The sequence below is a fragment of the Dama dama genome, chromosome 11 (assembly GCF_033118175.1).
Source record: "Dama dama isolate Ldn47 chromosome 11, ASM3311817v1, whole genome shotgun sequence".
Lineage (NCBI taxonomy): Eukaryota > Metazoa > Chordata > Mammalia > Artiodactyla > Cervidae > Dama > Dama dama.
In genome coordinates, this window is record NC_083691.1 from 87,826,682 (window position 1) to 88,062,102 (window position 235,421).

The 235,421-nt window shown below is 36.0% G+C and overlaps 1 protein-coding gene across 8 annotated transcripts; it reads right to left on the reverse strand.

Annotated features, from left to right (window-relative positions):
* Nucleotides 1-12,304: 12,304 nt before the first annotated feature.
* Nucleotides 12,305-220,584, reverse strand: BIRC6 (baculoviral IAP repeat containing 6). 8 transcript variants are annotated; one of them, XM_061155637.1, is made up of 74 exons: nucleotides 220,124-220,509; nucleotides 190,677-190,858; nucleotides 188,578-188,715; nucleotides 182,625-182,818; nucleotides 179,741-179,852; nucleotides 177,781-177,863; nucleotides 175,673-175,895; nucleotides 175,431-175,591; nucleotides 170,532-170,590; nucleotides 164,854-166,248; nucleotides 160,546-160,695; nucleotides 157,406-157,631; nucleotides 155,097-155,257; nucleotides 153,949-154,080; nucleotides 153,340-153,471; nucleotides 150,744-150,922; nucleotides 149,530-149,663; nucleotides 148,977-149,138; nucleotides 148,755-148,886; nucleotides 147,994-148,091; nucleotides 146,236-146,383; nucleotides 145,098-145,231; nucleotides 140,739-140,885; nucleotides 134,644-134,831; nucleotides 133,550-133,873; nucleotides 133,217-133,316; nucleotides 130,985-131,199; nucleotides 130,514-130,722; nucleotides 129,837-130,183; nucleotides 129,017-129,218; nucleotides 128,377-128,510; nucleotides 127,507-127,644; nucleotides 126,010-126,137; nucleotides 123,968-124,099; nucleotides 122,929-123,144; nucleotides 122,027-122,210; nucleotides 121,253-121,408; nucleotides 119,429-119,562; nucleotides 118,652-118,805; nucleotides 116,042-116,158; nucleotides 113,974-114,128; nucleotides 113,359-113,485; nucleotides 110,949-111,059; nucleotides 109,538-109,671; nucleotides 106,748-106,875; nucleotides 103,985-104,547; nucleotides 102,856-103,031; nucleotides 101,784-101,880; nucleotides 101,441-101,635; nucleotides 100,418-100,618; nucleotides 96,610-96,889; nucleotides 95,051-95,307; nucleotides 94,687-94,795; nucleotides 92,282-92,503; nucleotides 90,507-91,287; nucleotides 88,481-88,624; nucleotides 87,919-88,048; nucleotides 84,655-84,786; nucleotides 83,492-83,659; nucleotides 81,835-82,008; nucleotides 80,266-80,462; nucleotides 74,870-75,170; nucleotides 72,848-73,065; nucleotides 69,169-69,333; nucleotides 68,059-68,227; nucleotides 52,832-53,042; nucleotides 34,742-34,887; nucleotides 33,985-34,095; nucleotides 31,702-31,919; nucleotides 29,760-29,921; nucleotides 27,735-27,812; nucleotides 20,036-20,224; nucleotides 17,195-17,329; nucleotides 12,305-13,437 (listed from the first exon to the last, which is right to left on the reverse strand). In XM_061155637.1, exons 1-74 carry the CDS (start codon nucleotides 220,446-220,448, stop codon nucleotides 13,258-13,260), a joined length of 14,649 nt encoding a protein of 4,882 aa, XP_061011620.1. In that variant the 5' UTR covers nucleotides 220,449-220,509; the 3' UTR covers nucleotides 12,305-13,257. The 8 variants fall into 8 exon arrangements, 7 of the variants coding, with proteins under 7 accessions (XP_061011620.1, XP_061011621.1, XP_061011623.1 ...); XM_061155638.1 differs by having other exon boundaries at nucleotides 127,534-127,644; nucleotides 129,017-129,236; XM_061155640.1 differs by having other exon boundaries at nucleotides 127,534-127,644; nucleotides 129,017-129,236; nucleotides 153,949-154,038; nucleotides 220,124-220,508.
* Nucleotides 220,585-235,421: the final 14,837 nt, after the last annotated feature.

Genomic DNA, 235,421 nt, shown 5'->3' on the forward strand with positions numbered 1-235,421 from the left:
TGTCTCAAAGAAGTATTATAGCATGTATTTCACAACCCTATAAATGTTATAGGCAGACTTCTGTGTGATTGCCCTTTTACAGTTTGGAACAAGTTACCTTCCAGTCTCCCTGTCTTCTGAATTCCACTTTTGTATCTGAAGACACTTCTCTTATCCACATGATCAATGTAACATGTACTTTCATGTATTAAGATGGTAATCACTTCACATACAAAAAAAAAAAAAGAAAGATAGCCACTTTACATAAAAAAACAGACACATAGATTAATGGAACAGAACTGAGAACCAAGAAATAAACCCATGTATACAGACCATTAGTTTACAACAGAGGAGTCAAGAAGATCCAATAGAGAGGACAGTCTCTTTGATTAATGGTGTTGGGAAAAATGGACAGTCACATACGAAACAATGAAACTTAGACCACTATCTTACACCACACACAAAAATTGACTCAAAATGGCTTAAAGGCTTGAATTTAAAACCTGAAACCATAAAATTCCTGGAAGAAAGCAAAAGCAGTAAACCCCCTAACACAGTTTCCCTCCTAGCTCAGTTGGTCAAGAATCTGCCTGCAGTGCAGGAGACCTGGGTTTGATTCCTGGGTCGGGAAGATGCCCTAGAGAAGAAAATGGCAACCCACTCCAGTATTCTTGCTTGGAGAATCCTATGGACAGAGGAGTCTGGCAGGCTACAGTCCATGCGGTCACAAGAGTCAGACACGACTTAGCAACTACACCACCACTACAACCACTGACATTGGTCTTAGCAATGTTTTATGGATCTGACTCCAAAAGCAAAAGAAACAGATACAACAATAAATAAATGAGATTACACCCAACTAGAAAGCTTATGCACAGTGAAGGAAACCATCATGAAAATGAAAAGGCGATCTACTGTATGGGAAAACATATTTACAAACCATATACTTGACAAAGGATTAATGTGCAAAATATATAAAGACTCATACAACTCAACAACAAAAAGCAAACCAATTTTAAAAAATGGGCAGAGGTTCTGAATATAGCTTTTTGCAAAGAAGACACACACATAGCCAACTGGCACATGAAAACATGTTCAGCATCACTAATCATCAGGGAAATGCAAATCAAAATGATAATGAGATATCAACTCACACCTCTTGAAATGGCTACTATCAAAAAGACAAGAAATAGCAAGTATTGTATACTTGTATTGTATGCAAGTATACAAGTATATTGTATTGTATACAATACAATAGTATTGTAGAGGATGTGGAGAAAAGCAAACCGTTGTGCACTATTGGTGGGAATGTAAATTGGTGTGGCCATTATGGAAAACAGTAGAGAGATTCCCAAAACATTGAAAATAGGACTACCATATGATTCAGCTATTTCACTTCTGGGTGTTTATCCAAAGAACACTAAAACATTAATTTGAAAAGATATACAGACTCCCTATGTTCACAGCAGCATTATTTATAATCTCCAAAATATGGAAACAAGTGTCCATCAAATGGATGAATGGATAAAAAAGATGTGATATATATATATCACACACACACATATATATATATAAAATTAGAATACCACTTGAATATTTTAAAAAAGGGAAATCTTTTCATTTGTGACAACACAGATGGAACTTGAGGATATTATACTAAGTGAAGTCAGACAGAGAAAAACAAATACAAGATTTCATTCATATGCAGAATCTAAACAAATAAAGAAACACAAGAAAAAGAAACTCATAGATGCAGAGAACAGATTGGTGTTTACCAGAGGGGAAAGAGGTTAAGATGCAGGGGGAAGGGTTCAAGTGCGTGCTGACAGGTGGTAATGACTTTGGGGGGTGATCACTTGGCAGTATACAGATGTCGAATTAAATACTGTATACCTGAGACATATAATGTTATATACCAGTTTTCCCTTAACTGAAAAAAAAAAAGATAGCCTTTTTAGAGATATATCAGAGCCATAGACATCCTATCAAAAGTTGTACACATATGGCATAGGGAGGGCTTTTTCTTCTCACGCTTATGGGAGAAAAATCGGGAAGGGCATCAAGTTCAGGGGGAAAACTAATGGAGACAGAACAGAGTGGATTCAGAGAGCATTACCACTCTTGGGAGCAGTTACTAATGCTTCTCGAATCAGGCTGGCCATCAGAACTACGTTGGGACTTTTGTAATCATCTGCTTGGAATGGACCCTAATTAAATCAGAAGCTCTGGCAAGTGAGGAGACTCCTATTCTAAGGAGTATTTAAAGGTCTTCAGGTAAGTCTAATAAGCCAGGGACAAGAGCCATGAACTGGTGTGTACCACGCATGGTGTGCTAGGCAGTTCCCCTTAGTTATGCTGTTGATACTTCTAACGACACAGAGAGACAGTTATTGTTTCCTTACAGACAAGAAACTGAGTCTCGGAGAAGTCATGTGGCTTGTCTGAGGCCACCCAACTAGTGATCTGAGGAACCAGGATGACTCCAAGCTCTGTTGCTCAACAAAATATCACTGACTTGGATTCAGAGTATAAATCTGTCAATCAGCCAGAAAGTGACACAAATTCCCTTATTTAGAACTAAGAGATGTTTGGCCACTTTAGGAGAACATTGGGACATATGAGAGCCACTTTTGAGAATAACATCCCCAAAAACTTAGGGAAAGAATGGCTGGCTGTTCTGCCAGTCACTAAACCTGTTTACTCAATTAATGAAAATTTGTTTCACAGAATATACCTTTGTAAGCCATCCAATCAGTGTTAGCCTGTTGTTAGCAGGGATGGATTCACTCAAATAAGCACACCTCTGAGTGCCAACTAACCACCAAGAGTGCCAGCTAGGTAGTCATACCTCAGATGACGTCAATTCCTGATTCCTCAGAAAATCTTCCAGACCCTGAACTCCACACTGCCACAAACCCATGTAAGATCAACACTGCGCTCTGCTGGGAGAGACTGTGCCTGGCCAGCACGACTTTCCCTCTGATGACATAGGTAAGATCACTTGAAAATCAAAATCAACCCTGAATATTCATTGGGAGGACTGATGCTGAAGCTGAAGTTCGAATACTTTGGCCACCACACGTGAAGAGTCAACCCATTGGAGAAGACACTGATGCTGGCAAAGATTGGAGGCAAATGAGAAGGGGCCGGCAGACAATGAAATGGTTAGATAGAACCACCGACTCAATGGCCATGAACTTGGGCAAACTCCAGGAGATAAGAACAGGGAAGCCTGCCTGGTGTGCTGCAGTCCATAGGGTCGCAAAGAGTCTGACGTGATATAGCAACTGAACAACAAAAATAAAAATGGAGTTAACTGTGGTTCAGGCATTCAAAGTAAAGCCAGGTGGCCATTATGGGTGTGGTTTCAGACATGTTCCTACACCAACTGAGAATCTGAATTTTCTGAACTGCATCCAACTTAAGGACACCACCAGCTACTTTCAAAAAATTATCAGAAGCAGCTACCAGATGCAAGCATATGACCTTAAGTTCCCCCTTGTAAATATGCAATCATTTTGGACCCCAATCAGTCCTTGCACTGTTCTTGCCAGCTCCAATCCTAGTATTTAACAACTTAGGCAGCATTTCAATTTTTGCCTGTAAAAGTCTCCCCCATTTTGTAGTCCAGTCAACACAATTCAAGTGCTTCTTGAATCTGTGTATCCCAAGCAATGGTCTTCAGTTTGGCTCAGATAAAACTTTTTTACTACTCCTATTGTAAACTCTTCATTATTTACATCAGCACCTCACTGTATGTCATGGGCTGAATTGTGGTAGGCCTTCCAAATTCCTATGTTGAAGTCTTACCCCCCAGTTAGAACCCCCTCAAAATGTGATTCTATTTGGGGACAAGGTCTCTAAAGAATTAAAGTAAAATATGGTCATTAGGGTGGGCCCTCATTCAAAGTGACTGATGTAGTTCTGACAAAGGAAAAGGAAAATGTGAGATACTGTTATCAACCAACTGCGCTGGTCTCTTCTCAGTATGTCATGGCTTTGTCTTTGTCAAAGTCTAAACTTCTTCCTGGAGGAATTTCTGCCTTATATGGTGCTATACCAGAATCCTAACTCTTGAATTTTCTTTGATAAATGGATAAAAAAAATTTTAATTTAATCTTTTAAAACTTAGAATAACAATGGCATCATGGGGAGCTTTTGAAATGTCATGAAGAATAAATTAATATGCTTAAGAGGCATTCTGGAAAAAAATTAGGAGACACACCACCACGTAGACAACACTGGCTTCTTTTATTGAAAAAGTGAGGCCTCCCTCCCCGCCCCCCAAAAAACAATTCAAACTCCAAGACAGTCTAAAAGACTTTATAACATTCCCAACTCCTTGGGTTACTCTTTTGCTTTACTCAGCTTTACCTAATTTTCCAAATGAACTCCTCCTTATCCCCAGAGTTTTTGGAAAAAATTCACATACTCTAGTTAGTATATCCAATCAACTCTGTGAACCACAGGGAACCACACGTACAGAGGCAGATAAACCACCAAGCTAATGCAGCTTAAGGTTTACGGCCCCTCTCAAGGCTCTGGGTAGGGTCCTAACAATGTAGTCCTAACAACCTGATCCTCAGACTGCATAACGTCTGCAAAAGTGATGGAAAAGTAGGTTAATGATTGCTTAGGGCTGGTGAGGAAACAAGGTGAGAGGACAGTGATGGCTAAAAGATACGGGGTTTCCTCTTGAGATGATGAAAATGTTCTAAAATTAACTGTGGCGATGGTCGCACACATACCACTGAATTGTATACCTCAAATGGGTAAACTGTATGGTACGTGAAATATTTCTTAATACAACTTAAAAAAAAATGTTACCTTCAGTAATTCCTTGGTGGTTCAGAGATTAGGACTCGGCACTTGCATTTTAGGCATCATGGGCTCAGTCCTTGTTTAGGGAACTATGATCCCACAAGCTGCACAGCCAAAAAAGGAAGATACTTAGCCATGTCAATTAGTTAGCTTCGATCTGTCGTCCACTCAGATACACTTCCTCTCTAAGCAGGTAGCTCTGGGGTGGCTGTGGGAATCTGGGGAATCCAGGAAGCTCAGTTGGGGACGTGTTTAACTTTGGTTTAGTGAGATAGATTTATATAGTATGCAGTCATTTCCGTGGCTATTGCTAACCACTCCAGTGTAGGAATGGCTTCCAAGAATATTCCTACAGCCTTGGTACTGACCTACCGTGAAACAATAATGAAGGCTGGTGATCTTAGAATGAAATAAATGAATGACTCCTGTGATGCTCAACACCAGAAATAGGTGGATAAGGGAAGAAAAACAAGATTTGAAATGCACACAACCAGAGGCTATGTAAAATTCTTCAGTAATCAGACTAATGTAACATTGTGAGAAGATTCAATCCTTATCAATTCCTGGCCAAAATGGAAATCCACTCCTACCAGGAATATACTTGATTTTCACACTGAGAATGGATATCACTATAAATCCATCATAATTTTTTTAAAAAAGAATTTATTTTTAATTGGAGGATAATTTCTTTACAATGTTGTGTTGGTTTCTGCCATACATCAACATGAATCAGCCATAGGTATACCTATCTTCCCTTCCTCTTGAACCCCCTTCCCACCTCTCACCCCTCTTTTCTTCTTTGATGGAAACCATAGAATACAAAATTTATGTTCTGGTGGGCCACAAACCTGTTGGAATACTATGAACAGTGTATATGTCCATGGGAGAAGTTGGTTTTTTTTTTTAATTGGAGGCTAATTACTTTATAATATTGTAGTGGTTTTTGCCATACATTGACATGAATCAGCCATGGGTAGAAGTTGTATGTTTATGCATCCCTACCATCAATAATAAAAAAGACTTCGTTCAACCATGTAGGAATAATGAGTTCTCTCCCTATTCAGTCTTAGGAAATACTACAAAAATTATGGTTCTATGAAGAGGCAATCAAAAGGTTACAGCCAAGAAAAATTTTTTTTTAATTTCAGTCAAAACATGTAAGGAAAAATTATTATAAAGATGTATGTTAATTAATTAATTAAAATATTTTCTTTTTCTGCATTTTGTTATTCCTTGATTAGGGTCTCTTTTCTCAATGTAAATAATTTACTTTTGTGTAATACCAAAAAAAAGGTAAAAACAAAAAAACACCCAGTCAAACAAAAAAACCAGTTACATCAGAAAATGGCTAGGACAGGAAATCAGATATGTATAACAGTTAAAACTACCCTCAAGAATCCAGTAGAGGGCTATAATTAAGGATTTTCACTAACTTCAAGAAAACAGATAAAGGAATAAGATATTTAGAGCAGGTTATAACACTGGACCTGTACCAATTGATTCAATTAACTGTTAGAATCCTCTAAGATGGAAAAAAAAAATTTATGAATAGTGGGATTAAAAAAAAAAAGATTTAAACAAAGCTTCTATGTAATATTTAAAAATAAAAAATACACTACATAAAGTAAGTTCAGAAGTCTTTCTGTTAAGGTTGGATTAACCTAAAGATTCAAAACCATGAAATAAGTAAAGATTTTAAAAACGACTTTAAGAAAGTTTCGGCCAATGTCCTAGAGTAGACCCAAGGAAAAGGAAGCCTAATATCCTCTTCTACAAATGGGCTCAAACGTGAATTATTGAATTCAATCAGAAATAATACATGGAAAAAAATAATAATACATGAAATTGCCAGTTAAAAAAATTCAGTGTATAGTTAGTAACTTCCAGACAGAAAGTAAACAAGGGAGAAATGCATATAATTTGTCTCTCTATATAAAACAACAAAACGGGGCTTCCCTTGTGGCTCAGCTGGTAAAGAATCTGCCCATAATGCAGGAGACCTGGGTTCAATCCCTGGGTTGGGAAGATTCCCTGGAGAAGGGAAAGGCTACCCACTCTAGTATTCTGACCTGGAGAATTCTATAGACTGTGTCCTTGGGGTCCCAAAGAGTTGGACACAACTGAACGACTTTCACCTTTCACTTTGGCAGTCCAGTGGTTAGGACTCAGTGCTTCCACTGCAGGGGGCACGGGTTCATTCCCTGGTTGGGGAGTTTAGATTCTGCATGCTGGTCAGTATGGCCAAAATAAAGTAAAATATAGTAAAATAAACTTTCCACTGCAAAAAAAAAAAAAGAAATAAAACAACAAAACGAGGCTTTCTTCTTTAAGACTTGGGAGACTACACCTAAGGATAATGGTACAATTACAAGCAGAAGCCCCTTTGAAAGAACCACTGATCCACATTGCCTAAAAAAACAAAGACGAGTGTCCAGAATCGGCCCAATGATGCCGCCTCAAGACATCAACACCAACAATATCGTGTCCTGCCTCCAGCTCCCGGGGAGAACTGTCCATAATAATGGGACAATAATTCTTGTTGATGTAATGCCACCTGATCTATCCAATGCCCGACTGCAGAACATAAAATCTTGTAGTGAACAATTTTAAAGTTAGCTGAAAAGCAAAAAGGAAAGCAAGTTCACTATCCTTAAGAAAAAAAGAGGAATTGCCAGTGTGTGGGGGGAAGATAATAAAAGATACGTGTTTTTGAGGGTATAAAGAGCTTGAAGCAAAATGAACTTTCACATTGGTTTAAGAGATGCATTCACGTAGTAAGACTCTCTAATGAGCCTATGTCCTAAGCTATGACTGATGTTTTGGAATCATTATTAGAATTATTTCTTTATTCTATGGGACACAACACCTACAATTTCAGGATTTGCTTCCAGACAGAATGTACTGTAGCTCTTATGGAGGATCAGACTATAGCTGATTTAGATATCAGCATACCAAAACTATAGATAAATCTCTAAGGTAATACAGGACAAACACAGGAAGATTACCAGCACGTTAGAGTCCAGTTAGATTATTCCTCGATAATTATAGATCTTCATTTTTGTACAAATATTGAAAATGTTAAAACTGTGATTTATGGGCATTATCTCAATAACATGGCACATATTGAAGAACCACTGCCAGATAAAGCATATCCTTTAATTCAGTAGCCAATGCTTACTCTTTGCTTCAGAGAAATTATAGGGGCCAACTGGTCAAAAAACCTTATATGGTTAGAGCTAAGATAACAAGAATAGTCACTTGTAGAAAAGGGGCACCGACATGGTAAAGGAGCTCTAGCTTGTCCCTATAAATAATGAAAATGACTCCAGGGAAATGGGAGGTGCTCTGGGGCTGTTTGCCAACTTTGCAGACCACGAGGTAAAAAGAGAAAGAGATAAACCAAAGAACAAAACCCATGGAAAGGTTAGAGAAAAGCAGTAACAAGGAACAGAAGGGGAGCGGGGGTGGTGAGTTTGAGGGAGATTGGTACCTACCCTTGTGACCTATCCCTTGGAAAAGAGAAGAGGCCAGGGAGGTGGAGAGGGTCAAATCACCCTCCCAGGATCCCCAGCAGGCAGAGGTGCTTATCCTGGGACCTGGGCCTTCTAGTGGCCCAGGGCAGCCTGCAGCTGACACAGCTGGATTGGGCATTCCCTCCCTGGAGAAGCGCCAGGTGAGTGAAACTAACTCACCATCAGAATGGTGGCCTGACACAATCTCTTCCTGCACTGGAAAACCTGCAGCTGGTGTAACCTGAGGAGGGACACGTGTAGGGGAAAGCAAAGAAAAACCTGTTTTTTGGTGAAGTCCATCATCCAGGGGCTAAGGGAAGAAGGCCAGAGGGTACCTCTTCTGTCCAGGAAATGCATAAGTTCAGAGGGCTCAGCACAGCTCCTTTAGATTGAAGAAGCAGAAGACTAGAAGCTGACAGCAAGGAAGAGAAAAAAGGAAAAAGCTTCCTTTCAAACTGGTTTACACCTTAAAACTCAAGCATGTGGCCCCTACACTCTTACCGCCCTGCTGGACTCCTATGGTGGGAAGCAGGGAGCTATTAAGCCCGTTCTAATTTAGGTCCAGCCTAGTTTATGCCAACACCAGAATCAATTCCAGTTAGAAAATATGATTCTTTTGTCTTTGCAGATGGGAGCTCTTAAAAAAAAGAGTAAAAAGCAATTAAAATTACAAAGGAAAAGATCAATAGATGATTTCATGATAATTTAAAACTTCTATGAGAAAAATTAAGTTAAAGGGTCATCTAGAAAAAAATATAGACAAATATGATAAAAATTAACATTCTATCACACAAGTAGCTCATTTATATTAAAATATCCAAAGACAATACATAAAAAAATGGGGAAAAGGTATAAACTGATCATTAACAAAGCAGAAATTCAAATGGCTAATAAATATAAATATTGAAAAAAAGGCAGACTAAAGCATGTTGAATGAAGATAGGTAAATATTCTGATTAAAAAATTATAATTGCCTATGCTGGCCAGGGAATGGGAACATTAACTGAAGCTAGAAGTGTGAATCAATACAACCTCTCTGGAAAGCAGTATATATCATTGACTCTGGAAAGTCATTATATATCAAACCTTTTGACCTGGTAATTCTAGGCTTTATCATAAGGAAATAAAAGATATAGACCATGTTCATTAGAGGATTATTTATAATTAGCAAAACAGAAATAACCTGAATGTCCAACAGTAAGAGGCTAAGTACATCCATATTATGAAGCCATTAATTTTATGATAAAAAGTATGTAATATGTTAAAAAGGTGATAAAATTGAACATACAATATACCAATTATATAGAAAAGTACAGAAAATAAGAATATAAGGGAAGATACCAGAAAATTAAGTGTTTAATTTCATGTTTTGTATTTTTCAGTATTTTCCACCCATTGGAGTATGACTATCACTATTACTGAAACCACACCCAGTGAACCTGAGGCCTTGCCATGTCCTCACCATCTTTGGTGTAGCCGCTCCTCAATGCAGTCCTTCTGTGCCCTGGCTGCCGCTTCAGCCCCGAGTATACAGCTCCACCAAGGTCTGCAGCTTGGTCTGTTCCCATCTCTAGGCTGATTCAGCAGGCCTGTCTGTTTCTATCTTGGAATCTTTTGGTCTAACCAGTCTCATGGACATACCAGAGTATTAACTCTGCATTAAATTGTGGAAAACTATATAATATGGTGAAAAAAAGGCAACTGTAGAAATCTGTCTACCAAATAACTAGCTTTGGTTTAAGGAATAAATAAGCAGTTAGCAATGCCTAATGAGGGACCAACTGTCATATGAATTATTCAGCACAGGGGTGCTCAAGCCACAGTCCACAGACTGTGACCGTCGGCAGCAGGCTAAGTACAGAAAGTGAGTAAGCAGTGGTTCGATGCTGCAACATCTTCATTGTGTTTTAGAAAGTACTGGTCTCCAATGGAAAGAAGGGTAACCGACCCTTCACCACAGTTGGACACAATGACTAAAATGTTTCACCTCATTCATCTTACCCTAAACAAATCCAATTATAGGACATCAAAGAAAAAATGTTTACAGTACCTTCTACGTTTGATTTCAGAGATACTGATCTTAATGCGAGAATGTTGTCTAAGCAGTTTACTTTTTGTACTTCTCTTCAAGATCACAACTTCATGAGTTAATAGTTTCATGAACTGACCAGTTGGCTTTGCTGATTTCTGCACATGCTCTTGGACCAAGGCCACCCTGTGTCTGTTGGCATCTGCTCCAGCCTTCTCCAAGGCCTCCCCATTTACCCTTCTCCTCAGCCTGGAAACATCCTTAAGTTATTCTCATACCAGAAAGTATCTATTTCCCCCAGTTCTGTCACTTGTTGCTTTCTCTCCATCCCTTCACTGTCCTCAATGACGACTACCACCTGGACTCTACTGTGGGCTCTCAACTGACTTCCTTGCCACCCAACAGCTGGCAGAATGATCTTCTTGAAACATGATCCGCCTGGGCTGCTCCTCTAATTAAGGCTACTGGACAGCCCTCCATCACCAATGGGATGTCAAAGCTCCTCAACAGGACAAACAAGTTCTTCCGTGACCCAATCTCTTCTAGCTTCCCCACACCACAGCCCAAGACTACCCATTTAACAATCCCAACTTTGCCTCTTAAAATCTAATAGCATTGAACATGCTACCATTAACTCAAGATCTCCTTTTGCTCCCTGGTGTCTGGAATAACTTCTGCCTGGCTAACTTATTTATCCTCATCCTTTACGACTTAGGGTCTTTTGTAGGAAGCTGTTCATGATCAAATCATTAACGTTTTGCCTGAGGTTAAGTGTCCCTCCTCTGTGCTCCTAATGGTATCCTGTCAATAAGAGTATCAGAGAACTTACCATCCTTCATTGACATTATGTTTTCACGTTGGTCATTTAATCCTCAAGTGCAGGAACCTACACCTAGTACAAAGTGAATGCTCAAACATTTGTTGGCAGAAAGTCTAGATTCCAGATGGAGCCAAAATAGACTAAACTCTCAAATTCAGATGTTAGGCCTTGGTTTTTACAAAAACATGAATTCAAACTTATAGTACTGATACTGTTTGCTTTTATAAAGCTTTCTGAGGACTAATGGTGTGAAATGGGGAAAATGACCCTACTTGATAGGGCTTTCCTTGTGGCTCAGCTGGTAAAGAATTCACCTGTGATGTGGGAGACCTGGGTTTGATCTCTGGGTTGTGAAGATCCCCTGGAGAAGGGAACAGCTACCCACTCCAATATTCTTGCCTGGAGAATTCCATGGAGAGGAGCCTGGTAGGCTACAATTCATGGGGTTGCAAATAGTCGGACACAACTGAGTGACTTTCACTTATTTACTTATTTTAATGATCAAAAATAAACTCCAAAATTGGAGATAAACAAATACTGGAAGCTTTTATTATCTATCCCTGACAGGACCGTAACAGACCAAAAAAAAAAAAAAAAGCCTAGAGGACTGGTGACTGTCCTTTTATCACTTATCACTGATAATTTTATACTGAGATATAAACGAGCATGTTCGCAGGTAACATTTAACTGACACTTCTTTCTCATAAACTAACTTGATGACTCTTCTTTCTCATAAACTAACTTGATTCTGTCATGCTTGGTGTAATTCACTAGACCTAAAGTTAGGTGTTTTGGAAACTCTGATTTCCTGGTCACACAATTCATTCACTCTACGGAGCTCTGGAGCTTGTTGCGAGAGTATCACGGTCCCTACATTTCCTGTTCCTTCATAGATGAACTCACTGTTGAGGATGCAGCTTCTCCTCCTGGTCAGCTCCAGATTCAGGGTTTTCACAGGCCAGTTTATTTTGTAGAGACACTGTCCAGAATCATCTTAGGTTTTGATAACTGGTCTAAAAATATATGTATATATATATATATATATCCTTTCCTTTCCCATGAGTAGCTCTTGAAAGTGTCCAATTCCTTATAGAAATAGCATTTCACACCATGGCAAACTGTTTTAGAAACAAGACATACTAATACACCTAAGTCTTTATTTATTTGGCTCTAGGAAGAATTTGCATGAAAATGAGCCTATATGGCAAGTACAGCACCAGAGAGGTCCATCCTCTCTGCTCTACAGAGCCTCATGTTTAATACATACATGTGACGTTAGTAATAAAACCAGATAGTCCAGGAAGACAGGAGCCCTTTAAGGAAAATTCAGTTTAAAGTGACTTTTCAGATTGACCATTCTTTTTCATAGACTTAAATTCAAATAACAGATACATTCACAGGCCCAAATATTGGCATAGAATAAAATCATGTTCATTTATTTTTCTGCATCTTAGAATTTTAGAAAGCATAAAATTAAATATGTTGAATGTAATAAATTCATCCATACAAGTGCAAGTCTTCAGCTATAATGCATTTTATGGCAGATTTATCATTTAAAAAATGTACCAGTAAATCAAAAAAGAGGGAGTATGTCCATTTAACTTTTATTGAAGTGTATGGAGGAGGTCTTCAGAAATCAAATATGAGCATGAAGATATGGCCAAACATAAAATCTATCAAATTCAGTGAAAAGTTGCTGACTTTAAATAGTAGTTGTAAGAATGACCAATATATATTCTTTGTTAACAACCCTTCACTCTACAGTAAAAAAAAAAAGAAAACAAACATTCAGTAAACATTCTTTCCTAAGGTAGTTTCCCTTATATAATCAGTGATTTCTCCATTTCTTTGTATACACAAATTTGTTGAACATACCAATCAGTGGTTCTCACAATTGAAAAATAAAAGCACACAAAAGTTTACACTCTTGTACAGGTAAATAAAAGATCACCTTGAATTAAACTGGATCTCCTTAAGGGTGTAGTATAGTTTCAGTTTCATTACCTATTACATAATTAGTTTCTTACATACAAATATTGACATATTTGGCTTGTGCTTCAAAGCCTTTGTGTCTATGATGTCCATGTCAACGCAGCTCATAATTTGAAGTCACTGGGGAGTTCTTTACTGCTGCTGGGTTTGACCTGATCATGCATTAGAGTCTCCTCAGCACCCGCTGTGGCGCTGCACATCTCCGAGGAATCATCGGCATCAGGGTCCAAGCCTTCAGGACAGGGAAGTTTGAGCAGCTCTTCTCGGAGCTGAGCAGTGTGACGCTGTGCAGGGGAGAAGGAGTGATGTTAGAATTGCAAACCCTAGGATTCTAGCACATCATCACTGAAGAGAGGAAATCAGTTTAAAACAAAATCCAAAGAATTGGGTCTACCAATATTTACTGTGCATCTTCCTTAAGCTAGCTACTCTAACAGGCAAGTGAACAAAAGTGGCATAAACCTCTATCTCAAAATATCTGATGTTGCCGATAAGCCCTGAGTACCTGAGTAGCAGGACCACAAACTCTACCAATGCCCCAACCTCTGTAACAGAAACTGCATTATTAATGGCTTAGAGGACACCAGTCATTTGCAATACATAGTTTCAAGTTAAAGAGAATATCTCAACTTGTGATACACGCTGCCTCTGACTAAACATTTTTGAGAAAAACAGTCCATAAATTAATATAAACCCACTGCTATTTTAATGAATGAAAACAGTATTTCTCAGGTACTAGGCCTTATACAGAATGCTTGAAATGTTTCATACTCATTATCTCATGTCATGCTTGGAATATACCTTAGAGATAATTTCATCATCAGAATTTTTAAAAATGTAAACAAATGAAAAAAATAGATCTAGAAAGAGTACCTAACTTTGTATTACCCTATACTACCATGTATGGAAGGATATAGAGATGTTAATAGAGAGTGGTTGGTTGTTTACAAACATTAAGCTTTAGTTTATAACTTTCTAGTGGGAGATAGGAGAAGGCAAAGGCACCCCACTCCAGTACTCTTGCCTGGAAAATCCCATGGACGGAGGAGCCTGGTAGGCTGCAGTCCATGAGGTCGCTAAGAGTCAGACACGACTGAGAGACTTCACTTTCACTTTTCACTTTCATGCGCTGGAGAAGGAAATGGCAACCCACTCCAGTGTTTTTGCCTGGAGAATCCCAGGGATGGGGGAGCCTGGTGGGCTGCCATCTATGGGGTCGCTCAGAGTTGAACACAACTGAAGTGACTTAGCAGTAGCAGTGAGAGACAAAGGATCTCAAATCTCACACTAAGGACTTTGAAAATTAGGCATGTAAATAGCTGACGCTGAAAATTAACCAACATTCTTAGAACAAGGCAGTGTGTTCAACAGTAATAATGTAAAAAGCAATGAGTAAAATAAGGAAGATACAGCTGGATAGAGACCGACTATACAATGCCATTTTCTCTAAGGGACTTGAGCATCTGTGGATCTTGGTATTTGCAGGGGATCCTGGAACTAATCCCCTGTGGATACAGAGGACCAACTATATGATCTCTGACTTAAAAGAGCCTAAATTCCAGCCAAATGTAATATGTATGCTTATTATATACATAAGCAAGATAAGACAACTATACATTTGCAGCCATTTGTAAGGCTTCAAAGTATATTTACATACTGGCAACTTAAAATTTTTCTAGCCCCAATTTCTTTTCTACACTGAGCAATAGGAGAAAACATTAGCTAAAGAAGAAAAAACAAAAACAAAAAAAAGAAGAAGAAAAAACAAAATTGACAATTATGGAGGCCCAGTTAAGGTGGGAATACTATGCCTTTATTGTGAAATCAAAGAGCAGCTGCATGCTTTTCTCGATTAGCATTCAGCAGCAGAAGTGTATCTCAGATGATGAAAATGTAGACTGATTCAGAGAGAAAGATTTTTAAATCAGGATGACACAGAAACAAAAGACCATGAGAATCTGAGATAAAAGCAACATACCAACTGAAGCAGCAAAGCCAAAGACGCTGGACTTTAGCCACTGAGTTTTTGTGTCAGGGAAAGACATATCTAAACACACTTGGGAAGATGCCGATCTGGTTATGTGTTACAGAAAAAACTGCAAGGGTGGGAGTGGGAGGACAGGAAGACTGAGCTATGGGCACTGGAAACAAAAATGGGTAGGGAAATTTCTGTATGAAGGCAGCACTGAACAGATGGGTGTGCTAGATGAAGGGGGTATAAATATAATCTGAAGATTTTAAGACAGAGAAGAGTGTTTAAAATTAAGTAAATACAGAAAGTTAGAAAGACAGGATATCCAAGTAATATGCCAGTAATACAACTTTGAGAAAGCTAAGAGCAGACAACTTTTAAAAGCTTGCACTAGAAGAAACAAGTGAAAAGACAGTCCAGAGGTGAAAAGTACAGGGGGAACACAAACATTAGATCAGCGTTGTGACGGTTTTTAATAGGTAGGTACGGTGTTACAAGAGATTATACTGAAAACATCCAATTTAAAAGTCAAGGCAGGTTCCATGAAGCAAAATTTAAGATGAAAACTGAATGGAAATGAGCCAGCACAGCAGATGAAAAGCAACATCTGTAAAGGCCTGAAGGGGGGATGAGTCTGTAGAGGGGAGGCCAGGGTCACTCACTGGCTTTAAGAATCAGAGAGTTGGTAACTTTCACAGAATGGAAATTCAACTGCAAAATGCTCTTTGGTGAGAGGGTTATTTAAAAACAGAGGCAAAAGTATTAAGAGCTCTAGTTTGGTAGTAAAAAGGCAAAAACATTTTTATAAATGGGGCAAGATAAAACTATCTTAGTAAGATGCAGATGTCAAGGAGAAAAAGTTGAACAGACTTTTGAACTCTGTGGGAGAAGGGGAGGGTGGGATGTTTCGAAAGAACAGCATATATATTATCTATGGTGAAACAGATCACCAGCCCAGGTTGGATGCATGAGACAAGTGCTCGGGCCTGGTGCACTGGGAAGACCCAGAGGAATCGGGTGGAGAGGGAGGTGGGAGGGGGGAACGGGATGGGGAATACATGTAACTCTATGGCTGATTCATATCAATGTATGACAAAATCCACTGAAACGTTGTGAAGTAATTAGCCTCCAACTAATAAAAAAAAATAAAATAAAATAAATAAAATTTAAAAAAATAAAGGTTTTTATATAAAATGGGAAATCTCAAACATACACAGAAGTAGGCAGAATATAAAATAAAATAAAACTCCCTTGAGTCTACTTCAGCATTTACAACTCATGGCTAGTCTTCCTTCATCTATATTCCCACCACTTTTCTTGTTTTATTTTGAAGCAAGCCTCAGATATCACATGGTTTTACATTCTGTGTGTAAATATTTCTGTGTGTAACCTGAAGAAACAGGAATATTTAAAAAATTCACCAATAAAAAACTAATAAACCCTTATCATTATCATCTAATCATTTTAAGTGAAGATACTTTTACAGTTAGAAGGAAAGGAGCCAGTAGAGATAATCATAAGCAACGGAGAATAAAAGGAACAGAGGCGAGCAGATATCCCAAAGCAGGGAAGAAAGAGTGGCTGTTGAAGCTATGATTCCCACATCCAAAAAAAGAAAAAAAAAATCCACTCACTCCCAAACCATCATGTTCTACATTTCCATTCTCTGAACACCCAAGTCGAAAACAACAGCTCACTTCCTCCCAAACAGATTTGTATCACAGACACGAACTACCACACCAATCAGCTGTCGGGGGCTCTACCATCTCCCTCACTACTCCAAGTATCAAAATTCTGCAAAGGAAGAGGCCCAGAGGAACACAGTGCAGTATCTCGCCATCATCTTCAAACAACTCTATGAAGCTCTACTGGCTCAGTTCCTGTACTCATTTTTAATTTGAGGAACTGTCAATTCATTATTAGAAGGAATGTATCTTCTCTGTAGACTTTGGGGAGCCTCTGAACTTAATACATTTAACGTTTCTTGCTAGTGGTCACAGTTCTGTTAGGAACATACACCTCCTCTTTTAGAGCCACTGGCAAGGCTCCCGGGAGGGCGGGCGACTCACCTTGAGCGCCGCCGCATGGTGAGACATGGTCCTGCCCACCCGCTTGTCGCTGCTGTATTGCTGGACGTCGGCGATCCACTCCTCACACTGAGCCATGATCTCCACTCTCTTCAAGTAAAAGTGCTTGTGTATGACCTTAAGGGTAAACCCCGCCAGAGGACACAAGGTGACCAGGTCAGAAGTTAAAAGACAGCATATGTGGCATTACAAAGAAATAACATTTAAAAGATACGGCAATTTTTTTTTTTTTGTCTCCGGAGACTCAGTGTGGTGAACTGTACATTATTATTAACAACAGGGAAGAACCAGGATTATATCATCAGATGATGTATGTTCAAACAGCCAGGTTCTAGAGCAAAAAGTAATATCCTATCCCACTCAGACATTTCATTAGTTAATCTTATCCAGAGAACGTAAAATATCTAGAACACAACAGAATCAGAAGTAAATGTAAATAAATTAATAACTAGGAGAAAAAGTACTGAAAAACTGTCAATTTCTATCTTTCAAAGAGAACTCAAACAACATCAGGATGGGTAAAGAGATTCTAAATCACAGGTATTTGCATAAAAATCAGTACCCAGCCCTAAAACAGGCACTATTAATTTTGTCTTCTGGATAACTTAATAAACAAGATTTTATTTTATGAAGCTTATCTCCATGTGATAAATATACTTTACATTCAAATTTTTTAAACTTCTCTCTTTGGAAAACTAAAATTTCTGTGTGGGTAATAAAAGTCTGTTTTTGACAAAGTTAAGCTAGAAAATAGGTCATTTGGGAATTATTATTCTGTATTCTGTGTGAGCTACTTACTACACTACCCAATGAGCTTGTCTCCCCTAAAGAAAAGACAATACTTAAAATGGAAAAATCATTAGGAAAGCCTGGGAATGGATGTTATTAAACTCACCAGTAAGTTATGGAGTTTGATGCGTACAAGGATACAAAATGAGTAAGAAACAACCTAACATGAAGAGCCATGATAAGCACAGAGCAAGATTCAATGAATAGACTGAATGTAGTATGTGAGTACAGAGAAGGCAATGGCACCCCACTCCAGTACTCTTGCCTGGAAAATCCCATGGACAGAGGAGCCTGGTAGGCTGCAGTCCATGGGGTCGTGAAGAGTCAGACACGACTGAGCGACTTCACTTTCACTTTTCACTTTCATGCATTGGAGAAGGAAATGGCAACCCACTCCAGTGTTCTTGCTTAGAGAATCCCAGGGACGGCGGAGCCTGGTGGGCTGCCGTCTATGGGGTCGCACAGAGTCGGACACGACTGAAGCGACTTAGCAGCAGCAGCAGTATGTGAATAAAAGGACGAAGCCACAAGTGGCTAAGGTCTGGGGTTTAAATGCTGCTTTTACTGAAAGAAGGAAGGAAGGAAGAATCGAAGTGCAGTTTTACAGTGTTCAGGTTTGAGGTGGTTATTATATACTCTAGTAGAGGTGTCAAGTAGTTTATGTGTCTGGATACATTGAGTCTTAAGGACACTGAGAAATTAGTTTATGATACAAACAGGAGCAACGTTAAGTTTTTCACGGGCAGGAACTGAGTTTTGTTTTTCCTTGGGTTCGGAGTACCTTAGTGCAATACCTACATATTGGTTCTGAAACAAGTTACTTAATGTAAGTTACCCAAGCTTGAAAAGGGACAGAACACTATGCTTCAGAATATAAAGAAATGCATGTTTGTATTTCCTGTTATATTAGGAAAAGTAATAATTATCCACAGCCTTGAATACAAAAATTGCAAAAATAAATATCCAACTTTGTCATTCAAAGTGCAAAATCATTTAGTAATAACAAAAGGAAGAAACGTTTTTATACTCCTTCAATAGATTCAATGATGCCACTTTTTAACTTCGTACATATAGCTACATAGTAATAACACAATATTTGCTTAACAAAAATCAATTTAACAATCAATTTAAAAATATTATAAGATCTTTAAAGATTTTAAATATCTTTAAAGATACTAAAGATCAATTTTCTGTCAGGTAAATACGCCAATTTTTCCTCTAAAGTATTGTGGTTTCTAGTACAATCTAAGAACAAAAATGTTGCATGACAGAGTTATAGTGTTAAGATATGATGAAGTAATCTGATATGACAAGTGAAAAATATAATCATATTTTAGGCAGACTAAAGAGAGGTAACTAAACCCAGGAAAAGAGCCACACTTCAGGATGTGGTAGAATAAAGGCATGTCACAGTATCAAGACAGGTTTCAGAAAGTAATCCAACTTTTTCCCAAAGAAAAGAAAACTATCTTTTTCTTCAATGTTGGCTCACAGATATTAGTATAAGGGCAGAGTTTCTATCTGCAAGATAACTACTGAAGTATCTCACTGCTGCTGCCGTTCAGTTGCTAAGTCATGTCCGACTCTATGCCACCCCATGGACTGTAGCCCACCAGGCTCCATCGTCCATGGGATTTCCCAGGTAAGGATACAGGAGTGGGCTGCCATTTCCTTTTCCAAGAAAAATATCTTAACCTCTAATAATAATATCAAAAAACCAAACTATTTTTATGAGGACTATTTTAGTAACATATTCTAGCATATATTAACATAACTGGCACAGACATTATGCTAGTAGAATGGCAGCCATGAAAAATAAAGAATTAATAAAACTGTTCAAAAATACACTCAGATGTCTTTTCGGAAGTAATGGTTTAAAAAATTCATCTGTACTATACTACCACTGATTTTTAATGATTAAAGACAAGAGTAAATTACACCACAGATACTCTAAATATAAATGCAAGTATAACACTAATAAACTACATTCTATAGTGTCTTTAAAAAGTATTTCATTAATTTCATTGAACATACTTCTTTAAAACACGGGGAAGGGTTTCTGATTTGCTCCAGCATCGCCCACTTAACCGTTGCTTGCCGAATGTTGCCATCATATTCTCGAGAACTCTGCGTGCCACTGGGAGTGCCTCTAGACCGTTCATATCCTGGTTCATTAAAATACGGCTCCGCTACTAATATAAGGGACTGAACGGACACCAGCACCTGAAACAAAGAAACAAAAAACAGTTATGACAGGACATTTTTACTACCAGGGAACTAATACCTTGCTTCATCAACTAGGAGGCCCTTTAAGTAAGTGCTTCCACATGATTTTATCACCATAAAGTCGATGTTAATAACTGACACTGAAATATTTTATTAAAGAAAAGGTACAGCTTAATCTTACATATTTATATATCATATATTTTACATTCTTGAAGCCTTGAAAAACAAAAATAGGTATGAAGATCTTTCCTAAAAGACCCTAAAAGATCTTTCCTAAAGCTACTGAAAAAACACTTGCTTATAAACATCTCATATCAATGTAGACATCATTTTGCTCAAATTGTCCTTAAAGAGCATGACGCTAACAATGTACTCTTAACAATACTCACTCGTAAGGAAAACTACATGAGGCAGTCTCTACTTCAATTTCAAGTAAAATTAACTTTCACAATATCACAAAAATCTTCTTACTAGACCCTTCACTGGCAAGATGATATGGTTCTAAGACCACCTCTAATCCCCTACTTATACACCAGGTTTGTTTTTCTAGATATAATCAATACTGAGAGGTCACTCTTATTAATATAGTATTGCTTGCTAATATATAACAAGCTAATATGACATCTTTGAAGGCCGGAAAATATTAGCTACAATCTGCCCACTTCATAAATTAAAAAGGATTAACAACATTTTCACTGGGAAAGATAATTAAGCAAAGTCAAGGATATGCACCTTAGAAAAAGAGTAGATTTTCTTAAAATAAAAACTGTTAAAAATTGGAAACTTGAACCTGAAATATATGAGCTATGAATAGATAAGGTGAAATATGACCTGAAGTAACCATGATATTGAGGTCAAACTCAACTATAGACAAAAAATTTAATGTGTATTAATTCTGAGGCAAAGATCTCATAATTTTTTAAACTTACTGAAATTAAATGTATTACTGAAGGAAAGTGATTTCCCTTGGCTATATACTTGCCCTCAACTCAAATCTGATACTTCTGAAATAATCTTCCAGGGGATATTTACTATTTCCTTTCCTCTTCCCTTTTAAATAACCTTCCTCTTATCAGTAGGGTATATCCTCATTTTCTACAAAAGCAGAGAAAGAAATTTTGTAACATGGGATTCAGTTATTTACTTAAGCTCACATTCTTTGAGACAAAATACAGTTTAAAAAACTCAGGCAGCTGGAGATTCAAACAATTTATAAACTACTTCAGATTCATACCACATTTGTTTTTTTTTAAATAGCTAAACTATATAAAGGAAATGAAAAAAATAGATGTTTTTTGTATAGAACAAAGAAAACTATAGACATAAAACTAGAGACATAAATTTGAGTATAACATTTTCTGCTAAAAAACTGAATTATAACATTTGCATTTGATAACACATTAGCAGAGATCAATATTTCTGAAATAAAATTCAAAGAGTAATTGATAACATGTGTTCTTTTATCCCTGGGTGACATTATCTACTTTTAATGGGCATCTTCTATTCACTTTTTTTTAACATATACCTTTTAGGAGATACATAAATGCTGCTTCATTTTTCTTCAGTGAAACAAGCTATTAAGGAGTCAAAAGATTCATTTTATGGAATTTCTGGAGTCTTGCATTATCTGACATATTTACTCATTTTAAATCACAGCACACCTTACTGTAGCCCAAAAAACACTCCCATGAAAAACCAGTAAATAAATCCTTGAGAAGAAGGATTTCTCCTTTTTAAAACGGTTTGATTTTCAATATTTGAAATTAATGATTTATCTAACTCCGAGAAACACTATGCTATGAAGTGAGAGAGACCAAGACAGGCAGAATAACTCCATCCCCTCAGAGTCTGTATTTTGGTCATCTGTAAAATAGAAACCACACCTACTTACATTGTAGGATGCCTGTGAGAACTAAATAAGGTGTCAAGGGGTATAAGACAGTAGGACTCATAAGTAAGTGTAATTAATACACAACAGCTATTCTTTCTTGGAGTAAAAATGACATCATGCATCCAGAGGACAGCAAAACACAAAACAAAATCACTCTTACTCTAAAAACAATATATTTTAACTTATGGGTACGCAAAAAGGAGTCAGCATGAGCTCCATTTTGATCAACAAAACTTAAGAGCTTCCTGGATTAAACCAAAAAACAAACAAACCAAAAAATACCCAATATTCATCATAGCTATATCTGGCTGAAGTGCTTTCTTAGAATGAGTCATTAATTAGCATAAAAACATCTACTAGATAACATATTATGTACATAAGTTATACTAAAGTTAACCTAATAATAAACAGAATATATTTTCATTCCATAGTGTAAGTTCACTGATTTTTAGTCAGTCCTCTGATATTTTCATGAAGTCAAGAGTAAAAAAAAAAAAAAACTTTAATTCACAGGCTCAATTCACTGTCCCTCTCCTCTAGCTTTACATTAGTATCCACAAAATTGCAAGATGTTCTCATTATAATTTATTCAGAGGCTGACTAAACCAAGAATCATATAACAGCTTTCTTTCATTAACTGTGTCAAGCAAAAATTTTAACCTTGCTCTAACATCTGCTATTAGGGCATCAACCAGTCAGCAATCTTGTCTTCTATCAATGCCTTTATTTTCAAATTATATCATGTCAGAAGATTTAATTCTTTGACTTAGTCTGTTACATTAAAAAAATTTATTATAGATATTTCAAACACAGCAAAGTACAGACTATACAATCCAAAATATTAATCTGTAACAAGAAACTATATTATACGAAATAACACGTTTAGGATAATGGGAAAGACACAAGTCTTAGTTAAAATGCTTTAGCTTTTCAAAATAGCAAGTACCCTCCTCTATGGAAAATTATGCTGCTACTGGGTAGGACTATAATCAGTGGGTGATTTCCAGAACTTTCAATTTTAAGAAAAATGTTAGGATTTATAATTATATTATACATAGGTTTATGAATGGTTGATTATGTGACATTAAGTATGTTTACTCTTGCATGACATCTTTATTAACATCCAACTGTAACAAATTATTTATAAGACATTAATGTATATTTTAGGTATACTATAGCAACAGTAAAAACCAGTCACATAAGCGACTGTAGAATTTGGTGTTATTGATAAAATGTAGTAATTCTTGATGATAGTTCTAAGGAATGATATGACTTTTGACTTTAAATTATGCAAATAATCAAGACTATTACTAGGTTACTGCTGGATATGAGACCTATGACATAACACTACAAAATTTTATATTTTTACACAAATAAATATTCCTTTAAGGGCCTCATTACAAAGAAACTAAGCAATTCTAATAATGTTTGTCACTGTTCCAAATATTATGGAAATCTTTTAAATTGCATATAACCTTCAGAAGTTTTTGAGGATGATTTTTAATCTGGCAAAAGTACTTTTATGGGTACAAACAAAAGAGTAAAACAGTAATTGTGGGTCCCAAAATCTAAATAAAAAGAAATTACTTTTTCCTAAGGCTCTGTAGTCTGTCTCTGAAGAAAGTTTCTAACAGAGAACAAGGGGCAATGCATTCCTGCCTAGATGTATTTATTTCTAGTTTATAAAGCAGTATGACACACCGAAAAACCCTACAAAGCAATGTTTCTTAGAAATATGGGTACAAAAATCCTCAAGCAAAATGCTAGCAAACTGGGCCTTTCCCTGGCAGTCCACATTTTCAATGCCTGGGCTGAGGTTCAGTACCTGATAGGGGATCTAAGATCCCACAAGCTGCCCGACACAGACAGAAAGAAAAGGAAAAGAACTAGTGAACTGAATCCAATTACATATGTAAAGAATCACACATCATGACCAACTAACTAAGCTTTACCCTAGGAAAGCAAGATTGATTCATTAAAAAAAAACAACATCATATTAATAGAATAAAAATTAAAAATAAAAATCATTTCAACAGATGCAAAAAAAGCATTTATCAAAATCCAGCATCTGTTCATGATGAAAATACTCAAGGAAATAGGAGGAGAAGGGAACGTCCTCACATGACGAAAGAAATATATGAAAAACCCACAGCTATGATCACACTCAATGGGGAAAGACTGAAAGTTTCCCCTAAGGTCTGGAGAAACAAGGCTATTCACTCTTGCCACAAAAAATGTATAGCCTCTCTTACTCTTGCTCAAGTCAATTTTGTCACAGATCTGGAAATAAGTATTTAGTAAGCCATCTAAAGTATAGGGAAAGTGATATAATAACGGTATTATCCGTAAAACGGAAATAATGAAAGTGAAAGTTAGTAAAAAAAATGGAGAAATGGTTCAATTATTTAAGAAATCAAAAGATTATTACATAGCAATTAGAAATTATAAAAATATAAGCTAGAAAGATGGATATGCTCTAGTGTTACGTGAACACATAGTGTTACGTGAACACATAGTAATTATCTACTATGTTAGTTAGAAAAGGCAGAGGAACCAGAGATCAAATTGCCAACATCTGCTGGATCATCGAAAAAGTAAGGAATTTCCAGAGAAACATCTATTTCTGTTTTATTGACTATACCAAAGTCTTTGACTGTGTGGATCACAATAAACTGTGGACAATTCTGAAAGAGATGGGAATACCAGACCACCTGACCTGCCTCTTGAGAAACCTGTATGCAGGTCAGCAACAGTTAGAACAGGACATGGAACAACAGACTGGTTCCAAAGAGTTTGAAAAGGAGTACATCAAGGCTGTATATTGTCACCCTGCTTGTTTAACTTATATGCAGAGTACATCATGAGAAACGTGGGGCTGGAGGAAGCACAAGCTGGAAGCAAGATTGCCGGGAGAAATATCATTAACCTCAGATATGCAGATGACACCACCCTTATGGTAGAAAGTGAAGAAGAACTAAAGAACATCTTGTTGAAAGTGAAAGAGGAGAGTGAAAAAGTTGGCTTACAGCTCAACATTCAGAAAACTAAGATCATGGCATGCGGTCCCATCACTTCATGGCAAATAGATGGGGAAACAGTGGAATCAGTGGCTGACTTTATTTTTCTGGGCTCCAAAATCACTGCAGATGGTGACTGCAGCCATGAAATTAAAAGACGCTTACTCCTTGGAAGCAAAGTCATGACCAACCTAGACAGCATATTAAAAAGCAGAGACATTACTTTGCCAACAAAGGTCTGTCTAGTCAAGACTATGGTTTTTCCAGTGGTCATGTATGGATGTGAGAGTTGGACTATAAAGAAAGCTGAGCACCGAAGAATTGATGCTTTTGAACTGTGGTGTTGGAGAAGACTCTTGAGAGTCCCGTGGACTGCAAGGAGATCCAACCAGTCCATCCTAAAGGAGATCAGTCCTGGGTGTTCACTGGAAGGACTGATGTTGAAGCTGAAACTCCAATACTTTGGCCACCTGGTGTGAAGAGCTGACTCCCCGGAAAAGACCCTGATGCTGGGAAAGACTGAGGGCAGGAGGAGAAGGGGATGACAGAGAATGAGATGGTTAGATGGCATCACTGACTCAATGGACATGGGTTTGGGTGAACTCTGGGAGTTGGTGATGGACAGGGAGGCCTGGCGTGCTGCGATTCATGGGGTCGCAAAGAGTCAGACATGACTGAGTGACTGAACTGAACTGAACTGAATGTTAATTATAACTATGTGAACTATGTGTAAGACAAAAAGCCCTAAAGAGAAAACACAGAGGAGACAATAATTTATGTGAGGGTAGTAAGTTTCCAAAATTGTAAAATTTAAATGCTTCCGAGTAAGCTTCCTTATCTCCCAGGATTTTTGGTATATACTTGACATACAGGCAATGAAAAAGTTAAAAGGAAATACAATTTTTTCCTTTTTCCTGGCCGTGTCCCATGGCCTACATGCTTGTGGCCCCCAACCAGGGACTGAACCTGTGCTCCCAGCACTGCAAGCAGAGTGTTAGCCACTGACTGCCAGGGAAGTCCCAGCAAATACAATTTTAAACTGAGAAAATCTGAAGATTAACTGTAAACTTATTTTTAAAACTACATAAACTCAACAAAAAATTCAAAAATTGATTCCAATTCTCAGGTATAAGTCATGAAAAATAGGCTATCTCTTAGTTTCCTTACAGAGTAAAACTCGTCATAAAAACAGCTTCTGTTGACAAGAGTAACATACATGTAGAAAAATACTTTAAACTTTTTGAACATATCACTTTTTATCTTTTTTAATTGAAGTTCTGTTGATTTACTATATTGTGTTAGTTTCTGGTATACAGCAAAAGTGAATATATATATATATATTCATTTTCATATTCTTTTCCATTATAGGTTACTACAAAATAATGAATATAGAGCCCCGCACTATACAGTGGGACCCTGTTGCTTATCTATTTTATATATAGTACTTTGTAGCTGCTAATCCCAAACTCCTAATTTATACCTCCCCCTACATAATCATTTCTAAAATGAAGAAGCAGGTACTTGGGAGAAATATTCTAATAACTTTAGTTACTTTGAATGAATCATATAATCTTTTTCTTGGATCTCCGAATAGCAAAAGGAAAATAAATTTATATTACAGTACTATTTCTTTAATTCATGGGAATGCTGCAAGGTCTTTTTAGAAAACCTAACAGAGTCACATCCTAAAGAATGATCTTTCATATCTCTTTTATCAAATACAAAGTAAGAATTAGGAAAAGAATCCTTTCAAGGTAGGTCAACTTTAATAGGCTTACCTGCGGATAATTTATGGTTGTCTTTCTTAAACACTAAACTGTAAATGTGGAGTTTAAACTATTATGGAGCAACAGCGATTTGTTTCTGTTACCTTAAGGATCAAGCAACATAGTTAACTCCTATCATTAATATGTCTGTCTCTTTGTTGGAATTCTGAACTATTAAGACAAAGCACTGGCCAAAAAAGATTTGATGGGATAGTATTAATATAGAACATTTTATTTTATGCAGTCCAATGTCTTGTGAAAATTAACTTAGAAAATTTCAAGGCAATGAAATACATGTGTTAAGTGCTCTGCAAAATAAGAATGGCAAATCTCAAGATTTATGAATTCTTGGACAGTACTTCTAAATCTCAGATGAGTCCCATTATTAACTAGATTATAGAAGAATCATATCATGGGTGGAGAGATATGTAATACTAGTAGTTATTAAATTCTACTCACCTGAGTTTGAGCCAGTAGGGACTGACTGGGAGATGGGAGAGGCTAATATGACTTATCTGATCCTGTTGCACCTGAGTGTACTTTAAGGCAAGTCAGGGAATTTTTTAACAGGGAATTTTGGCAAAAAGAAAATTTTAATGTCCTAACTTAAGAATCTCAACTCCAAATGAGATATAATTCCACTGTACTAATTGCTTACCTATAAGCTATTTCATATGTACTTTCTATCAATCTACATTTTTATTTTTAATGATTTACTATGTTTATTCTTGGTCACTAAAAAAAATGTTCTTAAACATAGATGGTTCTCTATTTTCTTTTTTTTTTTTTGGTTCTTTATTTTCTAAGTGAAACTGTAAGAGAAATTTGTTTACTTGCAAAAAGCTTGAGGTCTGAGGATTCCACTTCTCTTCTGGTCTTCCATGCCATGTATTTAAGATGCTTAAACAAACCTGAGAAAGAAGGGGGAAAAGTTGTAAACAGAATTGAAAGGCATGCTTTTTAAAAGTAAACATCCAGAACTAGGAATAAAATTGAAATGTTACTATGTCCAAGTATCTGAGTTTTACAGCCCCAAACAAAACTAAGGTTAGGTCTGTTAAAACAAATTTGTATCTTCATATGTGATCCAAATTTATGTGGCATTACAATTTCTTCATTAATGAAAAATCAATTAGCAGTTATCACAGATTAATAGAAGTAACAAACAACAACATCATCAACAACAAAATTCTTGGTGAGGAAAAGTGGTATTATTTTACATTTAAAATCTCTTTAAAAATTTTGAAATGGGATATAGCTTAATAGAAAAGATATTGATTTTATATCTGCCTCTACATTCCATTTGTTGTAATATATTGTTTTGGTTGAAATGCCTGACTAAAATCTGGCCTCACAGAAGCATGAAGCAGCAAAAGGGAGGACCCTGCAGATGCCTTGAAATGATCTTGAGGATCCCCAGAGTGCCTCAGAACAAATTTGAAGACACTAGTTACTTGTTCACTCACAGAGCAAGAATGAACTCAAAGCATCTGCCAAACATAGGTCAATATTTACCCGAGGAAAAAAGAGAAGCTGAGACATGTTATCTGCACTTGTAAACTAACAATTTTGTGCAATGGGCAACAAAGTTGGAATATAAGCAGTCTTTAAAAAAGCAGAAATACATCTCCTTGCTATACTTTCAATGCTCTGTGAGAACAACAATGCAAAATACATTAATTCATTTAGTAAATTCACTAATAATTTTAAAAGATGTGCATATGAACAGCTTTGGGTATTATCATTTAAAGCACCAGCACACATATCACGCCACCTGGAATCTTAAGTCCTTCACCTGTTACCTATACCAGTAATTCTTAAGGAAGTATTAATAATTTCTTAAATAATATTTAACATTTACACTTAAACTCTATTTAAGTTCCGATCTCTCTTGTCTACTTTGCTCGGTTATAAAAGACTTGTTCTTTGCTTTCTCAAACAAAGTAGGGTCTACCTCTAGTTGAGTATCCTATAATAAAACCAGAAAATGAATTCCAACTTTGTGATTTGAGCATATGGTGAATACAAAATGATAACTTGTAAGCACAGATCTGAGACAAGCTGCACCTTTTAAAAACAGGAAGGCAAAACCAAGGGAAAACTTCGGCCATCTCTAATAAACCAGATCAACTTCACACATCTGCTATTCTCATATCAGCAAAGTTGTCTACTTGTGAAGTTGAGAAATTGCTTCTGACCTTTGAGTAATTTTGAAATATTGAATACACTCAGCATAGAATTTACTACCGAAATTTCATCAAACCAAAGTTACTTTGAAAAGTGATTATTCTTTTAAATCTCATTTTTAAGGATTTTTATTATGCCTCGTTTATATTTTTATTACACATTTTGGGGGGGCAGGGATAGGAATCAATTTTTCTATTTATAAGAAAACATAAAAAATTTTAACACAAATAAAAAAAAAAAAATTTAACACAAATCAGACTTAATGGTATATATCAGAAAACATGGATAGTATCTTTAGGCACTTGTGAAAAGGTAACTGGAACTAAAGATACAGAAAGTAAAGAAAGGTGAGTGGCAAAGACGGACATCTGGCTCCACTATTTTCTGAGTGGAGACAGCCCTCAGCTGACCAAGGAATGTGCTGAGTAAGTCAGTCCCTCACAATAACTCCTTAAAACTGGAAGTGGTTTGTAACGCCATTGTGTTTTTGCCCTGTCCGGTTCTTCCTCTCTCAATCCTGAGGCTGATTTTTGATTACAGGGAAGAGAAACATGAAGAAACTCATGTGTTTTGAAGGGAAGATAGCTAAAGGAAAATTTCAGTTCAAATTACAAAGAACCTTTGGGTTACAATACTTCGGCATTAAAAACAAAGGACTTCAATTGCGTTACCTTGCCATCATTATAAAGGTTTGGATTGAATCGCACACTATGACCACCAGTCGTCTCTAGATTCACAAGAGGGGGTGAACTGGGATAATCTTGAGGAAAATACACATCAAACTCAAAGCAGCCATTTGCATAAGGAGTGTCCGCAGGACCTGTTATCAGAACCTAGTATGCACATACGAGTACAAAAGCCTATGTTACTATTTTTAAATACTGTTTTTAAAAAAACAACTCATAATAATCTTCTTAAATCCTATATACATCTCAGTCAAAATGTGCTAAAAATAAAGTAAAAGTTAAAAACATACACAGGAACAGGAAACGGTTTTAAATTATGATTAAACTGATTTTGTTTTGGTGAAAACGGGCTTTTAAAAGAGAAATGCCCAACTGCCAACAGGAAAGCTTACCTGAACAGCAAATACCTTTTAAAATATTAAGTTACCTTTTTTCCTAAGAGCTTTCCTTCATGATCTCTACCATACTGTCAACAATTTGAGACTCTAATACATCATTATCTCAAATGTATGAGAGTAATTTTCTGTTTCAAATCATCAAGTTAATGTTTTGAGAAATAACTTACTTTTAAATATTATCTTCTGGGATAATGAGACAAATAGGTAACACAAATAAAATTCTCACGTAACAACTAATGACCAAAGGTTCTGAGAGAACAATAGGTGTGTCCCTTAGGGCTGTGTGTGTGTGTGTGTATGCACACGTGCGCGCTCAGTCATGTCCGACTCTTTGTAACCCCATGGACTGTAGCCTGCCAGGTTCCTCTGTCTGTGGGATTTTCCAGGGAAGAATATGGAGTAGGCTGCCATTTCCTTCTCCAGGGGATTTACACGATCCAGGGATTGAATCCACATCTCCCGCATTGGCAGGCAGATTTTCTACCACTGTGCCACCTGGGAAGTCTTCCCTTAGGGTTATTGGTAGTCTAAAAAACCCAATAGTGACTATTAGAATTATTTAATGAATTATGTTTGAATCAATAGATATTTAGTGTACAAGACGCAAGCAGCAAAGCCTCGGGTCCTGAAGGCAAGTGGTACTACAGTCTCAATCTGTTTCAACTCTGATTTATGTTTTGTGGATTCAATTTGGGATTCTTTATGTTAGGTGCAGCATAATAACAAAGTCACAAGTCTGAATTTATGTGGGCCACTTACAGATAAAATACTTCTCTAGATAATCATCTAATAATTGGCTCCACTGTTTGTAACAAGGAAAAGTGTGGTCAATAAGCAAGGTCTGTGAGATTTCTACTGAAATATTATCCAAAAAAAGCAAGCAAACAAAAAACTTTCCTCAAATCAATGGATCAATAGTTTCAGCTGTGTATCTAAGGAAGCCAGACTAACCCATTAGTTAAATGATGTAAAGAAAGGTTCCTCCCACCCCAGGGATCAAAGCTTTGAAAGTTACTTGCTGCAGCATCTCTTGGAATCTGAGGTCAGTTCACCAGTGTTAAAACATAAAGCTGAAGGTTTTATTTATTATTGTACTACCACTACTTACATCATAGATCACATGAATCTGTAAATACATTACATTTCCTAGGGAAAAAAAAAAAACCTGAAGACTGATAATATAAAACCTGATAGAAGTATTTTGGATTATAAGGAAGAAATCCTGTGACTTTTTCCCTACCGATCAGCATTAAATCCTTTGATAATGTGCTCTAAAACTATGACAGGCTGTATACAGCCTTTGTTCGGGGTAGGTATTTCTAGATCTTTTTTTTTTGACTGGTACTTGGTACGCTCATTCACATACTCTGAACTAACATTAGAAAAAGAATTCCTTTATTGATATCCAAAAACAGTCAACAGAATTTTTATTAAATGTATTAAAACTTCACGCTATTTCTAGTGGTATTTTATATGAATATCTGAATAACTAGATTAGCCAGAGATAAGAAGAGAGTTGTTTTTTCTACCTTCATGATGTCAAGCCGCTCCTCATCACAGCGCACAAACACACTGGAGGAGGAAGACAGAGGCAGTGAGGTTGACAGCGTCACGGCTTCCTGTGCAAGGCGGCGGGCTCTGGCCGCACTGTTGGCGTCGTTTGCATTTTTCACCTGAGACATGTAGTGGTAGTTCACTTTAAAACCCAATTTCCCGTCTTCATCTTCAGAAACCATCTCAAATGTATCTAAAAGAAGAAAAAGGAAAAAAAAAAAAAAAAACACTGAAAAAAAAAAGAGAACCAGAATGGAGGATAGCTGTTATAATAACAAAAGTCACAAATAAATAAATCACTAACCCTTCTTCACCCAAAATGGAGAGACTGCAACGTGGAGGAAGGGCAAACTTATCAGAGTTTATGTAATGCCTACACATGTGTGTTAACGCTGCTAGAAGGGTAGACTATATCATGGAAGCAAAGGCAGAAATGACTTTTAATTTGCAGTTTGGACATGTACGTAGATTTTATTATATTAAGTACTTAAATGATATGTAGTAGATAAGTTTATTCTTAAAATGAATGACATTTTTTTTTGCCAAAATAATTCAAAATATGAAATACTAAAAAGTATAAAACTTTATCTATTTGCACTGATTTGGAATCAGAAAACAGAAGTGACAAGCTGCAGTTTACTTCTGTATCACTTTTGAAATTAAATTAACAGGATAAAAGAGGATATTAGGAAAATCTCCTAAATACTCTGACAGAATATAAATAATGGGCTGATTCTTTATAATATATTTAGGAAGATTTGGAAGGACTTAAAGTTATTCTTTACTTATAAGTTAAATTCATACAGAATAGAAAGAAAAAATTATCTCTAATTCAGATTAAACCTAATCCACCAAAGGACTAAAACAAAGATACTTAAATAACTTGTAACACTAAATTAAAAGTACCTACAAATACTAGGGCAAATACAAAGAAACAATGGCAACTTTTGATCTTGTCTACATACAATTCTAAATATACCAAAAAAACATTAAAACTACATTTTAATTATCATTAATGCAATAAATTTTACCAAGAACTTACTAAGTGCAAGGTCCTAGGCCTGGTTCTTTGAGGTAAATAATAAATAGGAAAATATATCTGCCTTCAAGAAGCTTATAATCTACAAAAAAGGAGAAGGCCTATACAGTGTTATGGTCTGTGCACTACAAATATACTATGTCTCAGCAAGACTTCTGAATACTTTCAGTTAGCAAATGTGTAAACCAGAGATATTCATCTGCCCAACTTGACTGCTTTTCACATAATACAGGGAAAAATTTCCTTTGAGTTTTATAAATAGCAATTCACCAGATACACATATGACCCTGTTGCTATGCCTGGAGGAAATTTTTACATCATGTATTTACATTGAGACTTAAAGTCATGTCCAACCGGTAGAGTTCATGATTTTAAGTGATAGGAGGGAAGCCTCCTAGCTGACTAACATTAATCAAGGCTTATGCCCTGTGACTCTGATAGTATGACATAAATCTACATTTTGGGGGGGAACTCCTACTTCCCTGTTCTTTTTAATATAGTCAATGTCCTTTGGGCTTGTTCTCAAGAAGGATAAAGAGGGACATTTAATAACAGTTAAAAGTGGTTATTAAAAGTTGGAAGTCTAGTGTTTGTTTATAGATCAGCATGTTATGAAGGGTACTTAAGCGATCTTTTCATCAGTCCTTACTTGCCAAGGGTTTTGTAATGGGAAAGGCTACAAGAGAACTATGCATAACTACCTTTTCTAAAAGTAAATCCCACGGAATTTTAAAAAGGTTTAAGAGTCACAGACTTAGTTCCAAGTCCCAAGTTTTGGCTTCCTTCAGGCAAGGATATAGAGACACAGAGAGGTAAAGAAAGAAAACCACTTTCTGCCTGTTTGTTAGACATTTGGCTCTGTTTTTTTCCCTAGGTTTCTACTGAATCATGATTCCCAAACATAACTGTAAATACAGCTAGAAATTCAGAGACAGAAGGATGATAAAAATTTTTGCATGTGTTCTTGCCTGGAAAATCCCATGGACAGAGGAACCTGGCAGGCTACAGTTCATGGGGTAACAAAAGAGTTGGACATGACTTAGTGACTAAACAATAACAACAACAATATATATGCATACTTACATACATACATAGAGTATATGAATAATTCATGGTAAAAGCAAGTTTGAAATTCTAATTTTACTAGAACATATTTTAATAGCACCATTACAAACTATGAATTGAGATCAGAAAAATGAAGAGTATGATTTCAACTTACCAAACTGTAATTTCTTCATGACAGCCACATATTTTTCTTCAAGTGATTTCAATACTGATAAAGGTTTGGGTTTCATAGCCACCTTCTTTGAATATTCACCTAGTTTTTTTTCTGTTATTTAATATTTCAAGATAAATTAAATAAGTATACATTTTGAAGAGCAGAACAAAAAAACACCGTATATTTCTAGAGATCCAATTTTGAATGCCAAAAAAAATTACCAAACTCTTCATAATTATCTTCTTATTATCCCATTTTAAAATTAAAAGATTTCTTTCTATTTCATAAGAATAACTAGTAAGGCTAAAAATCTTATCAACTTTAAAGCTTAAATTCTTAAAATGCTAAAAAGATTTTATCCATTCAGGCAAAAGTCACAGCAATGAAGCTATAGATGATGCAGAATCACTTATATCTTCCATTGTTAATATGTGAAAATGCCAATTTTAATTTAATGTGCTATCTGGTATCTAATACAATTGCATTTTTCAATTTCATAACTTTCAATGGGAAGAAAAGAGAAATTTATATTGCATGTTGTCAGCCTACTAACAGTCTTAGATACCATATGCAGTAGAGATTAATATTTTAAAATTAGAGACTATTCATAATTAGCTTGGAAATCTGACACAGCAGAATCTTTAGGTAAATAACTTGCTGGAAAACCATTAACAGAGGGAAGAAAATGCAGTTTTCAGTGAGTAAATAAAACATCTTTGTATCAAAGGAAATGTAGCAAAAGGGACTAGTGCTGTACCTTGATTTGCTTGCCGCAAACTGGTAGTGGCTGCATAAACGATCTCAGCAGTCTTCTGAATGTCTGGCACCAAAAGAGTAAGGCCTTCCGGCTCTTGATCAGACGCATCTGGTTTTACTCCTGTTTTAACATTTTCCCTTTTAGATCTGAAAAAGGTTTTTTAATATGGAAAGAAATGCAAGGAAAATTAAGATTTTAGTCTTGAAAAATAAATACTTCCATAAGTAACAATGGTTAAAAATCAACAAGATATTGTGCATTTCATTTGACATACACATGGTATATGCCAGGAGTGGTTCAAATTAGATTCATTTTGAAGTCATAGGATGATGCCTAGCATAATAACTGAAGTTTGGGGTAGGTTGTCTCTTCATATGCAAAAACAGACACAAATTAAACACTGTAGAAATATCATACTATAAAAGACCCCAATACCAGTTATGTCCTTTAATTAATATCTTTACAAACACATTTACTGAAACTATATACTCAGAAGTAGAGACATCACTTCTGCATCTAAAAATAACAGATTCCCCTGCCTTCTAAAACCTCAGAAACAAAGATCCATAGGTAGTTTTTCATTTTAATACTATTTATATTTCACTTAAGAGTATATTAATTTCCAAGATGGGGGGAGAAATATTCCAGAATAAAGTGTAAGTTAACTACTAGGTAACTCAATTCATATGTGCCCATATACACTGAATCTTTCTTTAAACATTAAGTTTTAGAGCATAATCATTTAAAAGATATCCTTCTGTTGCTCCCTATTCAGGGTCTAATACATACTCAACTTAAATTTTCTAGAAGAATGCTGTAGTATTTTATTAACAAGGTTCACTAAAACAGCAACTAGATCAATTTCCTTTTTCTTTCAACTCTCAGAATATTTTATTCAAATCATCATTATACCACTACTTAGATACTAAAAATCTACATCTTGCTAATTACTTAAATTAAAACAAACTACAATCACATATAAATAAATGTATTTAAAATATTTATGCTAAGGTATGATCTAGACTTTGTATCACTTATTTTTCTAGGTTGTACACCTACTAACAAAAGGATGTGGCTATTATATTAAAATAACATTTAACAAAGTGGGCATGGAGCCTTAAAGAACTTCAAAAAAGATTAATAGAAGGTAGAAGAGTCCTTAACAAAATAATATTAAGCAATCTATGTCCAAATGAACTGTTCTTTATCACAAAGACAAAAATCTGTTCAGAAGCAATTCTGTGCTTAACTTTAGGTAGATAATAAGAGGTAAACTAAGAGGAGCCACTCAGGTGGTAACAAAGGTAAATGGGTTTAGCGTTACGTGAGAGTTCTGAACTGATCTCTGCACTATGTGAAAAAACTAGTATCCACAGCTACTTTTAGCCACAAGGTATATACTATCTCACCTGGCAAGATGACTTGGCTTAAGAACCATAATGTGTCACTGGTTTATTGCCTTTTCTCCTGTGTTCTCTATCGTCCCTGATATATATAGGCGTCACAGAGAACACATGGTCAACTTGGTAGAGTTATGTATACTATGTATCGTTTTCGTCATCAACTTCTGTGTGTAAATGTGTATATGATCATACATGTTAGCATATATATATATATATATATATATATATATATATAAAAGGAGAATAGAGTGAATGAATGTTTTAAGAGTGAAATAGACATTTTACTTCTAGAGTTAAATAAGATACTGCATCTTACAGCCATGAAGTAAAGTTGGAACTACAGATAAATAATGAGCCCAATAATTTTTTAAATAAAAATGATTCTGGTAGACAAGTTCAAACAGTTTCTCAACTTCTGCATTTATCAATAGCTGTTCACAATCTGTGTGAAACACTGAGAGTCAAGAAAAGCACATAAGTTGATCGACAGGACCCCCTCTGAATTTATACAGACTTTCTTTCTCTTCAACTGTAAATGATTCTCTTCCTGGGACCTAAAAAATTCTTAAGTAGAAGGGCCACTGAACAATATAAGAACAAAAATAAGTAGTTTGAGGAAACATAAGACTTGTGGTTATAGCTATAATAAAATAAATATGGTTTCCTAAATCTATCATCAGTCAGTCCAGCCATTAGACTCTCAATAAAGATTTCACTTAAAGAAATGTTATCATGACAAGCAGAGAAGGAAGATTATAGGAGTGAAGCTCATTTTTCCAGAATTAAGGTACTTTCTTCTTGAAGAAACAAGAACCTCTAGCATGGAGAGTAAACTGCATCAATGCAATTTAGAGCAAGTTACCCTTGGAAAACTGATTCTAAATTTCAAGCCCTATTCATGAATACCAATTACCTAACTCTAGTTTTTAAAAGATGATTAGTAGGAAAAATCTCTATTTTTAAAATAGTACAAATAGGATGAAAATTTGGACAACAATATTTTTAAAATATTTTAAAAAGTGCAAAAGAACACAGAAGTCTTAAAAATAATATTTTTTACACCAAATGCATGAAAGAAATAATCATATACATCACGAAGATAAAGGCTGAATCATAAAGCAGACATAATTAGACCTTTACTGTAGGTTCTAATTAAATTTCTTTTATATGGATAGTCTTTTTGACAAAAACATACAGGAGAAAAAGAATAAACTTCAAAAGGTGAAAATATGAAGAACACAAGCTACCTACCTAAGGATGACTACACTAGTCATTGTCTGACATTTAGCTACAGACAGTGGTTTCTTTTCTATAAAAGCTGCAGGTTACTGTCAACCCATATGTAGGCCCAGCTCATGAAAAAAGGCCATACCTTAGCTCACATCCTGAAGTCTGTGTGAAAAGCTATTTGAGTTCAAGGCACCTAGCTGGAAGTAGGTCTCTGAGACTGACAATGGATCCAACATGGTAAAAGCAATCAGCGACGGCCGCTACCATGGTATCCGCTGCTTTGTGCATACGTTGAATCTGGTTGTGATCACTGCCCTGAAGAAATACGAGGAATCAACTGAAGTTTCTACTATTGCAAGAATCATCTGCAAACATTTTCCACTATGCTGTGAATTCCAACTAAACAGCTAAGAAATTAAGCAAATTTTGGCTCTGTGACATATAGTCTAAATTAGGATGTGAGCAGAATGGGCAAATCTTTCTTGTGCAAACAAAAAAAATAACCCCCAAAACTCATCATTCAGTTATATTGGACTGCCTCTGCAAATACTACTACCCAAATTAAGCTGGATATTTGTAAGGCTACAAAATATCAGAATTACGTTCTCTTATAATGTATAAAATGAAAACAGCTTAATACAGCTATTTTCTTGGTTGAACACTGGGAAAGACCACTTCAATCCCCTGCACTCCTAATTCTGAAGTCACAACTATTACATTGTTGAAATAAACATTTAAAAAGCAGAGTCACATTGAAGAAGTAATCAGGACACCATATGCTGAAATGTCCAGATTCAAAAGTATTAAGAATTAGCATCTTAGACTCTAAAACTACAAGAGAATAAAACTTCTACATTTACCTTAAAACAATGTGCTATATCATAGTCCACAGTTCTAAAATTCTTTGCCAAGAATTATAGTTTAAAATAAATAAATAAATAAGTAAGTAGAAAGATTTTTAAAACTATTACTGTGGAGAATTATTTGCTTCTTATATCTACAGACAACATGAAAATAATTTTTGAAATGCACCACTAAACTGGACAAAGACCTTTGTAAGATGAATGCTTTCCATACTTTTTTAAATCTTAGTTTTAAATTCTAGATTCTCTTATTTTTACTTAAATTCTTTCCAAATGGAAGTAATAGTTTTAGGTTTCATTGGAAGTAGAAAATAAAATCTTGTCTTAACTAAAGCATAAATGAGTAGTAGGAGAGAAGGGACTATTTAAAACAGGGATATGAGAAGCCTTTGAAAATAAAACCTTGACTTCTAGATTAGATAAAAATATAATAATTTTTAGGTCAGACTAAACATCACAGGACAAATAATGATACTGTCTGCTGCTGTGAAATGGAGTTGCCACAAGTAATATGCATCACCAGGGGACAATCCAAATGAGGCTAAGAAGAGATACTAAAATATGTGTTGGCGTTGTTGTCTCCATCACCAAGTAAAAAAGGTTGATGAACGACTTTAAGTTTCATCACTAAAAGAAACTTTAAAAAAAAAAAAAATATATATATATATATATATATGGTTGCAACAAATGTTTTTTGGCTAAGAAATCAGGTCTTTTTTATTTTGTAGGTAGGTTTGACAGGAAAAAGAAGACACAGGAAATGCTTTTCCAACAAAAACAAAAGTAGGAGGACTGGAACTGAAATTTCTTTCTCAATCAAAGCATTAGAGGAACTAACTTAAAGGAATTAAAATTAGAGAGTTTGATGTCTTTTAAGAAGTAAATCAATTAATTGTGGGTAAAAAGGAATTGGGGACTTCTACCAGATAATTCAGTTCTTTTAAAAGAACTGAATGAACTTTGCCCCAGAAGACACTTTGGATAACCAAGAGAATCAAAGCTGCTTGCTTTCAAGCTGTTAAAGAGAAGTTCAATGTCAAGAACACCTTACATTCAACACAGAGTCATTCGCGTCACATTCTCATTAGCAATTAAGATTATTTGACTGACTATTCTTATTCTTGTTCTCACTCAGGCTCAAACTGAGTCTTTTGTTTTATGCTTACGATTCAGTTAGTTAGGCCTGAGGAGGAATAAGAACTTTGACAGAAAACAGCAAAATTCTGTAAAATAATTATTCTTCAATAAAAAATAAATTAATAAAAAAAGATTATTTGACTGACAGAAAGTCCTTTTTACCAGTTTTTGGTTAAACTATTAAATACTAAATATACAAAATATGATTATTTGTCTATTGGAATATAGCAGGAAAAGTCTGCACAGAAAATCAAGGACAAAATATTTGCCTTTGCTCCTGCTCCTGAAGGGTCACACTTATTCAAAAGTAAAACCAAATAACTACAGCTACACTATGACTTCATTTTGAGATAACAGAGGTTGCAATGGGTATCGGAAGATGAATTTCACAAAGAACCGTACTTAAAAGCTGAAGAGCTCACATCTTTACACTGTGATTATTTTGTGGGCAATAAAATGGACTTTCACACTAGATAATTATATTCCAATTCAAGTGGAAACAATACCTATGTTAAGATTTAAAGTACTACATAACTCATATGTAATGTATTACAAGTCATATGCCACAAATCCTTTTATTAATGGAGGTAACAGAATTGCTTTCAAGTTCTTTTTCAAAGAATCTAAAGAGTTAAAGATATTAGAAATGTAAGACATATTAACATAGTAACAAAATTTAGGAGGTGGAAAATAGGATGTGTCGGAGGGTAGGAAGAGGTTTCTTTAGCAACACAGAGAAAATGACTTTTTAAAATATTTATTTATTTATTTATGGCTGCACTGGGTCTTTATTGCTGGATGTGGGCTTTCTCTAGTTGTGGCGATCGGGGGCCACTCTCTCATTGCGGTTGGATTCTCCTGTTGCCCAGGCTTTAGAATGCAGGCTCAGAAGTTGTGGCACACAGGCTTAGCTACCCCTCGGCACGTGGAATCTTCCTAGACTAGGGATTGAACCCATGTCCCCTGCACTGCAGGTGGATTCTTAACCACTGGACTGCCAAGGAAGTCTGAGAAAATAATTTTATCTCCAACACACCACCCTTGTTTACACAAGTAGATACCAAATCAGTTTGAAAAAAACAGTAGAGGAAAAGTATTAATACATACAGCAGTAACCAAGACATTTTCATAGGAAAGGTTTTTATTAATTATTTTAAGCAAAAAAATCAAAAGGGTAAAGTTGACTTATTCCTCATTTAAGTGATAAGTACATTAAGTTGTTACCAGTGCATGATCTACAGACTACAAAACAGTTTACCTTACTTGGTGAACCTTGGTAATCTAGTAATTATTCCTTGAAAGTGAAAGTAAAGTTGCTCAGTCGTGTCTGACTCTTTGCAACCACATGGACTATAGCCTACCAGGTTCCTCCATCCATGGTATTTTCCAGGCAAGAATCCTGGAGTGGGTTGCCATTTCCTTTCCCAGGAGATCTTCCCAACCCAGGGATTGAACTCAGGTCTTCCACATTGTAGGCAGACACTTTACCGTCTGAGCCACCAGGGAAGTCCCTTAGGCGTAATCAAATGGCTATGCATATCTAATAAAATATGCTGCCTTTAACATCTTATCATAGGGCTAACTTAAAAATTCTTTAGAATGAAGAAGAAAATATAAAAAAAAATCCTGCAGAATCTGTATTATTGTATATTTTTAAATTACCAAAAGTAAAATTTTCAATTAAAAAACTTTCCTTCATTGTCAATATTTTAAAAATTTATGTATCCTAAGTTTCCAAAGCCAAATCAGAAACAAGTTCCCATCTCCCATTTCTAATTATTCACTGATATATACGTCAAATTGCTCTTTGGAAGTTCAATTTACAAAAGAAATATACTTGATTCCTTCCCTGGTGGCTCAGAAGGTAAAGAATCTGCCTGCAATGCAGGAGACCAAGGTTTTATCCCTGTGTTGGGAAGATCTCCTGGAGAAGAGAACAGCTACCCACTCCAGTATTCTTGCCTGGAGAATTCCATGGACAGAGAAGCCTGGTGGGCTACAGTCCATGGGGTCACAAAGAGTCATACACAACTGAGCAACTAATTCTTTCACTTTTTCACTATACTTGACTGGGACATTAGGAAATTTGAGGTCTAATCATAGCTCTACTACTAAGCATCAGAGAATGTGGAACAAATCACAATATTTATGGGCCTTGTTTTCCTGTTTTATAAAAAAGGGGATCTGAACCATATGAACTCTAAACAGTGTCCCTTACAGTTCTAAAAACCATAGATACTATGGAACAGGTTACTTATTGTGATGTGCCCAGATTTGTTACAAACTAAATCTTACTTACCAAGGGACTTCAAATTCAGTTACTAAGATTGCTTGAGATTTTGCTAGATTATAATGAAAACTGATGAGAAACATAAAGCTTATCTAATGCAATCTGATAAGGAATAATCATTTCATATGTTATGTTACTGAGTTAGAAGTATTACATCAATTTTTAATTTTTAATGAGTTTCTGTCTGTTAATCACTTAAATAATAGTATAAGCTATATTTTGATACTTGATCTAAGTTTTTCCCAGAACTAGCAAAGGCTCAAGTCTAGCTATTATACAACCATGAAACCTACATAATCAATGAACAATTCTGGTAAAAGGTACCAACAGTATATAAAAATAAAGTATCTGGACTACAGGTTAATCAATTTGTTTTCTTCATAAATATAGTTTTGATAACGAACACTACAGGCATCAGGAAACTGGGGGGCTAGGTCCCAGATTTACTGCCCACTAATAATTATTTTTAAATGTCAAACTTTAAGTGATAGTTTCACTCCCTGTCAAATAAGAATAAATCATCTCTTGCCTAATCACACAGAGCAGAAAAACTTAATAATATACATCTATGAACTGTTGAGACTGCATATCTTACACAAAAGTTATGTTGCAATATTACTTCCTTGCATTTTTATATAACTATTTGCTATTATATATTTATTATAACCACCCACAATTTAAAGCAGTTTGGCTTATTGTCTAGAAAGAAGGGAAATTAATAAAAGCACACAGGCTAGAATATAAATACTACACTAATCACATTATTTCAAACTGGCTGAACAAAAGGAATTCAGGCAATACATCTAACTAAGTCATTAATCTGATAGGTATGAAAATTCATTTTCACCAGATTTTGATCTCTCATAACTGTCATAATATTTAAGTGATAGTGACCTTGATCTTATGTATAATAAACAACTAATCACAGGGTGTATCTGGCACACGTGTAACACAGATTATACCTTTAAACATCCTTTGTGTCCTATTTTTGTACGTGCTGGTATTCTCACATGCCTCCCCCAGCACTGCCTCTCTTTCTTTTTGCCCCTAGGGAGCTAATTCTTCCATTGCTTGTAGATCAAAAAATTAAAAGTATTAAACACAAAAATCATTGAATTATAAAACTAAAGAAAAAAACAGAAATTAAGACTTTTTTGATAAAATAAATGAAAACCTGGTAAATTTTCTCTGCATTAGGCATGAAAGAAAAGTGTTAATATTGCTATACGGAGGGCACCTGAAAAATGGTCATTTATGATGACAAAGTTTTCAGAAACTATGCTGGAGAATGAATTCTATTATCCTTTATGACAAATGTTTAACTGTTCATTCTTCATAAATGTTTATTACAGCAGTAGACAGGCCAAAGAATGTTTTTATTATGGAAGTCCTTTAATCTTTTTATTGAAGTGATTAATAAGAGGTAGCTTTTGAGTAATTTCTCAAATAAAAGTAAATAAACTACTTAATGCTCCAGTAATGCTGAAGAAGATGAACTTGAACAGTTCTATGAAGACCTACAAGACCTTCTAGATCTAACACCCAAAAGAGATTCCCTTCTCATTACAGGGAATAGGAATGCAAAAGTAGGAAGTCAAGAGATAACTCCAATAACAGGCAAATTTGGCCTTGGAGTACAAAATGGAGCTGGGCAAAGGCTAACAGAGTTTTGCCAAGAGAACGTACTGGTCATAGTGAACACCCTCCTTCAACAACACAAGACACTAATCTACACAAGGACATCACCAGATGATCAATACCGAAATCAGACTGATTATATTCTTTGCAGCCAAAGGTGGAGAAGCCCTATACAGTCAGCAAAAACAAGACCAGGAGCTGACTGTGGCTCAGATCATGAACTCCTTATTCCCAAATTCAGACTTATATTGAAGAAAGTAGGGAAAACCACTAGACCATTCAGGTATGACCTAAATCAAATCCCTTACAATTATACAGTAGAAGTAACAAATAGATTCAAGGGATTAGATCTGATAGACAGGGTGCCTGAAGAACTATGGGCACTTTATGACATTGTACAGGAGGGAGTAATCAAGACCATCCCCAAGAAAAAGAAATATAAAAAGGCAAAATGGTTGTCTGAGGAGGCCTTACAAATAGCTGAGAAAAGAAAAGAAGGAATGCAGAGTTCCAAAGAAGAGCAATGAGAGATAAGAAAGCCTTCCTCAGTGATGAATACAAAGAAATAGAGGGAAACAACAGAATGGGAAAGACTTGAGATCTCTTAAAGAAAATTAGAGATACCAAGGGAACTTTACATGCAAAGATGGGCATAATAAATGGCAGAAATGGTATGGACCTAACAGATGCAGATGATATTAAGAGGTGGCAAGAATACACAGAAGAACTACACAAAAAATATCTTCATGAACCAGATAACCATGATGGTGTGATCGCTCACCTACAGCCAGACATGTGGGAATGCAAAGGTAAGCGGGCCTTAGTAAGCATCACTACAAACAAACCTAGTGGAGGTGATGAAATTCCAGTTGATCTATTTCAAATCCTAAAAGATGATGCTCTGAAAGTGCTGCACTCAATATGCCAGCAGATTTGAAAAATTCAGCAGTGGTCACAGGATTGGAAAAGGTCAGTTTTCATTCCAATCCCAAAGAAAGGCAATGCCAAAGAATGCTCAAACTACCGCACAACTGTACTCATCTAACACACTAGCAAAGTAATGCTCAAAATTCTCCAAGCCAGGCTTCAACAGTATGTGAACAGTGAACTTCCAGCTATTCAAGCTGGATTTAGAAAAGGCAGAGGAACCAAAGATCAAATTGCCAACATCTGCTGGATCATCAAGAAATTAAAAGAGTTCTAGAAAAACATCTGCTTCTGCCTTATTGACTATGCCAAAGCCTTTGACTGTGTGGATCACAACAAACTGTGGAAAATTCTGAAAGAGATGGGAATACCAGACCACCTGACCTGCCTCCTGAGAAATCTGTATGCAGCTCAAGAAGCAACAGTTAGAACTGGACATGGAACAAAAGACTGGTTGCAAATCGGGAAAGGAGTATGTTAAGGCTACATATTGTCACCCTGCTTATTTAAGTTATAGGCAGAGTACTTTGCCAACAGAGAGCAGAGAGATTACTTTGCCAACAAAAGTCCATCTAGTCAAAGCTATGGTTTTTCCAGTAGTCATGTATGGATGTGAGAGCTGGACTACAAAGAAAGCTGAGTGCCAAAGAATTGATGCTTTTGTACTGTGGTGTTGGAGAAGACTCTTTAGAATCCTTGGACCTCAGGGAGATCCACTAGTCAATCCCAATGGAAATCAGCCCCGAATATTCATTGGAAGGGCTAATGTTGAAGCTAAAATTCCAATACTTTGGCCACCTGATGGGAAGAAATGACTCACTGGAAAAGACCCTGATGCTGGAAAAGACTGAAGGCAGGAGGAGGAGGGATGACAGAGGATAAGATGGTTGGATGACATCACTGACTCGATGGACATGAGTTTGAGCAAGTTCTGGGAGTTGGTGATGGACAGGGAAGCCTGACGTGCTGCTGTCCATGGGGTCACAAAGAGTCAAGACATGACTGAGCGACTGAACTGAACTGAAAACTACTTAATGTTATTGAGGCAAATGAAATTAATTAGAACCAATATTTAAATCAACCACTTCCCCATTTTTGTTCAAATTATTATAAAAAATTTCAATTGAATAAGAAAAAAGGGCAAAATTTCCTTATGACGGCATCCTGAAATGTTCCAATTTGCTTAAATTTTATATAAGAGATGATGTTAGAAAATGGCCGAAGTAGAAAATTACATTTACACTTATAAGACAGTTATGTTTTCAAACGGTCTAAAACAGGTGTACAAAACATGTTCTTATATATTCAGAAACAAATTGCTCAAAAGATCCTTATAATTAACTATCTACATCTTGTCTGTTTTAGACAAAAGATGCAAAGTGCTGAACGTGAAACACATCTATACTGAAGTAATACACTTTGCCTAGTCTTTAGTGCTTTCTAAAGAATGTTGCGCTTCCCTTGTGGTTCAGCTGGTAAAGAATCCACCTGCAATGAAACCTGGGTTCGATCCCAGGGTTGGGAGGATCCCTCGGAAATGGGAATGGCTACACACTCCAGTACTCTGGCCTGGAGAATTCCATGGATATTTAAGGGCTTCCATGATAGCTCAGTTGGTAAAGAATCTACCTGCAATGCAGGAGATCCCGGTTCGATTCCTGGGCTGGGAAGATCCACTGGAGAAGGGATAGGCTACCCACTGCAATACTTCTGGGCTTCCCTTATGGCTCAGCTGGTAAAGAATCTGCCTGCAATACGGGAAACCTGGGTTCAATCCCTGGGTTGGGAAGATCCCCTGGAGAAGGGAAAGGTTACATACTCCAGTATTCTGGCCTGGAGAATTCTATGGACTATCTGTTATCTCTGAATTGTCTAATATAAATGCTTATTAATATAATCAGGCAACAGCAATGTCAATCAGTTTATTTATGTTAACTATTAGATTCAAATGAACTCTATATAGTTACTGCAAATTGTGAATCCTGAGAGGACTTATTAGGAGAGGTGTAGACAGTAAAACTATAGACTTGTGAATAAAAGAATATTAAAATATTGTCATCTTTGGGAAGTTAAAGCAATCTGTATATTGAATATTTAACAACTTGTTTTAAAGACAGACTAAACCTCAATAAATTACTCCTAGCTGCCACTTTGCCATGTCAACAGGTTAATCTTGCCAGGAAAGATGAACATAATAAACTAGAACTACAATTATTCCTTGAATAGAGCTCTTTCTTCACACCAACCTCATCAGAGTACTGTAATTATCAGTCACCAAACTAATTCTCACCCACAAGAGATAATAATTTTATTATTAAGGTATAATTATAATCAAGAAAGTCTGAAACACATCTTATAGTCTATTATTTCAAATACTAAAAATCAGAAAGGTACTTTTCAGATATATGTATTTGTGTGCATATTACATGCATATATAATTATCTCATATGTTATTACGTGTAACAGCAAAATCTCCTAATTACAGAACAGCTTTAAAAGGCATTCAGTTGAATGGTGTTGTTCCACTGTGCCAACTCAGTTTCTCCTCAAGCAATCACTCTTACTGCAGCCTTGGACGCACAGACAGTTTGTTAATATGGCTGTAATGCAGTATTGGTTCTACCTAGTCTACCCCTCAGCATGCCACGTGAAAGAAGGCAACCCAACTAATACATCTCCTATACATTCCTTCACTCAAGCATTACCTGAGTTATCCTTTATTAAAGTACCAGTGCCCCCATGACAGACTAAAGGATCATTTGCTTCTTTATATAAATTTTAATAACCCAGGAGAGTATTCTGAAATAAGAAGTCTGCCTTGAAGGAAAAGAACAAAATCCTGGAACATCATAACAGATGTAGTTATAAAGTGCTTCACTACACAGACAGCCAGAGGAGGACACTGGGTTATCTTAGTGAGCAGGAAAGTGAAAAGTAAAAAAAGAAGCATGTTAAGTTAAGAACCAGCTATTCTCTGTGAAAATCTTAAGGTGAGGATGAGAACCAAAATACCACTCTAAATTGCGGTCACATATAAAACAAAAGCTCAGCTAGCTTGGCTTCTGCTAACTTTAGTTTTTCCCAATTAACACAGATCAAAGGCAAAATAGGGCTTCCCAGGTGGCGCTAGTGGTAAAGAACCTGCCTGCCAATGCGGGAGACATAGGAGACGTGAGTTTGATCCCTGGGTCGGGAAAATCCCCTGGAGGAGGGCATGGAAACTCACTACAGTATTCTTGCCTGGAGAATCTCATGGACAGGGAGCCTGGTAGGGTACAGTCCACAGGATCACAAAGAGTTGGACACAACTGAAGTGACTTAGCATGCAAAAAGCAGAAGACTAAGATCATGAATGGACAGGGTCCCATTCCTTTTAAATTTTGTTAGTTTTCTTTTTTTTAATAAATAAATTTTGTTAGTTTTTGTTTGTAAAATGCCATTACTTTTAGAGGACTGGAAGATATATCCTATTAATAGAGTTTCCCAAAGCATGAGAAAACATTAAGTGGCAATTAGACACAATATTAGTCAACTGAATCAAGAGTGAGAAAATGAGAATCTTTTACCAATGAAAAGAAAGGTCTCAGTAAGCCTTTGGTAACTACTTTTTTGCTAAATCTTCTTTCTTAAAACAGAAAACAGGCCAGACAATGGAGTCAGACACTAACTTTTAAAAAATTCAGTTTATTGACTTTATTTGGCAAATGATACTGACTTAATTTTGGCAGTTGATACTCGTTATTCTGCTATGTTAGTAATTTGAAATTTTCTCTTTAAATAAATGTTTGGTTTAATTAAGTTACCTGATCTAAAGAAAGATTCTACCAAAAGCACAGGTGGTATAAGATTTGAAAGTTCTTCCTCATAATGTTGAAGCTCTGACAAGAATTTCTACCACAAAAAATTTCCTTCAATTTTCAACCACGAAAATGGTTTGGTTTATTTGATCAGATTAAGAAAAATCCCATTACTACATGACACTCTTTTGAGATTTAAGTAAGTCTAAAATAATAACAGATAAAAGGCTCCAGAAAAATTAAATCTAAGGCCTACTTACTGTCATATAAGTTCTCTACATATACACAACCTTAGCTGGAAGACAGCTTTCAGGAAATGAGCCGCAACTGTGGCGCCCACGTGCCACAACTACTGAAGGCTGCAGGCCCGAGATCCCACGCTCAGTAAGAAGAAAAGCCACCACAATGAGAAGCCTGCGCACCGTTGCAACTAGAGAGCAGCCCCCACTCATCGCACCTGGAGAAAACGCCTGTGCAGAATGAAGATCCAGCACGGCCGAAAATTGAAAAAAAAAAGAAAAAGATTTTAGAATCTCTGCTAACGATTCTTAGTCTCTTTAAAGCCAAGAGACGATTGCTTTCTGTCTTCAGTAAAACAACCCAGTAGGATTAGTACTGGAAAATTTCTGCACAGGATTACAGACTTCAGATTATTGTATACTAACAAAGGAAACCATTTGTCCTATAGCACTTGCACTTTTTGGAGGAGATCCCTAGGGATAAATTTGCAGTCACTGAGATTAACACATAGGCAGAATAATGTAGTTAATAGTTAATTTAAAGCCTGAGTTACATTATTGCTTTTATAAAGTCAAACATCTGAATTATAGAAAGTATTTCTACCCAGGAACTAACTGTCTTTATGAAATCCACAGTATTAGGGCAAGAATCCTAATGGACTCAAATCCTCAGTCCCAGAACGGCAGGATGGGAGAGGACACACACAGCTCAACTGCCAAGACAGAAAGGAAGACAATCTCTTCTGTGGGAATTCAGTCTTATTTAACTCACACCCCACCATTCTGCTACACTGCAAGACGATCTTTTTTTATAATGCAAATCTGAATAGATCTCTGCTGAAATCCTTTCAAGGGCTCAACACATCTAAAAACAGGTACCTATGAAGTTGGGCTTCCCTGATGGTTAGTCAGTAAAGAATCCACCTGCAATGAGGGAGACCTGGGTTTGATCCCTGGGTTGGGAGGATCCCCTGGAGGAGGGCATGGCAACCCACTCCAGTACTCATGCCTGGGAGAAGCCCCATGGACAGAGGAGCCTGGTGGGTTACGGTCTGTGGGGTTGCAAAGAGATGGACACAACTGAGCACAAGAGCACATCCATGAAGTTCTTCAAGCTCCCGTTTTCCTCTCCAGCCTCATTTCCCACCTCTATCTCCCACCCAAAGGACACCCAGGCACACCAGACTTCTTCATTCCTTACATTTTCCTGAATTTTCCTGCGAACATTCCTCACACAGTCTGGTATACCAGTCCCCTGCACCTCTTATTTAGCCAATACTTACATATTCTCTGGGTTTCCAAAACTGACTTGATGCTCTAATAATGTGTTAAATTTTCCATATATCATGTACTTGTTATTAAAACTGTCTAATTATTGTTTCCCACATTATTTGTCAGCCTCTTGGAAAAAGGCCTAATTTTCTTGTTATGCTCTGATGAACATTCAATAAATATTGGTTGAAAGAGCAAAATCAGTCATGCTCTTGTGACCAAGCCAGATCTCCCCTATCTGAATATAACTGCAAGTTTCTAAAACACAAATTAGATAAAAGAAAGATAAATGATCTGTCTTTTTAAGGTCTTAATAATATTCTCCTATTTCCTCTTATAGAAAGTTGCAGGCTTGAGGCGGGAGAGCCAGCAAACCTACATAATCTCCATCATTATTTTGAGCTTTGAGATCAACATTAGCTGAGTTTATGTACTGTCCTCAAGATAGAATAATCTTAACTAGGTTATTCCAACCAGTGAAAGTAAACTTTGGACTTGGGCAAAACCTTTTAATCTCCTTCATCCACAAAATATAAAAACTGTAAGTATAACATATATAGAGAAAACAATTTCAATGTAAATTATTACATGTAAGCACAGTTATCATCTAGAGACCTGCAAATTACACAGAGAATCTACTTTTTGTTTATCTAAGATGACCAAAGAGTGCTAAATTAAAATTTCATTTGGAAGGAAAAATAAAATGTATGCCTTTTATGTAAACTTGGCTTTAAGAAAGGAAAAACGAGTAACAAATGAGAAATAAGACCAAAAAAAGGGCAATACAATAAATACATGAACATAATTAGTAAACTAGTACGTCTACTAAATAGATGTACTTTATTTACCCTAACATTTTTTTCCTAGAGCCCCCAGGTGCAGACATGGCCAGGACTTCAGAAGGGATTGCCCACAGGCACAGCACGCTACCCGCTTATTTCTTACTGAGAAAAAGAGACAAAAATAATGTAAAAATGTTCTGAGCTGTGGTACACCTACACATTACTTTCAAAACTGTTAACTACAAACCTGATGAAGCACTAAAACATACTCTAAAAATGATACATACGTAAACAACATATTTGCCTTGACTATTCTCTTCTGAGTATCCTGGTTTTCTGGTTTTTTTTTTAAATACACTTGGGGGTTGGGAGCCAGGTAGAAGGGAGTGGGAGGGGGAAGCTTTGCATCTTGAAACAGTGTTAAAAATGAATTTAGGTCAACTTCAGTGAGTATAAACTTTGCAGGAAATTGTACTATACTGTTCACTGTATTAGAGTTCTATACTGATGAAAATATGAAAAGAAGTGTATCTTAAATTTTGACAAGCTGGAAAAGAGCAGATTTTCCCTTCTGGGAAGTGGAAAATGAGTTCTCAAGGTGGAAAAGTGTGAAAGGAAAGTAAGAATGTTATAATATGTACATCTTTGTTAGCTTCTTTTTCTAACAGAGGCTGTATTATATATATATATATATGTAAAAAATTAACAGATACGATGAGGGATCTTCATGAAGCATATTCAAACTCTATGTAAAACTCTGTCAGTGTTTCTTTGTCAGTAAAATAGCTTTTAAAAAGTTAACTGCACAAGGTTACTGTAAAGATAAAATAAAAAATGAAATTATCTCTGTGAACAGTCATTATGATCTTTACATGTATGTTTTGCTGGTAAAGAATTTAGAAGTCTGAAGTGTCATTTTTTTTGTTGTTGAAAGATTTTAAAGAATATCTTTTTCCAGGTAACCAAGTAGAAAAATAAAGAGTGCCTGTTAAATGACATTCAGTTATCCTTCTCTGCAATTAAATTTTTGTAGTCAATCATTACTTAATACATTTTATGCAGTTAAAAAAATTATACTACATGTTATATGAACAGTATATACATTAATTCAAGAACAGGATATACATTAATTTATAAACAATAAAGTAGCAAAGAAGGCAATCTGATTGTAAACATTCCAATAACTTAGCTCAATGAGAAAAGAAAATCAGATCTTTAGTCTGATAATGCCACATTATTTTTGTATAATTATGTTAGCTGCCTAGGTTACCAGTTACAAAGACTTTTGCTGTAATGAAAAATGAGACCAAAGACAGTATTATTTTCTTCTCTACAACAGAAAAAAACCTCACACTATCAAAGAAAATATACTTTTACATTTTCCTTCCCTGGAAAGAGTATGAACCTACATCTTTTTATATTGCTACCAACTGGCTCTTCTTTAATCTCCTCTCTAATTTATGATTCTTATTGCCCGGCAGTGAGCCACCAGTTTCTAAATAATAATACGATAAAACTAACAGAGTCAGGATAATCTGAGAAGTTGATTTCTTCTGAGAAATGAAGGCTGACATTCCTCCAATGACTAATTCTCTGACAACATTTGATATTCTGTGATTCTCAAATTTTAGGTTATTAAAAAATTAAGTGAGAACATGTAAGACAAATACATTGCAAAGATGAAAAAGAAGATTAACTGATTCAAAAGACCACTAAGAAAGGAATAAACTTCCTCTAGCCTAATTCTGAATTTTTATGCAAACATCAGAATTTATGCCATCTCTTTTAAGTGAAACTAACAACCACTAGACAGATTCTGCTAAGAGAATGGAAAAAGTTACCAAGAAAAGGTTATTTTTAAAGTTTTTGTTGCGAGAACTCATCATCTAATTTCTAGCAAGGTATAAACTTAAACCAAAGATTCATTTTAAAATTCAATTTTCTATGAAGATAAAATACTAACTCTATTTTAACTCCAACAAATAAATCCTCTTCTTCTCAAAAACATTATAGCATACATTATAATGTATATATCAAAATAAAAAAGTAGTAATCCACAAATCCAACAGTTCTAATTCTATGAATCTACTCTGCAGAAATTTCTACAGATCCCAAAAGATGTAAGAGGTTGTTACAAATTAGAAAGAACCCAAATGTCCATGAAAAGATGGGTAAGTAATATTAAGAACAATATTAACAATATGTATTTACTGAGAGTGAAGGTGTCTTCTACCTCAATATTGGGTGAAATTAGCATCTATTTGTATAATAGGTACAATGTGATAACATTTAACAAAAACTCTACCTACAGCTATAAGATCTCAGATGGAGATGTCTGGTAAGCCACTGTGACTAAACATTTGAGTGTAGGGTTTGGTGGATACCTTTTCTTCATAGTTTTATTACTAGCTTGTGTATATGTGTATGTAATCAGCATATATCATTTTTTTAAATGAACAAAGTTATTTTTAAAAAGATCATAAAAGCCAAGGTCAAAAGAAATGAACAGTACCTTAAACGGTTGGTGTAGGTATCAACACAGGTCTTCATTTTGGCTAATAAGGTACCGACGGAAGTCTGACACTCCGACTGCTCTCCTTCCTCTTCCCCGTTCTCTGCAGAAAGGGGCAACAAGAGGGGCACCATGCAGGCACAGGAAGCGATGGCCCGGAGCAGCTCCAGCAGAGCGCGATAGAGCGGCACGTGTCTTGCCATGTCGAGAACTGCAAGGAGGAAAAGTATAAAATGAGCACACGCGCAATACAAAAGTTAAGTCCACAGCAACGTAGCCTCTACTTCAGTCTTGAGATTAACTGGTAGGTTGGTAGATGGACTGAAGTAGACGTCTGTGAAGCATCAGTGTATAAAATCTAAGAGGCACTTTTAGGGAACAGCAACAACAAAATGAACAGGGCACAGAGCTGGGAGACAGCAAGAAACCTAAGTAATTTGCTACAGTCCTTGGCTGTGCTGGGCCTCTGCGGCACTGGGCGGGCGTCTTTCTGTGGGCACCGGCTCGCAGCGGAGGCGCTGGCGTTCTCTAGCTGCAGTGCTCAGGCTCAGCGGCCCTACGGCACGTGGGACCTCAGCTCCCCAAGCAGAGATGGAACTCGTGTCCGCTGTTATTGGAAGGCAGATGCTTAACCACTGGATCACCAGGGAGGTCCCAAGTAACTACTCAGTTGTATCACAGATAAAAATGATTAAACAGTCCAAATAATATATTAGGGCAGTAAATACATTTATTAGTATGACATGGAAATATATTTTTTCAAATTAAATTGAAAGGAAACCATTGTATCTTAGGTAAAACAGAATGATACAGCCACAGTTTATCAAAAGCAAAATTCAATAAATCAGCTTGTTAGGGAAAAAAGAAAGTTGACAGTGCCTAGCTTTTAGTTGTCAGCTATAAATCAAATGAATTTTTTTCTTAAAACTACATGCATCTAACAATGGATTCCATGCTCTAAGAACATTTATTGCTTCGAAAGCTTTTATAAGCTGTTTTGTTAGGTTTTGTGGCTTCCTCCCAAGTGGAATTTCCTTTTGTGAATCATGTGAGTTAAGGACCTAACAACATTTTTCCAATAGCAGTTACTGAACAAAGTTAATTCATAACTTTATTATTTATTATATTAGTTATTCCTTAATTATTTACTGAAAACCTACTGGTGGACAGGCTGGGAATATAGCAGTGAAGAAAACAACCAAAAACCCTTGCCTACATGTAGCTTATATTCAAGGTAGAGAAGACCAAGTGAGTAAAACTTTTTTTAGACATTACTAAGTACAATGAATGCTAAATAGAAGATTCAAACAGGGAAGGAGAGCTAGGGAGTACCGGCTCGAGGAAGAAACTGTCTCACTGCCCACAGCACTTATACTCGGGTCATCCAGAATTCTGGACTTTGTTTGGCAAGGTATGTAAAGGAATGGCTTAAAAAATGAGTTCTGGTAATGTGAAGACAAACAGTGAGCTGTTCAAAGTTAAGGAGGAGTAGGCCCTTGTTTCACACCTTCCAGTAATGATGCAGAGAACAGCGGTAAAAAGTATGACTGCTCATTCTTTCTTCACTTACTTGAAATTTTACTCTCCATCTTTAAACATAAAATTCACATGTGCACATGCTCACTCAGTCCGGTCCGACTCTTTGTGACCCCATGGACTGTATAGCCCACTTGGCTCCTCTGTCCATGAGATTTTCTAGGCAAGAATACTAGAGTGGCTTGCCATTTCCTTCTCCGGGGATCTTCCCAACTCACGGATTGAACCTGTGTCTCCTGTATCTCTTGAACTGGCAGGCAGATTCTTTACCACTGAGCCATATATTTGGTTATATTTGACGCTTCTTTCTTAATTTATGACCTAATGCTACTTTTTATTATAACTCTATACTATCACATAGTACACTAGAGTTTTCAGGAAGTTCAAGTTAAAATTCTAAGTTATAAAAAACAAACCAAAGTTAATTGATAGGCATAAAACACAACATTAATATTTGTGAGGATATGAAAAGGCTAGACTTATGTAAACAGGTGGACAAGTAAAGTGATAACAGATTTGACATTATTTTACATGCCCACATTCTATTACAGATGCTTCCTTCTGCCTAGGCCTCACTTACGGAACAGAGGATCTGAATAGATAATTCTCCAAAAATGATATATAAGTGGCCAATAAACACACTGCCATCAGTCATCAGGGAAATGCAGATCAAAACCACCACGAGCTCCCTGCCGTCTCATGCACTTAGATCGCTGTAATCTAAAAAGTGAAGAAATAACTTACTACCATGTGAGCCAGCACTTCCACTCCTAAGTAAAAACCCAAAGCAACTGAAAGGAGGAATGAAAATAGTACTTGTGCATTCACATTCACTGAAGCATTATTCACAATAGCCAAATGGTATAAACAACTCAATGTCTATCAATGAGTAAACACTGAAGAAGAAGAACAAAATGGAAGGACTGACAGAATCAGACTTCAAAACATACTATAAATCTACAATAATCAAGAGAATGTAGTACTGGTGAAAAATAGATCAATGGAACAGAAATGATAACAAAATGTGTACATGAACGTTTGTAACAGCTTTGTTCATAACTTCTCCAAGCTGGAAACAGCCAAGATGTTCATCAAAAGGTTACTGGATAAACAAACTGTTGTATAACCATACAATGGAATATTATTCTGCAAAAAAAAAAAAAAAAGAGCTACAAAACTGAGAAAAGACATGGAGGAAACTTAAATACATACATACTGCTTAGTGAAAGAAGCCAATCTGAAAAGGTTTACAGTGCATGGTTCCAACTAATGACATTCTGAAAAGGTAAAAACTATGGAGACATCACTTCAGGGCAAATAGATGGGGAAACAGTGGAAACACTGTCAGACTTTATTTTTTTTGGGCTACAAAATCACTGCAGATGGTGACTGCAGCCATGAAATTAAAAGACGCTTACTCCTTGGAAGGAAAGTTATGACCAAACTAGACAGCATATTAAAAAGCAGAGACATTACTTTGCCAACAAAGGTCCGTCTAGTCAAGACTATGGTTTTTCCAGGGGTCATGTATGGATGTGAGAGTTGGACTGTGAAGAAAGCTGAGCGCCGAAAAATTGATGCTTTTGAACTGTGGTGTTGGAGAAGACTCTTGAGAGTCCCTTGGACTGCAAGGAGATCCAACCAGTCTATCCTAAAGGAGATCAGTCCTGGGTGTTCATTGGAAGGACTGATGCTGAAGCTGAAACTCCAATACTTTGGCCACCTCATGCGAAGAGTTGACTCATTGGAAAAGACCCTGATGCTGGGAGGGATTGGGGGCAGGAGCAGAAGGGGATGACAGAAGATGAGATGGGTGGATGGCATCACCGACTCGATGGACCTGAGTTTGAGTAAACTCCGGGAGTTGGCGATGGACAGGGAGGCCTGGCGTGCTGCGATTCATGGGGTCGCCAAGAGTCAAACACGACTGAGCGACTGAACTGAACTAAACTGAATGCAGCCAGAAAAAGATCAGTGGTGACTAGAGGTTTCACTGGGAAGAAAGAGAAAGAGGGTGGAATGAATACATAGAACACACAGAATTTCTTATAATTTCTAATAATACTGTATGATACTGCAATGGTGACACACACAATACTAGGCATTTGTCAAAACCCACAGAACTATGTAATACAAAGAGTAAACTCTAATATATTGACTTCAGTTAAAAATATGTCACTCTTAGTTCATCAGTTGTACCATGTACCACACTAACATAGATTATCAGGTGGCTCAGTGGGAAAGAATCTGCCTGCCAAAGCAGGAGACGCTGGTTCAATCCCTGGGTCAGGAAGATCCCCTGGAGAAGGTAATGGCAACCCACTCCAGTATTCTTGCTGAGAAAATCCATGGACAGAGGAGTCTGGCGGGCCACAAGCCCACGGGGTCGCAGAGTCAGACACAGCCGAGCACCCACACACACCACACGAACACAAGATGTGAGCGACAGGACACTGGGCGGAGGGACAGTGCTCGGTGTTCCGTAAACGCAGAGCCCCTTCAAAAATCTTAGTCTGTTAATTTTTTAAAACATTAGTCTAACAATTTAAAAATAAACTATCTAAAGTAAAAGTACTTTACATAAAATCATTCAATATAAGTAATCCAAGACACACTGATGTTTTTTAAAATAAATGGTTATAAAGTTACCAAGAACAATAAAAAAAAACCCCACAAAACGAGAAGCTACTTCTCCATTATCCAAATAAAGCTGAGGACAGCCTACATGCTAAAACTCAATACAGAAGACAGGTGGGGAAAAGAATCTGACAGACATGAATGGTAGATAATTTTTTAAAACTTTAAAATCTGGAAATAAACAGCCATAGAGAAAATTAGACAGCTCTTCAAAGTTAAGTGAAACATGATACTTCCTTTTATGTATTGGTGTTTATTTTATTCAACTAGATTTATTCAAGTAGATTCCAACTAGGAATCTTAAACTACCGAAAGCTAAGATAGTCTCTTCATATCAAGGAGGGACAGAAGCAAAAGCTGTGGAAGCAAGCTAACAGGCAGTGGATAACGAGATTGAGAACAGTAAACACAAGTGAGATACATTTACGGGTCTGATTTATAAAGAACATGAAATAAATTTCAGTACTATGTCATTTCTTATGACAAATTTTCAGCTTAAAAAATGAAGCTTTTATATATTTCCACTTTCTTGACAATAGTCAGTTACACAAACAAGTGTCCTTAATGTCAAATTCCACCCAGATATTAATGCATCCAGCAATCCATGCTTATGTCTAGAACCTGAAAAATGGTTATTCATATCTGATTTACATTATTCCTGTTTTCCTTCTAAGACTTATTTCTGAATATCTCCAGGAAGGGGAATCTGGAAAACTAAGGGTGAGCTAGTTTTTGCTCTCTTTTTAAGACAGGCACTTTTAAACTAACATGTCTGGGTGGTCAGCAAACAAAAGGAGTCAATAAACGTAATGGCCTCTTAATGATAAAATACAGATGAGTACAAAATACAAGTATTTCAATCCTGAATTCTGTAATTCTATATTTTGCCACACAGAGCTTCATCAGAAAACCCTCAGGTGTCCTTTCCCACAGCACACGTCATCATTCATCATCACTACAGGAGTAAACGTGACGAGCCTGACAAAGAAAAGCAGAACCACAACAGTGCCACGCACTGCCATGTTGCAGAGGGCTTACAGCAACTTCTTCACTCAGTAAGTGCCAACTGCGTATTTCATGTTACTGCTTACCCCCAAGCAAGTAAAGTCACTATCCTTCGGATCCTCAGATGTACCTGTTGGCTAAATTACGCAATGCTTAAAATATACCTTGGAATTTACCATCAACAACTACAGATACAGGTGTGTGACACTACTATATAATTATTTCAGTTAGAGAAATGTTCTATTTTGAAAGGAGTAACCAGTACTGGGTAAAAGAATAAAATTCCCATTTTCTGTATGTGGAAAAACATTTCAGTGGGGAAAATCATATTCAAATTGCTGGAAACAAAATAGGGTAAAAGTTGGTGAGAAGAAATTTGTAAGACATAATCATAGAGATTAGTCATTTTTTCATAAAACACACAATTCAGCACGTATAAAAGCTGAAAATAATTCTAAGAAAAAGTGGAAAACATTTACTGCTTGGCTTATTACTGGCAGAAGCTATCAATTCTAACCAAAAAGTTTCAATGAAATTTACCATGGATTACTAATGGAAAAGACCCACTCCTTCCAGAGAACTGAAAACATTTGCCACCTTCAATCAGGAAGTTTGTCAGGTTTTTTGTTCACTTGTTTTTCTCTGAGTGTAAACAGAAGTTATTCATCACTTTGTGGACTAAAGTAGGATATCTGGGAATACTTCATTCCTGATGCAATAGAGGGTAACGAACACTTCTCTTTTAATTATTTTTTTTTTCCAATTTAAATCTAGAGATTAATGTTTAATTGAAAAAATTAATACATCATTCCAAGCATTTGTTTTTTAACCTTACACATATTTTTCATTTTAAAAATCAAACCGTGTGTCCAAAATGTTTGGACAACTGTGATGAGAAAAAAACACTCTCAGTTTTCATGCCACTAGTCCAAGTCAACAAGCATATGCAGTATTCAGTGAATTTCCTGTGAGCTTTTTTTCCCCCTATGACTGGGTATTTGACCACATTTGTACTCATGTTATATACACTTTTAACCCTGATGTTTCACATAATCTTACATCATAGATTTTTTTTTTCCTCCAGAGAAAAGACATTTTATTTTTTTTTTTAATGTGCAATAGAGTTATCTTTATCTTTTTTTCCATTTATTTTTATTAGTTGGAGGCTAATTACTTTACAGTATTGTAGTGGTTTTTGCCATACATTGACATGAATCAGCCATGGATTTACATGTGTTCCCCATCCCGCTCCCCTTTCCTGCCTCCCTCCCGATCCCATCCCTCTGGATCTTCCCAGTGCACCAGCCCTGAGCACTTGTCTCATGCATCCAACCTGGGCTGGTGATCTGTTTCACCCTTAATAGTATACTTGTTTCAATGCTGTTCTCTCACAACATCCCACCCTCGCCTTCTCCCAGAGTCTAAAAGTCTGTTCTGTACATCCGTGTCTCTTTTTCTGTTTTGCATATAGGGTTATCGTTACCATCTTTTAAAATTTCATATACATGCATTAGTATACTGTATTGGTCTTTATCTTTCTGGCTTACTTCACTCTGTATAATGGGCTCCAGTTTCATCCATCTCATTAGAACTGATTCAAATGAATTCTTTTTAATGGCTGAGTAATATTCCATGGTGTATATGTACCACAGCTTCCTTATCCATTCGTCTGCTGATGGACATCTAGGTTGCTTCCATGTCCTGGCTATTATAAACAGTGCTGTGATGAACACTGGGGTACACGTGTCTTTTTCAGATCTGGTTTCCTTGGTGTGGTATTTCTGGGTCATATGGTCATATGGCCATTCTATTTCCAGTTTTTTAAGGAATCTCCACACTGTTCTCCACAGTGGCTATACTAGTTTGCATTCCCACCAACAGTGTAAGACGGGTACCTTTTCTCCACACCCTCTCCAGCATTTATTGCTTGTAGACTTTTGGATAGCCTGAGTTATTTTTTAATTAAAACTCAGACATTTGTAGCAAATATGTTATAATAACTATAAATGGACTATAACCTTTAAAACTTGTGAATCACTATTTTGTACACCTATAATTTATATATTATACATCAACTATACTTAAAAACTAACTCAGACATTTAATAACTTCAGTATTTTAGGCTAAACTATGTGGTGATTATACATTTTAGGCATAAACTGCTATTCACATTAAGTATATGAATTAGGTATGCATATCCCATTAAATATACATAAAAGACTTAAAAAATGTATTTACAGCTACTAAATATAGAGCCAGAACACATAAATGGTGGGATCTAATATGTAACTTTTCATTAATATTTTCTATTATTCTATCCAACTATTAAAATGATAAAACATTCTTTGACGTTCTACTAAAACACATCTATTTTCCATCATTTTCCACCACCTCCATCACAGTAAAAGAGAAATGCAGACTGAAAAATTATGCAACAAACGCAAGTGTAATAAATTTATTTCCTATTTCACTACACAGTTCAAAGATATCTTTCTTAGGGATTTGTTTCACAATTTTTGTTTACCTCTACATCAAGAGATTTTCTGAGAAAATAGGTACTCCTGTCATCATTATAGCAAAAGATGTAAAGAAACTAGAAGAGGAAGAAGAAAAAGAAAAATCTGTCTTGACCATGTTAGGATTATAGGGAGAGTACTTAGAAAGTGAAAGTCGCTAAGTTGGGTCCAACTCTTTGTGACACATGGACTACAGCCTGCCAGGCTCCTCTATCCATAGTATTCTCCAGGCAAGAACACTGAATGGGTTGCCATTCTCTTCTCCAGGGTATCTTCCTGATCTGGGGATCAAACTGAGGTCTCCCACGCAATAGCACTTAACCTCTCGGTAACTGTTTTTACATAAATCTTTATCACACTCTGACAAGTCTCTTTCATGGGTTGCAATCAAAACAAAAAACAGCTTTAAAAAAATTGTTTTTAAGGATAATCTTTAAAAGAATTTTTCCAGAAAATTATAACATTCCAGGGAAAGTGCCTGGCCTGTAGGGCAGCATCCAGGGTAAGCGCCTTATTTCAGGCACAGCAGTGACTATATGGACAATAAAGATTTATTTCTGGATGCCAAAAAACATACAAGATACAGTAACTGAAATAAGACATAAAACCAATGATGAAACATTTTTCTAAAACTACATATTGAGTATCATTTTCATTCAAATTGCTTTTACATTTATGTTCACTTTAAGTTTCTAATAATCTACCTAATATAGGAAAGGGAAATTTTTTCAACATGGGAAAGCTGACCAGCAAAATATATAGGAAAATAAAGTTTTATTCAGCATCAATAAATGCTGAACATTTTCAACATCATTGTCTCCCTTTGGATTTACACTGAAATTCTCAAAAGAAATGCATGCTTTATATTAATCCATTAGTAGGTAAGCAGTACGATCACAGAGAAAATGAATACTAACGACCTAGAAAAACATCTTGTTTTTTTCTGATGTTTTTCAGCGTATGTTGATTTTATTTCTCTGATCAACTTCAGAAATACAAAATGAGAGGCTCACCTAAAGTATAAAAACCTCAATACAATCTAGGAATGTAACATTTGTTTATGGAATGTTCATTTGAGTAGACACAAAAACTAATGTGAGAATTAAAAAATAAATTATTCAAATATTTAATTAAGTTATCCTTAAATTATTTCTCCATAAAATAAAAATCCTTTTAAGTGACTGAATACTAAAACTTAGTCCATAACTATGTGCAATCAATATCCCTACAAGTAACATGACTAGCATGCATATCTTAAAAGGTAACCATGGAAACGTAGTTACAGTTCCAACTATACATTTATTCCTATGTAACTTTTTAGCATTCTTGCCTGAGAAATCCCATGGACACAGGAGTCTGGCAGGCTACAGTCCATGGTGGTCACAAAAGAGATGGATATGACTTAGTGACTAAACAAAACACAACAAACTTAGTAATAATTTTTGGATTTAAATAATGTGGTCATATTTAACACATTTGCATAGCAACAAAATTAACTTATTCTCTCATAAAATTAATTTAAATACTGAATTTTAGCGGAAATAACCTAAGATAAGATACAGTAACTTTTAATCCAGTGTGAGGAAAATCAGATGGTATAACAAAGTCTTCTGTACTGGGTTTTGCCCCATTACACCTAATTACAGAGCTACCAAACCAATAAAATGAAAATGATGAAATTTTAATACTAGCACATACCATCACTCAGCCAAGACAATCAGCCAAATTAGTAGATACTTCATAAACCTCCCAATTTAAAAAGGTCTGTGCTTCTTCTCATTTCAACCTTCCTCTAACATGTCAGGTCTACTCATTTTTCTTTTCTGTACTGATAAAAATCTATTTAAATCATTTTTAAAATCTGAAAATATATGAGTTTAGTAATAATGGCCATATTATGGCTAAACACTTAAACTTGGGCAACTGAATAAATTTCTCTTGATTTCATTTGCCCTTTCCTATTATGACACTATGAAACAAAAACTAGAAAGGCAAACATTTTGTAACACTTGACAACATTCCTGGAATGTTCTACCATATTCTACTATATTAGTGGCAAGTAATTTAATGTGCTGAGTGGTGTTGTTTTCTAAAAACAGGAACATCTCATTTTCCAAAATGGGAATGAGAAAGATGAGGGTGAGGGACTCTTAACATTTCACCTGCTATTCCTCATTTTCACATACTGTAAAGTATTTCTTACTTAACTTATATGCAGACTACATCATGAAAAATGCTGAACTGGATGAAGCCCAAGCTGGAATCAAGATTGCAGGGAAAAATATCAATAACCTCAAATATGCAGATGGCACCATTCTTATGGCAGAAAGTGAAGAATAGAACTAAAGAGCCTCTTGATGAAAATGAAAGAGGAGAGCGAAAAAGTCGGCTTAAAATTCAACATTCAGAAAACTAAGATCATGGCATCTGGTCCCATCACTTCACGGCACACAGATGGGGAAACAATGGAAACAGTGACAGACTTTATTTTTTGGGGCTCCAAAATCACTGCAGATGGTGACTGCAGCCATGAAATTAAAAGACGCTTGTTCATTGGAAGAAAACCTACGATCAACCTAGACAGCGTATTAAAAAGCAGAGACATTAATTACTTTGCCGACAAAGGTCCATCTAGTCAAAGCTTTGGTTTTTCCAGTACTCATGCAAGGATGTGAGTTGGACAATAAAGAAAGCTGAGCGCCCAAGAACTGATGCTTCTGAATCGTGGTGTTGGAGAATACTCTTGAGAGTTCCTTGGACTGCAAGGAGATCCAACCTGTCCATCCTAAAGGAAATCAGTCTTGAATATTCACTGGAAAGACTGATGGTGAAGCTGAAACTCCGATCCTTTGGCCACCTGATGCGAGCAACTGACTCATCTGAAAAGACCCTGATGCTGGGAGAGATTGAAGGCGGGAGACAAGGGGATGACAGAGGATGAGAGCGCTGGATGGCATCACCGACTCAATGGACATGGGTGTGAATAAGCTCTGGGAGTGGATGATGGACACGGAAGCCTGGCGTGCTGCAGTCCATGGCGTCGCAGAGTCAGACAGGACTGAGCGACTGCACTGAACTGAACTGAGCTCAAAGTATTTCTGGCAATGAAACGAGATCGCCATCTAGTGGCCAGTGGGGTAACTGATAGCTTACTCAATAGCATGCATAGAAAAATGGTCACTGTTTATAAGCAATTTTCAAAATAACATGGCTACAACAAAATGAAGTCAGAATATGGGGAGAGAGAAACTAAAATGAACACATACTTCATATGAGGATCTTTGTATCTAGTAAAAAAAATCTCATAAAAATAACTACTTTCTCTCTATAGAGGCTTTTATCATTCATTTAAAAAATGATACTAGAGATAAAAGAGCCTAATACAAACAAACAAATCACTTTTTGTTTCAGTTACCTACTTTAAAGCTGTGGCTTCAAATTTACTGTTTTATAATTTTTCTAACAACTATTTTATAGATTCAGCTTTTGGAATTAAGTTCTTTGAAGGTAAAATCTGCACAAATTCTACTTAAAAAGTTACTAAATCTGTTCCATATAGTTGACCAGCACCAGGTTGTTACTGAGCATTTGTTAGCCTCTCCCTCATTCACTTCTTGTGTTTTGTGAACCCTTTTGTTTCTTTCGGGGGGGGAAGAAAAGGCTCCTAAAAAGCAATTAAGAGGTCAAAATAATATCTCAAAGGCTAAGAGGGAACATAAAGTGCTATTTTTTGAGAAGAAAATAAAAAATCTTAGATCATTTGAAAAGTGGCATGTCGCCTGCCAGAATGACTGGTAAGGTTGATAAGAATACATAGAACATTCACAGAATAAAGCAGAAAGATTTTGGTTTTGGTGGAGGGTCCTGGAAAGAATCTCCAAGCGCTAACTATAGTTCAGTGTGGCTCCCGAAATAGCCTATTACATTAGGCTTGTGTTTTTGTATACTACATGCTAGCAACATAAGCGAGCCATTTCTTGAATACAATGCCTTACACAAAATTATTAGCATAGCTCTCACACTTAAAAAACAACTTGCTGGATACACTATAAAATGGTCTACAAAACGTCATCAATATTACGAAAGACAAAAGTTGGTAAAGTTTCCAGATTAAAGGAGAACAAAGATATGACAATTAAATGAAATAAAAGGTTCTATATTGGATGCTCTTCCTTATCCCAAATCCCCAAATGGTCAAAAATAATATTCTACAGACCAATGACAAAATTGGAAAATGGACTTCAGACTAATTTTATAAAATAAAAATTTTACTAAGTTCCAAGAAGTTATTTGTTCAGATTTTAAAATGTCACATTAAAAATTAATATTTTAATCAAAATCAGTAATTTACATAAGCAGTAAAGCTATATTTTCCTGAAATAAACAATCTGTATTTAGAATATTATAAATGGGCATACTTAAATAATATACCTTGCTTGTCAAAACTACAGATCAGACTGTTTAAACTACCGAACAACTGCACTCATATCACAGGCTAGCAAATAATGCTCAAAATCTCCAAGCCAGGCTTCAACAGTACAGGAACCGAGAACTTCCAGATGTTCAAGCTGGATTTAGAAAAGACAGAGGAACCAGAGATCAAATTGCCAACATCCGCTGGATCATCAAAAAAGCAAGAGAGTTCCAGAAAAACATCTACTTCTGCTTTATTGACTACGCCAAAGCCTTTGATTGTGTGGATCACAACAAACTGTGGAAAATTTTTATAGAGATGGAAATACCAGACCATTTGACCTGCCTCCTGAGAAATCTGTATGCAGCTCAAGAAGCAACAGTTAGAACTGGACATGGAACAATAGACTGGTTCCAAATCGGGAAAGGAGTACGTCAAGGCTGCATACTGTCACCCTGCTTACTGAACTTATATGCAGAATACATCATGAGAAATGCCAGGCTGGATGAAGCACAAGCTGGAATCAAGATTGCTGGAAGAAATATCAATAACCTCAGATATGCAGATGACACCACCCTTATGGCAGAAAGCGAAGAAGAACTAAAGAGCCTTTTGATGAAAGTGAAAGAGGAGAGTGAAAAAGTTGGCTTAAAACTCAACATTCAGAAAACTAAGGTCATGGCATCCAGTCCAATCACTTCATGGCAAATAGATGGGGAAACAGTGACAGACTATTTTGGAGGGTTCCAAAATCACTGAAGATGGTGACTGCAGCCATGAAAATAAAAGATACTTGTTCCATGGAAGAAAACCTATGATCAACCTAGAGAGCATATTAAAAAGCAGAGATATTTCTTTGCCAACAATGGTCCATCTAGTCAAAGCTATTGTTTTACCAGTAGTCATGTATGGATGTGAGAGTTGGACTATAAAGAAAGCTGAGAGTCAAAGAATTGATGCTTTTGAACTGTGGAGTTGGAGAGTCCCTTGGACTGCAAGGAGAACTAACAAGTCTATCCTAAAGGAAATCAGTCCTGAATGTTCATTGGAAGGATTGATGCTGAAGTTGAAACTCCAATCCTTTGGCCACCTGATGCAAAGAACTGACTCACTGGAAAAGACCTCGATGCTGGGAAAGGCTGAAGGCGGGAGGAGAAAGGGACAACAGAGGATGAGATGGTTGGATGGCCACCACTGACTCGATGGACATGAGCTTGAGTAAACTCTGGGAGTTGGTGATGGACAGGGAAGCCTGGTGTGCTGCAGTCCGTGGGGCTGCAAAGAGTTGGACGGGACTGAGTGACAGAACTGAATTGATGGATCAGAATATATCCCAAACTCCAAAAAATTTTCTTTGATTACTAAAAACATAATTTAAGAGGTGTTCTGACAATTATCTGATGACATACTTAACTTAGTTCATTATTTTATATTTATTTATCTTAGAATCTAATTTCAAAATTATTTTTGCTACCACATTCAAGTATAAATCTATCAATTAAAATTATACCACTGGACACAGTACCAGATTCAGGCATATATCTAAACTTTGGACAAAGAAATTTCTTTACTCTGGAATAATAATCACAAAGGAAAGGAAAATACTAAATTTCTAGATAGTTCCAAGACAAGAGTATTAAATTCGCTATAATTCCATATATTTACCAGAATCACCGCTTATTTATTAAAATACACACTTACCAGAAAGTGCACCGACTTGAATAGTTTTAAACAATAAGAGTAATACCAGATTTCCCTTTCGACTCTAAACCATAAAGATAAAAGCCCAGTGTTACACAGAGACTGAATTTCAGAACAAGTTCTGAATGAACTTGACATTGAACTTAAATTTCAGAACAAGACAAAATTAAAAACTTTTGAGAGGTCATACAGTTTGAAAGTGAAAGTATTAATATTTTAACAATGTGGAAGCAGATAAAGAGAAACCTTATCTTACTCTGTTCAGTTTTCCTAAATGATTTACTATTAAATTTTGGCACCGATCTGAAGTACTTAAGTGTTTACAGCTCCAAATGTTTTACTTCATCAAAAAACATATTGTACATCTGATATCTATTTTTTCAAAATAGACAAATCTAATGATTCAAACATCTCAATCTTAAAAAAACAATTTAATATAACACCAATATTTTTATAAGAAGTTTGAGGTAGGCTGGGAAGTGGTGTGTGTTTTTTGTTTGTTTTTTAATTTTTGCTGTACCAGGAGGTTTGTGGGATCTTAGTTCCCCTACCAGGGATTGAACCCACACTCCTTGCATTGGGATGCGCAGGGTTTAACCACTGGACTGCCAGGGAAGTCCCAAAAATAGTGTGTTTGGAAGCACAATAATTTTTTGAAGTTGAAGGATAGCAGCAGTAATCCCTTCTCAAATACATTTTCTATCCATCTAATTGCATTTAAACTACCAACCATCAAAACAGACTACTTCAAGATTCATTCCCATTGCTTTCCTTACTTATTCTTCCTTAATAATCTAACTGAATGTGTGTCTATTTTCATAAGTAAGAATATGAGTAAAAGCAAATACAAGAAGAAGAGCAGATAGTTTAAAAAAGTGAGTAAACAAACATCTAGGTTAAAATGAGGAGATGCCAACTGCTTATTTTTCTTGGCAATACCTGTATGTCACTGAGAGTCTAAATAAAACATAAACTTTTTATTCTACTTAAGAAAAGGATACATTTCTTGGAAGATAATTCCACAATCAAGGAAATAAAAAAGTAATTTCAGTTGATAATCAGTTGAATATTGGCAAAATATCTACCTAAAGTACTTTCATAGTTGAATTTGTAAAAACTAATATTCACTGTCAAGTATCTACAGACTTGTATAGTTTATCTATCTGTCTTTCTTCAAAAAACTACTGTCTGCAATTCTAATGTTTAAGAAAAACGTTAAAAACACACAGAAATTCAATTAACCAGGTTTGGATCACAGTATTGTCACGAAGCTGCCAGCCTTTACCCTATCATTTTCAGTTATAGGTTACTGAAAGAAAAAAATGATATTTTATCATTATAACTTTAATGATAAAATAAGTAAACAAAAGTACTCATCCACTAAGATACTGTAAAGCACTAGTTACAATGTGATTTACCTGAGTCATTTCGTAGATAAGATGACATGGCAGGGATGAGGCAGGACTGACTGAGCAGCTCTAGAAGCACAGAAGGGAGGGCATTGCTGTTCTGTCCTCTACTCTCATGAGATGACTGAGCTTCTCCATTTACAGCACCACTTGCAGGATTTATGTAACTTGCAAGAACCTAAAAATAAAAAGCCATGGATTTAAAACTGAGTCTTAGCTTCACAGATTTAAAATCCCATATTTTATGTTAGATGTTCAGTCTGAATATGAAGAGTATATATTTTCAACTCAATCAATGCTTCATACTACAGGTTTTAAAAATGAGAGTTTTTTCCTTTACATTTTCAAAAGAAGATATGTTTCTCATGATGACGTACAGTGCTATGACCAAACATATAGAAGCAATCCACCTAAGAACATGAACTTAAAAGCTTAGTTGCAACTTTGAGATTACTTATTTTACTGAGTAGGTTTAATTTATAGTTAAGGGTGATGAAATCTTAGAAGTCTATATGAGAATAAGCTTATCCTAGAACTGCAAAAATAGTGCTCAAAGACTTAACTAATGCTTGGAAAAATAAAAAACAAAACCCTAATTTTAGTCAATTAGCTGATGCACGAACAAAAGCTAATCTTTAAGAGCCTACTCTTCTCATTCTGCACTAAAAACTTTATAAACTAGTTCACCTTGCCCAATTCTAGAAAACGCAATACAATGTGAGAAACAAATGTGTAAATAGATTTTTTTTAAAAAAAGAGAGTCCAGATATAGTGGTTTAGATGAGAAGTTGACAAGAAGAAAGTCAATATGGTACATTCCTGTTATTGGACAACTTCACCTTTGTCACTTTCCTCTCAGTGAAGAGGCTAAGAGGGAAGAATTCAGAGTTGCAAGCACTGAAGAGCAATCTTTATCTAGTATCTTAAATGTACTGAGGGCAGGGAGAAAGTTTTTTCATTTAAAAATGAACTTTATAAAAAGTAGCTGAGGATAAGGCCAATAAAACTTAAAAATCAAAAAAATAAAATAAAATAAAATAAATAAAACTTAAAAATCAACACAGACACACAAAAAAAGACGAACTATTATCACTGGCAATATCAACTGTACAAATATACCTGCAGGAGACAGGTAACATGTTCCTCTTCCAGCCTCTGTTTGGTTAAGGCTTGCTCCACATCCCATCCAGAAGCTGTGGAGCCTGTTCCAAAGCCAGTCCCTTTGGCCCAATAGAGCTGCTGTTCCTCTGTTGATGTAGGGTTATGAGAGCTTGATACCTGTGGCTTGTAACAAAACGAAAAGAATTATTACTATTTGCTTTTATCTATCCTCAAATTTCCAGTAGAAATTTAAATAGTTTAGCTGCTATGGAAAATAGTTTGGCAATGCCTTAAAAAACTAAGCAAAGAATTACAACAAGACCCAGCAATTCCACTCCTACGTATATATCCAAAGGGGAAAAAAACAAACAAACTGATACTCAAATATATTCCACTAATGTTCATAGCAAGACCACTGACAACAGTCAAAAAGTCAGCCCAAAAGCCCATCAATGGTTATATGGATAAATAAACAAACTATGGCATATAGATACAATGGACTATTATTCAGCCATAACAAATAACTAAGCACTGATTCATGCTACGTGGATGAGTCTCAAAAACAATATGTTAATTCAAAGCAGACAAGACAATGTTACAAAGGTAACATAGTGTATGAATTCATTTTTATGAAATATCCAGAGCACATAGTGCGGAATGCAAAGTGGTAGTTATCAAGGTTAGGGGAAGGGAAAAATGGGGAGCAAATGCTTCTATTTAAGAATAAACACAAGAAACTTTTATCAGTATTTAAAATAATCTATCAGGAATAGATTGAGTAAAGCATCTAAGGGCCTAAAGAGTCAATGACTCAAAATTAAACAGAGAAAGCAGAGAGAGGAGTGGAGAGATATGAGCCAGATCTTCTCGGACGACTCTGTAATGGTATCATGTGTTTTCAATCATAGCAAGAAAGTCTGCTTTTATTTCTAGAAGGAGTACTTTCCAATTTCTTTTTTGTTCAGAATATGATGTGCAGAAAAATTTCTTTTGGAGATAGAGGACATATTAAAAACGTGAATGTTGTAGAGAAAAAAAAAAAAAGACTGAGAACCACTGGTTTATTAATATAACCTCAAACTCAGTAAAGGTCAATTCTTATTATGATTACTGTTGACTATAAAATTAATTCTGTAATAAGAATCCTCCTTTAAAGAATTTTCATTAAAATATTTGCATTTAAGTATTAATTTCAAGGGTACTCTGCAAGTATTTTAATAGGAACATTTCAAGAAAGAATATTATGTACAAACAATACTTTCATAAATTGATCTGGAGAGTTGGATGAATCTATGACTGAATAATTCCATCTTTCACATTTTATAAAATAAACTGTTAAAACAAATCATAAAAATTTGATTACCATACATTTACCACTAGAATAATTAGGGTTATTGATAAAAACAGCTATTCATTTTTTATAAAAACATTTCTAAATGTAAAGTAAAACATATTTACAGAAAGAACACAAAACAAGTATGTAAAACTTAATGAACTGAAAACAACTTAACCACGCAGGTCAAGAATTAAACCATTGCATGCAAGAAATTGCCCTTGCTCCCTCACACTCTCATTCCTCTACAAAACTAATTATAATCCTGATTTTTATACTCATGACTTCCTTTCTTTTCTTTATAACTTTACCACCTAAACATGAAACTCTACTCACTATAACTTATTTTTATTTTTAACATTATGTAAGTGGAATCATGATGTACATATTCCTTTATATCTAGCTTGTTAGCTGTGATTATAAAACTCACCAGTTCTATTATATGTCGTTGGCTATCGCTGTTTACTTTCATTACCTTCTAGCATTCTATTACATAACAGACTACAGCTTATCTGCCCACTCTACTGTCTTTTACGTTACTTATGGTGGGACAATTTTGAAATCTTACACATTGTGACTGATGTGTACTCAATGTATTAAAGGTTTTCACTTGTACTTCTCTGGTAACTAAAGCAATAGATGACCCTTTCACATTTATTAAATATTTAGATAGCCTCTTCTGATGAAGTACCCACTCAAGCTTTTCATCTGGTATTTTTCTATCTCATTGTCAGCTTTTTCCTTTGGGAAATTTTTTAAATAATTACATTTAATTATTTTTAATTGAAGGATAACTGCTTTACAATATTGTGTTGGTTTCTGCCAAACATCAACATGAATCAGCCACAGGTGTACATATGTCCCCTCCCTCTTAAGCCTCTCTCCCACCTCCCTTCCCATCCCACTCTTCCAGGTTGTTACAGAAACTTGGTTTGAGTTCCTTTGGGAAATTTTGGAAGCTCTTTAAATATTCTGGATATAAGTCCTTTATCAGATACATACAAATATAGCCTGCCATTCTGTGACTTGCCGCTTTTACTCTCTTAAACAGTGGAGTTGATCGATCATAAAGGTATCTCTTACTTTTTTTGGTAAAATGGTATTGTTATATGTTATACATACTATAGACATTTAGATTCACCATCCAGTTAGAATGAATGTTTGCATTTAGAGCACAGTAGGGTCTAAAGATTCGTTTTTGTTCCATATGAGTATCTAACTGATCCTATCACCATTTTCTTCCATAGTCACCTTTGTCATAGTATCAGAAAACTCTATATATGTAGATGTCTCTATGTCTGCGGGGCTTCAATCTAACCTTCTGTAAATACCATAGCTTAGTAATAAGTTTCAAAATATGAGACTACTAGATATACTGTTTCTTATTTGAAAATGTTCTGGCTATCCTTGACCCTTTGAGTTTCTGAATGAATTTTACAATCAGCTTGTCAATTTCCACCTAAATAAACCTGGAGTTCCATCAAACTTAAGAATCAATTTGGTGGGACTTCCCTGGTCCAGTGGTTAAGACTCCACACTCCCAATGCAGGAGCGATGGGTCCTATCTCTAGTCAGGGAACTAAGATCCCACATGCTTCAAGCTGAGCAAAAAAAAAGAAAAAGAATCAACTGGGGAAGAAATACTAATGAAATGGTGTGTTTTCTACTTCATGAGAGGTAAACATGGACAGAGACCTCAGTTTATTAAAGTCTAATTAATAAATACTGTTTACAAAGTTTTATATATTTTATGATGAGAGGTCTTACATATATTTTTCATGTTTATTTCTCAATATTTCCTATTTTTGATGCTATTTTAGAGGACATCTTTAAAAAGCTCATTTTATGTTTGTTGCTGGTATACAGAAATGACTTATTTTTATATACTGAAACTGGAAATTATATCCTCATTAAACTCACTTAGGCCATCATTCATTTGTAGAATTTCATACAATCAAATCATCTCAAAACAATCAGGGTTATTTCTTTCTTGTCTTACTATACTGACTAGAACCTTACTGTATTGACTAGAACTTTCAAAAAGGAAAAGGGATCACAGTATAAATTCAGTGTAACCTGGTAAATGAAAAAGCTTATTAGGCTATAACATCTTTTTTGCTTAAGTAGATGGATTAACTTAAGGCTTTCTGAAAGAACCTAAGAAAGAAGAGAACAATTCATTTTATCCTCTTTTAAATAACCTTTTTGTTTGTTTGTTTTAGAGGCAAAAAAAAAAATCAAAACAAAACAAACTGTGCCCCTCTCCCCCAGCCTCTGAAGTACTAATTACTTCAGAAAAAACTATGCCTGTACTCCATGAATCTAACCATTTTTCATGATCTAAAGAATTAAAACTGAACCTACCTCTGTTTGATTGAGGCTAGAGTTTGGAACTCGTGGGGCATGGTGGCTCAGAGCAGACAGACAGACAAGAATGAGGTGGAGTGCCCCAATTTCCAAAGCCATCCTCCGAAGAAGCACACCATCATCAGTTGTCAAAGGCGTAGTGCTGAACAAGCTCCGAAGGACATGGAAAGGCAAGGTTGGGAGCACATTGGCTGATGGAGATTGCAAGATATGACCTAGATTAAAAGAAGAGAACACAAAATTAAAAAATATTTAAAAACACAATAAGAAACAACACAGAAGCTCACAAATTTATAATGACAATATAAAATTTTATCATTATATTTATCAAAAAGTGACAAAACAATACCATAAATGAAATTAAATACTTAATATTTAATAATAGTGTCTAAAAAGACATCAAATATATAAACTCCAAAAGAAAGTTGAAATATACTCATATGATACTTGTTACAGACTATGTCAAAATTATTATAATCTAAAAATTTAAACTAAAAACTAACAACTAAAACAGCAGCATAAAAACTTCCTTACAAGAGTATGAAAGTCTTGCCCTGGAAGTAGTTTCAACCATGAATGCAAGAGTTAAACAATTGCAATAAAGTTTTCTACTATGTTCTAGCTATAGAGTATTAAATGTAAAACAAAACAAACAAAAAAAACACTTCTACATGAATGGGAAATGAGGCAACCACGGCAAAAAGATATATCAAAATTATGTTTTTTAATAGACATTACTCTTTATTCACTAGACACAGTTTGAAATGGCCTAAAGACAATTTTTTTTCTTTTCAGTTTAGGGTTATACCTACTGTCTCATAGTACGAGTCCTAAATTACCATGGTTCTTACACTCTAGCTACTTAAAAAAATCAGCTCAAGCCTTTAGAAATTTCTGATTAAAATAAGTATACATAATTTATATCTGAATAAACAACCAGGATGTATTTAGTATATGGACACTGTAATTTAATAACAGTTATGAACATACTTAAAATTATGCCAACATTTTTCAAGAATTCCATCAATATGAAAACACACAAAAAACTACATACACAATACTCAGTAGCTTCCAAGTTAAAGGATTCATGAATAAATTCATATAGTTTTATTGCATTATATGTACTTTGTTGTACAGGGTTTAAGACTGCATACTTTCTAAACAGCATGTGAAAGACATCACCTCTAATCAAAACCACATGATTTTAAAATAACATGAAAAAAAATTCTGATTCTCAAATGTAATGGTCATTCCCTGAAGAACTAGAGGTAAACCAAATGAAAATATACTTGCCAGGCTACTACCCTATAATTTTTCTTTGTTTTCTTCTATTAACAAAACTGTCAGCCCAATGGAAATAACCATCATAGCTTTCTGTTATGATTCTCTACTATCATTATATTATAAAATACATTATATTTTCTTCATTCTGTTCTCCTTCATCTAAATATTGTTACCAGATTCACAGGAAAATTCTTTAAAAAGATTCTCATCACATCACTACATCACTTATCATATTTTAATAAATCTTAATCATTATTCAGAATAAAATCTGAAGGTCTTAAGAAGCTTTTCCATGATCTGTTATCAATAACATCTGTTTAAATGAGTTCTCTGTGCTGCTTTATGCAAATTTCATCTGCCCTCTCATATAACATGAGCATATAAACACTGCTCAAAGCAGTCCTTCTTTCTGAAATAGCCATTCTCAGTCTACAACTGATGATTCCCTTCAAGGGCCATTAAAAACTATAATGCTGTTTTATTCATAAGAAAATAATCTCATAAGTCTCCATAATACTGTACTTCTCTCAAGGCTTTTATAACTTAAGTCTATATGTGTATAGACATTCCTCATTGCTATTACTGTTGCACATTAGCTACTTGATGGTCGAATCTAAATATCTCTCCTTCATCTTTAAATGCTTCCAAAGATGACCAGCAGTTTTGTAAGCACATTTGAATTAACTTCACACAACCAACCTACATTAAATTTCATTAGTAACACTCAACACTTACTTCCTTCTCCATCATCTGTCACTCCCAAAACCAAGCGAAGAAGGCACTGGGCGTGTTTTCTCTCTTTTAGTAGCACTTCAGCATAACCCGGAAGCCGAAGAAATAACCCAAAAGCAGCCAAAGAATGGGCAGGTATGGGAGACATGGTCTGTACTGCTGACTTGATAGGTGGGGGTTCAGCCGCAATGGTTTCTGGTGCTTCGTAAACTAATTCCCCTGATTGTTCAATAGTCACCCATTCAAACTGATCACTATCCTTTGGTTTTTCCTGAGTGGTAGACGTTACAACCGGAGCACTCACCTAAAGTAAAAACAATTTTGTTTGGCTATTTGTATGTTTCAACATCAGGTTCAAAGTAAAGACTTGAATTCAAATGATCTCTTTAAAATGTAAGAATATAAAAATCAATAAAGAATGTATAGCTGAATCACTTTGGTGTACACCTGAAACTATAAAACATTGTTAATCAACTAAACTCAAATCTGAAATAAAAATGTTTTAAATCAATAAAAGGACATGTTTTTTAAAATGAGTTACATGATACCATAAGTATGGTGGTATGTGCCAAGTACTTCTACTCTAAAAGTTACTATTTTCTCCTTTGTAATTAGTTAAGTATCTGTAGACAGAGTCTTTGAAGACTATGTAAATACCTTGTTTCCCACTCAACTTTGATCATTCGAGTTAGCATGTTTATAATGTTTGCAAGAAATAATAATTATTATGGTAGCTGCCAAATGGTGTTTTCTAATTCTTTCATTAATTCTACACTTATTGGTTGGCAGTGAACAGTACACAAAAACATTTCCTTCTTCTTCATCTATTTATTCATTCATTTATTAATTTAATTATTAATTAATTCTAAAGTTACTCTGCAATTCATGGGGTCGCAAAGAGTTGGACATGACTGAGCCACTGAACTGAACTGAAAGTTACTCTGCAAGTAATAATCTGTTACTATCATTTTATCTGATGACCAAGTAGAATCAGGCTTGGAAGTGGAACCCCTTTAAAGGAGACTTCTGTATCTAGGCTCATCTTGTACATTCTCTGCCCGAATCCTAGAATTTTTCCAAGGGGCACTGATTTCTTTTAGTGGAAATGATACTTTACAAAGCAGATATGGGACACAGGTATGTACACACTGCCTAAGGCAGTCTGACTCCATGCTCTATAAGCAAACAAATCTACGAAAAACATGTATAGACACATATATATGTGTAGGCTTCCCAGGTGGCTCAGTGGGAGAATAATTTGCTGCAATGCAGGAGACAAAGGGCATGGCAACCACTCCTGTATTCTTGCCTGGAGAATCCCATGGACAGAGCAGCCTGGTGGGTTACAGTCCATAGGGTTGGAAAGAGTTGGACATGACTGAAGCAACTGAGCATGCATGCATGTATATGACTATATATATAGATAAGCTTTCTAGCCTGCACTCTTCCATGTGTCATCATCGTGAAAAACAAAGATAACGTAACTGTTACAGGTTAAAGGAGACTAAGTTCAGTTCAGTTCAGTTCAGTCGCTCAGTCGTGTCCGATTCTTTGCAACCCCATGAATCGCAGCACGCCAGGCCTCCCTGTCCATCACAAACCTCCAGAGTTTACCCAAACTCATGTCCATCGAGTCGGTGATGCCATCCAGCCATCTCATCCTCTGTCGTCCCCTCCTCCTCCTGCCCCCAATCCCTCCAAGCATCAGGGTTTTTTCCAATGAGTCAACTCTTCACATGAGGTGGCCAAAGTACTGGAGTTTCAGCTTCAGCATCAGTCCTTCCAATGAACACCCAGGACTGATCTCCTTTAGGATAGACTGGTTGGATCTCCTTGCAGTCCAAAGGACTCTCAAGAGTCTTCTCCAACAGTCCAACTAAAGAGACACCTAAATGCAATATATCATATGACCCTGAATTGAATCTATGACCACAAACTTCCTCAAACCATGCCAAAGAAAGTGACTTTTTTTCTTTTCCTTCTTCAGAACATTAGTGGGACGACTGGCAAAATGTGAGTAAAGAGCTATTCACTGACTTATTTTTATCGTTAACCACAGGTAACATTTTCTTCTTTCTTTCCATGGCTGTCTGTTTTTTAATTATACATCATACATTATTGACGAGATGTTTAACTCTTAAGTTTATAATTAAGAGTTTAGTTTTATTTTAGAAAACAGTCAAATTACTAGTGGGTCAGCTTTATATTAGAAAATGATTTAGTTTTGTATTAGAAAACAGTTTTATTACTGGTGGGTCAATCTTAAACTTATGGAGGCTTTTATAAATTTATTAGAGTCTGCTGTAGTTTTACCATTATTTTTCAAGTGAGTCCCTGATTACCAGTATGTCATCTATACTTTTTAATTCAAATTATTACTGGGTCAGCTTTATATTAGAAAATGGTTTAGCTTTGTATTAGAAAACAGTTTTATTACTGGTGGGTCAATCTTAAACTTATGGAGGCTTTTATAAATTTATTAGAGTCTGCTGTAGTTTTACCATTATTTTTCAAGTGAGTCCCTGATTACCAGTATGTCATCTATACTTTTTAATGTGTGACTCATTTGAAATTTCAATAGAAAAGCTGAAGATTTTTACCTCTAACTTGGAAGGAACAGAATTACAAATTGTTTCTTTCATGCTGGACAGACACTGACATGTCTGGACAGTTCGTTCAGCCTTCCAGTTTTCTCTCAAGAACTCTTAAGTATTCAGGAGCCAGCTACAGTTGTTCAAAACTTCATGTGCAGAATTCAGAGTACCCCATCTATGGGTCCCTTCTTCCTGAATTTCCCCCCTTTTAATCTCCAGCCAGAATGGAAGAACCAAACTTCTCTAAAGCTTTTGCATGAGTTCTATCATCTCACCCCACAGAGACTGAGGAGTAGTCTCAGAAGATTAATCTCACCCAGTGTGGTTTTATTCTTTTCATGTTTAAATCCTCGCCAACAGGTGCCTACTTTTGGTCACTCTCCAGAGCCTTTAAACAATTGCTTTTTCTTTTCTTTTAAAGACAGTCTGTCCAGACTTAATATATAAGGAGAGTCCATCATAAACCTACTATCCTATATTACCAATTTACCTTTTATGGAAAGAGTAGTAGTGGTTGAAGAAAATGTCCAAAATCCTCTTCATTGGGTATAAAACTCTAGGATGGCAGATTTTTTTTTTTTTTTACATTTCAAAGAAGTAATTCCCTGGCTCCCAAGGTGTCTGATGAAAGGTTAGTTGTTAGAATTATTGTTACTGTTTTGAAAGAAATGGGTTTACTGTTTTCTGGCTGGTTTTAAGCTTTTCTCTTGTTTTTAAGTAGTTTATCATAATGTTCTTAGGCATAAATATCCTATTTGGGATTTAGAGAGCTTCTTAAATTTTGGATTGAGGTTTTTTTAATCATAGTTTTGGAAAATTTTCTTCCTTTCAGTATTGTTTCTGTCCTTGTTTCAATTCATTCTTTTTCTGTGACCATAAATACACATCAGAATTTTTCACTTCTAGCTACACGTCCATATAGCTGTTATGTTCTTTTCATTCCTTACACATCTATGCTTCAGTCTGGATTATTTCTTTTGACATATCTTCTCTACTACTAATTTTATAATCTTTAAGTGTTTAATCTGTTGAAAAACCCATCTAACAGTTCTTAATATGAAATATTAGACATTTCCAACCCATTCTATAAGGCAGTATTACCCTGATGCCAAAACCAGACAAAAACATCCTAAAAAGAGTACACACCAAAATCTGTATTCATTTCCTATATGCTTTGCTGAAACACATCACCACAAACTTACTGACTTAAAACAACACAAATTTATTATCCGAAAGATTTACAGGTCAGAAATCTAAGTCTTATGAGCTGGAATCAAAGCTTTGGATCCTAAGTATCAAGTGCTCTTTCTGGAGCCTCTTGGGGAGTGTTGGTTCCTTGTGTTTTCCAGCTACTAGAGACCATTCACATTCCTTGGCTTTCAGCTGCTTCATTTAAACCTCTGCTTTCATCATCACATCTCCCTCTTTGACTATGCCAGTACTGTCAAACAACTTTCTTCATTCCTGGCTCGGGGTTAGATGACTGAGGGGATCCATGACTGATCTCTTCACACAGCCCTGTATGTGACTGACTATACTAGCATCTGGATTTTTCTGAGGTTCCAGCAAACACTGAAACCACATCCTTGCCTTTCTCTCCAGAGCATGCTTTTCTGATAGCAAATCTCTAACTTTAGCATCTTCCCTCAATTTATCTCTTTCCTCTCACATTTTACTATTAGTACCAAGAAGAAAACAGATAATTTCACACTTAGGTTGGAAATTCAGCTGAATATCCAAGTTCATCACTTACAAGTCCTGCCTTCCACATACAGGACACAAATACACTAAGATTTCTATCACTAAAAGACAGGGAATCTCCTTTTCTCCAGTTTCCAATAACATTTTCCTCATTTCCTACTAAACTATACCACTAGTACTTTTAACATCCATATTTCTACCAACAATCTGCTTAACACACACACACACACACACACACACACACACACACACACACAAAGGAGATAAAATTACAGAGAATAACTTCCCTACCTCAATCAACAAAAATAAAGAACTTCATATTTACAGCTCTCCATGTATCACACACTTCCTTCCTTTAATAAAAGGACATTTAAGGTACACAACTCAATGACAGCAACATTAACAGACAGGGGAAGAAGTTAATGTTTTAAAAACGACTTAAATAGAAATGGCACTTAAAAAGAAATAAAAGTGAAGCAAAAAGACATAGTGTATTTGGGTAGAAGAATATACTACTATTTCACTCCCCTATTTTCTAGTAGTATCTATAATTAATATCACATCTTAAGAAGTGTAGAAATAAAAATGCTACAGTGTGATGACCTTGGCAAATGTGCTCGGTTTACAACATTTCTTTACTAACAGACAACCAGTCCATCCTAAAGGAAATCAGTCCTGAATATTCACTGGAAGGACTGATGTTGAAGCTGAAACTCCAATACTTTGGCCACCTGATGCGAAAAGCTGACTCATTTGAAAAGACCCTGATGTTGGGAGAGACTGAGGGCAGGAGGAGAAGGGGACAACAGAGGATGAGATGGTTGGATGGCATCACCGGCTCAATGGACATGAGCTTGGGTAGACTCCAGGAGTTGATGATGGACAGGGAGGCCTGGCGTGCTGCAGTCCACAGCATTGCAAAGTCGGACACAACTGAGCGACTGAACTGAATTCTTAGAAAGCTCCATATAGGCTGAACTATGAAGGATTTATACAATACTCAAAGACTTTAAGGGAAAGGGTACTTCAAAGGTTAAGTTAAACATAAACAAAAAAATGGTCTTTGCCATGGAGTGATATAATTAATTGGGAATCTTATCTTACCTGTTGAATTACTTCTGGATATAACATGGGTAATCTTTCTGCAATAAGAGCCAGTCCACCCATTCCTGCAAAAACTTGTAATGGTGACTGAATGGGACAGGTTTCAAGTAAAGATTCATCCAATATCCCATCCATACATTCATCACTTGGAGTGAGAGCCTCATCATCGGGACAACTACCAAGTAAATCTCCATGATCTAGAAGAATAATCGCAAATAACAGCTAAAAGAGAGGATCTATTTTTATAATATTCTTTCATTTACAAAGCAGATGCTATTGTCATCTCTCTATTCAACAAAAGAGCATAACTATCCCGTTATTCAGATTTAGTTATTTTAAAGCTAGATGCTACAAAAATATTTAAATAACTTCTGATACTGCTCCCTGTAGCTGTTTCACTACACGGTCCAATCAGGATCAGCATCATATTGAGAGCTTTTGAAATGTAGACTCTCAGGTTGTACTCTGGACCTACTGAATAGGAATCTGCAACTTTATAATGTTCTGTAGGTGATTTGCAAGCACACTGAAGTCTGAAAAGTATTATTCTTTAGGGCAAACAAGTAAAACATCAGAGACTTCAGAAAATATTAATGTATGTGCATGTTATGCTCTAAAAGTATTCAATTAGGAAAAACTGAATACTGACAAAAAATTTTTGTACTGAAAACTGAAAATTATACCATATTGGTTAAGTCTGAATCACTCACAGAGGAAAACCAAAAGCATATGTTCACATACAACCAGATCCTATGAACATTAAAAGAGACAAATTATCTTGCTGAAAATTTGGGCTAAGGAAATGTATTAAAATTTATTAAAGAGCACAAAGGGCAAATAATTAAATACTGAACTTTAATCAAGGGAAACATTGAAAATAAATAAGATACCATATCCACACTATGAAAATCATTGCTTAAATAGCATTTATAGTAGTGATATACTAGAATCAGAATGCTTCAACAACTGTGAAACAGATAAATTGTTATAAACATATAAAAATAGGAAGTAAAAATGCACATTTGTAAATATTTAATTGAATATATAAAAAGGTAAGAAACTGTATGATCCCACTTTTGTTTGAGAGAAAAAATGTTTATGAGCACAAAATATCCCTCAATATAAATTATCAGTAAGTTGGAAATTCTAAATGAGGCCCACACTTTGATTAGAAAATTATGAACAATTAACATGGCTCATTCAGAAATAACATTTTTTAAAAATTAGGAAGGCCCTGGCAGTCCAGTGGTTAGGACTACATGCTTTCACTGCTGAGGGCCCAAGTTCAATCCTTGGTCGGGGAACTAAGATTGAACAAACTGAATGGTGTAGCCAAAGGGAAAAAACTTAAAGCATATGGGCCCATAAAAATAAAGTGATGCTACACAAGGAATTAACATTAATTTCCAACAGAAATAATGGCAATCTTCTATATTCACAAATAACTCAGTCATAAAGAAAAAAAAATCTCAAGTTGATGTAATAAAATGTAAATTAAGTAATCAGCTACAGAAATCCCTGCCTGCTCAGATTTCAGACTGTAACTTAAAAGAAGTATCGTACACGTACCTTTTTCAGGGTGCAGTCTTTTAAAAGAATCTGTTTTTGACAGACTTGGGTCTGTGATAACTCTGGATCCCAATTTAACAGTCAGGTCTATTGAACGGTAACCTTGAGGAAGCTTTCGGTCATATAGCAGAGTTAAAAGTTGAGCAAGTGTCATTTCAGCTGGCAACGGCTGGCCTAAAAATGACAAAGCTGAGTTAAAACTGGAATCCAAGAGGGAGACATTTACTTGATTCAGTTTATTCAATCCCTTAAAGCTTTTACTGAATTACAGGTCAACAGTTTGATTCTGACACCAATTTCAAAACAATATAAAAACAGGCAACACAAAGTTTACAAAACTCAAATCTGTTTCTGACAAGTGTAAACAATAATGTCTATATAAAGTGATGGACAGGGAGGCCTGGCATGCTGCAGTCCATGGGGTCACAAAGTCAGACACCACTGAGGGACTGAACTGAACTGATACAAAGTGTTAATTAGTTACTAACCAAATCCCACTAAGATCTGAGCAATGGTGAACAGGGACCAAAAAAAAAAAAAAAATCCATAAATCTGGAGTTGGCAAATCTTTTCCAAAAAGGCTAGATAATAAATATTTTAAGCTATGGAGGTCATATGGTCTCTGCTGCAACTACTACCTCTACTGTAGCAAGAAATGACAATGGACAATACATAAATGAATGGACATAGCTGTATTCCTATGTAAAAGTTTTTTGAAATTAATTATTTTAACTGAAGGATAATTTCTTTACAATACTGTGGGGGTTTTTGCCATACATCGACGTGAATCGCCCATGGGTGCACATGTGTCCCCCCAACCTGAAGCGCCCCCCCACCTCCCTCCCCACCCCACCCCTCTGGGTTGTCCCAGAGCACCAGCTTTGAGGGCCCTGCTTCATGCATCACACTTACACTGGTCATCTCTTTTACATATGGTAATATACATGTTTCAATGCTATTCTTTCAAATCATCCCACCTTCCCCTTCTCCCACATAGTCTTAAAGTCTGTTTTTTACATCTTTGTCTCTTTTGTTGCCTTGTATATAGAATGGGTATAGCTGTATTCCTACGAAAATGTTTTTATAAACAGAAACATCCAGTCTACCTGCCACACTTTACTGACCTCTGCTACAAATCAACAATGCCTAAAGCTAAAAAGTAAAATCAAAGTTAGTTGGCAGTTTGATTATAATGACACAGCACACACATGCAGATAAAATGGCTATTACCTCAACAAAAGGAAAGTATACTGGTCAAAGAATATGATTCAGGAAGAGAGGAAGCTTAACTATCAGGACTACATCTAAGAATTCCACTGCTAGAACTAGTTCTTTAAAATTAACCTCACGTTATGTCCTATATAACTTGTTATGAATGAACTAAAACATTAATTTTACTCATCATTTTATACCACATTCATAACAAAATTTAAGAAGCTAGCGCAAAACGGCAACATTATAATGTTTAAAAAGGGTATTAAATAGCTTACTTTTTATTCTCACTTCTCTTAGAGAGACCTGTATGGATAAAGTCTCACCAAATTATTTATCTCATCAACAGCAACTGATTAAACATGATTTTGGTTATGACACATGTGATTTATTCATCTGTAAGATTACTAAAACTTCTGATATGCTTTATCACTGTGAACATTACCAGCTAAAAGTTTATGGAACAGATGAAACACAGGGACCGTGATTATTTTGCTGGCAGCGTCTGCTCCTGAGGAAGCACTTCCTATTTTATCAGGCATTGTCCTCCCTCTCCTGGATGGTGGGCGAGGTGGCGTAGATGACACAGCACGTTTAGACTGCGATTTCAGCCCTAAAACAAACAAACAAACAAACAAACAAAAAACTTATATAGCCAACACACTAATGAAGTAAAAATGTATTTCTTCAATATATTACTAAAGCACCAGGAACACGAAAAGACAGAAAATATTTCTTTTCATGTAGTATCTAATCTCTTGATTCTATTTGTCATTTGATTCTATTTGTATTTAATTCTATTTTTCATTTATTATACTTTATGAATAACTGGACATGATTTAGCAACTAAACAACCACAATGAATAACTGGATGCATGTGTAACTATTTTTCAAGAAAGTATAAATTAATTCCTGTACTCTCTGAAATATATGTAGATGAGCATCCATTTACTGAAAAGTAATTTTGTGCAAAAATATACAGAAAAGCTTGTGTTCTTAATTTTTCTCTGAGAAAGAACACATTAAACCAATATATACGTCTTCTATTTAAGAAGAAATGTAATCTAGGTTGAGCTTTCTCTTCTGAACTAAGAATTTTGTTAAGAAAAACATCCTCCAAGATTATCCCTTATCTTGACCAATTTTTCCTCTTCCTGTATCTAATATAGTAAAAACTCAGTTTTCAACCGATCTTCTTTTGAAGATTTTTATTTCCTAATTTTATGGAATGAGCACAATATCATAAGTGAAAACTAGTGAATAATTTTTCAATTTGTATTAAAAAAAAAAGTTACAGAAAAATTCCTTAAGACTTAGTGAACTTTTAAAGAGTATAAGTCTCTGTACACTGTCAAGTTGAAATGCAACATCTAAATTATTTACACATGTTGATTATCTGATGAGATACGGTAAGCACAAAATAAGTTTAATAATTCCAATGCCAAAGAGTAATTGATTTCTGATACAATAATTGTGCATTTAATATTAAGACATCATTACACCAGCTTTTTACATTAATACTGTTTATTACATTAAGTTCCTATAAATATAAATTGTTACACTTAATAGAAACCAACAAAGTCAAGATTATATGTGAAAAAATCATACCTGAAGCAACAACAACACTGTAATTATCCTGAAATCCATTTTCTGCCTTAACTTTTTCTTTTTCTTCATGGTTTTTCTTTTCCTTGTCATCTTTTTGTTCACTAATTAGTTTAGCAGTGATACTTGGTGTATCTATAAGAAATTTTTGTGTAAAATACATTGATTCTCAAAAATCATTAAGAAGGGAAATAATAAATATCTTAGGGGACTTTACACAAGATTATATTGTAGCTAACACAAAGGCAATGTAAACGGTCTGGAAAAAATGTTATGAAGCAAAGTGTGACACATTCAATTCTCATTGATTTTATCAATGAAAGGGATTCATCATTCTCCTTAGGCCAGGATACCTAAACTCCAATCTCTAGAAAATATTTTGTATTACAATAGTACTACCTCTAGAGGCAGTTTTTAAAACTATTATCAAGAACTTCTGTTTTATTTTATGCACAGATCAACCTGCTTATCACCTATATCTATATATTTCAGCCCTCACAACATGCATATCAAGGAATATTATTTTCAAAATAAGGAAACAGTCTTAGCAAGGTTACTGACACAATCTGTAAAGGGCAATATGGAACTCAAGCTCATGATTAATCCTAATATGCATTACATTAGACTTCTCCTGCTACAAATGGAAGTATAACCAAACAAGTTTAAGGAACAGAGGTTGCTGGTTTTATTATTTTTATTTGGCTAGGAATCTTAGATAAAATGACATATTTTACAAGTACTTTAAGAATGAATACCAAGGACTTTCACAGATAGTCATTACTCTGAATTAATATTTTCTTTCATGCTTTTGAATATGGCATGCTATTATAAATCATGAAATAAATGATGGCCATACAATGATCTTATTTAACCACTAAGAAACTCAAAAATACAAGGGGAAAATGGGGGGGGAAAGAACAGAGCTTCAGTCAGCTGTAAAACAACTTCAAGAGGCTGAATAAATGTGTAATTAGGATCATTAAAAGAGCAGAGTTATGGGAAGACAAATATATTTGAGAAACTAATAGGCAAAACATTTCCAAATCTGATAAAATTCATAAACACACAGATTTAAGTCAAAAAACTCAAATCATAAGGAACATGAAGAAAACTACAAGGCATATTATTTGATGATAGTAATAGTCAAATTACTTAAAAACAATGATAGAAATTAAAAAAAAACCAACGAACACAATCATTATTTGAAAGCAATATAGTTAAAAGCAATAGGAAGCAGGTAAAGGGACCGCTTAAATAATTTTGGATTCTTTGTTTTCAAGAATATTAGTAAAATACATATGCACATGTTAATATATCATAAGATGTAATTAAAGAATACAAATACAGTTTAAAGACCAAAGTACTGCTAACCAGAGGTTAAAGTAGGCACTGAAAAGTTTCTGATATTTGCTAAGGATGACTCAGTTGGACTTTTTAGTAGGATACTGTTCTTCCACAGCTATCAGTTTTATTTTTAATTTTTAGATCATAAATGGAGCTAGTTTGATCAATATTCTAAATGACAGAAAAAGACATTTTAGAAAATAGTATTCATTTATAGTAAAGATAAATAAAAAAGTTAAACTTCCAGTTATTTTGTACTATGTCTATACATTTCGATTAAGTTAAATGTTGACATCTCAAAAACTGAATTTCAGTACCCTTCTTCACTTTCTTCCTTCCTTTAATTAATTAAAAATTTTTTCTTCATCATGTAAAACGCACAATTTCAGAAAATTGAAATGTAGAAAAAGGTGTGTAAAATCAAATTTTCACAAAGTTTAGCTATAACAGGTAAGGTGGAGGTTTTCAAATAAGAAAAAAATGTTAGACATTTATAATATATTCTAACTCTTTACTATGTAATATGTAAAATGTAGGAAAGCATTATAATATTATGCACACATTCATGTTAGATGCAGTGTCTAAAACCGATAAACAATCTTTTCTACTTTATTTTCTCAAAGTGATCATATTCACTCATGTGGTTTAACTTACCGTCTGTGTAAGTATGTTTGGTATGCTTAGTTGCTCAGTCGTGTCTGACTCTTTGTGACCCCATGGACTGCAGCCTGTCAGGCTTCTCTGTCCATGGGGATTCTCCAGGCCAGAACACTGGAGAGGGTTGCCATAGCCTCCTCCAGGGGTTCTTCCCAAACCAGGGATCGAACACAGGTCTCTCGTATACAGGCAGGTTCTTTACCGTCTAAGCCACCAGGGAAGCCCAAGAATACTGGAGTGGGTAACCTCTCCCTTCTCCAGGGGATCTTCCTGACTCAGGAACTGAACCAGGGTCTCCTGCATTGCAGGCGAATTCTTTACCAGCTGAGCTATCAGGGAAGCCCAAATATGTATGGTAACAATTCCCCAATCTTTTCAATTCAGTCTTTTATTTCAAATTTGGATTAATATGTCCAACTCATAAATAGATAACGCCAATTTTTTGGGAACTCCTAACTTGTTTCAGTTAACAGTGTTGCTCAAAGACTTAGAAACACACTGACTTATATTTAAATTGCAAATATTTAAAATTTCAGTTTGTTTTTTATTCTGACAATACATAAAATATCATAAATACTCTCAGAGACAGAGTATGTGTCCTGCTCACTTTTACAACCCTAGAAGAAATTACTGTGCTTACACATAGCAGATACTCAATGACTAGATACATCACTGACTAGGATTTCAGAGAGGCAAAAAAAGAAACTCATCATAGTCAACTGGCATTCTACCCCCAAAATGCTTTTACTTCAGAAACTTATATTCTATTTAAAGGCATCAACTGAGAGCTCTTGAAATAGACAAGAAATCCACAGGAAAAGTTCTGTCTTCCTCACGGTTATAAACAATAAAGTCACCAGCCGATTCTACCTACTGACCATTCATTTATCTCCTAGATTTAGTAAATGTTTATTACTTAGAATGCTGTCATTCAACCTAATATACTGTGCAAATTCATCCACTATAAAATAGCCTTATGGTTTATCTCGAGAAAATTCCATCAATAGCTTCCCACAGCTTGTTGCCATTTCTAGCTGCCAGTTCCGCCACTACTAAACATAACGCATATAACAACAAAAGAATTACAGGTGCTGGAATGTATCATACATTTTGTACACTGCGTCATGTTTTGAAATGTGAAACCATCTTGACCATTTCATGTCATTAAATAGTTTCTCAGTGAATATAATAAAATTATAAAAATGATAAAATTCCTATATACATATAACAAAGTTAAAGAAAAATAAATATTTAAATCTGACTTGCCTGACACTCTGTCCAGAACTTCTGATAATGTTGTTGAGACTGGCAAATGAAGTGTTCGGAATTTGTGGCCTGCTCCAAACATTGGATGCTGGATGACGTGGCTAGTAGCATTAATTCTCCCCTTGTACAGCTGGAAATCAAGAAATAAAGAAGAGATTTTTTGAAATATATTTCATTATATAACAATTTCAAAAGCATAAAGGAATAAAAATTCAATAACGCATACAAAAATATACGAGTTTATTTTCTGTATTTCTTCAAATGTGGCATGTCTGTCATGTGATTTGTTGATCAAATTTTGCATTAGCACTGTTGTACCCAACAATCTGTCACTTTTCCTCCCAAATCAAATTATACTATTCATGGCAATTTACAACTAGGTTATTCCAGACAGAGTTAGCGGAGATTTCTAAGTTCTATCATTAAGTATAAAAGCTATGATAATTTCATTCTGCTGTATTAGAAATTAGAGCAGAGATAACTGTAAGCTCTGATATGAAAACATAAAATATCTTTATACACAGTTCATCATTAAGATTTAATTTAATTGTTAAATACTCACTGGACAGGGAGACTGAAGAAACATTGTCACTTTCTCATCCTCCAGCATCAACTGCAAGAATAATCTACGTACAAACCCTGAAATATTGCCTGATGTTGGAAGGTTCCCTCTTTGAGGAGATGTCTGAAACAGTTCACAGAGAACCTGGCAAAGTGAGAGATTTAAAAAGTTAAAAGTGGTACTTCCAGCTTTTTACTTTAAAGAATAAAGAGGAAATTTAAAATGTGGATTAATAAGTATGTTTCAATTCATCAAATTAGCAATTAAAGAATATATTATTCCATCTTAAATGAATAAGAAGTAGACATCAAGTTAAAAGTGAATCAGAAATTTCTGTGGATAAGAGAAGTTACTAGTACAGGGTTTTCATAAAATACCTGGCAAAACCAACTTAATTTTAACTTCAATCAATATCTGAATGTGGTTACTATACAATAAAAATTCTGAAAAAAAACGTATTAAAAATATAAAATAAAGCCTTAAGAAGAAACTGAGAGAGGATAACCAGGACAGAAGACAATGGAAGAGAAAGTTTCACTCTACCCACAGGCAGAAACCAAATTTTCAAATACTCATATTTAAGGACTTCGTTAAAATTGGTAATTTAAGCATTTCTTTCAAATTAGGCACATTAAGTAGATAGTTTCCCAATAACATAGTTGAGGCAATAAAGTATCTTCCTCTTCTAAAAGTTAAGTCATTCAGTAATTTTTAAAAACTGTAATAGCTCATCCTTTTAGATATTAATAGTTTAACTGATAAGCACTGGTAGCTCAGGCGGTAAAGCGTCTGCCTACAATGCAGGAGACCCAGGTTTGATCCCTGGGTCGGGAAGATCCCCTGGAGAAGGAAATGGCAACCCAGTCCAGTATTCTTGCCTGGAAAATCCCATGGACTGAGGATCCTGGTAGGCTACAATCCATGGGGTCGCAGAGAGTCAGACACGACTGAGCGACTTCACTTCACCATATTTCAAAGGGTTGGACACGACTGAGCAACTGAACTGAACTGGACCATGTCTCAAACAAGCTCTATGCTAGTATACATAGCATAACATGCTCATATACATTATAATCCTCTCAAAAGAAAAAAATCTTTTGAGAGGCAGGTATTAGTATTTCCATTTTCTAGTTTAAAACCTGTTGAAGATCACAGCAGCTGGAAACAAGCAAAATCTGGCAAAAAGGAACTAGAATTATTTTAGAGATAATTCCAGCTTTCAAGAGTTTTGGCCCCCAAACTCAATACAATAATCTTTCATACTTTGAATGTGATTTGTCAAGAGTCTCCTGTCTGAAACCTACTCTAATGTCTGCTTCATTAGAAGCATGGAGAAGGCAACGGCAACCCACTCCAGTACTCTTGCCTAGAAAATCCCATGGACGGAGGAGCCTGGTAGGCTGCAGTCCATGGGGTCACTAAGAGTCAGACATAACTGAGCGACTTCACTTTCACTTCTCACTTTTATGCATTGGAGGAGGAAATGGCAACCCACTCCAGTGTTCTTGCCTGGAGAATCCCAGGGACGGCGGAGACTGGTGGGCTGCCGTCTATGGGGTCGCACACAGTTGGAGATGACTGAAGCGACTTTGCAGCAGCAGCAGCATTAGAAGCAAACCAACAGCTTTTAACAATATAGTTACTACAAAATGTAATGTCTTGATGCAGATGAGCCCTTCAATGGCCAGCTTTAAGTGGTCAATCTTGTTCCAAGAGCTGAAGCATCATATTGGGGGTAGATTTTTTTAAAAGAGGATTTCTTTAGCTAGAATCTTGAAGAATTTGTCTATCATTCATCAAAAAGAATAACTGACTTATGTTAATAAGTGAAGAGAGGAGGGAAGAGATATCAGTACTTAATTTTAATTATGGTTTAAATTCAAATCCTTAAACGCACCCAACCAGAAACTTCATCATCACCTGGCCCTAATACATGCCACTTTCTGAACTAATTTCAAGAGTGTTATGTGACAGCACATTAAAACAGTAAGACACCTGGAACATAAGTTAGTTTTTCAACTCTTACCTGGGCCATCAGCTTTTGATTATTAGGGTGACATGAAATGCACTGCAGGAAGAATGCAACAGTTGCATTCTCAATTGCTGTCCTCTGCTGGGTAGTCAATCCCGTTGTAGCAGCTGAGGAGAGAGAAGCTGACCTTGCACTGGTCTGCTGGGCACTTAGGTTGTGTCCTCCAGAGGTGGATCCAGAGTGACACAATAAAAACAGAAGTGCTGTCCACAGTGGATTGACTTCAGACCCACCAAGCCAGTCTTTCATGATATGGCTATTGCCAACTTCTGTCAAAAACCTAAGAATAGGAGCAACCAGGTCTGCTGTGATAGGCATCTTATTACATTGCTGTGGAACGTGGTGCCGCCTCAGTTTGTCCTGGGAAGTATCTACTGATTGAGCAATGCTTTCAGAGTAAGAAATGTGGTTAAAACAAAAACTAGCCAGACTCCTCACAAGAAGAGAAGGCAAACCTGAGTCCAATAATTGTTTGATAGCTTCTGGAGATTGAGAAGAGGAAGCAAGGGTTGCCAAATGTGATTCAGTTAGGGCAAGAGGCGCTTGTGCATTTTTAGAGTCGTCTGTTAAAGATGAACTGAGATCTTGCTTTTTGCTATCATCTGTCATGGACAGTCTGTGGTGACACTGCACTGGGGGAGGGGTAATGCCCATCCAGCCCATGAGCAAAGAAAAATAACTTGGGTGTATGTGACACATCGAGCAAAGCAGACTGTCCACAGCTTTCTTCAAAACCATATTGCAGGGAAGAGACATGGACCAATTAAAAAGTAACCTAAGGAATAAAAGATATCATGTTAAAAAAAATACACTTATTTTTAGAAAGACCTCACTGTCCATTATTTCTACTAGAAATCACTCTGATGAAAATTACACAGCTTAACATTCAGTATTACGACATTATAATGTCTCAGCAAGACTGGTTCTGATAAACACCACTAAGTACTTCAGTAGGCTAAAGTAAGACTTGCAAGATGAACCCAGAAAACTAAGAGATCTATATCAAAATGGTTCTACCATTCTCTGTGTGACCTAAAAAAAGAAATGACATACAGAAAATAATGAAAAAAGTATAGCAAAGAAATGTTTAGATTGAATTTGACATGATTAATGGCTTTAATTCATGTCTGCAAAATGAAAACTATTAGTGAGCTTCACTAATAAGTCATGGATTATGCCAAATAAAAGAAGCAAATATGAAAATGACAAACTAGAGAACAAAAGGCCGACCTTTTATGAGTCATGGAACTCTTCAGAAATAAATATTATATTTTGCCATAGACTTAAAGTTATTAGGCAGTCAGCTCAATAAAGCCTTAACTGTGTATGGTGAAGAAATGTGGTTTAAGTGGAAACTACTAGTCAAAAGAACAATCATGGCTGTCTAGAAAGAATGAGAAACAAACAACTATAAGAACTGTCTAAAGCAGTCTTTTAAAATTTCTAGTTACACTTTCCCTCCAAAGTTGTATATTAAAGATAAAAGAATCTGGTGAGTAAACTTACAAAAGAGAATAAACAATGTGAACTGCAGAATACACTGAACATTCCAAATTTAGGTGGGAAAAGCAGCAATGACACTAACACAGCTTCTTAAAACATGAAGATTAAATTTGAGTAGCATCTCATTTCAAAATGATATCATTTATACTTATCTAGCACTTTCATTATTTTTAGACAACTAAGCATATAAAAATGCTGTTTTATCAAGTAAAAACCTAAAGTGATCTAATACTGGGGAGAAAAATAATTTCGTAAATCATACTTACTCAAAGAGCTCCCGGTCTAGTAGTGCTGGTAAATCATATTCTACCAGCAGTTCATAACTGTGCCACAAAATTGCTGCTACACAGTGCAAATGAGAAGGAGATGGCATCAAAAGACCATACTCTATTGATGAAGAGTTAGGACACATGTAACTCATCCTGCCACTTCTTTTCATAGCAGCCACTCTTGCAGAATCACTGACCCATTTTAACAAGGCCTGAATTCTTAAGAAAAGATGAATTCAAATAATCAATTATACTACAGATGACATTTAATACAGATAAATACTGCCACTGCATGTAAGCAATGTATATATAAGAATAATATATGATTATTCTCAGTAATTTTAATTTAAAATAGGAGGGAAAAGGAATTATGCAATCAATAATGTCAAAGTAATTCTAATTTTCCAATAATATCCATTTAAGTGATGAAAATATTTGCAATAACTCGTCTAATCAGCATATAAATACTGATTCTTACCTCATTTATGGCAGAACATATAAATCTCTAGAATTACAGGATAGACAGTTTAAAAAAACTAATTTTATAGTCTAAATTTTTACTCTTTTTATAATAAATCCACATATCATAGAGCAGTGATTGGGGGGGTCAGCTCTTCATTGTGCAGAATCTCATGCAATACACCATGTTTCACATCTCTGGTCCCCAAGTATTAAATACTAGTAGCAGACACCCACCCTCCTGCATTCTGACAAGCGAACAGCCTCAACGCACATACGTTTCCAAGTGCCACCCTACTACATACACTCCATTGCCTAGAGCTGGGGACCACAAAATGAAAGCAAAAGACTTTTTAAAGCAATAGTGCTTTGACTTAGTATTTCTAAGGGGTGGGGGATAGATTTATTTTCAAGTTCTTAAAACACTGTTTATCTTTGTTTTGTTTACTTTTAAATGTCTAGAGCACAAGATTCTTTGCTTAAGGTTAAAAGAAATGGGAGTTGGAAGGTATATAATACCACTTAATCTCTCTCTCTACCCTGAAGGACTGAAGGATCAAATGCTTTAAATTTCATATGACAAGAAATAAGGAAAACTCTTGGAAAAGAAGGGAGATGAGACAATTAGGGAAAAGTAACATTTCCTAGAAAAAGAGCAACCAAAATCTTGTCATTAACATCAATTCTAAAATATTCTGAAATAGCTATATTTGCATTATGCTAAGAAAGTAATTTTAAGCACAATTTCTTCTTATGATAAAAAAATTAAAAATAAAATAACCACAAGACTGCAGGAAACCTATTCTAGAAAAATATTCAGCACATATTTTTAACCCTATTAATCATTATGATTCAAATTTGACATAAATTACTATTCACTTTGTCAAAAAATACTCCAATATATTTTAAAATACAATATAGTTATCATACAGTTTATATAAAGCAAAAGTTTAATGGAAAGGAAGTCAGCCTATTCAATATTTTGAAGTTATCTGACAAACTAATTTTACTTTGTTAAATATATTCTTTAAATATTTTTAACCCAGAGTACATGAATGCAATGAGTCTAAAATTAATGAAAGCTATTACATTGTCAGGGATTAAGTAACAATTTTTCTGAGATGACTTCACTGCCAGGCACTCTTAATTCATACCCTTCAGTCTGACCTACATAAATCTCCCCTTATTAGGGACACTGTTCTGTCTCCCCACTCCTGAGGGCCCAAGTTGGACTGAATAAACTTGATCTCTCTAGTATTAGCACAATGCCAGACATACACCAACTACTCGGTGAAGAGCTGTAAAATGAGTAAGAACCCAACAAAAAATTAATAATCTGTTAATAATTCATGAAGTAAGATGTTTAACAACATACCAAATGATTTCACTTTAAATACAAATTAATAAAAGTAAAGAATCTTAATTGAATATAAAATATTCAACATACGTAAAAGGATATTAACTCAGGAAAGAGTCTCCAGCGTAAAGATAATTTATATTACTTATACAAACAAAAACATGTTTCAAAGATACTTGGAGTCCTTATGAATTTGGAGGTAGAAGACATCGAGGAAGAACTACATTAGTAAAACTTACCTAAAATTACCTATACTGCAAGATCAGTAAACATTTAGGTGAAACAATCAGTATTATTTACTTGGTATGACAGTGTTTCACTTTGTGGTAGAAAGCAGGAGAAAGAAGGAAAAGAATCTAATGAAAAGATGTCAATGGATAATATAAATGATCAGTGAAAACATTACTATTATCAAAATAGTCCAGGTATCTAATATAGACACAATAGTCCATTATTTCTGTAAGCTTAGTAATACCTAAGCTTAACTTTTACAAAAAGATCTTTAAAAAAAGCATTATTAGTAACATCTACTGCGTGAGAGTATGTGTATATATGTTCTCATGCGAAAAATGAGATCACCACATACCTGTCTTTTGTTCCAGGATCCTGAGTTGTTCCAAGCTGGTAAAGAATATCTATCGTAGAGTCAGAAGACAGTCCATTCAGTCTTCCAAAAAGTAAAGGGCTATTCAAATCTTGCAAAAAGAGAATCAAAAGGAAAAATTTGCTAAATAAGCAAATAAGATTAAAAGATTCGCTCAGTTTAATCTTAAATTATTCATTAAACATAACTTCTATAAAATTCAGAAACAACAAAAAAAATCAAACTCCAAAAATAATGAAGCCATGTGGAATTTAATTTTGGAAATGGAATTAATCACAAACATCATAGTTCAAATATTATTTCTCTGCAGATATGTAAAAATTCAAATATCAAAATTAATTGTCACCTGTAGGATCACTGCCTGATGCTGCACAATTTCTCAGAAGAATGTCTATAAGCTTTAGGCCAATTCGAGTGGACTGAAGTCCTATCTTGACAAGCACAACCTCAATGTTGGGTGAATGCATTCCACAGTACGGAGACATCAGTAGGGCAGCACAAGTCTGCAGCAAATTAGCAGTGGGTGCAGCTGCACTTGCCATCATTCCTTCCAGATCACTTATGTGAGTAAGGCAATGATGTAATAACCGTAACCATCCAATACTGAAATACAAAACACAACAACAGCTTATGGGTTAATTTAAGTACTTAAATTACTTCAGACTTCTGAAGTAAAAACTCTTCCAAGATCAAACAAAATTTCTCCAAGATCAGCAGGTTGTGGATGGACTGTCATGACAGACTCTCTTACTGAATGAAGTCACACACAGAAAGACAGAAATGACATGCTATCACTTATATGTGGATTATTTTTAAAAAGAGGGGGGAGGGCACAAATGAACGAACTTACAAAACTGAACAGAGGCACGGATATAGAAAACAAACTTATGTTTCCAGGGATAAATTGGAAGACTGGGATTCACATACAGACACTACTATATATGAAATAGATAACTACTAAGAACCTGCTGGCACAGGGAACTCTACTCAATGCTCTGTAATGGACTACATGCAAAGAATCTTTAAAAAAAAAAAAAAAAAAAAGAGGAGATATGTGGTGAAAAAAAATTTGTGCCTTATACAGCAGAAAAAATAACCAGCATGTTGTATTTCATAAGTAGGTAGCACCATCGATGTTTAAAAAAGAATATTTTTAGAATACTATAACATCAATAAGAATTAAATACACAGTAAGTTTCCCCTATAACATAAAAAATAAAAATACTTAAGTACAAGTCGCACTTAGGAATTATGAACTTGCTTTTTATTTAGTCAGGAAATAGGTTTGTATATACACATATGCATAAATATAAACAGCACAGGATCACAGAATTGCAAAACTGAAAAGACCTAGCAGCTTGAAAATAAAAAAGAAATCCCATTTTTTTTCCTCAGGTAAAATGTACAATAAAACCAATCTATAAAATTTTCAACCATCCAAATTTATCAGAAGAATGTAAATTAAAGGACACATTCAGGTCCTTCTTTGTTTGGTCAGTTTGTATTAATTTGTATGGTTCAAATCAAACCCTTTACTGACTGGCAACTTAAGAATTACTAGATAACAGACCAGGTGCTTATCTGTGTGGTCAATTTGTTTGATTCAGATATATTTTTGGGGATAGGCATTTGGAAATGCTTACATAAGACTACAGTTCAAAGAAGTAGAACTCACATCCACATAAAGCACATCACAGATCATCTCAAGAATTAAACACAACGAATTAAAGAATTAAACACAAAGAATGCAATTATTCTTTATTACACTTAAAAAATTATGATATTATTTAGAAATCTATGGAACAAAGAATTTTCTAAACTCTAATTTAAAAAAAGCAAAGAAGCCACAGAATAAATTTCATGAAAAGCACAGAAAGTTTTCCTTAAGAATGAGGAACTACATACCTTGTTTTGGATACCTGATCTTCAGATGGAAGAAAGGGATTATTAACTGTTGCTGAAGAAGTGGTACCAAAAGCAGTGAGGCCCAGTAATTTGATCTGTGAAAGGCCTAGTGTGCTGGCATCTCGTGGACGATGGAGTCTAAGGCAGACAGCGGAAGCTACTTCAGCTTTCACAAGTTGAATTTTTATGTAGGTAAGACCACTTGTGACAACAGGAGTAGACAATGGTAGCATGTTTACTCCATCTGCACTTACTTCTACAGACACTGAGGATGGGCAGGCTACAGAAAGAGAAAATTGAACAATTACTAAAGAAAAAGTAAATGCAAGTTCATATTTTAATGGCAACTACATTAAAATGGCAGCTTTCAGTTATAGTCATTATGAAGTCATAAAAAGAATATGTAAATGCTAAGTCATACTTTGTTGCTAACTTCAATTATAATTGATTTTGGAGCTATTATATGAAATTTAGAGTATAATGAAAATTGTACATAAAAAATTATAACATTAACCTAAAAAACAGATTAACTGAAGATATGCAATCCACATTTACTTCATTTTCTCGAAGAAAACCAAAACAGGCAATTACTCTATTATTTCTACTCTCAGAATTATCACCAGCAAAATGGGGCATTTGATTAGTACACTGTGGTTTACAGCTGTATATAATTTAGGAAGAATGAGACTTTAAAAGTACCTTTTCACAAACTCATTATTTCACTACTATCATATTGCTATGATTTTAAACACATTTGAGTTTAGAAATTTTCACCTCTGATCCTTTTTTGCCTTTCAAAATTTCAACATTCAGAATATTTAAAATAATTTCCTGCTAAAATTTAAGGAGGCCAAATGAAGTGGTTGAAAAAGCAAGAGTTTCAGAAAAACATCTACTTCTGCTTTATTGACTATGCCAAAGCCTTTGATTGTGTGGATCACAACAAACTGTGGAAAATTCTTCAAGAGATGGGAATACCAGACCACCTGACCCGCCTCCTGAGAAATCTGCATGCAGCTCAAGAAGCAACAGTTAGAACTGGACGTGGAACAGACTGGTTCCAAATCGGAAAAGGAATACGTCAAGGCTATATATTGTCACCCTGCTTATTTAACTTATATGCAGAGTACATCATGAGAAATACCAGGCTGGATGAAGCACAAGCTGGAATCAAGATTAACGGCAGAAATATCAATAACCTCAGATATGCAGATGACACCAACTTATGGGAGAAAGCGAAGAACTAAAGAGCCTCTTGATGAAAGTGAAAGAGGACAGTGAAAAAGTTGGCTTAAAACTCAACATTCAGAAAACTAAGATCATGGCATCTGGTCCCATCGCTTCTTGGCACATAGATAGGGAAAGAATGGAAAGAGTAGCAGACTTTATTTTTGGGGGGCTCCAAAATCACTGCAGATGGTGACTGCAGCCATGAAATTAAAAGATGCATACTCATTGGAAGAAAAGTTATGACCAACCTAAACAGCATACTAAAAAGCAGAGACATTACTTTGCCAACCAAGGGCCGTCCATCTAGTCAAGGCTATGGTTTTTCCAGTAGTCATGTATGGATGTGAGAGTTGGACCATGAAGAAAGCTGAGTGCCAAAGAATTGATGCTTTTAAACTGTGATGTTGGACAAGACTCTTGAGAGTCCCTTGGACTAGCCAGAGATCCAACCAGTCCATCCTAAAGGAGATCAGTCCTGAATATTCACTGGAAGGACTGATGCTTAGCTGAAACTTCAATACTTTGGCCACCTAATGCAAAGAACTGACTCATTGGAAAAAACCTCGATGCTGGGAAAGACTGAAGGCGGGAGGAGAAGGGGACGACAGAGGATGAGACGGTTGGATGGCATCACCGACTCAATGGACATGAGTTTGAGTAAACTCCAGGAGTTGGTGATGGACAGGGAAGGCTGGCATGCTGCAGTCCATGGGGTCGCAAAGACTCGGACACAACTGAGCGAATGAACTGAACTGAACTGAATGAAGTAACCGGGTGCTGCAGTGGTAAAGAATCTGCCTATCAATGCAGGAGATGTTGATTCGATCCCTGGGTGTCAAGGTCCCTTAGAGCAGGAAATAGCAACCTGCTCCAACATTCTTGCCTGGGTAATTTCATCAACAGAGGAGTCTGGTAGGCTAAGTTCAAGGTGTCACAAAGAGTCTGACATGACTGAGCACACACATACAATGAAGTAATTAACTGGCAGTTGCTATGGGAAAATTCTTTCTCACAAACATGGAAGAACATTTAATAAATTTATCTATCAACTAAAACAACCTGTGAAACTTGATTTTAAATGTCAACTATAAAATCAGGAAGTAACTTTTATTATGTGTCAACTATACCCCTGGTTTGCACAGAGAACTAGGTTAAGTCACAAAATTTTTAAATTTAATCTTAAAGTATTATCCACATTATATAATCTCTTTGACCCTACCAATACAAACTGATAAAAAAGAGATTAAATAATCCAAACCCTCACATGAATAAAGGGCACATTTTATGTTCAAGCCCAGGTTTTGATTCTAAAGGCTATGCCATTTCTACAGGAAAACACTATACCTTTAGTTTGTGCTCTGATCTCAAACCAAAAGTATTAAGCACATTTGTGTTAGAAAACATGTAATCTATTGATTTATCGTAATGTACAGTCCTCTGTTGTAACATCTTTCCTGTCCAAATTACTATGTATAAATTCTACCTACAACTCAAAGCCACTTTCTCCTTCCCAAAAAAGCAGTTTCCTCCTCATCTTAGATTATCTCCTAAGTCTTATACTGTTGGAGGTTGTACTGACTTATATTTTGCCATGTAATATATTTACTTTTGACCTGCCAAAACACTGCATTAATCTACTTTTTTTCTGTCATTTTATTCATTATATCTATTTTAATCTGGTATGGACAGACTCTACAACTCTTTTAGGATATAATAATAATCTACTCTTGCAAATAAGTGTAAAAATTTATTCTTCCAAATATGCCAGCAGTCTACAAAATTTCCCATAGATCTTCATTAAATTATTGAGTGACATATGATAGCAATGAGAATCAATCAATGAAGATAAATGATTGTCAAAACTTCAACAATTCTGTATAAATCATTATATTTATATTGAAAGAATTTGGGGACCATCACAAATGTAAAATAGTACTTCATATTTCTTCATGAATGCTTGAAAGAGTCCATTCTTCTTTTAATGGATAACTTATTTTTTTTTTATTTTTTACAATTAATTATTTCCCTTGCAAAGTTACAACAAAATGTATTAAATGAAAATGCATCAAATGGATGATACTCAGAACATTAAAAATTCAAAGGTCATAATACTCAAAATATCACACTCTACATATTACAATAAAAAATTCTTTGCAGAAGTAATTATCTTACAATGGGAAGGGAATCTATGTTAATTTCACATTACAGAGCTAGGACTGCGGACTAGAAAAACTAAGCTAGCTATTTACAGTTGTGCAAACTAACTCATTTTATCTTAATACTATAGTGTCATAAATTTGGGAGAAGATGAAAGGCAAAATAATATACACCTAGGATATATTTCCTTAAATTTCATCACACATTCTATTTTTTCAGGAGAATAGTCATGCCAATTCATTTGATGGTAAATGATGTGGTGGAAATGTTAAATATTATATTAAACTGTTCAAAATTAAGCAATCTGGACATTTTATCTAAGTTTTTTTCACTGTTTGCTAAGTATATTTCTTATTTTGTAAATGTTTCTATATGTTATAGTTTATTTTCATGATGGATCTTTAAACAAATTACTACTCACTTGCAAGAGATGCCAGGTGAGGTTGGATGTGTATCTCTTTAAGGAGCACTGCTGCAGGAAGGTGAATGGTAAGGTCGCACCAAGCCTCCTCTGGCAGAAAGATGTAGGACCAAGCAGCAGAGCGAGCTCTTCTATGAGGGGGCGTGGCCTGCAAAAGCACCTCAGCCGGTTGGGCAGTGGGACTGCTAGATGTGATTGTACCTACAGAAGTATTTCAAATAAAATAAAAACTTGCAAAAGAAACCTAATAAAGCATCAAGAACTATTCAAATCACAGTAATTACACTAGAGAAATTAGCTAAAAACATGAACATTTAATATTACGAATGCACTTAATATACTTAGCATAATCTGTCACAATATTCACAAATAATCAGGACATCCAGTCAACTGGCAAGGTGACAAGTTCAGTGTTAACTGCTGCCTAATTTTTATATACTAACAGGCCAAATGAATACTAAACAAGCGACAACAGAGCGAGCACAGTATTCTCAAATGATTTAAGTAAAAAGCAATGTTCAATACAGCCTTGAAAATAAAATAAAATATACTTGATAATAAAACATAAACTTGAAAATAATCATCTTTATTCTGAATTGTCAATGTTTGTGAGTTACAAATATGCAAAGAAAAATACAAAAAGAAACTATGTAGACTGGAAAAATGAATAACTATACAAATGTTAAACTTCTTTAAAAAAAAATCACTCAAAATAAGGAGAAACAAGCTTTATAAAACATTTATACTGAAAACTGACATAAGAATCTATACTACTTAGTTTCACAAATTGTGTCTATTTAAACTCAGAAATAAAAACAAATTTTCCTACTAAAGAACAATTAAAAACTTCCTTCTAATCAGTAGACGGTTTGGAAAACTAGTGCCTTCAAAATCAATGGTTTGTAATTAAAATGGTGATATTATAACACAATCAATTTATTTTGACAACTACTTTTGCTTCATACCAGCCAATTAACTATTATTTAAATACACACCCATAAGATGAAATAACTGTTTTCTTACCCAGGGGTGCAAAGTTATGGATCCCTTCTGCATTGTCAGGCTCAGAAGCTAGGATTCTTGTTTTCAAAGTGCTGTCAACAGCTTTGTTTGGACCAGAGTCAAGAAATTTCATAATAGTTGATACCATACTTCTTGCAGTGTTTACAATAGCCCTTGTACTAGTAACCATATTGTTGCAAATGAGCTGAACACCACCTAAATTTATAAAGAATACTAAATGAAAATTATCTTAACACAGATGATTTGACACCGAGTCAACTCTCACAGAAGACTACCAAAATAAGAACATACTGTACTACTTAACGATTACACTTAAATGGCAGTTTTGGAAATTTTGCCTTACCCATATCGTGGAATGCTTTCAAGGCATCACTAGTATCCAGTACTCTCAGAATGAACCACAATAATGGTTCAGATAACTGGCAAGTAGCAAGAGAGCCCTAAAAAAAAAACCATACAGGTATGCTGTGATTTTTAAAAGGTGATTATTAATTTCCTATTAATTAGGACAAATAAGTTTCACTGAATATAACATTCTTTTATAGTTAATTATTATAAAATGGTAACCTTAACCTAAATCACTTAATAAAAATGTCTGCCCAAATATTTTAAAACTCTTGCCTGTGTCAGAAGCTAAGTGAACAGTCTCTTCTCTGAACTCAGCACTTTTTGTGTCTGTCTTTACCTAGTATTATCATTTTCTACCTTAATGTGCACTGATTTCCTTTTCCACTAGACAGTACTTTCCTTTAAAAATGTAGCCTTCTCAAATATTTACCTCTATATCTTCCAATGGGGAAATATATATACAGATTCAATACATATTTATGAAAATGATGGTTATACAATGACATATAAAAGATTCTTTAAGAAATTATATTTTAAAACCTGCTTTTGGAAGAAAAAATAGTAAATGGACTAGAAGGTAAAATAATCACACTGGCTCCTAAAATCTCATTTTTTAAAAAGGAAATTTAAAAAGTAATAACATTCTAACCTATTTTTCTTTCAAAATTACTCTAACCCCTTTTAACTGAAAGGAAACTAAATATGCAACGTAAGCCTGAAAAAAAACACTCATATTAAATTTTCATATATACTTCTATGTAGAACATGTTGGTATTCAACTATACTATTTCTAGGGAAAAGGAAAGAACTACTTCCTAAGACAATGGAAAGAAAACCTTAAAATTTAAAAACATTTTACTCTTACATCACTATAGTTAACTTCGACAATTTCAAGGAAACTTTTCTCTTTAACTTGTATTATTAATCTATGGTTCTCATCTGCTGATTCTGTTCATTTTCCAATATATAACTAGAATGCTGTATTTGTCTCTATCTTATAGATAGTCCTCTGCTCCCATTGCTATTGACTACTTAAATCACTGCAGTTGCTGCTGGACTGAACCTACCTGTCTGCCCATATACCCACAGGCCATGTAGGTTAGAATTGGCTGCAGCATCGTATGAACTGTAGATGCTCTTTTACTAAGAGTTGTCAGTATGGTAAACAGTCCATCCCCAACTGATATGGCATCTAACCCACCGTGGAAGTTTTCATGTTTAGTGAGATGTAATCCACTTGCCCCTAGTTTAAATAAAAAGTTTACACATTTTTTAAAAAGCAAATCCTTAAAAACCAGTAATAATAAAAATAGAGAGTCTTACAAGCCATTTTTTCCCCCAAACCACGGAAGGATGCATACAAAACAGCTGTGTGTGTGTCTGCATGTTGTGCGTCTATATACATATACACGTCTAGAAATTAAAATGCCTAACATAACATTCAGTAGAGAATGATTTTTGGTTATCTTTTTATAGAAGATATCTCTGTTGTTGGTAACAATATATCACACAACTGAGGAACACATTATACATATCAAGAAGAAAAGCAGAGAAAAATAACTGATACTATTATGCAACTATACTTTAAAACTTTTAATCAAAAAGACAATAGTTTTTTTCCCTTACATGAAGGAAGAAATACTAATAAAATTACATCAGGAATGGATTTTGTCACAATTTACTGACGCTTAATTAGTTTAAAATAATTAACATATTAGCTTTCAAAGAAGTAGAAAAGAAACAATATATAAATTTTACATTGATGTGTCATTGAAACTGTTAAAACTTGAACAAAAATTTATACTTCACATTATAAGAAACTATAAGTAAATAAAATTTACTCATTCCCTAATATGAAATTTGAAGTCTAATTCTTCATCTTTAAAATGTTAGAGATATATGACTATAAATTATGGTGCCTAGCTTACAAAACTTCTTCCTTTTCTTAATTTAATTCCATACAAGTTATTTTGTTAGTATTTTCCAATTTAAAAAAAATTCACACTTAAAATTTTATTTTCAACTGATGTATGCCACTCTACAGAAGTTTTTAACTAATAATAATCAGTCAGGCTAAGATGTTTACAATAAAGTAACACTACATGGTACAGTAAAAAGACAGTGGATTCATACATTGCTAAAGGAAAGAGATATAGTATTAGAAACAGGTTTAAGATTAATATTCTCAATACGTACCAATTATCATCGCCATGGCACTGCTATTACACAGGCCCAGAGCAGACAAAATCTGGCTCATAATCTGCTGGTTGGCTAACACTAAGTCAGCGACATATGCAGGTGGTCCTTGAATACTACTAGTGCTTCCATTACCATCTTTGCCTCCTGAAACTTTTTCTTCATCTGAAACACTGTCTGTCGTATTGGTGGTCACAGGCACTCTTGCACTGTATTCCCTATTACCCGAAAGAGGCAGCTGAACTAAAATGTTAACCAGTTTTAGCAAATCAAACATGAGTTGATCTCTTGTCATTTCACCACAAACTGCTTTTGCATCACCTGGACGAATGAGGTTGGCAAAGAGTCCCCCAAAGCATGCTCGAGCACCCACTGAGCTATCTGATCCACTTCGAGACATGACTTTGTCTGAGCAAGTGATATAGTGGTGCACTAAAAAAGTGACAGACTCTATCACAGCAGAAATAGTACTAACGGAAACAACTTCAAAATTCTGCTCCAAAGTGAATTCTAAAAGCTTTACTTGGGCATCAAGAGGTCCTTGGCCTGTCTGGAAGGCACCCCTGCAGAAAAAGCGAGAGGATTAAAAATTAATCCATTTTAAATTGTTTTGAAAGAGGTAACCACCAGAATATAAGAAAGCTAAACAATAATTAAACTCCTGGTATTCACTATTTCACTTTGCAGCAGAGTTTCCCACTCTTCCTGTGTCCTTCTTGTTCTTACCTCCATTTTACCACATAAAATAAAAAATAAATTTCTTTCCAAATAGAAAACTGAAGAACAAGCAAATCAAAGAGGTGATTTTGAAGCCACAGACTAAAATAATTATATATCACAAGGCATTCCTCATAATGAATGAGCTCTGTATTGTTAGAACCTCAAATGTTGTTAAACATTTCTTACTAATCTTGATTTTCATAAATTAGGACTCAACCAATTCTCTCTTACACATCAAATTGAATGCTCTCAAGGTCTGCTTATGCTTAAGACATAGAAAGTGGAAAGATCATTGTCCCCCCATCTTAACAATTTTTTAAAAAGCCAAATTAACTCTAAAGTCATAACTTTTCTTGAACCCACCAGAGAGCTAAGGTCAAAGCTTTTCTTGAACCCATCAGAGAGCTGAGGGTACCAAAAAGACTGAAATCCATGCAAAGATAGCTCATAGGTGGAATATGAGCATTGGCTTTCCTGTGGCAGAACTTGGGAAGTCAAGATGCTGGCAACATGCATAAGTGTAAGAAGAATTCAGCTAAATATTTAACACACTGCTATTCCAGGTATGTAAGCAGGCAACACTGAGCCCTGAGAATTCACATTCACTCACAGGCACCCTCCCTTCCACATCCCTACACAGACCCTGCCCTGTGCGTCTATTCTATCTGGCTGTTCCTGCGTTTTTATAAACTGAAAAATGTAAGTAACATGTTTTTCCTGAGTTCTGTGAGTCTTTCTAGCAAATTACTGAACCAGAACAGGGATTGTGAGAACTCCTGAAGTTGTAGTGAAATCATACAACAAAACTTCAAGTTCACATTTTCCAACAACATGTGTGCATATCATAACATCACATTTTTGGTTTTGTGAATCTACTCCTCCCCACACTTATGCTTCATCATTGTACATACACTATGAACAAGCTGAACTACATACAACCACATTAGTATTTTAAAATAGCTATAAAGGAGAGAGAAAACACAAATGAGGATAGTACTCTGAGATAAAATTTTCTGCCACTATGAAAACATATCTCCATATAAATGTTTTGCATTAATTCTTATATTAGGTTGAAGGCATTTTGCTATGGATCTATTAAAAATAACTATTGTTATGAATAATTAATGTATGCCATTTAAAACAATTATTAATTTTTAATATTTTATTTTATTATTTTATGCTATTATAAACCATACCTTTTTCTGACTTCCAATATTGTGAAACTAATTGTTAGAGAGTGATGTAATCTCCAAGTTATTTTAATCATTTTCAAATATACATTAAAATATTTTAAAACTTCACTGGCACTTCCACAATGAAATTAAATAATAAAGATAGCAAACAGCATTTTTAACTTCTTCCTGATATCAATGGGAACTTTTAAAGTAAACATAATAGAGTCTGGTTTGTTCATAATGGTTTTTTCCCCCCATAATTTTAAATAAGATGATAGTTAATATTTCATTAAAAGTTTTTCTCAGAAAGCAATGTCAGCTTTTATGAAATATCTCATAGTATGATGAAATGATTCATTAATATGATATATAGTGTATGATACTGAAGTATTCATGCGTTTTAAGAATCAACCCATTATGGTCACAGTTTATTCTTTTTAACCTAGTGTCTGACTTTGGTAATAAATTTTATTTAGGATTTTGATACAATATTAATATTTTTCTTTTTTAAGATATCTTTATCAAGTAGGTTTCGAAGAAAATTACTAGTAGCTTTAATTCCTTACATTTATTCTAGAATAATTTAAAGAGCTTCAAGTAAATTTCACATAGAAGGTTTGTAACTACTAATCCATGAACCCATTATTCCATTAACAACAGAAGAAGCTTAGGATTTGGGAGAGCCATAATGAAAAGAAAACAATCAGGAAACATATCAATAAATCTTTCCCTCTTAATTCTTGCTATCATCCTGCTTGTGTATCCCCAGATAAACTCCCAACAAATGATAAGAGAAAATTTATTTGGCGGATTACCTATTGCTTCTATCAATACATCAGGAATATCTGTTAACGACATTGAAATTTACCTTTCTGTTGAAAGTATATGAATTAGCTTGAGCAAAAATTCACTGAATATCTGAGGACATGTTGAAGAAAGATGTACTTGCAATCGGGTAAGAAATTCTTGCATAGCTTGCGTAGCTGTTGGACCAACCTGAAGAAAAATGTAATTCTACTGAAAACTGCTTACTGATTCCATTTACTGAATTATTCATTTGAAAGTATCCAGTGTTAAGAGCCATAGGGTTGAAACTTCTCATTTGAAAAACAAAAATATTAACAGTGATAGCACGAAACCAACTAAGCTTTTAGGCCTTGACATATTTTAAATTGAAAATTATAGATTCTATGGTCAATATTTTTCCATTATGTCAGACTTATTTAATTCAATATAGATAAAGACTCACTTAAGTTACACAAAAAACATCTCTATAATGTTTTTGAAAGCACAAAAACTGTGATTTTCACAATCTTAATCATCCCATTTCAACAGACAGGCTAAGTGATACACAGAAGGTCATGCTTCTAATGACTACAAGAGCAAATACTAAAATGAATGGAGGGAAAAAACTCTCCAAACAAAAAACATAGAGCTAAAAATAAACCTGTAGCAATCTGCAAAAAAAAAAAGAAAAAAAGCTTTCCAAACTTCTATCTCTTCAATGAAAAAAAACAATAGTGAGAGCTACACCAAGTACCCTGAACTATGTGCTGGAATGTTATGATCATAAACCCTACAGGAGTTGTGGAAAAACAAAATGCAATGTAGTTCTCAAAACCATTTTAGACAAACTTCATTTCTAATTCTGAGCATAAAAATCTTAACATTCATAGCCAAACTACCTATTATAAACCAAAATATCTGGGGAAAGCTTGATCTTCAATAACTTTCATTCTGCGTTTAAAAAAAAAAAAAGTGGGGGGAGAGGAAACACACTATTTTATACCGTGGTATGCTCCCTGACACGTAGGCTCTACCATGAACTAGCTGTATAATTGTGGGCAATGCAGATAATGCATGTTTTCTCATATGTAAAATAAAGAAGCTGGAATCAGTGATTTTAGGAATCCTCACATTCCAAATTCATGCAATCTTTATGTATAATAATTACTTGATAACATGCCTCTGCCCACACCCCCATCAAAACTCTGGGCCAATCAAACTACAAATGGTCTCTTTTTTAAATCTTTTTCTTTCGTTTATTTTATGATGATCTACAAAATTTAAGTCTATTCTGTAGTATGACAGTACTGACTAAATGCACCCAACAGAATTTAAGCTCCAAGAATGGCAGAGTCTCGTTAACTACATAAATCTCTAGCACCCAACAGTACACAGATCTTACACATAGATGAGCACATAGCTGAGAAATAAGAGATAACCTTGCAAGACAATTATGAATAATGTCCATTAGAAAGATACTATGAACAGTGAATACTTTTTTTTGAAAAGAAATATAATGAAGGAAAAATAATTTTTAAAGCAGTAAAACAAAAGCTTAAATTGATATAAAAGAAATATCTATGGCTAAAAAAGCTTGTAAGTTCTGATGTATCTTTTTTTTCTGAATTAACAAAAGCAGTATTTATCTTTTTCCTTTCAGGTTTGAGATGTAAATGACACATAGGCCTGTAAATTTGAAGTGTACAGAATAACAATTTGACTTATAGACACAATGAAATGATTACCACACTAAGTTTAGAGAACATCCATCTCATATAGATACAAATTAAAAGAAAAAAATTTTTTCTATATAAATCTCAAGATTTACTCTCTCAGCAAACTTTCACATATAATATACAGAAATGTAAATTACATTTATCTTGCTGTACTTTATATCCCTAGGACTTACTTGTCTTATAACTGGAAGATTTTGCCTTCTGGTTACCTTCATCCAATTCCCCCAACCCCCACCTCTGATCTCCTTTTCTATGAGTCTGCCTTTGAAGTGAAATTCACCTACAACACTCTTTAGATCCTGGTGTACAACAGTGATTGGATATTTCTATACATTTCAAAATGATCACCACAGTAAGTCTAGTTACCATCTGTCATCATAAAGATACTGCATTATTATTGACAATATGCCCCACGCAGTACATTTTATACTGGTGATTCATTTATTTTGTACCTGGAAATTTGTACCTCTCAATTTCCCTCACCCATTTCTCTCATCTTTCTCACCCCCCGACCCCAATCCCCCATTCAGGCAACCACCTGTTTGTTCCCTGTATCTATGACTCTATTCACTTTTATTACCTTTGTTCATTTGTTACGTTTTTTTGGGATTCCACATATAAGTAAACACAAAGCATTTGTCTTTCTCTCTTTTACTGCACTTAGCATAATACTGTTTAGGTCCATCCATGTCAACTTTTTGTTTTTTGTTGAACAAAATATTTAATATTATAGAAGAATTAAGTTAGGTGACTTCTCAAATCTTGATTATAGAGGTCATTAAACACAATACATTATTTTAAAAATATTTTTAAACTCCCAAAGTTTTGAAATTATTTCCTAACATTTAAGTATTTGTTTAGAAGGTTTCACAAATAATACAATATAACACCAAAAATGCATCTTTGCATAAAAATCAAGTAATTCCAAGAGAAAACTTACTACCTGCTATATTGTTTCAGTACAGCTATTATTATTATAAATAATTCAAAACATTTTATTACATTTATACATAAAAAGTCATCATTTAATACCTTAGCAGTAAAAATTTTACATATTTAGGTACACTTAAAATTTCTTTTACAAGTAAGTTTACTATGTAATCTAAGCCTATCTCTGGTTTTCAAAAATCATGTACCTGTGGACTGTGTTGATTTGTTCCATGTGGACTTGTGCCAGAAAGAAATTTCACTAACACATGAATCAGGTTTGCATCTGAAACCAGCAGATGGGCAGTACTCTCCTGAGTTCCAATGGTACTACTGGAACCAGCTATAAAGCATTAAAAAAGAGAAAAAGTTCTCAAGAAATAGTCTGAGACAGTGGAACTGCAGTATTTAAAACATCTCTTGGTTTCAAAGAAAACTCATAGATTCCTGGTAGTTACTAAAAACAATCTAAACCTCTACTGTACTGACTGAGCCTCACTCTCTATTTTCCTCTACCATAGATTTCTTGCCTCCTTTCTGGAGGTGAAAAATACCTAGTTTAATGTTTATCTTATCAGTATACAGACAAGTCGAAAAGAAATAACTAAATGCTTAGTGTCCTTTTGGTAAGTCCTTTTACTAAGTAATCACTGTCCCCTTCTAGAAATAAAGATCTATTTTTCAGATAAAGTTTAACCCAGCTTTTGAAAATAAACTGAGGTAAAATTTATTCATTTTAGCATGTCAGCTACATAAAGACTGTATACTGTTAAAATATATACTGACAATACAACAGTTTTTTGAAGTGAACAAAATAATCGAGTCAAATCTACCATCAGTCTCATATAGAAAGTGAAAGTCTTAGTGGTTTAGCATGTTGGAGTCTTTGCGAACCCATGGACTGTGGCCCGCCAGGCTTCTCTGTCTATGGGATTTTCCCGGCAAGAATACTGGAGTGGGTAGTCATTCCCTTTTCCAGGGGATCTTCCTGACATAGGGATTAAATTGGGTCTCCTGAACTTCAGGCAGATTTTTTACTGTCTTGAGCCACCAGGGAAGTTTCTTTCTTAAAAGTTTCAAAAATTAATTTTACTATCTTAAACAGGAAATAAAGAAGTGGGGTAAAGAAAGTAGGAAACTATTAGGAGTTTGGAATCTGAGAAGAAACAAGTAGGTTCCACGAAAACAGATTTTAGATGTGAAAAACACAAACTGAGGTATCTAGTCATATACGTTCACGAATATATTAATAAATAAACCATTTTTAAGTGCTAAGTTACTTTAAAAAGAATAAATAACCAGTACAAGACACAGGCTAACATTAAATACTTGATTTTGTACTCTAAAAGTAATCAATTTTTAAAACTAAAAGCTTTTAGAAGGTAAAAATATAATTTAAACTTGTAATTATAGATACATGGGAGTATATAATCAAAGTAAAGAAGCACAAAGGACAAGACACATTAAGAACAAGTCTAACAGAGACGTATTCAAATAAGAAATTCAATCATTTTCACAACTATTCCACTTCTTGGAAATATCTTTTTAAGAACCTGATAGTAAGAAAAATAAAGTGTATGTCAGAGATATAAAGGACTTACGGTCAGAGATATAACTTACGGTTAAGCTGCATGTTTGTCATGAGAGTTAGACTATGAAGCACAAGGCACCATGTCCGGAGCAAAGTATTGGGATACCAAGCTAACACCGTGAGAAAGCTGGTTATTGATGCTACGTGGAAAGAGAAAGGGGAAATTTTTACTCAAGAAATAGCAAATGTTTACTAAGAATTAAAACGAAGAGAATTTAAAACCATGACATTATTTTTTAAATCAATTCACTAGTGTCCTCAAAAAATAAATAAGATTTTCCCATTAAATATAACTAAAGCACTAGTGTCAGCAACATTTTATGTCTAAATTTAAAGCTCATTCCATGACAAATAACATGTCATCACTACACATTTGTCATCCTTTTCAAACTATAGGCTATATACAGTTTGTTTTTTACTAAATATCCTCATATTCTGCAAAACCAAAAACTGAAAATAATAGGGCATCTTGGAAAGACAGAGGTGGGGCAGACCATTCAAAATCAATGCAACTTCCCAGGAAAAGCACAAACTAAAACAATAACTAAGTCACCTACAAGGCATAGATAAGAAGCACGTGTGACAGGTGGAGAAATGAAAAAAGGTATTAAAAATAAGCAAACATAATATAGAGCATTTAATTGTGCCCTTAAAGCACCAAGTAAAATTGGCTGATTCCAGATCCCAGGCGGGAAACATATATAGACTGCAACAAGTATCATACTAAAACCTAAAGAAGATGTTCTGTATTTCACAAAAATCAAAACCAAAACAATCTAAAAAGAAAGCATCTTACTGACTGCAAACAGCATAATTTCATCAATAAACAATGATTATGACAGAAACGTAAGAAATATTTTTAAATCATGAACTTATATTTATTAAAGAAACTAAGTGGTCTAGATTATAGACTACTTGAGAACCAATTAACTTTAATTTTAAAATACAAAAAATTTCCAACGTTTTTTCTGCCTCCATTATACAAACTGTACGTCCAAAGGGTGACATGATAGCACATTAAAGGAAGTTTCTCTTTATGGAAGTATTGATATTTCAAGATAAGTAAAAAAAGCAATAACAAAGTCAGACTATTTTCATTTTGAAACTTCCTGTGAATGGCTAGTAATTCTAGGCATTAATCATCAATGCCTACTAACAACACAAAAACAAACAACCTATGAAACTGCCTTTAAATAATAGAACAAAAATTCAGATTAAGCTCCAGGTCTAACTACCAAACTACCATTTTTTTTGACAAAAAACTGTGCAAAGGAATGGGAAAAAAAAAGACAGGAGGAATTTTAAAACATAATTAAAATGTGCAGACCCTCTACAGATTCTATCTCTAATAAACAAAAAAGTTTTGTTAACAGTTTAGACAACTGGAAATTTGAATACTGACCAAATATCTGACGACAGTAAGAAATAATTAATACTTCTTAAGAGTCAGACATGGGGCTGAGCGACTGAACTGAACCCTTGTTTATGTTTAACGTTTTTCACAATAATAAAATTTAAAAAAGAGATGGGAACAAAATTTATAACAATAATCATGAATACAGTGAAACACATGGAAACCTAACAAGTAAAGTAGGGCTGGCTCCTGTAGAGACAAACGTAAGCAGGCCCAGGGGACAGCACAGTTGTCACTAAGGCTGAGAGACGGGCCACATGAGGCCCACGTGTGATGCACATCGCCAGACAGAAAGCACCAGGAACAAATAACTATTACTTTTCTTTAAACAGATTCCTGTAACCAGAGCTGAAAGCAAGTTCTATTCCTATTGAAGGATATTATTCAAGTCCCGCAATTCCCACATTGCTGCACTTCTCAAGGAAAGAACAAAATGAATGAACACAACTTCTACAAAAAAATTGATATCTTTCTCCAATCTACTAATTCTCCTAGAGTTACTGCACATTTTTAAAAAGCACCAGTTGCAAAAGAATAGCTTACGGGACTTTCCCGTGGTTAAGAACCCGCCTTGCAGTGCAGAGGACAAGAATTCAATGCCTGGTAGGGGAACTAATCCCATGTGCCTCACCCAGAGAGTCCGTGCACCACAGCAAAAGACGCAACAAGAATCACACAATCAAGATCCTGTGTGCCGCAACTAAGACCCAATAACTAACCCCGACACTGCCAAATGAATAAAGAATTAAAAACAAAAAAGAATAGCTTATGAACAAGACAATACTTTAAGGAAATACAATGTAAAGATTAACAGAACACTGTAGAGTTTATGTCTGACAGACATAATACAGATCAGAGAATACAGTTTTCTGTCCTCTTTCCTGCTAATTAATAAGTTAGTATATTAAAATAGGTGATTTTTTTTTTACTAAAACATTACAACCATGATAAAGATTATTAACCTAATCATTTTTTTTTAACTTACTTTATGCTATGTAAATGATTTTCCTTCAAATAAATCTTACCTTGATTTAATGTAATAACAGGTATTCGATTAGCATTATATAAAAAAATGTCTGCTCCATTTTCTTTGTTTCCAGATGAACTAGAATTCAGACTCAATGTGAGCCACAACTGGAGAAGTGATTCCAACTGAAAAGCAATGAAAATTGACAGAAAGAAAATGTACCCATGATATCATGAAATACCATGTAAACAAAAAAACTTATGTATGAATCCTTACAGTTATGAGTAAATAATTTGTCAATTAAATATTATTTTTAGTTACTTCAATTCAGGTGAAGAGCAAACATCTTAAAAATCTAGATCAAATGAAATTTAACTAAATTAAAATTTATAATTTACCAAATACAAATGTTTTACTAAATTAAAAGAGGTGACTCAAGTCTTTAAATACCAGTGTGTGTATAATATGCAGTTAGAACTAAAGAAGTAAAGTTTAAAATCATAAAAATAAAAAATTGATGAACTGTGGTTAATTAAAATAACTCCAAGATTTTTCCATCTGAATATGACAAAGAAATCATCCCCGTCTGATTGAGACTGATCTTTCTAGTTATTTCATCTTTTCCAGGCCGGCAACAATGTCTAAAAATACACCATTTCTCCTGAAGTCATACCTGAACATGATGGACTTGAAGCATGGAAAAAAGTTTGTTGAAACAAACATTTAACATTGGGACAGACGATAACTGTACAATAAGCTGGCTGGACTGGTTTGCTGCTTGTAAGCCCCCTAGAAGTGAATCATCTGTTCCGGTGGGAGACTGTGATACTGAAAATTAAACACAATTGTGATTTTATCACAAAGTAGCAGGAGAAATGTTAACTAGCTATTAATATGTACAGTTAAGTGAAGGTGTTTTTTTTTAAATTAAAATTGCATTTTTTCCCTAATGATTCAGCATTACATTGTTTGAAAACAAGGTTTTACAACATTACTTCAAAGTTCAAAAGAAAAACCACCACAAAGAGAAGCTCCCAAATTCACGGCACTTGTCCACCAAAGGGAAAGAACTTTACTCTCTGGCAATTTCTATCTGCAATTTTCTCCTAATTAATAAGAGGGAGGAAAAAAGCGAAAGAAAGAAGACCCTTGCCTATTTCTTGAGAAGATGGCTTTAGAACAATCTTGACTCTAATCCATTGATTCTCAACCTTAAATGGCACATTAAAATTGTCAGGGAAATATTGAAAAGTACTGATGCGAGGATACACACACCAAACTAACTGAGTATAGATTCATGGTGAGCAGAGAAATAAAGGGATGCTAAGAGAACTTTCTCATATATTTAGAAAGTTTTATATTAAATGAGGAACACAGTTTTGGGAAGAAGAATAATCAAAAGATAGAATATATCAAGATGCAGAACACTACACCAATTCTTAGGTTTTTCTATTTTTTCTATACTTCCTAAGGCAAGAAAAAATGAAAAATGCAAAGCAAAAGAATTCAACTTTACATAGGAAGATCTGAAAACCCAAATTTCTCTATTGAAAAGAATTGTGAACTCTCCTTCAAAGAAGGACATGACATGCTTCCTAGGTTCTAACTAGTACCCTTATACTTTTATTCATCACCATGCCCACCACATTTTCATTTTTCTTGACCTAAGAAAAGTAAAAACATCACCATCTCCCTAGCACAGCTCTATCTTAAGGTAGACAGGCTGCTTTCTCAACTGTACTCACGTGACAGAAGTGGATCTACTGAAGTCTAGCACAACATCAACAGTCAGCAGACCGTGTCCTATTGGCCAAATCTGGCAGGCCACCAGACTCTGTAACACGGTTTTCTTAATAGCCACAGCTATTCACTTAGGTGTATGTTGTCTACAGCTGCTTAAGTCAGCGCAGAACTGCAGAACACAATGCGCAGCCCCAGAGAGCCTAAAATATTTACTACCTGGTCATTCACGATAAAAAGCTTTTCTTCTTTTGCTATAGATAATTTTGGTAGTAGTCCTCTTAATTCTGTAGTTCAGTCAGACCCATTTGGCTATCATCATGATATGTCTTTCATCTTTCATATGTCTTCAAGGAAGATAAAGATGTTACCATCAAGAAACCCACTTGATCATAAATCTGGATATAATGCAACAAACTCCTAGGCAGCTAGCTACGCAGGCTTCCAAAAGAATGTCATTAACCTCACACTACCACAAATAACAACAACATGACTCAAGTTTTTGGACTAATTTAAGAACACTACATGGAGGTGTTCTGTTCCCCTTCTCTCCAAATTCATTAATCCTCTATCTTATCTCTCAACTTGCTACTAAATCAGCAAGGGAGAATTTAAAACCTGTCACTGGTAGTTCCCTGGTGGTACAGTGGGTAGGAATCTGCCTGCCGTGCAACCTCCGGCTCAGGAAGAACCCGCGTGCCGTGGCCAGCAAAGCCCTGTGCCTCAGGTACGGAGCCAGCGCGCCAGAGCCCGAGAGCCGCGACCAATGGGCCTGTGTGTGTGCTCCACAACAAGAGCGGCCACCACAAGGAGAAGCCCACGACTGCAAAAGAGAGTAGCCCCTCGTCACGGCAACTAGAGAAAGCCCTTGCAAAGCAAAAAAGACTCAGTGCAGCCAAAAATAAGTTATAAAAAAATCCATCGTTACTGAGTACATCTGACGATAATCGAGAGATAAACTGTTAAGTATAACACTCTTAAGAGTGGTGACTTTTACATACATGTAGGAGATGTATTTGTTAATGCCTGTAAAATGGAATCTGCTTCCAGGGTAGACATCATTTTCAACATAAGTTCTGCTTGTTGTTCGAGTCCAACTTCTAGGCGAGCATCCAGGGCTACAAAAAACAATTAAAAAACAAAAGCTATTTAATAATTATTATTCATGTCCTACTTCCTACAACAAAATGCTGACATCTGAGCCCCAAACGGTGAGGAATGCATCTTCACAGTAGAACAACCTGGCACGGGTCCCAGAGGTACAGCAGGTAACAGTATCTGGGCAAAGGAGGCTAGAGACGGGACAGTGGAGATACAGAGGCACCAAGTAAGGGAGGTGATGACAATGAAAGCAAATAAATTAAGGATAACGAGACTCAAGCACCTTGCTATCAAGAGAAAAGAGAAATATGAACAAAGGAAAAATGAAGCCTATGGAGTTAGATTAGTTAGATTAACTGATGTATCAATGTGAACTTGCGGCATGCTAGATAGACAGACAAATACAGAAATAAATATAACCACAAATGTGTGTACACATTCCCTAGATTTGTCCATCAAGAGACCACAGAAACAGCCCCAAATTAGCAACAAGTTTATCTAGTACTCAAATCTTGAATTCTTCCACTAAAAGGTTTTGAAACATCTTTTTTGTTCATGAAGTGGCTAATTCTCAGTCTGGGAAAGTAAATGATGAGCTTGGGGCATCTTGTTATGCCAAAAAACAGGGAAATGTTCAAAGAAAGATGAGGATATGTCAAAAAAAAAAAAAAAAACAACAACAACAGAGACCAGTTTAAAGGAGATATCACTGGTCAAATCAGGGCAATTTGAATATCAAAATAAATAATGATAACTGAATTTACCCAATGCATAGAACTATACATTTTAAAATGGCTAAAATGGAAAACTTTATGTTCCCTATATTTTAAGACAAATAAATAATGGTAATAACAAATTATAACACACTGAATAAAAAAAGGAAACCACTTGTCTATTCAGAAGTAAATGGATAAACTATTAACTTCTTTTAAAAAAAATAAGTTTCCAAGTATTCTTCTGTCACTCCAACCAATAAACATTTTTTTTTACAAAAGGGAAAAGAATAATTTTTCACTGGAAAATTTTGATAGACAACTCTTTTATCAAGTAATTAGACTGAAGACCACCAGCAATGATCCAAATTAAAATCATGAGCGACCTAATAGGATGCAATAAGAAAAACCCGACACTATAGTTTCCTAATATTACGGCCAAAGTCACATAAGCACAATCTAATCATGAGGAAATAGCATACAAACCCCAAGTGAGGGAAATTCTACCAAAGAACTGGCTTATAATCTTCAAAAGCATCCAGATCATGAAAGTCACCTCTGTAAAAGTGTGGCGAACTGATTAATGCTGAAGAGATACGGTAACTATAGTTCACCCACGAAAAACACTTTGAACTGCACAAGTCAACTTACACGGATTTTTTTTCAATAAATATATACTCCACGACCCACTTGGCTGAATGCATGGATGCAAAGGGCTTCCCAGGTGGCACTAGTGGTAAAGAACTTGCCTGCCAATGCAGGAGACCTAAGACACTCAGGTTCGATCCATGGATTGGGAAGATTCCCTAAAGGAAGGCACAGTGACCCACTCCAATATTCTTGCCTAGAGAATCCCCATAGGCAAAGCAGACTGGCTGGCTGCAACCATTAAGGTCACACAGAGTCAGACAGGACTTAAGTGACTTAACACACACACACACACACACACACACACACATGCACACACACACACACACACATGTGCGCGCAACTTTAGAGAGAAAGAACCAACTGTAAAGTTACATACAGACTTTCAACTGTGTGGGAGTGAGCCCTTCTGCTCCACCATTACTCAAGGGTCAACTGTAAAATGCAACGCACACTTTTGTACTGGATCATTTTGCATAAAGGACATTATTTAGACACAACTGCTGAAACCTGAATGGAGTCTTGGTTAGTATTAATGTTAATTTCCTGATTTTGATGGACTGTGCTTCCTGATGTGTTTATGTAGAAGAAATGTCCTGCTTTGTAAAACAAAACAAAATAGAAAAATATCAGATTAACAACTTACTCCCAAATGGGTCAGGATAAAGCTGTTCTCTGTATTATACTTCTAACTTTTCAGTAAATAGCTGAATGTATGGTTGATTCAAAATTTAAGAAAATATTTCATTGAAAAAAGAGTTATATACTCTGTGACTAGAAGAGTGCAAAAATAATACTCGACATGATTTCATTCTGCTTACAAATAAAATATAAATTTCCTATTATAATAACAATAAAAATAAAAGAAAGTGCAATAACAATAAAAATAATTAAAACGACTGGCAAACTCACACAACTCACAAGTATATTTTGCTAAGTGTTATTTTGAGAAACAAAAGATGGACCATAAATAGAAATGCTTCCAAACTGACCAACACACAGCTCTCAGTGTCAGTCACTCTCAAGGCACCCCTGCAATAATAAACTCTCTCAGCATACATTCAGGATCAAATTCTCAGGAGACCAAGAATACACAAACTGAGAACTTGTTTTAAGAATAGCTTGTCTTGATAACAGCGCCTCACTTACCCTGAGACACTGAAACACTAACTGTCTGTGATCCATTCTTCTCTGCATTTGCTGGTGGCTTTGCTACAGGAATTCCAAGACCTCCAATGTACGGGTTGTAATTGTAGGTACCATAATCAGCACCCCAATAGTCATACCATGTACTGCTTATTGGCTTAAAAAAATAGAAAAAACTGTGGTTTATTTTTGACTCTTCACTAAGAGTAACGTATTATTTATACCACCTTAACTCAAACAGGGCTACAAAGTAAACATTCCCCTTACCCTTTAAGTTTTTAAAACATAAACTTAATGATCCATAGGAATGGTTCAGAATAGTCCACTGTATCCCCAAGTCTAAAAAGACCTTATTTATTAGAATCTACCATCTTAATAATATCCCTTACAAACAAAATAAACTAAAGTATTAGAGATGTATCTCTTTTAGAAAGAGTAGCGGCTAGTAAAGACGTAGATTCTGCAATGAACTCAACCAGGATGAGCTTAAATGCTGCTTAAAACATCAGTACTCCATAACCTTACCTCCTATGTTTATTAATGGTTCTTATTAACATTTAAGATAATATTAGCAGCTATATTAAAAAAATGATGTCAGTTCTCCTTATAACATTCTAATAGTATCATAAAAAATCTACTATAGTATCTATAGTAATTTAATTTTGAGCAAACTAAATAAAGGGTTACATTAAGTGTATACTTTCCTCTTTTAAGTAATCAATAAACCAGAAGTATAAGATGAAAGATTTTAATTGCTAAGAATATTTTAGTGGATCATACCTTAAAGACTTTGGCTGCAAGAGGATCCTTTTCCAAATCAATATCTAAAGGATCAATGTCAACTTCCATTAGATCCTGAAGTAGCTCAAGGTCAATTTCTTTATCTTTTTCCAAAGAGGAAAGAGGAGGTGCACCTTCAAATAATTTAAAGTGATTTTTTTTGGTGGAATATATAAAATTTACCCAATATACTACTGCTTTTAATTACAAAGTAATTGCATTTACTTAAATATAAAATGTTTCTGATACAGAAGTCTCTAAATTTTTATACTTGACAATTAAGCAGAAGTAAGTACACAAACACATCACCCTATAACACACAATTAAAAACACCAGTGCAATAGTATGTAACTTCCTAGGGGAAAAGACCATAGGATTAGTCCTTGTTGAATCAAGTTACATAAACTTTGTTATTAAAAATAATCACTAACCATTTCTAGAATGAACAATATTATTCATTTTATTGCCTCAAACATTTAATTCATAAATTACACCCAATAGTTAGGGAAAGAAAACCCATTATTAAAGTGAAAAGTAAAGTTTTAAGAACACTGCTATTCACCTTATTTTTCTATCATGAGTTAGAAACTATTCTGCTCTCAGATGATTGCAAATGCTTGACCAGCCTTTTATGCCTTCCAACCTTTCTCTTCCTTTCTTTCTCACCCTTTTTTATTCAACATATATTCATACAATGTCAAGAAAACATCAGACTCATTAGGGTTTGAGTATATGAAGATCAAAAAATAAATCTCTACCTTCCAATAAATTAACAGGGGTTCAAAGGTGAGGGTACACAACAGAAATTAAACCAAATACAGCATGGTAGCTGCTACTGGAGACAATCAAGGAAGTAGGGAGCACCAACAGCAGTCTCCACCATAGCTGGTGGTGACGGGAAAAGCTTCTTGGAGGAGGGTAGCTGTATGTGAATCTCAGACAAGAAGTCCACTATGTAAACTAGAGAAGAAAGTCTACTCCAGGTAAAGGGACTATCAGACAGAAAGGATAAAATCATGAGAGACTCTAAGTAATGAAACAAATGAAATGACTGTAGCATTGCAATATATAAGGAAATAACTTAAACAGAGTCTTGAAAAGTAGGGAGTACACCACAAAGGTTTGTACATGCTAAGATGCACACTATAGTTTTGAAAAGGCAGAAAACAAAGAAAGAAAAAGGCAAGAGCCATTGCTGTCTTTACCACTGTGTATTTTTAACTGCTTTCTAGCTTGTAATTCCTTCCACAGAGCCAAGACTGTGTCAAAATAACATGGAAACTGAGAAAGGATACCATTTTACTAGAAAAAGCATGCAAAGTGCTTCCCCGGTGGCTCAGCAGTGAAGAATCCGCCTGCCAATGCAGGAGACAGGAGATCAGTCTGGGTCAGGGAAGACCACACCTGCCGCGGAGCACTAACCCTGTTTGCCACAACTGAGCCTGTGATCTAGAGCCCAGGAACTGAAACCACTGAAGCCTGTGCACCCAGAGCCGGTGCTCTGCACCAAGAGAAGACACCACAGTCAGAAGCCCACACACTGCAATGAGGAGTAGCGCCCACTCACCAAAACTACAAAAAGGCCCATGCAGTGATGAAGAACCAGCACAGGCATAAACAAATAAAGAAAAATTATTTTTAAAAAGAAGCATGCAGAAAACCAAAGTAAAACCTGTTTATCAGAAAAATACTGACATGGTTACTAAGGCCAAAGACTTACTATAAAAATTTTACACTTCATTAATATTCTTAATTTTGAAATTTAAGTTCACATTTTTTAAAAAAGAGCTAAGGATATGTTTAGTTAAAAAGCAAAGGATGTACCTGTCATATCATGTGTCAAAGGTTCATCAATGGTTTCCAGCAGCTGAACTGAAGACTGCTGCAGGGAGTCGTCCGAGTCACCAGCTGTTGCACCTACATCATCACTCACTGTTCCTTCCTCCATGGCTTCTGCAGCTACTGGAGCCAGCAATTCTCCTGCAGGTGAGAAAATCATCACCTTAACTGCTTTAGTAATTAGTAAAGACACCCAAAACATATTTTTTCATCTAGTATGGAGAATAGCATGTACACTCTACCAACCATAAAAGATTCTGAGGCAAATGAGTCCTCATTTATCCAAGGAAATGCTAGGGCCTTCCACTGCACTAACTTCAAATGCTAAATAGTAAAAACATAAAATGTGTGCCTTATGAACAAGGAGTCATTATCATCACTTTAAATATATTAACTCACTTATTCATCAAAATAACAATAAAGATGTTTTTATTATCCTTATTTTACAGATGAAAAAAACTGAGGAATAGGGAGTACCTTCCTCAAGCATACCAAGAGAACTTGGAAGCAGCCCATTGCTGGTATTAATAAGGAAGCAGACTAGCTCCCGTATACCTGCACTTTATAACCTAATTCCTCCATAAACACTTGCATTTATCACAGGTGGTAACATAATTAAACACAGAAATAATTCAAAAAGGTTGCTACTGCTGAGATAAGACATTTTACACTCCTGAGGGGTACAATTTCCTTTAATGATTAGTCAAGCATCAACAAGCTCATTTTGATATACCTTATTAAAAATAAATCCTAACAAACCTGCTAAAATATCCTGTAGCATACAAGTTAAGGAATATTGAGCCCAAGCACCACCCCAAGATATATCTCCTCTATTGAAGTCAGTTCCAACCAAAAGTAATAGCAGTCTTTCCAGTTGGGGTTCGTTCACAATCTCACACAGATGTATAGTTGGCCTCGTGGCATTTGCAATGCGTGCAAGAACCTGTAATACATTTTATAAAATCATACACTTAAGTAGCCATTACATGTTTTCTCCAAAAATAAAGCAGTGAAGTAACTTTTCAAATAGAATGCATCTGATGTCAAAATATAACTGTTTGACATGAAATGCAAAGGAAATGTAACTTCATGGATCAAAAGTTAAAATCCGGGTAAAAAAATGAGTTGAAAAGTTCAATTTCTACAAACAATGAATATGCTACAGGAAAACCTTCAGGGCTTTTCCCTCTGGAGGAGGGAAAGGCTACCCACTCCAGTATTCTGGCCAGTAGAATTCCATGGACTGTATAGTCCCTGTGGTCACAGAGTCAGACATGACTGAGAGACTTTCACTTCACTTCACACTATTTACATTTCAAGTCTACATTAATCTAGTTTTAACTAGATTAAAAATGTATAATAGGTCTCCTAAAAATAAGTGCCCAAGTATTTCTAAAATCTTTCAAGGCACATTAAAAAAAACTAAACTGCATAAAAGGAAAACCAAAGCACTTTTATTTCTCTTAAAACTCAATTTAAAACTGTATTTTTGGGGTTTTCTGCCCCCTTCTGATGTCTAATGTCAGACGCTTTCTCTATCCCTTTTATACTTTAATAAACTCTATTGCACAAAAAAAAAAAAAAAAAAACTATTTTTTTCTTCATTCTTTTTCTTATTCTCTAAGCCTGTAATTATAAATTAGGCCTATTAGTTTACTTACCTTACAAACAAATAATAAGAGATCTGCATGGCATGTAAAATCCATAGAGAGGAGAAATAGGACAAGTTTCTGGACTACTGAAATACAACGTTCATGGGCCAGAGTAAATGGAAGTGGTTCTATCTCTGGACTTTCTTTTGTTGTTGTAACTTCTGTGTCTAAATTAGAACGAGACCACTCCGCTGTCCGACGTAACCGAATCAAATCCTTAAAGTGCTATACACAGAAATTTACAATATTAAGTCAATGTTTATTGAATGAAAATTCTTTCAATATGAGTTTATTTCTGGGATGAAAATATACACTCAGTAAACCTACAACTTGAAAGAATACGATTTTTAAGCAAACCATAAGCTTCAAAAAGTAAGATTATTAAAAACTATACTGACAATATATGCCTTTGTCTATTTTAGAATAATGCATCAGATGTCTGACAGAATTTCAGAAAGGAGGAATTCTATAAAAAGGCTCTATTAGGGCAAATCTATTACTTTAAATATTACCAAAACACCCTAAACATAATCTTTAAAGGTGAATGGTAAAGAAACCTATACATACAAAGCATAGAGTATTAGTTCATTTCAAATTTTGCTGGAATAATTGTAATCTCATATTTATAGAAACACAATATGCAAACTTCGTTGCTATTGAAATGCTATCCCCCAAGTTGAAAAAAAAAAAGTCATTATTTTTAAAACAACTTTAAAAATCACTGAAATTAATTTTCACTTAGAATGGACACATTAAGAAAACCGTACACATCCTGAATCCTTTTATCATCAATTTACTGGAACATAATCCACTTTAAAGAAAATACACTAGAAAAATACTTTAAGTCCACATTAACCATGTATTTCCTTGAGTTAAAGCTATCTTCCCCCCCAAAGAAGTACACAGGATAGATTTTTCTGCTAATAAGCAGAATAACATAAAGCTTCCTGATCATTATTAAAGATATTTAACTATTCAAATAATTTAAAATATTAATACTAAACGGAAGAGCAACTTTTCTAATTATATTAAAAAATAAAGATCATACCTTTGAGGTAGCCTGCTTTAATTTTGCTTGTTCTACCAGAAGTTTATATGATGATCCTTTGTTACTCTGTATTTTTTCTTTTTCCATCTGTTCCACCAAAGCCTTCTGTTTTGCTTTTAATAAGTTAAGTTGCTTTAAAGAAAATGTTAATCTTATAGTTAGCAATGTTAAAAACAACAAAATAAGTTATTGTACTTCTCAGAATCCATATAGCAAACTAATGGAATAAGTAGTTTTCTATAAAGTCTAGTTTTAACTATATTGATTTTTTAAAAAATCACCTCCAAAATCCAAATAAAAGATCTCCCCATTTTGTAATTAAGAAGTAACCAATTTGTTATCCATGGAAGAAGAGAAACAAGTGGAGTACTTTTTTTATGTAAGCCTCTACTGAGACTGACTAATGGAATGTTTTTAAACAGAGGAAAAGAATTATTTTTAAATACACTAGGAAAATACTTTTACCGTACAAGAGTCCTAGCTTGGCTTTTATGGAAATCTCCTTCAAGAGTAGTAAATTTTTTGGTATGTCTATGATTCTTATTAATTAAAAATTTTATAACTATAAATTCACATGCAGTTATTAAAAATAATGCAGAGATCTCTTTTACACTTTACCCAATTTTGCCTAACCCATTTTGCCTAACAATAGTAAAATATCACAACAGAGTAATGACACTATCACAGTTCACCAAAGTTATTCAGATTTCAATGATGTGAAAAAGCTTCACATCATTTTTCTTGCAAAAGGGCCAACGGTTGCTCATAGTAGAGAAACTCAGAAGTAAAAGTAAGTAATTTAGTGCTAAGTCATGCTTTTTAAAAAACCCAAACTTTCACAAACTTTCAGAGCATACATGTTTTCATATAAATTCGCATTTCATCTTAAATTAGCTTCCCTGGTGGCTCAGACAGTTAAAAAGTCTGCCTGCAGTGCAGGAGACCTAGGTTTGATTCCGAGGTCAGGAAGATCCCCTGGAGAAAGAAATGGCAACCCCACTCCAATATTCTTGCCTGAAAAATCCCATGGATGGAGGAGCCTGGCAGGCTATAGTTCATGGGGTCGCAAAGAGTCAGACACTACTGAGCGACTTCAACTTTTTTCTTTCATCTTAAATCAATTATACGAATATTTTTAAGAGACATACTAGGCTCCATACTGGATATTAAAGATACAGTATGTATCTCTATATATACTGTAAGACAAAGAGGAAGATGCATTTTAAAATAGAACTATAATAAAGTACTGGTGTATGAGAATCTGACATCAGCTATAAACTCAGGTTAACAAACGAATCTCAACAGAAGAATACAATAAATATAACGAAAGGGAAAATACAGGATACATGGGATTATTTTATAGGATTCTAATTTAGAAACCAGGGAAGATCTCCTTGAGGAAGTGAATATGAACTAATTTCTGAAAAGTAAGTTCAATTATCCAAGCAAAATAGTAAATTAAATGTTTGGCGGGGGAAGAGGAAGGGATGGGGGAATAAGCACATACTAAAATAAATCTTGGAGGAGAAGACTGGTTGCAGGTGGTCCAGGAACTCAAATTCATTATGGCTAGGCCAAAATTCAAACCCAAAAGTTAAGACGGGCAGATGATAGATATGCTAAAGCCACGTTAAGGGAGTTTTACCATCATTCAAAGATAATCTGGAAACCACTAACAATTTAGAGGTGGAGTGATATGATCAGGTTTGTATCTAAAAGAACTCTCTAGGTGCAGCATGAAAAATGAACTGCATTGAGCAAACAAAGGCAGATACGTCTTCTGACTAGGCAAATGATGGCTGTACTCAGAAAGTAGTATCAGAAATGTTATGAGGTAGACAGTTTAAAAGAATTTGGCAAAAATCTGTGAACTATGTATTTTAGGCATCTTACAAATAAACAAACTCAGTCTCAAAAGTGTCAAATAATTTCCCTAAATTAAGTAGTTCATTAAATGTCATACCTAAGGTCTGACGGAAAGTCTACCTCAAACAATGTCTCAAACACTAAAACCACCCAAGCAAAAAAATACTGAAAGTTACCTGTTTATGATGAACTAGCTGCTTTCTTATTTTTCTGGAATATAATCTATCAAGGCTACTGCTGCCTTTGGAAGACCTACTTATGTTCTGGGTGTGCAGATTATTGTTAATAAAACTCCACTGGTTACCTACAGAGCAAGGAAAAGTTGTATTAGTAATTATGATAAATGTGATTTTAAAGTACTGCTCATACCCAGAAAATATAAAATAATAAATGTGTCAATCACAACAAAAGTTTTTTTAAAAAATTAAGGAAACCATCATAAAGAAATTGCTAAGAACATGCGATCTTAGAAAAGTTAACCTAGACCCTAAGTGACTTTAAGACCAGAGTTCTCTATTCCTTCAATCTTTCCATTAAGGTAACAGTCAACTTTTTCCACAACTGTTTAAAATTAATCTTTGTACAATACCACTTTTATAAAGTCACTCAAATGTAACAACAACAAAATGCTTGCTATTGCCTATTTCAAACTCTATGCTTCTGTGCAGGTATCCAAAAAAAAAGGATACTTAATAATCTGATTTAATGATTGTGAAAATAAGACTGAATAGTTAAAAAACCATGCTATATAGCTCTATTTCTTCTCATTCTGGAATGTGTCCAGACTATTCCATACTGGTAATTCTGTTCAGTTCAGGCTTAATCCCACGTCACCAATCCTCAATGAATTTTTTCACATCAGCTTTTTCTGTTCTCTTATTATCCTTTTGTCAAGTCAATTCAAATTCTTCAGGCCTTAAAAAAATGTCTTCCACCAATGTGTTTTCATAATACCTGAAGGCTATGAATAAAACTAAGGCTTCACATACTATTTGTTATATTCCAACTTTACATGCAGTTGCATTTGTGTCTTACTTCTAGAGTCTGTAACTGAGTAGTGACCTACAGATATGAATATACAGCATGGTTTAAGAAAAAATCCTTGTGCATGAAAAGAATTCCCCACCCTATTCTCAAACAATGTGTATCATAAACAACTGATTAACGTATAAAACATCTCAACAGCCCTTTAATAGTATAATCCTAATAATTTTTTAAAATTCCAAATTTTATGGAAATTCTTATCTGTATTTACATATGATATGTAGCTGCTTCATAAAGTCTTGTTAACTTGGAAAACAAGAAGAAAATAATTTATCTCACACTTTGATTTCCTTTCATTTAAAAAACTTTCTGTGCTTCAAGCTTATGGAGATTACAACTCACAAGAACCTAAGAATTTCTGTATCTTGGCATAAAAGCCATGTGCAGTTAATTAATAGAAACGTTTTATAACAGTAAATGGAGAGACACACTAAACACCATGAACCACAGTGACCCTTCACAGGCTTCCTTCTCATTAGGTCCACGTGTATGTGTGTGATCACTGCTGAAGTTAACTAATATCTCACATAAATTACATATAGCTGGAATCTCCAGGCCAAAGTCAGTTCTGGAAAAATCGCATAGTCATTCAAAATCCCCATCAGCAGATTATTATAAACTTCTGATACCTGTCATAAACCTCTCCCTGTCTTTACCATTCAAAGGTTTCTTTGCAGCTGCTGCTTCATCTTCTACGGTTGCCACATAATCCAGCAACCTGGACACGAGCATAACAACCCAACTGATCATGGGGATATCTAGTACTCCTGCATAGAAATGAAAGGGGGGAAATAGTCACGTGACCCTAAGAATCCTAATGAAGTCTGGCAAAATAATTATAAAATTCAGATATTTTATAACTCCAAAATACACCATATAATTATCAACACTAATATTTATTTATAGTAAGCCTCAAAATTGAAACCTGCAGCCACAAATTGAGTCACACATCAAATCTAATGGAAGATTTAACAAATCTTTCATGGTACAAAAACAGATCCATAAGTATAATTTGAATCTAACAGGTAATAACTTACAGAAAACAAGGTATAAGAAGCTATTCTTAGACTTAAAGGGGGCTGAAATTTTAAAAAAAAGCTCTCAATTTACAAGTCATAGAGTTTTACACTATGTTTCAGAGTTTTTATTCCAGTAACAATTTTCTTGCTCAAACGAAGCTCATTATCAATAAACAGAAGAGCAATGCTGCCGAAAAACTTAAAGAGCTTGATTTTAATCACGATAGTATGAAAACAAAATACACAATAATTTCCAAGTTCAAAATTCACATAAAGAAAAGGTAACACATTGAAAAAGCGGTAACCACAAGGCAGTCAATCACATGAAGGCTGGTCATTCTAAAGTCTGTATCACAAAAATATCAAAAAAATGTGCAGCAAAGTGAATATTAAAATAAATATTTCAGACTAGATAATTTATAAAAACAGTATTTACAGGAATCTTATGTTTTTACTGAAGAACACTAATTTAAATAATACCTTCTGTCCTCCTATGCATGGGTAACTGTGGCTGAAGAGGTGACAGTAAGTTATCCAACAGATTAAGTAAGCTTTCTAATACTCCACTGTTACTAAGTGACCTCTGACCAATGCAGGAAAGTAACATGAAGACCCTAAAAAAAAAAAGATACAAATAAAACACTGGGTAAGAATCAATTTAACTGTTCATATTCAAAATAATTCACACTGTAATTTAAGAGAGTAATGACAGACTATTTGGTTATTAGTAAGATTTATATCTGGAAGTACAATGTTAAAAATAGCTCTTTTTCAGCTATTTGCTTATATTTTCTAATTTTATCCACAAGAAATCAGGTAGAGGCAACATTATCACAGACTCAAAAAAATACATTTGACACATATAGTAATAGAATCTGATAGGAAATACTTGTAAACACAAATCAATAAACTCCATAGATTCAGTTAGGAAACTAAAGAATATGGTTCAGTTATATCATGTAGAATCTTCTTCAATATGCCCTTCACCAGGCACTGCTCCAACTCTGAAAAGACATGCTTAATTTTTCCACACTCAGTATCCACATACACGACATTTCCAATTTGAACACCGTGGGAATAAACCACTAGTAACATTTTATTCCAGCATTTTCTGACCTACCTATCCTGTGGAAAGATGAGAAGTTGCTCGGAATTGTACAATTCCTGAAGAACATTAGAAAGAAACTGGCCCCACCATCTTTCACCACCACACAGCTGGACAAGCAGAAGACCAGTATGCAACCGTATCTTCGGGGTTCCACTGATGCACAGGTGTTTAAAAAGCTCTTCACAGGCCTGGGCATGGAACGTACTCTGCAAAACTGCAGGAATAGAGTGTCCTATTACAAGAAAGAAAACAGTAAAATTTCCTATTTAAGAGCATGCTGTAGGATCAAAATCAGCATCCCCAGATAGGCTTTCCTCCTATATGTGGAATTTTAATTGCTAAACATTTGGGAAAAAATTAGCAATTACATCAATTATACTTCTATGTGGAGTTGGGTGAATCAGATAGCTCTGTGTGTGTGTGTGTGCGCGCGCACACGTGCGTGCGCATGTGTATATATTTGGGTGCACATGGTCACAGCCATATGTAATGATCAAAAATAGCTCCTGGCTAGAAACTGACAGTTCTGTTAGATTAGCAACTTATTAACAGCTTTCAGTGTTGAAATTTCAAATAGTAATTATTATTTTGCCAGTTAACACAATGATGTGGAACATCAATAGCTGAAACTCAAGAAAAAATTAATCACAGATTTAAGAAAAACAAATAAGAATACGGGAAAAAAATTCACTCAACCTAAAAACACGTTTCAAAAACATATCAGAAAGGATATCAAAATAAATAGTACCCAGTAAATATTAGTACATTAAAACATACAAAATGATATGAAATGTGTTTCCAGCCTTTTTAGGTACTTAAGCTAAATACAAACCATTGGAAGAGTGAAGAAGGCTAAGCAAAGTGTCCAATAAATATCTGATGACGGTGCGCAACTGCTCTGTGGGAGACGTCTGAATTAAATCTTTTGGGTCTGATGTTTCACTTAACATCTTCCTACTTGCACCAAGAGCTACTTTGAGCCTCTGCACTGCATTATGAGCCAAATTTAGTTGAAGCTGTAGCTGGATACAGTCCTGATATGCAGAAAAAACTCGACTGTCCTCCTCGACTGCCTTGTCTGGCTTTCGCAAAAAGTACTGTGCGTTGTTAGCGCTGTTGAGAGGAGGAAGATCAATACTTTGCAAAAGAGTTTCCAGTCGATGACAAGCTAAGTTATACCTATAAGCAAAAAATAAATGAACAAAATAATTCTTGCAATGTTCTCTTTAAAATACATATATGAATATACACTAAAAAATAAAATCTCTAAAACAAGTTAACATACAACCATTAGAAAGAATTAATCAATTGGTAAGTAGTAAAAAAAAACCAAACCAACAATTATTTAATCACATTAATGCATTAAACATTATAACAAGCTACTGTCCTCCTGCTTTTAGCCCTTCTCTATACATTTATGAAAAGGCATTTCTTGACCAAGTACATGCAAGACATTATACAAAATATACAGCTTCAATAAGTTAAAATATACACCAATTTTCTACTAACCTGCACTGTATATCCTCCTGTAGAGCAACCATCATTGCTAAATGCTGGTCAATTTCTGGTTGGTTTGCAGATTCTCCCTCTCCCCTCAGAGGATCATGCATTAATTTCAGTTCACTCTCCCAAGGCAAGATATAGGTATGACCATAGTAAAATCCTAATGGGATTTTAGCTCTGGCATTTGTACTTCCATAACGTCCAATGACAGTGATCTGAAATGAAAACATAAATATACATACCTACTCATCTACAACAATGAAAATCTGAATCATGTATTTTAAAAAAATTATTATAAAGATACATTTTTATTAAAGTGCAGTTGATCCACAATATTGTGTTCATCTCTGCTGTACAGCAAAGTGATTAACTTACACATATAGTTTAAAAGGAGACTTTAAAAGTATGTCTGAATATTTTTCACAACTTATCAGAAACAGAGAGAGTGTATCAATTCATCTTCTTGAAGTTCTTTACCTTCATGAATCTGCACACTGGAGGTGGTATCAAATCATGAAGAATTAGTGAATGGGTGCTAATATCAGTTGCCACTACCAATCGCCTCCCATCAACCTCTTCTCCTAATGTCCAAATGTCAATTGACAAGGAGGCCAAGTCTCCACAAGTGGGAATCAATACGTCTGTCAATAGTATTGGTCTGCCAAAATCCAAGGTCACAAATCTCCTTGCTCCTATGAGACAGAGAGAGCAACAGCTGACATAAAAGACCGCAACAATTAACCACAAGATACACTCAGAAACAACTTGGAACATTTATCTTAAGACATACAATCAACTTACTAAACTACAAACAAGAAGTTAAAAATTCTCATTCAAAAATTGTCTAAAACATCCATGTGTATTAAACTCCAAGATTTAAGTTAAAAATATATATAAGAATAAGTTACTGTGAAGGCAATCAACTGTACACATAAGCTTATTTTAAAACTTTAAAACCAAAAAAGGTAAAGCAGCAAAAACAGAATACAGATGAACTCAATAAACTACCTATCTGTTCTTCTTTCGGTCACTTGGTCTTTTTTTCTTCTAATTTTACAACTAAATGTATTAATGATGCCAAATTTTATTATTTGATTTTGGTTTTCTTAAGCCCTGTTTAACATCTTTTGGAGCTGCATCTTACATTGGGGTAAAGATATAAAGGTAAAGCTTAAGGCCTAAACCACATGTAGGCATTACTACCACACTAAAAAATCTCTTACTAAGGCCCTACAATGGAGACAGATAAAGCTTATCTCAAACAGTGCCTCCCTCCCATATTGACACATCACTGTCTCTTCAGCTCAGTACCAGATGAAGCAGAAGGCTTACTATTAAGGGCCACACTGAAGAGGCAGCATGTCTTCTCTGTGTAAGCTCATATTAACGAAAGGCAACAATGATCTGAGGGGAGAGCAGATTGGCATCTCACACACATTTCAGGAATAAGGTCAAATACTGAAATAGTAGGCAGAATCATTAATAAAAATCCTAATTATTTTTCTTCTTTATTGGGTTTGGGCCAGATAGCAATTTTACTAGTTACACTATATGGTGAAGGAACCCAAACTAAATTTAACTAATAGGACTAGTGATATCTCCACAGAGCAGTTTTATGGAAAACCAGGGAGTTATCAGTAATTTTTCCTAAACAGGTAAGACTACTGAATGAAAAACATAATTCTCCCCTTTAGGGGGCTAACATGCCATAGTCAACCCCAGAGATAAAAAACCAAATCAGAGTGTAAACAACTGCTAACACTTCATAAGACTGGACGATAAATTTCACTCTAAATGCCACAAACACTAATGTTGCTACCAATGAATGGTTAGTTGGGCAGAAAACACTGTCAACATCTTTTAAAAAACTCTTCCAAAGAGGAAACTACCCACTGCAATAAAGCCAATATGGTTCAACTCTTCATATAGTGAAACTAATACAGTACTCACTATAGTCACATTACTTACACCTGCGGCTGATTCATGTCAACGTATGGTAAAAACCACCACAATCCTGTAATTAGCCTAATAAGCCTCCAATTATAATAAATAAATTAGTTTAAAAGAAAAAAAAACACAACAAGGATTTTGTTAAGTTCTGCTGCTGCTCAAGCCCAGAAATAACAGCTGGTAGGGTAATAAGGGAAATATTTCCTATGGTGTATTAGTAAACCTGCTCTAACTGAAAGCACCCATCCTGATCATAGGTCTCTAGCAATATAAGCACGGTAGAGGCCTAAGTAAAACCTTAGTTATCCAGAGACCATGAAACGGTAATCCTACTCAGTTACTATCAGTAGTAGTAACTCTGTCAGCTATTCTCAGAAAAAATGGTTCCAAGATTAGAACCATGAGACTGATGCTAGTCTTAGAAATACCTCTTTAAGCATCATTTTTAGTGTAATTGTAACTATGCAGCTACAATGGAGGCAGATACTTATGCCAACCATAGCCCAAGAGGTGAGATTCTTACACAGATCAAACCCGCTGCCTGGACAGAATGAATGAAACTATTCAGCAGCACGCTTCCAATTCAGCTTCACCAGTACAGAGTCTGAGTCCTAATGTGACGTTTGCTCTTCGTAAAAAGCACTTTCCCAAGAGCAGATGTGATTTATTTGCACAGGAAAATCAAACTACAAAATACTGTCTTCTAAGAACCAATAGACAAAGCAAAAAAATATATACTTTAAGAAAATCAAAGATTACCTGAATGCATTCGCTCTATAATAATGGACTGGTGAGGCGGAGGTTGAAGAAAATGTGAAGCATGAGAAATTGCAAGGGCTAGACCAGAACCAAGAGGATTCTAGAAAAGAAAAAAGTATAACTCTATATTGATATCACTTTTGCTCCGTAAAAACTAATAACCATAAAATGAAGTTAATAAGTCTCATTTCCTGATGTATATTCTGTAATATTTTATAAAATAATCTGATTTGATATTAACAAGTTAACTGAATTTGCCTTCTAAAGTTAGCGTACACATCAAAATATTTTTTAATGTCTAAGCGAACACCTATTTAAAATATAGTAATTTACCATTCTGGACTTGTTGGAATTTTTGTTATGTGCAGCAAGATTGACTGCTGGGGGATCAATAACTGAGCCTGGGAAAAGCTGTGCAAGTTCGGCATTAATCACAACGGAAACTGCTTCATTGGGTGGGGTGAGTGGTGGAGTCATAAAAAGTGGTGTTGTTTTTGGAGTGGGTGGAATAACGTCAGATGGATGAATGAAGAATCCAGGGGCTGCCACTGGGTTGGAAGGCACAGAGTTGTGAACAGGACCTACTGCTGATGCTGCTGACGCTGCTGCAGCTGCTGCAGCTGTTGTCTGATGTAACTTGGCTTCCAGCTTTGCTTTCTGTAAAAGAAGTAAAAGCAACAAATATAGACTAATCCTGCCTGCCTACACTGTGGGGAACACTACATGGTATATATTATGAAAATAAACATGATTAACTGGATCCTAGTGCGATAAAAATGAAAAGTAAAAAAATGGGCTCAATATGAATGGCGTACTTCTATGTTGCATATATATTTCCTTAAAAATCTAATATTAAATTTCCTGAGTATTTGGGCAGTAGGACCTTCTCAAAGCAAAGGAGGAAAAGAAGCAGAACAATTAAACGTAAGTAAGGAAACAAAATTCTTCTCAAAACAAAGTATTAACAGGAAGTGGCTTCTCATGTTGCCTAACCTGACACAATCTGTCACTAGGAATTGTATAGTCCACAACAAAATCTCCAAAACATCTGCTATTATTACTAAATTTTAATTCACATTTATTTAGTGTCTTTAAATGTTGTTTTAGGTTTTACAATGCATAAAAATAGTAACTGTTAACACTTATGTTTGACCAAGAATATTTATAAACAGAATAAAGAATGGATTTTAAAGATTACAAAGAAAACATCAATTATATTCCCCAAGATATGTACTATAAAATGCATATATATCATTTTTAAAAATTTAAGTATATCATGAAGATGTTACCTCAATTTTTGCAGAAAATGGTTATCTCAGATCGGTCAAACCTAATTTCCTTTATGAAAATAACAGTCATTTTTACAGTACTTTTTCAGCTTTTGAAGTTTAGAGACAGCATGAACAAAGAGCCAAATAGTCTCCAACCTGTTGCTGAAGCTTCAAAAGCTGCTGCTGTTTCTCTTGCAGCACCTGCAGCTGTTGCTCGGCTGAAGCCATTGCATGAGAGAGAGACTGCAAAGCTACCTGGGCTGCTGAACTCAGGGCTGTCGAAGCTTCCCCAACTGTCCCAGATGATAGTCCACCTACTGCAGGAGTAACCCCGAAGGAACTCACTGGCATAAGACAAAGGGGGAAAAACAGGATAAAGAAAAGGCTCACAGAGAAACATGTACAAAAGCTCACTACTTTGACACTAAACAACAGTTAATTTTCATTTAAAAAATAAAAATCTTGAGAGGAAATCTTAATGGTAAAACTATACTGATAATAATAGTATTCAAGTATAAGGGATCCAAGAATGATATCTTAATCTAAGAAAATTAGTATACTTTTAAGTTTAAAAATATTTTTAGCCTGAAGACATTTCATTTAATATGGCTAAAATGAAAATACAAAACAATAATCTTATATAGTTTTAGCATGAGAAATAAACTGATTTTTGCTTTACTAAGATTCTACAGACACAACACCTCTTCTCCCTCCCCTAAAAAGCTAAAAAAAAAAAAAAAAACAAACTTTCAATTATAAGAACATCGTTTCACAAGACTGCTGACACCGATTTCTCATTTTACAACATAGCCTAAAAAGAGAATCTGGCCCACGTACAATATGTAAAGCAATGTTTCCTCAGAACACTAACAGGAAGAGAAACATGTCCTATGCACAAATAAGTCTGGCACACACTGCTTACCCATGAATATTACCATTTTTAAAGATCTATAAAATTACACAAGTTTAAAATATTTTTACTCCCCTTTTCAATGTTATTCAAATATGTAGTATAAAAGAACTTTTTTTCCCATTAAATATTTACCAGTGTCTGTGTAAAACATTTTGAAAAAAGCTGAGATAAAAACTTAATTTCATAAACTCACATAATCTTCGACAAGAGGCAAGAACATATATACAAAGGAGAAAAGACAGTCTCTTCAGCAAGTTGCACTGGGAAAGCTGGAGAGTCACATGTAAACCAATGAAGTCAGAACAAACCCTCACATCATACACAAAAATAAACTCAAAATGGCTTAAAGACTTAAATATAAGACATAACACCATGAAACTCCCATAAAAGAACATAGGCAAAACATTCTATGAATAAATAGACATAAATCACACCAATGTTTTCCTAGGTCAGTCTCCCAAGGCAATAGAAATGAAAGCAAAAATCAACAAATGTTGATTCAACAATGAATGAAATCAAACAAACTTACAGGCAGAGCAAAGAATACTATAAACACACAAAAAGACAACCTATGGCCTGGGAGAAAATATTTGGGAAAATGCAACCAACAAGGGCTTAATATCCAATATATACAAACAGTTCATACAACACAACAATAAAAAAACAAACAGCCCAACTGAAAAATGGGCAGAAGACCTAAATAAAAGAAGACATACAGAGGGCCAATAGACACGTGAAAAGATGCTCAACACCACGAATTATTAAGAGAAGTGTGAAACAAAACTACAACAAGGTATTGTCTCACAGTGGTCAGAATGGCCAAATTAAAAAATCTACAAGTAACAAATGCTGGAGAGAGGATGGAGAAAAGGAAACCCACCTATGCTGTTGGTGGGAATGTAAGTTGATACAGTCACTATGGAAAACAGTATGTAGGGTCCTTAAAAAACTAAAAATAGAATTTCTGTATTATTCAGCAATCCCACTCCTGGGCATGTAACCAGAGAAAGCTCTAACTCAAAAAAACGTACATGTACCCCAATGTTCACTGCTGCACAATTTATAATAGCCAAGCCAAGGAAGCAACCTAAGTGCCCATCAAAAGATGAATGGATAAAGATGTGGTACACATACACAATGGAATACTACATGGCCATGAAAAAGAATGAAATAATGCCATTTGCAGCAACAGGGGTGAACTTGGAAATTATTACATTAAGTGAAATAAGTCAGAAAGAGAAAGACTCACTTAAATGGAGGAAAGACAACTGCTACAATAATAGGAAATGTAGAAGTTACCCTGTAGAGCTAACCTTAGTGGCAGAACTAGGGTTAGAACCAAGGGCTGTGTGAAATCAAATATTAATGTTAGGCACAATGCTGAGTAAGGAACTTAACTCATTTAAACTTTGCAATGGACCATGAGTAGGTAATATTTTTACCCTATTTCACAGGTAATGTATCTAAAACTGAGGGAGGCACACAGAAAAAATTAACACAACATTTTAAATCAACCATATCCCAATAAATATAAATAAATAAAACTGAGGGAAGTAAAAATTCACTCATAAATATTTGAAAAGTAGGAGGGGGGAGGTAATTTAACAGCATAGCTTGACATTTAACAATGAGTATGTTATGCCAGAATTCAAATAAACTATTTTTTTAAAACTAAGTTATAATCACAAAATAGAAATAACAACAAAACTGTGTGTAGCCTCTTACAATAAAAAAATTTCCTCTATTTAAAAAAAAAAAAGATCTCTACACTGAAGCCATCCAATACCTCATGTAACATGCACAAATTCAACTATATGAGTTTGGTCAAAGAAAGTGCAATCATATCTCATGTACGCTGTGCGCCCCAAAATAAAATCTACTTGCTCTACCAACTGTTCCACCAAAGCAATAGCAGCTCATTCCAACTCTAGAGGGAAAATTGTTAGACTTACTGAAGCATTTATGTTGTCCTTGTAATTTTGGGATAATTTAAATGACTTTAAATATTAACCATGTATACTTTAGCCTTCTACTGACTTTAAAATCTAATGCCCAAATAATATTCAAAGGAAAATGAGCTAAATCACGAGAAACACATAAAAGACAAACAATCCAAGAAAAATGTCATTCTGCTACTACAAAAGCAAAGAAAAAAATAAAGAGACATGAAAATGGAATTGTAAGGTAAATCCAAATGAATACTGAATACAAAAATCATAACAATAACCTCGAGAATTAAAATAATATAAAAATTAAGGTATGAAGTCATATTGCCATATAACTCAAAGTAGTGATTAAATAATGTTCAATATATTTGCACCGTATGGGAAAAAAAGTAACTGGATTTCTGGATGTCAAGGATGTATATTATGCTCTCTGGGATAACTGCTAAAAATAATAAAAAGAAGAAAAATAGCTCAATAAAAATAGAGTCACCAATAAAATGGAGACAAAGGGAAAAAAAGAAACATCTATAGGCAAGATGAGAACTCTAACAGAATATATAAAATACATGGTAGATTTGAATACAAATATATTAGTAATTATATTAAATGTAAATAAGCTAAATACTCCAATTGAAAGAAACAGGACAAAAAAGGTAAGTACATTCTGCTTATAAAAGACATATCTAAAATAACGAGATTCTGAAAAGTAAAAATATATACCACACAAATAGTAACCTAAAGAAAGCTGATGACTGGTACAGAAATATCAAAAGAAGCAATTTTAGGAAAATCAATGCTAGAGAGAGATAATAACTAACAATAAAAGATTCAATTCATAAAAAAGATACAACCATTCTAAATTTGTATGATAGCTTCAAAATGCATAAAAGAAAAACTGCTGAAACCAAAACAGACAAATCCACAAGTATAATGACAAGAATTTAACATGCTGATCTTATTAACTCAAAAAAAGAAACATAAAATAATCAATAAAGAGAGAATCTAAAAAAAAAAAAGAGAGAGAGAGAGAGAGAATCTGAAGAACACAATTAGCAAACTGTATACCCAAGTGGATATACACAGTACACTTCACCAAGCACAGACTAAACATTATGGGTGAATTTAACAATCATAACATGGAACTTCAACAGCTGACCAAAAAATACATAAATGCAATTCTATACCACACAGACCTTACTCAACCAGTGTTTAGGAACATGTAGCTAAGAAGTTATGAAAGTGAAAGTTAGTTGCTCAGTTGTGTCCACTCTGCAACCAACCAGGCTCTTCAGAACATGGGATTTCTCAAACAAGAACACTGGAGTGAGTTGCCATTCCCTTCTCCAGGGGATCTTCCTGACTCAGGGATGCAACCCAAGTCTCCCGCACTGCAGGCAGATTCTTTACTGACTATGCAGGCAGATTCTTCACTGACTAAGCCACCAAGGAAGCTGAGGTAAGAGGTTATACAAAGAAACAAATAAAAAGCTAGAAATGATTACTCTTTATAAAAAGTCAGGACAAGGTTTACCTTCTTCAGAGAGTGAGGGAAAAATAAATTGAAGTGGGCATAAAGAAATTTGTTTACAGAGTACTGGAAATGTTGTTTCTTGACCTGGTAGTCATATGGGCGGTTTGTGTTGTGATAAATTGCTTCCCTATACAATTGTTTACTACACTTTTCTGCATGAGTATTGTATTTCACAATTAACATGTTTCAAAGTAAAAGGAGACAGAAGTTGAGAGACTACACTCATCTTCTAGCACCTTATGATCACAACTCAGGATTTTGTCTTAAAATTTACTAAAATCCCTCTGCTGGCAACACTTTTGATCTGATTGCAATACAAAGTTGAATTATTATAAAAGCATAGACTAAAAAAAAAAAAGCATAGACTACTTTTGGAAGGACAAGAAACTGGTCCTATTATTTGCTTTGCAGAAGAAATGGGTAGGAATGTAAAGGAATACTTTTTTTCAAATCAGATATTTTGTTTTAAATTTCAAACCTTCTGAAAATATTACTTATCCAAATACATTAATTTTCTTAAAATAAAAAATTAATTTCATGACAGTTCCAAAGAAAAAATCCTGATTTAAAAAACTAAAGAGTTCTCAGACTCCCTGGTGGTGCTATGGTTAAGATTCTGTGCTTCCACTGTGGAGGGCATGGGTTTGATCCCTGGTTGGGGAACTAAGATTCCGCAGCCAATCAATCAATAAATCAATAAATAAAACAAAACTAAATAGTTTTCTGGAAGTTTATTTTCTTGTTATGGCATGTTTCCATACCACACTGAATGTGTAAGTTTCTATAAAACGACTGTAATAGTCCAAGAAAACAAACATAAGTAGATATTGATCCTTCTGGCATCTCCACGTAAAAGAAATAAAAAATTTTATTTTAAAATTAAAACTCTCAGCTAGATAAGCCATGAATTTCACTTGGTTACTTCCACAATTGCAAGAAATATGATTCTGAATAAAAAGGCACTCAAACAACTGTTAAGCTCCCTTTAAAACATGCTGCCGTTCTGCACCCAAGTGATTAAATTTTTCATGACTTTCATGACTTCTAAGCAACTCTTTTTACTTTCTGAAGAAACAAAGACACTTACGAAAAAACACAAACAGTAGAATTCATTCAAGACAATATTTAAAAACACATCTGTGACTATAATACAAATATAAAATCATATTCCAATATTTCTAATTATAAAAGCTTCAATTATTTGTGCCCAGACAGAACAATGTGTAACACAGATCTTACAACATGAAGAAAAAAACAAAGGAAAAAAGATGTATAAAATAAACAAGTTGTCATCAATCATTCATTTAAAGCATCACCACCACATAGACTCAAACACACAAATAGCAGGTTCATGTATCCAAAGTTGTTTTAAACAAGCTGAAGAAACAGTTTTCCCTCTTCATTCATCTTGAACTTCTCACAGACACTAACAAATATACTTTCAGCTTTAAATGCAAGAAATAACACCATGATGTGAAAACTACACACAAGACCGGCCGGCAGTGGATGGCTGCTGCAGGCGGATAATGGAGATAAAAGTTCATTGCACTCTTCCCTTTACTTTTATCATGTTTGATAGTTTCCAAATTGAAATGTTTCTAAAATTCCACACACATAAAAGCAAAAAGATTTAACATAAGGTTCTAGAATGTAGGGGGAAAAAAACCCATGAATAGACTTAGAAAGATATGAAACTACTTATGATTTTTCCTCAGAATCTCCCTCCAACCAACAAGTTTCTACTTCACACAACAGTAAAGGAGTTTTTCCGATAATATAAACAGATATGTAAACTTACATATCACTTTACTGCAACATAAAATATGCAATAAAAATGTATGTAACAAAAGAAGGTACATACCAGTAAACGTACTTGCATCATCCCTTTCTATTCTTGTCCCATCACTAGTTGACACACAAGAAAAGTGCAGAGGTTCAACTTCTAGAAGTCCAGTGAGAGATGTGAAACTACCTTCAGCAGCCGTGCAACTACTAACCTTTCCATTTCCTAATACAAAGGAGAGACAAGTTTTATAAAGGGTGAATTAATCTTAACAAGGCAACAATCACAGTGAGAATTATAGCCACTACTTCAATTTTAACTACAAAGATGTATAAATGCACAAACCTTACACAGGGCTTCAACAATGGACATGGTATTAAGAAAACTCACAAACACCAGGTACAACAGAAGGTGCTACAGTACTGCTCCGTACTACAGAAGCAGAGTTGTACAGAAGCAACCATTAACAAGAAACTAGAACAAGTGATTCAGATTTTAAATGAGGAACAGAAAACAAAAGAAATATAAATATTTTAAATAAGGAAAAAATAAGACGGCTACTTAGATTAATTTAAGCATGCAAAAAAAATCAGAATATATTCTATGGTATCAAGTATATAAATGACACTAAATTAAAATTTTAAAAATACTCTTAAGATATTAGCAAGATTATATTCTAGAATGAGATATGCTGCATTATAATCATAAAAATAAGTTAGCACATGTAGCAGTAAGAAAAAAATCAAATGGTCACATCCATGCAAACCATAAATGACAGAAGACTGGATGGAAGAACACAAAAGAATTAAGAGTGTATATGGTACCATGGGAGGAAGAGGGAAATGTCATTTTTAGTACTTGTCAAATTTTCTAAAATCAGAGCAATACTTTTAAATAGAATTCTTTATCAGACAAAGTAAAACAGAAAGAGAAGATGGAAAGAATGCAGACACAGAAAAAACCTAAAGGAATAAATTAAAGGCAAGACTAAACTATCAAAACCTTACTCTCCAACATCCATTTGCACCCAGCACAGGACCTGATACATGTGTTAAAAGAAATAATAATAATTTACTGAGCACTTATTCAATAGAAGACATGGGAGATACAAGAGAAAAATGACAGGCCCTAGTTGTCATGAAATGCATCTTCTATTCAAGTTTACCAGATATGAAACAAATAATTATGCAATTAAACCTTAAAAAAAAAAAAAGTGCTACACTTTACTTAGGAGAAGTTCACAGGACAAATAAGTCAAGGGGAAATCAATCTAAGTGAATGGGCAATAAAATACTTCCAGGATGAGGTGAAGAGATTCATGTGAAGAATAAAAGATTTTTATGCATCTACTCCAAGGAGGCAGAGGAACCCAGGCAGAAGAAATGACATGAATAAAATCTCTTCAGTAGAAGGGAACATGGCACATTAGAGGAACTGAAAGAAAAATGTGCCTACAGGAACATTTCTCAATCCTAAAATCTCCACACGTCTTTAAAATAATTAAAAGAACTCAAATATTGAGCTTTCATTTATATTGGTTGTATATATAGAGAGATTTACAAAAGTAGAGATTTTAAGAAGAGAATATATTAAACATTAATTCACATAATAGTAATAAATTAATCTGATTAGATATAAAATCTTTCATTTTTGATGAAAAAAATCACTGTCTCCTAAAACAAAAATAACTTAAATGAGAAGGGTGGCAAAGTCTTACATTTTTGCAAATATCTTTAATATGTGGCTTATCAAAGGAAGTTGGATTTGCCTATCTGGATCCAATCTACGACAGCATGAAGATGCTTTGTCAGAAATATATGAAAAAAATCTCTGACAAAGAATATACATAGTTAGAAAAGAAAGGAATATTTTAATAAAGTATTAAATATTCAAAAATTTGAAAAGTGCCAGTTTAGGATTAATTGCAATATAGTATCTGAAATCTTGAAAAAGACCTTCTCAAACTCTGCTATAGCAAGATTAGTTGGCCTATCTTATTCTTTTAAGGAATCTTCTGTCCAGTATGATGATGACTCACCACGCATCAACCACTTGGAAAATACTGGTTCATTACTATATACAGATCTTCCAAAAGTTAATACACTTGCTTATATAATATCAGAAAATGACACTAATATCACAGCCCATCAGAAAAGTCATTATGTATTGAGAAGCTGTCAAGCTCTCTTTGGAGGACAAAAGTTTTCCAAAATTCTAATCTTTTCTTAAAAGTTCTACTTCTAACATTGGCAACAAATAACTATCAATTGGATGGATACTGACACGCTTTTTAAATTCATTTTTGAGAAAATACCTGCCAAATAATCAAATCTGAATGAACACATTTTGTTTCTCATTCGTGCAAATAAAAATGGCATTCCATGAAATCAGCAACAGAAGTTTACAGCTATAACAACTACACAAGTTCATTTTCTTGAAACAACCATGGTTCCTCAGTATGCGGCACAAATGTTTCATGCACACTTCCCATTTCATCACAGAATATTTAAAAGGTGTGTACTCCTGGGTTCAAAATTGAATACAATTAGGATTTTAACTATTTCATCAAAGATATTTCTAAGTAAAACCATCATGTTTCTGACTGTTAAGTGTATGGGGAAGATCATCATGCTTTCACATAATCAATACAAAAGTCTATGCAGTGAAAAGGGCAGATAGGAAAACAGTTGATCCACGGACTCCCTGAAAGGATTCAGGGACCCTGAGAGAGCCTATGGACAACACTTTGAGAATCACAGGACCACAAAAAGAAAACTAACAGGGGAAGGGAAAAAGTCAGATCATACAAGATCATCTATGCTATATTAGAGACTTTGGATGGTACAATCTTGGGAAGACATGAAAAATACCTTGAGAGAATAACCAGATTGTTTACATTTAAAAATAACTGCAATCATTGCACTGTAAAGGATGAACAGAAGTGAGCCAAGAACAGATGCAGAATAACCAGTTGGAAAGCTATTTGTTAGTCCAGGTTCAAGATGACTGTGACCTGGACTAAAATCCTGTGATCGTGAGAGGTAAGAGAATGGGCAAATTGCAAATACAGGTTGGTGGAAAAATAGATAGGATCAGATGACAGCCCCAATGTGGAGGATGAGAGAGAGAGGATACAGTTCACATTTCTGTTTTGTGCCACAGATGCCATTAACTGAAAAAGGAAATGCTGCAGAAGGTCTGATGGTAAGGAATAAAAAAATAAGACATTCATATGGAGACGAATAGTCATTCTAAAATGAATATGGCTGCTCTTGTGTATTTAACCAACCCCCTGGCTTGGCCTGAGCTTTATGGTCTTCTCCTTACAGTTTCTCTGTAACAAACTTCACTCTATCCTAAAGTGTACAGGAGGCATCTATAGGTCTAGTTCTAACCTCTCCTCTGAGGTCTACTCATAATTTGACATGTCACTTAGACACATACTGGCATGAGGTAATCAGAGCCTAAGTCATCAAACAGAATAATTTATTAAAAAGCAAGAAGACCAGATGTATAATATAATCTCTTTCATTAAAAATGCTCATAAACACGTGTAGCAAACAAGTCTAAATAGCTAAACATTCTGTTAACAACGATAACCTAAGAGAATGGAGAGGTTAAAGTTGAGATATTTTGCATTTTATTTTTGTATTTTATTTTTCTCTTTTGTTTTTTTCACAATTCATAACTAAATTTAAACAAAACTGAGACTAACTCCCCAAATTTACTTATATTTAACATGGTAATTATCATGTTTACAAGTAAATTTTTTAACATTTTGGTTTACTAATAACAGCTGTAACAAGTTCAATAAGAAGGAAGAAAACAAAAACTAAAGTGTTCATTGTTCTAACAAAAACAGAAAAACACCAAATTCTAGCATCTGAAGAGATTATACAAATAGTGTTACACATTCAGTCCTAAAAGCATATTCTTTAGAAGTGCATCCAAGAATACACGTAACACTGTGTACCAAGTTTACCTCAGAAGAGTATGATAGAAGATGTAGAAAATTATTTTTTCTTTCTCCATCTTTGCTTACTAAAAAAGCATATATATTTATTTTCTGTAATATGAAATAATATGTTCTCTGATTTTACAGACAGCAAAGGCACACCAAATAAAATTGGAAAGACTACAACGAATAAACAAATTTTAGTCTATTAACATTAAAGTCATACTAACGTAATGAAACACACACAAAAAAGCAACAAAAAAACCCAAATTTGCAACCCTGTCAAAAGAACGTCAATATTTCTTGATGGGGGAGTTGAGAAACAAAGCAAATAGTTAAATGATTCACAGACACAAAAGTTAAGTTCCAGAAACTTGTAGTTCCCAAAGACAGAATGGAATAACTACAATCTATTAAAAATTGGTGGTATCTTAAACCAAGGTAAAAAATTCAGAAATTCCTCTAATCAAACATTTTACTACCTGAAAGTACATCTGACAAGTCAATCTCATCAGACTGGACACCAACGCTGCTGTTGTACACAGTTTTGCAGGAAGAGCCACTCATCTCCAGATCAAAGAGGACTGGATCGAATGGTGAACTATACAATCCGTATCTGAAAAATAAAACAAGGTCCTAGCGATTTTCCTGTCAGTCATCTAATTAACAAATTTTCTATTTACTTAGCTTTAGCACTTCCCCAGTGGCTCAGACGGTAAAGTGTCCACCTACAATGCGGGAGACCCGGGTTCAATTCCTGAGTCAGGAAGATCTCCTGGAAAAGGAAATGGCAACCCACTCCAGTATTCTTGCCCAGAAAATTCCATGGACGGAGGAGCCTGGTAGGCTACAGTCCATGGGGTTGCAAAGAGCCGGACACGACTGAGCGACTTCACTTCACTTCACTTCCAAAAGCAGTTTTTATACGGGGCAGAAGGAGACACTAACCAGATTTAACTCAAATTCACTGAACCTGAACTGTGTTCCCTGCAAACATATGCTCCAAAAGATACAGTTCAGAGACTCAATAAATGTGATTTCAATTAAGCTGGTAACTAATGAACCAAGACTGAACCTTCATCAGTAGACTGAATCAAAAAAAGAGGCTTTCAAGCACCCTTCCCTTGCCTCAATCATGACATTGACTCAGCAGAAGATATAAAGGTTTTTGGTAACATTTCATCAAAATCAAGATTTCTAATCAATAAAGATGATTATAAAGGTGACTGCTTTAAATAATAGAACACTCTACTTCAAAAGAACTTAAATCTAACCTTTAGATATTTCTTATTTCATTATGTTTAAGTTTTAGAAAATCAAATGGCACATAAAGAATACTAGTTAAGGCCAATACATGATTTACACAGTTTCACCTTATAAAGTTTTAACAATGAAGAAACAAATTACCTTAAGTGCTTTTTCCACTAGCAAGAAACACTACTTATAAAGATTTTTAATATAATTAGCCCTCCAAATAAGCATCTCCAGGACTTCCAAAGTTGTTAAAGGGAATTATTCTCAGAAAAAATAGAGGGAAAGAAAACCTTAAGCAAATATCTGTGCAAAGGTAGTACCATATCCAGAAAGGCCCATCATTAGTCATTTCATAAGTTAAAATACCTTGTCTGAAGCAAAGCCTCCATTGGTGTTAACCTGTCCTGTAACTGTCTGGACACAGCAGTAAGCAGAGATGCACATGCAGTGCTGCACCCAGCCAAATCATCATCTTTAACGTAATTCAGTAAGACAAAATACCAATAGACAGAACCTGAAAACAACAATAACAAATTTATATTTCTTTTCCTCATTTCTCCTTCACAAAGAAAACTTCAGATTTCACATTTATGAGTATGTCCTCTTTTCCTAGAACGATTTTCTGGAAAGAAAATCTGTAAGGGCAAATTACAAAGAAGGACTAACTCCCTGGAGGACTCTAAGATGATGCTGACAAAGAATCGCATTATATTTTTTGAGAAGTGTACAAAGTCAACCTAGTCATTTAGGTTTTCAGTAAAGTGAGATGATTCTGAGGGACATTTTAGAATAGCTAGAAAAGTGGAAATGTCAGATCCTTCAAACAATCTTTCCTAAAATACTCTTTCTCTGTACGAAAAATTTCAAAAATAATAGATGGGAATGAGCTACAAATAACATACTTCAGCAAGTGAATGAAGTGTAGTCATTCTATATTGCCAGTTAGATATAGACCAAAAGTGATCTTAAAAGGTGTTCACGACGATGTATTTTTACTCTTTTATAAAACTTGAGATATCTGAGTACTAAGTACACCCCATAATTTAAGCACCCAACCTCTAACACTGTTTTCAAGAGACTGTTTTAAACACCAGAAATTATCACAGTGAGCAACCAAGTCCAAAACATTCTACTCTATGTAACAAAAGTTTATAGTTTTAGTCAATATATGTTAAAGGCAAATATAAATGGATTCTTTGTCTAAATTAAGATACTAATAAAATAACCATTTATCCAGCTTCCCAGGTGGCACAATGGTAAAGTGTTCACCTGCCAATGCAGGAGACACAAGAGACCCGGGTTCGATTTCTCAGTTGGGAAGATCCCCTGGAGTAGGAAATGGCAACCCACCCCAGTATGCTTGCCTGGAAAATTCCATGGACAGAGGAGCCTGGCGGGCTATAGTCCACGGAGTCACACTGAGCATCAGCAGCAGCAACCACTTATCAACTCACTTTAAGCAAGCTTTATTTCTGATACACCACAAAGGTCAAATTCTTGTGGAATATGAGATAACTTTTTGAATGGATTGGTTATTTATGAAATAAAAGACTGTGAGAAATGTCTTCAAAATAAATAAATAAATAAATAAATAATAACACTAGGTAAAGGGCAAAGCAGTAGCCCTTCATAGTAAATTCCTACCTGATAACTACATTCATTCTTGAATGGCATTTCCACAGTTTTTAGGTGCTGTAAAAAAAAAAAAACTCACTGGTCCCTTTCAGAAAATTCCAATTTGCCACAGACCCTACCATTCACACACTATATGTGTATGAACCATTTAACTAATTTATGATATCTCTCTGGCATTTACAGACATTTTAGCTTGTAACATCTGATCTACCATCACTAAACAACCAAACAACTCAATTATTTTAAGGAACTCCACAAAATGAATGAATTGAGATGACCTGATTATTTAAATCTCCCATAACTTTTTCCTAAAAATATTATCAAAAAGAGTATCTTCCTACCCAATCACAATTTAAAACCCCTTAAAAAACAGACAAGCTATAGAAAAAAAAGACGACTAACTGAGAAAAAACAAAAGTTACTAAACAAACATACTGTGAGATAATTCCTAAAGTTATAGTTATTTATGACCAAACAAGTTTCACATACCACCAGTTGCTGCTGCGGGTAAAAACGACATATTATCAAGTAAGGCCTTCAACAGAACAGATCCAAATCCAGGTTGACATGGGTCGCACTTGCCATTACTGAAAAAAAAATTTAAATACATTACTCAAGGTAATTAATTCTAAACATGGTGTATTACTCTTAAAAATCTTTAAATGTGTTCATACAGACTGAAAGAAACCTGCCTCAAAGCCCTGTAAACGTGCAGAAAGATGGTAGGGACTGATTATACTAAGGGTCTTTATAACTGTTTTCTTATGCAATAAACCACTCTTTTTTTAAACCAAAAAAGAGCTAAAAAGCAGGTATAATCAATACAGACTATTAATTTTAAACATTTCCTAGATAGTTTCATCAGGGTTTAGATAAAATGATGTGCACACTGCTACAAATAATTCTGGGAAAACTGACATAACTGGTAACAAAGGCCTCAGAAGAATCCAAAGACAACCAGGGACAGTGGGAGTGAAAGTGAGGGAAGAGCTCCCCTTACAAACTCCCCAAAATCTTCTAGTAAGCAGAGAAGCCCAGCTGAATTCTTTTATTACTAGATTTAACATGACATTTTGCCCAAAAAAACCCAAACTTCTTCCCTAGGATCTCAATAATACTCATTACGTTTTAAAAATCCACTTACGTTATACATATATTCAACAAGAACCACATCACCCTAGACACAAGGTATCACCTGCCAAACTAGAGGAGCACCTACAAAGTATATTTTCATCTTAACAATCACCAACCTGATGCACAAGGCGAGAAATCGAGCACACTTGTGGGCTATGCTTCGTCCTGCCTCAAAGAAGCAAACACGTACAATGTCTGAAAGACACTTTCGTGTTTTTGAAAGCAGGCTTTCATTTCCTTCCTTCGAGCTGCAAAACAATAGCAGGTGTTTACGCTCATGTTGAACTTCCAATCATAACATCCAAAGGACAATCTGTGGTAAATAAAATCTTATTAACCTTCCAGGTCCATTCGAATGTACTCCAGCTAACCAACAAAGAATATCTAACACAAGACTCTGGGCATGTTCTGTGATTTGGCCATCATCTGCTTTTCTACACAAAGTGTTGAGAAGCTTCTCATGAAATTCTGAAAACTGCAACATGGCACATCGCTGCACTCTACAAAAAAAAAAACAATATATGTATATATATATACACACACACACACACACACACACACACATATACATAAACACATTAATAATCAAAAGAGAAAAATAAAGCTATTTCAACCTGGTTGGACATCAAATATTTCATTTGGAATCATGAATATTACAATTAAAAAAAGGAAGAAAATTACCTAGCACTATATGAACACCAAGGATGAAACAATGAAGTGAAAAAACAATATATACCATCACTGACGTAAGTTCTTAAGAGAAATAAAAAGCGAATAAAAATTTTCAAGGAAAAGTTAGGATTTTAAAATTTTGTGTATATTGATATATTTACTGGAAATTCTTCCTTTGTACTCCTATTATTTAAGAACAGTAGAAGAAAATGAGGTTACCTCTCTTTAGAAATTGAAGTTTTCTTAAATCTTCGGATGGTGACTGAGACTTCTTGAAGTAAGTCACAGCCCCTGAGGTTTTCAGATTTACGGGTGCCACTTGTATTTTCATTTTTAACATTAGAGGATTTTTCCTGAACATACAAAAATAAGTAATTGAATGAACAAATGAAACAAAAAGTTATTTACCATTAAAGTTTATAAATAAAAAAATATAACTGAACATAAATCTCAAATTAAATTTCAAAACATAAATCTCAAATTAAAATGATAGCTTTTACCCTCATATTCAGTAAATGACTAATTTACTCCATTGTTATAAAATTGTTATAAAACTATAACCGTGGAAGAGACATAGTCACTGCTTAAAGGTAAAACAGCCCAGTGAATAAAGATTACCAAGCCAAAGTCTTGAGTCTCAGTCCCAGCTACTGCTCTATGAGCTATGCCAGCTCCCCAGTCTCTAACGTTCCCTCAATTAAAATATGAAAAAATGGAGGTAATAGCACCTGCTCTGCCTACCTCAGAGTTACTTTGGGGCTTAAATCAGATAAAGTACACAGAAGTTCTTGAAAAATTGGAAGACCTATACAAATATAAGATGGTTGTTGTTACTGATACTGCTATTGTTGCTTATGGATAATGATGATAGAGAAATAAAATCTCTAGTGCTCAAGAAAGTCCAAAATCAAACAAGTATGAAGAAACTGCATGATGTAAAGCTAGTTGTAGAAAATGAACATGAAAATTATATCTCTGAAATCAATTCTCAACTTACTTCTCTTCCTGCAGCCTCCCAAATGTTTACCAAAAAAAAAAAGTGGTGTGTTACCAGTTAAGGGCATAGAAACAAATACTTACACACAAGGAAATAAGCATTATGGTCCAAAATAATTATTAAGGCAAGTGCCTGCTAGCAATTACTCCCCAATGAATATACTTTATAAAAGAAAGACAGCTTAAAGTTAACGTAAATATTTTCTCCTTCATTATATTTTTTCAACTTGCTGCAGAGAAAAACTACAAACAAACCAAGTTGTCTATTAAAAAAATCAATTGTGGGCCATGCTACTTCCAAGAGTGTATCAAATCTCAACTATAACATTTAAAATAGCATGTAACAGTTCACAAAATCTGTAAAGCAATTATCTTTCAATTAGAAAATAAGCAAATAAAACCTGAATGTTACAGTTTAAAATGATACTGTTTCATACCTTGCCTGCTGCAACTTTTGCCAAGAGTGAAGCAAGTGAACATCCCTTGTTACTCTGGTGTTTTAGGGATGGAAGTCTCACTACAGGACGTATACCACCATTACAGATCTCATCTGTTCCTCTTTCATTCACTGCCTTGACATGGATCAAAAATGAACGATATTTTCCTCCTGCCATACCTAGAGGAGTGGTGCAGAATGGGATAAATTATTCAATCATCAAAAAGCAAAACTGCTTTTTGTTTTCACGCTGCTGCTGCTGCTAAGTCGCTTCAGTCGTGTCCGACTCTGTGTGACCCCATAGACGGCAGCCCACCAGGCTCTGCCGTCCCTGGGATTCTCCAGGTAAGAACACGGGAGTGGGCTGCCATTTCCCTGAAAACTGAAAGTGAAGTCGCTCAGTCGTGTCTGACTCTTTGCGACCCCATGTACTGCAGCCCACCAGGCTCTCTGCCCATGGGACTTTCCAGGCAAGAGTACTGGAGTGGGTTGCCATTGCCTTCTCCATTTAGTCTTCACAGAGTAAGCTAAATAATTAACTCCACAGAAAGAAAAATACACTTTGCCAGAATTTTCAAATTGTACTGTTTGCATACAATATGGCTAAATACGCTTCATATATGTTGGCACCAAAAGAACAAAAAGCACAGCATTTATATGAAGAACATAATATAGCAAGTTTTGACACCTGGCATGCTTTATCCCAAAGAAGTTAGTCATTTCAACCACAGAAATTCTGTGAACTATAGAAAAACAGGAAACACTGTCACTGAAGCACCGCCCAAAATAATGATGTATTATGATGTGTATCCATCCAGCCCTTTTATGCATGCACGCACACACACACATGTGCATGCACACATACACAGCATTATAGTATCACACACTTAAAAAAGCACAGGCTTTGGAGCCACTATCTGGGTCTGGTAATGGTTCTGCCATTCTATTAGCCATGTGACAAATTAAACTCTCCATGGTCCAGTTTCTTCCAAAATGAGTAAAAACAATAATAGTACCTACCTCAAAGGTAATTAAAACACTTATAAATGCATGGCAAAAGGAAGCACTCAATAAATATTAGTTATTATCACTAGTTTATGTTTTATACATTTTAACTAAGTTGAAGTCATACCATATAATCTATATGTAAAATTAACTGCAAAAATACCCTCAAACTAATATACCCATGAGCAACCCATAAGCTGCTGCCTAAGCAGGTATGAAATCTTTCTGTGATTACAAAAGCTACTTTTGTTGTTCGCCACTGATCTGCCTGACTACTGTGCTGGCACTGCACTGTTATATTCTTCTTATTGTTGCACTATTCTAGGTTCTAAAATCTCTTAAGATCCTCCTTTTCGGTTTTCTTTTTCAACATGTCTTTGGCCCACATCATCCTTTTATGCATACACAAAAATTTAGCAATCATTTTCTCCAGTTCAAAGTTTTAGGAATTTGAAGAGAAGAATAGTCACTTCTACTAAATTCCAAGAAAACTAACACTTTTACATTACTGAGACTTTTGAAATACACATTATATAATCTATCCATAATTTTGTCAATCTCCTGGACAGAGAAGCCTGGTGGGCTACAGTCCATTGGGTCGCAAAGAGTTGGACATGACTGAGCAACTAACACACACACACAATTTTGTCAAAGCCAACATTTTAATTTTCATGTAAGATTTTAAGTTTCATATTCTCATTTAACACAACTAACTTACACTTCCAGCAATATGAGAGATTTTATTATGTAGTTATTATACAGTTTTGCTCACCACTATAACCTAGTATGTAACCTAACAAATCACAGGGTCTCATAAACTTAATGAATGAAAAAGATGTAGTCAAGGGAGTACAATCAAGCTTGTGTACATACTGTATCTGTAACTAAAGGGAAGTGTGTGAATGGGGACAAACATTATAAAGGGAGTGCATACATTTTAAAACAGTTGTTATTTAGGTGGTCTGATATTTTCTTGGTTTACAGAAGGATCTCCACAGCCTTCTCACCTCCAATTTTACTTTAACGATTGAGGTGTCTCACTTGGATTTTTTAATTCACCCATGAGATACAAAGGTGACATAAATGTCTTACTAGTGCAATATCTAACACCTTACAGACATAAAATAAAATATATATTGTAACTTGTGTTTAAGACACATCATTACATCTAATACTTTCAAAACTCCTCTATAAAAAAACCCTTAAGAGAAGATATCATAACAATATACAACGAACACCCTGAAAACACAGGACTCTAAATTGATGGAAAAGGCAAACATGCCAGAACATAATGTTTGGTTATTTGGAAGAATTCTGTATAACATGCTAAGTCATACTACATTCATCTTCTTTGTGCTTTTTCAAAAAGTACTGAGACCCTCAAGACACAGAACATAGGATCTTAAGTTTCACACAGCAATAGTCACTGGTGAAAGGAAATTACCTCAGCTACCATGAAACTGATAGAATCATTCAAGAAAATTCCCCCAAAAAACAGTATCTTATTTTTCTGAAGTCAGGTTATTTTTTTTAAATCTACTTTTACAACTGTGGGGCTATTTATTCTGCTTTTGTAAAACATGTTACTTCACCTTTAACAAGTTTGGGGCTTGTTAATGTCAACATCCCAGCATGCCCCGACAGATCAAGGCCACTAGCAAGCCACACTGGCCCACAGAGAATGTCTTCTTTATGATCTTCTAAAAATGGACATAATCTAAGACCTAAAAAGAAAAATACACATTTTTCTTTTAAATTAGTGTATAATTTAAAATGTAGTATTTAATAAGCAAATATCCATCCCATTTACATATAACAGCACCACACAAAATTCCATACTTAGAATGTGTTCAAATAAAATTTGCTATCATGCTAAGGAACTATAATCATTATCTGATATATTATGCTGTTTTTCATTCCCATATTATTTACATTCACCTTGATTTAAAAAAAAAATAAAACCATGACATGATTTCAAATCTCAAGATATTAAAAAACAAGAACGCAAGTATTAGCACAGCTGTGTTCACTAAGAAGAGCTGAAAATTAAAGCATATTGCCAAGCAGAATTATAGGTTATTTTTAATTGTGTTCTTAAAACCACGTTTTTGCAAGCCATAAAGAAATCTTTGCCCAGTAGGATGCATTTGGATCACTACTCCTTTTACTGTCATGGACAACAGCTCTGTAATTTAACTCACACTGTGATTCCTCTACATCCATGTGCTGCATTTCTTCATTCAAATCAACCAGGGACGGTTTCCCATTTTGTTCCACTTCAATGTTAAGAGCTGGAGACAAAGGAAAGGTGATCTGCCTATCTACTGCTGTTTCTAGAGGATAAAAATATTAGTAAACTTAATGTTGCTTAATATCAATGATCTTTGTGCCTAAAATTCTAAAATACTCTGTTAAATTGGGAACTACAGTGATTTTTAAAATGGTTGTTAGGGGAGGAAGAAAATTAGATTCAACTGTTTTATAGTCTCTTCTCTCTTTTAAAGGTGGTAAAATATTCACCTGAAGAAATAATCTGCTAGCCACTAAACCAAAAATTCTTACCCTAGGCTATATAGTACACCACCTGCAGAGTTTTAAAAATACCAGTACCTAAGTCCTACACCAATTAAATCAGAATCTGTCATGATTCAAAATTATACACACACATATACACAAATACACACATATATACACACAAACACATATATATACACAAACACATACATACATATTTGTAAAATAGGAAATTATTCAGGTTTCAATGTTTTTATCCCTGGTGTGAAGTAGCCTTTTACTCTGAAATTATCCCTAATCTTTTAAATTAACCTATTAAGACGAAAACACTGAGAAATAACATCTAGTTCCAAATATGTCAAGTATGTATAATCTATTTTAGTAACTCAATATATCAAATTCTGAGTTTGTAAGAAAGATAAATAAAGATGAATATATTCCTGGCACTACATTCTGAGTTTTACTAATAATCTTAAAAGAATATATGCATTCCATAACAAAGTTCTTTTTACAAACAAGTCTCCTCTCACAAAGAGAAATGTGTTAAGTGCAGTAATGCTAAAAGTGAAACTAACTCACAAAGGAACTAACTGCCTAAAACCATAATTAAATTACTCAAGTTTATGCAATTCTGAACAACAGAGAGTTACTGAGAAGTTCTTCAATGTTTCTGGATAAACTTCTCTAAACAGAACCACAAAAAAGTAGAGAAGGAAAAGAGCACAGGGGTGTGGGAGCAAGAAGGGATGTCAAAACTAGACAGCCAAGTTGAAAATTAGTTTTTTTAAGAAACCCAACTACATGATAAAATCTTCAAATTTTGATCCATTCTTACCATTGACTTTCCCTAAGCCTGGAGCTTTATTTTTCAGCAGTGTCACTTGTATCTGTGGAATATTGGTGATGTTTGAGTTCAAAACAAATTTGAAGTCCACATGTCCAACCATACAAGCTTTAGGTAGAACCAATTCAAATACATGTTCATCCCAGCTGTTGCTGTCAAATAAGGGAGAAAATGATAGAGTGAAATCTTTCTTTAGCTGTAACCATCTTATCACTAACATTACCTTTCATACTCTGATGTGCAGTCTCCAACAAAACCAAATGCTTCTCAGTGGGATTATGGGAGAAGATAAGCAGTTCTACTGAGAAAAGTTAAACTTAGGGCAATGAAGAATCTTACCTCAGGAATCCATACCTGCCTTGGGCACTGTATACTCCAAAAAGCCCTTGTTCCTCTAAGTGTGAAATACTGTGCATCAGAATTATGTGCAGACTTATGGGCCCACCCTGATTTAAGAGTGGGGTCACAGGAATTTGTATTTTAAAATAAGAACATTCTGTATTTCTTATACATGTCCGTTCTCTGATTTAAATTCTGTATATGTGCTAAAAAGTAAATCTCCTCCACTAAATTTCAGATTCAAATCCAAATGCCTACCAGATATCTCAAACTTAACATAAGTAACCCCAAACTACTAGATAACCAATTCTGAAAGCTGTAAAAAGAAATTCCATTTTTTAATGAGCTCAATCCAAAACATCAGTCATCCTTAACAATTCTCACACCAGATACTCAGCACACCAGCACACAGGACTCCTTCTGCCTCCACGCGGTATCTGACCACTGTTCTCACTGCCTCTGTCAACTGTCATCATGGTCCAATCCCTAACCCTAACCACCACAAGTATCCGAACTACCACAACAGCACTCAAGTTAGAATTCTTGCTCCTGCCTCTTCCCTCTAATACACACACCACAACCACTCATAATCTACTATCAACACAGTGGTCTTAGTATATCCTTCTAAAACATAAATCATATCACATCACTCCTATATTCAAAACTATCTAACACCTTCCCATCTCATTCAACATAGAAGTCTCACTGTAGCCTATAAAGACATTCATGATTTAGCTACCAACTATTTCCTTTGATCTCACTTCCTATCACTCTCCTCCATGTTCACTGCACTTAACCAGTAGCCTCCATGCTCCTCCTAAAATTTGTAACATATACTCCTCAGGATCTCCGTACTTTCTGTTGTCTCCAAATTAATGTCCTCATGGAAGCCTTTCTGAGACCCCTTATATAAAAATATCACACACATTTTCTCTCACACACAGGTGCACACCCAACAACTCTATCACCATTCTGTTTTAATGTGTTTCAAAGCTTTTATGACTATATGACATAGTAGATATCTGTCTCAACTGCCTGTCTATCACCACTAGAATGTAAATTTCATAAAAGCCATTTTACTAGTACCTTCCAAAGTACCTGCACAACTGGGAGATTGGGATTAACATATACACACTACTATGTAACTATATAGCACAGGGAACTCTACTCAATACTCTGTAATGTCCTATATGGGAAAAGAATCTTAAAAAAAAGAGTGGGTATATGTATAACTGATCACTCTGCGGTACAGCTGAAACTTATCACATTGTAAACCGACTACACTTCAGTAGAAAAAAAAAATTTTTTTAAAGGGAACCCATATTAGCAACAACAAAAAAAGAAGTAGCTGTACAAAACAAACATTTAAATATTTAGTGACACAATCTACAGATCTATTTAACAAACTAAATGAAAGGAGGGATTACCCTCAGCATTTTATCCTACAGCTAAGAACAAGCATACAGGAATTTCCAGGCTTCCTCGATGGTTCAGTGGTAAAGCAGGAGACACTGGTTAGATTCCTAGTCAAGGAAGATCCCACCATGCCACGGAGCAACTAAGTCCATGCATCAAAACTACTGAACCTTAACCTAAAGTTTGGGAATCACAACTACTGAGACCACGTACCACAACTACAGATGCCCACACACCCTAAAGTCCATGCACCACAACGAGAAAAGCCATCGCAATGAGAAGCCCACACACTGCAACTACAGGGTAGCCCCTACCTGCAACTAGAAAGTCCACGCAGCAACGAAGACCCAGCACAGTCAAAAATAAACATTTTTTAAAAAAAGAATATAGGAATTTACAAAACCAAGGTGACAAATGAAACAAACAAAACTGTTAATATGCAAAAGCTAACAGAAAGAGTAACATATATATAATAATTCTATGTTGTCACTATAAGATGAACTTAAAACTTAACTGAAATTAAATACCTTGGAAGAATGTTTTACCTGTCAGTCTGTAGTTTCCAAGTTCTAGTATGCTGAGCAGCATCCCCATGATGCTGCTGATGCAAATGTTGAGGATGCCTCCTTTGCTGCTGTTCTTGTTGAACTTCCACCCAGCAGGGCGGAACAGTAGCTGAAAACCGTGGAGTCAAAGTCTCAAAGCGGGTTAGCTCCACCAGAGATGTCAAGATGTCAACGGTGAATGGCTGGTCCACCAATAAATCAACTCCTTAATAAGAGTGAATGCAGAGTTTGAAATTGGTTTTAAAAGAAAGAAATTTTAATCCATGTTTTTGTCTAGTCAATTACAACATTTGCCAAATAGCCTAAAAATGCAGGCTAAAGTAACTAGCACTAAGTCCATAAGGTATAAGAAAAATCCACCTCAAATATTTTAAATTATAGAAAGGGAACTTATTATTGGAGAAACCCAAAATCAACCTCAGAAGAGCCCTGACCAAGATTTAATGAGCCCCAGATTAACAAGGGCAACAAAAGGAGTGGTGCTGAAATGTAAGCCCTGACTTACATCAATAATTAACTTTTACACTTTGTTATTTACAAAACACAATGTTAAACATCTGCAAGCACACAATACCTGCTCTTTTTTACTCTGTTAAAAAGTAATTTAAAAAAAAATCAAAGCTATACTGATGGCAAAAAAACACAAACCAAAAACTCAAAGCAGTATTTTTTCCACTTCTAGGGTACTTAAGAACACCATGTACACATACCAGTATTGTAAGAGTAACAATCTGATTCAGAGAGATAAGTTTGCTTTTATAAATATATGTATTCACATCTTTGGAAAGGCTAACATATGACAAAGCTGAAAAACTTGTTTCAGTTAACAAAAAAATTTTTTAAAGACTAAAATATGAAATCTGATAAATTTAGAATAGTTTCACAAAGAAAGTTTACATTTAGTTCTATAAAATTACTATAAGTGTATTCAAAGTATGTTTTTCCTCAAAGCTTCAGTTCAGCTCAGTTCAGTTCAGTCAGTCAGTCATGTCCAACTCTTTGCGACCCCACGGACTTCACCAGGCCTCCAGGTCCGTCACCAAATCCCAGAGTTTACTCAAACTCATGTCCATTGAGTTGGTGATGCCATCCAACCACCTCATCCTCTGTCGTCCCCTTCTCCTCCCGCCATCAATCTTTCCCAGCATCAGGGTCTTTTCAAATGAGTCAGCCCTTCACATCAGGTGGCCAAAGTATTGGAGTTTCAGCTTCAGCATCAATCTTTCCAATGAATATTCAGGACTGATTTCCTTTAGGATGGACTGGTTGGATTTCCTTGCAGTCCAAGGGACTCTCAAGAGTCTTCTCCAACACCACAGTTCAAAAACAAAGGGCTTTTTAAAAAGCCCTCAAATCTTAGGGCTTTTTAAAAAATGACTGAAGCTATTAATATTGTTTGCAAACATTTAACAGCATATAATGCTCCTTTACATTATTTACTTGTTTATAACCTAATTCATCTTTACTGAAGAGTATATTATGGATTTTATATGAAAATTATTATGCCAATATCCCATAAAATATGAAAACATTCAGTATGTTAGCTTTTTAAACCAACTTGTATAGTTAATCAAGACAAGCAAGTCCAATTATACATAGCAAGAGACATGAGTCACTTTATCTCAACAGAGGATAATCTTGCCTCCCAAGGGCCATATGGATGGAGCCAGCTGTTGTCTACTACTGGAATCGAGTAGGTAGAAGCTACATATATGGCTAATACAGCACAAGACAGACCTCCCACCACAAAGAATTACCTAGTCCGAAACGTCAACAGTGCTGAGAGTGAGAAGCCCTGAAATAAGGTACATATCACACAAGTAATCACTAAAATTAAGACTTATCACACCAGTAATCACGCAAAGTTTGCCTTTAGTGCAAAGAAGAATGATCAAATTCCTAAATGTACAGATTCACAAAAAAGAAATAACAATTTTGTGTGTTATTTCTGTTTGGAATACATTTGAGTTTAAACACATTTTTCATTAAAGATTCATTAAATTTCTTTTAAATGCTGCTGCTAAGTCGCTTCCGTCATGTCCGACTCTGTGCGACCCCACAGACGGCAGCCCACCAGGCTCCTCTGTCCCTGGGATTCTCCAGGCAAGAATACCGGAGTGGGTTGCCATTTCCTTCTCCAATGCATGCATGCATGCTAAAGTGCTTCAGCTGTGTCCTACTCTGTGAGACCCCACAGGCGGCAGCCCACCAGGCTCTTCTGTCCACGGGATTCTCTAGGCAAGAATGCTGGAATGCGTTGCCATTTCCTCCTCCCTTTTAAATGCTAGGTTTCTTTTAATAGTTAGGTTGGGGAATAAAGTGTGGTAGGTGCCAAGGATAAAATATATCAGCACGTGGAAGTACAAAAGGACCGTGGTATAGGGCAAGGGCAGGGAAGGAGAGCTTAGTAACAAATGAAGAGCATGAAGCTGAATACACTTTAGAAATCATGGAGAGTTTCCAATGACTGGAGGTTGAGCGGAAGACCAGAGTTATTAGTCCACAGAGCACGTAAAAGATTTTTAAGCAGGAGTAACAATGCTAACAACCTCCTGAAAAACAAGTTCAGGGGGCAGTACATGGAGAAAAGGCAAAATGGGAGAAACCACAAACAAAACCTAACCCATCTAAAAGATCACAACGGGGTGACGAGGGTCTGAAAATATCACCCCAAGGAAAGAATAGTTTTTCAGCATTTCTATTCCAGGAGTAATTAATATTAGCCATTCCAGTCACTTTACACTTACTCAGTGAATTCTTCACTCTTTCATATTGTTTTGTTCCATCCTAACTACACTAAAAGTTTCTTAAACAACCAAAATCATGCTGTTACCTCTTAGGTGACTTTACCAAAACTGGCCAACTTACCACAGGTTGAGAACCATTTCTTATTTTAATGTTTACAACATTTTCCAACTACTGAAAACAGTGATAAACAATATACAAAAACAAGTCTGATAAAAGAATATCAACAAGGAAATGAACTCTCTCAAAGTAACCAAGAATTGACTACAAAAAATTAAATAATGTTTTAGATTATAAAAGAGTGATTCAGAAAACTTTGAACATCACAAGAATTTGCATTTTTTAAAAATCATTTTTAAAAGTTAGTATCATACCTGAAATGCCAGGACTTGAAGGATTTGATAAAGGTTTGGAACCTTCTGAAGACGGCTCTATTCCTTTAGAAAGAGATCCATCCACTAGTATGTCAGCTTCATCAATATCATCACAGGTTCCTCCAATTTGGAGAAAATGAAGCTCACCACCTATAGTACAGTAAAATCCCATCAACACAGGTATATGAAAAATAGGTAGACAGACAAGTGCTTGCTACTTAGTTAAGAAACTTAATTTACTCTAACACCACTTAAAAAGGCAGAAAAAGAGGGCTACCAAAGTGATACATCTCCAACAACTTAGAAATCAAATTGTCACGGAATTACAATTTCATATGTGAAAATAGTTATTTATCTAGTATTTACATGTGTAAGACATTATTTTAAGTGCTTAATTCATTTAGTCTTCACAAATAACCTAAAGTAGGGAGTATGTGGCCACTTTACAGATGAGAAAACTGATGCACTAGCTATACTGGAATCCACAGCCTACTCTCTTAATCAAGCAATAGCAAAAGTGAACAACAATTCTTCTTAATTTTTTGAAGCATTCACAAGAAAATGAAACCAAATCAAATTTCTATTTTTCATATTTCTACCACAGAAAAAAATGGAAAGTGAGCTTAGCAAAATATTTAATAAATAAAAATAAGTAAATAAAATAATTGGAGATTTACTTCCAACATGACAAAATAAGAGAAATCTTACTCTTAAAAGGCAATTATAAAATTGAACAAACTGTCATTTAAACAGAGTGAGTCAAATGGTGAAAACCAGATTTGCTACTGTTGTCACAGGGACTCAATGATTTGCTATCTGAATCCAGCATTCTGTGTGGGGCAAGCAAACCACCAGAACTAACCAAGGATTTAACAGAGTTACAGAAAGTGAGAGAAACATAGGGGGCTTGGTAAACATCTCAAATATTCCACACTGATCAGAGGTTGCACATATGTGCAGCAAAGATCAGATGGGGCCCAAGTCATCAACACATTCCCAGTCTACTAAGCCCCAAAGCTTATGCAGAAAAGACCTGAAAGGGCACAAGAGAAAATAAAAATAAAGAAAACAAAAGCCAGGGCACACTTGAACACAACCTTGCCAAAAAAAGGTATCCGGTCACAACCAATTATCAAAATCTTTAGCTGAACACTAAATTATGTGGACAGACAGGTAACAAATAAGAAACAAGTCTTTAAAAACCAGAGTAGAGACATCTGTAGCTGCAAAAGAAACAGACTTCACACATTTAGTCCAGGTGGGTTACCAAACAATCACATAACAACAATTTCCAAACACGGCGGGGCGGGGGGGGGGGGGGGGGTGTAAATCAGAATGCAGAGGTTCTACAATGTTATTTAAAATGTCCAGTATTAAACTGAAAATTATGAAACATGTGAAGAGTGACCCATGTTCAAGAAAAGCAAAAGCAATGAGAAATATCTCTGGGCACCCAGATTTAGGTTTAGCAGACAAATAAGTCAAAGAAGCTGTTGTAAATATTTTAAATAATAAAAGGACATCAGGTATAAAGAATTCAAAAAACGAATGGTAAAAATGAATCAACAAATTATCTAAACAAATTAGCAGAAATTATTTTTAAAGAACAAAAGGCAATTCTTAGAATTGAAAAGTAACTAAAATGAAAAGTTTGCTAGAGACTCAATGCAGATTTGAGATGACAGTAGAAGGTATCAGTGAAATAAAAACAGATCAATAGTTGCATGTTACATATGAAAACTGTTAAGAGTAAATCCTAAGAGTTCTCATCAAAAAATAATAATAGATCAACAGAAGTAACAACAGAATAATAGGTGCAGGAACAATCAATAATTTTACATACAGCATCATTCCTCAAAAATGAATGTGAAATAGAGACATTTCCAAATAAACAAAGACTGAGTTTTCTGCTAGCCTTGCCATAAGTCCTAACGAAAGTCTTTCCAGATGAGCTGAAGGCAACACTAAATTCACAAGAAAAAAACAAAATGCCAAAAGTAGGTGAACATACTTCTTTCTCATTTAACTCTTTTAAAAGATACAGACTATATGAAATAACATTTTTTGGTTGGATTTATAACTCATCTAAATGTAATATATAAGACAACAGGAGCACAAAGCTGGGAGAGAGAAAAATCAGAGCAGAGTTTCTGTATTTTACTAGATTTAAGCTAGCATTACTCTGAAGTAGACTGTGATAATCCAATAAGAAGACAGCTTCAAGAAAAGGTATTAAAAAACAGAATCAACACAAGCACCAGTGACATCACACCAAAGGACAGAACAGGAAGTAACTGGTAGGAAGCGCTAGAGGTCAGTAGCACCATACTTCCACCGCAGGGAGTATGGGTTCAACCCCTGATTGAGGAATTAAGATCCCATATCCCACATGCTGTGCAAAAAAAGTTAATTTATAGCACTAATTGTAGGTTTTAATCAACAGACTCAATGTTTCTCCATGAGAAAAGTTTTATGAGATTTGAATATACTTACGAGACAGTGTCAAATCCATTCGATTTACAGTTTACAGTGCTTTTAAAATTCTACTTTATGGATTGTTATTTGAACATTTTAAAACAATTTTTTTGTCCTCTTTATTGCTATTAATCTCATCTTTTCAAATGCATCTTGATCAATTAATCCTTAAGCAACTGGGGAATAATTTTTAAAGCAATTAACTTCTCATGTTTTCTCTTGTCCTTCAATTCATCTGAATTCCATCACAATCATGATCACTTCCTAGAAACTATCATTGTCTAAACTCCATGAAAACAATGATCTATTTTATAACTTAAATGTTATTTCTCCTCTGAATCGCCAAACCTATCTCATCAAAAATTCAAATCATTAAACTCTGATTGCATTTGTGAAAACTACTAGTATCTTATGACTACAAGCCCTGGGAATAGGTCACTCAGATTCCAAAACCACTTCCATTTCGAATGGCCTACAGCAAGTTAAACTGTTTTCATTTTTTTTAATCTTTCAGATTAAACTATACCAAAAAGTTCACAGCATGAAAGTTCAATAAAAGCAGGGTCTCCTACTTTTATTATATTCTGGCAATTTAATGTAGTTTAAGCACTCTGATGATGACAGACTGCCCAGGTCTGAACACTAACTCTGTCATTTATTAGCTCTGTGACTTAGGCAAGTTAAGTTACTTAACCTCTCTTTCCCTCAGTTCCTGTTTTTTTTTTTTTTTTTGAGATAACTAAAATGAAGACAAAACTAGTACATACCTCATAAAGTTAGTGTGATGACTAAAATTAACAAAACTAAAACTCTTACAGAAATGAACTGGCATATATATGATTAAGCTCAAATTATCCTTGATACCACATAGTATTTTAATGATTTTTTTGAAAGTTTCATTACTCTAAAGCTATTTTAAACTATTCCTTTTTTTAAAAATAATCTAGTTGGATGTTGATGTTATTTGGCTTTTCCCCCCATGTTAATTTCACTAAATATTTCAAAGAAAGCAATCCACATCACCACATCCACCATTATCCTTCTTAGTCAAACTCTTGAAATCTTTAAAGAGAGGAAAAATTCAGATTGATTCCTACCAGAACCATGAATGAGATGCATAACTCTTCCCAAACCCAATTTTTCTGCCAAGCACTGGTTATAGTCACTGAGGCTTCAAGTATCTCCTGGTCCTAAATTCCTACTAAACAATCAATAGGATTATTTACTTTGCCTGATAAGGTCAGTAATTCCTTTGTAACACTACCTGTTACTCTACAAGAGGCCTCAAATATTGCAAAACTGATTCACTGTCTGCAAAAACTTAGGATTAAATATGACAAGAAACACTTATTTGGCAGAATTAATAATTATTTACCACTTTTATTTCAGAAGAAAATAACAACATGTAATAATATTTGTGCCAGAAACTTTACATACATTATTTCATTTAATTCTGTCAAGCCTGGAAATAGACTGTCTGTCCTAGTTTATAAATCAACAAAGGTTTAGTGAGTTTAAAGTAATTTGTTCAAGGCTACAAATTTGAGCAGATGCAGCTGGGACTCACAGAAATTACAGCAGGTTATTTTCTTGAGGTTAAAGCAGTGAAGATATTTTCTGAGAGACTTACTAACTTATTTACAATTAGAATCCTTGCCTAGGGCAGTAGAAAAGTGTTTTAAGAACAGGTAAACAGTACAAAGATTTACCACTTCATTATAAACATAATGTCTCTCCATCTATATGGATTCACACGAGGCATACACATGGGTGAATGCCCTGCACACTGCCTCCCTACGACTGACAGAAGAAGCAGACAGGCCCGCAGCTTACCTTTGGTGCACGCACACAGCCTGTCTGTGCCCGAGCAGTAGATGACGGAAACGAATGCGTCCTGTTCCTCGGTGCCCTCCTTTTTCGGAGGTTCCACTTTGGCCAAAATTTCAAAGTTTGAAAGATCTAGTATTTTTACATATCCTCCCTGAGTGGTTATGACCAGGTGTCCAAGAGTAGAAATATCAGACTTTTTTCCTCTCTCAACCCCGTTCTTTGAGGTTAACTGCATCTCCTCGGGAGGTTCCTCATAGTCATCCTCTCGGTTATCCAATATATCTGGTGGAAGCAAAATGAGCGAGGTAATTGTGTCCTGGGGATCTTTGATATGCTGGATTTTTATTGGCTCCTCTTCTAATGTCACTATCCGAGTGGCATAATTCATTTTATAAAGTATTAAATATCCACCACTAACGTTCCTCTGCTCAGGTTGAATTATCAAAGGAGTCTGTACATCTGCTGGTGATTCATGTTGAATTATACTAATATTTGCACCATTCACTGCAGCAAGATTTGATTCCAGCTCACCTTTCCGTCTATTACATAGTGCAGAGTTTAATTTATTTAAGTTATTCAAGGCCTCTACTTGATTTATTGCACTCAAGGATTCAACAGGGCATGTCCGCAGTCCTATCAATAAATGAATTCCATCAGCACAAGGAGTTATTGAGTCTATACAAAGATTCTCCTCCTCGGCAAACTTTGGCAGCCTCAAACACTGCACCAAAGTCCCAGGCTTGGGAAACACAGAGTTCCACTTCTCAGAATCTGGAGAGGTAAGGTTGGCTGCCGCATCTGCAAACTGCTGAATGTAAGTCACAGGAGGGTCCTGCAACAACAACTGCTCCTGACTATCCAGCTCCATTTCAATGATCTGTGGAACTGTAAAACCATCATCATGCAAACTTTTACTCATTATATTGTTCATCTGTGAAAAGATTTTTCCTGCTTTCTCATCAGATTCCTTGATGCTATAAAGAAGCAAAATGGGTAAAGTCCTCCTTACCAGAGGGGAATTTAATTCTGAGTTAGTGCAGGATTCATTGTCAGTTGACCCTTGTTCTGATATACTTTCACCCTGAGTTCTGCTTAAACCATCCAGTGACCTGTGAGAATTACTACTAATGGGTGAGGTAGCAGGAGATTTATAGGTTAGTAAACCTCCAGCTAATAAACACGGAAAGGGAATGTTGTGTTGTTCCTGGTGCTTCTCCTTTGTCTTTTCACTCTTAGAGCTGGTTAAGCAAGGATTTGCCCCAAGTTCTTCAAGATCCTTAACAGTATCTTCAAGCACATTTGCAACAATCTCCCACTGAAGCTTTTCTGGCTGCTGGAGGATGCTGAGCGCTGTTATATCAAGGCTCACTTCCATGGCTTCCTTCTGTGATGTATGCCCTTTGAAAAGGAACAGTATTCATTACAAATGACCTTGTGAATGTAAATCAAAATCTGTAGCATAACATTTTCATTAATTTTCTTTTAATCATCCAGTCGATGCATTTTAAACACATTAATGGAAGAATTTAGTCCTTTTAAAGAAAATTTAATCCAAGTTGAGATGAACCTACTCAGAAAAACCATAGATATTAAAGAGTCTCAAAAATCATTTTCAATTTACAACACATTCTCCTGGCAATCTGTGAGCAAAATCCTTTTAAAAGGAGAGAGAGAGAGAGAGACAGAGAGAATAAACAGGTTAAGAATGAAGATATTATTAATATCATAATAACAGACTTCTGCCCTTCAATTCTACACCAAAAATACACTCAAAACTATGCATCTGTCCTTTATGCACTTTGCAGAATATCCATGAAACATTACTATAATCTCAGTTCATCACCTCTTTCCCACTCCACATGCTAATTATCAGTTGACTGTCTTAGTATGTAACAGTATGCAATTTAACTCAAACCTCAGCTCAGAAAAAATAGTAACCAGAAAAAGTTTCCCAAATTTGTCATTTTAAGTGAAATATAAACATCTTCTGGGGCTTCTCTGGTGGCTCAGTGGTAAAGAATCGGCCAGCCAATGCAGGAGACACAGATTCGGTAACTGGTGCAGGAAGACTCCACGTGCCATGGAGCAACTAAGCCCGTGCACCATAACCTCTGAGCTTGCACACTAGGGCCTGGGACGACAACTAGTGCACCCATATGCCACAGCTACCAAAGCCCCCATACCCTAGACACCATGTCCCACAGTAAGAGAAGCCACCGCAATGAGAAGCCTAAGCACCGCACCTAGAGAAAAGCTGTGCAGCAAAAAAGACCCAGGAGAGCCTAAATAAACAAACAATTTAAATGTCTTCTGTACTATCTGCTAATATTTAGTTCATTTCAAGTCAACTACACTACATTATTCCTTACTGACCTTTTGTTTATCGTGTGCTTCAAACTATCCCCTTCAAACAGAATAAAGGTCATTCCTCAGTCTCAATTCTCCAAAAATACCATCTCCCTCTACACAAAACCCTGAAGTGGATGTCAGTCAACCTCTAAACCAGGGATAATCTCTTGATACTAAACGCAAAGTTTCAACTCATCCTTTATTTTCCTCAATAGCACAGACTATCAGGCAACAATCTATTACCAACAATAATATCAAAATCACTCTACGTGACTTGGGGAAATGCAAAAAAAAACCCAAAAAACAAATGGAATTGGCTTTGCAATTTTAGATTAAGAAGAGCACAGAAAAGGAAGGAAATAAGTATAACTCAAAGTAAGTGCACAGAAGTTTTACCCAAGTAAAGGAATGAACAAGAGAGATTTATGGAACACCAAACACTTGAGTTATACTGAAAGCTCTGTTTATACCATTTTGTTAACCATTTCATAAACAGTATCTTCAAAATGCTAACAGCTTTATCAGGACTTCTTTATTTTCTGAGCATAATCTTCTCACTTCATATAATGTCACTCTTGTCATCTAAAACAATATCCATGTCTCACCTGGCAGAAAAAACTTAGTTATAAACTTCACAATTTAATTGTACTAGTAAGTTGTTTATTTAACTCATTTGACTATATTCATGTGCAGTCTTTATATTGCCATGTAATAATTACATATATTTACTCTATGAATTCACTCATTTAAACATGAGGTTGAAAGCTGACGGTGAGATTTTTATAACATGTAATAATACACTGTAACTAAATTGTAACTTACTTGATAAGTTATGATAGGAAATTGCCAAGAAAAAGCTATTTTAGTCTATGCACATTTTAAAAGAAAATAAATTAACCATAATTAGTTACATATATTAACCACAGTTAAGACAATATTCAAAGCAAAGGTCATGGGAGATGAGAATATCCATTAAAAAAGAAAATGTAACAGGTAACATTACTACCCTGCTGCTTCTCAACTATTTAATCAAGGTCTAGGACTCTACATTCCCCTTCTAAGACTGGCAAAGCACAATGACAACTGTCAACACTGCAGTTAAGCAAAACTGTGATCTTTACTTGCCTCAGAATTTCTCAAACCAACTGGACCACAAAACAAGTTTTTACAAAACATACCTACAAATACCCTGCAGCATAGTATTCTTCAGGTAATCATACTGGGAAACCCTTCTCTACGCTGCTTACTGAGCTACTGTCAGCCCCACAGTTCTACGAGCCACCTTCCAGAGGTTTAAGCTACACATATTCCTGAACCATCAAATTTCAATTTGAATTGTTCTTCAATCTCTTGCCAAACACTCTTCCCACTCTACAAAAGAAGTGCAGTCCTTAATTCTGATATGTGGACCAAAGAGCAAACTTGTCTTTCCTGTATCATCTAGATACTTTCAAAAATCATTAACTTTCAACTGAAAAACAGACAAAAGTCTCTTAAGTTTCCACTTATACTTTTGAAATTAAGAAATACAACCTATAATTCTTCAGATCATATCACTCAAATTGATGGGACGAGCTTAGAGCTAGTAAATGTAAGTTGTAAAACAGCATTACTTAATTTTAGATACTTCAAGAAGACAATACATTTCCCAATAATATCACAAGCCTTCATAAATTCACCAATAGTCTCTCAATATAAAATTAGTTTAAAAGGTTATACATATTTTACTATAAATGAATGAACCACTTACAAATCCTCAAATAAGGCAAGTAAAAATTCTACACTGGAAGGATTTTTTTTTCTCATACCACAGCTACCTTTCAATACTACATAAGGACACCACTCCCAACCTTATATGAGGTATCATAGAAAAGAGTCAACGAAAACATACAGTAATATTCTAGGTACCGGGAAGTGAAGTAAAGAGGACGACAGAATCTAAAGGAAGTGTGAAAGATCAAACAGGCATAGATGAAAAATATAAAGGTAGAAAAGGGATAAGGAAACAGATCAATATGTAACAATTACAATTACAACAATACCTACTGAGATCCTTAGACCCAGAGGAAAGAGCTAAGCAACAGCATACCAAGGAAAGGTTAAAGTTAGAATAAAAAAATTTAAGGGCAGAAAAAAGAACATTTAGTTCAAACATTTCACTTTACATAGGAAAAACAGAAGCCCAGAGAGTTTAAGTGACTTGACAAGACTAAAGACTTATTTTGTAAGAGTTCAAGCTCTAACCAGATCTCCAGATAACCAATGACCAGTGTATTCTTGTCAGATTTTTAAAAATGCAATAGTAGCCTTTTCTTTGGCCAAGGGGTAACAAATTGGAAAAAGAGCACACTTCATCAGACTTCATTTTTAAATGCAATCAATTATTCTTTCCAGACCTAATTACACATTTGTGTATTATTCAGGGCAGTTTCCTACTTTCCCTATTTTTTTCATTCTAAAAACTACCTTAAAAGACAAATGAAAGTGAGTCTAAAAATCAGTGCAGTATTCTGTTTGGTGCCTTTAAAAAAAAATTTACAACAAATTAGAATTGAGAGCATCTGCTACACTATACTAACTTTTGACATATAACTTTTAACAACCGAACTATCTAAAACCAAGTTTCCTCTAAAGAGATTTCTTAAGTTATGTATGTCCTTATTTCATGACAATGACATCAGAATACAGCTAGAATTTAATAATGGTCACTTCTTTAAAATAGTGGTTACTGCCCAAGTACTGTGCATCATGAATTTTAATCTTAGTAACCAAAATTATAAATAACAGATTTAAATATCACTATTTTATACAATAGAAAATGCATTCGGACTATAATAAATGACAGAGTTAGGATTTGAATTCTGATACAGTAAAACCTTTTTGAGATGCCTTCCCTATAAATACATTAAAATATGAAGCCTTTTATACCCCTTTGCCCTAATATCTCATAGGGTTTTCTTTTGGGAATAAGAAATCACTAATTAATATTAATTAGTGATTTAAACATTACATTTATTTAACAACACAATACAGTATACAAATAAACTGAACATATTTGGAAGAGTTTAATATCACTGACTTATGTGACAGAGATTTAGTAAGATTCATTTTTAATTCCTTTGGTGCAAATAAGCACTATTTAAATTTTTAGTATGAAACTACTTAACATTACTAATTTAAGATCTGATACATAATATTTGAGTTTTCTTTGTATATTAATGAAAATTTAGACTTTGTACTCAAAATATAGAATTATTTGATATTTAGCTCTACCTAGAAATTATATAAATGCAAGGATATAAAAATAGATTATCTAACATTTTTTTACATACCTGTGACAGAATCTGATCTGGAATGCTCTTCACTGTCTGAATCCTCCAGTAAATCATCACTTTAAAAAGACAAATTAAAAATTTCCATTTCAAAATAAAGAACACATGAAAATGCAAAGTATAAAGTTACAACCATTGTTTCGTGTCTAAAACGTAAGCACCACACAACTAGCTTATGTAATATATAAGTTGACTGAAACCCTGATTATGCTAATAGTGAATCATCTTAAAACATTAAATAAATGCTTGCCTGAAATAAAGTGTGGTAATCTCAAAAAATTTATAGACGAATCTGTAGGATTTCAACAACTGAATCGGTGTAGACAGAGACAGTTTGGGTAAATAAAATGAAAAAAAAAAAAAAAAAAAACCAGCTAATAAAATCAAGCACAAGTTTCCAGTAGTAAAATTTTAAGAACCACTCTATTACTAGGGATGGGCTTCCCTGGTAGCTCAGACAGTCAAGTGTCTGCCTGCAATGCGGGAGAGCCGGGTTCAATCCCTGTGTCGGGAAGTTCCCCTGGAGAAGGAAATAGCAACCCACTCCAGTACTCTTGCCTGGAAAATTCCATGGACTGAGGAATCTGATAGGCTACAGTCCCTGGGGTCACAAAGAGTTGGACACGACTGAGCGACTTCACTTTCACTTTCCCTGGTGGCGCTAATGGTAAAGAACCTGCCTGCCAATGCAGAAAACAGAAGTGACACAGGTTTGATCCCCTGGGTCAGGAAGATCCCCTGGAGGAGGGCATGGCAAACCACTCCACTCTTCTTGCCTGGAGAATCCCATGGACAGAGGAGCCTTATGGGCTACAGTCCAGAGGGTCGCAGAGTCAGACATGACTGAAGTGACTTAGCATTCTACTCCTGAATTCAGGAAAGTTATACCCTAAAACCAATTAGAATAGCTGAGTAAATCTGTGTGTATAGAAGTGTTTTCACAGAAACACACATTCCATTTGTGTTTTGCTCTTGGTTTTATTTATTTATTTACTTTTTGCTTGTTTGGGAGGGGCTGTTAAGAACTCCTTAACAAGTAGGAAAACCACTACAACTTAAGAGTCAAGACAATAAGACAATAGCTGCTCTTTTGCTTTCATTCAAGTAGCCAAGAAATTGCTAGCCTCTCTCTTTGCACCCAATTTTATTCTCAGTCTCCACTGTTAGCAGACAAGAAAAAAAGATATAATTACAGAGCACTCCAGCACATTAGGCTGTGTCTGAATGAACAATCAGCACATTTATAGTAGTTCTAAAATTTTGATAAACCACAAAAATTAGAAGATGCAGTTCACAGAAAGGAAAAGTGATTCTCCCTTTTTGAAACAATACACTGCACATCCATCTGAAAGAACTAGGCATTTATAATGCTATTTTATATAAAATATAACCTGGCAATCTCCCTTAGAAATGCTTAAAGTAACGTCTGAAACTGGGGTGGGGAGATATTTGCTTAGATATTTCTGACAAAACTTCTGTGTTTTTTTCAACTGGTAGTAATTACCATAACCAATTTTGTGCTATAACTTAAAAATTTAAAAAAAGGATATGAAAAAGATAAGCTCCTAAGTTAGCCTTAAGCTGTTCAAATACTAAATGGCTAGTCTCAGAAAAATAATAAAGATGCTTGGAAAAATATATCTTAAGAGGAAATATTAATGACTGGGAATTTATCCAAAATAAAGAAGTCCAAACCAAGAAAACACAGTCGATTTTGAGGATTTCTGCATCAAGAAAAATAGTCAAATATTACCCATCTACACTTAGATAAAAGATAATCTAGTAGTAGTATATTTTAAAGACAGAATTTAGGTGTTCCGAAGTTACTAAGAATGTTAAACACGGTTGCCAGATAACTGCCTTAATTAAACCACACACAAAAAAAGGCTTTATTGTGAAAGTTTTCAAAATAGTATTTTGAAAAATATTATTTCTTGACAGAAAAACACCCCTACTGCCATGTGATAAAACCATGAGTAAAACAACTGAATTGTACACTTAAAAGGGTGAACCTTATGATAGGTAATGATGCATCAATAAATTTCTTTTAATCACATGATTTAAAAAAAACTACATACCTAAACGTTAACATGACTTGGTGGTATGAAAATGGAGACTCAATTCAACTTACTTCCAGATATTTTCCAACATTTCTACACAAAGCATGCATTTATAGCTGATCATTAAACAACGTACAGGTTAGACGCACCAGCCCTCCCTGCAGTGGAAAATCTGTATAACTTACAATAGTTGGCCTTTTGCATCCATGGTTCTGCATCTGCATATTCAACTAACCACAGTTTGTGTAGTATTCACTTTAAAAAATAGCTGGACTCACACAGTTCAACACTGAACTCATGCTGTTCAAGAGTCAACTATACTTACATAATAGACACTAAATTTACTAAAGTCTTTTACATGAAATAAAATCTTTTGCAAAGTAATAGACATGCAAAAAAATATATGAATAAGTTTAAAATGCTTAGTTAAGATTATATGTGCTAATAGTACAGATGTATCTTAGTTTTGGTATATAACTAAGATATACAACAATATAGCAACTTTAGAGTTAACTCAGGAAATTTTTGCCAATTTGAAAAACATAACATACAAATGAGGCATCTAGACAAAACATTAATTCATTAAAATTAAATGTGTCATGAATCAGCCATGGGTGTACATGTGTTCCCCACCCTGAACCCCCCTCCCACCTCCCTCCCCATCCCATCCCTCTGGGTCATCTCAGTGCACCACTACAATACTGTAGAGTAATTAGCCTCCAACTAATAAAAACAAATGAAAAAAAAAAAAAAACAAGGCACACGAAAAAAAAAAAAAATTAAATGTGTCCTTGGGACTTCCCTGGTGATCCAGTGGTTAGGAATCCGCCTTCCAATGCAGGGCTCTCCGGTTCAATCCCTTGTCAGGGAACTGGGCAATTAAGCCCATTTGCACCCACAACCAGACAGGCTGCACACCACAACTATGACTCGATGCAACCAAATAAATTAAAAATACGTTAATTAAATTAAACACACCCGAAATAAATATTCTTCCTTAAATAAATTCAGAACAAAGACAAATGTTGCCTACTAAGTAGAAATAGACAAAAAACAATTTCTAAGCAAGCTACATTGTAATACTTTAAACTTCTTGATTAAGCTTTAATTCAGTTAATGTATTATTTCTCAAGTTAATGAAACAGTATATTTTATATATATATTTTATGTATATATACTATATCTTGTGCCTCAGAGGCAGAAGTGGTTTGATTCATTATATCCAATACCAATCCAACAGAAATCCTACTGACCCTGGAGGAGAGGAAGCAGGGAGAACGGGCTTGAAGATCCACCTCTTCAGCTTCCTCCAACCACCAGAGTAATCTTTGTAATCTTCTACCCAAAAAGATTTTAAGTCTCTTAATGCAGGCAGAGGGATTATATCTCAATCCCAGCACACTAGCTCAGTGTGGACACCTGTCCACCAGAAATACTGGATATACATTTATCTAAAATGTAAAACACTTTACCAAGGTGTGTGTGTGTGTATCTGTACAATCTTAAAACTACATCTTGATTCAAATTTTAATCCTCAAATTATAAAACTCTTGAGTCAGAAGTTCTAATTAAAATCAGTGTGTTCAGGACATACCAATTTCATTATCTTCTATGAATAATTTTCCACTAATTTCTAAGAAAATCAGAGATCAAGCAGGATTCATTTTCAGTTCTACTGGCAAATATGGTCAAACTCAAGACAACAATGGGCCAACTGCTTTCTCATTAAGCTCTCACAGGGACTTGAAATAACTGAGAACACCATGATGCTTTAATCAGCCTGTTCCAGAGCTCAGACCACATTCATTTACAGACCCATAATTTCCACAAACTATTAGCAGCAGGGACTAGACATTTAATATGCAGTGAATTTGCCATTAAATAATGAAAAAAATCTCCATTAGTAAAGTTTTACTACCAAACAAAGTGAGGTAAAATGATTAAATCACTGTGGTGTAACACCAATCACACATCAGTAACACAAGAAGCCCTGCAAGTGAAATGACAGATCTCCATACAAGACATCTGATCACAGTTACGCAGGCTCCATTTCACATTACTGCCTTCAGAATCTTACAAAATGGTAGCTGCTATTGCTTAAGACCAGCTAAGCGGCCTATGGAACCCTTCATTCTGCCTCCAAGGGACCATCATAAATGTTGCTCTATAATCCAACCCAGTTCAGAGTTACAACTGCAGCGCCTCTTGGGAAACAACTAGGTGACAAGGGATCATTCTCTGACTCCCTCTCCCCTGCACAGACCAAATACAGCCACAGAAATCATGAATCTCCAGAAAGGCTGAATGGAAGAGAATCCAGCACAAGTCTACCAGAACCTTTCACTGGCAATGATTATTGTACAGTGATTATTGTACCTCAACTCACTGCTGACTACTAATACATTTAAATAAAAATTAGATTATATAGCCTAACCACAGGTTATTTCACTATTGATTACCATTTCTATATTTTAGGTGCTAATGAAAGAAGGAGAAATGAACCAAATGATTCAACGGCTCTATGAAAAGATTTAGTAGAAGATGAAATTACAAGTCTGATCCAAGGATTTCATTATTTAGAATTTATATTTCAATGGAGTGATTATTCCATTGGTATGGATTGAGACAGAAAATAAAATATGTTTTACAGACTATGGTGTTGATAAATGAAAATTTATTTCAGGAATTATACTGTTCTTTTGGATTTCTAACCAAACAGTGACCCTCTCTCTAATCTCTTGATCAAATGCTGTCTCTTTAATTAGAATTAAGAGAATATACAATTTAGGAAGAGAAAACACTTAATTTCTATAAGTATTATTAAAACAAATTTACACACCTATCTCCTTCCAACTTTGGTATATCTGAGCAACTAGAGGAGTCTTCCAGCCATGCCAAAGTTGGTCTCCTGGATTCAACTGCCGAGTTTGGTTCTCCCGACAGAATAAGCTGTTGTACAATTGCTGGATCGTACGCATTAATCTCAAACTTTAAGTGCACCTAAACAAATAAATGAAAAGCCTAAATTTACAACTGATATTTTTTCAGTTACTGATTTGTTCCTTCAAAATTAAAACATACCTTCATAAGTTTGGAAACATCCCATATACAAATCTTTCCTCGTTTTGTTGCAGCAGCTAAAAAGTGAGGGCAGCTCCCGGACCCAAAGCAAGATATTCGGTCAGTTCCATCCGTGCAAGGAAACTGTGCAGGACTTGTTGCAAGAGTGACCGACAATGGTACATTCTGTGTATGCTCACCTTTCACAAACGGGCAGTTTGGGGAATGTCTCTCGTGTTCAGACCTTTACACAAATTAAAGAAGGGAAAGTTTACTGAGCAACTAAGCTGTTAAGTCTGTAATACTAAAAGAGAACTCTATGATATTTTTTCTTAAAAAAAAAAAAAAAAAAAAAAACAAATAATTTAACCCTGAATATTCACTCGAAGGACTGTTGGTGAAGCTGAAGCTCCAGTACTCTGGCCACCTGATACAAAGAGCCGACTCACTGGAAAAGACCTTGATGCTGGGAAAGACTGAAGGCAAAGGAAGGGGGTAGCAGATGATAAGACGGTTAGATAGCATCACCGACTCAATGAACATGAATTTGAGCAACCTCACGGAAATAGTGGAGGACACAGAAGCTTAGTGTGCTAAAGTTCACGGGGTCACAAAGAGACGGACATGACAGCAACTGAACAACAACATTCTTTAATTAAAGACTCAAATACCAAAAATTTCCACTTTACTGAGATCACTGTAACATATTAACCACTCACTTTAACAACACTGCACCTACAACTTACCTACATCCATATATAAATCCTGGACAATTTGTAATACAACAAGGTGTCTTACATAAATGCTTTCACATGGCATCTCCAGGCACATGATGTTTGAAATGGATTCTGTCATGGCTAAACCTTATTTTTTCTCTTTTTAACTTTATCTGAGTTTTAACTTTTTAATTAAAATGTTATTTAAATAAGTGACATTTGACTATATAAAATACACCAAAAGACACACTTCAGGCCTAATATCCAACCCCAGTAATCTCTGATCCCATATCCAGATAGCCATGATTACTCTCCTAAAATACTTTTATAAATTTATACCCATATATATACATACAGTGGAGAAGGCAATGGCACCCCACTCCAGTACTCTTGCCTGGAAAATCCCATGGACAGAGGAGCCTGGTAGGCTGCAGTCCATAGCGTCGCTAAGAGTCGGACACGACTGAGCGACTTCACTTTCACTTTTCACTTTCATGCATTGGAGAAGGAAATGGCAACCCACTCCAGTGTTCTTGCCTGGAGAATCCCAGGGACGGGGGAGCCTGGTAGGCTGCCGTCTATGGGGTCGCACAGAGTCGGACACGACTGAAGTGACTTAGCAGCAGCATATACATACAGAATAAACAGTTTTGTTTACTTTAAATAAACAGCTTATTATATGGTTCATTCTACAACAGCTTTCCTGATATAATAATGTACTGATGATGACTAATAGAGAACTGTTTATTCCTTAAACTGCTGGATCAGTCAATTATATGAATATATTTTATTTATCTAGTCACCTCCCAAAATGCGTGTAAGATTTCCCAGTTTTTCACTACAGTGACCATTCGTGTTGTGCATAAGACGGTACCTGATAAATCGCATTATACAAATGTTTGCTATTATTACTATTTCTATTAGTAGGGCCTCAGGGTAGTTATGTAAAAGTGAGGTTCCAATACATGATCCCTAATGTTTAACCAAGTTCTCAAATTTTACACACCAGAACAGACTCCTTAGAATTACTTTAAAATTAGAAATGTAAATCATTAAGGCCCTCCTTCCATGGACTCCCTAGTGATAAGCTGCTCACAAAAGAACAGGCTGAACTGCTGAATTTAATCATGCTTTTAAAATTTATTTTGTCATAGCCTTCTAGTTTTCAGTCAGAGTATACTTCCAATTTTTGGCACTTCTAACATGTACAGACCTTGGGAAATCAAAGACCTCAGAGATCCTGTATGCCAAGGGATATGACAGAGCACAGACAGCATTACCTCATTCTCTTAGAACAGAGGTAAAAATAGAGATGACAAAAGGCAAGAATATTAATATACAGATCAGAAAAATAAAATATAGAAGCACATTCATAGAACTTAGCCTATCATGTTCAGAAAAATCAAGACTCACCAAGGTTCATCAGTAGGTTCCCAACAAACGAGACATACACTACAAGTAAAACACATGGCTCTATCATCTCCAGATGAGGCAGGCTGCAAATTTGTAAGGAAAACAGAAAAGGTTCATCAATATTAAAATAGCTTAATAAAAATTCTTCTAAATAAGTTCATAATTTTAGGTAAAATTCCATATTGAGGAAAAGAAAATTAGCCTATACTATTAATGTTAGGCTTCAGCAATATACTTTTAATCCCCAAATGTTTATATATTTGCTGCTTTGTTTGAAAAATTCTGTTTCATCAGCAAACAACCACTGAATCAAACATGGAGATACACAGCCTCAATCTCTGGTCCAGCATCTTGTAATTGTACTACTAAAGTATTTTAAACATTGTTACGTATACAAGAGGAAATAGTCTAACAGATTTATTTTTAAAAACTGAATTCTATGCTACTATATAAGCAAGGATAAACATAATTTTTATGTCTAATAAAAAATGAAGTGAACATAATTCATGTAACATTCCTTAAGTAAGACACTTAGGACAAGATGATACACATACACATACACACACACATACATATATATATATATATATATATATATATATATATAAATCAAAACCTGAACTGAAATATACCTTTGAAAACTAAAAATATTTTTGAGTACTTACTCTACTTAGTGTAAATATATTTTTTAGAAGACTGAAACTAATCAGCCCCTAATACAGGTGGAAGATTCTAGAAAACCTATGATTTGATCTCTTTGAAAAAAATGGAATCAATGAGCAACAGCTCAACGGAAAAAATATTAACAGAGGCTGTTATATGAAACAATACCAAAAAATAAGGAAGATAAATTATTAGGAAAAACAGTCCTTATTCAATCCTTAATTTAGGGAAATAATTTCAATAATTCTAATACTAGCCGGTCTCCAAACAAATCTATCTTTAACTGGAAATCCGATGGACTTTCAATCAAATCTTCAAATATCTTGGTTTTCTGATATAATCTTAGTTTAAGATACTCCAAGAGCACTTCAAGATAATGAAGGAATAATTATTCTTAATGTTCTTTATGACAATAACTTCAGTGTATCCAAAGTTTAATTTAGTTCCAAAATTAAATAATCATGTCTTATGCAAACTGACATGTAATTATTAATTTCTTAGTTTTTTTGGCAATGGCAAAGCACTGGTGAGCCAGTCAACATTACTCAGTTGAAGTTTCCTTTAATTGTGTTTATTATGCCAATCTAAACTCATTTTTCTTAACTTGCTCTACTTACCTGGCTCTGTGAGGTTTTCTATAACATCCCATTCTCATGTCTTTTTCTCACACTCATCCTTACACTGTACACCCTCCTCTTTTCCTACATAAAATTATGACTCTTTCCCCTATTTCTCTTTCTACATTTCTTAATCAATTCTTCAATACATATGTATTCAACTCACTGTACTACCTGCACTGCTGCCCCCACAGCTGTCTAACACATGGGTGATTTGTATCCCAATAAAGTTAAAATTTCAAGAGTAACTGCCGTTACTGCTTTTATCACACTATCTTAATAGACATACTCCTCTGTCATGAATGAGTAAGTCAAAACTGAAAAACACACACCTAGAGAGAACACTTCTCGAGACACAAATCTGGAAAATACTGCCTGTCTGCTGATGATTACATATAAAAACAGATTAAATATAATATATATTAATATGTAATCTGCAAGAAAATAGTTATAAGGCATTAACTCAGTTGTTGTTTTTTTTTTAACCTTTTCACCTTTCATACACAGTATGTGATATAGGGAATAGCCAGTGAGTACTATGATCAAAGAAAGGTGTAAGAACAAAACTCACATTACAGACACACAAGCACAGAGCCATGTTGAAAAAGTATTAAATGTTGACAGTCTCACTAAAGGTTACAAAGTCATATGGAAAAACATTTTTCAACAGCCTTATTTACCTGATGATAAAATCCAGCTTGAGCCATGGGATCTGGCTGTGCCCACCTATACCCTACATGAGGCCATGAGGTAAACGTCTCCCGTCTGTTAGCTTCACTATACATCAATGATCTAAAAGTAAACATACTTTATGTAACCAAAGTTAGGCATCAAATTACAGTGACACTATTACTCACCACTGAAGAAAAAAGCGTACTGGATTATCAACAAAAACTGGGAATGTTTAATGACCAAGTTCAAATTTGTATTATAAATTTTAAATAATAAGTTTTAGGAATTTCCCACGAACAGAAGAGGGAAAAAGAAACATAAGATGGCTACAACAGATAATTCCATGGGTAGATTAAATTAACCAATGTTGCGTAATAGCGATCAAAGAGCAGAGAATCTGAAAATGTAGAAGCACAGAACCCTATGCTTTCATCAAGTGACAAGTATGCATAAATGGATAAAATCACAGCCAAAGGAACAGTAGTTTTACCCCAATCATATTGAAAAAGTATATTCTAGTTTAAGTCTTTTTTGGGTAGAAAGCAATTTATATGTTCTTTCTCGAGAGAAATCCTTTTCCAGGAAATCTGTACTTTTCAGGGGATTATAAAAAAAAGGAAATCTTCACATGTTTTCATTAAAATAATTAGCTCATTGAGACTGAACCTGCAACAACAATACCAGAATATCTTTTTAAAAGAGACTATCGAAATTAGAAAAAGTCCACACAGCTTCAAATAAGAAAGGACCAGTATGCAAAGTTCCTCTTCCTAACACAGAAAAGAAACTAATTCAATAAAAGAAAACGGTAAAATTCATCACAATGAGACAAGAAAAATACTTTTCTTTAAATTCTTCCCTTAAATTAGTACATGGTTTTCTATAATATTGCTAATGAGATTTAGGTTTAACTCATAGTTGTGTCCAGATTTGGAAAAGAAAAAATAATTGTTTGATCAGGCTACAGTCATCTTCATGTTTTCAGAACAGAAAATCTGTCCACTTAAGTTATACTACCAAACAAAAATAGCAATAGCATCCAATAGACCCTTACCTAAACCTCCAACAGACCTCACAGTTCAACAAGATTTTCATAAGGGTTCCTAGAATCATATTTAATGAAATAAAAACCAGAGACTACATCAAAATTAGTATTTTGAGATATTTTAACACCTCCAGAAACACTGAAAATCCCATCTAAAGAATGCATTTTCTAAAACAAACCATTCACCACAGCTTACACTGATTTCTTTAGAAAGTCTCCTACTGATTGCAAAGAAAATAGCTCTGAAATTATCATTTAAAGATAGGCAGGGCTTTCAGACAAGAAACACTGATTCTAAGTACATATCCTTCCTTTTTTCCTCTTCTCCAGACATATTGCAAAGACTATTTTAATGATAGCCAAAGACATATTACATGACAGTTAAGATTAAAAAGGACAGTCTCTACATTTTGCCCAAAAGTTAGAGACAGCAGGGTTACTATGGAGTATAAAAATACCTCCCAAATGTTAACAACCAATAGAAGTTACGTACATAATAAAAAAAAACATTTAACAAAAAAAGAGTAACTGATTAAGTAGTTTCGCTTTACAAAAGGATAAACTAAAAAATACTGCAAACTAATATAAGAGAATATGGGAATTCCCTGGTGGTCCAGCGGCTGGAACTCCACATTTTAGCTCCACATTTTAGCTGGTGAGAGCCCTGGTTGGAGAACTAGGATCCCACAAGCCGCGTGGCACAGCCAATTAAAAAAAAAAGAAAAAGCTATACTAAGATAACAGAAGTTAAAGGTTAACTTACTCACTAGTATTTTTGCTACATCGGCACGTACTCTTTATAAATGTACCTCAGAAAAGAATATAAGCAGTTAAATTCACATTCAATGAAAAAGTGAAAATGTAAAATGCTACATGGGAAGGCAAATGTGAACTTAACAAAATCACTAAATGTAGTAACTCAGCAAAACGTTTCTAAAGTTCAGTACTGATAAATATTTTCTCAAATAAAAATCATTTAAATTTTTCAATGAATGCACTACTGACTTTTAGTTTTCTATAAAGCAGAACTCCAAGAAATCTCTATTGAAGAAAACAATGATTGAGGTATGACTTTTTTACACACTTTAAATCCAGGGCAGGTGGCATAAAAACCTTAATTCGAAACTGCCCTAGAAAAACAAAACAGACAAACAGCCCACAAAATTGCCCTTGAGTGCTTTTTTAGCTCTGCCCATTCTTTAAGAATATTTATCTATTTGGCTGCACTGGGTCTTCATTGCGGCAGGCGGGGTCTTTAGTTGTGGCAAGCAAACTCTTAGCTGTGGCTTGTGAGGTCTAGTTCCCCCTGAAAAGGGATCAAGCCCAGGCCCCTTGCAGGGGGAGCTGGGAGTCACAGCCCCTAGACCACCAGGGACGTCCCTTAACTCTGTCCATTTTTTAAGTAAGAAATAATATATGGCTCTTATATTCAAATTCTGGGATGGTCTTTTAATTTACCAAAATTTATGCCAAAGGTCACAAAATTCATCAAGGCAAAATAATTCTTATATATTGAATAATTATATATAATATATATTACATATTGAGTAATTATAATATTAACAACTCAAATATTTACTAAGCAATTACAAAACTAGAATTTAAAAAAAATAGCTTCATCATCCTCTTAAACACTTTCCAGGCACCAAAAGAAATTGTTTAACAATAGCAATTCAAGGAGTAGTTTACTTCATTTCAGTTTTTTGATTGAAATAAAAATCTGAGTGATTTTCAAAAATATTTTGAAATTTTTTTAAATAATAATCAAATTTACAGTTATTCTTTGTTAATCAAAACACTAATCAATTCAGTGTTACCATCACATCTCTTTATAAGCAAGTTCATACCTGTCCACAGAACGGCCTGGCCCCACCCCAAGTTCTGGACGTGCGCTAGGTAAGAGGTAAGACAATCTGTCCATCACTGAGGAAGCCACAGGTAAGGCAGCAACATTTTGATTTATTTTCTTAAGTTCATTCACAATGGCACTGGCAATGGACTTCAACACATGATGAGGAAGATGAAATGTAACTGTGGCCCACTGAAAGAAAACAGGAGTATAAGCAAAAGAAAACATACTCGACGGTTTCTACCAAAACCCTGATTTATACATTATAAGATAAATAACCATTTATAGTCTCAAGTCAGTTTACTCCATTAATTTATAATTCAAAGTAAGAACCTGCAATTACATAAAAAATGAAATTAACCATCCTGAAAAAGAATGTTTAGACCCAGATGAGAGAGAAAAAAGGACCTAATCTGTTCATAGATTCAGAGCGTTTTGGTTGAAAGGGAGGCCAAATCCCCGTGAGAAAGGATCCCACAACGATGCCCCAACGCTCCACTGCGAATCATACCCCAAGCCTTCCTCAAAGGCACCTGTGGACACTCCCTACAGCCTGCGCACTAGGGAGTGGAAATGCTGTGTGATATTCCAGGCCCGACAAGAGAGTAACACTGGACTGACCTAAAACATCACTGCGGTCCATTCATCAAAGTGGAGACTCATGACGGTGAAGTGACTACGGGAATTTTGGCCCAAAGCCGTCTCAGTGAGCTCTGTGGATCCCCAGATCTATCTTGTAGCTATCTCTCTAGTTCCCAAATGTATAACTGGAAATAGAGCAGGCAACTAGAAAAATTCCTACACTGTTCCTCTGATCCTCTTGGACTACTAAAGGAAGAATAGGTCAAGCAGGAGCCCCTATAACTTTCATTTTTTTCCTACAAAGCTACTAAAACACAGCAATATCACATTCTGAGGAAATTTATGAGATTAATGTCACATTAACAGACCTGACAGAGGGGTAATCAAACTACCTCAACTCCATTTAACTGACCGATCAGCCCATGCAAAACGTAAATGGATCTTGAATAATGACTGTGGATTGTAAAATCAGATCATGACTTCAACTGTAGCTGATGTTTCAGATGAGGTATTTTTACTGAAGCAAATTAACAAATCCCTTGATATTTGGTAGGCAGTTACAGTTCTGTCAGATACCTTTTTGTCTACACTAATTTTTAGGACCATCCAAAAGTAAGCTGCCTTTACCTGGCAGAAACAATAAATCTGCAGTCTTACCCTAGGACTCATGCTCTTTACCAAAATCTCATCTGCAGAGATCCTGACCAACCCAACATCCTGCAGATCAGCACCTTGGTCTATTGTATTAGTAACATCATAGTAACTGGTCCAGATGAGGGGAAAGGAGCAAGGAACTTAAATGCCTTAGTAAGACACATGCAAGCCAGAGAGAATCAGTATCCCCAGAAAATCTCAGGGTCCTAAAATCTCTGTGAAGTTTCTAGAGGTCCAGTAGGCTAGACATGTCAGGATCTCTCCTCCAAGGTGAAAGAAAAGTTGCTACAACCATGAAAAAGAGGCACAATGCTCAGTGTGCCTAAGGAGATTTTGGACCCAGTGTTCAGCATGTTTGAGAATGTTGCTGTAACTCAATTATCAAATAATACATAAGGGACAGAATAACAGGTTCCTCAGCACACCCAGGCTGAATCACAAGATGCTCTACCATGGGTATCCTGTGAGCATATGCAATGACACTAGAAGTATTGCTCCAAGTAAAGATGCTATAGGGAGTCTCTGGGACAATAATGTAGCAGGATGCTAGGACAAAACCATGCCCTCTCCTGTAAACAATTCTTCTCCTCTTGAGAAACAGCCCCTGGCCTCTTAGTAGTCAGTTCTGATAGAAATGTGTCTACCCATGGGACAAATGTGCATGCAGTCAGAGCTGTCCCTTACAAACAGGTGTTATCTGATACACCAAACGTCTTACTGGGCATGAGTACTCATTAAGCGGTTTACAAGAAACCAATCTTGAGAGAGACCAAACGGCAATTCAGTGCTGAACCAGCTGAGTAATCAAGCAGCTGAGATTTTTACAATACCTGTTCTGACAATAGTTCCTTTCTCATTCCACACTGATGGCTTCACAAGGAACTCCCTGTGATGGGTTAATTGAGGAAGAAAACCTTTAGGTCTGACATACAGATGGTTCTCACATTATGAAAGTGCTGTACCAAAACGGATGGCTGCAGCACCACAGTCCCAATCAGGACAGGGATGAAGGGAAATCTTTTCAGTGGGCAGAACTTCAACCAGTACATTGGACTGTTCTCTTTGTCTGGATTGAGAGGTGACCAGAAGTAGAGGTCCTCACTGATTAATGGACAGTGGCTAACGTTTTGGCTGGATGTTCAGACACCTGGAAAGATCAGGACTGGAAGACTGTTAACAAGGAAGTCAAGGGTAAAGGTCTACGGACAGACCTCTCCAAATAAACACAGTATGAAAATATTTGTGAAATATGTGAATGCTCATCAAAAGGCATCCATTATAGAGGAAATGGGCAAATTATACACAGTATATGAATGTCACTCACCCTATCGCCATAACCACTCCAGTGCTTGCTCAATGAACCTATATGCAAAATGCCATGGTAAAAGAGACAGAGGGTATGCACAGGTCCAACATGAACTTGCTCTCACCAAGACTAAGCAGGCTAACTGCAGGTTAACCTGCCAATAGCAGATACCAAAGTTGAGCCACCAATGGGACACCGTTTTCCAGAAGAAACAGCCAATTACCTGATTGCAGGTTGATTATTTCTTCCGTTATGGATTGGACAGCAATTTGTCTTCACTGTAGATATGTATTCTGACTCTGCATTTATCTGTTCTGCTCACAATGCTTCTGCCATAATATTAAACTACTACAAAGTATTCCATACAACTTTGCTTTTTGCTTCTCATTAAGAAAGCACTTCAAAGATGGGGAGAGGGGCTTTGGGGTGGGGAGGTAGGGGAAGAGGTAGGGGGCAACAATGGGCTCTTGCCCCATGAAACTGAACTGTCTTACCGTGGTGTCTTACAGGAGATGACCTAACAAAAAGGTGTGTGCCCTTCCAAAGACTCATTTTCAGTACTAATTGGGAGAGATGCTTCAAAGTCTGGAGTTCTAACCTTACAGGATTATGCATATGCTTTCAATCAACAAAAAACACATGATATAGCTTCTCCCAGCAGGGTTGCTATTATACTTAATAATTCATTCACAGCTTTTTTTTTTCTTTTTTTTTAAGCTTTAGGCTCTAGAGGTCTTGTGACAAGGAAGGAATGTTCCACCAAGGGTCCAACAATGGTTGCACTGAATTACATGTTAACACTGCTATCCAGCAATTTTAGGTTCCTCTTGTCACTGAGATCAAACCAGTCAATCCTAAAGGAAATCAACCCAGAATGTTCACTGGCAAGACTGATGCTGAAACTTTAACTCCAATACTTTGGCCACCTGATGCAAAGAGGCAATTCATTCGAAAAGACCCTGATGCTAGGCAAGACTAAATGCAAAAGGAGAAGGGGGTGATAGGATGAGATGGTTGGATGGCATCACAGACTCAAGGGACATGAGTTGGAGCAAACTCTGGGAAACAGTGAAGGACAGGGGAGCCGGTGTCCATGAGGTTGCAAAGAGTCAGTCGGACACGACTTAGTGACTGAACAACAATATACATTAAGTCACTATAGTGTATACCTTAAAAAAAAAAATCACACTGTACAACAACAACTTGTCACTGAATCATCAGACAAAGTGGGTGGTACTGACAAGGGAAACTGGATTGATGGAAAACAACAGAAGCAAGGAGAATTTAACCACAATCCAAGAGATTCTCCAAGGTGAATCCAATAAGCTCTTCCACATCCAATATACAAGAGTGAAAGGACAGTTACAACAGCTTAGCACAGCACTACCAAGGATCTGAACCCCCAAGACTGGAGACTCAGGTCACTGATGGTGTAGACCCCTGACCAGCTACACTGCCGGTTAAGGACAAGGGAGCGTGGAACAGCTAGGAGGAGGAGGCTGTAAACATCAAGGATATCATCTTTGTACTGTACACAACTACAGAAATGAGGGATACGGTAACTATATGTATTTTCTTCTCATTACATAAATGGGATAGAGGGATGAAGATTTAGATAGATAAAGACACAGAGAGGTAACACATTATTTTACAGAAGAATTTTTTTGTTGTAGTTAATTTAGTGTTTAGGTTTAGAGGGGTTTAATTTAGGTTTAGTGTTGAGGTAGCACAGCTCTGTTACCTAAACACTTGAAACTATACATTTTAAGAGTAGCTAATTATCACCTACAGATGGATAAAATATCTTTTGAAACTTTGTGTCTGCCTGTTCTGGGGACAGGATGAGACAAATCTTCATTTCATTTCCTCTTTAGGAACAGAGACTCTTGTTAAGTAAAAGCATAACATTTTTGTTGCATGAAAGTTCAAACACGTATAGATGGTATGTATGGAGATGATGAGCAGCCAAAGGAGCAGACTGTGCCAGTTATTAAGCTACTGTCTCTCAGGTCCAAACCTAGCCTTTCCTCTCTTCTCAGTCATATTGGGGCTGGGATACTATAAACTATTACTTCTTCTTTACCAACCAGTTTCCTGACTGTTAAGTTCTGACAAAAGAACACAGGATGGAAACTGGAAAGCGTGATAGGGGAAAAAGACTTGCTTCTTGCTAAATTACTTATCATTGCTGTCAACATCATGTTAGCAAAGGACCTGGTGGCAACAGGCAAGTCCTCTGATCTTTAGAGGCTTTTTTGGTTCTGGTTTTTAGCACTCCGAGGACCAGTCTCATATATCTCCCTCAGAGGCACTAGCATCAGCCAAGTAGCGCCTCTCTTCAGAAATCTGAGTCTCAGTTCATCAGGTTCCAAGCTCCTGAGGTTCCTACTGGATAACAGCTCCACCTCAGGAGTCTGAAGTCCTAGATCCACAGAGGCTCTTCTCTTTAAGTTTTCAAGGATCTAGGTTCTAAAACCTGAACATCCTGTTCCTTCAGACCAAAATGAGTGCTGCTTCCCACAGTTACCATCTGTGTTACCTCAGGGTTTTTTTTTTTTTCTTTCACTTTTTTGGTTCTCATACACATATTAAGTCAATTTCTTACAATAAACTCTCTCTGCTGAAATGCACAATATGGTTTCTGTCTTTACTAAATAAAATGTGCCACTAATGGAATTAAGATTCATAAAATCATGGTGAATTTATAAAATAAACTTCAATATAAATATTAGGAAGAATGCAGATGATATATAAGCACTGATATGAAAAGATCCTCAATATACATTCTTCAATGAAAAAAAGCAAGGTACATGCTATAATCTGAATGGTTGTGTCTTCGCAAAATGCATCTGCTGAAATTCTAACCCAAAAGGGGAGTCTATTAGCAGGTAGGGCCTTTGGAAGGTACTTAGGATCATGAGGGTGGAGCCCTCTTTTATAAAAGAGGCTCCAGAGATCCCTTGCCTTTTTCACCATATAAGGACACAGTGAGAAGGTACCAGCAACATCCCAGAAAGAAGGACTTAACCAGAAGAAATACCACTCAGTCGGTGGTATTTCACTACAGCAATCCAAACAGACTGAGCAGTCCAAACGGTACATCACAGTATTTTAGTATAATTTCAACTGGACCTGAGAAAAAAGATACTTATAAAGGCAAAAATTTTTTAGAAAACAACTTCTACTTTATATGCTTCAATACAAAAATTTTATCTGTATTACATTTTTAATTTTTTAAAAAATCTTAAAAGAAAAATGCAGAAGAATTAATGAAATATAGCCAAGGATTTAATTCAAAGTACTATCTCCCACCCTAGGCATCAGTGCAGAGAGAACAGAGAAAGGCAGAAGTATGGAAGTGTTCTTTCTGTTATAACCCTAAACAAAGTAATTTTTTTTAACTTCTTACCTTAGCAACTTTGTGGTTTGCTGCAGTCTCATGAGATGTATTTTTCAAACCATCTTTGAGCTGTGTGATGAACAAATCATAACCCTCCGTACTAGAAACATCTACCTTTTCTAAACATGCCGATAAGAGCTGTTGTGCCTAAATAAAAAAAGATGATCACAAAAAATTAACCACACCAAAAATGTTTAATTTGGATTCTTACACAAATATTTTAATTTTGAAAGGTACTATATTAAAATTTACTACTTTTACTTTTTTTAAACAAACTTAGCTAACCAAATAATGATTTGCAAGGCTGTTACAAAATTAAATGAGATAAAGCAATGTACTCAGCATAGTATCACACAGCAAAATCTCCATACATGGAAGTTTTCATAAAGCAAAGCAAGACAGAAAAAACTGGACACGCTGAAACTATCAACAAAAATAAAAGAGATAAAAATTTAAGGACAAATGTAAAGTCCCTCAGGGAGCATTACTATGTAAAGCCGTAAGAGGGGTCACTCATTAAGTCATCAGGTAGTTAAAAAAAAGCCCATTGCATTGTTACCCACATATTCAACATGAAATACATTAACAGAAATATATGGCCAATATATGGAAAAGAACACATCCACACTAATCCAACCAAACCTAGGGCCACACACTTTAGGCAAGACAGTGAGAAACTAATGTGATGCAGGAAAGGGCACCTGGGAGGGTGGAAGAACTACGAGCAGTAATACACGAACAAGACAACTATAATAATTTGTGTAAAAAGAAAGAAAACCAGCAACAGACATCATGAGCTGGCAAGGTGGGAGAGGTGGCAGAAGTAGGCTAAATATCTAGCTAAATATTGACTTCAGGGTCCATTTTATATAAGTGCTCAACAATTTTATTGTAATTCTGTATTTCCTTTTAAAACCCAATGGTTTGGTACCAACTTTCATTGTACACTACAATGCATAGAAGATATCAGCTTTATTAAGATATCACTAGGTCTAATTTCCTTAAAGTACGAGGGGAAAAAATATTCAATACAAGTAGAACTAATTATAATTATTTTCTGTCCAGAGATTTTAACATGCCCCCAGATCAAGATATTCTGATGACAAAAAGAGGGCTACTCTGTTTTCAAAACTCAGACCTTCAGCAAATGCTTTCAATATTAACACAGTAGATGACTGTGATGTGACACTGACCCACACAGTAACACTTCACATGTCCTAAAAATGGGAAATAAGCTATACTGATTTTATTAACTAATCACATCAATCCACCAAACACAAAACAGTTAATAATCAACTAATTGGGATAAAGACAGAAATAATACCTCACTTTTTGGAGGAATACAACATTATAATCTCTTATATTTTTAAAATGATTTAAAGTCTGATAAATCTGAAAAATATAGTTTTAAATTACATGATATGAACATCAACATACACAAAATGATTTAAGTTAGGATATACTTATAAATTAAGTAATAAATATGTAACACAAAAAATATGTATGTTGAAATTTTAATCTGGCATTATTAAGAAACATGTTACATAGCCAAGATTACCGGTTGTCCATTAATATTTATTTCTTCTTTTTTAATATTAAAGAAAAAACCACCTCAGCTTAATGTGGCCATATGACTAAATTCTGGCCAATGAATTAATTGAGTATGAAAACGGCACGTGAAACAGTCTGTAAAAGAGAATAAGAAACATGAAGGAGAGGGTGCAGAAAGAAGGAAAGGATGAGAGAGGGAGGGAAGAGGAAAAGGAAGGAAGGAAGGGGGGTAATGCCAGCTCTCCTCCCTCCCCGAAGACTGGGAAGTAATGAGACTTGAGGCAGCAGTCTTGGGCTCGAGACGGAAGCTCAGTGTTGCAGGAAGCAAAGCTGTCCCGAGACTTGGCCTTATACTGTTACTAGAAAAAACTATCTTGTTTAAGCCATTGCATTTTGGGGTTTCTGTTAAAGTGATTTAACCTGTACAATTCACAATTCCTTGTTTTTATAGGCATACGTAGATAATATCCTCAAAGGACAACCTAATTTCATTTAACAACTAGTAAGTCTGAAACTGCATTAAGTGGAAAAGCATACTGACACTTATTTCAACTTACCTCTGTGACAGGTAATTCAAGCTGAACCACATCATCTTGCTTTGAAACTGGAGTTTGCAGAGCAGTGTCTAACAACAAGATTCCATTAAGGTCCTTCCTACACCCTACTGCATAATCATCCACAAAAATAACTTTATCCACGGCAGAAATATACTGACATTTCACCTGTCCACCTGGTTTAGCTGTTAAAAGAACAAAAATTCAACACTGAAGATTTTAAGACCAATAGATATTTTAAAATAAATGCTTACATGGCAACTAAATACCACATATAATCTTTGACTAGGAAAAGGTTCTCTAAAGGGCGTTATTAGAACTGATTAAACTGGAATATGTACTGTAGCTTAAAGTAACAATATGAAATTATCAGAACTTGAAAACTATATTGCTGATATGAAAGAGAATATCATTGTTCTTAGAAATAAACATAGAAATAGCAAAGGACAAAAGGATATGATATAATGTAACCTATTCACAAGTGAGCAAAAGTATGTATGTATACATGAGGGAATGATGATCAAATGTGGTAAAAACATTTAAAATATTAAAATTAGTGGAACTTGGTAAAGATTAGAGGGAAGTTATCTGTATTACATTACCTCAAAATAATTTGTTTGGAAAAAAAATTTTAATATCCAATACTGTACAACCTTGTAAATCAACTATACTGCAATTAAATAAATATTCAGTATTTTTTTACATCTTTCCCCCTTCCCCTACAAAAGTCATTAAGCATAAAGTCAATGTGGACAGTTTCTAGGTAATGACCTCAAAAGTTCTTTTGGGCTTTTATGCCTAAGATATGCTTCCCAGGTGGGAAGATAGCTTCCCAGTCCCAGGTGGCACTAGTGGTGAAGAGTAGGTCTGCCAATGCAGGAGATAGAAGCATAAATTCAATCCCTGGGTCGGGAAGGTTCCCGGGAAGAGGAAATGGCAACCTACTCCAGTATTCCTGCCTGGAAATCCCATGGACAGAAGAGCTTAGCAGGTTATAGTCTGTGGGGCTGCAAACAGTCAGACATGACTGAGTACACACACATGCATATCTGAGATAAAATTATGGAAGATGGCTCTAACGTAAGAGAACTAGTAAAGTTTCTCAGTTCAACTAACACTGAAAAACCAGTCAACTATTACCGAAGATCAATGTTCTCTGAAGTTTCTGCTGAATCAATATCAGAAGAGTACTTTAATAGAAAATGAATACATTAACCATAAAATTTATCAGAATAAACTAAGAGTAGAATTTCAAGGAGTATTACAAAAGACAGTAAAACACGGAAGTTTTAAATATAAAACCAAAAAGCACAATTTGGAAAAGATAACACTAATTTCTACATTTTAATTTATAAGAAGACTAATGTTAAACACTGTCATGAATACAGTCTCTATAAAAAGACTTGAAAAAAATGATCAACTGTAAAATTTAATTGTACCAGTGAAGAAACTTCTCTGTGGCCAAGTAATTCTGCCACCAGTCAGTATACCTTATTCTAAACTCCCACCACAAGTCTACAGAACATTCCTGATCTTGGTACTGTTATTGCACAGTGATACAAAAGCAGAAAAGAGATAAATCAGGGTCCTACTCATCAATGTCTAGGATGACTATAAAACATGTTATAATCAATGAATATTAGGGTTAGCTTTCTTAATCTCAGATTATTATAGCTCTCTCAAACTCTTGGAGGCATTACAAAACTGATTAGAAACTTATTCATTATCTACATAAAATAAAGAAAAATTCATGGAATTTCTATAGCTCATTCTCAGATCTATTAGCTTGAAATGTATGCCAGCATATAGAAAAATAATCTCTATAATTCAATAAAACAGGAATATTTACCTACCACTTCTCATCCCTAGGTAAAACCACAAGAAATCATGCAAATTATAGGAACTCAGAGTAAAATTATGTAAGAACTTGTAAAGATAGTTTCAAATTTTAAAACAGACTATTCTTTTTTTTAATAGAGGTTTTTGGTTCACAGGAAAATTCAGGAGAAGGCAGAGATTTCCCATATGTGCCATGCCTCCCACACATAACTGTAAAATTAAAAAAAAACAACAACTACAAATTGTTTTGTTTTAGGGATAGGTCATTAGGTAAGGAGCTATAAAAACCATTATTTTGTTAAAACTTTTACAGAGGTATAAAATGTGAAAACCTACACCAGGGTTTTCAACTGGGTTTCCATGCCACCCCAGAATTCAATAGATCATGACAAAAAAAGTCAACTCTGTTTTTTTAATTTCTTACATTATATATTAGCACTCAAAGTAATGCACAGCGACCAAACAGCCTTATTGGCAATGACTTCAGAAGTCTTTCAGGCCCACAGAGCGTGTAATAGGACCATGTTTATTCAGACGAGTCCATTCCCAGTACTTCTGACCTGAGTTACAAAAGGCCATTTGTAAGCAGTGATTGGTGCACTGCACAGCAGGAAGACAGTAAACTGATTATCAGCCACACTGCTGCCGCTGCTGCTAAGTCACGTCAGTCGTGTCCGACTCTGTGCGACCCCATAGACGGCAGCCTACCAGGCTCCCATCCCTGGGATTCTCCAGGCAAGAACACTGGAGTGGGTTGCCGTTTCCTTCTCCAGTGCATGAAAGTGAAAAGTGAAAGTGAAGTCGCTCAGTCGTGTCCGACTCTTCGCGACCCCGTGGACTGCAGCCCACCAGGCTCCTCCGTCCATGGGATTTCCCAGGCAAGAGGACTGGAGTGGGGTGCCATTGCCTTCACCCATTAGCCATACTACCCTATCCTAAAGGCTCTTTGAGCTCATATGACCTCATTTTAACTAATTACACCTGCAAAGACCCTGTTTCTAAATAAGGTCACAATCTGAGGTTCCCATGAGCACATAAAATCTGAGGGAAGATAATACAACCCACCACAGACTCTTTCTCTGAATCTTTTACTCAGCCTGAGAACTTTAGAGCTCTGTTAATGTAGTTGCATAGTATGCTCAAGATTTTATTTACATCTCAGTTCAGTTCAGTTCAGTCGCTCTGTCGTGTCTGACTCTTTGCAACCCCATGCATCGCAGCACGCCAGGCCTCCCTGTCCATCACCAACTCCCAGAGGTTACTCAAACTCATGCCCATCGAGTTGGTGATGCCATCCAGCCATCTCATCCTCTGTTGTCCCCTTCTTCTCCTGCCCCCAATACCTCCCAGCATCAGGGTCTGTTCCAATGAGTCAACTCTTCGCATCAGGTGGCCAAAGTATTGGAGTTTCAGCTTCAGCATCAGTCCTTCCAATGAACACCCAGGACTGATCTCCTTTAGGATGGACTGGCTGGATCTCCTTGCAGTCCAAGGGACTCTCAAGAGTCTTTTCCAACACCACAGTTCAAAAGCATCAATTTTTCAACACTCAGCTTTCTTCACAGTCCAACTCTCACATCCATACATGACCACTGGAAAAACCATAGCCTTGACTTGACGGACCTTTGTTGGCAGAGTAATGTCTCTGTCTTTTAATATGCTATCTAGGTTGGTCATAACTTTCCTTCCAAGGAGTAAGCATCTTTTAATTTCATGGCTGCAGTCACCATCCGCAGTGATTTTGGAGCCCAAAAAAATAAAGTCTGACACTGTTTCCACTGTCTCCCCATCTATTTCCCATGAGGTGATGGGACCAGATGCCATGATCTTAGTTTTCTGAATGTTAAGCTTTAAGCCAACTTTTTCACTCTCCTCTTTCACTTTCATCAAGAGGCTTTTCAGTTCCTCTCCACTTTCTGCCATAAGGGTGGTATCATCTGCATATCTGAGGTTATTGATATTTCTCCCGGCAATCTTGATTCCAGCTTGTGCTTCTTCCAGCCCAGCGTTTCTCATGATGTACTCTGCATATAAGTTAAATAAGCAGGGTGACAATATACAGCCTTGGCGTACTCCTTTTCCTACTTGGAACCAGTCTGTTGTTCCATGTCCAGTTCTAACTGTTGCTTCCTGACCTGCATACAGGTTTCTCAAGAGGCAGGTCAGGTGGTCTGGTATTTCCATCTCTTTCAGAATTTTCCACAGTTTATTGTGATCCACACAGTCGAAGGCTTTGGCGTAGTCACTAAAGCAGAAATAGATGTTTTTTGGGAACTCTCTTGCTTTTTCGATGATTCAGCGGATATTGGCAATTTGATCTCTGGTTCCTCTGCCTTTTCTCAAACCAGCTTGAACATCTGGAAGTTCTCGGTTCATGTATTGCTGAAGCCTGACTTGGAGAATTTTGAGCATTACTTTACTAGTGTGTGAGATGAGTGCAATTGTGCGGTAGTTTGAGCATTCTTTGGGATTGCCTTTCTTCGGGACTGGAATGAAAACTGACCTTTTCCAGTCCTGTGGCCACTGCTGAGTTTTCCAAATTTGCTGGCATATTGAGTACAGCACTTTCACAGCATCATCTTTCAGGATTTGAAATAGCTGAACTGGAATTCCATCACATCCACTAGCTTTGTTCGTAGTGATGCTTTCTAAGGCCCACTTGACTTCACATTCCAGGATGTCTGGTTCTAGGTGAGTGATCACACCATTGTGATTATCTGGCTTGTGAAGATCTTTTTTGTACAGTTCTTCTGTGTATTCTTGCCACCTCTTCTTAATATGTTCTGCTTCTGTTAGGTCCATACCATTTCTGTCCTTTATTGAACCCATCTTTGCCTGAAATGTTCCCTTGTTTACATCTACCCCTAAACAAGTTCTAGATTTCCGTGAAGAAAAAATATTCTGCAATGAACAAAGAACATTTTAGAGAACTTTTCACCGTCTTAACATGTTTGAGCAAGTCTTTTTTACCTAACAAAAAATAAGACCAAGGACACAAATTCTCTAAGTTGGGAAAAAAATGAAATCCATGTGTGCTTAAGTGTGACCCAGAACTGAGTATTTGTACAGCAAAAAAAAAAAAAAAAACAAGCATAGGTTTCACAATGGGAGGTAAAAATCAACATTTATTTTCAGTTATAAGCATAACAATTTTAAGTGCATAAAGGTTCATAACAGATATGAAGAAACCAAGAAATCTATGTTTGAGCTCTCAGTAAGAAAATATCTTTTCAAAATCTTGTATGAAATTATATGTTAATTATACTTTTATTCATATTGCTTTGTTTCATGGTTTTGGAAGTATTACTATGGAACACTGTCAACAAATTTTAATGCTGCAAATAACATTAATAAAAAAAAAAAAAAACTTATAACCTATATTTAAACTTCCCAAGGCTACCTTTAAAAAACTGAAGTCCCAATTTGACATAAACCAGTTATTCAACAGAAATTTATAATTCATTTGCCCTATGAGTTTAAAATGTCTGAAGATAAATTTCTCAAAGTTTTTGAGGAAAATCAGCTAAGAAGTCATTTTTCAGTTTTTAAATAGAGGGGAAAAACTCTTACACCCACTCTATACCACATGTTGCACCTTGTTAGAAGACACTTGTAAAATGACTTTGAACCCTACACAGATAAAGTTTAAAAAGAAATTCAAGCAGAAAATTTAAGAGAAACACTCAAATTCTTCCAACTATACCAGATATAAGCAAACTTCCTATAAAAAGATCAAATAGTATTTAAGGCCTCATAAGAAACACTCAAATTTCCTCCAACTATACCAGATTATCACAGAGAAGGCAATGGCACCCCACTCCAGTACTCTTGCTTGGAAAATCCCATGGACGGAGGAGCCTGATAGGCTGCAGTCCATGGGGTCACCAAGAGTCGGACATGGCTGAGCGACTTCACTTTCACTTTTCTGCATTGGAGAAGGAAATGGCAACCCACTTCAGTGTTCTTGCCTGGAGAATCCCAGGGATGGGGTCGCACAGAGTCAGACACGACTGAAGTGACTCAGCAGTAGCAGCATACCAGATTATCAGCAAACTTCTTATAAAAAGATCAAATAGTATTTAAGGTCTTTTCTCACAATTACTCAACTCTGCCACTGTACTATGAAAGAAACACGTAAATAAATGGATGCAGATGTGTTCTAGTAGCATTTATTTATAAAATCAGGAGACAGGCAGAGAGCTCAAAAGGTGGCAGGCCACAGTTTGCAGATTCCTGACTGACACTAATGACTTGCATTAGTACAGATTTTCTTTGTGGGCAGGAGAAATTTCACAAAGATAGTAAGTTAAAAATTCACAGCCAGACACAATAAGCTGCTGAAACTTAAAACTAGAACCAACAAAGAAAACTCTTGAAAGCAACCAGAGAATATGTTAAGTACAGGTAAGTAATAACTATAATAAAAGCACGTTGATCATTAAAAAATCATGGAGTTCACTTGGAATTGAACAATTTTTAAAGTGCTGCAAAAAAGAAATTCTATTCAACAAAAAAATCCATCAAGAATGAATGTGAAATAAAGACATTGTCAGATTAGGGAACACTAACTAGAAATTTTGCCAGCAAACCTGCTCAGAAAGAATCACAAAAAGAAGTTCATCAAAGAGAAGGGAAATTATTTCAGAAACAGAGTATCAAGAATGAGGGAAGAGCTACAGAAATGTTAAGTATCTGGGTGAATATAAGTGATGATTCTCCAACTCAGTCTTTTAAATGTATTTGATAACTGAAAGCAAAAATTACTACAATGTCTGATAGTCTTCAATGTCACATATATATAATAAATAAGTCGATTATAACTTAAGAGGATATAATAGGGTGGTATGGTTTCTACATTCCACTTAAAGAGGTAAAATACTGATTCTAAATAGTCTAAGAGAAAAATATATATTGCAATCCTTCAAGTAACTATGAAAACACACAAAAGCAACAGATAAGGTTAAAAAGAAAAATCAAGCCAAAAAAGCAGAAAGAGAAAAAATAGAGGAAAAAAGAGGAAACAAATAATAAAATGGAGCATCTAAATCAAAATTCAACTATTCATTAGTCATAAATGGCCTAAGTACACCAATGAAAAAACAAACTGGAATTTAAAACACACATGCAATCTAATTCTATGATGTCTAAAAGAAACTTTTATCATTCTAAAATGGTAAAAAGATGGAAAAAAGATGTATCACGTAAATGTTAATCAAAGATGAATAGTCATATTTAGATGAGACAAAGATCAGAACAAAGAAAATCACCAGGGATAAATGAGGATATTACATGATGAAAGAGTCAATTCATGATGCAATCCTAAATATATATATACACCTAACAGAACTTAAAATACATTCAGCAAAAATTAATAAGAACTGAAAGGAGAAACAGACATCCATAATTACAGCTGGAGATTTCAACTTTCAGTAACTGAAAGAACTAGTAGACAGAAAACGAACATAGATATAGAGAAACTGAACACCATCAACCAATGACATTTTTAAAATATTCCACCTATCAACAGTAGAATGCACATTCAAGTGCACATTGAAAATTAATCAAGCTATATTGTATCCTGGATCATAAAACAGACCTTAATATAAAAGAAATAAAAGTATGTTCTCTGAGAGCCCAAAAATAAACCTACACATCTCTGGTCAATCAATCTTTGACAAAGGAGGTAAGAATATACAATGGGAAAAAGACAGTCTCTAGCAAGTGGTGTTGGGGAAACTGGACAATCTCGTGTAAATCAATGAAGTTAGAACACAGCCTCACACTATAAACAAAAATAAACTCAAAATGGCTTAAATACTTAAATATAAGACACAACACCATAAAACTCCTAGAAGAGATCATAGGCAAAACATTCTCTGACATAAATAAATGATGCTAATGTTTTCTTTGGTCAGTCTCCCAAGGCAACAGAAATAAAAGCAAAAATAAAATGTGGGACATGATCAAACTTACAAGCTTTTCCACAGCAAAGGAAACCATAAACAAAACAAAAAGACAGCCTATGGACTAGGAGAAAATATTTGCCAATGCTGCAATCAACAAGGCCTTAATCTCTAAAACATACAAACAGCTCATACAATGCAACAACAAAAAAACAACCCAATCCAAAAATGGGCAAAAGACCTTAACAGATATTTCTCAAAAGAAATATAGATGGCCAATAAGCACATAAAAAAGATATTCAATATCACTAATTATTGAGAAAAATGCAAATCAAAACTACAATAAGATACCAACTCACACAGATCAGAATGGCCATCATTAAAAAGTCTACAGGAATTCCCTGGTGGTCCAGTGGAGTCTTATTAAGACTCCACACTTCCAATGCAGGGGCATGGGTTCTATCCCTGATCAGGGAACCAAGACCCTATGCAACCAAATACATGAAATCTTTTTTTTTTTTTTTTAAAGGAAGTTTAAAAAAATAAATAAAAAGTCTGCAAATAACAATTGCTGGAGAGATCATGGAGAAAAGGGAACCCTCCTCACTGCTGGTGGGAAATTAAGTTGGTACAGCCACTAGGGAAAATAGTATGAAGTTTCCTTAGAAAACTAAAAGCAGAATTACCGTATGATCAATGGACCCCAGTCCTGGGAATATATCCAGACAAAATTCTTATTCAAAAAAGATACATGCACCCCAATGTTACCAGGCCACCTTACCTGTCAAAGGAGCACTATTCATAGTAGCCAAAACACGGAAACAACCTAAATGTCTATCAACAGATGAATGGATGAAGAACACGTGATATGTATATATAATGCACTATTACTTAACAATTAAAAAGAACAAAGTAATGTCACCAAGGGTGCAACTAGAGACTATCATACTAAGTGAAGTCAGAAAGAGAAGACAAGATGCTATATGATATCACCTACATGTGGAGTCTAAAATGTGACATAAATGCACCTAAGTGCAAAAGAGAAACAGACTCAAGGACACAGAGAACAGACTTGTGGTTGTCAAGGGGCACAGGGTGGGAACAGGGATAGAGCAAGAGGCTGATGACAGAGCAAGTTAGCAGATGTTAGCTATTATATACAGAACGGATAAACAACAAGGTCCTACTGTATAGCATGGGGATCCGACTGTATAGTCCTACTGTTTAGCCTATGATAAACTAAAATGGGAAAGATAGAAAAGAAAAGAATGCATACATATTTATAACTGAATCACTTACCAGGCCACCTTACCTGTCTCCCAAGAAGCCGTATTCAGGACAAGAAGCAACAGTTAGAACCAGACGTGAAACAATGGACTAGCTAAAAATTGGGAAAGGAGTACGTCAAGGTGTATCCTGTCACCCTGTTTGTTTAACTTATATGCAGAGCACATTATGCAAAATGCTGGGCTGGATGAACCACAAGCTGGAATCAAGATTGTGGGCAGAAATATCAACAACCTCAGATATGCATGCAAAAAGCAAAGAGAAACTTTGCTTTTATGGAACTCTAATGTCGTTACTCAATGTAATGTTGTTACTCAAACATGAGTTTGAGTAAACTCCGGGAGTTGGTGATGGACAGGGAGGCCTGGCGTGCTGAGATTCATGGAGCAAAGAGCAAAGATTCATGCAGAGAGTCGGACACGACTGAGCAACTGAACTGAACTGAACTGAATGGCACGAAAGTGGCATTTTTTTGCATTTTAATGGCAAAAAGGAAGAGAAACTAAAGAGCCTCTTGATGAAGGTGAAAGAGGAGAGTGAAAAAGCTGGCTTAAAATTCTACATTCAAAAAACTAAGATCATGGCATCCAGTCCCATCATTTCATGGCAAACATATGGGGGAAAAAGTAGAAACAGTGACAGATTTTATTTTCTTGGGCTCCAAAATTATTGCGGACAGTGACTGCAACCATGAAATCAAGAGACACCTGCTCCTTGTAAGAAAAGCTGTGACAAATCTAGACAGTGTATGAAAAAGCAGAAACAACACCTTGCCAACAAAGGTCCATATAGTCAAAGCTATGGTTTTTCCAGTTGTCATGTACAGATGTGAGAGTTGGACCATAAAGAACGCTGAGCACCAAAGAATCAATGCTTTTGAACTGTGGTGTTGGAGACGACTTTTGAGAGTCCCTTGGACTGCAAGGAAACCAAACAAGACAATTCCAAAGGAAATCAACCCTGAATATTCACTGGAAGGACTGATGCTGAAGCTGAAACTCCAATACTTTGGCCACCTGATGTGAAGAGTCAACTCGCTGGAGAAGACCGATGCTGGGAAAGACTGTGGGCAAGACGAGAAGGGGACAACAGAGGATGAGATGGTTGGAAGGCATCACTGACTCAATGGACATAAGTTTGAGCAAACTCCAGGAGATAGTGATAAACAGGCAAGCCTGGCAGGCTGCAGTGCATGGGGTCACAAAGAGTCAGACATGAATTAGAGACTGAACAACAGCAGCAGAAATTAACACGACATTGTAAAACAACTACACTTCAATGAAGCAAACAAATAAGAACTATGATTTTGTTTGATCACAAACAAAATGACCACAATGGATTTAAGTAGAAATCAGTAACAGAAACATAATGGGAAACCTCTAAATACTTGTAAATTAAACAATATACTCCTAAGCAATTCTTAGGTCAATGAAGTCTAAAGTAACTCAGAAAACATTTTTAAAAGAATGAAAATGAGGGAGTTCCCTGATGGTCTAGTGGTTGGGATACGGCACTTTCACTGCTGTTCCCCTGCCTGGGGAATACTGAGATCCTTCAAGCTGTAGAACAGCTCTCCACACCCGAAAAAGAATGAAAATATAATATCAAAATAAGTCATGTGAAGCTAGAACAGTGATTAGAGTAAAACTTATACGACTTGAATGCTTATATTGGGGTGGGGGAAAAGGCCTTAAATCGATAACCTAAGCTTCTACTTAAAAAAACCAGAAGAACAAAAAATCCAAAACAAATCCAAAGGAAGGAAAAGGAAAGAAATAATAAAGGTTAATAGTGGAAATCAATGCAAAAGTAATACTAGAAAAACAATAAGGAAAAATGGATATAAGCAAAAATGAGTTCTTTGAAAAGATCAATGAAACTGATAAAGCTCTAGCAAGACTGGAAAAGAATAAAAAGATATAAAATTACCAACACCACCAAATTAAAGAGGAGCTAGCCTACAGATCCTGCAGACATCAAATGATAAAAGAATACTATGAACAACTCTATGCACATAAAAATGTGACAACTTCTGTTTTCAAAATATTTAAATCTGACACTACAAATGTTAAAAAGATAACTGAGGAATAATATAAACAGATCTATATGCATAAATTTTAAAATAAAGGTGAAATTCCATAAAAACCACAAACTACCAAATTATTCAAAATGAAACAATCTGAATTAAGGAAAGTGAATTCCTAGTTTAAAACTTTTCAAAGAAATCTTCAGGCTTACCTGATTTCACTGGGGAATTTAAGAAGTAACACCAATTCTACATAATCTTTTTCAGGAAAGAGAAAGAGGAATACTTCCAAACTCCTTTAAAGAAGCCTAAATTAACCTGATATCAAAAACTAGAAAAAGGACAGAAAAAGAAGCTACCATTATCCCTCATGGAGATTGTGCAAAAATCCTCAACAAAATAAAAAAAAAATATGACGTATAAATTCTTGTTCAACTAATAAAGGACAGATTAATTCAAAAAACAAACAAACAAAAAAAGCAAATGGAGTTTAGCAATACACCAGGACCAAACAGGGTTATCCCAGGAATGTAAAACTGGTTCAGTATTCAAAAATCAATGTAAGCTACCATGATAATGTCTTAAAGAAGAAAAACCAGTCAAGTTAGTAGGTGCATCTGGCAAAATACAATGTATTTCCATGATTTAAAACAAAACAAAAGCCCATTATACAGAGTGAAGTAAGCCAAAAAGATATAGAACATTACAGCATACTGACACATATATATGGAATTTAGAAAGATGATAACGATAACCCTATATGCAAAACAGAAAAAGAGACACAGAAATACAGAACAGACTTTTGAACTTTGTGGGAGAATGTGAGGGTGGGATATTTCAAAAGAACAGCATGTATACTATCTATGGTGAAACAGATCACCAGCCCAGGTGGGATGCATGAGACAAGTGCTCCGGCCTGGTGCACTGGGAAGACCCAGAGGAATCGGGTGGAGAGGGAGGTGGGAGCGGGGATCGGGATTGGGAATACATGTAAATCCATGGCTGATTCATATCAATGTATGACAAAACCCACTGGAAAAAAAATAATAATAAAAAAAAGAAAAACAAAACCAAACCAAAAAAAAGCCCTCAGCAAGTTAAAAGGGAATTTGCTCAATCTGATAAAGGACAGCTACAGAAAGTCTACCACTATCAAACACTTAATGATAAGACTGAAGGCTTTTCCCTAAGATCAGGAATAGGACAAGGATATTATGCTCTCAACACTTCTATCTAATATCTTAATGAAGATCTAGCCATTGCAATAAGATATGAAGAGCCAGACACATTAGAAAGGAAGAAATCAAGCAGTCCCTAGTCACTGATAACATGATTATGTAAGCAGAAAATCCCAAAGAATCTAAAAAACAAACAAACAAGGACTTGCCTGGTGGTACAGTGGATAGGAAGCTGCCTGCCAATGCAGGGGATCCCGCTCTCTGAAGACTTCACATGCCACAGAGCAGCTAAAGCCCGTAAGCCTAGGGCCTGCGCTTCACGGCAAGAGGAACCATCACAATGAGGTGCCTGTGCACCGCAACGAACAGCCCTGCTCACTGCAGCTAGAGAGAGCGGGCGCGCACCAATGGAGGCCCAGCACAGCCGTAGATAAATACATTTTAAAAAATAAAAATCAAAACAAAAACTACAAGAACGAGACAGTTTAGCAAGGCTACACTGAACAAACACATGAAAATCAATCAATTTTATATCTATTAGCAATGATCAATCTGAAAACAAAATTTACCCAAAAAATTAACAGTTAGTTTATAAGAGCTCTAAAAACATACAAACTATTTAACTGTTTAACTGTTAAACTGTTAAATAGTTCATACCTGTATAAACAGTATAAGCTCCAATACAAAATAAAGAGTAAAAAAGAAAAATCCCAACAGGATTTCGGAGATATAGATAAACTGAATCCCAAATAATCTGAAAAGGCAAAAGGAACCTGAATAGCCAGAACAATTCTGATTAAGAATAAAGTTGGACAAATCACATTATATAACTTTAAGACCTGCTATAAAATCTGCAGTACCACAAGAATGTGTGCTACAGGCAAAGAGATAACAACATATTAGATCTGTGGAACAGAACAGAATCCAGAGATAGACCTATATAAACATGACCATTTGATTTTTTAAAATGCTTTTTAAGTTGTAAATTATACATTACATGAAACGTACCATTTAACCATTAAGTGTACAGTTCAGTGGCATTAAGTACATTCATAATGTCTTGCAACTATTACCACTATCTATCCACAGACCTCTTTTCATCACTTGATAATCACTGACACTAAATCTTCACTTCTGTCCCCACAGAACCTGACAGGCACTACTCTCTTCACTGACCATAGCATATTCAAGGTTCATCCATGTTGCACTGTGTCAGAATTCCCTCCCTTTTCAAGGCTAATATTTTGTTATATACATACACCATGTTTTGTTTATACATTCATCCACTGATGGACACTTGGGTGGCTTCTATTTTCTGTCTAGCTGGGAATAATGTCACTGTGAACATACCATACAAATATTTCTTCAAGATCCTGTTTTTAACTCTTTATACCCAATATTCAAACGTGGAATTGTGAGTTCATACAATAATTTTTAATTACTTGAAGAACTGTATTACTCAAATGTGGAAATGCGAGTTCATAAGGTAATTTTAAATTATATGTAGGACTGCATACTGTTTTCTTCAGTGGCTGCACCATTTTATATTCCCACCAACACAGCAAAAAGGTTCCAATCTCTCTACATCCTTGCCATCACTTACTCTTCTTTTTCAAAAATAACCATCCTAATGGGTGTGAAGTGATACCTCATTATGGTTTTGATCTGTATTTCCCTAATGATTAATTATGCTGAGCATCTTTTCATGTGTTTGTTGGTCATCTGTTTATCTTCTCTGGAGAAATGTCTATTTAAATCCTTTACTCATTCTCTAACAGGGCTATTTGTTTTTTGCTGTTTTTTGAGTTGTAGTTTTCTGTAATTGTCTAAATATTTCTGGCTATATCTCTGGATATGTGATTTGCAAATATTTTCTCCCTTTCTGGGTTTTGCCCTTTTACTCTGTTGATAGTGTCCTTCAATGTACAAAAGTTTTTAATTTTGATGAAATCCAATTTGTCTATTTACTCACTGGATGCCTGTGCCTTTGGTATCATATCCAAGAACTCACTGCCACATCCAACATGGTGAAGCTACTCCACTTTGTTTTCTTCTAAGAACTTAATAGTTGTAGCTCTTACATTTAAATCTTTGATCCATTTTGAGTTAATTTTTGTATGTGGTGTTTTGAAAATCTTTGTCTATGGTGTATATCGTTGTATAAGCGTAGAATTTCATTCTTTTGCATATGGATATCCAGTTTTCTCAGCACTATTTTTGAAGAGGATGGTCTTGACCTCCATGCCAAGAATTATTTGACCACTTATATGAGAGGTACTTCTGTACTCATTATTTCAAACCAGAACCACACTGTTTTGATTACTATAGCACCATAGTAAAAAAATTTTGAAATCAGGAAGTGTTAAGTCCTCCAGCATTTTTTTTTAAATAACACTAGCTATTTGGGGTCCCTTGAGATTCCATACGAATTTTAGAATGGATTTTTTCTATTTCTGCAAAAGTAGTCACTGGGATTTTGATAAGGATTGCAATGAATCTATAAATGGCTTTGGGTAGTATTGACTTTGTAACAATACGGAGTGCTGGCAAGGATGCAGAGCAAGTGTAATTCATAAATGTCTAATCTCAATGCATAATGGTACAGCCATACTAGTGTGACAGTTTCTTATGAAGTTAAACATACACTCACCAAATGGCCGTGCAATCCCACTTCTACATATTTACCCTGGAGACATAAAACCTTCATTCACACAAAAATCTGTACTTAGATGTTTATAATAGTTCTATTCATAATTACCAAAAGCACATCCTCCGAAGAGTAACTGACTAAATATGGCTATACATTCATATGATGGAATACTTAGCAATGAAAAGTAATGACCTACAGATACATGCAACAACTTGACTTTCAAAGACAATATGCTATGTGCAACAAGTCAGCATCAAAAAGTTGCACACTAAAGGGTTCCATTTCCACAACATTCTAGAAAAGACAAAACAGTAGAGAGAACAGACCAGTGACTGCCAAAGGTTCAGGGGTGGGGAGGAGGCTGACTACAAAGGGATACCAAAGGAGATACCACAGAGAACTCTTTCAGGTGTTGAAACTGCTCTGTATCCTGACTGTGGTGTCGGTTACATGAATCCATGCATGTATTACTAGTATACACACATAAAAGTCCATTTATTATAATCATTAGTCAAAATTTATTTTTAAATTATACAATAAAAACACAGGAAAATACAATTTTAACGAAGTAAAGGGGGGAAATAGTTCATAACATATCTTACAATAAAAATACATCAAATAATAGAAAAAGGCAAAAAGAACTTGCTGCACACCAAAATGCTAAAACTAACCATCTCTAGGTAATAAAATCATAGGGGGGCTCCTCTTTCCCCAGGTGGTTCAGTGGCAAAGAATCCACCTGCCAATGCAGGAGACGTGGGTTCAATCCCTGAGTTGGGAAGATCCCCTGGAGAAGGGAATGGCAGCCCACTCCAGTATTCTTGCCTGGGAAATCCCATGAACAGAGGAGCCTGGGAACCTACAGTCCATGAGGTCGCAAAAGAGTCAGACACAACTTAGTGACTAAACATCTGATGGTCTATAAGATAAGTCATTTTTAAAATGGAAATTTTTAAAGGAAGGAAATTGTGGGGTTTTTTAGTTAGTTATCAATCTTAACACCCACATTAAGAAACAGTCAACTCTTTATTAATCATGTGTATTTCTTCAAAACCTGGAAAAGTATTATCAGAAATATATCATCTTTGCCAACTGACACTAGACATTGTAAAAGTCCATGTGCATTGAGATGTCATCAGACTTTAATGCGTAAAATAGTCTATACCATAACATACAAACATAATTCAAAGTCAATAAAAAAGGGTACAAAATTAACGTTTTTTGTTGTTGTTTAGTCTGACTTTTTTGCAAGCCCATGGACTGTAGCTCACCAGGTGTCTCTATCCATGGAATTCTCCAGGCAAGAATACTGGAGTGGGTGCCATTCCTTCTCCAGGGGACCTTCCCAAGCCAGAAATCAAACCCGCGTCTCCTGCACTGGAGGGCGGATTCTTTACCACTGAGCCACCAAGGAACCCCAAAATTAAAGTTCAGTTTTTATAAAGCTTTTAAAAATTAAAGTTACTGAAAATAAAATCATTTAACAAAAGTTGCTAATACACTGTTATTATTCAAAGTCAAAATGAGTATCCTATAAAAAAGAATTTGGTGCAAAGAAAATCTGGGAAAGTTCGGTGACAAGGCCATAAGGAAATGTAGCAAATGTATAAAATACAAAGCAGGGATAGTATTTTTCCAGGCAGGAAAATCAACATCTACCTAAACATGGAAGAGGTTCTCTGAAAGATATAGACTTAAAAGTTCCAATTCTCTCTATTCACTTTATCCAAAACAGTCACCAGGCCACTTATTTTAAATAATCTTAAGTTACCCGACATCAACTGAGAAAAGTTTTGAGATCATAATCATCACTGAAAATTTTCCATGGATGGGACTCAGTCATTAAGGACCTACTACTCCCTGCAAGAAACTGTGCCCTTTTCATATGTTTCATTCAATTAACTGTGACAAATTGAATGATATATATGAAAATTTGTTACAGTTAAACCTCTCAACCAGTCTGCAATATATATGTTACATTCTTCCTTCAGGATTTTGATCCGGCTATAATTAAGTAAAGTTTGGGGACTAATTTCCCCATCTGATATTGCATAAGAACCCTTACCATCTGTATATAAATTCCAGCTGCTACACAAAGTCGCCCATGTGAGAAGCAACTCAGCTACAAATCAATTCAATTCTACAATTGGAACATGTGTCCTTGTGAATTTCTATTTGGAGCTCATATTTGAAATTATTTTGTTTAACAGAGATGGCACCTTTCTCTGAGACTAGTAATCACACCAATCTCATCACTCCTCATTGAAACTACATTTTAAATAAGTGCAAGTCAAATTCCATCCAAATATGATGAAAATCCACCCAGCTGTTTTCCCCTACTACAGTAACAAGCCAACAGAAACTTCCCCTGGATATCTGCCTTGCTGTTCTCTCACATCACTGGGATCTGCTCAAGTGCCATCTCAGAGAGACTCATCCCCAGACCACACAGTACAAATTTACCCACCACCATCTCATGTCAGTTTTGACTTCTTATAGTGTCTACCATCACCTGCGTGTATGTGTAATACAGCTCTTTTCACTAAATCAGAGCTCTAGGAAAGGACTTTGTTGACAAACAGTAACTTTTTGACACACAGTAACTGTTTTTGAAAAAATGAATCATTTTGCATAGTTTTGAAGAACTTTGTGATGTATTAAAACTACGCTCTAAGGCTTCCCTGGGGGCTCAGTGGTAAGGAATCCCCCTGCCAACGCTGGAGACACCAGTTCGACCCCTGGTCCCGCGAGATCCCACACGCCAGAGCAACCAAGCCCGCGCGCCGCCACTGCTGAGCGCCAGCGTCACAACCCCTGAAGCCTGCATTCCCGAGCGCCCGTGCCCTCCAACGAGAAGCCACCGCGATGAGAAGGCCACACACCGCGACGAGAGCAGCCTCTGCTCGCCACAGCTAGAGGAAAACCCCGCTCAACAACGGAGACCCAGCAAAGCCATATGATTTAATGAAATTATATATTTTTAAAAACCCACTAAGCTCTGCTATGATAAAATGTAACATTCCAGTAGTTAGCTTTTTTCTTAATACAACACAAAACAAAGACATTTTAGGCATGAAACAGCTGATCTCCTAGATAATCCCAGCCATTCCTGCCCTCTACAGCTGCTTTTTCCCCCTCCTCTCCTCATACTCCCAGTAGGAGCTAACTGTCCCTGCTGCAGCGGCATTTTGGTGAAAAGTATCACAGCACTTAATTGATTAAAAAAAAAAAAATCAAACAAAAATGCATTACACCAGAAAAGGACAAAAGAAAGCAAGAGGAATTTGGCCCTTGGTATAGTCTTGCTTACAAGCATATTTCATTTATAATTTAATTTAATTTACTGTGGGGTAGGTTTTATTAGCAAAGAAACTAACTTGGGAGGTTTTTCTCACAAAACAAAATTAAGGCTAAACAGAATACTATTCAAGCTTCCCTGGTGGCTCAATGGTAAAGAATTCACCTGCCAATGCAGGAGATACAGGTTTGATTCCTGGGTTGGGAAGATCCCCTGGAGAAGAAAATGGCAATCCACTCCAGTATTCTTTCCTGGGAAATCCCATGGACAGAGGAGCCTGGCAGGCTACAGTCATGGGGTCACCAAAAGAGTCAGACACAGTGACTAAACAACAATAGAGTACTATTCAATTCAAATAAAATCTCTCATTTATTCCAGGCATATGAAATACATTTGCTCATTTAGGGTTCTAGGTGAAGTTAGAAACTCTAAACCTGGCCTGCACATTAGAATCACCGAGAAAGCTTTAAAAAATTTAAAAAATAAAGACTTAGGTGGCCTTGGGCTCCACTCCAGGTCACTTAAGTTAGAATACTAGAACCCTAGCAGAGTATGTCTTTAAAAACTCTCCTGATGATTCTAAGGAGCAACCAAGGCTGAGAACCACTGCCCTGTACTATCTCCCCAGCCTCCCTTGTCCTTCTTCAACTTCATAAACCAAAGTAAAAGCACAGAAACAAATCATAAAGATTTAAATTCCTGATGCCCACAATAAATCTCAAATAAGACACTTCCATTTGCCCCAACATTTCTACTAATTCCTATAAAAAGTAAACCTAATATTTATCTCCTCTAAAACTACATCCCTGATTTAACACACTCAAAACAGACCACAATTATTTCTTTTAGGAACACTGCCCTTGTCACAAACAATTAACTTTATGTAGCAATTAATATATCGTTTTTGTCATCTGTACCTCCATTTTCTCCTCTCTATACCCAAAGAGGGTGGCTAACACTGTTGGATCCCTCACATATGAAGCTCAACTTACAAAGAATGTCTACATTCATTATCATATCACATAATAATGTAGCCCGGGGAAGAATTACTAGCCCATTTTAGAGATGGTAACCCAGGGAAGTATCTTGCCAAACCCACCTTTTGCTTGAGGCTCTGCGCAGTACAGTGCACGTTTCAGAGAGGTACCTCCCACCCACCTTCCCACTATTTCTATATATTCCTCTACGGTATGGACTTCCCTGATGGCTCAGATGGTAAAGCGTCTGCCTACAACGTGGGAGACCCGGGTTCAATCGCTGGATTGGGAGGATACCCTGGAGAAGGAAATGGCAACCCATTCCAGTACTCTTGCCTGGAAAATCCCATGGACACAGGATTCTGGGAGGCTACAGCCCATGGGGTCGCAAAGAGTCGGACACGGCTAAGCGACTTCACTTTCACTTTTTTTTTCCACTTTACAGAAATACATTATTGTTTACATTCTATCTATAGTTATCAAGAACATTCCTAAGGATAGATTCCCAAATGTTCAACAACTTATGTACGGTTATAACTACAGATTTTCAGGTAAACAAGGACATAATACATACAGTTTACTTCTGCTTCCTCCAATCCCACTGGAAAGACAGGAAATAATTAAAGATGGCATTAAACAAGCCCACAAAGACAAAAAGACCAAGGAGATGATAACAACAAAATTTCTGAAGCTGGAGTACAGGCAGAAGACTGTTCATTGATCTGTTTCCCTATAAAAAATTTCAAGGCTAAGCCAGCAATGAGGAAAGCTCAAAGTGTGTGTGTTGTAGTATTTTTCAAATTACACAAATAAGACATCTACAATAAAAACTACTTAAAAGTAGCAGCTTTTTGCTGTATTTTCTCAATTAATGCTAAAAACATACCTATCATAATAGGGCCCTACATTTTTTACCATAAACTGAGAGTTCTTGTACTCAAAAGTATAGAAGCCATAGCTTCCATAGGACCAAGGAGGACCAAGTCCAAGATCCTCAGTCTATCCCATCACTCCCTTCCTCATGTTTTGCACTGTAATACTAAACTGCTTATAACAAATATTACCTGCTTCATGCATCTACTTCCTCATGCTATTTCCTCTACCTAGCCAACTTCACTTCTTTCAAGTCTCAGCTGGGCTGTCACGTCTTCTAGACAGCTTTTCAAAATTGGGGAAAGAGTGGATTTAAAATTCATCTTATTATCCCCATATGGCAAACACTTATTGAAATGAATTATGTAATTAAAAACACCAAAACAAACAAACAAAAAAACCCACCAATACAAAAAGTAACATTTATTGAGTTCTTATGGTGGGTCAAATAATATCTACATGTATCAATTTACTTAACATCTTTCCAATAACCAAATGAGTTGGGTACTAATTATTAAGTGCAGAGGGAGGTTAAGCATCTTGCTTTAGGGCACAGCTAATAAGTGATGAATCATAGACTGAAACTCAATCTGGCTTTGGAGCCAATATTCTTAACCATAGACTAGGCTTTCTCTATAAATGTCAATGCCTTCCAAACCTGTATTCCCAAATCTTCACACTTCATTTATTTCCAAATCTTCAAGTTGAATTTCCAAATGGCTCCTGGCCATCTCTTCTGGGATGTCCTTCAAGAACCTCAAAATTAACACAACTGAAATCACTATGTCCCCCGTGTTCCTCAGCATATGCCAACAAAAGCTACTCACCATACCTTCTTGTACTGCTATTCAGGTTAATTCATTCAACCAGTCACCCAAAGTAGAAATCTAAGTCTGAGTAATTGCCACCTTGTCAATTCCTCTCATCCCTACATTCACCTGTTTCTACCTCTCAAACTAATTTACATGCAGCTCTCGTCACTTTTCATACCTGAGCATTAGCTTGGAATCTTTCTTCGAAACAAATCTGATTGTGTCTTAACCTATAAAGGCTGCCTACCACTGACATCAAGTTCAAAGTTCTTAGCAAAACGTATTATGATCTTGTCTTTGCCAATCTCTCAGCTTCAACTCTAACCATCCAACCCCTACTCCCCTTCCCCTCAAAACTTCCCTGAATTTAATATGTTTTTAAAGACCTAATTGTCTCTGTGTAAGCAAGTACCTTAGCCTAGGATATCCCTCCTACTATCTCATCTTCCCAAACTGATCATAAAGGCAACATCCTTTGAGAAGCCTTCTCAGACTGAAGAAACTCCCTTCTTTATACTCACATAATCTGCACATCTATATTTTATTAAGAGTACTTACGCTAAAATGGCTTACCTGAAAATATCACCAAGCATGTATTCAAAAGTCAAAAGGCTGCCTTATTTTGTGCCCCCATGCCTACCACATGTTCAATAATGTATGAAATCACCAGGCTCTTTTAACAATTTCAAGTCCAAAATCAATTAACTTACATAAGTTACCTCTCTTGTAATACAAAATTATTACTCATATGTTAATACTTTTATCTTTTAGATTTCATTGGTCCCATTTCCACAAACGTGAAAAACTGGAAGAAAAAAAAATACTGCAATTTCAACAGAATGCCTGTAGTAAAAACATCTACTACATCAGCAAACTTTCAAATGGCCACTGCTACAAGAATATTTACAGAGCACATACTATATACCCTGGAGGAGGAAATGGCAACCCACTCCAGTATGCTTGCCTAGAAAATCCCATGGACAAGTCTGGTGGGCTACAACAGTTCACAGGGTCAACAGAGTCAGACACGACTTAATGAGTGAACACTACTATGTATCAGGCACTGTTCTACACGTTTAACATATATTAGCTCACTTCAATTCTCACAACCACTTTATGAGGTAGATAACATTTTAATGTTCATTTCATTGATGAACTTCAAGATCAAACAGAACCAAGACTAAAGCTCAAACTATTTAGCTCCAGAAATTGATTTCTTACACTGCCTCTGATTAATAAGTCTAAAACTACTAAAACAAAGACTACAATAAATTCTTTCTTAGAGAGAAACCATCTTTGTGTGTTGAACAGTTTAGAAAATGTGGGAGGCAAATGTAAAAATTTGGGTAAATGTAGAAGATATTCAAAATGCAGAAAAATGTTTTTTAAGAATATTAATTCATGGGACTTCCCTGGCATCCAGTGGTTAAGACTCAGCACTACCAATGCAGGGAATGTAGGTTTGATCCCTGGACAAGGAACTAAGATCCCACAAGCTGTGCACTAAGGCCAAAAAAACCAAACCAAACCAACAAACATGAATATTAATTCACTCTAATTATAGAAAATGTTTTGCTAATAAAACACCAAATCTTTGACATATGTCATCAGGTAGTATTACTAAAGTCAGTCAACTGAAACAGAGACAAGTACACAGTCACAGTCCACAAAGATATTTGCTGAATTAAGTTTTTATAAAGAACTCAGATGGGCTTCCCAGGTGGCGCTAGTATAAAGAGCACACCTACCAATGCAGGAGACTTAAGAGACCTGAGTTTGTTCCTGGGTCAGGAAGATCCCCTGGAGGAGGGCAGGGCAACCCACTCCAGTATTCTTGTTTGGAGAGTTCCATGGACAGAGGAGCCTGGTGGGCTACAGTCCATGGGGTCACAAAGAATCAGACATGACTGAGGCAACTTAACATGCAAGGAACTCGAATGCATCGGAACACAACTATCTTGTAGGGCTGTTGAAGTCCCAACTCTATAACATGTTTATAACTGAGACTAGGAAGACTTCATGTACTCAAATTAATCAGGAAATAGGAAATGATCTGTATCATTTACAATTTCCAAAAACTGAGATCTACAGGAAGATGCTGCATTTCACCCAAATTAACACATACCTAATTCAGAAGTAGTTAAAAAAAGAAATTTCTGCAAAACCTGTATGTAGGTCTAGAACCAACAGTTAAAACCAGACATGGAACAATGATTCAAAATTGGGAAAGGACTACGTCAAGGCTGTATACTGTCACCCTGCATATTTAACTTATATGCAGAGTACATCACACGAAATGCCAGGCTGGATGAAGCACAAGCTGGAATCAAGATTGTTGGGAGAAATATCAATAACCTCAGATATGCAGATGATACCACCTTTATGACAAAAAGCAACAAGGAACTCAAGAGCCTCTTGATGAAGGTGAAAGAGGAAGATGAAAAAGCTGGCTTAAAACTCAACATTCAAAAAACTAAGATCATGGCATCTGGTCCCATCAGTTCATGGCAAATAGATGGGGAAACAATGGAAACAGTGACAGACTTTATTTTCTTGGGCTCCAAAATCACTGCAGATGGTGACAGCAGCCATGAAATTAAAAGATGCCTGCTCCTTGGAAGAAAAGCGATGACCAACCTAGACAGCATATTAAAAAGCAGATACATTACTTTGCCCACAAAGGTCCATCCAGTCAAAGCTATGGTTTTTCCAGGGATCATGTACAGATGTGAGAAGTGGACCATAAAGAAGGCTGAGTGCCAAACAATTGATGCTTTTGAACTGTGGTGTTAGAGAAGACTCATGAGAGTCCCTTGGACTGCAAGGAGATTCAACCAATCAATCCTAAAGAAAATCAGTCCTGAGTACTCATTGGAAGGACTGATGCTGAAGCTCCGATACTTAGGTCACCTGATGCGAAGAGCCAACTCATTAGAAAAGAATCTGATGCTGCGAAAGATTGAGGGCAAGAGCAGAAGGGGACAACAGAGGATGAGGTGGTTGGATGGCATCATGGACTCAATGGACATGAGTTTGAGACAACTCCGGGAGATGGGAAGACTGGCATGCTGCAGTCCATGGGGTCACAAGTCGGACATGACTGAGCGACTGAACAACAACAAAAAGGTGATAAATATGAGTTTCATCCATACAATTTATTTCCTGAGGACTCTGCAAGCTAACCTAATCAATTTTCTATATTCCAAGACTTCTTGGAGCAGATAGCTCTGGGTTCTAATTCTGAACAGGAAGCCATCATACCAGACAAAAATGATAAATCACAAAAAAAAATTCCTAAGAAGTTCAAATCTGGGGTTAAGTTCAAAAGACTAAACAGAATATCAAAATGGTTTAAGTTAAAAAAAAAAGACAGAAAGAGATTTACAAATAAATAAAAAACATTTTTGAACAGTACACACTATTCTGAGCACTTTACATGCATTTAATCGTCACAATTAATACAATTATCACTCTCATTTTGCAAATGAAGAAAGCAAAAAAGAAACATTAAGTAACTCAGAGAGGAAAAAACAAAACAGAAACTAGGATCTTAACTAGGATCTTGCTCCTTCCTGTTATGCTAAATGACATCAGTTAAAGAGAGGGACATATCTAGTAATAGAAAAAACAAGTGTTGGTTGTTTTTTTTTTTTAACTATGACTCTACATAGCCAAGTGGTGTATGTAGAGCTATTTTGATTTTTATAACCTAAAGTCCACGAGTAAGCATATGAAATCATGTTCAACATCATATGTCATTAGGGAATTACAAACTAGAACACTGAGATACGACTACACACCTATTAGAGGAGCAGCAATTCCAAACACTAACAATATCAAATGCTGATGAAGATGTAAAGCAACAGAACTCTCATATGTGGCTTCTGGAAATGCAAAATGGTACAGCCACTTTAGAAGACAGTTTGGTAATTTATTATAAAACTAAACATACTCCTGCCATAGGCTCCAGCACTCATGATCCTTGGTACGTACCCAAATGGACTGAAAACTTCTGTATACACAAATGCCTAGACCCAGATATTTATAGCAGCTTTATTCATAACTGTCACAAACTGGAAGCAACCAAGATATCCTTCAGTAGGTGAATGGACAAACTGTGGTACATCCAGACAATGTAATATATTATTCAGTGCTAAAAGGAAATAACCTATCAAGCTACAGAAAGACATAGAAGAAACTTAAATTTGTATTATTAAGTGAAAGAAGCCATACTGAAAAGGCTACATACTATATGACTTTCTAGAAATAGCAAAACTATGGAGACAATAAAAAGATCAATAGTTGTCAGAGAGTAGGAGGGGTGAATAGGCAGAGTAAGGGTTTTTTAATGAGACTATATTCCACAATATGTCATATATAGTCAGAACCCATAGAATGTACAAGGGTGAACCCTAACAGAAACTACGGACTTTAGGTGATGATGACGCACTAATGCAGGTTCACTGACTGTAAAAAACACACCAGTGAGGTCTGATGTTGACAATGAAGGGAATGGAGGCAGAATATGGGAACTCTGTACTCTCTGCTCAGTTTTACTATGAACCTGAAACGACTCTCAAAAAAAAAATCTACTTATGAAAGAAAGGGAAAAAACCCCCAAACCAAAGAAAGTGTTTACTGAGCAGTTAAAAAGAAGCATCCATTTAACATACTCATTAGTATACATACAGCAAATAAAAAATATTTATTAAAATATTGTACTAGGTGTCCTGTGGAGGGCATATAAACAAGTAGACAAGGCTCCTTCCCACTAGGAGTTTGAAATATAGTTAGGCAGACATCATATATTCACACACAACTAAATAAGATGAAATTTAAATAGTTCAAGACAGGAAACATATCACAAACGGCTAAGTTGTCAAATTACTAAAATAGGCATTAATAGGACAATGTGCTTAGGGGTTCAGTGGATTATTTCGGGCAAAAAGAATTAGGAAGTTAAAGGTATGCTCTAGGTCCTGAAATTGGGGTAAGATTCATCTAATTTTCTGGAGGGAATTGGTGAATTCTAAGAAGGAGTAAAATTACTGCAGTTAGAAAATAAAATTAAATGAACCAGTTTCACAGAACAAAATGGGGAGACAAGACTAGAAAGACAGGTAAAAGCCAGATCATGGAGGTCACTGAAAGCCAGATTCAGAAATCTTAACCCTGGGTTGGGAAGAACCCCTGGAGAAGGAAATGGCCACCCACTCCCATATTCTTACCTGGAGAATCCCATGGACGGGGAGTGGGGTGGTGTCTGGTGGGCTATGGTCTATGGGGTCGCAAAGAGTCAGACACGACTGAGCAACTAACACACTTGTGAAAACACTAGCAAAGAGCAAATGTTTGCCTAACTAAGTATATATTGATGACTCTTAGTCTAATGAAAAGTGTATTTATAAATATTTTATGTGAGAGACATATAATTTGAAGATAGACAGTAGTCAACAGTAGTAGTTAAAAATTCACCATCATTGAAACTTGAGCCTATTATACAGAGTGAAGTAAGTCAGAAAGAAAAACACCAATACAGTATATTAATGCATATAAATGGAATTTAGAAAGATGATAATGATGACCCTATATGCGAGACAGCAGAAGAGACACAGATGTAAAGAAAAGATGTTTGGACTTGGTGAGAAAGTGAGGGTGCGATGATATGAGAGAACAGCATTGAAACATGTATATTATCATATGTGAAACAGATCGCCAGTCCAGGTTCGATGCATGAGCCAGGGTGCTCAGGGCTGGTGCACTGGGATGACCCTGAGGGATGGGATGGGGAGGGAGTTGAGGGGGGGTTCAGGATGGGGAACACATGTACACCCGTGGCTGATTCATGTCAATGTATGGCAAAAACCACCACAATATTGTAAAGTAATTAGCCTCCAATTAAAATTAATTAATTTAAAAAAATAAAAATAAAATAAAAAATTCACCATCATTGCCATACAAGTGAATACATATACATACAAGCCCTGCTCCCATTTTTCGATTTCCAGTCTACACCAACAGGTTACCCATAACCTCATAAACTGAACCCATCCGTAAGTCTACGCTCTCACCCAATAAAGCTCTATATGTTTACATCACTCCATATCCCCTTACCCAAAGATGTCTTTCCTCCGGGGGTAGAAGAGTAGGTGGCTCCCTGCCCATGAACTAGATGGGTCATGTTAGGACCATGCTTACTAAGCACTTTCTCCTCATTCTACTGACAGAACTGTCACCCTCTATTCATTATTAAAAGCAAACCTACCAAGTACGTACATGTTCAAGGCAAAACATAAAATCCCTCATTCTTTGGCCAACCATCTGAAGACACGACACAAAGAGGACCCTATACTTCTGATCATTATTATTGATCACCCGCATTTCTCATATATGAAAACATTTCTGAGTTTTTCCATTGTTACTTTTAAACCTGCTTTATAATCCTTCTGTTTTTCCATAAACTCTTCTACGTAATTCTAAACACATATTACTCAATTCTCAATGCATATCCATCCACTGTTGTATCCATTTCCATACTTCCCAATTAAATGTTCCAACCTACCTCAACTAAGTTATCCCAAATCAATGCTGTAGTTTATGTATTTACCTTTATACTTATATTATGTACCCAAAGCCCTCCCTGTTAGCAATCTACCACGTGAGTGACTGTTTTCTTCCCTTTTCATGAACAGGCACATTCATTTACGTCCAATTTCCCCAATCCTTTATAACTAACTCTGGCACATACAACCTTTCTGAAATATGGCCTCCAGACAAAAAAACACCCCTTAAGAGTCCTCTTTCTATTGAAAATATTTTAAGACTTTTGTTAAAAAGACTTTTTATAGAAATACAAATACATACACTATGATACTAATTGAAAGTTTAAAATCATGAAAGACACCAATAGATACTGTTTAAAAATAAAGGTATATACTAAAAAACATAAAGACATGTATAAAAAGAGAAAACAGGAGGAATGCAATCCAGGAGAGACACAGAAAACTTCAACACTGTTTGTAATGTTTTATTTTTTTAATTAAGAGTCTGGAATACATGGTTGTTTGTCACAACTGTTCTTTATACCTTTTCAGGTGTGGAATACATTTAAGTGAGTTCAAGAAGAAAGAAATCCAACTATTGATGAGAAGTACCCTCCCATACAGAGTGACAAGCTGTTATGTCCAAGTTGCCATGAATGCTCATTGCTACATCTGGGACACCACTTTTGTACTTTACCTAAGCCAAGAAAAGAAAAATCACAAGGCTACAATACAAACTTTCTCTTAGATATATTTTACATGTGTTTCAGATTTATTTTCTATGGCTATCCAAATCCATTTCTTTCACAAAGCTCATATCAACAAAAATTAAATCCTTTAACTCTGTATCTCTAAATTGCCATTTACTCTTAAGTGCCTAACAGTAAATCAGAATAACCACCTTATTTGGCGCTGTTAAAATACAAGTGAGTTGGTAAGACCACGTAACTACTTCCACTTGGCTAAATGCGAACAGTCATGTACATTACACTCTGTGCAGGAGTCTAACTCGTATACTAACTTTTCAGTCTCGATTTGTAACATCTAAATTAAGCCACCCATCATTCAACCGCAAATGAAATGTCGATTCACCAAAACGTAACCTTGCCAGGACAACTCCAAAACACCCTCCTACAACCCGTCGAGCGTTCACCTCTCGCATCCTCAAAGTCCCGTCCCTGGACCAAGGTTTACAGCAGCCAGAACTGGTCTCCTCCACCGCTGAGCCTCACACATGCCCCCTTATCCCAACTCTTGGCTCGCAGTGGTAAAACCAGCAGAGAGCGCCGGAAGTTTCACCTCATTACGAACCCAAAGGAATCTACAGCTCAGACACCGCAGGTGCTGAGTTTCTCGTCCCTGGGGGGTAGAAGGCGGAAGCCCCGAGCCAGGAACAAGGGCCAGTCTTCCACGGCGTCCGCCCGAGCCCTAAAGCGGTCGATGGAACAGTTCAGGCAGCCGGCCCTCCTACTTCCCTCCCCGCCCCCACTCCAGGCCCACCCAACCCCCACGCCGGGCGCGAAGCCTGCCGTACATCCCAGCACCTGCGGGTCCCAGGAACAGGCGCGGATCCTCTTCTCTCCACGAGAGGCGAGGGCTTGGATGCCGGCTCGGACGCTTGCCTCTGGCCACCGGCCTCTCAAGTCCGGACCAACCCTGCAACCCTTTCGCTTTCTGATCTAACAGAAACTGTACCGACACCCTCTCCAGGACCTAGCCCGGAGCCTGGGCTTCTCCGGTGCCGAGCTCTTAGGCCTCCTCACGTCTCCCAGAGGACCAACCCACACCGGACGCTCAAAGCCCGAAAGGCAACTCCCACCACTCCCCGTCTCGCCCGTCTTTCCTTCCCAGCTGCAGCCGCTGAAACAGCCAACTTCTAAGGTCCTCCTCCATCAGTTTCCCGGCCTCCCTTCACAGCCAGGCCTGAGCCCCCAGCCCTGCCCTCCGCCGCTCCCCTCCTCCGGAGGCCGAGCCCCGGGGCTGGGCGGCTTCCTTCCCCGGCATCCCGGGGCCCGGCTCCTCCCGCGGCGGGCCCGGCCCCCGCCCGGCGTTGCCGCACACTCACCGCTGAGAGCCGAGGCCTGCAGGGTGGCCCCTGAGGTGCCGTCGATGACTTTGATGGTCCCGCGACTGGTCACGGCCAGGATGGCGTTGAGCGCCGGGTGGTAGGAGAGGCTGTGCAGCCCGTCGGCGTCGCAGCGCATGCAGCCGTCCCGCAGCACCAGCCACTCGGAGACCCCGGCCGCTCCCGCCCCCGCCGCCGAGGAGCAGCCCGGGCCAGAGGCCGCAGCAGCCGCAGCCGCCATCTTCCGGCCTGCGCTCAGCACAATCACACTGGGAAGCGGCTCAGTGACAGTCCCGGGAGGTGCAGCACCACCACCAGTCACCATCCGGGGCCAGGGGGCAAGCAGAGCGCGTTAGCCGGAAGTGAAGTCAGGCGCCGGCACGCAAGTGGGACGTCGGCCGCGCGCCCGGAGGGGCCAAGCTCGGAGGGAGGCTGGCGGGGGAGGGGGAAAGGGAGCGAGAGAGGCGGGACCCGGGATGGGACCGGGAGGCGGCCGGCCGGAGCATGCGCGGGAGGGAGAGCGCGTGCCACGCGCCGCTGGTCCAGCCAGCTCCGTGTCCGCAACGTCCCAGTTTTTTTTCCGAGCCCGGGGAGTGGCCACGGCCTGGACTCCGCCCAGCTCCCCTAATCCGGACCGGGGCGGGGTGGGTGGGTGGAGAGCAGGTCTTTGGGATGTGTATTTCCGCTAGGCGGGGACCCCGGACCGTGCGACTTGGCTGAGACGCCTTGAGGCCCCTTGCTGCGGTTCCACCTCTGCCTGGACGGTTCCCAGCACGCGCGGTGCAGCTGTTTGGCTGTGGCCCAAAGGAGACCTCCTGTCTGGGCCTCTGCTCAGCAATCAAAAACTTCTAGTCTGGATTTGGAGAAATCGAACGACCTCCCCAAGCCCACGCGTATTACAACGCCCCACCCGTTCCCAAATTTTTTGTTAAACCAAAGGACCACTCTGAATGTAGCTGGGGGTGTCCTTCGAAAACAGTTTTTTAAGCCTCAAAACACAAGCTGAAACTGTAAAAGCTACCATTTCTAAGATTTTTCTCTCTCAAGACTCATTTTGGAACAAACTTCTACATTAAATGTTCCTCTGAGTAGGCTTCAACTGCAAATCAGGACCCCCATCTTGTTGGTAGGGAAAACAAACTAGTAACCTGAATGCTAAATTTAAACTTAATATATTTTAATATTGTACGGTGTTGAAATGGATAAAAGGCATAGATTTTTGTGTGTTCAGTTCAGTTCATATGTTAAATATTTTGATAGGGATAAAAAAAAATTCCGTGAATTTCGATTTCTTTAACCTGTAAACAAACTTTCTCCAAAGCTCATTACTCAGAAGATGTTCTGAAATACAACACTTCCATAATAAAAAAATTGGGGAGAGAAATCCTCCTGTATTTCTCCTCTTGGGAGATTTATCATACATATTAGCTTATCTAAAGCTCTGAGACCTCATATGACAAAGAATACTATTTAACCTCCTTTTACCAACATTTCACAAACTCATATAAACACAGAACCCTCCAAAACCAGTGTTTCAAAGAACAATCTTTAGTGTAGCTTGTTGCTTGTTTTTCTGAGTGTGGATTTTTGCTTGAGCACTGGCTGAGACCTGCAAACCGTAGTGAAGTGTTTCAGGACCCAGGGTAAGATTCTTAAAATTGATCATGAAAATGAAACTGGGTAAGACTGAGTGAAGTTTAATATCAGCTGTGTTACTGATGTCCTTTTGCTTGTGGAGTTGAGAGCAAATACTATGGACACTCAAGATGTACTGATTTTCATGGCTCTTCTGTTTTGAAGCAGTGGCCTTCTGAGGGCCTCCAGCCCAACCATTTTGGGCATAGGTGGTATCACCTACAGTAAGTAAAAATTCTCACAATCATTCCGGGAAGAATTTGCTGGAATCAGAGATGTGGACTCAAAAAACTGGTCTTATTGATACAGACAAGGCATTTGATAAAAATCCAACATCCATTCGAGGGGAAAAAGTCTTTCAGCAAACTAAAAATTGAGGGAAATTTCCCCAACTTGAAAAAAGCATCCACAAAAAAGCCTACAGCTAACAGCATGCTTAACAGTAAAAGACTTGACATCTTTCCCCCTAAAATCAGGGGCAAGTCAAGGACATCCACTTCATCAGTCCTTTTTAACACAGTATCTGGAAGATCTGGAACTTAATAGTAAGTTACTATAACAAGGCAAGAAAAAGAAATAAAAGGCATAGAAAGAGAGAAAGGAGAGTTTCTCACCCCTACCTGCCCCTCTTGCCCTTGTGCAGCCACTGATGGTTCAGAACCAGCCTGTAGTAGGAGGAATAGAGGCTGAGATCTAATTGAGACATCCTCCCTAGAATTGGGAGGTGATGACTGGCAGAGGAGTAAGCATGGGCTCTAACTGAATGGAGGCCTGTATGGAGCCACTTAGGAACATAAAGCAGGGTAAAACTGATTCTGGAGCCTACAGAGCAAACTCTGTCCCTGAAGATTTCCTGTTAAGTACTAGGGGGAATCTGAATGGATGGCTGAATTGTGACACGTGTATAACATACTCCAGTAAAACTCACACTACACACACACACACACTTAAGTGATATACAAAACTGCATAAAACAAATGCTTAATATAATAAAGGAATCTGAATTTAGGGAAGAAAAAAACTTTGATGACAAATCTTTAAAAAAATAAATAAAACAGAAATCAACAGCCTAATGCCCAATTAATTAACTTCTCTGCTGAAGTTTACAGGGAGATTTGCTTCGTCCCAAAGCAGAGTACCATGAAGTTCTAATGATTTCTAACAGAAAGGCTGATCTCCTAGGAGCTCTTTATATCTGGCCTGATATTGACAGCCAGTATACTTGTCATTAAAATTCACTCTCAGGACAGAACCACAGTGAGATACCAATTCATATTCATTAGGATGGCTAACCATCAAAAACAAAACAACAACAAAAAAAACACAGCGAGGTGTTGATAAGGATGTGGAGAAATTGAAACCCTTGTGCACTATTGCTGGGAATGTAAAATGGTACAGCTGCTGTGGAAAATAGTATGGCTGTTCCTCAAAAAATTAAAAATAGAATTACAGAATGATCCAGCAGTTCTACTTTTGGGCACATACTAAAAAAAACTCAAAGCAGGATCTCAAAGACATTTGTACACCCATGTTCATAGCAGTATTAGTCCCAATAACTAAAGTGCACTAGACACCCAAAGTGTTCACCAATGGCAGATGACTGATGACTGTATAATATGTGAATAAGTAACAAATATATGTATATATAATTCAAACTTAGGAAGGAAATTCTGACTCATGCCACAACATAGCTGTAACTCGAGGGCATTATGCTAAGTGAAATAAGGCAGTCACAAAAAGACAAATACCGTACAACAGAAATCAAACCAATATTGTAAAGCAATCATCAATTAAAGATAAAACAAAGACAAATGCTGTATGATTTCACTTACATGAGGTACTTTTAGAGTATTTAAATTTGATAGTGGGATGGTGTTTGCAGGGGCTGAAATAGGGACTGGGAAGCTGTTTAATGGTACAGAGTTTTAGTTATACTAGATGAAAACAGTTTTGTGGTGATGGTAGCACAATAATGTGAATGTACTTAATGCTGCTGCACTATGAACTTAACAATGGTTAATATGGTACCACTAAACACCTATTCAGTTGAATCTAGTCGCTCAGTCGTGTCAGACTCTGCGACCCCATGAACCGCAGCACACCAGGCCCCCTGGTCCATCACCAACTCCCGGAGTCCACTCAAACCCATGTCCATTGAGTCAATGATACCATCCAACCATCTCATCCTCTGTCATCCCCTTCTCCTCCTGCCTTCAATCTTTCCCAGCATCAGGGTATTTTAAATTGAGTCAGCTCTTCCCTTCAGGTGGCCAAAGTATTGGAGTTTCAGCTTCAACATGAGTCCTTCCAATGAACACCCAGGACTGATCTCCTTCAGGACGGACTGGTTAGATCTCCTTGCAGTCCAAGGGACTCTCAAGAGTCTTCTACAACACCACAGTTCAAAAGCATCAATTCTTCGGTGCTCAGCTTTCTTTATAGTCCAACTCTCACATCCATACATGATCACTGGATAAACCATAGCCTTGACTAGACAGACCTTTGTTGGCAAAGTAATGTCTCTGCTTTGTAATATGCTGTCTAGGTTGGTCATAACTTTCCTTCCAAGGAGTAAGGATCTTTTTACTTTCATGGCTGCAATCACCATCTGCAGTGATTTTGGAGCCCAGAAAAATGAAGTCAGCCACTGTTTCCCCATCTATTCGCCATGAAGTGATGGGACCAGATGCCATGATCTTAGTTTTCTGAATGTTGAGATTTAAGCCAACTTTTTCACTCTCCTCTTTCACTTTCATCAAGAGGCTCTTTAGTTCTTCTTCACTTTCTGCCATAACAGTGGTGTCATCTGCATATCTGAGGTTATTGATATTTCTCCCGGCAATCTTGATTCCAGCTTGTGCTTCCTCCAGCCCCGCGTTTCTCATGATGTACCCTGAATATAAGTTAAATAAGCAGGGTGACAATATACAGCCTTGACGTACTCCTTTTCCTATTTGGAACCAGTCTGTTGTTCCATGTCCAGTTCTAACTGTTGCTTCCTGACCTGCATACAGGTTTCTCAAGAGGCAGGTCAGGTGGTCTGGTATTCCCATCTCTTTCAGAATTTTCCACAGTTTATTGTGATCCACACAGTCAAAGGCTTTGGCATAGTCAATAAAGCAGAAATAGATGTTTTTCTGGAACTCTCTGGCTTTTTTGATGATCCAGCGGATGTTGGCAATTGATCTCTTGTTCCTCTGCCTTTTCTAAAACCTATTAGAATGGCTAAAAACTTTTAAATTGACAATAATGTGTTGATAAGAGTGTAGACAACAGGAACTCTCGCTCATTGCTAATGAGAATACAATATTGTAAAAACACTTTGAAAGACAGTTTGGTAGTTTCTTAGAAAGCTAAACATACTTTTACCATATGAGCCAGCAATCACATTCCTAAGTATTTACCCTGAGTCAAAAACTTAGGTCCACACAAAACCTGTACACAAATATTTACAGTAGCTTTATTCATAATCACCAAAAGCTGGAAGCAACTAATATGTCCTTGAATAGATGAGTGGACAAGCAACCTGTGGTACAGCTGTACCGTGGACTGTCCCTCAGTGATGTCAAAGAATATACTCTCAAGCTATGAAAGACATGGAAGACCTGTAAATGCATGTGGCCAAGGAAAAGCAAGTGAAAAGGCCTTCTGCTATATAATTCCAACCATACAACGTTACTGAAAAGGAAAAACTGCAGACTGTAAAAAGAGCAGGGATTGCCACTGGTTAATAGGGAGAAGCAATGAATAGGTGGAGGACCAGATTTTTAAGCAGTGAAACTGTTCTGTGTGATTCTGTAATGACAGATACATGACATTACCCATTTGTCAAAACTCACAGAGCTGTACAACACAAATAGGGAACTTGAATGTAAGCTATGGGCTACATGGGTTAATAATTATGTATCACTATTGATTCAGTAACTGTAACATATGCCATGCTGATGCAATCATAGGGGAACTGAGTGCAGGGGAACAGGTATATGGGATTTCTCTGTACAATCTGCTAATTTTTCTGTAAATCTGAAACTGTTCTAAAATCTAAAACCCATTAAGTTTTTAAAATGGTCAAAATGGTAAATTTTTGTTATGTGTATTTTATCACAATTTTTAAAATAAAAAAAATTTACTGTCAGGAGGAAAGAGAAACATAGTCCACATTCATTTCTCACCACTGGGAAGGGCTTAGGCTCCCCGATTATTCCACATTCAGTTTCATTTCATATTAGTGGTATCCTAGTATCCTGGAAAGACGCCAGAGCTAGGGCTGTTACAGGATGTGTATATTCGGGATGTGAATATCATGATTTCTAAGAGGGAAGTGTTGTCACAGGGAACAATAGCATGGCAGCTCCTAATACTGAGTTAGTGCCAAAGATCAATCTTCAACAAGTTAATACATATCAGGGGGTACTGATTTTTAAATTACTCTCTGTAATAATTTGCATAAATTTACTAGATTTGTGTGAGGTTTTCTGTACTTCAGAAATTGGAGGTAATCATCTTTAATCACCAGTGTTTCCTGCTTTCCTTCTTTTACATGTTTTTACTGTTTTTTTCACTTCTGCTTATCTTCATAATGTTCTTGCCCTTCTTATGAAAAACGTGTGACACAGTGAAAAGATGAGAAGTCAAACAAATTATCTTATATACATGATGCAGTGTTTGGGAGATTACTGATATGTGCAGTTTACTTTGAAATGCATTAAAAAAGATAGAATGGGGATGGAGGAATAGAGGAATGAAATGAAGTGAATATATATGATAAAGCAAGGATAGTAAAATGTTAATGGTGGAATCCAAGCTGTCAGTATACAGATGTTTACTGTGAAAATTCTATCAAATTTTCTGTATGTTTGAAACTTTTCGTAATAAAATATTTTAAAAATACCAGAATGAAAAAAATAAAATTAAACACTTGTAATCTCCCTCCAAAAGAATTCTTTTCCAGTGCAGCTTTGTCACTATCTAGTGACTAAGAGCAAGCTGCTAAAGCTTCCTAACTCAGTCACCTACTGTGTGAAATTATAGAGCTGGACAAAATCAGCAGTTTCCAAATGTCATTTATGTGCTGGTGGCATCAGAGTCATTCTGGAGCCCCACCCTAAGCCTAAAAAATTAGACTCAATGGAATCCATATTTTTCAGACAAGTGTCTCATGGGATTCTGGTACCAACCACGTTTAGAAACCTTTGGACTAGAGACTCTTCCCATTCTGAACTGAGTACCTGTTTACACTATGTTCTTAAATTTTTCAAGTCCCAGGCAACTTATTAAAATATAGATTCTGGGGGTGGGGAAACTTATATTCTGCATTTAACAAGTTCCTGCTCTTGGCCAATGCCAGTGATGCTAGACCATATTTTGAGAATCAAAGAGCTAGAAGATCAGAAACAAGAGTCAGGGGAACCCCCTGTTTTTTCACAGGTTCAATTCTTCCTTTTTGGTCAAACCATACTCACAGGAAGTAAAGTATGTGGAATACCTTCCATTTTCTGAATTTGATATAGAATAATCATATGGAAAAGCCTAATGCCTTTTTGGTGTGAGAAGTCATTATCTCTGGAGAAAAGTTCAGTATGGCATTTATTTGAAGGTTTGGATACCTGGTCATCCACCTACTTTTGACACTTTCAGGCAACAATAAAAAACAGTTCACCAGGCTGCTGGATTAAGAATAGACACCTTCAGGAGTCACAGATATGATAATGGTAACCATAGGATTGCAGTTTGAGATTAAAGGAAAAGTCATTAACAAAAAAACAGCAAGAACTCATTGGAAGTTGAATAAAAGTACCTGGAAATTTCATTTGCTTCCTCCTTGCTTTCATACATGATCTGATTTCCCTTCCTAATAATATTTCGTGAACATTTTATTGAGAATTTGTTACGGTCCAGGCACTGTGTTAGGTATTTATTAAGCACTTGCTACATACTTGGCACTAGTGGTAAAGATGAAAGAAACAACAGAACAAAGAAACAGGTATCAGAATTCCCTGGCAGCCCAGTATTTAGGACTCAGAGCTTTCACTGGTGAAGCCTGGGTTTAATCCCTGGCCAGGGAATCAAGATTCAACAAGTTGTGCAGCAGGGCCAAAAAAAAACCAGATACCATCACTGTTCCTTGGGGATTACAATCAAGTAAGCTAACAGACATTAATCAAATCATCATTAAAAAAGATACAATTCCAAATGTGATATGGATGAAGGAAAAACTTCCAGTGCTGTGAAAAAGTGACTAGAGTGTGAAATCAGGCTTTCGACATACATGGGAGTGGGGAAAAAAACGTGTCTCAGTCATGTTTGACTCTTTGTGACCCCATAGACAGCAGGCTGCCAGGCTCCTTTGTCCATGGAATTCTCCAGGCAAGAACACTGGAGTGGGTAGCAATTCCCTTCTAAATGGAAGTCAAGCTGACATCTAAAACCTGAAAAGGAAATACAAGTTGGATAGGAAAGTATTTATGAGTATGCGGGAAAAGAGAATCTACTGGGCTCTATGAAGGTCCGGGGTATTTGACTTTTTCCAGCCAGTGTAGCTAGAGTTGAGTAGGCCATGGGAAGAAAGGCTCAGATGAAGTTCAAGAAGAAGACATGGACCAGCTTACGTCAGAGCTGGTAGATGTGGGCCACAGTGAGAATTTGGGACTTAGTATTAAGCCCAAGAAAGCCATTTAACATAGAGCGACAAAATCTGACTTACCTTCAAAGAGACCATTCTGACTACGTTAAGAGTAACTTTAAAGGTAACAAGCTGGGGGAATTCCCTTGTAGTCCAGTGGTTAGGACTCAGCTCATGCTTTCCCTGCTGAGGGCTGGAACTAAGATCCTACAAGCAGGGCTCAACTAGGGAATGGCACCCACCTTGGGTAAGGCAATAGGGTAAAGGACTCACCATGGATGCAAAATTTAAGGGGCTGTCAAACACTCAGTGATCCAAATTCAGTTCAGTTCAGTCCAGTCACTCAGTCATGTCTGACTCTTTGCAACCCCACGGACTGTAGCACGCCAGGCTTCCCTGTCCATCACCAACTCCCAGAGCCTGCTCAAACTCATGTCCATCAAGTCAGTGATGCCATCCAACCATCTCATCCTCTGTCGTCCCCTTCTCCTCCCACCTTCATCTTTCCCAGCATCAGGGTCTTTTCCAATGAGTCAGTTCTTCACATCAGGTGGCCAAAAGACTGGAGTTTCAGCTTCAGCATTAGTCCTTCAAATAAATATTCAGGACCGATTTCCCTTAGGATTGACTGGTTTGATCTCCTTGCAGTCCAAGAGACTTTCAAGAGTCTTCTCCAACGCCACAGTTCAAAAGCATCAGTTCTTCGGGGCTCAGCTTTCTTTATGGTCCAACTCTCACATCTGTACATGACTACTAGAAAACCCATAGTTTTGACTAGATGATCCAGATTAGTCATATTCTAAAAAATAACATCTACAAACTACAGCCTACAGTCCAGCTCCCTGTTTTTGTAAATAAGATTCTCTTGGAACCAGAGTTGAGATCCTTTTAAGAAAAGTACAATAGGATCATGGAAGTCTCTATTTAAAATTTTAATGCTTTTCCACCACTTTTTGCATTTATTTTGATTTTTAAATATTTCATTAAAGTATGATTTATCTCTGTTAAGTTTCGTACCTTAGGCAAGTGTCTCACTTGCCTCACCCTACAAGAGCAGAAACTAGAAGACCAATTAGAACATTCACCTATTCATTCATTCAACAATGTCAGACACTGGTCTTCACTGTGGGGATTCAAAGTGAAAAAACAATGACAGTCTCTACTCTCATGGAATGTATATTCTTAATTTCATACTAGTAACCAAAATAAATGAGATGACTTTAGATTTTATGTGCAATTAAGGAAATGAAAGACAGAGAATATGATCTGATGACCAGGAGTGGGCTACTTAAGAGAGCATGGCCAGGGAAGGCCACCAGAACTAAAATCTGAATGGTGAAAACCAAAGGAAGAGGGTCCTAGGTTCAGGAAATGTCATAGTGGGCTACAGCAGAATTCAGGAGATAAAAACGAGTGGCTTGACTATGGAAAACAGTGTGGAGATTTCTTAAAAAACTGGAAATAGAACTGCCATATGACCCAGCAATCCCACTTCTGGGCATACACACTGAGGAAACCAGATCTGAAAGAGACATGTGCACCCCAATGTTCATCACAGCACTGTTTATAATAGCCAGGACATGGATGCAACCTAGATGCCCATCAGCAGACGAATGGATAAGGAAGCTGTGGTACATATACACCATGGAATATTACTCAGCCATTAAAAAGAATTCATCTGAATCAGTTCTAATGAGATGGATGAAACTGGAGCCCATTATACAGAGTGAAGTAAGCCAGAAAGATAAAGAACATTACAGCTTACTAACACATATATATGGAATTTAGAAAGATGGTAATGATAACACTATATGCAAAACAGAAAAAGAGACACAGAAGTACAGAACAGACTTTTGAACTCTGTGGGAGAAGGTGAGGGTGGGATGTTTTGAAAGAACAGCATGTATATTATCTATAGTGAAACAGATCACCAGCTCATGTGGGATGCATGAGACAAGTGCTCGGGCCTGGTGCACTGGGAAGACCCAGAGGAATCGGGTGGAGAGGGAGGTGGGAGGGGGGATCAGGATGGGGAATACATGTAACTCCATGGCTGATTCATGTCAATGTATGACAAAACCCACTGAAATGTTGTGAAGTAATTAGCCTCCAACTAATAAAAAAAAAGAGAGAGAGAGAGAGAGTGGCTTGAACTGACATAATGGCAAAGAAATATGGGGTGCTTTAAAAAGAAAATCAATAATACTTGGTTTAATGATACTAGAGTGACGGAAAGGGAGGTGGCCAGGAAGACTCCCCAGAATGCTTTGATCATCATGGTGTTTTAGTCCAACAAAACTTATCCTTCAGAGGAATGGGTACATCAATGTAGCTACTTACTGCTGGCCCCAGAATCAACATTTTGACCCTGCACAAGGCCCAGCTCAAAAGCCAACAGCCCCATTGAAGGATCCACATCTTTAAGAGATCTACTCCAGGCTTCCTGAATATAAAATAAGATGGGAAGAGTCTAGCCATCTGACACATAAGGAAGATATGTGCTGGTCCCTCAAGATTTTCCTCTAGGCTAGGTTAGCATGATCTGTCCCGGATGGCTAACACTTTTTCTGTGGCTGTGAGTTCTCCTGTCTAATTGGGAGGTACCCCTTACATCATGCCCATCTCTTATCCCTTTGGGTATCTCTACCCCTTCTCTGACCTGCTTCATAGTGTCTGAATACTTACTATTCTGATTATTCCCTGATCAGGATGGTGAACAACCCTCTGATGAGCAGTCTCTCACATCAGCTAGCAGCTACAGTGAATTTTCAATACCTAGGTCAGCACTGGGCAGTACACAGCTTGAGAAGACTAAAGGAAGAACATTATCTTAGACATACAGATCTTACTGCGATCCTATGGGGCAAAATGTGGTTATTCCTGTTTTATGGATGAGGCCACTAAAGTCCTAAGAAGTTAATGAAGTCAAGGAAGGGATTAAAAGGATAAGGAAGATTCAGTTCAGTTCAGTTCAGTCGCTCTGTCGTGTCCGACTCTGCAACCCCATGAATCGCAGCATGCCAGGCCTCCCCGTCCATCACCAACTCCCGGAGTTTACTCAAACCCATGCCCATCAAGTTGGTGATGCCATCCAGCCATCTCATCCTCTGTTGTCCCCTTCTCCTCCTGCCCCCAATCCCTTCCAGCATCAGGGTCTTTTTCAGTGAGTCAACTCTTCGCATCAGGTGGCCAAAGTATTGGAGTTTCAGCTTCAGCATCAGTCCTTCCAATGAACACCCAGGACTGATCTCCTTCAGGATGACTGGTTGAATCTCCTTGCAGTCCAAGGGACTCTCAAGAGTCTTCTACAACACCACAGTTCAAAAGCATCAATTTTTCAGCACTCAGCTTTCTCCACAGTCCAACTCTCACATCCATACATGACCACTGGAAAAACCATAGCCTTGACCAGACAGACCTTTGTTGGCAAATTAATGTCTCTGCCTTTTAATATGCTATCTAGGTTGGTCAGAACTTTCCTTCCAAGGAGTAAGCGTCTTTTAATTTCATGGCTGCAGTCACCATCTGCAGTGATTTTGGAGCCCAAAAAAATAAAGTCTGACACTGTTTCCACTGTTTCCCCATCTATTTCCCATGAGGTGATGGATCCAGATGCCATGATCTTAGTTTTCTGAATGTTAAGCTTTAAGCCAACTTTTTCACTCTCCTCTTTCACTTTCATCAAGAGGCTTTTTAGTTCCTCTTCACTCTCTGCCATAAGGGTGGTGTCATCTGCATATCTGAGGTTATTATTTCTCCCAGCAATCTTGCTTCCAGCTTGTGAGTCTTCCAGCCCAGCGTTTCTCATGATGTACTCTGCATATAAGTTAAATAAGCAGGGTGACAATATACAGCCTTGGCGTACTCCTTTTCCTATTTGGAACCAGTCTGTTGTTCCATGTCCAGTTCTAACTGTTGCTTCCTGACCCGACAGGGAAGATTATATATTAGTAAATGGAGGAGCCAGGGTTTGAACTTTGAACTCCCATCTGACTTCATAGCCTGAATTTTTAGCCACTAAACTAAACTTCCTGCTGAAATGTGTAACTTTTATTTATTTATTTATTTAATTCAACTAGAGTTGATTTGCAACATTGTATTAGTTTCAGGTACATAGCCAAGTGATTCAGATACAGATAGATTGATTCTCTTTCTGGTTCTTTTCCATTGTAGGTTATTACAAGATATTGAATATATAGTGCCCTGTGCTGTAAAAAGTAAATCCTTATTTATCAGAAAGGTGTAATCTTATTAATTTGATATGAATGCTCAAAGGGAACATGGTGTAATGAGAGGGCCGGTTGTGTCAGGGGATCTTGTGCTAGTCTTAGTTTTTCCAGCTGTCCCTCACTCTGTTCCTCTGAGTAGTAATTCTCAAACACAGGAGCCCCTTGGACTTCTAGAGGAACTTCCCTGTCCCACAACAGACCTACTGAGTTGGAATTGTTGCCATATGGGAAAGCAGACTCAGGGTAGATAGACTTACTTATTTTAAGCAAAACCATCAGTTTGCACTTTTTATGTGAAATCTCTTAATTTCTTAACGTTAGCAAGGAATTCACAGTTGTTTTTTAAAAAAATTTCCATGTAGACAAACACATCACATCCTTGGGCCTAATCTAGCTGGGCTTCTGCTTTAAGAAAGCTGCCAACAGAATCTTCTTTCCCCTGAAGGGAATATACTTTGTTTAAAAACATGTCTTAATGTAAATTTTAAAAAAATCAACCAGACAGAAGGAAACCTGGAACAGACTATAAATAACAACAAATGAACTTAACTGTAGTAGAAATGAATAACATAAGCATACCGAAGGGAATGGAGGGGATAAGAACTAATCTAAGTAGTTTGGGAAACTGTATGTTGACTGTATATTTTAAGTTTGAGAAGAAAAGAACTGCACCAAGTGCTGTGCCTTAGTCAGTAACGTGTTTTTCACAGGCACATAGGTTAGCAATTCTGAAACTACTTTACATATTGACATCACATACCCCATGATGTGACAGACTACTGGGGAGGACATCACTTTGAAGTTCTTGCTAAAAATGCATACCCTAAATCTAATCAGGAGAGGCTTCCCTGCTGGTTCAATGTTAAAGAATCTGCCTGCCAATGTAGGTGATGCAGGTTCCATCCCTAGGTCAGGAAGATCCCCTCGAGAAGGAAATGGCAACCTACTCCAGTATTCTTGCCTTGAAAATCCTGTGGACTGAGGAGGCTGGCGGGCCACAGTCCATTGGGTTGCAGAGTCAACTAAACAACAACAACAATCAGAGAAAAACATCAGACAGATTCAAACTAAGGGATGTTCTACAAAGGAACTGTACTCTTCACAAGTTTTAGTACTATTCCCATTTCAGGGTCACGAGAACAAGGAAAGGCTGAGGAACTGTCACAGACTGAAGGAGATTTAATGAGACACGAAGACAAAATGCTGGGATCCAGGATTAGGTCCTGGAAGAAACAAAGGATACTAATGGAAAATCTGATGCAAGCCAAAAAAAGTCTGTCACTTAGTTAATAATACTGTATTATGTTGATTTCTTGGCTTAGGTCAATGTACCATGGTTATGCAAGATGTTAACGTTAAGGAAAACTGGGGGATAGGGTCTCAGGAACTCTTTGCATTATTTTTGCAAGTTTAGTGGATAAAGTGGATTGGTTTACTCAACTTGCATTCTACCCTCCACAGGGTACCTCCCTGTCCTGGAGAGGCTAGAACACTGAAATCCACAGTTCTTCCCCTTTAGCTTCCACCAACTTAACACATTCAAGTGAGAATTGAAGGTGCAAATGAGGTAGACGCTATTTTCCTTATCCTAGTGCTTATTTTCCTGCTGCAGGTGAGGTCATGTGAACGTAGGGTTTTATTTTTTACAAGAGCTCCTTTGGTGTTCCTTCTACAGGTTCCAGAATACTAGAGTGGGTAGCTGTTCCCTTCTCCAGGGGATCTTCCCAACCCAGAGTAGAACCCAGGTCTCCCGCATTGCAGGAGGACTCTTTACCAGATGAGCCACAAGGGAAGCCCAGAAAGTGAAGGTCACTCAGTCATATCCGACTCTTTGCAACCCCATGGACTATACAGTCCATGGAATTCTCGAAATCAGAATACTGGAGTGGGTTCCCTTCTCCAGGGGATCTTCCCAAGCCAGGGATCAAACCTAGGCCTCCCATATTGCAGGCAGATTCTTTAGCAGCTTAGCCACAGGGAAGCCTGAGATTACCAGAGTGGGTAGCCTATCCCTTCTCCAGCAGATCTTCCCGACCCAGGAATGGAACTGGGGTCTCCAGCATTGCAAGTGGATTCTTCACCAGGTGAGCTAGGAGGGAAGCCCAGTTGATCTGACCTTTATTCCAAGTTTCTCACCAACTGGCATAACCTCATCCCCTGGAGCTGAGTTTCTACACTTGAAACTCAGTTTCTGATATTTGCCTAACACCTTGGAAGCTGAGTTCTTAAATAGAGGGTTAGAACACTGGATCCCTGGTCCCTGTAACACTTCAGGATGAAGAGCTACTTAGACAGATAGGACTCACCAGCATGGCTGTACAGGTGGTTAAAATACTGAGACAGCCACTGTCCTGAACAGCGCAGTGCTTCCTTACACTTCCCCTCTCATCTGGGGGCCACCTGGATGCTCCCTACAATGCATCCACTAAAGATGAATGCTTTATCCAGCATAGTCCTCAAGGCACGAGTTCCAGAGCCATGATCAGGCTCAATTCTGATTAGTACTTGATTGTTCCTTATTGGTGGTCAAATACTTTGAAGAGCATGTCTGTATGCAAGCCTGTAGTGTCTTCGTGGATTGCATGATCGCTTTACCTCTATTATTTATTTGCAACTGGGAAACTTGCCTTCTATTTATTCCATAAATCTTCACTGTTCAGCTCTAGAGACTGTTATTATCAGGATCTTGATTTTAGACTCTAGTTTCCACTGATATCCAAGATTTGTATATTACCCTTTGCATCTTAAGCTTGTTCAACCTCAACTAGCTCACCTCTTACTGCAGAAAACTCTTAGGATTAGAGATCACTTT

What these genes read in the sequence shown, in the direction of transcription:
- BIRC6 (XM_061155636.1), bottom strand. Translation starts at nt 220,448, where the DNA reads ATGGTGACTGGTGGTGGTGCTGCACCTCCCGGGACTGTCACTGAGCCG. An exon ending in CAAAAGTTGCAGCAGGCAAG is followed by an intron (nt 149,664 to 150,743) that starts GTATGAAACAGT and finishes TTGTATGTTCAG; the next exon opens with GAAAAATCCTCTAATGTTAA. An exon ending in ACCTACACCAACCGTTTAAG is followed by an intron (nt 34,888 to 52,831) that starts GTACTGTTCATT and finishes AACCTTTTTCAG; the next exon opens with ATCTAAAAGGGAAAATGTTA.